At 36.0% G+C, this 258184-nt stretch overlaps 5 protein-coding genes across 8 annotated transcripts; 3 read left to right on the plus strand and 2 right to left on the minus strand.

Annotated features, from left to right (window-relative positions):
• Positions 1 to 33998: 33998 nt before the first annotated feature.
• LOC123566570 (regulator of G-protein signaling 9-binding protein B-like) lies at positions 33999 to 114185 on the plus strand. Of its 2 annotated transcripts, XM_045360799.2 has the most exons (9): positions 33999 to 34524; positions 85022 to 85404; positions 94627 to 94793; positions 97682 to 97812; positions 101520 to 101688; positions 102757 to 102866; positions 103249 to 103301; positions 104188 to 104217; positions 108177 to 114185. In XM_045360799.2, the coding sequence occupies exons 2-9, from the start codon at positions 85273 to 85275 to the stop codon at positions 108279 to 108281; spliced, it is 897 nt and encodes a 298-aa protein (XP_045216734.1). In that variant the 5' UTR covers positions 33999 to 34524; positions 85022 to 85272; the 3' UTR covers positions 108282 to 114185. The 2 variants fall into 2 exon arrangements, with proteins under 2 accessions (XP_045216734.1, XP_045216735.1); XM_045360800.2 differs by lacking the exon at positions 104188 to 104217 and having other exon boundaries at positions 34001 to 34524.
• LOC123565409 (uncharacterized) lies at positions 51392 to 52027 on the plus strand. The gene has a single exon (XM_045359277.2). It carries the CDS (start codon positions 51392 to 51394, stop codon positions 52025 to 52027), a length of 636 nt encoding a protein of 211 aa, XP_045215212.2.
• A 3495-nt stretch (positions 114186 to 117680) lies between the features above and the next one.
• On the minus strand, positions 117681 to 160669 carry LOC123566569 (beta-1,4-galactosyltransferase 2-like). Of its 2 annotated transcripts, none has more exons than XM_045360797.2 (9): positions 160418 to 160669; positions 156910 to 157691; positions 156020 to 156180; positions 155592 to 155663; positions 150485 to 150672; positions 147817 to 147939; positions 120506 to 120610; positions 118958 to 119100; positions 117681 to 118328 (listed from the first exon to the last, which is right to left on the minus strand). In XM_045360797.2, exons 2-9 carry the CDS (start codon positions 157637 to 157639, stop codon positions 118252 to 118254), a joined length of 1599 nt encoding a protein of 532 aa, XP_045216732.2. In that variant the 5' UTR covers positions 157640 to 157691; positions 160418 to 160669; the 3' UTR covers positions 117681 to 118251. The 2 variants fall into 2 exon arrangements, with proteins under 2 accessions (XP_045216732.2, XP_045216733.2); XM_045360798.2 differs by having other exon boundaries at positions 118962 to 119100; positions 160418 to 160666.
• A 6051-nt stretch (positions 160670 to 166720) lies between these two features.
• LOC123566567 (translocon-associated protein subunit beta-like) lies at positions 166721 to 226654 on the plus strand. Of its 2 annotated transcripts, none has more exons than XM_045360796.2 (6): positions 166721 to 166799; positions 192047 to 192216; positions 196862 to 196960; positions 202739 to 202850; positions 222632 to 222709; positions 223101 to 226654. In XM_045360796.2, the coding sequence occupies exons 2-6, from the start codon at positions 192047 to 192049 to the stop codon at positions 223209 to 223211; spliced, it is 570 nt and encodes a 189-aa protein (XP_045216731.2). In that variant the 5' UTR covers positions 166721 to 166799; the 3' UTR covers positions 223212 to 226654. The 2 variants fall into 2 exon arrangements, with proteins under 2 accessions (XP_045216731.2, XP_045216730.2); XM_045360795.2 differs by lacking the exon at positions 166721 to 166799 and adding an exon at positions 166951 to 166989.
• Positions 226655 to 228360: 1706 nt separating this feature from the next.
• LOC123566566 (uncharacterized) lies at positions 228361 to 244862 on the minus strand. The gene is made up of 7 exons (XM_045360794.2): positions 244557 to 244862; positions 240006 to 240307; positions 239682 to 239820; positions 234156 to 234222; positions 233768 to 233917; positions 232933 to 233090; positions 228361 to 228657 (listed from the first exon to the last, which is right to left on the minus strand). Exons 1-7 carry the CDS (start codon positions 244767 to 244769, stop codon positions 228574 to 228576), a joined length of 1113 nt encoding a protein of 370 aa, XP_045216729.2. The 5' UTR covers positions 244770 to 244862; the 3' UTR covers positions 228361 to 228573.
• Positions 244863 to 258184: the final 13322 nt, after the last annotated feature.

The raw sequence follows: 258184 nt of genomic DNA on the forward strand, positions 1-258184 counted from the left end.
TTTGATTAAAATCAATTGCAATAAGTGGTCTCTATCGTGTTCACAAGAAATTGTGAACGGACGGACGACGGACTACGGACGGACGACGGACGAAGGGCGATCATAAAAGCTCACCCTGTCACTACGTGACAGGTGAGCCAATGAAACTAGAATTGTGTCCACAGAACACACGGATGCCTCCACATACTGCGCAATTCCATATACTTCGAACACATTCCTTTAAAGATAGGCTTGTATTTTGTTCTTCTTTTGGCAGTTCAGTATAACTATTATTCACAAGTTATCATTATAATGAGATACAGCGCTTATAGTAATCGTCGAATTACTTACGAATCGTCGCAAGTTTCATTGTGTGTCCATGCTTTAACGTGACTGCACTCTAATTTACTATTCGATTTTGGGACTTAGCTCGTTTATATACAAGCTAAATAGGTCAATCCGAAAAAGTTGCAACTCCTGTGCGCGGGCCGGATAGAAATACCATTGCGATACCACACTATCCTATTTTGGGACTTATACTAGCTAAGCAGGTCAATCCGAAACAGTTCCAATTTCTGGGTGGAGCGGATGGAAATACCATTTTTGTATGCAGCCTTTTGGTAAAATTTAAAAGAAAGTTTAATATTTTCAAACGTTTTAAAATGTTGTAATTTTTTAAATATCAAGGATCTTTTCCCTATTTATTATCTGATTTCTTGGAAACTATATCTTTATTGTATTTTAGAAATTATGATACTATGATCCAGCCATGACAGTAAATTCGAATCAGCGATTCAAATATCATTACAGCAATGATAAGGGAGTCAATCACTACCTGTGCTTGTGTTACTATATAAATTATATTGCCTCTATTTATTGTTCATTAAACAAATTTTGTATTCCTCTTTAAAATATCACAATCTTAACGAGTCTTTGTACTTCGGCGGTCACGACTTTATTAGCCTATCAGATTAGCGCTATGAAAATGCTATTTCATTAAAATGTCGGTTGATTTGTTTGCCTGTTTCAATAACAAAATGACTTTCTATCAAATCAATGCAGTAAGTTTAATATCAATAAAGTGGAAGTTGATGTTTCATTATACCATCGTATCTCCATGAGAATAGAAATATATCTCAACTGCAGACGCTCAGGAAACATCAGGGAATTCATTTACTAGAATTTTATTACATGCTCTTGACTTAGATGAAATATCTGAAAACATAAGTGAAATAAATATCATATTTCACTGTCGGGCTATTTTTTTATTGGTGCAGCGGTCTGATCTGTTTTGTTAAAGTGTTTTTTGTATGATCTTAAATAATATAGATTTTGTTCTTAAATCTGTTGTACAAATCTGTTATTCAAAGGTCTCAAAATTATTGCCATGTTTAGTTAATAACAAAACTAACTTTCTGCAACACGTTTATTTATTTTCATATATATACATAGATCATACATATATACATCATAATCACTGAAAAGTGACAATAATAAGTAGATCTATATAAGGTGAAATGGTCATATTCAAAGGTTTTTGTTAAAGCAACGTCAGTGTCAAATCAATGGGGAAGTGTGTATTGAGCATATTTAATTGTTTGATTTATTTAAGAAATAATATATCCCAAACAGTGATTTGTCGTTGAATAAAAATCATTGTTTAGAGTTTAGATAGCCTACGAAGGAATTATATCACAAGGGCGTATCTAATAATACGGATCTAAACGACAAACAATGATTTTATTCAAGAGCAAAATCACTGTTTGAGATATATTATTTCGATTCTAACACGTTATCAAGAATTAGTTTGTACATTCTTGACGACATCCATCGAATACTTGCCTGTTTTCTGTAGGTTTCTTTTTCAGCGCACCGCTATGCCGTTTGACGCTATGACGTAATAAATGTGACGTCAGAAAAATGAATTGTTGTATATTCTAACACGATCCGATTGATCTTCCTATTAAACAAAGAAGGCAGAAAACAGTGAATTATTATACAACAAATCACTGTTCTGACGTCAAAATTATTACGTCATGGCGTCAAATGGCATAGCGGCGCGCTGGAAAAGAAACCGACTGAAAACGGGCAAATATTTAATGAATGTCGTCAAGGATGTACTTTAAAATCCTTGGTAACGTGTTAGAATCGAAATAATATATCTCATTTAATGATTTGCTCTTGAATAAATCATTGTTTGTCGTTCAGATGCGTATTATTATATCACTCGGGCTGCGCCCTAGTGATATAATTCCTTCGCATCTGAACTCCAAACAATGATTTATTCAACGACAAATCACTGGATGAGATATATTATTTCTTAAGTAATAGATCTACACAATTTTCAGCCTTCTTCGTTTAAGAAATAATATTTCTCAAACATGACTTGTCATTTGAATAAAATCATTTTTGAAGTTATAGCAGCCCGAGTGATATGTTACTACACATCTAAACGACAAACAATGGTTTTATTCAAGAACAAATCACTGTTTCAAATAGATATTGGTTTAAACATAATTATTTTAGTTCCCATTATGTACATTTCAAATGATTATTTACATACATAAATTCTGGATTGGACTGGAAGCCAATAGGCTTATTGAAGTCCTCTCCATATATATAATCAGTTTACACAGAATCCTGGCGTTATTGAGCTTATAAAAAGGAAATGCTCTCTTATATTGTATTTGAGTTGATCTAAGTTATTGGAAAAGAAACATATCAAACTAGCATAAATAAAACAAAAGTATATTAATCAAAATATAATGTAGATTCTAGATAAGTAAAAGGAAATCAGAGAGTAAATGGATATGAAGAAGAAGATGGGCGACAGGGCTGTTAGTTGTGTACAATGGTGAATTATCTAAGGAAGCGTTTCGATTTCTCTATATATCTGTGTACTGCAGAGAAGATAGATATTATATATATATTATCTATATTTTTCCGATTCTAACACGTTATCAAGGTTACCTTAATATTCTATGTGCGCATGCCCAACCGGAAGCTAATGTGACGATTTACGACGACGTTTACGACAAACTAAATGTGTTTGTGTATCCATTCTTCAGAAGAAAAAAAACATGAACCTGATGCCTAATGGTTTAATAATGCAGAAATAATGAATAAATTGTCGCAGAAACGCTTCAAAACATTGTTGCCTTAAAATTACGTAACTGACGTCTTGACGTTACGTGTCAGTTACGCGCAAAATTAATAGCTTTTATTTTGAAAGTACGTAATTCTGTGCATTTTCTTTATTTGAACTATTTTTAAACAGCCATTAATACGGCCATTTTCAAATAAAAATTGAGCAGTTTGATTTGTAATACCTATTTTTCAGTTTCCGTTGAAAATTTGTTACTTATATATTAAAACTAAGCTCTAAAATTGTTCAAATTTCAGTAGAAAATTGTGGTTTCTTGAATTAAATTGATGTTACCACTAAACGAAGCCCGTAACCTATATATCTAAATGTAAAATTCAAAAGCGTTGACACTGGTCTATTTAATACCTCAGTCACACATACGGCGCGGATAGCTACGTCCAGGCACGGATAGAAACGTAGTAATCCGTATCGATCCGTACCTGAGCCGTACCTCAAAGTAGTAATCCGTATCAATCCGTATTGACACTTGGTCAAAACGTATTCAAGACTTATCCCAAACTTGCAAGTTTCTCCAACTTCTGAACATGCACAAAAGCGATCGTAGCCATTTGAGCGTGACTTTAGTCCTACTTGGTTGAAATTTATTCATCCGTAGTTAAACGTATTAAACGTAGTTATCCGTACTGAAACGTACCTTGCCGTAGTTTGACACGATGGCAAAGATAATCGTAATGAAAACGCTGGCTATACGTGGCCTATTAAGCTACAGTCACACATACGGATATGTCCGTGCGTTGAGGTACGGTGCGGATGGGAATGATCTGTGGGGGATTGGACACGGATAAGTACGGAGCAGTAAGTTTTAGTACGGGAAAATTGGTGAGAAACGGGGAACAAAAAGATACAGGACGCGAATAAGTACGGAAAGGTACGGCGTACTACGTTGAACTACGTTTTACTGCGCCTGACAACTTGCCCAGCGCGTGGACGGATCTGCGGTGAACTACGTTGAACTACGCTTTAGTACGGACTGCCTCGGATAACAACGTTAAGCTACGGATCAATAAGCATTACTACGTTCGCATTAAGGTTTAGTAGCGGGTCGGTAAGTTTCATATAAATAGGGCCACATGTAGCCAGCGTTTTCATTACGATTATCTTTTACATCAAGTCAAACTACGGCAATGTACGTTTCAGTACGGATAACTACGTTTAGTACGTTTAACTACGGATGAATAAGTTTCGGCCAAGTTGGACTAAGTCACGCTCAAATGGCTACGGATCGCTCAAACTTCTGTGCATGTTCAAAAGTTGGAGAAACTTGCAAGTTGGGAGTACGTCTTGAATACGTTTTGACCAAGTGTCAATACGGATTGATACGGATTACTACTTTGAGGTACGCATAGGTACGGATCGATACGGATAACTACGCTTCTATCCGTGGCTAAACGTAGCTATCCGCGCCGTATGTGTGACTGGGGTATTATATGAAACTTACCGACCCGTTACTAAACCTTAATGCGAACGTAGTGATTCGTATTGATCCGTATCTAAACGTAGTTACCCGAGGCTGCCCGTACTTAGCGTAGTTCAACGTAGTTCACCGCAAACCCGTCCAGACGTTGGGCAAGTTGCCATGCGCAGTGAAACGTTGTTCAACGTAGTAAGCCGTACCTATCCGTAGTTATTCACGTCCTGTATCTTCTTGTTCCCCGTTTCTCACCATTTTTCCCGTACTAAGACATACTGCTCCATACTTATCCGTGTCCGCCCCACCACAGACCAATCCCATCCGCACCGTATTTCAACGCACGGACATATCCGTATGTGTGACTGTAGCTTAAGGAACACAGCTTCGGCTTTTTATTTGCATTTTAACAATATCCATAATCATAATAGCAGCATGCAGAACGATTTTTCCATAAAATGTCAGACGAAGGGTACTGCTGTAAGTATTTTAAGCTGTGAAATATGTTTAAATAAATGCAAATAACACGAAAAAATTACTTACGTTAGATATAAAATATTTTAAAGCTACATTAACAAGAAAGATAATCATATTAAATATTTTTATAAGAAATTACGATAAAGAGCAAGATATAAGCTATTTTAAACATCTTTGTTGCTATGGTTACTTTCAACTTTAAGAAAAATATGGTACCATGTAAAGCGCTTGGTATTTTGCTAAAAATATTACCGAAATACTCCATGTTAGTCATTAACAGAATGGCAATGAAGCCGTCGAAAAACCCGTTTTCATACATATTTGTTTAAAAATGAGAGCAAATGCGTTGCCATGGAAACACGAGCCCCGCGACATATATATTTTAAGCTTATATTAGAAAGCTAATGCGCATACTAGTAAAATTATTAATTATGCTGACTTCTACGGATAACAATAAAACCAAACTGCAAAACACACTGAAAATTGTTGAATATACGTAATTTCCTTCTTCTTTCTATATAAAATACCTTTGGAGGGTCATGTTCTTCAAACCTGTATAAAAATTGTACTTGAAGGGCCAGAGATAAAAGAAATTGAAATTGTAGCAGTTAATACATTGAATTACACGAAATAAAAAAAATTGCTGCGGTTCAACTAATTTAAATTTACCCTGGTAACAGGTAACCTACCTCCTTAAATAAAATAATTATACAGAACTGTTGCCACAACTAAAACTTCAAGGATGTCAGGATTGATGCATGTTGGGTATCATTTGGGTTGTGGCATGCTTATAAAAGAGCATGTTTTAGTAAATAATGTCGGAAATTTTAATACTTTTATTTTAACTCTGAAATGAAAAACTTAACGCCCTTTCAAACGGTTTTATTTTTATTTTCTCGTCTAGCAAAACTACATCAATGTTTTAACATACCATCATGAGTGGTATTTAATTCGCTCTGCTTTGAACTGTCACCAAACGGCCGCGCATGAGAATTAAGGAAGAGAGGATGGAATAATTTAAATAAAGGTTTTATGTTTTTATTGATGCCCCAGTCACGCAGTTGTGTTTTGTTTTGTTTTATTCATTTTTATTTGTTTACGCTGCGCTGCGTAGTTATGATAAGAGTAAATCATATAAAAAAGAAATAAATAAGAAGATGAATGAATTTCAAAGAATCATTGTTTTGAAACTAAAAAAGCTTAAGAGTAATGATCCAAAGTTCTATTGGAAGATGCTTAATAAATATACAGATGAGAAGAAGACTGTTGTTAACAATATTACTAGAGAAACCTTTTTGGAACACTTTAGTAAACTCAATGTAGTGTCTGATCAGGATGATGCACAATTTTTGCCTACGGTACTGCAAAATGTTAATGATGATAATCATATTATTAATGTTCCTGTTTCCGAGCCAGAGTTATGTAAAATTATTAAGTCATTGAAGAATAATAAATCCTCATCTCCTTTTGATAACATTTTGAATGAATATCTCAAGTTCATGCCTGATTGTATGTTACCTATTGTTTGTAAATTATTTAATATCATTCTTGACTCTGGTATTTTTCCAGAACAATGGAGCAAAGGTGTCATATTACCATTATATAAAAATAAGGGTGATGTAAACGATCCTGATAATTACAGAGGTATTACAATACTTAGTTGTTTTGGTAAATTGTTTACTGCCTTACTCAATGCTAGAATTAATACTTTCCTCGAATCTTCAAATATTTTATGCGAAGAACAAGCTGGATTTAGAAAAGGCTATAGTACAGTTGATCATATATTTTCTTTAAAATGTATAATAGATTTGTATTTGAGTAAAAACAAGAAACTATTCTGTGCTTTTGTGGACTATCGAAAAGCTTTCGACTCTGTAAATAGATTAGCCCTTTGGCAAAAACTTCTTAATTCAAATATTGATGGTAAATGTTTTAAAATAATACACAGTATGTATTCCAATATCAAGTCATGTGTAAGAGTGGATAATAATTTGTCAGACTTTTTTTCAAGCTCTACCGGAGTAAGACAAGGTGAAAACTTATCACCGATTCTTTTTTCTATGTTTTTAAATGACCTTAACAATTTCTTGTCACAAAAATTCAATGGTCTTCAATATTTATGTGATAATGTTAAAGAAATGTTAAGTGATGATGTTGTTGATGTGTATTTAAAATTGTTCATGCTCTTGTATGCTGATGACACAGTAATCTTGGCGGAAAGTACCTCTGATTTACAATTAGCTTTAGATGCGATGTCTCATTATTGTGAAACCTGGTGTTTAAAAGTTAATACGAACAAGACTAAAGTTGTTGTTTTTGCAAAATCCAAAAGAGGTTTCAATAATCTACCTTCTTTTGTTTTTAAAGGTAACGAACTTGAATTTGTAGATTATTTTTCCTATCTTGGTACTAAATTTTCTTATAATGGTAGGTTTGATGTTAATAAAAAAGATATTGTTGATCAAGCTCGTAAAGCAATGTTTGCTGTGATTTCAAAAAGTCGCAAGCTCAATTTACCAGTTGACATGCAGCTAAGTTTATTTGATACCATGGTTGCCCCTATTCTCATGTATGTGTCTGAAGTTTGGGGCTGTGAAAATATTGATATAATTGACCGTTTTCAATTAAAGTATATAAAATTAATCCTCAATCTTAAACAATCTACTCCTACTTTTATGATTTTTGGGGAGCTGGGTATTTTACCTATATCTCTACAAATAAAAAGTCGTGCATTAAATTTTTGGTGTAAACTGTTGCATTCTAAATCTGATAAAATTTGTCATGTATTTTATTCCACAACTAGAAAATTATATGATGTCCATAACTTGAAATTTCCATGGCTAAAATATATTCATACTACTTTAGATAGTTTGGGTCTTACAAACTTTTGGAATAATTTTCCATTAGATACTGTTTCTGTTAATCAGTTCAGAAATATATGTAAAACAAGAATTAAAGATCAGTTTATGCAAAACTGGAGCTCTTTTGTACATGAATCTAGTAAATGTTTAAATTAACGGCTGTATAAGAATCAGTTTGGATTTGAAAGTTATCTTAATATTTTGCCTCAGGATTTAGCTATTTCCTTTCTAAAATTTCGTTGTAACAATCATAAGATGCCTATTGAATCTGGTCGTTTTTATAACTTGCATCGGAATAATAGAATCTGTGAATTATGCGATCTTGAGCAATTAGGCGATGAGTATCATTATCTATTATGTTGTCCTTTTTTTAGTAATTTTAGAAATAAATATATTGATAGTGAATATTTTTCATATCCTAATACTTATAAGTTCAGTTAATGAACATAGATGATAAGGCAAAATTGTTAAATCTGTCAATATTTTGTAAGAAAATTATTTCTTTTTTTAACCAGTAATACAAACTCTCATTCTCCAATATTCATCATTTGTTTTACTGTCATCCATTCAACTTTGTGTATTTTGTCATGTTATATCATGCAAATAAATTGTTTCTTCTTTTTTTTATATTGATCATTTTTGTTTTGTTTTCTTGCCATTTGTATGTGCTATTCTGTTTGTTGTTTATTGTCATATCACATGCCCAGTTGGGCCTTGATTTATTCAATAAACTGATAAACTGATAAACTGACTGTTTCCAGTCTAACTAATCAATCGTAGGCCCAGCGATATTAGAATTTTGAGACCCGTTGCCAGATACAGGTCGGGGCCTGGATCGATTCCAAAGAATTAGATTCATATGATATAATTAAAAAGGGGCCTTAATTCAAGGCCCGGATGTTAGTTTTGGAACATGTCTGGGTCTTGGCTGGAGTATTTATTGTTGTTGTAATGTTTTTAAATGTTATACCCCCTTAAATTGTGTTTAAATTTCCAAAATAATAAATAGATTATGATATATATATTTAAATTTATTAAATTTTGTCATCCAGGGTAAGAGCCGCGATTACCTTACTTACACTCCTGAAACGCCTGAGAAAAACTGCCACTGACCATGGACTAAGTCTATGCGCTACTACTTTATCTATTAATTTTAAAAACCTTTAAAATATATTAAAACGTTAAAAACCCCTGTATAAAATCATTCTATTTACGTCCGATACACTGCCAAACACAGGTTTATTTTTAGATTACACGCCACACCTATGTGTCATATCAATAATTATGTTACTCCATGTACTTTACTGTTCGCATTAGGCCATACCAAATTGATTAATAGTTCTTCGGAAAATTTTCAAAAAAAATAGGAGCGGGCGAGCGAAATTTTTATTTTATTTTTTTTTCTCAATTTTGATTTTTTTAGAGGCGGGTAGATTTTACATGGAGCGAGCAGGCGTTTTTTATTTTTTTCCCCAGCTTGAACCCTTGAGGAGGCGGTTATGATTATATATAAAGTTAACATTTCTTTAGAAATAACACAGAAATCAAACATTTACAGTGTGGGTAACACAGTATATAGCTTTTCTATATGTTTTAAAGACTACATGAATGATTTTGCAAATAAATTCATGCCAAAACTCACTGAATCACTTTATTTTTTTTATTTTGTAATTTTAACTATTTTAATTACTAAGGAATGGGTGTCTTATTTTTAATTTTGATTTTTCTACATTAATCTGAAGACGTGCCTATTTAATGGCACAGGATGAGGAATATTTAAGACAAAACAGGCACATGATTGTGTGGAATAACATTTCTTCTGAAACACAGTTAGATGGCTTTGACACATGAACAAATTTGTGCCCCTCTACTGGACTTCCGGTGTAAACAAGATGGTTCAGAGTTTTCACCTGTGCTATAAAATGTAGTTATACAACAGTTTACAGCCAATTCCTGAGCGCGATACATTTTTACCCGACGAGAGGTAATAGAAACATATAATGTGATTTAGTGATATAGACTTTTATGACCTCTGAAACCTGCTGAGAACTTTTTTACCTGAACTTGATCATTGAGGTCGTTCCCGCCATGACAAATGGGCAAGCGAAACAATAGCCAGGCAAAACGAAAACGATATAAGTCTTCCCCGAGCCAGAGTCAGAAACCTCTCCTAAAGAGAAACAAGCCCGGATATACAAGTGATTTTGCTGGTAGTGAGGGCGAAGGGACTGATTACTTTGATGCTGTTGAGTCTGATTCGGACAAGAGTTTTGGACAAGTCCCCCCACCCACTATGCAGTTTAGTCAAGAAGACCTTGCCTTCCTTAGCTCTAAGTTAGCCCCTATACTGATAAAAGACCTTAAACAGGCCCTTAAAGAGGAATGCATATCAGAACTGCGCAGTGAAATACATGACATTGTGCGACAGGAAACTCAGCCTCTAAGGGATGAAATTGCTGTTTTGAATACAGAGGTGGCTAGGCTGAATGCTGAATTGGCACAAGCCAAGCTCGATCACGATGAGCTTGCGCAGTATGGAAGGAGGATGTGCCTAGATATATCAAACCTTCCTGGTGATACCAGTACATACGACGAGCCAATTGAAACCAAAATTTTAGAGTTTGCTAAAAAAGCCAAAATCAGCATTAAAAGTTCTGACATTGACAAATGTCATCGTAAAGGTAAACCCCAGATGAATGTAAATCGTAAAGTTATTATTAAATTCACGAATTCCAAGGCACGTGACAATGTATACAAGTCAAGGAAAAGTCTACCCGATGGCCTGTTTGTGCAAGAGAAACTTACACCTCATCGCGAATACCTGGGTTATGAAGCCCGGAAACTGAAACGCGACAAACTTATAGACAAAACTTGGATCGCGGGCTGCAGAGTTCATGTACAACTCAACGGTGAGACCACAGGACGTGTGATTAAATCTATTGACGCGATCAGTGCCATCAGGGAAGGCAGACCCTTCCCAACAAGTTAGACAGCTGTCAGTGTTATTGTTTACATTTAAATGTACTGGAATGTGACCCTGGATGTGAACACCTTTACAACAGATCAGTGATAGACTACTACGTTTATATAAGCTTTTGTATGTATGTCGCGCTACAGTCTAGTGAATTATCTTACCTGTGTATTAAGTCCATAGCCTACACAATTGTATTACAATGTAGCAGACGATGATTTTTTTTTCTTTCTTTCTTTCCTGTACTCTCTTTATTCCTTTTTCAAAATGTTCAGTCGATATTAAAACACGCTGGTAAGTCCAATGACGTAATATTTTATTTTTCTGAAAATCCAGTTAAAATGCACCCATAACAAAATTTTAGGTTATCCTATAAGGGAGACAATCAAAATCCCCTTGATCAAAATCCCCTCCACTGAAAAATGACAGGGTGTTACAAAATCCCCTTCACTCTTTTGAAGGGGGTATCATAATCCCCTCTGTGATTTTTACAGGGCTATCATAATCCCCTTCATAAAAATGTTAGGGCTATCATAATCCCCTACATGAAAATTACAGGGCTATCAAAATCCCCTCTTTCAAATTAAAATAGGGATAATGTCTCAGTTTCTAGACAGAGATAATTGAATTGGGCTATGATACTTCTGTTTGATGTTAACCAATTTTTGAGTAAAAGAACAGAGATTAATTGACTTTGATGTTGTACTAGGGTGTTAACTATTTATTGAAAAACTTCTGTTTGATGTTAACCAATATTTGTAACAGTTTGACATTTTTTCAGACACAATTATTTAACTACCCTTTTGTAAGAACAATGAGTAAAAGAACAGAGATTAATTGACTTTGATGTTGTACTAGGGTGTTAACTATTTATTGAAAGTGTTAATATTCTTTTTAATTTTTTGTGTGTTATCAAGTTATTTATAAGGCATGTTTCTTTATCATGTATAACAATTAACAATCTTTACTTTCACAGTTTGCCAGTTAATAACAGCGTTTAATTGGTATTTGTATTTCAATTAATGCTGTTCATTATTTAATTAGGAAAATTGCTTCAGATCTACTCTGATAATTACTGTAATAGAAAAATATATTCTTTGATTTGTTTGATCTTATTTGTTACTCCCACCATTCTATTTTAACAGTTTGTTTTTTTTACTCAAAAATCTAATTTGTATAATTTTGGGTATAAAATATAAGAGAATGCAAGAAGGACATCACATCATTGTATGTTCTTTCATAATGGAAGTCATTCAAAGTAATAAAGGTTCTCGTAAACTCCTTAATGCTGGCTTTGCATACACAAAGAAGAGTCAGTCAAAATCCACAATAAGATGGGAATGCTCTCAAAGAATAGCCAAGTCTTGCAAGGGTGCACTTGTCATTGATTTATTGGTGAGTGAATTTTGATGTTTATGTGTATGTATATTTTTAAAACTTCTCTTTATTATCACAAGTTGAAAACACATGTAACAGTCTGGTTTATATTTGACAATATTTTCACCGATACTCTAACTGGAAAGGAAATAATGTGCAGCTGGTAAATACACTACATAAATTTTAGTTTCTCTGACATATTTCACAAAACTGAAGACCTTTTTAAGACACACTGATATTATGCATTTGTAACTTATGTTACTTTGTTACATTTCTTGTCAGCTTACGGGACTATATTTTACCAAGAGGACAAACAGCATAAATGCATTGCTACTTTTCCTGTATCATGTTCAAATCAAAATTCTTCCACAATGTAAAATTTGATGTAGCACTGATCAGCAAAAAAGTCTGTTTTTGAAGTGCAATTTAAATGGTAAAAGTAACTATAGATATTCCATATATTTTAGGTTACAGACATCAAATCATCAGTGGGGCATAGTCATGAGCCAGATTTCTTTGCCAACCAGGCACTCAGAGTTAGAGCCGAAATCAAGTCCAGTGCAGAAGCTAATCGTGGTAACCCTGGTCAGATTGTTACAGACAAGCTCTCTTTACAGTCCAAAGAAGTGAGTATACTGTTATATAAATGTCAAGTCTGTACATTTTTTTTGTTCAAAAGCCTGCTAGTATTTTAGTTTGCATAATGCCTGTTGCACAAATGTTCGAATCAAAGTGAAAAATGAAGTTCAAGATTTTTATCTATTAGGGTGTGTTTTTTTTCCAACTTACTTTACGTTTAATTTAAGGTGCTCTGAAATATTATGAAATTTCTGAATTAATAGCAGTTTTAGGACAATGATTGTAATGATCGTTTTAAATTCATTTAAATAAAAATATTATCCAAAATCAACATGAATAATTAATGATATGTATTTAATCTATGCATTAATTATTACAAGTTTATTTCCTTTTTGATGGTCTTTGTTACCAATGCTTTTTTATTTGTTTATTTTAAGGTAATTGTAGCTGCTGGTTCGAAGAACGCTCTCAAGCAGACAGCACGACGCGCAAAAAAGGGAACATCACCAAAGGACCCATCCACAATAGCAGAAATCCCAGTCCCGTTTCCTGATGAATATGCTGGTAATGTCATCTATGATAATGAATCCCAACAACGTGTTATTCTCTTCGCAACAGACGATGGTTTGGGCTTACTCGAGAATGCAGACACCTGGTTTATGGACGGAACACACTCTACAGCGCCTACACAGTTCCAACAGCTGTTCGTGATCCGAGTTCCGCTTGCAGAGACCTGTGCCTCAGCTGTCTACGCACTTCTGCCGTCCAAACAACAAGTGGTGTATGAGGAGATGCTGACAGGTATTCTAGATGCCTGTCTTCAGCGAGACATCCGTCCAAACCCAGTGCGTATTGTCACAGATTATGAAGTGGCGATACACAACGCTGTCCGGGCAGTCCTTTCGCATGATGTCCATATACAGGTGTGTATAACAATTAAAGATGAAATATTTTATTAAAATATATAAGACACATGTAATGTTTTCGTTAAAGGCTAATAATGCCTTTGTTTAAAATGTGGCTGTCACATTTTCCATTATGAACATTAAATACAATAAATCCTTAATAAATCATATTTCTGATAATTATTTTCTTTAACATTTGTCAAGGTCTGAATATTGCTGAATATACAAGAATGTTTTATTGTATTTTATTACCTCATTCATGGCTCTTACTGGAACAGTTCATGTGCAATACAAAAGTAGTGCTTTTCTAGAATACCATTCATCAATTGAATAGATTATTTTTGCACTGGCCATCAGAATTGGTTACATCTAATAATTGACCTTATAGAAAACACTACATCATCTATCATAATGCACTGTGTAATTTTCTACTTTCAGGGATAGCTTTTATCACCTGAATCAGCTATGGCGGCGTGTCCAGGTAGAAGGTCTTCAGGCAGCCTGAAACTCTGATGAGGGAGTCCAAACATTCTGGGAAGTTGACATCTGGCGTTCTTACCGATGCTGACGTTGCAATGTATGGAAGTTCTACGGAGAACCACCTGAGAAACAGACCGTCTTGTCGATTACTTTGATGCTAATTATTTAATGGTAACTCAGATCTGTGTGGCACAAATGGAAACTTAAGACTACGCAATGAGTCTCCAAGATTCTGCCCAACAGTATGGACTGTACTGAAGCTACGCTTCAGGACAGAGACAGACAAACAAACATGCGGTCGTGGAACCATAGTTTCAAACATCTTGTAGGACATTCAAATCACACTCTGGAACAGTAGTAGCTGTTTTGAATAAGGATGGCAACAATGGTTGAAGCCAACATCATGAGGTGAGCGTGAGACCACCCAAGAAAGAGTGAAGAAATCAACAAAGCACACCAGCGAGACGAAAGACTCTATTGTCAACAGTATGTCCAATGGCCAAAAAGAAAATTCAGGATTTCTTAATGCATAAGGACAAATTTATTGAATTAAGTTATTACATAGCAGTAAGTAAAAGCAGACAAAGGAAATGTGCTTAGTTTCATAAGAACTCACTCTGCAATATGTTATAAATGCGAAATAATGACATGGAACATAACTGATATAAACTTGTTGTAATTTATGAACATTTAGTGAACTAACTGAAATGTGATTTAGTTTAGCTAAGAACTCTTGTGCTAATGTATAAAGGATAACAAGACTGAAAAACTGTTAACTTGTTGTTTTTATTTATTTTTAGTGAATTAAAATGAATAGAACTGATTGATTGTCACAGTTGTATTGTACTGCTTCTTTCATATATCTTATATATCATAATGCTGGTGATTATAACTATTTGAATTAGAAACACCAAGTCCCCAAAAGGATTTCAATCAGGGGATTTTGATTAGCCCTGTAATTTTCATGAAGGATTATGATACCCTAACATTTTTAGAAGGGATTATGATAGCCCTGTATAAAATCACAGAGGGATTATGATACCCCTTCAAAGTGTGAAGGGGATTTTGTAACACCCTGTCTTTTTCAGCAGAGGGGATTTTGATCAAGGGGATTTTGATATACACTCATCCTATAACACGGTATACACTATCACGACATGTAAAATTGCTAGCCGTCTTACCTCGTGCATTGTTTAGTAAGAAGTAAGAATCACTATTTCAATTTCATATTAAAAAATCAAAGAAAAGAAATAAAAAAAGGATAAAGAAATGAAGCATTGATTCATAAATACGTGCTCAAACAAATCTTTTTTTTTTTATTTTATTACTTTATTTTTCCCTTTTTTTTTCGTCTGCTATAATCATTTTGTATGATGCATGGATAGTTTGTATAGAAAGCTACTGTGTTTTGCGATATGCAAAATTTGAAGTTTTATCATAATCATGTAGATTGTTTGAAAAGAAAGCTATTGTACTGCTTAAATGTTTTACTTTAAACATAAATTTATTTCTGAAATGTTTTTTCGTCAGCTGTCATTACTTTGCATTATGCATCATTTGAAGTATATTTTGTAGATAGTTTGTAAAGAAAGCTACAGTGCTGCCTAAATGTTTTATTTCAAACATAAATCTATTTTTGAAAAGTATTTTTTTTTTTTTTTTCGTCTACCATAATTATTTTGCATTAGGCATCATTTGAAGTTTATCATAATCATGCAGATAGTTTGTAAAGAAAGTCTCTTTGTACAGCCGAAATGTTTTATTTCAAACCTAAAATTTATTTCTGAAAAGCTTTTCGGCTGCTATAATTATTTTGCATTATGCATCGTTTGAAGTTTATCATGCAGATAGTATGTATAGAAAGCCACTGTACTGCTTAAATGTATCATAGTAGTTTTGTCAAAAACGCTTCGGGAACATTTAATGTATTAAAGTATGGTGTAACTTGCATGCTATTGAATATTATTGTAATAACTTTGCATGCTATACAGACATTGTAAATGGTATTACTTCAAATGCGCTAATGTCTTTTACTTTAAATGCGTTCGTAATACTAGTCGTTGACAAGTTTCTTTTCTTTTCTCCATGATGTTACAACGAATAATAATAAAAAATAATAAAATGGATAAAGGAACTGTCAGACCAATTAACCAGTACACTATGCTCTTTTCAGCTGTTGTTGCTTTTTTTTCTTTTCTTTGTTGTAACATTTTTGTCTTTTTTTTTCTCTGTCTCCTTTTTTTCTCTTTATTTGTGCAAAGTTGTAATATAATGTTAAATACTCTGTCAGCAATCGAAACACAAATTTAAACTTGTTATTCTAAAAAGTACGCTTTCTGATAGTTCCAAAATGTTGTTTTAGTAAGTAAATTAAAACAAGCAAGTAGTAAATATGTTGGTATCTAAAGTATTATGGCTACCTGTTTCTTTTTGGCCATGAATTTTCAGCAAGTTAACACTTACTATAGTAATCCTATGTTTTTAAGAGCACTTCGCCTCTTCTCTTTTGTTTGTTTGTTTCGTTTTTTCACTTGCCCAGTTAAACACGCCTAGTAATTAAAGAGTCACCTAGGCCATTACAATCAAATGTATTCAGGAATTGGCGTTCTTCGGTAATATTTCTAATTGTTCTCATTTTGTTCTCATTTTTATTTTGTGGTTGTTTTTTTTTCTCTCTCTCTCCACACAATGTCAACGTTGTACATTTTATTTTTGTTTTCGTTAACGTTTTTTCAGGTCCTAAGCCTGTCAAGCCCCCTCTGTCTCGTATGTTGCCCGTTGTTAGTTTACTGTTACATGCATTGCCGTTTAGCCGTTCTCTGTTTTGTTATAAATATCTATCTATTACCTAACAGGTGATGACCTAGCTTCATACAGATCGGCTATAGGGCTATTTCATATGAGATTACAGCGGCTCTCAAAATCGTGTATCTTTATTATGCGTCCAATTCACTTTTTCATTTACACAATTTTAGGTTTCTTATTGCGTACACAATCGTACATAAAGAAAGTTGTACCAAGATCGAATACCTTTATATACAACTATTACTTTTCGTTTATAGTTGTACTACTTACCTTTCATAGTCACCATCTCTGCCTTTACCATTCACCAGCCTTTCCAGAAAATAAAATATACCATTCAAGCGACCCTCCTAGCGAAATTATATCGGCTTTTGCCTTTTACACGTTTATATTTCAGTTTTAGCTTGTAATTTCTGGAGACGTTGAGTTAAATCCGGGGCCAAATAACAATGAAGAAAATTCGACAATCTCTATTTTTCATCAGAATATTAGAAGCATACGAAATAAACTGGATTACATAAAAACACATTTTTCTGATTATGACATCTTATGTTTTACAGAAAGCAAACTATCAATCGATATACAAGATAATACAGTTATGCTTGATGGATTTGACAAATTGTACAGAAAAGACAATTCTGCTCATTCAGGTGGTCTACTTACATATGTCTCGCCGCATTTAATATCCAGACGTGTCCAAGAACTAGAATATTTACTTCCGGAGTCTTTGTGGGTTGAATTCAGAAATAAAAACGAAACATATCTATTATGTAATATTTATCGCCCACCTAATACCCCTGTAGAATTTTGGAATAGATTTAACATTTGCATTGAACAAGCGACAGAATTATGCCACAAAATAATAACAGTAGGTGACATTAATGAAGACCAGTTAAACATGAATAATAACAAATATAGAGACGTTTTTAACTTTAAATAATATGGAAAATATCATTACTGAGCCTACCAGAATTAGTACATACTGAAGAACGTTACTGGACCCCATTGGACTTACAAGAAACATATCGTATCTTCACTCCGGTACTTTCGAAACCGACAATCATATTAGTGATCATTATGGCACCTACGTATATCTTAAAGCGATTGGTGATACCAACACATCTTACAAAAGACGTGTCTGGAATTATAATAATGCTAATTACGAGTCGTTAAACGAATCCATACGTAACACTGACTGGTCTTTCCTATGCAGTGAAGATATAAATTCGGCTACTTTGAAATTTGCCCAAACGTTTCTAGACTTAGTTAAATCGAACGTCCCTTATAAATATGTAACCGTTCGCCCACGAGACCGACCCTGGTATAATTCTGAAATACGTAAAACATCTAGAAAACGTGACCGTTTAAAACGAATAGCGACAAACTCTGATAAATCATCCGATTTGACACGTTTCAAACAAATACGTAACAAACTTAACAATATGAAAAAACATGCAAAAGAAATGTTCTTTAATAACATTGAATTTACGCTAAATGATATTAATTCTAATGATCCTCGCCAATATTGGAAAGTCGTTTAAATGCTCGTCAAAGAAAATTCATCAAAATGTGATTTTATCCCTCCTTTATTAAATGAAAATGGCACGTATTCTTTTACAGATATTGAGAAAGCTAATACTTTAAACGATTATTTTTAGTCAGTTTCAAATGTTGACGACTCACAAGCAAGTTTACCAACTTTTTCTAGAAAAACTGACAAACAACTACAAAATATCACAATAACTGAACAAGATACTATTGACGTCCTGTCTAACCTTAACATAAATAAAGCAAACGGGCCGGATGAAATAAGTCATCGCATGTTAAAAGAAACACGTGAAACAGTTTGTGTACCATTAACTATTATTTTTAATAGGTCAATTCAAGAAAACATATATCCGAATTTGTGGAAAGGTGCACATGTAATGCCTCTTTTTAAAAAAGGTGATAAAAATATTGCCTCAAACTACCGTCCTATATCTCTTATAAGTTGCGTGGGTAAAGTCATAGAACGAGTAGTGTTCAAATACATATACAACTACTTACATGAAAATGATCTTATATATGAAAAACAGTCAGGTTTTCTTCCAGGCCTTTCGACGGTCTACCAGTTAATTGATATATATAATCAAATTTGTTCGGCTTTTGATGGACGAAAATCTACTTGTATTATATTCTGCGACATAAGTAAAGCTTTTGATAGGGTATGGCATTCAGGGCTCACTTTCAAACTCAGACAATGTGGTATAAATGGAAACATAATAAACTGGATCACTAGTTATCTTAACAATCGAACCCAAAAAGTCTTTATTGGATCTTCCTATTCTTGTGAAACACAAGTAAATGCAGGAGTGCCTCAAGGATCAGTCTTAGGGCCTTTGTTTTTTCTTATTTACGTAAACGACATTACCGAGTCTCTTTTAAGTATATATCGGCTGTATGCTGACGACAGTTCACTCGCCGTTAGTTCTGACAATGTTGAATATATAGAAACAATACTAAACCATGATTTACATATGATATCAAATTGGGCCCAAAAATGGCTAGTAAATTTTAATCCCTCTAAAACAGAAGTAATGTTTTTTACTCTGGCCAAAAACAATATTGCTAGACCCTCCTTACTTTTTGACAATGTTCAGCTCAGCTATGTTCAAACACACAAACATCTTGGAGTTACGTTTTGTGATGATGGCACTTGGCACACACATATTTCAAACATAGCTTCTTCAGCATCTAAAGTATTAGGGACAATGAAATTTTTAAAATTTAAACTCAAAAGAGCAACTCCCAATCAAATTTACATCTCCTACGTAAGGCCAATTTTAGAGTATGCTTCTATTATTTGGGATAATTGTACAGCATACGAAAAAGAATTGCTTGAGAAAATCCAATATGATGCTGCTAGAACAGTAACCGGTTTAACAAGATCTGTTTCCATAAATAACCTGATAAATGAAATTGGCTGGGTTTCTTTATCCGATAGACGTAAATTACAAAAATTAGTTCTTATTTTCAAATACAAAAATGGCGATTTACCGAGCTATTTAAATGAACTTTTACCTGATATGGTTAGTGACACGAATTCGTACAATTTGAGAAATCATCTCGATTACGCAACTGTTGCCCGTCGTCTTGAAATTTATTCCAGATCAGTACTACCATCATCTATTAAGCTTTGGAATGATTTAGATATAGAAACTCGAAATTCAGAAACTCTCGCCTCATTTAAAAGAAAGCTGTTAAAACTATTTAACCCACCCGTTGTCCCTACATATTTTCTTGTAGGTGACCGCTTCCTGCAAGTGCATCATGCCCGAATACGAAACAAATGCAGTAGCTTAAATAACGACTTATTCAACAATCATCTACGCCATAATCCACAATGTACGTGCGGCAGTTTGTGTGAAGATGCTGAACATTTCTTCTTTCGCTGTCCATTATACATAAACCAAAGACTCCAACTGTTTACCAGTACTAGACAATATCATCCTCTTAACAGTAAAAAATTGCTTTTTTGTATTGATTATTTAACCGATGAAGAAAATTCTACTCTTTTCAAAGAAGTCCAGCGATTTATTAAATTAACTAGACGCTTTGAAACGTTCAATAACTAAATTTTGTTCATGTACCTTATCATAATTGTAAGTACTTAGTCGCTGTTCTCAATCAAAACAGTAAATTCCGGGGGCACATGAGGCACGAGAATCGAGGTTGGTCAGGTTTCAAAATCTTCATTAGTTTTTTTTTTTTTCTTCTTCAGCTTTTTTGTTTTGTATTTTTTTTGTTGTATCATCATTCTCTGTATAACAATATATGTTTATACTAAATTCTAGATCAATCTGGTACCTTAATCTACTCTTGGGGAAGGGCCGTCGCTAATGTTGGAAAAACTTGTGGTCCAACCCTTTTGCTTCTGATTTCAATGTATACATTAACATGCTTTTCTAATTCTCATTAATCTTTGTTAAAATAACGCATGTGTTTATTTTTATTATAAACATGTATCGTTTGCAATAAAATATGTTTAAACTATTTGTGCCCCTAGTGGAACTCCAACCCATAGAGGTGAGGGGAAGTAATAAACCACTTGACCAGTGAGACCAAACGGAGTTGGGCATACAGATGCTTCGACATTGCTCGAATCCCTTTGGAATAATTTATTAACAGATCATGATCAGGCTAGCTTAAGCTTTTGTGGTAGAGATTCATTTCAGGCAAAAATAATAACAGACGGACAAAGAATGGTCCTAATATGGCCACCCTTAAAAGTGTTGTTTGTTGTGCTTTGACTGAACTAGAAATTTAGAGTTGGGGAAGTCTGTTTTTTTCAGTTTCTTTCGTTCAATCAATTTACAGCCAATTTTAAATATATCCTGGCCTCAAGTGTACAAACAGGCAAAACTGGGGTTACAAATTATTTTCATATCAACACTACTTATTTGAAAAGCTAAACAATTTTTAAATTGACTAAATGCGTTTTGATAGAATATCTGACTGCTGTACTAAAGAAGTTACGTTCAAAAAGATTTGGGCCGAGACAATGTGATAGGTCAGTCAGGATCTGTGAACAAATATTTTTTTTAAGATAGTAGTTGGCCTCAGCTTTGGGCTCTAGATCTAACATGCTGAATTAAACAACTGATAACAAATGATTTGAAAACTTTATATCTGAACAACATTTCCAAATATTTTTAGCTGCATCCCCGTGCACGTCTTACAAGTCGGGCTTCGTTCTTTTCACTGTATTGAACAAACGTAGAATGTGCCTATTTCATTACCTACCGGCACATCGAAGGCCATGTGTGGCACTAGCACAGACACTCCAGATTTAAAACAAAAGATGAACAACACCATAATTCCTGACTTTTGAGTTTGGATCATCAGCTACATGTATTACGGACGCATGAAATCCGATCAATATCACTTTGACGCATTAAAACAGCGAAAAAACCTGTTTTGCCGTTATTATTCCGGACCGCGTAATCGAAAAAAAAAATATTTTTTTCGGAGATTTTTATGTACGTGCGGGCGGGTAATCTTTTTTTTTTCTCGGGAATGAAATTATTGATGCGGTAGTTCCGACGAACGACATATCAATTTGACATGGCCTTATGGTTAACAATTTCTATTTACTGTATGTTTTTTAATTGATCGCATTTTTTTATTAATAAAGATTTTTCTATTCTGTTTTTTGCCTTTTCTAGCAGAAAGACCAAATTTATTGTTCGCATTGGTTTTAATTTCTTTACTTATAAGACATAATTATTATTTACGGTCGCGCTGTGTAAAATTTTACCGGTAATTTTATTGAAAATCGGCTGTTTTTATGTAATTTTCTTTTGTTTAATGTTATTATCTTGATGGAAATGCCATGATATTCTAGCTGCATCTATTTTTTATAAATGTTGAAAGTTTGAAGCAAATCTACTTGGTATTAGAAGCTCTACACGCGTTTCCTGTGTATGGGAAGACCTAACTTTCGCGGAATAATTCTTAAATAAAATTTACCTGTTTACCTGTTGCCTGTTTTCGGTTGCCTGTCGTCGTCTGCTTGTTTACTGTACGCCCTCACTACTGGATTTTCCTATGGTGGCTTCTTACTTATACCTATTACCCTGTTTTTTATGTTGTTTTGCCACCATAGGTCCCTAACATCTATTAAATTTTACAAGTGCTGGCCTAACTTTTCTTTTACATAATTTTATTGTCAGTGTTTATTATTTGATTAGGATTTTAACATGTTTATACACGTTTCCCCTGAGATTATATTATCTCTATTGACCGCACCAGTGCCGTTAAGCCTTACATGGTACCCCCAGACGGGGTGCATATAGAGATTCAAACCCCCTGGTACTTTGTGATATTAAATTAAGGCCAAAGTTATAAAATTCGTTGTCTGGTCGGTCCCCTCCTATGTAATGTTTATGTTTTGTTTATATTCTGTTCAAGTAACCTATTTTGGTGATGAAATGTATTAGGAGGCTGTAGACCTGCTGCTCGACTTCCTTTGGAGGGAAGAGGAGTGTGTTTCTGTCTATACAGACCAACCCGAGTTTCAGGAGTCCACATTCAAGTTCCAATCTGTGTTCTGCATTTCGTGTACACTCCTTGTGTATGTCAAAGAATACGTGGTTGAATGTTTCGTATTCTGGACAGTGTGGGCATAGATGTTTATCTGAGTAGTTCTCCCAGCCCAGACCGTTCCGCCCAGCCTTAATCTGGTAATGATCTTCTCATGGCCGGTGTTTGTGCTATAAGTTTGCATTTTACTGGGGATGTGTTCTGAGAGAGCGCAGCGCATTGTATCTTGTTGTAGCCATCACTGTCTAAAAAACTCCATCGATTTGGCCTTTATTATGCTATTAACCTCATATACTGCTAATTTAACCTCTTTTGGGGTTCCATTTTCGGACCCTTGCTTTGCTAATTGATCGACCCTTTCGTTTCCCATAATGCCTACATGACTCGGGACCCATATTAGGGAAACATGTATACCTATTTTATTGAGATGGCTGATTTTATGAATAATGTCAACTATTATATCAGATCTTGATTGTGACCTTCCTGTACTTATTGATTGTAGCCCAGATAAACTATCTGTAAATATAGCTATGGTACTGGGCAAGTTTTCGGGTATCCATTTCAGTGCATTTTGGATGGCTATTGCCTCACACGTGAATATGGAGACCCTAGGGTCTAGTTTAAGGGCCGACGAGCAAATTTCTTTGCCATAAGGGTCAAAGACAACAAAGGCCGCGCCCGCTTTATTTTCGCTGGGATTTTTGCTTCCGTCTGTATAAATATAGTGATGTGACCTATAATGCTTCATTATATGCATTTCTGTGTGTGGTATCTTCTGTTTTATTAATGAAGCATTTAATGCTTAAGTCGGGGATTGTGACCTTGATCCCAGCATTATATGAAAATACCGGCTCTTGTACATTTATTTCATCTAATTGATATTTATCTAGTAACCTATTAACCTCTCGAGTGTACGGTTGTGTTCTAAGCTCTTTCCTACCAGTGTGACCGTTTCTAACCCTTTCGATGGTACTGGGGCAGTCTTTCAGTGCTTTGATTGTATTATTTATGGGCAGATTTTCAGCTAGGCGGCTTGATCTGGCCCAATATTTGAGCATATTGACCTCTCTTGTTAGATTTAATGGTAGCTGGGCCGTTTCTACTAGTACTGTCATTTTATTAGTTGTTTTATATGCTCCAATGACTACTTTGTATTACATCTAGCCTTTTTAATTGTGATTTGCAGGCTGACACATATGCTGTGCTACCATAATTAATTTTGCTCATAATTAAGGAGTTATATAACAGGAGTTTATTTTTCTTATTAGCTCCCCATGTTTGTTCCTGATATTAGTCTCAAGAGGCTAATATCTTTTTCACACCTATTAACTAGATTATTTATATGATGGTGCCACGTTAAATATTGATCAAAATACATTCCTAAGAAGTTGGCGGTCGGTGCTATTTCAAAGGTTTTACCACATAATTTAAGTTCCGGCGTTACTTTATACGATTTTGCTAGGACTTTAAGATATGGTTGCCGGCACACCATTAGCACTTGCGTTTTATTAGGGTTGATGGTGAATCCCCATTCATTACTCCATTTTTCTATTACCTGAAGGACCTTTTGACATTTTAGTAATGTACTATGAGGGTTTGGTGATGTTACCCATGTGGCTCCATCATCTACAAATTGGGCAAGTTCGGTCCGGTCAGTGGGAGGGGACTGCTTGTTGTGTGCATCTATAGCCGTGTTTAAAGTGTTCATGGTGAGATTAAAGATCAGTGGACTAATCACACTTCCCTTGGGTGTGCCATTGTCAGGTTCTACTGTATCTGACAATTGGCCATTGACCTTTACCTTAATTGTTCTGCCTTCCAGGAAATTAGCGATCCATGTAAGCATTCTCCCCTTAAATGCAAGATCACAGCACTGAATCCAAACCTTCCGTTAAATACACGGGTAACGGGCAATCCAATTTTCGCTGGAAATACGCTTAAAATGGAATGCGCGAATTCCGTTACTGGTGTTGCGCATCAATATATACACTATCGAGGTAGGTGGATTTTTATGTTAATATTTTTTTAATTTTTATATTTTTCTAGATATTATGACATTATGACATTTTTCTAAATAATGACACATTTACGAGTGTTTTCAAAACATGTAAAATGCTATTCGAGACAGAAATAAATAAAGATCATATGTGTGAAATACCAGCTTATTAATTTAAGAATTAGCCCTGCTATCACAAAAGCACTGCTGGCTCGAACTGTCAAAAAAGTATAGAATCACGAAAACTGCATTTTTTAAACTTTTGTGCCTTCTTTCTGTTAATGTGACGCTTCTAATGAACAAAACGTGTAAAACAATCATGAATATTACATATTCTTGAATAAAATGCTTCTTTTTGGTGAAAAGAATGGCAAAAAATAATCGGGAATGGGGTTGCGCCACGGGAATGGAGTTGCTCGTATACGTTATGTAATCAAATTGTCCTTTTTACATCTTAACAATGTCCTTGTTTTCTTCTTATGTTATTTTTATCTATTTAGGCTTTGGCAAGAAAACCCAGCTTTGTAGCCAGTGGGCCAGTGCCCTTAGCACTTTACGTCCAACGCTAGGCTAAAGTATACATAAAGATAACCCATTGGAATGTTTGCAAAAGGATACAATCAGCACAGACACTTAGTATTTGCTATTCATATTGAGGTTAGTTAAAACACATGTAACATTTGCCTCAAGGAAGGTCTTAATCGACATAAGAGCAGGAAACATGATGCTGATATTTTGGGTTTAGCGCCGTTTTAGTCAGAGAATCGGTACCCGTAGTAACCTGTTTTCCGTATGTGCCAACTTTACCACATGAATCAGAGTTGGAGGACAAATGATTTTAGACTCAATGTCTTTTTTCATAGCGGAGACCATGCGCGTCACCCGAGGATCGAACTCATAACGCTGCGATACGTAGATCTGCTCTCTCCCTGATTATTGCTGTTTTGTATGCGTGTGACCTGTGTAGTAACATTTCATCAGGAAGACATCTTAATTCTTGCAACAACAATACTCCGACAGAAGAGTATCCAGACATGCAGAGAAATTTCACTTGCAGCACCCCATAACCATGGAATATTAGAATCCAAATCATGGTCTCATTCTTCTTCAAATAATTCAGGCAATATTTTCCATTGAAACGATACAGTTATAAGTAAATATGTAGGCGCAAACTTAATGTGCAGTCAAAAACGTGACAGAAAGGTTTGACATTATGATGTATACGAGCAACTCCATTCCCGTGGCGAAACCCCATTTCCGATAATTTTATGTCAATTATGTCCCCGTAAGCAGAGAGTCAAGAGGGATCCTGTGAGGCAAAATTGAGCCGACTGAGAGGGATCCCGTGCATTAACGAAATCGAAAGTAGAGCGTTTTTAAGGAACTATGATGAAAATAACCACATATTGTGTATTTACAAATACGATGGCATCAACGGCTTCACATCTAAGGTATTAGATACTTGTTATATTCAAGGAAAGCCGTATTTAAGTTTCATAAACATCGCACGATATTCATCCAAGCCAGTACCTCCGGCTACATTCCATTTTCGTTTGGACTTGTGTCAACTGATAAAAACAAATGTAACGATAAAAAAGCAATGGTATATAGCTACGTCATTCCGTGGTTCATATGTTTTTTATGCATAAAAATGTGTTTAGGACGAAAATTTCAATTTCCAGAGCTCACTGACGCTGGAGTTCATTGTTTACCACGAAGAGTGACCTGTGCGCGAACAGAGAGGGATCCGTTTTCTCATTTTCCACAGAGAGGGATCCGATATGCATATACACTGTGAATACTTGTGCGTAGCATATCCACCAAAATCGACGGTTACATTAACATTTTCAGATACGGTATTTTCAGACAACAATATTTCAGCATCATGGTCAGACCCTATGTTTTGGTTACAGGATATAACTCCTGAGGCTATTTAAAGGTAGATAATCAGAGCCAAAAAAAAAATGGTCAGAATACATAGGAGAAATGATTTTTTAAGAAAAAAATAAGAAAAATATTACTCATTCGGTAGCCAGACTACATCATGGTGTAAAAATATTTTCGAAAACAAGTTTAATATTATTACAGATAAGGTATTTTAGTCAATTCATTCTGTTTCACGTCACGTAAGTTTCAGAGGTCATGACTTTTCAAATTTAAGACCGATAACGTAACAGGGGCGCCACAATAAAATTTGTATTTTACATTTTCATTTAGTTACCACACAGACATATCCTCTTAAGTATCACTATCTGTAACACGCCTCGAGCATTCCAACTTATATAGTAGAGATGCTACTACACACTTGGTCAGTTCAACTACACACTTGGTCAGTGCTACTACACACTTGGTCAGTTCAACTACACACTTGGTCAGTGCTACTACACACTTGGTCAGTTCAACTACACACTTGGTCAGTGCTACTACACACATGGTCAGTTCAACTACACACTTGGTCAGTGCTACTACATACATGGTCAGTTCAACTACACACTTAGTCAGTACTACTACACACATGGTCAGTTCTTCCGTATCTGCGATCAGTACTGCCACGCCCATGGTCAGTGTTACCACACACATAGTCAGTGCTACCACACCAATGCACAGTGCTACCACACACATAGTCAGTGCTACCACACCAATGCACATTGCTACCACACACATGTCAGTGTTACTATACACTTGACCAGTTCTACAACATCCGTGATCTGTTCATTTAAATCGCACTACATGCTATTACGTGCATGGTCAGTACTTCAGCTACCACACATCGGATCCGTATTATATGTAACGCATCCTTTGTCAGTGCTATCAATGCTGCCACATCCAGGGTCAATACTACCACACTCTTGATCAGTTCTATCATACCTATGATCTGACGTCGTGTACCACACTCTTGATCAGTTCTATCATACCTATGACCTGACGTCGTGTACCACACTCTTGATCAGTTCTATCATACCTATGATCTGACGTCGTGTACCACACTCTTGATCAGTTCTATCATACCTATGACCTGACGTCGTGTACCACACTCTTGATCAGTTCTATCATACCTATGATCTGACGTCGTGTACCACACTCTTGATCGGTTCTATCATACCTATGACCTGACGTCGTGTACCACACTCTTGATCAGTTCTATCATACCTATGACCTGACGTCGTGTACCACACTCTTGATCAGTTCTATCATACCTATGATCTGACGTCGTGTAACACACTCTTGATCGGTTCTATCATACCTATGACCTGACGTCGTGTACCACACTCTTGATCGGTTCTATCATACCTATGACCTGACGTCGTGTACCACACTCTTGATCGGTTCTATCATGCCTATGATCTGACGTCGTGTACCACACTCTAACGTCGTGTACCACATTCTTGATCAGTTCTATCATACCTATGACCTGACGTCGTGTACCACATTCTTGATCAGTTCTATCATGCCTATGATCTGACGTCGTGTACCACACTCTTGATCGGTTCTATCATACCTATGACCTGACGTCGTGTACCACACTCTTGATCAGTTCTATCATACCTATGATCTGACGTCGTGTACCACACTCTTGATCAGTTCTATCATACCTATGATCTGACGTCGTGTACCACACTCTTGATCAGTTCTATCATACCTATGATCTGACGTCGTGTACCACACTCTTGATCGGTTCTATCATGCCTATGATCTGACGTCGTGTACCACACTCTTGATCGGTTCTATCATACCTATGACCTGACGTCGTGTACCACATTCTTGATCGGTTCTATCATACCTATGATCTGACGTCGTGTACCACACTCTTGATCAGTTCTATCATACCTATGACCTGACGTCGTGTACCACACTCTTGATCGGTTCTATCATACCTATGACCTGACGTCGTGTACCACACTCTTGATCGGTTCTATCATACCTATGACCTGACGTCGTGTACCACACTCTTGATCGGTTCTATCATACCTATGATCTGACGTCGTGTACCACACTCTTCATCGGTTCTATCATACCTATGACCTGACGTCGTGTACCACACTCTTGATCGGTTCTATCATACCTATGATCTGACGTCGTGTACCACACTCTTGATCGGTTCTATCATACCTATGACCTGACGTCGTGTACCACACTCTTGATCGGTTCTATCATACCTATGACCTGACGTCGTGTACCACACTCTTGATCGGTTCTATCATACCTATGACCTGACGTCGTGTACCACATTCTTGATCAGTTCTATCATACCTATGATCTGACGTCGTGTACCACACTCTTACGTCGTGTACCACACTCTTGATCAGTTCTATCATGCCTATGACCTGACGTCGTGTACCACATTCTTGATCAGTTCTATCATACCTATGATCTGACGTCGTGTACCACATTCTTGATCAGTTCTATCATACCTATGACCTGACGTCGTGTACCATACTCTTGATCGGTTCTATCATACCTATGATCTGACGTCGTGTACCACATTCTTGGTCGGTTCTATCATACCTAATGACCTGACGTCGTGTACCACAGTCTTGATCAGTTCTATCATACCTATGATCTGACGTCGTGTACCACATTCTTGATCGGTTCTATCATACCTATGACCTGACGTCGTGTACCACATTCTTGATCAGTTCTATCATGCCTATGATCTGACGTCGTGTACCACATTCTTGATCAGTTCTATCATGCCTATGACCTGACGTCGTGTACCACACTCTTGATCGGTTCTATCATACCTATGATCTGACGTCGTGTACCACATTCTTGATCGGTTCTATCATACCTATGACCTGACGTCGTGTACCACATTCTTGATCAGTTCTATCATACCTATGACCTGACGTCGTGTACCACATTCTTGATCAGTTCTATCATACCTATGACCTGACGTCGTGTACCACACTCTTGATCAGTTCTATCATACCTATGATCTGACGTCGTGTACCACACTCTTGATCAGTTCTATCATACCTAATGACCTGACGTCGTGTACCACACTCTTGATCAGTTCTATCATACCTATGATCTGACGTCGTGTACCACACTCTTGATCAGTTCTATCATACCTAATGACCTGACGTCGTGTACCACACTCTTGATCGGTTCTATCATACCTATGACCTGACGTCGTGTACCACACTCTTGATCAGTTCTATCATACCTAATGACCTGACGTCGTGTACCACACTCTTGATCAGTTCTATCATACCTATGACCTGACGTCGTGTACCACACTCTTGATCAGTTCTATCATACCTATGACCTGACGTCGTGTACCACACTCTTGATCAGTTCTATCATACCTATGACCTGACGTCGTGTACCACACTCTTGATCAGTTCTATCATACCTATGACCTGACGTCGTGTACCACACTCTTGATCAGTTCTATCATACCTAATGACCTGACGTCGTGTACCACACTCTTGATCAGTTCTATCATACCTATGATCTGACGTCGTGTACCACACTCTTGATCAGTTCTATCATACCTATGACCTGACGTCGTGTACCACACTCTTGATCAGCTCTATCATACCTATGACCTGACGTCGTGTACCACACTCTTGATCAGCTCTATCATACCTATGACCTGACGTCGTGTACCACACTCTTGATCGGCTCTATCATACCTATGACCTGACGTCGTGTACCACACTCTTGATCGGTTCTATCATGCCTATGATCTGACGTCGTGTACCACACTCTTGATCGGTTCTATCATGCCTATGATCTGACGTCGTGTACCACACTCTTGATCGGTTCTATCATACCTATGATCTGACGTCGTGTACCACACTCTTGATCAGTTCTATCATACCTATGACCTGACGTCGTGTACCACACTCTTGATCGGTTCTATCATACCTATGATCTGACGTCGTGTACCACACTCTTGATCAGTTCTATCATACCTATGATCTGACGTCGTGTACCACACTCTTGATCGGTTCTATCATGCCTATGATCTGACGTCGTGTACCACACTCTTGATCGGTTCTATCATGCCTATGATCTGACGTCGTGTACCACACTCTTGATCGGTTCTATCATGCCTATGATCTGACGTCGTGTACCACACTCTTGATCGGTTCTATCATACCTATGATCTGACGTCATGTAACACACTCTTGATCGGTTCTATCATACCTATGACCTGACGTCGTGTACCACACTCTTGATCAGTTCTATCATACCTATGATCTGACGTCGTGTACCACACTCTTGATCGGTTCTATCATGCCTATGATCTGACGTCGTGTACCACACTCTTGATCGGTTCTATCATTCCTATGATCTGACGTCATGTACCACATTCTTGATCAGTTCTATCATACCTATGATCTGACGTCGTGTACCACACTCTTGATCGGTTCTATCATTCCTATGATCTGACGTCGTGTACCACACTCTTGATCATTTCTATCATACCTATGATCTAACGTCATGTACCACACTCTTGATTGGTTCTATTATGCCTATGATCTGACGTCGTGTACCACACGTACTGTCAGATCCATAAACCTATTTGATCAATACCACCACCAGCTTGATCAGCACTACGGTAAGTCACTAGATCAATACCACCACCAGCTTGATCAGCACTACGGTCAGTCACTAGATCAATACCACCACCAGCTTGATCAGCACTTCGGTCAGTCACTAGATCAATACCACCACCAGCTTGATCAGCACTACGGTCAGTCACTAGATCAATACCACCACCAGCTTGATCAACACTACTGTCAGTCACTAGATCAATACCACCACCAGCTTGATCAGCACTACGGTAAGTCACTAGATCAATACCACCACCAGCCTGATCAGCACTACGGTAAGTCACTAGATCAATACCACCACCAGCCTGATCAGCACTACGGTCAGTCACTAGATCAATACCACCACCAGCTTGATCAGCACTACGGTAAGTCACTAGATCAATACCACCACCAGCTTGATCAGCACTACGGTAAGTCACTAGATCAATACCACCACCAGCTTGATCAGCACTACGGTCAGTCACTAGATGAATACCACCACCAGCTTGATCAGCACTACGGTCAGTCACTAGATCAATACCACCACCAGCTTGATCAGCACTACGGTCAGTCACTAGATCAATACCAACAACAGCCTGATCAGCACTACGGTAAGTCACTAGATCAATACCACCACCAGCCTCATCAGCACTACGGTAAGTCACTAGATCAATACCACCACCAGCCTGATCAGCACTACGGTAAGTCACTAGATCAATACCACCACCAGCCTGATCAGCACTACGGTAAGTCACTATTGCACCCAAAGTTAATACTACGACACTTATGACCAGTACCTCTACACCCATAATCAGTACTACGACATACCTTTAATAATGTGTATGGCCAACAACAGCCTAAAGCAAAGCAATGTTTGTCCATAACTGCGGAAAGATAATGTTAAAGGCTCATAATGCCTTTGTATAAAATGTGGCTGCAACAATTTCCGTTATGAATATAAAATACATTAATTTCTTGTTAAATCCTATTTCTGATAATTACTTTCTTCAACACTTGCAAAATGTTTGAATATTGTTGAATATACTAGACTGTTTTATTGAATCTATTGTTTTTATTACCTCCCTTTATGGCTCTGACTATCACAGTTCATGTGCAATATTAAAACTAGTGCTTTTCTACCCATGTAAGTACGCATAACTTCTATTTGGAAAGTTGTTTCTTCTGTTTTTAAGATAAAATGTTAAAGCATTATGGACCTTTAAGGAGAATTACGGATTATAGAAGCTATGTTATTTGATTGCAAAGTTTTAAAGTTTTGCACGCAGTGTACAGATGGGCACAATGGAAGCACTATTATTCCGATGCATCTCCATACGAAATTTCTACTTAATAAATAACACACGCCTCGCACTATAGCTGCCATCATTTCCTGTTAATGCTCGTATTGATTTTGCATAAAACTACATTAGTTGTCCATGGCATTTAAATAAAGAAACCAAGACCCAATAATTTACAATATTTCATATCATGTCACATCAGAAACCTAGTGCTACAAATATATTACTGATAAATATTATAAAATGTTTATTCAATCATAGCGATATGTATTTGTTTATGCTGATGATTAGAGTCTATTCAGTTAGTGACAAGTTATAGTCTTGGCATTATTGGATATAACGTATTATATCGATTGGTGTTCGGTAAGAAGAGGAGACATAGATATTATAGAGTATATGTTTCATAAAATAATGCAAAGAAAAAGCAATATCGGCATTGAATTCCAAAAATCCGAACCCATGGTAATGTATGTGGAAGTCGGATAGCTTACCAGTACGCCACCGTGCCATTGGTAAACTAAATAGGTTATTTTAAAGTAACGAAAACGCCCGAAAATATTGGCAAAGATTAATGAGCCACCAGGTTAATATCAGAATGATTTTCACGAAGTGAAAGACGCGCCGCAGAATACAGTATTTCCGTGATGGTAATTATACAGAAGTATCTAATTACAATCAACCAGTGACACATGTTAGGCCAAGACAATGTGTTTAATATTTAAACAATTTATCGAATGTTCAGTTTAAACCACATCTGAATATGTTTGCAGACACATTAATTCAGTGAGTGCCTAAATTTAACACAGGTCTGTTACCTTGAAGTGTAGCTGTATTGTACCTGTAATTATCAGAATGATTTTCACGAAATACATGTGGCAGGAAAAAGTGGGCCACTAGCTTTGGGTGGGTCTTTAAAAGAAAAATTTGGCTTGTCTATGTAAGAGTGTAGTTTTCATAATTAACAACTACAGAACAGATATTTATCATATGCTATAAAAATGAGAGAGCAATGAAACCTCTGGAATCGATAGTTTTCTCACGATGTTCTATAGCGTGTGAAATCACCTGAGTTCTGACTAACGCTTACCTTTAAAACTCACAACAGACACAATTCAGCACCATTACATTGTAATGTTTGCGGAACCGATTTTTCCTGATAAAACGCTTTTGTTATCGCAGTTAAATTGGAAAAATTAATACGCATAAAGTGGAAGTTTGTCTTTCATTATAAAAGGTATTCACTATCGTGAAGGAATATCTGAAGTGTATGTGTCCGTCAGGCATTATAGAATTAACCGTTTCCGGATTATAAAAAAGAACGAGCACTAGATAAATGCAGAACAATTAAAAGCGAAATCAAATATGGTTGAGCTATGTCCTAATTACAGGTAAAGACAGAAGTACATTCGTATTTTCTGGAGATTAAATTGACAGATTTTCAGCAGCAACCAGACAAAAGTTAATATCGTACATGTGGTGAACATAAATCAGGATAAATTTTTGAAAATGATGCTGATTAACTGAATATAACAAGCAGCGCACTGTGATTTTAAAACATGCTAAGCATTAATGGATCGGATATACCTACCGTATGAACAGGTAAGCACTTGAAAAATATAATGGCATATAAAGTATGGAATAACATTAGCCTTACTCATCAGGCTTATCGGGATGACTTATTTTATGATCTAATATTTTATAGTTGTCACGCTCTAAGCCTTACCCGTATCTGCAATCTATTGTTAGGAAAAAGAAGACATTAAAAAGTCCAAAAATATAATAAAATTCTGGTCAGACTTACTTGATCAAATAAATTAAACATTAATATTCATGTAGGAACTTCAAATGGGTTGAAGATATCGTATAATTTTAACTAAGACACTTAAATCTTCGGAAATATGACGTGAAAAGGTGGGAGGAGATATCTACCCTGACACCGGCTTCAATAACAAAAACACAAAATATACATTCAAAAAATGTCGGCGAACAAATTTTATGCTTTAAGGTAGCAGAGTACACTTAGATTCGAAAATTTTGGACACGGCCAGGCTTACATGTAGCGAGTCGCAATATTGCACTTCCTTAATGAGCAGAATCAGGGTGGCCATTTTATAAATTGCGTGCATGTTTTGTGCTTTTAAAAAATGCCAAGATCAGGACCCTCATACAAGAATACAGAAAGTTATCAAAACGAAAGTTTTACATATTCCAATAAAAATAGCATGCCAAACTCATCAATTTTGCACTTTTTTAACAGCCTGCAATGATCCCGCTGCAGGAACACTGTCCAATTTTATTGCATTTCTCAGTTTAATAGTCCCTACTGAACTACAGGATATAAACGGAATGGGGGCCCATCCAGCTCGTTTTTTTCACAAAATAGCGAAAAAGTTCTTGAGTATCAATCAACAAGCACGGAACCCTTCCGTGATTTGAATTTCCCGCGCCAAGGTGACTCACCGATTTGTCATAGGACCAGTAGGTCAAAGGTCAAGGTTGTTGAGGTCTGAAAATTGAAAATCATTTCCATACATGATGCAGTAACTTGAAAATCATTTGAAAAGGTCTACTGTAGAACATTCAAACTTAATAGATGCATCAGTCTCAGTCATCGTGAAACCTCCTAGGCCTCAGCTGGACATCCCGACCAACTTTCACCGGACCGGACACAGATATTATGAAATTTAAGAAAAAAGAAACATGTGCAACTTGTAACTGTATACATTATGGCCTGTGAGTAATGACTGTCACTAATTATCGTAAAAATACGGGAACCATCCGGTGGTCTGAACTTCCGTCTATAATTCAAGATTGTGAGCCATCTATATAAATTTCCAGAATGCGACCAAATATGACACACATTGCCTAATTAACCCTTAGCCTGCTGCAGGCGAATTTAACAGCCTTTGCAAACAGCTTGGAACCAGATCAGACACCGATTAAATCGGCGTCTGATCAGGTTCCAAGCTGTTTGCTACTCTGACAATATTTCTTCCAATTTTGAAGCAAATAGAATGAACTTTACAATTTTAGCAGACGACATTTGCAGCAGACGACAATTTACCTAGCATGCTAAAGGTTAAGTACTGTCACATCTAGGTTAGTAAAAATGATTAATTTAATCAGTGAAAGTACAGTATAACGGAACTAAAACACATGCAAGTTTGACAACTTTTTGAACCATTTTTCAAGGCATGTTCTCCAATATTTAGTCGGTCACTGTGGTCCGATGAAAAAGCATCCTCTGTCGGGCGCGTCCGTCGGTCAGGCCATCGGTCCGACGAGGTTTGGATTTGACTGAAGTCTTGGTCTGTAGATGATCCCTGTTCATATTAAAGTCAGTGCACCAATACTCATACAATATATACAGGTGGAGGTAGAGGTGTGACATACAATTTTGCTTCAAAAATCTTTTCAATTTCTATTACCTAAAGCATACATATATATTAATTAAAAAATAAATTACACTTTAATTTCAGCCATTGAAGCCACAAACCATGTCACAGTCTAAATAACTTATGTCGAAAAGATTACTTTATGTAGATATGTCGGATAAAATTTAGTGGTAAAGCTGTATTAATTATGTAGACAATACATCTTAATAAATCACGACATACCGTGTTATTTCACACTACGTCGACATAAATACTCCTACATAAACACATCATCCGGGTATACCATATACGTTTCCATACGTATGTCTTATTTCTGAAAAGAAATCTGTTGTTTGCTATCTTAAGTTTAAGTCACACCAACACAAATTTAGGTGACATGACGACCATATAGGTAGTTTTCACAAACACATCGGATTATCCATTATGATATTGAAAATATAATACAGACGGTACTGAGTCTGTTATTTTGTTGTTTGGTTGCGTTCTATGCTTCCAAAGGGTCTTCACGGATTTTATTAACTATCATAATTTATGTTATATTTTCTTGTCCTTTGGGATCATGGAGTACATGTACATTCATTTTTACAATACATGTACTTGAATTCCACTTAAGCCGGTGCTATGGGGCGTGAGGGGTGTTGCACTTTTCATTAACTAACATGAACAGTCTCACGTGTTATCTCTCGCACGTTTATGATACAGTTCCACATTGACTTTCGTCCTGTAAATGTTCATCAGATGATCGATCACATTTTCGCATAAAATAAAGCATTCTGGACAGTGTCGGTCACAGATACAGTGATATAACACAAGGGACGTTAATCTTGTGATGTTGAAGCTAATCTTGTGATGTTGAAGCAAGAAACCAAAGGTAAGAAGGGTTACTATGGAAACGTATATCGTACATCCTGGTGGGATGTTTATATGGTTTAGGCGAGATTCTGTAGGATGACATGACGTATGGAAACGTATTATGGTACACCCGGATGATGTGTTTACGTAGGAGTATTTATGTCGACGTACTGTGAAATAATACGGTATGTCGTGATTTATTAAGATGTATTGTTTACATAATTAATACAGCTTTACCACTAAATTTTATCCGACATGTCTACATAAAGTAATCTTTTCGACATAAGTTATTTAGACTGTGCCATGGTTTGTGGCTTCAATTACTGAACTTATTAAAGTGTAATTTATCTTTTAATTAATATAAATGTATGCTTTAGGTAATAGAAATTGAAAAGATTTTTTAGGCAAAATTGTATGTCACCCCACTACCTCTCCCTGTATATATTGGATGAGTATTGGTGCACTGACTTTAATATAAACAGGGATCATCTACAGATCAAGACTTCAGTCAAATCCAAACCTCGTCGGACCGACGGCCTGACCGACGGGCGCGCCCAACGGAGGTTGCTTTTTCGTCGGATCGCAGTGACCGACTAAAATTTGGAGAACATGCCTAGAAAATTGTTCAAAAAGTTGTCAAATTTCATAGTGGCGCAGAACCCCCATTTCCTATTCATCAATTGTCTAGGATGCGTTGATCTACCCTCCATTGTTCTCATTGTTCAGGGTGCACAGACCTTAATTGACCTACCCTCTATTGTTCTCATTGAAATTTAATCTTCATGTCGTCTGCTCAGATTCCAGATCGATATCAGGGAGATGTTTTACTACTAGATTTCATGTTAAACCTAGCTCTTTGTATAGAAAAAGATCTGAAGAGATGCACATGACTACTTATGGAGTTGACGATAATGCAGTGAAACCATGGTTATGTGACTGATACACGTGATGAAAACGCTAATATTGCGTAGGTAGACATCAGGAAATACCTACTTTCACTTTAATTTTACCAAACAGTTTTGATTCACTTTTTGAAGCATATAACGTAGCTTAAAATCATCAGCAGACAATCCTCTTTACAATCACGCATCAATATAGCTTATATTTGGCATAAAAATGGCCTTTACTAGGCAGGAAAATTGCGCTATATATTGATATGGACTACATTCGAGTTGACCACGGAGGCATATCCGGCGAATATTTACCTTCATGCCTTTAATACCAACTCCTGTGACATTGAAGGCTACATACACACTTCTTACCAGAACAACACGTATTTCTTCAGATTATGATTTGTTAACAGCATATTGAAAGGTTTCAACCTTTCTGTGCTTTCGGCGCTTTGATTCCTTCGTGTATCTATGCGCTTTTTGAAGATCTCTGTTCCAGTACGGCTTAAGGTACTGTTTGTACTAAAATATCGGAAGACCTGCTGGCGCGTTTGTTATAGCTTTGATTAAATTGACAAATCTAGTCTAAAACACTGAATTCTAGCAGTAGTAACTGTTCGTTATCGTTCAAACTAGAGTTATACTGAGAAATATCAACATGTGTAACCTTTTCCCAATTCAATTTTGGCTCACTTTCTATATCCTCAAGTTGCGTGGCATTGTTAATATTATGTAGGTAATTGTCATCAAAGATTTCACAATATTTTAAACAACTGGTATACAAATATGTTCGATCAGAGTAGCCTGACAATCATTGTATGATACAAATGATTACTTCACCCCGCTACAGGACTAATTTGTTTACAGGAACACAGTTTGTATCACAAAGAAATTAAAAAAACAGTTGGTGCTGTTTGACAATACACTTGTATTAAAGTCACCTGTGTTATACAGTTTGTCTATATAATCTTGAAACAAGGTAAGTATACCTGATCGTCGTTCACTGGTAATGGCGTTACTCAATTATCTAGTCTAAATTGTGCCACAAAATAGCAACATCGCCTTTACCTATTTTACGATTACTGGGTAATTCCAATCTATAGTCTGAGACGGCATCACATTTGTATTTTGCGCAGAAAATATAAAATGTGTTCATAAAGCCAGTGTTCTGACAGCCCGCATATTGTACTTTAAGATAAGATGGGGATTACATTACACCAGTGACATTCAATGTCAAATACTAGCATACATTGCAATCAATAGCAGGTGTTAGCCCGCGATACCTGTCATCGAAGGTAGACCACTCCACTGGTGACGACCTGTTCTCAGACCTATAGGAGCTGTGTGCTTCGCGCTTTTGATTTCCGTAGTTGAATTTGCGATTCATTTCCATGTTGAGCTCGTTCCAGAAGTTCTGCACGTGACACCCATGGTAAGCACGTAATGCCAAGCGGTCAGAAGCCTTATCAAGCACCGGGTCTTGGTTCTCAAAACTAGTCAATGTTTTCATAGACACTGATCAGCTATATCGTGATAAGAATAAGAACTATTATTGTCATTAAAAGCGGTTCCATACGAGCGTTACTTAATATAAATAAATGTTTACACGCGACAATTAAAACTGGTGCGCATGTGTTTCTTTCGTTCGTGTGTGATAAATTATTCTACATTTTTATTTGTCAGGAAGTAAATGTAACATATGGAAAAGGCTACACATGGTGTTATAATTTAGGATGATATAGTCACAATACGGCCGACAATATTACTTTACATTTGTCAATTGGTGAAACAGATTGTATGTATTTTACCAATACGTGTAGTTCATTTTAGATGGCAAATACTTCCTATTTTCTGTTTGTTTTAGACACAGGGTGTATGCAAATCAAGGCCTGCATGCATTTGTCATTTGTTATGTAATATTATAAAGTATACATTTTTCAGACTGGAAATACTGTCGGGGCTTATCTTATAATTATGTTTAAACACATATACAAAAAAATGTACTCTAAATGGCTCTCATCGGTAATTTATAATTAAAACAATCATAAAAATGTAAAATCAAAACAGTGCAGTTTGTTGTAAGGATCAATAATTCAAAAGATTATTGCTCGGGGAGAAAGTAATCATTCCATCAGAAAGCTTATTTCTTACAAGTCAACTAATGAGAACATGTAAGTCTATGTACTTGATGTACCTGATGACTGCGTATCACCTGGAATAGCTAAAACAGCTGCTGTAGGTAGTGTTCATAGTTCCTGATTATCAGTTTAAATCAAAGTACATTTTCAATGCCAAGAACTAGCATTATCTATTTAACAGCTTTCACTACAATTATAGGTGCTATCTGTTTAACGCCGTTAGGAAGAAATCACTTCACAAGTGATATCTCATTCGGTTTGTAACAGAGTTTAGCTGAAAAGATATTTTATGTTGAGAGCCAGCACGTTCACGTAACACGATATCTCTATACATTGTCATCAAAGTAAAGCAGTCCTAGGAGTACATTTAAAAGTATATAATGAGATAAGAATAATTAAGTAAATAAATATAAAACTGAATGCAGTCTTCTCTTCGGAATGCCAAAGTGATAACAGACAGGGTATTAATTAGTACTTGTGAAAATCATGCAAGACAAAATGTACCCAGAGATGGTATTATCCGTTCTGAAAGCCAAAACGAACCAATTTACGTTTTTTAATTGAAAGAACATAATTTCATTTTGTGTGGCATGTTAATATTGTTGTTTCCATCTAATGAAGTCATTGTACCTAAATGAATTTGATAAACTCTGAAAAGTGGTTGTATTTGTCAAAAAGGGAGCATTTTTGCATGACCAGTGGAATTAAGTCTGACAGTAATGTACCAAGCTGCCTGTAACAAAACTTGTAAAACTAGATACATTGTATTTGTCAATACGTTATAGAGAGAACACCGTACTTAAGGTATTAGATTATAAGATTCTTTCACTGGTTGTAGGTGCAGATGGGAATTTCCGGCCTCGAGGGTAACTGTTTAGGCGGTAACGAGGTTCCTACCGAGTTACCGCCTAAACAGTTACCCGAGAGCCGGATATTCCCATCTGCACCTATAACCAGTGACAGAATCTTTTTCTTGCATACCGATATAAAGATATAATAATAAAAATAAAATCAGCTGAACGGCTTTCTTTTTAGAACTATTTCAAAGCGCGGGAAATCAACGTCCGTAAACAGGAAAGACGTCATGACGTTTCAAAGACAAATAACAATGTTTAGTTCCGGTTTTGTTTTATCAGTTCCGGCGTAACGTTATGAATTTTTGACAAAATAACGTGTTTTGAATCGAGAAATATACTATCAGGAACAAAGAGGAACTGTCAAGGTATTGGATTTTTATTCCGTTTTTCAAAATGAAATATAAATAACTACATAAATCTTCTACATATATGTAGTTCGTAATACGTCATTTAAAGCACGAGAGTCATCTTACACCCCGGGGTGTAAGATGGATTTTTCCAGCATCGGTAAAAATACCGGAAATCCCAGTCTGGTATGCAAGAAACCTAATAGAATGTTTAAAAAATGACATTCGCTTGGTATATTCTTAAAGTTGACCTTGTTTTGCACTGTGTTGCAATTTTTAAACAACTTTTACAGTGCCGGTTTTTTTTTATAAATTTTGTAAAATTTATCGTATTTCCTCAAGCTCTAGTAAAGACAAATTTCAGAGTGATGGTCCAAAATGTTTGCAGATAATTCATTATTCCATTAATTCCATTGAAAGAAACGTCAAACTATTGGTAAACAATTGCAAAACACAAAATAAAACTGTCAGTTAATTTTTTTCTAGGGTGCCTCAAGTAAAAAGATTTAATGAGACAGAATTCTAACTCCAACATTGAAAAATTAGGGTCGAGGCCTGTGGGACTGTTTTAAATTTTGTCGCTTTATTCAAAAATAGGCTTGGGACAGAAGGAAAACCTACCTAAATTTCTTCCACAATATATAATCTAAAGAGTAAGGCAAACATAAAACTTTTACGCATGTAACTCAGTAATTTTCAAAGATTCATAACTCTGCCTGTAAATTAACGTTTGAACTCAAGAAATGCTTTCAAATCATCAATTTTCATTTTTACAATAAATCAATAATAATTTGAAAAAAAGTAAAAGATTACTAAAAAAGGAATTATAGAATAAAAATTGTCCAATGGCTTGACTATGCCCCTTTGAAATTAAAGCTAGATTCCACTATATAAGTGTACCCCCCCCAACCCCCCAAACAAATGCAACCCATTTATCTGCGCTATCACGATTATGTAAGAACTGATTAGGTGCAATTACCACAGCAGGACCAACTAACCATGATGTGCGCCATGGATAAAGAATTAATTTCCTTCTGAAAATGTGTCAAAAGTAGGTTCATCGTAGGAATTGAATACTCTTCAAAAGGAGTTACACTATTAGGTATCTAATACCTTAATTTAAGGTACATGTATGTCTGCACGTTAGATAAAATATCTGAAATGTAGAATGTGATTAAACCCTGATTTTTTTAAAGCTTGCAAATATTCTTAGAACATTATGCAAAGAAAAAGGAAAGAGCCCTATGCTTGATTATTTGGTAAACTGATTGAAAATTATGGACCTCGTGCAAGTTTTCATAATAGGAGTCTATAGAACATCACTGTTTCGATGAGATTTTCACGTACAATATAGATTTTAATGAAACATCTAACAATTCGGATTTTATGGAAGATCTTTATTGCCCATCGTGAACGAGATCCGCACATTTCAAGCTGATTTTCGACGTTATTTGTAATTATTCCATTATAAAAAACGACAAAGTACGTGATATTAGTTTTAAATGATTTATTTGTTGAGGTTTGGCGATATTTTGTCAATGGCTAGTGAAAAGTTATATAAATTAGAAATAGCGGTACGAAATTAGGTATAAGTTACATGTATGTCCCGTCATCGGTCACATACCATTATGATAGAATACGCCAAAAAGGTTCAGGAACGGAGCAGAGCTGAGAGAATAGACCTTCCGCCAAAATAGCGGATTATCATAATGCTGCACAAATATCGCCAGAGTAAATAATCACTTTTTTCTAACAAAAATGCGACTAATGTTAGTATGGCAACACTAACCAATAATTAAAATTATTTCGGAAAAATAACATCTGGACTGTTTAAGAAAGTATAAATTGTCCCGGACAGGGTGTTTAACGTTAAATCACACGCAAGAACGGACAAATGAAACCGTCCGCCTGGAAGAATCGGAAGTCGACATTTATATCGGGATATTTTATCGCACGGCCCCCATGCTTGATGAAAAATGTACTAAGACAGATATATATTTATTCTTTTCCTTGTCCTTTCAGCAACAAATTCAAATGGAAATATAACGCCGTGATTGCCTAGGTAAAACCTGAGACCATGCGAGTGTGGTATATGGAAGCATATACTGTAACTCCAAAACAATATCCTTTGCCTCCCAGGTTACCTCTACCGTAGGTTTGAAACCGATATCGTTTCCACCACAATGGATAATGAGAATGTCTGGTACTGGATAAAAATTTATCATATATTTGACCATGTCTAAAATGTGATAAAGACGCATACCGCTTTGGTATTCCCAGTAAATATTTGTTCCCAGCTGTGACAGACCAAGGTCAGGACCGCCTGTGCGCTGTAATGACCGGTAGAAAGCGTCTCTCACTATGGATGAACCAATAATCCAGACACTCGATCCTGAAACTTTTAAACTTCCGTTAGTAACCGTTATGTGATGAACCTTCTATAACAAAACAAATTATAAACTTCAAAGTAATAAACGACATAAACTTGGAACTGAAACTACTCTTCCGTTAATTACCGGTTTGTAATGAACTTTCGATAACAAAGCAATACAAATGTATATAAATCTACATTACTAAAATAAAACGATGTGAACTTCAAATATAACAAAATACACGATGATTATTTACAAGAATACTGGTGAGACAGCCCTGTTAGCAAAACGTTTCACTTATTGTATCAACGGCTTTCCACTTAAACAAATTGTATAAAGGTGTGTGACTAATATGCAAATTAAAACTATGTATGCTACCGAAAACCTACACCACGGCTAAACATTATGATATAATGATGCAAGAGTAACGGCCCTTTACTCGTGCACTGCCACCTAACATCACACGGAATCGACGACGGACACCATGCGAACGTTAATGAAATTAATTAAAGCCAAAAGCGGATCGCCGGGCCTATCATTGGCAATGGGAATCCTATACCATTTTTGAAAATCATTTAAATAAATGTAACATAATCAATTTTTTATAGCATCTGCAATTGTACATTACGATGCAAGCACATCAACGGGATATTTGTGAAGTGAAAGATATCTGTTTTCCTTTTCAAATAAAGACTACATAACTTTCAAATTTTGTGCAAAGCCGTACGCTCATTCAAAACATGTACGTTGCATATAGTGGACGCAACTTGACCCCGATGGTTGAACTTTGCATTATAATACATAATGAGGCACAACCTATTATTGAAAAGGAGTGTACGTAAAACACGAGCTGCACGAGAAAAAGGAAATATAAATTTGTGTAAATATAAATTAGAGTACTGGAAAGTTTTAACTGATGAAATGTAAGTATATATACTTTGATACTGCACTGTATACAAACTAATTCCATATAAATATACACGGCCACCCTAATCACCCTTGATTTCTATAATGAAATAACCAATATGAATAATCAGCCTAATGTCAACCATCGCGGTCAAGTTGCGACTACTATATGATAAAACGATATGATTATGTTACTTGTATCAATCACCATTATTAGCACAATACCATATGCTTAGGTTACTTGTAACGATCACCATTATTAGCATAACAACATATACTCGGGTTACTTGCACCGATTACCATTATTTAGCATAACCATATGCCTCTTTCCTATTCACAAGCATCATAAATTCGCTTTAGATACAGCAAAAATAAACTTATTCTTGAATGACGCATGGTACCACATGCTTTATCAAACATGTACAAAATAATATTTACTTTTATGGATACTTGTAATTTTAACAGAGTGATCGCAAATGCAGCTATCTGGCTGAGTTGCATACGGTGTTTGCCTGTGTAGGCCTGGGACCTTATATATGACTTGTAAGCATTAGACCGCCAACGGCCCCTGTATCTAATATCTTCAACCGGACAACCATGTTTATACATGCAGGTGACACCCCCAATTCTAAACTGCCATCTATATGACAGAAAAGCGGACCAATCAATGTTGGCCTATAAATAAGGTACCATTGCAAAGTTAATCACCGTGTTATCGACTGTCCGCGTAGCTCAGTCGGGAAGACCTCAGTCGGGATGACGTTAGATTGTAAAGCCAGAGGTCTGGGGTTCGAATCTCAGAAATTGCCAATTTTTTTATCAGAAAAAAATAAATCAAATTAAATTGGTATATATAAATTATAAATTTCTATAAAGAAAGAAAAGATAAATAATAGATATCAGTACAAGTTACGGTAATATATATAAAAAGGAAAATAAGAGAGGTTCGAATAAATTAATTAAAAAAATGAAAGAGTAGAAAGCAAAGTGAATACAGAAGCAATCTAAAACTAAAAAAAAAAAAAATATAGAATTGTGAAAGTAGAAATAAGTGAAAACTGAAAGAGTGAATAGTATTGTTAAAGGAGAAGTGCAGCGAACTGAATAGTATTGTTAAAGAAGAAGTGCAGCGAACGGAATAGTATTGTTAAAGTGCAGCGAAAGGAATAGTATTGTTAATGGAGAAGTGCAGCAAAAGGAATAGTATTGTTAAAGTGCAGCGAAAGGAATAGTATTGTTAATGGAGAAGTGCAGCGAACGGAATAGTATTGTTAATGGAGAAGTGCAGCTAACGGAATAGTATTGTTAAAGGAGAAGTGCAGCGAACTGAATAGTATTGTTAATGGAGAAGTGCAGCGAACGGAATAGTATTGTTAATGGAGAAGTGCAGCGAACTGAATAGTATTGTTAAAGGAGAAGTGCAGCGAACTGAATAGTATTGTTAATGGAGAAGTGCAGCGAAAGGAATAGTATTGTTAATGGAGAAGTGCAGCGAAAGGAATAGTATTGTTAATGGAGAAGTGCAGCTAACGGAATAGTATTGTTAAAGGAGAAGTGCAGCGAACTGAATAGTATTGTTAATGGAGAAGTGCAGCGAAAGGAATAGTATTGTTAATGGAGAAGTGCAGCGAAAGGAATAGTATTGTTAATGGAGAAGTGCAGCGAAAGGAAATGTATTGTTAATGGAGAAGTGCACGAACTGAATTAGTATTGTTAAAGGAGAAGTGCAGCGAACTGAATAGTATTGTTAATGAGAAGTGCAGCGAAAGGAATAGTATTGTTAAAGGAGAAGTGCAGCTACGGAATAGTAATTTAATGGAGAAGTGCAGCGAAATGAATAGTATTGTTAAAGTAGAAGTGCAAGCGAACTGAATAGTATTGTTAAAGGAGAAGTGCAGCGAAAGGAATAGTATTGTTAAAGGAGAAGTGCAGCGAAAGGAATAGTATTGTTAATGGAGAAGTGCAGCGAACGGAATAGTATTGTTAATGGAGAAGTGCAGCGAACTGAATAGTATTGTTAATGGAGAAGTGCAGCGAACTGAATAGTATTGTTAATGGAGAAGTGCAGCGAACTGAATAGTATTGTTAATGGAGAAGTGCAGCGAACTGAATAGTATTGTTAAAGGAGAAGTGCAGCGAAAGGAATAGTATTGTTAAAGGAGAAGTGCAGCGAAAGGAATAGTATTGTTAATGGAGAAGTGCAGCGAACGGAATAGTATTGTTAATGGAGAAGTGCAGCTAACGGAATAGTATTGTTAATGGAGAAGTGCAGCGAACTGAATAGTATTGTTAAAGGAGAAGTGCAGCATTGTTAAAGGAGAAGTGCAGCGAAAGGAATAGTATTGTTAATGGAGAAGTGCAGCGAAAGGAATAGTATTGTTAATGGAGAAGTGCAGCGAACAGAATAGTATTGTTAATGGAGAAGTGCAGCGAAAGGAATAGTATTGTTAATGGAGAAGTGCAGCGAAAGGAATAGTATTGTTAATGGAGAAGTGCAGCGAACAGAATAGTATTGTTAATGGAGAAGTGCAGCGAACAGAATAGTATTGTTAATGGAGAAGTGCAGCGAACGGAATAGTATTGTTAATGGAGAAGTGCAGCGAAAGGAATAGTATTGTTAATGGAGAAGTGCAGCGAACGGAATAGTATTGTTAAAGTGCAGCGAAAGGAATAGTATTGTTAATGGAGAAGTGCAGCGAAAGGAATAGTATTGTTAAAGTGCAGCGAAAGGAATAGTATTGTTAATGGAGAAGTGCAGCGAATGGAATAGTATTGTTAAAGTGCAGCGAAAGGAATAGTATTGTTAAAGTGCAGCGAAAGGAATAGTATTGTTAATGGAGAAGTGCAGCTAACGGAATAGTATTGTTAAAGTGCAGCGAAAGGAATAGTATTGTTAAAGGAGAAGTGCAGCGAAAGGAATAGTATTGTTAAAGTGCAACGAAAGGAATAGTATTGTTAAAGGAGAAGTGCAGCGAATGGAATAGTATTGTTAATGGAGAAGTGCAGCGAAAGAAATAGTATTGTTAATGGAGAAGTGCAGCGAAAGGAATAGTATTGTTAATGGAGAAGTGCAGCGAAAGGAATAGTATTGTTAAAGGAGAAGTGCAGCGAACGGAATAGTATTGTTAAAGGAGAAGTGCAGCGAACGGAATAGTATTGTTAAAGGAGAAGTGCAGCGAAAGGAATAGTATTGTTAATGGAGAAGTGCAGCGAAAGGAATAGTATTGTTAATGGAGAAGTGCAGCAAAAGGAATAGTATTGTTAATGGAGAAGTGCAGCATATGGAATAGTATTGTTAAAGTGCAGCGAAAGGAATAGTATTGTTAATGGAGAAGTGCAGCGAAAGGAATAGTATTGTTAATGGAGAAGTGCAGCCAAAGGAATAGTATTGTTAAAGGAGAAGTACAGCGAAAGAGATATAAGAGTTAAAGGAGAAGTAAAGTGTAAGTTGAAGTATAGTAAAAGGAAAAGTAAAGTAAAGGAAAAGTACAGTGAAAGGAGAAGTTTAGTTAAAGGAGAAGCACATTGAAAGAAGAAGTATTTTGAAAGAAGTATTGTAAAAGGAGAAGCACATTGAAAATTAAAGTACTGTTAAAAGGAAAGGTACTGTGAAAGAAGTATAGTTAAAGGAGAAGTATTGTGAAAGAAGAATTGTTAAAGGAGAAGCACATTGAATGTTGAAGTATTGTTAAAGGAGAAGTATAGTTAAAGAAGAAGTACAATAAAAGTTGAAGTATAGTTAAAGGAGAAGTACAGTGAAAGAAGTATAGCTAAAGAAGAAGTATAGTGAAAGAAGCATAGTTAAAGGAGAGGTACTGTGAAAGAAGCATAGTTAAAAGAGAAGTACAGTGAAAGAAGTATAGTTAAAGGAGAGGTACTGTGAAAGAAGTATAGTTAAAGGAGAGGTACTGTGAAAGAAGCATAGTTAAAGGAGAAGTACAGTGAAAGAAACATAGTTAAAGGAGAAGTACAGTGAAAAAAATATAGTTAAAGGAGAGGTACTGTGAAAGAAGTATAGTTAAAGGAGAAGTACAGTGAAAGAAGTATAGTTAAAGGAGAAGTACAGTGAAAGAAGTATAGTTAAAGGAGAAGTACAGTGAAAGAGGTATAGTTAAAGGAGAAGTACTGTGAAAGAAGTACAGTTAAAGGAGAGGTACTGTGAAAGAAGTACAGTTAAAGGAAAGGTACTGTGGAAGAAGTATAGTTAAAGGAGAAGTACAGTGGAAGCAGTATAGTTAAAGGAGAAGTACAGTGAAAGAAGAAGTATATTGAAATATAGTGAAAGAAAAGTGAAAGGTACAATAAAATACAAGAGTAGAAGATAAAAATTAGAATATTGTGGATTGAAATAGAAGAAGTTAATTTGAAGTTGAGCAATTTTATGGTGGAAGGAAAGCTTCTGTAAAACATGGCTGAAGGTATCTCACCGAGAAGACTAAGAAAAACCACACACGACGTACGGCAACAAAGTGAAAGTATGGAAAGACAGAGACAAACAGAGAGAGAAATTAGAGCATTAGAAAAACAGATAAAAGAACAGCAACTAAAGAGTTTACAGCATCAACAAGAAATGATGCGATCTGGAAGAATGAGAACCTCAGCATCTGAACAAACGGATAGAAATGTTACCAATATTGAGAAGTTACAACAAGAAGCCAGGCAAAAATTTAGAAACTTCGATCAACAAAATGTTACTCAAAGAGGAGAAAATCAAGATGATGTACCATCTTCACAAGGCCAAATACAGGAGGAAAGATATATGTTCAAGGAGCCAGTAATAGATGTTTCAGAAATAGCATTCTCACCACAAGTGGAAGAATTAGATAAGAGAATTTCCTCATATAATCAGGCAATGTATTCCACTCCTGACAGAAGGGTTCCAAATTCGGAACATAATCTGAAAATACAAACAGATATAGCTAGATTAAAGCTAAATGATAAACGTGCCAGAGAAAAATGGCAGTCAATGAGTTTCGACACAGGGTTTTCGAAACACAGACCTAACCATCCATTGAAAGAACAACCATTATATAAAGAAAGTGAGCTGGAGGGAAACATGAGAGAAAAATGGTTTATCAAAGAAGATAGTACTCTTGACACTGCGGATAAACAAGATGCTTGGACAAAGTGGAAACACAATCAATTAGAGATAGATAGCCAGACATATGCTAAAAAGCAAGGTTATAGTGATGATTGGGGTGGAAAACAGGAGGACAAAAGTGAAACGACTGAGTTGATAGAGCAAGAAGAAAGAAAATTATTCGTGATAAGGCAAAGAAGAAAGGAATTGCAAGGATACTTAGAATTGGAACGAGGACAACAGCTGAAGATTGAACAAGAGAAACTGAGACGAGTTCAAGAAATAGAAAGACAGAAGCAGTTACTAGAACAGTATGAAATTCGTGAAAGGGAATTAGCATTAAGAGAACAAAACTTGGATAAATACGAACAAGAGCTAGAGACAAAGCTAAAAGAGTTACAACAAGTAACAGGTATAAGAGAGACAGAGAACAGAGATATGAATGAAAGCAACAGTATTGCTTTGCTATTGAAAAGGAAAGAAGATGAAATGCGAAAACGGGAAGAAGCACTGAATAATAGACAGTAAGAATTAGAAGATAGAGAAACTATGTTTAAAACAAGATACACTCTGTTGAAGGAACTTCAGTATATTCCAATAGAAAAAGATACGAGTAAACATAAAGATACAACACAAAATACAGAAGTAAAGAAGAAGATAACAAAACATGAAAAAGAACCAGAAAGGAATGAAGTTGAGGACGTAAATCCCAAAAATAACAAAGAAGAGGACATACATACATTTGGTCCTAAACTTAACATCAGGCAGTTTTCCGGAGCAGATCCGAAACCAAAATCTGAGTCTTCTTTCGAAGAATGGAAGCGAGAAATAGAAAGTGTTATTGCTACAAGATTATACAAAGAACATGTAATAGCACAAGCCATTAGACACTCCTTGAAGGGACAAGCAAAGAAAGCACTTATAAATCTACATCCTACTGCTTCACCAATAGAAATTGTTGCTCGTGTAGAAGACATTTTTGGTGATTTATCCAGTCAGCAATTCATATATACTGAGTTCTACACAGCAGAACAGAAACCTGACGAATCCATCGCTGAATGGGGTCTTCGCCTAGAAGAAATCCTTCTTCTTGCTTTCAACAAACGTCAAATACCTGAAAAAGAAAGAAATGCCATGTTAAAAGATAAATTTTGGAGGTCGTTATATAATCAAGAAATTAAAAATGCAACGAGAAATAGCTTTGAAAGCAGTGACAGTTTTGAAGTCTTGAGACGGAAGGCAAGAGCTGAAGAAAATGAAATGAAGCTAACAAAACAACGGAAACAACATACTGAAACCAAACTTGCTACGTCCAGTGAAACGGAAAAGAGTGAAGATATGTTGGCTAAGCTGATGAAAAAGATGGAAGACTTTGAAAAGAAATTGCAGGAAATTAAAGAAGACAAACAAAAAGAAGATACTTCGGGTAACAAATATAACAGATACGGAGGCTCATCTAGTTTCAGCAGAGGCAGAGGACATTATTACGGTGGCTATAGGGGAGGTTATAGATATGATAACAACACACCCCAAAACCAAGGCAACAAGAAAGAAGGGGAATCCTCAAAGGAAAACAGAAAAAAATGAAAAGAAGAATTTAAACGACTAGGTGTCTCCATTGAAGGGCAAATGGCAGACAAAACAAACGAAAGCCCTAATGAAACAATCAACATATTTGAAAGACTGATTGGTCATGCCAATGAAACATCAGCGGTCATTAATAATGTCGAAACAACATGCATTTGTGATACAGGATCAATGATAACCACCATTTGTGAAGATTTCTATGAAAATCTAGAACCAGAGTTACATTTCCTTAAAGATTTTGTAATTAACTTACCTGATGGAAATAGTCTGCCGTATTCTGGTTACATAGAAGCAACAGTTAAAGTTCCTGGATTATCGGACATTGACTTACCTGTACCGATTTTAATTGTTCCCAATACAGAATACAACTTAACAGTACCAGTAATAGTAGGCACCAATGTTTTACGGTATCTTCGAGAGACACCAAGAGATTCCCTACCAGAACAGTGGAAGTCAGCAGTAGAAAATCTTGTTGAAACACCTGTAATTGGAAAAGTTAAATCTGCAAGTAAGAAAGATGTAGTTTTAAAGCCAAACGAAACAAAAGTTATCACGGGTTTTATTCGGAAGAACTTCGATGTGGAATCAGCCGTTACAGAATCTTCTGATGAGGCGTCTTCAAGAATAGGCATATGTCCTAGGGTCGTACAGCTAAACAGACCGGGAAATACCTGTTAAATTATTTAACATGTCAGCAAAGGCAGTTAGTATATCACCTAAATCTGTTCTGTGTAATCTGGAACAAGTGAAACTTCTGCGGAGCTGGAATCCATCTGAAAATAGAAAAACAGAACAATTAGAGAGCAATAAAGAAAAGATATCAGAAGAGGAAAAGGTAGAGACTTTTGTACAAGATATTAAAGTGGACTTAGACAACGTTCCTAAAGATCATCTTCCACAAGTCAAAAAGTTGTTTTACAAATGGAAAGATTTTTTTTCTTCGGGACCTTTGGACATAGGAAGAACAAATTGCGTTGAGCATGAAATACATTTAGAAGATGAGAGACCTTTAAAGAACCGTATCGACCAATACCACCTGGTCTTATAGAAGAAGTTCGAGAACAAATTCAAGAGATGTTAGCACTTGGAGCTATTAGACCATCCCAGAGTCCATACTCATCCAATGTAGTTTTTGTAAGAAAAAAAGACGGCACTATTAGATTCTGTATTGATTACAGAAAATTGAATATTCAAACCGGAAAAGATGCATACGCCATCCCGCGCATTGAAGATACCCTCCACTTATTATCCGGTTCACAATACTTTTCAAAGTTAGATCTCAAGAGCGGATATTGGCAGGTTGAAATTAAGGAGGAAGATAAGTGTAAAACGGCCTTTCAAGCTGGAAATCTGGGTTTCTTCGAGGCAAACAGGATGCCTTTTGGACTTACGAACGCGCCAGCTACGTTTCAAAGACTGATGGAACGCTGCATGGGAGACCTGAACCTACGTCAATGCCTCATTTATTTGGATGATATAATTATCTTCAGTTCCACATTTGAAGAACACCTAAATCGATTAGAAGCAGTTTTTTAACGCTTACGAGAAAACAATCTTAAACTCAAACCAAGCAGATGTGAATTCTTTAAAAATGAGGTTATCTATTTGGGACATCTGATATCTGACAAAGGCATTGGCACCATCCTGATAAAGTGAGTGCAGTAAAGAACTGGCCTATTCCAAAATCAATTAAGGATGTCCGAAGTTCCCTTGGCTTCGCTGGTTACTACCGGAGGTTCCTTCAAGGCTTCTCCAAACATGCCAGACCTTTGAATGACTTACTTCTAGGCGACAGTCCAAAGAAAACCAAAACAATGAAAAAGAACAAGATCAAGAGAAAGTTTGAATGGGGACAGAAACAACAGCTAGCCTTCGAAACAATAAAAGAGAAGGTGTGTACAGCTCCAGTGTTAGCATACGCCGATTACGAAAAACCTTTTAAGTTGCACACAGATGCTTCAGGACTTGGGCTTGGAGCTGTCCTCTACCAGGAATGGGACGGAAAAGAACGTGTGGTGCCTTTCGCAAGTAGTAGTCTTCGACCGGCTGAGAAGAATTACTCCGCACACAAGCTTGAATTTCTTGCCTTAAAATGGGCAGTGACGGAGAAATTCCATAATTATCTCTATGGGTCGGAATGCTTCGTTTATACAGATAATAATGCCCTCACGTATTCCAAGACATCCGCGAAACTTGATGCCGCTGGCCAACGTTGGATAGCAAGTCTTGCCAACTACAATCTTAAAATAGAATACAGAAGTGGCAAGAAAAACATCGACGCGGATGCTCTTTCAAGAAAGTTCTACACTGAAGAACCAGGCATAAATACAGAAGTTGTGAAGGCTCTTGCGATGGCTGCACAAGTCAACATCCCTATGGTGAAACCATGTGTAATCCAGAGTCGATTCAAGAAAACCCGGATGATGTACCAGAAGTACCTGATGATATGATCATTGCATCAAGTCTGTCACAAAAAGACTGGTTTAAAGCACAACGAGACGACCATATTATCGCAGAAGTAATTAAGCACTTAAAGAATGGCACCAAACCGGCTTCTTCGACCTTTGGTACCGATGCGTCAGTCGTGTCCTGTTATCTGCATGAATGGTCGAAACTAGTCTTACAACAAGGTGTTCTTTATAGAAGAACAACTATTTCCGGACATGAGCGCCTTCAGCTGGTCCTTCCACCAAAATTAAGGTCCGAGGTTTTTCAGGCTTTACACACAGACTTGGGTCACCAAGGACGTGACAGAACTTTGTCTCTTTTCCGTGAACGTTTCTTTTGGCCGGGGATGGAATCGTTTGTTGCAGCAAATGTCAGATCCTGTGACCGTTGCATAAGGAGAAAAGCCAGAAATGCTAAAGCACAGCTTGTACCAATACAGTCCACTTTCCCTATGGAAATCCTGTGCATTGATTGTCTTTCCCTTGAACGTTCAAAGGGCGGCTACGAGAATATCCTCGTAATGACAGACCATTTTAGCCGCTACGCACAGGCTTATCCAACACGAAACCAAACTGCAAAGACGACAGCTAAAATAATTTTTGACCAATTCATAGTCCATTACGGATTTCCAGCTCGTATCCATAGTGATCAAGGCCAATCATTTGAGGCTAACATAATAAAGGAACTTTGAAGCATAGCTGGGATCGGCAAATCAAGAACAACACCATATCATCCTCAAGGAAATCCAGTAGAAAGATTCAATTCAACTCTTTAGCAAATGTTAGGGACTTTAACGGACAACAAGAAAGCTGACTGGAAGTCACATATTCCTACGCTGGTGCATGCTTACAATGCAACCAAACATGACAGTACTGGCTACTCATTCTATTTCTTAATGTTCGATCGCCACCCAAGACTAGCAATAGATGCCTTCTTAGCACTCCTGACAAACAGTAATGAGTCAACATCACACTCGGAATATATAAAGAAACTTAAAGAACGCCTTTCAATAGCTTACGATACAGCTCGAAAAAGTTCCGAACATGCAGGGAAGGTCAACAAACAGCGGTATGACCTGAAAGCCAGAAACCTAGTTTTAGTTCCAGGAGATAGAGTTCTGGTCAGAAATGTGTCAATCCGAGGCAAAAACAAGTTGGCTGATAAATGGAAATCAAATCCATACATTGTGATCAGTCAACCGAATCAAGATATACCAGTGTTTGAGGTAAAGAGAGAAGGAAGTCGGTATAAAAAGATACGAACCCTTCACAGGAACCTTCTCCTTCCTTTTATGAGTATTGATTCAAACATCCACGAAACAGCAGAAGAATCTGAAACTATGGATATCAACGAGGAAGCTGATAAAGAAAAACATGAAAAACAAGTAAAAGACAAAGGTACTTACCAAAACTCCTCAGCATCTCCAAACGATACTTACCAAGATTCCCCTGTACCTGATGCTGAGATTCCGAGGTACATAATTCCTGCACGGAGACATAGGCAAAATATTCCAGATGAGGCGTCAGCGCTAGATAGCCAAATAGACGAATCTGACAGTGAGGGTACACCACATATAAAAAGACCTCAACGACAAAGAAGGAAACCAAGTTGGATGAGAAACGGTGAATGGAGTCTATGATCATTTAGTGACTATAACAAGACTATAAAAATATATGTGTATGTGAGCTAGTTATATGAATTGAAAAAGACAGTCCAGAAGTGTACTGCAAATTATAGTAAACAGTTTTGTATATTTGAAATTTGAGGTACATAATGCATTCTTCGTAACAGACGCAAAGGATGCCTTATAATCGTCTTTTACTTGTTTCTCAAGTGGAGAAGTTATGAATAATTAAACATGTTGAAAAACAATGACAGCAACTGTTTTAGTGTTGGATTCATATTTTGAATTAAATGTAATTGGTGCACTTTAAATTTCTAAAGATTCTGTGGAAAGGTGAGATAGAACGACAGATAACACAGTAAATGTTGGGGACAACATTTATTCGAGAAGGGGGAAATATGTCGCAGGTGTGATAGAACCCTAAACGAATGTAAATTATGTATACACTTACCGACATATATGATTGTCGCGACGTAGGCCGTATACTTACGACGTAGGCCGTATACTTACGTATTTTTTATGTATACTTACCTAGCCCATTCTTACACGTGTCTAACTTACCTGTGTCTGTATTTACCTATGTCTATACTTACCTTTATTCATTGAGAGTCACCAAGATACATAGAATCCTATAATTATTTCCTGTATTTACCTATCAGTAGTAAGCCGTAACATATACAATAGATGACTAACGTGACTAACAAATTACCTGTCCTTTTACCTGTATCTTATTATCCCTTTGTTATGGTAATTATTTATTATTATTCCTATACTTTTCAGCCAATCGTATCAACGTATTAGTTTACGATGATATTTTGAAAATGTATAGTTAATTGGTTTTCATAACCTAAATAAATTATATTCCATATGATATAATATATTAATAAAGGGATTATATATTGTTATAGTTACAGTCACTGAACATCCCCAGTCCCCAGATAGTAAATCACTCTACCGCTGAGACGAATCAGCATCCCGACTCAAACAAATAAGAGGGACGCAAAGCGCCTCGGCGACAGTAACAGAACCTGTTTTGGTTGTTAATATTTATGTCTACATGCGCACGTCGTGTTCTACGCAGATCGAAAAAGCTAAACTTATATAAAATATATATCCGTGAAAACAGTATTGTCCGAATACTAGTAATCCGGCCAAGCGAAAACTGACCAGCGACCTTGAAAATAACAGCCACAGCCCAAGTTCCTTTTCCCAGATGCATCAGTGTAAAGCTTTAACGAAGAGTCCTCTGACCAGTTTAAATCATTAAAGTTACACGAACCATTGAACTGCTAGAGAAACAGTAACCAGACCCTGGCATCATCTATTAGACCAGAATTTACTCTGATGTAATGATGTGGTTTCGATGCTTTTGATATGGCGTCATAGAATCTGCGGTTAAAGGCGCGACCGGCTGGAACAGCTTTACAGATAAAATTAAGTAAACCCACTAATGACTGTAACTGCTTTAACCTCAATTTCTTGCTACCGCTTAACGAGAGTAGTGCCTCACGGGCCTTTTCGACCTTGTCGCACGGAATTATAATTGTTTGACTAACCGAGTCAAGTTCGAGACCGAAAAAAGTTAACTTAGTGACCGTCCCATCTTTTTTTCCTCACTCAGGGGAATTCCTAATTCAGAACAAACCGATTCAAATGTGTCAAGAAGTTGCAAACACTCGGCATAGGAACCACCAGCCATAAAAACGTCATTTAACAAATGATCAATGTGTTATATGTGATATTCACATCTATATTTTTTACCTGTACATTTTGTATATTTTCTAGAATTTTGGGTGGTCTCAAACTTCAAAGAGTTAAGGAAGGCCAAAGTGATTGACATTTGTCATTAGAACCTTGTTACAAAATCTCTCCATTCAGTTTATAATTAGTTCTTCAAAGTCTCTTATTTTCCATGTTGTTTGACATGTATCATTAACACCTTACTGTAACATCTTTTGATTCAATATGTTTGTTTCTTTGACATGTCATTGAATGCTACCTTTGTAATTGCTTAAACAATTATATTTCTGTACCTCTGTATTTCTGTATCAGTTTGCTAGAATCTTTAGACCTGACAACATCTTTAATTTTATTCTGGATATATTATTTTAATAAACATCAAAAACCATAAACTGACTTTTTGCTATTCCCCAACAACAAAACAACGTATCTATTACATGATGGAGAATCTAAAATTTGGACTTATATTCTCAAATTTGGATGATTTAGAATCTTTGCTTTTGGATCTAAGAGGTAGACTTAAAACTTTTAAAAAAATGGACTTACGAGGGAGCTTCATTTAATAAGTTCCAATCGTGTACAACCATGGACTATCAGAAGATATCAGTGCCAAAATTTTCTGGACTTTCCCATGAAAATGGACAACGATTTCTGTCGGATTCTAATGCATACACGACGCTTATGAAAATTGGCAGGAACGACAGAATGCAACTCGCTGCGTTTCAATTACACCTGCACGGTCCAGCAAAAATTTGGTTGGCCAACCTCGAAACCGATGACTGGGACGATATTCAAGAACAATTTAAAACCAAATACTGTGATGTCAATGCCAGTGCACTTATCTTTGAAACTGAAAGATTTCAGTCATTGCAGTTACAAGCCAATCAGTCACTTGAATAATATTTCGGACTTATTCGCGAATGTGGTAAAAAAAACTGTCTAAAAGCGATACAGAAATGGTGTTGGTCTTTATAAACGGATTACCAGAGAAGTTTGCATTTTTCACTCGTGCAGGATCACCTCGAAATCTCGACTCCGCTTTGGAAGCAGCCAAAATGGGAGAAGCCTATAGGTACAGACAATCATTATTATCTACACAACCAACAGTAGCAGCAGCTAATTTTTCAAGTATTGAAAGCAAAATTGAAGAGCTAACGAGAAGATTAGACTCTCTTACGAATATCAACACAAACAATCTAAGAAATAATTCCAAATTATGCAACACATATGGTGGTGCAGGACACATTGCGAAATATTGCAACTGTGCTCGGGGTACATCAGATCCAGATTCGCGATGTCAGTTATGTAGCCAGTTTGGCCATGAGGCCCGTCAGTGCGCAACCAGATATCCATATGACGGATCCAGCAGAAACCAGGAACAGGGAAACTTCATACGCCTGAGGGAAGGAGACCGCGATCGCTCAGGAGGTCATTTGGTAAAACGCGGCAACGCAGTAAGTCACCAATGAAACGATACAGACATTCGCGAGATTTGAAACATGAACATGGTGAAATGTGCGATTCTTGTGATTTGGATTACTTGACTAATTCTAATCCACATAATGATAATAACTTCCTTCATTTACAAGTTCAGTTTCATCACAGGGAAATATCAGCATTATTGGATACTGAAGGTTCCATAAACTTGATGTCACGGAAATTGTTTGAATCCTTACCAGTGCACAATAAAAGCAGTTTGACAGGGGTGGATAGTAGTAACATTGTGCTAGCAAACAACCAGTCAGTTAATATTGATGGAATATCTTCCATATCATGTTTCGTTCAAGGACACCGAAAGGAATTTAATGTTTATGTGCTCAAAGACACTTCTCACCCATTGATTCTAGGGACACATTTTATAAAATCAAACAAATTGATTTTAGATTTTAGTGATGATTATCATTTTTCTGATTCAAAAATTTATGCTTAGAAACGTATTTATTTACCTCCAAATTCAGAATCTATTAATTATGGTAAATTACCAAAACGCTTTACTGAGGGTGTAAATGGTCTTTGTTCTAATGTTAAATATGTAAATAGGAAGAAATTATTAGTTGCCCGCTCAGTGGTTACTATACCACAGAGTCGTATGGTACCTGTGAAAATTCTTAACCCCACTGATAAAACTGTTGTTATTCACAGAAATAAGCCATTAGGGTATTTTCAGGTCATTGATGATAAGACAAGTATACAGGGCTGTCCGACAGACAATTCATTTGTTACACCTCATTATTGTAACCATGTTCAGGCGAATTCTGGTCAGGGTATGGATCAGAACATGGGTGATAGTTGTAAGTTGGAAACAGAAAAGAAAGCCAGATTTATGACTTATTTTCAATTTGACAAAGGTTCTCTCTCTGACGATGAAAAGTTTAAACTTGAAAACTGTTTGTTTGAAAAAAAAAGATGTATTTGTTACTGACGAAAATCCATCGTTAGGACTGACCAATCTTGTTGAACATCACATTCATTTAAGGCCTGATGCAAAGTCTAAACATCAGAGACCATATAAGTTAACACCAGAAAAACGGGAAGTTTTGCGTCATCAACTTGACGAATTATTGAAACAAGGAGTTATTACCCCAGTGTCTGAGAAAGAGGATATACCCATAACAAGCCCAGCTGTGTTAGTGGCTAAACGTAATAAGCCCAGTTCAAGTACAAAACACGGAACAAAGCAAGACTGTTTGTCAATGTACCGCTTTTGTATTGACTTCAGATATTTGAGTACGCAGTCGCAGGACTTTCGATATGCCATTCCAGATGGCAGGAGTTAACGGAATCATTCGCAAATATGTCCGCAAATTACATATCTTCAATTGACCTAAGCTCGGGATTCTTTCAAATGAAATTTGCACCAGAATCAGCCAAGTATACAGCGTTTAACATTAATAGTGTTTTAAATTCAAAGTGAAAACTGCAGTTACTGGTAGTTTTGTGAGTATAGCTTGTTAGAAACCTGAATGGCTAAAATGTTTGTGATGTAGAACATTGATAAATTTCAGAGGACCCCACAAGGTATGAAAACAAGTCCCCATAGTTTTCAGTTGTTAATGGACAAGGTGCTTAAAGACACTGATTCTGGTATGCCTGGTATGTGGCCTATGGAGATCATAAGGTCTGCTTATTGGCGATAAGGGCCAATACACAAGTCAGGACCATTGGTAGCCTTGCTTCTGTTTATCATAATAAGCTACTGTATAGCTACTGTGCAGTAAATAAATTGCAGGTGATATTTCTCACCTTTATAGCAAATCAGTTCTCACCTTTATAACGAGTTTAGAAAGCTTGATTGAATTAGGGCTAAATAGACAAAGTAATAAGATACAACAGTGTTTTATCATATTTTTAATAAAGTAAGTTTTTTAACAATTACATCTCATTATTGCTGTTTTTTATTATCAAAAATATAAAAAATGCATTCAGGCACATAGCTTTTAGAAGTAATAAATTATTGTGTATTTTGAACAATGATATATCTTTATTGCTGGATTTTATTATACATAAAAGAAAGTTAACATTATTTAGACAACACAAGAGGAATTAAGCATTTTTAATATATAACATCCTTCTGTCTATATACCTTCTTTATCTATTAAAAATGCAACTGAACGCTTCTTTAATTTGTAATAAAATCCAGCAATTATCTTTTTTTTTCGTTTTTATTTTGTTACTTTTGTTAAAAAGATCATAATCATTGAATAAACAAACTTGTAATTTCTCTTATTAAGTTTTGAATAATTATTTTATAGTGAGAAATGCTTTGCTATAAGAGTTATAATTTAATTGGCCAGGACATTACTCAACATGACTGAGCAATCAAAATTAGTATCTTATCAATTAAAATAATTTTGTGTACATGCTGAAAAAAGACTAAAAAAACAACAGCATTTCAATTAATAAAATGCAAAACACAGGAAATAACCAATTTACCTGTAGGCAATAAAATGTATGATTCTCTGACAATAATTAGGCTACATGTCAAGTCTACAGGGGTTTTATGGACCCTTATCAGACTGGACCAGACAGGATCTTGTATATTGGGGATTAAAAAGTCTGGTATTTGGGGGGGGGGGGGTCACTTATATAGGAGATTTTCTTTGCCTTTAAAGGCTTTTCATTTAAGACTACACTTTGTTACATGGACGACGTCGTCATAGTATCTCCAACATTCTTGCGTCATATAGATGATCTTAATGATGTATTTTCAAGGCTACGAGCTGCAGGGTTGAAGTTATCACCTAACAAATGTAAATTTGCACAGAATAAATGTATATTTCTGGGTCATGAAATTTCACGGGAAGGAATTCGGCCACCGCCTGAACGGCTGAAAGCTATTAGAAATTATCCTACACCAAAAAGTGCGAAAGAGTTACATCGGTTTCTCGGACTAATGAACTGGTTTAGAAAATTCATTCCTGATTTTAGTGCGAAATCGGCGTGTCTATGCACATTACTAAAAAAAATGTAAAATTTAAATGGTTACAGGAACACAAAGTGCGTTTGAAGAGTTGAAAAATTCACTGCTAAATTCTGAAGCATTAGCTTTCCCAAGATTCGATTTACCATTTTATTTATCAGTTGACACTTCCAGTAAGGTATTTGATACATGCTGTATCAAAAACATCAAACAAATGACAACACAGGTGAAACTATACGTGTCGTCAGATTTGGATCCAAGTCATTGAACAGTTATCAGCAATCATATGGACCTAACAAACTCGAACTTTTAGGAATGGTGACAAGTGTTTTAGATTGTGCATCTTACGTACGGGGTAAATATTTCTGTGTTGAATGTGACCATCAAAGCTTAAAACCACTTTTTCAAAAACAAATGAAAGGTGCAATATATGAAAGATGGCTTGCAATTTTACAAGAATTTGACTGTGAAATAAAATACAAACAAGCAAGTGAAATGACAGTGCCAGATGCTTTATCCAGGTGCTTCCCAAACAAACATTCTGAACAACTGGAATTGAATTTAGTCCTGATGAAAATGACCCCTGTTTCCCTTACATACCAGAAAAACAAACATGCATTAGGTTGCCAGATGGGAAAACATTGACTGCCTTGTTATGCAATTCTAAACAGGACATTAACTCTCTGATTGTTAATCATGCCAAGGTTAAAAACTCATTAGAGACAATACGAAAAGAAGATGGCAATTACGATGCGGATAGTGAGGGTTATGCCACAGATCATTTTAAAAAATGACAGGAGAAACTTTGTAACACTGACAGTTTAACTGTCCATACTGATTCATCGTCAACAGTCACTGAGATTACAAGTGAATATGAAACTAGTGAATCACCTTCTTCTTCTGAACAGAATAACACGGATATTAGCTTTGAACTATTTCAAAAGTTTGACTTTAGTGTTGAGAAAGTGAAGGAATTACAGAAATGTGACCCTGAACTACCCTCCCTCATTAAATACTTAGGTATCAATGAATTACCGAAAGGACAGAAAAAAGCCCGTAGAATTCTTCTTGAGTCAACGGATTATTTGCTTATTGATGGATTATTAATGCATTCACGTCAGTCAAAATCAAACCGAGCAAAATTACTCGACAGTTATCAGTTAGTTGCTCCTGCTGTTATGATCAAAGAAGTTGTACAATTATACCATGACTCGCCAATGAGTGGACATTCGGGAACACATGACACTTTAGCTAGATTGCGTGAAAAGTATTTTTCAAACGTATGGGACCTATAGTTACGGATTATGTACGATCGTGTGATTACTGTCAAAAGCGCAAAGTTACCAAACAACCAACAAAGGCACGGGTTACAGCCTACCCCACACCAACTGAGCCGTTTCAAGTTTGGCAAGTAGATCTATATGGGCCTTTACCAGTAACACGCCAAGGATATTCATATGTTTTGACAGCTGTAGACATGTTTAGTAAATACTTAGTGACCATCCCTATTGCAAATAAAGATACACTTTCCGTTTCCGGTGGACGGATAGCTCAGTGGTTTGCACACTGGCCTTCCAATCCTGAGGCCGGGGTTCGATCCCCGGCAGCTACTCGGGAATTTTCAGAAACGCTTTTCAGTGTTTCCCACCCAACTAGAGGTGTACTGGTCAGGCAATCTGACTAAAGTACTTGAACTTCTAAACGAAGATCTGAGAACGACCCATTCATATACGTCTTCTGTATATTTTGGATTTCCAGTATTGCTATTTTTATTTTAACCAATCAGACGACTTGTTGGAATGTCGAAGAGTAAGAAAAATGTGCAGTCATTCCAGGGTTCGAACCCGTGACCCCTCGCTTACAATGCAAGTGGCCTACCGATTGAGCTAACCGGCTATCTAACACATTACGACATAAGAATTGTAAATATCAAAAGAACGAGGCTATGAATAGGTCGTTGTCAGATCCTATGCGTAGCGTAATAGGATATGTACTTTAGTCAGATTGACTGGTCAGGAACCCAGGCAATCCTTGCGTGTATCAGTGCTATACACTGGGCACGTTAAAGAACCAGGCTGTCTATTCGAAAGGAGCTAGGCTAAGTTAGCCGGATAAGCCTGTATCTGATTTCTGATCTCTCTGTCGTGGGGGCTTTGTCTCAATCTGTCCCTCTGGTCAGATCGCTCTGTGTCTGTACCAGTAGAGGATGAATTATGCGCCCTGTGTGGCTGCATTTGAACTATGTAAAGCGCCTTTGGCGCTATATAAATCTGGTATAATTCAATGTACAACGCCGTGAATATACTATGTGTAAAATTAGGCGTTTAATCAAATAAAGCAGTTTCAGTTTTCAGTTTTTTCTTCTGCTCTTGTGCAAATATTCACCAAATATGGAGTATGTGATACATTAATTTGTGATTTAGGAACAGAGTTCACTTGTAAATGTCTGCAGGAAATTTGCAAACATTTGCATATTGCACAGGAATTCACACCAAGTTTTAGTCACCATTGTCTTGGAGCATGTGAACGCACACACAGAACAATCGCAGAACGTCTCACACCATACCTACAACACAAGGGAAATACTTGGAATGAAGTGCTCAGTTCGGTTACATTTTCCATTAACCAGTCAGTTCATTCAGGTATGGGATATTCACCGCATGAAATAGTATTCGGACACAGACCAAAATTCCCTCTCAGTGCACCAATACCATCGGATTTTAATACGGTACCATCTGATATGCAGGCATACGTTCGTAAACAAATTGACAAACTGAAAATAAATCGGACTGAAGTGGAACACAATATTACATCATATCAACAGAAAATGACAGAAAGAGAAAATCTAACAGAAAATGTCCTTCACCTTTCACCAGGAGATTATGTTTATCTTTTAACTGAAACAAAAGGAACAGGACAAAAGCTTCAGAACAGATATTCAGGACCTTTTGTTGTTGTTATTCTTCCCAGTTCACACCTTGTCAATCTGAAAAATCTTGAAAATGGTCAGTTATTAAAAAATGCTGTTCACATTAATAGACTGAAAATGACCTATGTCAGAAAGCCAAACCCATCGTCATATTTCATGCCTAGTGTTGAATGCTGTGAGGCCAGTAAACAGAATGAACAAATAATCGAACAAAATAAACAACTAACAGACCATAAAGAGGAAGAAATCACGCCCCCTATCCGAAAATCATCCCGTCAGAGGAAAGAGACAGATAGGCTGGGATTTACTGTGAATGTGAGTGATGTGATGAGTAGTGATTATGTAATGGATAATGGATATCACAAAATCAAAAAAGTTCTGGGACAGAAGTATGTAAATATTGAAAGACAGTATCTTGTTCAGTTTAGAGGGGAACCAACTGAAAATGCTGTTTGGGTTCCTTTGACAGCTATGAGCAAATTAGCATTAAAACAGGTCAGAGAGAAACCGCCCCCGTCATTGTTGACATTGAATAAGTAATGTACATAGGTTTGTGATGGCATTTTGTATAGTTGCGAAGGCTTCTCAGTTCAAAAGGGTATTTTATTGGAAAATGTCTGTTTACAAATGGGTTAACAGACTCCTTCTAATCATGTTCCTTTCAATGGGCATTGAATAATTACATTTTGATACCAAGTCGGGGTATTCTAAGACTTGTAATGTTCAGTTACACTAGGATCCTGATAGATTTTTCATTTAGTGTGATTATTACAAGAATTTATGGCAGGCTCTGCATAGAATTTTCATTTAGTGTGATAATTTTAAGCATTTATGGCAGGCTCTGCTTATATTGTGATGTATTATAACCCGGAAATCTAGTTTGTACGTCAAATGTACATTGATCATGTAATAAGCATTAATTTTGCACTATGGTATTATAGAGCACCTCAGGTTTCTGTAAATTGTTTGTGTAGTTTCGGCTACATATTAAATTTACATCATATTCAAGTTGATTTGGTGAGATTTTTTGTATGTTCATTGCTTGTACATTTATTTTTCCATTATTTTGCATATATAAATAAGCTAAAAAATAATAATAATAAAAATGTAATGTTGATTTGTTAATAATTAATTGTTTTCTTTTCGAGGGCGGATGTTATATATGTGATATTCACATCTATATTTTTTACCTGTACATTTTGTATATTTTCTGGAATTTTGGGTGGTCTCAAACTTCAAAGAGTTAAGGAAGGCCAAAGTGATTGACATTTGTCATTAGAACCTTGTTACCAAATCTCTCCATTCAGTTTATGATTAGTTCTTCAAAGTCTCTTATTTTCCATGTTGATTGACATGTATCATTGACACCGTACTGTAACATCTTTTGATTCAATATGTTTGTTTCTTTGATATGTCATTGAATGCTGCCTTTGTAATTGCTTAAACAATTATATTTCTGTACCTCTGTATTTCTGTATCAGTTTGCTAGAATCTTTAGACCTGATAACATCTTAAATTCTATTCTGGATATATTATCTTAATAAACATCAAAAACCATAAACTGACTTTTTGCTATTCCCCAACAACAAAACAACGTATCTATTACAAATGTTTGTCCACTTGGACTTTTCAGTCACTAACCACTGAATAAAAGTGGCAAACTTCTCAAAAATAAAGAACGAGCACGAGGCACCCATCGGAAGCATTTTCTGGATCCAGTAACCAGCATCCGTATTAATGCCTTACAGATCAAAATCACCAGGCCAAATAGGGCAACGATTAAATGCTGATTTTATGTCGGCTTTTGTCATATATGCCGATCTCCCTATTTGCTGAACAATGTTAACCGCATTGTCAAACTTAGAATGTTGGACGTGACAAAAAGCTGGCTCAATTAAATCATTCACACTAAGACCGCTCGGAAAGGACAAATTAGTAATTAAACGCCAACCGCCCGTGTTTTCCAGTACCAACACAATTGGATTTACCCGCAAGTTGGATATTGGGGGAAATGGAAATGGTCCAGTAATTCTACCTAACAATCGATCTTCGTGCATTTGAGTCTAGAATAGTGCTTTCCTGTCTAGCCGATATTAAATTGTTTGACTGTACTGGCAATCTAGGACCATTATGATTAGTTTGAAACCCGCCGTAATACCTGATAATAAAAAGTTTGCATCAACGCTGTTAGGATACCTCGCCAAGTGCACCCCCAGTGTATAAATATTAATTGGTGTTTTTCCAAGGGCCCATAAATCTGCTATGTGGTAACTGCCCTCCAGAAGATTTTTGGTACGCCGAGTTGTGACCTGAAACGTATACCAGGATAACGTGGTCTTATGTGCTGCTGATAGTAACTTCTTTGAGCAAAAGGGAGCTGAAAACGAGGACCAGTCTCACCAATAGTATTGTTACAAATTACGGCAGCGTGATGACCTTGACATTTAGGGCAAGCATGTGTGTATTTGCAAGTTTTATCCACACAGTAGCCTCTCTGATTGAATGCAAAGCATGGTTTGCTAGTACATGAAAATGAGTTATCAAAATGATGTAAAGGCTGCATTGATAACATTCACATTTCTGGATCAACGGTTTGCCAAGACATGCTAGCAAACATAACGGAATTGCCTATCGTAATTCGTCCAACCTGAAAACTTTGCAGCCGCTAATCTAATATTATGAAAATACTGCAAGAGGTTTTGTGCCTTCTCCGGGCGTTTTATAATATATACCGACATGTATATAACGAAAGCGTCGGACCAAGGTTCAATCCTCTCTGATAACTTAGGCATGTCATCTTTTGACGACACAACCAGTTCCCCTTTTACGAACTGAATTTTTTGTTTTTGAACTTCTCAGGGGCATTTTTTCAGTAACGAATGAAACTCTACAAATTCGTTTGCCCAATTTTTTCTTTGAGTGTGCAGTTAACATTACACCAGTACAGGTATTTTCCATCCCGTTATCGACTAAATTGATAAAAGAATTGTCACCTGACTGTTGCTGTATGCCCGATGGAAGCGGGTCGCCTGACTGTTGCTGTATGCTCGGTAGAGCCCGTTCCTCTGTAGGTCTATCTTGCACCGTTTTATCCTTGGCCCGCTTGGCTTCAACTGATTCACCCTTGTTATCCGGATAATACGAAATGATGTGATAATTCCAAAATGCTACAAACCTGAGGAAATGTCAAACTTGGTATGGACATTGTTTTTGTCAATATTTTCTTATTACTCATTTTGATTGTTTAAAGTATTATAACTGATTCAACATGGTTTAGAAGCTGTACCATTTGCTCAAACAATTTGAATATCGGACATATTATTCAGTATGAAGAGTCCCAAACAATGTGTACATTTTGCTTTTGAGAATGAGTTTGGCGATTCAAAGCGTTGTCATTTAATGGACTTTCGGTAATGAATATTATTTTTTCTTGCATACCAGACGGGGATTTCCGTTATTTTTACCGTTGCTGGAAAAATCCATCTTACACCCCGGGGTGTAAGATAACTCTCGTGCTTTAAATGACGTATTACGAACTACATATATGTAGAAGAATTATTAAGTTATTTATATTTTATTTCGAAAAACGGAATAAAAATCCAGTACCTTGACAGTTCCTCTTTGTTCCTGATAGTATATTTCTCGATTCAAAACACGTTATTTTATCAAAAATTTATAACGTTACGCTGCAACTGATAAAACAAAACCGGAACTAAACATTGTTATTTGTCTTTGAAACGTCATGACGTCTTTCCTGTTTACGGACGTTGGTTTCCCGCGCTTTGTTTAAATACGCTGCTGTAAGAAATAGTTCTAAAAAGAAAGCCGTACGACTGATTTTATTTTTATTATTATATCTTGATATCGGTATGCAAGAAAAAGATTCTGTCACTGGTTATAGGTGCAGATGGGAATATCCGGCTCTCGGGTAACTGTTTAGGCGGTAACTCGGTAGGAACCTCGTTACCGCCTAAACAGTTACCCTCGAGGCCGGAAATTCCCATCTGCACCTATAACCAGTGAAAGAATCTTAAAGTATTATTCAGTTATTATATAAACAGTGATATGAACATGTTTAAAAGTTTTTATTTAAGATCAAATAACCCACATTGACAAATATATAAGCATATGTAGTAGTCGATGGATACTGACCCAAGTGTTCATAGAAATTTCGAAGATAAAGCCCGAAGTGCTATGAGGATAATAGCCTATATTGTAGTTTGAAACTTCGCATATGCTTTTCTAAAGGTACCGATTGTTGTATATTAAAGATGTATACTCATAAAATGTGGTAACAAATGGCTGTAGCATGCCCAAGGTAATGTTTTATACACATGGTCAGTACCAGATGTTCCTGAAACATTTTATCAAAAGGGAAAATGTCTATATCTTTGTAAAATTCTGTTTCAAAACTCAAGTCCGCTGTCAGAAGGTTCTAAAGCTTACACGTCTGTATGTTTTTTGCTAGATTTTAGTAAAAAATTGAACAAGCCAGAACAGGTAAATTTAACACCTGAATCTAAATGTGCTGAGATTCCACGGGGGGGGGGGGGGGGGGGGGGTTACACCCATATTTAGAAATTAAGTATGCTAGGGGTCTGTTAGCATTTTAAGAGTGTGAAAATAATGGCACTTTAGCAGGTCTGTTTTGCTGGAATATGTTGAATACTGCTGTGAATTCATAGAAGTACATTCCCTTAATCCCTTAACTGATATTAGTTTGATATTGTACCTAATAATTTAGTACACTTGTTAACTTTTCCATAAAAAGTTGTCCCCTACCAAAATTTCATCTGCAATACAAGACTCCCATGCATTTCTATACTGAAATTTAAAAAGTTGGTCCCAGTGTATAGAATAAGATATACGTTCATTAACTTAATATTTGTTCAATATCCCCTTCCCTCTTCTTCTGTAAGTTTAATACATTAAGTTGGTGTTATGAATTGTAATTGAGATCAATTTTTTTGCTTTGTTCCTTGGGCTATAATAACCATGGTATTTTGACTGCTGTTCAAAATCTGTGGTATGTTTTTTGGTGTTGAAAATCCTGGGCATTTTTGAAAACAGTATTATACATCTCGTAGATCTTGGCAGGTTGAAGATAGCCTCCAGCCAAACTCCAAAAGTCATTTATAAAGGAGCCAAAGATCTGTATAGGTTGACTGCCGGGTACCCCCCACCAGCACTGAAACAAGCGCCAATAAATGGCCATATCTTTTCGGCATTCTTTATCGGGTCTTTATCCAAAGCCATCATTCGGACTATCTCTGTAATTGTAAGAATTACATTCATGGAAAGAGAGTGTTAAAATTTCTTTCCGATAACATATGAGGCAAAAACTCTTAATCTGCGATGGGTTTCATATGCTTTACTTATTAGGTTGCTGTGCCTGTTACCAGTATAACAAGAGCTGTCGGAGGACAGCAACGCTCGACTATTCAACAGCCTTGTCAACTGAATGAATACAAAAGTCGAAAAAGGGACATAATTTTGTTAAAATGGGAAAAAGGGTTATGGAACCTTCACAGTGCTTATCAGCTCATGACTGATACTCATGACTGAGTGTGTGAAGTTTCAATCCTTTCCCATTAGTGGATACTGAAATACCAGCTTACATACAAAAACTTAAAACCCAAAACTGCTAAGTTGAAAAAGGGGCATAATTTTGAAAAACTGCAAAATAGAGTTATAGAACCTGCGAAGTGCATGTCAAATCATGACAGTGAGCAAGTGTGTGAAGTTTCAATCCATTCCCATTAGTGAGAACTGAGATACCAGCTTACATACAAAACCGTAACCAAGAATTTCTAAAACGAAAAAGAGACATGATTTTGTAACAAAGCAAAACAGAGTTATGGAACCTGTGCAACGTAGATCAGTTTATCACAGTGAATAAGTGTGTGAAGTTTCAATCCATTCCCACAAGAGGTTACTGAGATACCAGCTTACATACAAAACCTTAACCAAATCGGGACGCCGACGCCGACGCATGGGTGAGTCCAATAGCTCTACTATTCTTTGAATAGACTATAACGACCGACGTCCTCTTTTCGGCATGTTGCTCCTAGTGGTGATGTGTTAGATGTAACAAATAAAACTTACAATTATTTATAAACTATGCCACTGAGTTAAAACAATGTAACAACGTGCTACCTTCCAGGCTGATGTTCGAAATAGGCCGATTCAACGTTATGCAGCTTCTTATATATTAAGCTAAATTTAGCTCGCTGGTTATAGCCAATCGTTGCGCATTATAATTATATGATTTTTGAATGGAATAAATAGTTTAATCTTAAGCGATCAAACTGTGTATTATCTAATTTGTCATGCTTTTAAATAACCTGTTTTATCTTTAGAAATATTGTGACATTGTCTGTTTACTATGTATTCCGACGGTGTACCATATTGAATGATGTTCATGTACGTATCCAGACTTTATACGATATGCTTCCAGATTTTAAATGCATCGTATTCTGCTTCTCTGTTATATAAAAAAAGATATCTCTTTGAAAATGAGACACAGAGCAGAGATATAGCTACCTTTTACTGCAATCATTGAATAAATAGTGAAAAGGCTTTCCATACTGCCCATAGCGTATTAAATATTTTGTCAAAGTTGTTTCCTTCAGGTATTTACTAGTACCCCGTTACTTTATGAAACAGACTAAACTCAGGTCTGCTCTTTTCACATAAAGTGATTTTTACACATTATAATACGTTCTTAAATGATTGTTTTAATTGGCTCGTAATTAACCGATTTGTTTAAGTGGAACGGTATAAGTGACTTCAGAAGTAGACTGAACATGAATAAAACTTATCGCTATTTATCCACTATTATTGCCAAACAGCTTACTATCTTAACATAATTTGGTTGAGCCAGTAAAATGTGTTACTCTTTACTGTAATCTAATATCAACAAAATAAACTAGTGTGCAGCTAAGGAAGCAAATTAAAGAGTCTTATCGTCGTTTTGAGTGTTAAATAGGCACACGTACTGTTTATACACGTTTTAATATATATGCGCGTTCTATGGCAAAATGTAAATGAAACACGGTGCTAAAACGTACAATTAAAACATTTTCGAGAAAAAAAAACTTAACGCTTATCGACATAATGTTTATCTTTTATGTATGTTTGTGTAGAGGGAGGGGCACTACAGGAATCACTTTGTCCAGTCCGTTCCAGTTCCAACCAATCCCGCCTGTCCAGTCCGTTCCTATTCCAACCAATCCCGTCTGTCCTGTCCGTTCCTGTTCAAACCAATCCCGTCTGTCCAGTCCGTTCCTGTTCCAACCAATCCTGCCTGTCCTGTCCGTTCCTGTTCAAACCAATCCCGCCTGTCCTGTCAGTTCCTGTTCAAACCAATCCCGCCTGTTCAGTCCGTTCCTGTTCAAACCAATCCCGCCTGTCCAGTCCGTTCCTGTTCAAACCAATCCCGTCTGTCCTGTCCGTTCCTGTTCCAACCAATCCCGCCTGTCCAGTCCGTTCCTGTTCCAACCAATCCCGCCTGTCTTGTCCGTTCCTGTTCCAATCAATCCCGCCTGTCCTGTCTGTTCCTGTTCAAACCAATCCTGCCTGTCCTGTCCGTTCCTGTTCAAACCAATCCTGCCTGTTCAGTCCGTTCCTGTTCAAACCAATCCCGCCTTTCCTGTCCGTTCCTGTTCAAACCAATCCCGTCTGTCCAGTCCGTTCCTGTTCCAACCAATCCTGCCTGTTCAGTCCGTTCCTATTCAAACCAATCCCACCTGTCCAGTCCGTTCCAGTTCCAACCAATCCCACCTGTCCTGTCCGTTCCTGTTCAAACCAATCCCGCCTGTCCTGTCCGTTCCTATTCCAACCAATCCCACCTGTCCAGTCCGTTCCTGTTCCAACCAATCCCACCTGTCCAGTCCATTCCTGTTCCAACCAATCCTGCCTGTCCTGTCCGTTTCTATTCAAACCAATCCCGTCAGTCCTGTCCGTTTCCAACCAATCCTGCCTGTCCTGTCCGTTCCTGTTCAAACCAATCCCGTCTGTCCTGTCCGTTCCTGTTCAAACCAATCCCGCCTGTCCTGTCCGTTCCAGTTCAAACCAGTCCCGTCTGTCCTGTCCGTTCCTGTTCCAACCAATCCTGCCTGTCCAGTCCGTTCCTGTTCAAACCAATCCCGTCTGTCCTGTCCGTTCCTGTTCAAAACCAATCCCGTCTGTCCAGTCCGTTCCTGTTCAAACCAATCCCGTCTTTCCAGTCCGTTCCTGTTCAAACCAATCCCGTCTGTCCTGTCCGTTCCTGTTCAAACCAATCCCGTCTGTCCAGTCCGTTCCTGTTCAAACTAATCCCGTCTGTCCAGTCCGTTCCTGTTCAAACCAATCCCGTCTGTCCTGTCCGTTCCTGTTCCAACCAGTCCCACCTGTCCAGTCCGTTCCTGTTCCAACCAATCCTGCCTGTCCAGTCCGTTCCTGTTCAAACCAATCCCGCCTGTTCAGTCCGTTCCTGTTCAAACCAATCCCGCCTGTCCAGTCCGTTCCTGTTCAAACCAATCCCGTCTGTCCTGTCCGTTCCTGTTCCAACCAATCCTGCCTGTCCAGTCCGTTCCTGTTCCAACCAATCCCGCCTGTCTTGTCCGTTCCTGTTCCAATCAATCCCGCCTGTCCTGTCTGTTCCTGTTCAAACCAATCCTGCCTGTCCTGTCCGTTCCTGTTCAAACCAATCCTGCCTGTTCAGTCCGTTCCTGTTCAAACCAATCCCGCCTGTCCTGTCCGTTCCTGTTCAAACCAATCCCGTCTGTCCAGTCCGTTCCTGTTCCAACCAATCCTGCCTGTTCAGTCCGTTCCTATTCAAACCAATCCCACCTGTCCAGTCCGTTCCAGTTCCAACCAATCCCACCTGTCCTGTCCGTTCCTGTTCAAACCAATCCCGCCTGTCCTGTCCGTTCCTATTCCAACCAATCCCACCTGTCCAGTCCGTTCCTGTTCCAACCAATCCCACCTGTCGAGTCCATTCCTGTTCCAACCAATCCTGCCTGTCCTGTCCGTTTCTATTCAAACCAATCCCGTCAGTCCTGTCCGTTTCCAACCAATCCTGCCTGTCCTGTCCGTTCCTGTTCAAACCAATCCCGTCTGTCCTGTCCGTTCCTGTTCAAACCAATCCCGCCTGTCCTGTCCGTTCCAGTTCAAACCAGTCCCGTCTGTCCTGTCCGTTCCTGTTCCAACCAATCCTGCCTGTCCAGTCCGTTCCTGTTCAAACCAATCCCGTCTGTCCTGTCCGTTCCTGTTCAAAACCAATCCCGTCTGTCCAGTCCGTTCCTGTTCAAACCAATCCCGTCTTTCCAGTCCGTTCCTGTTCAAACCAATCCCGTCTGTCCTGTCCGTTCCTGTTCAAACCAATCCCGTCTGTCCAGTCCGTTCCTGTTCAAACTAATCCCGTCTGTCCAGTCCGTTCCTGTTCAAACCAATCCCGTCTGTCCTGTCCGTTCCTGTTCCAACCAATCCTGCCTGTCCAGTCCGTTCCAGTTCCAACCAGTTTCGCCTGTCCTGTCCGTTCCTGTTCAAACCAGTCCCGCCTGTCCTGTCCGTTCCTGTTCCAACCAATTCCGCCTGTCCTGTCCGTTCCAGTTCCAACCAATCCCGCCTGTCCTGTCCGTTCCTGTTCAAACCAATCCCGCCTGTCCTGTCTGTTCCTATTCCAACCATTCCCACCTGTCCAGTCCGTTCCTGTTCCAACCAATCCTGCCTGTCCAGTCCGTTCCTGTTCCAACCAATTTCGCCTGTCCTGTCCGTTTTCATTCCATATACCGAAACTTAGAAGTCAATTTCGCATATGGGTCATGATCAGTCAATAATTAGGTCACTAAATACAACAATAACTATCGTGCTCACACTACAAAGGCAATGTTTTTTCTCCAACATTCATGAAACCCCATCAGACTGTCTGTTTGCCTAGAGTCTACAACAAAGACGTTATATCATCTTCTGTTCTGTCAGTACTACGTGTACACTGCTTTGTTTGGCGCGGAGTTTCCTTTTGCTGTATCTTGCAGCAACTTTTGTACTTGTATAATTATATTGTAATGACATTTTTTTCTGTAGAAAACAGGGCGCTCTTGATAAGTATTTATTTACTTTAACATCTATATGTCACATGTTTATCTTTTTCTTTTTTTATATAAAATAACTGTCGAAATGAAGACAAATTTGTTTACGTATATAAAAAGAAATAAACGGGGTTACCCGTAAGGGGTCTCAAAAACAAAAGCTAAAAAGAAAGATATCAATTTGAAACTTACATCATACTTGTAGGACCAGAGGACATAACCATATACAAGGTCCCATAACCCTGACTTCTGTTTTTTACAAAATTGCCTGTACTCTTTAACTTGGAGAATATCCCATGGCCAAATTTTGCATTTCTTTCAATATTTCTGAATCTATTCATGCATGTTTTTATTGTAATTTCACACAAACATTTGAATTACACACTAAGTTTTATAACTCTTCCTGTAATTTTGTCAGACATACATGTATTCCCCTTAATTGAAAAAATCGATGTTTTCTTTGTACATCTCTAAAACAAATGGAAGTTCTGCATTGTAACTTGAGAACAAGTTGAAAGGTCCCATAACTCTTACTTTTATTTTGACGTAATTCTTTCCCTCTTTTACTTCGATAATTGCCAAAATTTACATTTAATATTTCTTCAACCTATCAATGTAGTGGATGGAAACTTCACACAAACCTTTAAGAATATATTTCTTGTTTAAATATCAGCTTGCATAACTCTGTCTTCTGTTCGACAAAACTATTTCCCGTCTTTACTTAAAAAATATAGCAACATTGTTGACTCTGAAACTTATGAAGGTATTACAATGAACTTCAAACAGATTGTGAGAATCATAAGGCAAGTTCATGTCCAAGTTCCCATCTCACAATTCTCACTTCAATTTTGACAAAATTACTTCCATATTTGTACTTTGAAAATGTTCTTAAAGTGTTATTTCATTTTATTAAACCCATAATTCATCTTTACACAATTTTGAATCACATTGCAATAATACACATTTCAACTCGGGTTCCATATGAACTTTGTCCTTTACTTTGACTTGACAAAATATTAGAACCAAACCTAATATTCTTTAATAGATATTTGAAATTACCGACCCCTACCCAATTGTACATCTTAATCAGTTTAGGCAAAATAAGAGTGAAAAAATCCGCAACAAGTAGAATCTGTTTGGTTAAATTGTACACTGTTAGCCATATTTCAATTATTTAGCATTAATTTTTGGCTTACATTTTGTTAGAAAGAAATATTTGAAGAAACATTTTTCAAAATGGCGGATATCCTGAAAAACAACAACACTCATACATCCTTAAATAGCTCTGAAACCAATGGAGGCGTTTCACTGGAATTTAACATACACCTTTTAACTCATGAGAAAGTTGAGATAACAAGTCCTATAACTCCGATGGTTTTTTAATACAAAATTGTCTCCAATTGTAGTTGTATTTGATATATTTGATAGAATGATATAAAATCTAGCCTACTAAAGGGAGGTTAATGTTACATTGTAGGCACAATAAGCATAATTCTGTCCTCTGTAATGATAAAGTCATCATCTTTTTGCACCTCTTTTTTAATCTAGTGAATAACTTTGAGTCTATTCCCAAAGGATCTTCTTATAATTTTATTTACTGATGGGAATTTAATTACCTGACATTAATTCCACTGAAGAGATTTTGAAGTAGTGATGCATGTCATTAAGTGGAAATTACAGACACATTTACCAAAAACCTGCCCAGGATGATGATAAAATCAGCTGTCATTCTGTACTTCTTTTCAATAATTTTAGACAATAAATTGAAAAGCAGAAGAACTGTAACTCTTTCTTGAATATAGGTAAAATTACCCCCAGTCTAAACGAGTAGTAGTGAGTGTTATTTACTACCAATATAACCTTTTCTAACAAGGCTTTTAGTGGGGATGAATCGCATTTAGTAAGAGCTCTAGTTTAATTTAGTTAATAACATGCGTAATTCCTACATAAAAATTTTACGACATACATTTTGATAAAGAAAGCCTTGCTGCACCATATTTTTTTACAAATCACATTCTCCCTGTGAAGAATTCGATCCTATTTTCACACATGTGAAGAACATGGTTTACTTTATTATATTCACATTTGTTTTTGTTATAACATTTTCTCATTTCAGTTTCACGAGTTATTCGCTTATTTCTTTTCTGTGAACCACACAGGAAGCCATAGTGTGCAGATATTTACACTGTATAAACCCCTTGACTGTACTCTGTTGGAACTGCACGCAACTTAGCCGAAAGTGGACAGTACCCATGTGTACACAAGCCAAGTTATAAATGATATGAATGCCAGTTACCAAACTAATTCGTCTCTGTTATTGAAAAGGTCGTTGTTTATTTGCGCCATTTTCATTCCTTTTAGCATGTTGTCAAAATATGATTCGATGTTTTATATTATTTTATTTACTAAAAATTTGATAGGTAATGTGCTGATAAAAGTGGGAGATAAATCATGCCTACAGTTGGTCATACTCATCTTTTTAACTGATACACAAAGAAACAAAACTTGCTACGAATGTTAATATGATGAATAGAGTAAAATAATGGAGTAAAGTATGTTCACATACGATTTCATATCAGAACATCCAAAATATACCAGAAGCACTTTCAAACGCATGCAAAATTCTTGTTTAATGCTTTCTGACAGGAAATAATAGGAGTTAGTACTCTGTTAAATTACGATCTTTATAAATTGCACAAAAATGATGAAGAAAAAATCATGTGGTGCAAACCCTCTATTTTGGCCTCACATTCCTCACATGTCCATATCTTGAAGAATATGGTCATATCGTTTTCTGTGGAAACTAGAGTCCAGCAATGACTGTCATTGCGGAGTTCTTAGATACTTCACAGCCTGTCAGGAGACTAAGATACTTCACAGCCTGCCAGGAGACTTAGATATTTCACAGCCTGTCAGGAGACTTTGATACTTCACAGCCTGTCAGGAGACTTAGATACTTCACAGCCTGTCAAGAGACTTTGATACTTCACAGCCTGTCAGGAGACTTCACAGCCTGTCAGGAGACTTAGATACTTCACAGCCTGTCAGGAGACTTCACAGCCTGTCAGAAGATTTAGATACTTCACAGCCTTTCAGGAGACTTAGATACTTCACAGCCTGTCAGGAGACTTCACAGCCTGTCAGAAGACTTAGATACTTCACAGCCTGTCAGGAGACTAAGATACTTCACAGCCTGCCAGGAGACTTAGATATTTCACAGCCTGTCAGGAGACTTTGATACTTCACAGCCTGTCAGGAGACTTAGATACTTCACAGCCTGTCAAGAGACTTTGATACTTCACAGCCTGTCAGGAGACTTCACAGCCTGTCAGGAGACTTAGATACTTCACAGCCTGTCAGGAGACTTCACAGCCTGTCAGAAGATTTAGATACTTCACAGCCTTTCAGGAGACTTAGATACTTCACAGCCTGTCAGGAGACTTCACAGCCTGTCAGAAGACCTAGATACTTCACAGCCTGTCAGGTGACTTCACAGCCTGTCAGGAAACTGAAAAGTATTTAAATTAATTCAATCAATAGTATTATCACGACTTTCTATGTATGGCAGAGTACCTGAATTCAGAAAAACGTTTACCTTTCAAGTAGCAACAGAAATTGTCTGCAGTACTAGTGTACTTAATTTAATGATTTGATTAAACCTTGTAACATTAAGAATCATTATGTAAAAGGAAGAGGTTCCTTTTGTATTATTTAAAGGTTTCCATGATGCTACAGGTATATTTTAGATAACTGTGGGCGTGGATGGAATTGATACGTTGGATAGCTAATAAAGTCGACTGAATTGACACATTAATAGCTGTAGGTGTGAAAGTCAATGAAATTGATACAATAGTAACTAGTTTAATCGTTAGAAATTAAACCCATTTATTTTCCACATAGTCAGCTACTAGCAGACATATTGTATAATACCGTATAATTCTAGTACCACTAGCAAGTCAGTTGTCTTTGAGTCTGCGAGCTATTTTTAGCGCACTATATAAGCAGGAACTTTTCCATTCTCGGGCCTTTTACGTTTGTGGAACTCAGAGAGAAGGTAGAGGACATATTACTTCACGATTATCCTTAAAAAATTAATTTCCCAACCCACCACTCCCTGTTGTCTGTCCGTTTGATTTAAAATTTCAGGAATCAAGATGACCCAAAGCTTCATCGTGGCTGGAATGAGATCCTTCTTGAACAAACGAGGAATTAATTTTACACTGTGACTGTTTTGCTAACGTTCGATCATCTAGTTCGAAGGATTCAGATAAAAACACACTTATGTAATTAATACGTAGCACAGGAAGTGCAGGTTGCAATAGCAAACTATACAGAATCAGGAGCTGAGCTCGTGTAACCGTTGTCGGTGCACGTGACATGGCTTAAACGAAAAGATAGACTGATTAATATTAAGTTTAATACATCAGTGTGTAGTTATACATATGTTACTATATATAGTAACAAAAATGAATGTGTGATCAGCAGGTTATTGCTTTCACGCACTGATTATCACTTATCGACCCGGGCCGAAAACTCATAATCATAATCCGCCCGGTGAACACGTGCGCGTGAAACCAATAGCTACATAAAACGTCATCATAGACGTCATAATGGTCTGTCACTGGTCTACACGTTAAGGCTGTGACTAAATACAGAATTGGTGCACCTGTGATATATTACAGACTCCGGTATATACCGGATTAACTAAATTTGAAAGAAAATATCTTAAAAGTATATATTTTGTAACCATGGTGATACTTACCCTAACCTCTAGTCAGTATATTATGCATTTGATACTCTTAATGCGTGCGGACATGCAAAAAAATGAGTAATTTTGCCGTGCGCTCCAATGGATAATAATTCCGCGCAGGCGCAGAACTGCTGCACCAACTCTGCAATGAGAAACATTCACACGTTAAACCGTTGTTTATCGCAGAATTACAATTCTTGGCTTAAAATTAGTAATAAAACATGACATGCACATATTTACTTTGGAGCCAGAGTTCCAAGTTTCAACAGTGTTCGAGTATGCGTTGAAAAATAGCATGATTCGCACCAATTTCGACGAAGGTGCGGGTTTTTTCTCAGTGAAAATGCATGACTGCTTTTCATAAACATAGATCGAGATATCTAGCTAATAGATTCTAATAAAATCGCAGTTTTCTTCCTTTTTTTTTTCATGAACTGGCTCAAAGTATATGTTCCACATTTTTAGAATGGCGATTTGATGAGTTTGATAGATACAATAGATCTACGAATTTACTTTTAGCTCCTGACCGACAAGATATTCTATAGATCTAATTTGTCTTAATGTGCAAGAATAAGTTTACTGCAGTACACACACTTATGACCCCAAATTGCTTCCGGCTACGCACAAACACAAATTTTGAGACAAGAGTACCCCAAACTATTTAGCCATAGAAATGTAGCGACAGGAGTAGTAACTTCTACCTTCCTTGAATAGTGCAACAAAACATATGTATTAAAGACATTAATACACGCAAGAGCCTGGCCGGGAGGTGATAATCGGCCCGAAATTCATAATGGCCCTCGGGCCATTATTCATTTTCTGGGCCGATTATCACCTCCCGGCCCGGCTCTGTCGTGTATTAACCTCTAATTAATATTGTATTTGACTGGCGAAAATTTAACATAACGTTGAACTTTTTGCGACCGACGTCGGAGCAAATCAAATTTAATATTTAACATTTTATCTTAATCAATTACCAGTCATGATGGAAATTTTCATGCCAAGCATTAAAATAAAATAATAACGAAAATTGTAGAGCTTTTTCTTACATATAGTTTAGTTATGCACCCACGTAATAAGACGTGTGTCAGTTGATTGACCTCGTTTTTAGCTAGTCATGTTTCAAGACTATCATATGTCCTTCATCCGGGCTCGAACCCTAAAACCGCTGACAATGTATCCACTTGCCTTTACCCCATTTAATCAAATGACTTGTTGGAAAATAAATAACTGGAAATGTCGACGGCAAGTTAATAATTGAAAACGATGAAATTGAAACATTAGACAGTTTGGAAAGTCGACAGAATAGAGGCATTAGACAGTTGGGAAACTCGGCGGAATTAAGGTATTAGACAGTTGGGAAAGTCGACGGTATTGAGGCATTAGACAGTTGCGGAAGTCAACGAAATTGGTTTAAATGATTACCTATTCCACTCATTATTACTCAAAAGTAAAATTTCTGTATCTGAAAGCTTACTTTAAGGAAGAATATGATTTATTCGCTTCGTGAACTGGGTGTACTTGATGCATTTGTAGATAACTGCACGCACAGCTACACCTATAGAATCGCTGAAGCAAATGTATGCAAATGTATGAATAGTTCACATGTAATTAGTTAAAATGATTTTCGAAGCGGGGGTGGTTGGCGGGGGGGGGGGGGGGTGAGCTAAATGTTACAACCAATATCGAGCATAAAAACGAGTTATGTTATGCTCACCAAGTTAATAATTGTTTAAACTTAACGTGATATGAAGATGTAACTACCTTTTTATCAATCTCCAGGACCATGCTTTGTAGAAAGTATGATTTCCGGGAATTGTAGCCTTACGCAGTTATTGTTTGGACAGGTGTTTGTTTACTGAAAATTTAATTTATTCAATGATGTGTTCATTGCACTCAGGATGATTAAATACGGCTCTATCGATTGGTATCTCAAGCAGGAGCAGAATGATAATTTGTAGGATTGCCAGGACTACGGGTACTTCTAATTTTCTGAATATTGAATAGTGCAGCCATTGAATCCCAGTGAGGATTTTTACTAATTGTAGTTAAAGTGGTCATTAGAGTAAATGTTCGCGGTCAGTCAAAGTTAAGAAAAAGTCAGCTGAGTGTTTAATTAAATTAAACGTACATATATTAAGTACGATATTGTTGTATATCAAATATCATATCAAACCAGGTTTCATGACCACATTTTCAGCCATCGCTGCATGTCTTACGGACTGAGGCTAGTCGTACGCTTTTATTATAGCATCTTTTGTTTATGGTTCGTGTAAAGTGTTTTCTCTCTACTTTAAATTTGGAAATTTATATCTCGTAGACCATTTGAACTTTGAACTATTCATAATACATGTTTATATACTGAATTGTTCAGAAGCAGAATATACTTTCTGCAAAGGTCACCTTGTTCGGAAATAACTACTTTTTACCCTTCATAATTTGTACTTCTTTTGTCTTATCTAATCTATTCACAGAGAATACCAAACTTATTTTTCCTAATCTATTATGTTTATGGTGTGTCTAAACGGTTTTTTTTCAGGTAGTCTGGGTGTTTAAAATATTACAGAACATGTACATTTGATAAATGGCATAACTTTTTTTATAGCTATATTTCAAAAAAAAGATAAACGTTGATATTTTTTCTTGCCTCGAAGTTGCTATGCACCTAAGATAAATATGTTTAGAAACACAGCTAAAACAAAGGGAAAAACACTTTTGAAAACGAAGTTTCTTTGGATATTTTCTACAAAAACGAGCGTGGGCAGTTGAAGTAAATGTGAGATAAAACTTTTTTTTTCCAAACAGAACAACATCTATTGAAAGCTTCTCTTTTCATAAAAAAACTGCTAAAAACTTAAAGTAAAAGTTCACTTGAAGAGCTACAACATACTGATTCTTTCTCTGTCCGTCATTTAATTCATCAGCAAGTTTTTTATTTGGAGATTCCTGTTCAAAAGTTATTAGTGATCATAAAATTCCCCCAGAAAAAAAGCAAAGAAGTATGTATATTTGATGTAAAATAATGACAGTGAATGAGAGCTATATGTTATGTGTGAAAATGGTAGCATCGCGTCAAATAGAAACGCAATACTGTAGCATACTACAAACTGCGCTGCGCAAAAGGTTAGTTTCTGAGATACCTGTATAATTGATAGATAGCCTAGTATACTTTAAAGGCTCATAATGCCTTTCTTTACGTGGCTGCCACATTCATTGAAACATTAATTTCTTTTTAAATCATATTTTCGACGATGGTTTCCTCATGTAACTTCCAAGGTTTGAATATGGGTTTACACAGTAAAAAGTTTTACTCAATCTGATGCTTTGTAGTTCTATACCGCACAGTTACATTATGGCGTTTCTATTTTTAGCATTATGTAAATAAACAGTATAGTATCTCGTTTAACTAAAAGATATGCGAAGTTAGATTGTGGGGATGTAAAGGCACACGACATTTTGTAGCGATACTTTCGAATGTTCGAATCTTCCATCCGTTCAAAAGTTTTGTTTTTTTAACTTGGCATAACATTCTTTGTGTAAAGTTATTTTTCTTCAATTTCAAGTTCATTTTTTGTTCTTATTTTGATTAAATTAATCAGAACTGAAGTTCTTTCAGGGCAATGCTATTTAAAGTGAAGTGTAAGATTTTCACAAAATTTGCTGGAGAGCTTCAACAGTTTAAAGCGGGCTGTATTTGAACATGACTGCATGTTAATAATGACATATATGTGCTAGTTAGTGAAGAAATTGGAACTTGATTAACTACCTTCAGTCGTCTTTGTTAAACCTAACTGAAAAGAAAGAAATTAAATATAGTTTTAAAAATAGAATTAAGAAAAAACATACGAGTTTGGGATTCGAACTCCCGACAAAAATGTACGAAACGGAGTGCGTAACCACTCGGTCGAGGAGGAATTAGTGTTTGCACCGGAAACGTTGTTAATGGACTTAATCTTATATATTCTGTTATTTGTTTATATCTCAAAACGCCATAATACTGTGCGATATCTTTAATAGTAACCCTTTATGTGCAATATCGAAATTAGTGCTTTTCTAGCCATCCATGATCAACAAAATTATCCCCCATTGAAAACGCCTGGCTGGGCGATATCGATTTTTTATCTGGTTGATATTTTCAAATAGAAACAAAGAAGGACATTTTTTTTTAACAAATATTGCTTTCATTAGTATGAACGCACAACATTTATTATCCTATAGAAGTGTTCCTCATTATTTTCTCTTTACAAAGATATAAAAATTGTTTATTTAAAATGAAGAATTAATGCTTCCATTGGCGATTGAAAAACACCACTATCAGTCTCCTTTTACGGCATACGGTTAATGAATAAAATGAGTAAAAACCTGTGATATATATCTTATTCTTTCGTCTGTAGTCACTTTATTCATCTTTTGGGAATACTTATTATCCTATTGAAGTATTCTACAGATGATAAATCTTTTATATATGTTTTTATTTTGAAAATATTTTATTGTCTTATTGCTTCCCTAGACGTTTAAAAGTTGATGATTTTTGTAAAAATTCTTCATCTGCTCATGTTCGTGATATTTCCTAACTCGTCCGAAGTTAAGCTATTGCTTGTGCCTTGTCAGACCTGTTTGTTACAACAGAATATATTCAATATAAAGAAAGAAAGAAGAAAGAAATAAAGCCATGACATTTTCATGAATTAAAAACTGTACTGTTTGTTATACACGTTAGAAAAACACCGAGCAAGCCATACGGCGACACAAAACATCTATTTGAGCACTTGCTTCATCTGTTTTTAACATAAATTTTTTAAAGCCTTATGGAACTTTAATGTAGATCACAAAAGAGGAACACCGGAAACCTTTACTGAGTAATTTGTGGAAAAAGAAGTCTCGCATTTTTTTGTTCTTGTTGGGTTTCAGTTAGTCACGCCGACGCATTTAATGTCATGGTGCCTTTTCAAGCATTTGATGATGGAGGAAGACCCTATATTCCCCCGGGCATTGTTTCAGACATGAGCGGGCAACTGATAGACCTTCGATAAACTAGCTAAATGACTGCTTCACATGAAGAACGAGGGTAAAGTAGTGCGTGCTTATATGTAATATGTAAACGTATGCATGTAATACATATTACGTATGCACGTGCGCACGTACTAACTAATTCTTGCGCATGTAAAAACTAAGTGACAGCTAATATGCGCCAACACATAAGCATAGAAACATCTATTTCACCTCTGTGCCACCGCAGATATTTAAAGAAGCAGTGTTTTAATGGAATTTAGTACTGGCGGAGTATTAACGAAGTGAATGCCACATACTAGTTCTATACTTGTGCATTTCTGTGATTGAATTAATGCTAAAATGTTCATCTTCGTTCAACAATTAAGCTGGAAAGTCACCATATAACAAACAACGTGTAGCTGTAATTTCCCAAAAACATTAAAACTAACGGTTATACCGATGAAAACGGTGGCGGATAGCGTTACCAACGCGAATACGTCTGACAACAAAATAAGAAAACTAATAGAAAACAGTAGGATAGACTTATAAAAACTAATCAGTCTTCTAATAAACTTGATTAATCTCTTCCCTGAAAGGAATTCTACACCATCATTATTTTGCGTGTCTGTTTTTCTATTCTTTTTCTCAAAATAAATTAGTTTTCCAGCTAATTTCTTGTTTTCATTATTACTTCAGATGGCGCGGCTCCAGATATGTACAGATTCATTACGATAAGAGAAAGCGATAAGAGAAAAGCTACATGGGTATAATTGGCTCTACCAGCTACCGTTGGAGACACGTGCCTTTTCCCGTAGTGCGCACCATGACACTCAAACAACAAATTTCACGAAAATGAGGGAGAACCGTTCACTTTTAGATATTCATTTACTAAGTGTTGCTAAACATGCCAATAACAAAGGATCTAGACATAAACTGAGTTTTATGCAATGTCGACAAAATTCGAAACCGGACAGAGAGTACCGGAGTCGAGCAACGAGCCCCAGCTAACAGCATTTACTGGGGTAGGGGATGTTGACAGGATAGAAATTTCTGGTGCTAGCCGTGATGAATGTGCAAAGGTAGGTTCAATAGTTGCTAAGGTTGAGTCTTCTTTAATTAGTCTTTATATAGTCTGTATTGTTTTATATGATCAAATGAGTATGGACAGTGGCTGTATACTGAAATAACTTTGTTCAGTCCGTCCTGAGAGAACGAGAGAATGTATTCAGCACAAGAACCATAGCGCTGTCTTGAATAATTTTAGAACTATCTCCCTTTTTGTATTTATTTTTTCACCTTTTGTACGTTTGGATAAAAACATGTTCTGCAGTGTAGATTTTCATAAAACCCTGCTCAGATACTACTAAGAAAATTCGACAAATAAAAAGACAGTATCATGTACTTGATTTTTGCGGGGAGGCTGATTAGAAAAGTTTTTACAGCACACAAGTTCTCTTAATAGGAGTCTATGGGAAAATAACAATGCTTTTGCGAATAATTGTTTTTTAATGTAGGTTTTAACAAAACGTCTCGCATTTGTAAATAAAACTTTCATCTACAGTATGGTGAAATAAAATATGTGCGTCCGTATGCTTGTTTTTAAGCCGATTTGAAGATATTATTTTGAATTATTTACCATGTCAAGAATTTTAATCTTTATAAAGTTTAAGTGAATTCATATTATTCTCGGGTTGCTATTTATTTAAAAAACGACTTTCGTTTCCCGTATACCGAGACATGACTTTATTTTACATTATCCGTATTAATGACGTTATGACATTACTTCCGATTTATCAAACTTTAACATCGTAACTTATAATTCAGTATGACCTGATACAATGAAAGATAATGATGTGAGGAACAATAACTTGCAAAAATTAGTATAAGAATGCAATGCCTTAAAATGATATTGACATACCCTTGTGTAAGTATGCCAATATCGCATACCCTTGGGTAAGTATGCCAGTATCGCCTTAAGGCAGTCTCTTTCGATAACATTTTCATTTCATATGTTGAACTATAGACTGATTTACTGAACAATATTAAAATATACTATTCAGCGTCATTGAATATAAGATACAGTTCCGTCTGAACGTTCGTCCGTATTCGTGTCAGCTCTATATCTTCTTTGCCGCAAGGAATATGTTCATAAAACTTGCATCAGTTATCTACACCCAGGTCACTAGGTTCAAGATCAAGGTCACGGTTAGGGGACAATGGTCAATTAGTTTAACCTTGTCTCCGCTCCATGTCGTCTATTGCTTGGAAGATTTTCATAAATCTAATATCAGTTGTTTATCTCATCAAGACGATGTGCAGAGTGCACAACCCAGGTCACTGGGTCCAAGGTCTACGTTACACTTTGGGTTTTAAGGTCAAATATCTTAACTTTGAGTCCGCTGTATATCTTCTTAACCGCTTGGAAGATTTTCATTAGGTAGCAACAAATATTTACGTCATCAAGATAATGTGCAGAGCGTAAACCCAGGTCGCTAGGTCGAGGGTTAAAGTCACTTTTAGAGTTAAATGGTGCAATGGCTTCTCTTTGTGTCCGTTCCATAATTTGGATCATATATTTACCTCATCAAGACAAGGTGCAGAGCGCACTCCCTTAAGTCACTTGGTCCAAGGTCAAGGTCACACTTTGTATCAAAGGTCAAAAAACCTACCTTCGTGTCCGCTCAATATCTTTTTAACCAGTGGAAGGATTTTCACAAAACTAGCATCAAGTTTTTACCTCAACATGACAACATGCAGAAAACACGACTCGTCCTACTAGAACCAAGGTTAAGGTTACACTCAGAGGTCAAAGATCAAATAGCTCAAAATTGTGTCAGCTCCGTTTCTGCTAAAGCGCTGAAATGAATTTCACAAATTTGCATCAACTAACTTCATTTAGATGACACACAGAGTACACAACCCAGGTCACTAGGTTCATAAACATAGACTCAGTTGTTAACCTCATCAAGAAGGCATGCAGACGGTACTCAATTCAGGACACTAGAGACAGGGTCAAGGTCACACTCTGAGGTCAAAGATCATATAGCTGAAACATGTGTCAGTTGCATATCTTCTGAACCGCTGAAATGAATTTCATAGAAATAGCATCAAGTAACTTCATCCAGACGACATGCAGAGTACACAAATTTTGTGCCTGCTCCAGATCTTCGATTTATATAAAACTAGACTCAATTGTAAGCCTCACCAAGACGACAGTGCACACCCAGATGGTTAGGTTCAATGTCAAGTCGCAGCTCGCTCCTGGTCATGCCTTTTACATTACTGGAGTATATGCCTCCGTAGTCTGATCTTCCTCACCACATGGACAGGTTGGTGATGGTACCAGTCTGTATTTCTTGTACATGTGAGCATTGAGCTTGTTGTGCCATGAGCGAAGCCTGACCACCATCACTTGTTCAGACCGATCAAGGAGATGAAAAGCATCTTCCTCTATCCTTGGTCTCGTTAGTGCCTTGATGATGGCGGCTTTCTCTTTGTAGCCCATCACGTTTTACTTTCCCTGTATCAACTCGGTGTCTAAGGTAAATAATTACCTTCAGTGATAGCTCTAGATTATGCAGTCTATGGCCGTAATTTAAGTTCTCTGTAGGCCTTATTTAATCCCGCATGTGAAATTATGTATTTAAGAAATCTTATTTTGTCAAATGTTCTTTTGTTTCTCAAAACTTGTCATGTACACGGACGCGTCATTGAAATATATGAAAACATTTTGATTTAGATCAGACTGCACAGCTGGTTGTCACACATAGGAGCTCATATCGACCTTTCATCGAAATGAGTATCGGTATCCGAAATTTTATTAAGCATAAATACTCAAATCGTAATAAATAAAACTTACCGATGTAGCAGCCTAGCAGCCTACATTGCACACGTTCTCTTGTCATTGACGCTTAAGGTATTGGACCACTAATAGTAATGTTTAAAAAATGGTATTTGCTAGGTATATTCTTAAAGTTGACTGTGTTTTGCATTGTGTTGCAAATTTTAAACAACTTTTACCGTGCCGTTTTTTTTATAAATTTTGTATAATTTATGGTATTTCCTCAAGCTAAAGTAGAGACAAATTGCAAAGTGATGGCCACTGTCCCAAACGTTTGCAGAGAATTCATTATACCATTGATTTTAATAAAAGAAACACCAAACTATTGGTAAACAATAATAAAATACAAAATAAAACTGTAAATATCATTGTTTCTAGTGTGCCTCAAGTAAACGGATTTAATGAGACAAAATTCTAACTCCAACATTGAAAAATGATGGTCGAATCCCGTGGGACTGTTTTAAATTTTGCTCAAATCATTCAAAAATATTCTTGCGACAGAAGTAAAACCTACCTACATTTCTTCCACAATATGTAATCTAAAGAGTAAAGGCAAAATAGAGAACTTTTACCGCATGTAACTCAGTATTTTTAAAGATGTCTAACTCTGCCCCCTTCTGTTTCAGAGGTAAATTCACTTTGAACAGCAAGAAATTGCTTATCAAATGAAAAATTTCCACTTTTGTACAATAAATCAATAATAAGTCTTGAAAAAAGTAAAAACTTACTTGGAAAAAAGGAAAATAAGGGAAAAAAATTTGGCCCCAGTGGGACTTTGTACGACCACATTCGTATCAGATCGCATATGTAACAGGTGTTACAAATGATATCGCATATGTAACAGAAATCAAGCACATATGTAACAATTTTTGAAACGAATGTGATCGATGCCGATTTTTGATTTCTGAAAATGAAAAAAAGAATCCTTTAAGGTCAGAAAATTTCTTAATAAAGATACTTAGACTACAAAATCCATTTTAATGGCGTAGCAAATTCGATTAAAATAAAACTGATTTGATTATCTATCCCTCCTTTCGTCAATCAGCATTACGGTAATCATTTAATATACCTTTGTTTTCTGTGTGACTGCGTTGGTTCAGGTTAATGTGTCGACACTCCGCAGTTCATTGAAATAATTCTGTCAAATGGTGTAGTCTACAGAATGCTGATTCTAATGCATAAACAGCTTTTGAAAACGGAATTATTTTATAATGAAAACTGACTTATTAAAAATAAATAAATGCAATGAATACATACTTCCCTCTAAAACTGAGTTTACTTTAGCAAGATTAAACTTACCAATACGTATTGGATTCCTAAATTTCGGAAACAATCACATTAAGCTCCTTTCATTGCTAATCCAAGCTGTTATACTACAAATAGAATATTAAATCTGTAGCAGTGTGTATATAATGTATATAATTAGTCAATGATATCGATTGTCCGATTAGCTCACTTGATAGAGCATCTGGCTTGCAAGCAGAAGGTCGCAGGTTCGAGTCCTGTATCGGGCTGCACATTTTTCCGCTCCTATTACAAATCGTATAATCATCATGTCTAAATACCGTTAAAACCCACGAGGAAAGATATTGCGAGCTAGTTTGCATTCGCATTTTCCGTTTCGAATTGTAACCTACAAACTGGTCTGCAGTTCGCAATTCGCATTTCACGATTTGAATTGCAAATTGCAAACTGGTCTGCAGTTCACAGTGCAAAATAAAAGTATACTGAAACGTTACTTTTATAATTCAGTACTTTATAAGTGGTTACTAAATAGAGGTTAAGAACATGCAGTTTCCCGTAAAGAAATACAAACTACAATATTAAAGATATTTCAAAATATTCCTTACCACACCGACTGGTGAATTAATTGAAGTAATCGAAAGAATTCTAAATGATTTTAATTAAGTTTTCTCTGAATTTTACCGTCTTACTCGTATGAGTACATTAACTACTCTGAGGGCAGAAGGAATTTGGCAGTAAAAAGTACTAAGAGATTAAAAAGAACACCAGTGTATTTCTTTCTCTCATTCTATCTCTCATTCATACCCATAAAACAAACCAAGAAGATTGGTCATACATGACAATAATTCACAAAGGATGAAGTGCCTCGGACATATCCGTTAATATTCGTGATATAACGTACATTGCCGAGGATATCCGATTCAATTAAACAGCAGACGATGGCCTAAGACCACAGTTATTTTTACTATATGTTCTATATAGGCACTGGACACTATAGCAATTTTGCATGCATTCCAACCCCCATAAAAATACCTGAACTCAACAGAACTATTCCAGAGAAAATATTCCAGCCACAGTAAACATTGGGTTGACCGGCTCTTTTTTCCACCATTTTGAACCAAATCACGTGCATATGAAGAATACTCTCTAGATGGCCGCATACAGGCAAAACAGGCCCTATCAAAAAGTCAGGTTATGCATATTCTGACATTCTCATTCTGTCAAATTGTACATGTACCTACTATTTCATATCTCCTCTATTAAATCATGCCATTTATTGCAGGTCTTTCACTCAAAAATTCACCAATATTCACCATCAAACATAGGAACTATTTTCCGCGTAACCGCTTAACCACTTCCGTATGGTCAACCAAGGGCAAATAACTGTGGTCTTGTGCCATACCGCGAGGGCTAAGTATCAGTTTCCCCGCTATGCGCGGCGCACGTCACTATTATGCAGTTCGCAATTTGAATCGTGAATTGCGAAGTGCTAACTGCAAACTGTTTTGTAGTTCGCAATTCGAACCCGAAACTAAGAGCCGCAGACTAGCCGGCACTTTGCAGTTCTAATGGAGGGGGAGAAAGTGCAGACCATTAACAGTGCTGACCTAAAACTTCTACTTAAAAACTATTTACTTAGTACTTAATTATAGTAATATTCCTTGTACTTTAATTTTGAATCATGAACTGCATACAAGCTTGCAGTTAACAGCTCGAATTGCATGTTAACTGCAAACCTGTCTGCAGTTGGCCATTCGATTCCAAAGCCACAACCATCGAATCGTAAAATGCATTCTATTTCAATCCGCAGGGCAGTGCTGATCAGACTGCAATTTGAAATTTGATTCGTTATCTGCAGACCAGTTTGTAGTTCGCAATTCAAATCGGAAAGTGAGAACTGCAGACCTGCCGGATCAGGAGGGAGTACAGACTAATAACATTTATTTAGCAACCACTAATTTTAGTACTTAAATTATAGGAGTAACGTTCCAAGATACTTTCATTTTAAATCGTGAAGTGCAGACCAGTTTGCAGTTTGCAATACGAATCATGAACTGCAAACTGTGAACTGCAGACCAGTTTGCAGTTCGCGATTCGAATCGGAAACTAAGATCTGCAGACTAGCTGGCAGTTTGCAATTCTAATTGAGGGAGAGTAAGTGCAGACACTTAACCTCTATTTAACAACAACTTACTATGTACTTAAATTATAATAGTAACATTCGTTGTACTTTCATTTTGAATCGTGAACTGCAGACCAGTTTGCAGTTGGCAGTTAGAATCGGAAACAGAACTGCATACTAGCCGGCAGTTTGCAACTCTGATGGATGACCAGGAAGTGCAGATACTTAACCTCTATCTAGCAACCACTTACTAGGTATTAAACAAGAGTTTCTCATTGTGGAGCAGTATAAGCCCGAAGGTATGAAATTTGACCCCTAAGTGTGACCTTGACCTTGCACTTGCCATCCAGAACATGCACTCTGCGCATCGTCTTGATGTGGTGAACATTTGTGTCAAGTTTCTTCGAATTCCTTCAAGGGGTCCAAGAGTTACAGAGCGATGATTTTTGACCCCTTTGAGTGACATTGACCTTGAAACGAGACATCCAGAACATGCACCTTGCATGTAGTCTTTTGATGTGGTGAACATTTGTGCCAAGTTTCTTTACAATCAATCAAGCACTTCAAGAGTTACAGAGAGGAAACGAAACACACTCATATGGCTATTGATCCCTAAGTTTGACCGTGACCTTGAAGCCAGCCATCCAGAACATGTTCTCTGCACGTTATCCTGATGAAGTTAACAATTGTGTCAAGCTTCTTTGAAATCCTTCAAGGGGTCCAAGATTTACAGAGCGGACACGAAATTGATAACGGACAGACGGACAGATGTTGTGTAACATAATACGTCCTTTCGGGCGCATAAAAATGTAAGAGTAACCTTCCAATATACTTTCATTCTCAATCGTGTCTACTGTCTAATAGAGGTGAACTCCAGACCAGTTTGCAGTTCGCAATTCGAATCGTGAACTGCGAACCACAGACTAGCCGGCAGTTTGCAATTCTAATGGAGAAGGAGGGAGTGCTGACCCATTAACTCTATTTAGCAACTACTTAGTACTAAAATTAAAAAAGTAACATTCCTTGTACTTTCATTTTGAATCATGAGCTGCAGACCAGCTTGCAGTTCGCTGTTCGAATCGTGAACTGCAAACCAGTCTGCAGTTTGTCATTCGATTCTAAGTCATGACCATCGAATTGTGAAATGCATTCTTGTCTGAAATTCGAAGCGCAGTGCTGATTATACTGCACTTTGAAATTTAAATCGTAAACTGCAGACCAGTTTACAGTTCGTAATTGGATTCGCGAAATGCAAACTGGTCTGCAGTTTGAAATTCGATTACAAAGCTATGGGCTTCGAATTTTAAAATGCATTCTTGTCCATAGTTCGCAGGGCAGTGTTGATCAGACTGCACTTTGAAGTTTGAATCATAAACTGCAGACCAGTTTGCAGTTCGCAGTTCGAATCGCGAACTGCAGACCAGTATGCAGTTTGCAATTCGAATTATGAACTACGAATTGCGAACTGCGAACTGCAGACCAGTTTGCAGTTCGCATTTGGAAACGTGAACTGAGAACTGCCAACTGCAGACCAACTGTGAAACGCATTCTTGTCTACAATTTGCAGGGCAGTGCTGATCAGACTGCACTTTGGAATTTTAATTGTAAACAGCAGACCAGTTTGCAGTTTGCAATTCCAATAGCGAACTGCAGACCAGTTTGCAGTTCGCAATTGGAAACGCGAACTGCGAACTGCAGACCAACTGTGAAATGCATTCTTGTCCGCAATGAGCAGGACAGTGCTGATCAGACTGCACTTTGAAATTTTAATTGTATCGCGAAATGCAGACCAGTTTGCAGTTCGCAATTGGAAACGCGAACTGCGAACTGCAGACCAACTGTGAAATGCATTCTTGTCCGCAATGCGCAGGACAGTAAATTGGCGGACAAAGTGTGTATTATAAAAAGGTAGACAGACTGCACTTTGAAATTTGAATCGTAAACTGCAGACCAGTATGCAGTTTGTAATTCGAATCGCGAAGTGCAGACCAGTTTGCAGTTCGCAATTGGAAACGCGAACTGCGAACTGCAGACCAACTGTGAAATGCATTCTTGTCCGCAATGCGCAAGACAGTGCTGATCAGACTGCACTTTGAAATTTGAATGGTAAACTGCAGACCAGTTTGCAATTCGCAGTTCGAATCGCGAACTGCAGACCAGTTTGCAGTTCGCAATTGGAAACGCGAACTGCGAACTGCGAACTGCAGACCAACTTAACTGAAATGCCGTATCCTCCTACTGAATGCAGCTTGAGCAAAGCTTCATTACTAGATATATTTTGCTTTATAGCCTTAGTAACTTTTTTTTTTATGTTTTCATTACTGTAGATGGTTAACCTATCCTTATAGTAACAAACCTTTTGTGGAAAATGAAGGCTTTGTAGTCACTAGAAAATTGGCGGACAAAGTGTGTATTATAAAAAGGTAGACTAAACAAGGAACCAACTTCCAAGAGCCCCTCCTGCTTTTTCTTGACTATTTGGTACATGAACCTTGAGCAGCTGTCCACGATATATAAAATTGAAGCAACTAGAACCTTAATCAATATACAGTTGTTGTTATAACAATCTATACATACATGTGATAATGTCTTTTCTGCTCCTATTTCCAATGCAACTTGAAGTTAATTAATTAGCATTCTCTTAGTCAGATTCTTCAAACTCTTCCCAGACTGATAACATTGATTTTGTAATTTATTTTTCATTTGTTCTTTTTTTTTTGTATAGTAAACAAACATATTCATCCGTATCAGAGTATTTCAATATCAAAAACACGAAAATAGATTCACATTGGACAAATAAATAAAAAAGTGAATGTTATGTGTTATTGAAGACAGATAAAAGAAAGTATTAGCAATATAGATTTATTGAACGTATCCAGAGTTCTAACTTGTGTTATGTTATAATTTGATGAAACATTCATGCTTCGAACAAATTCGTTATATGATTAAAATAGAGATTAAATGCCGTTTTATTTATCAGGTAGATCAATATTTACATATACATCAGAGAGTTGTTTCTTAAATCTAGTTGAACTGCGCAAGGGAAACTAGTTTCTAGATGAGAAATGTTTCAGCTTAACTTTCTGTTTTCAGATACTTACAGAATTAAACAATGAGGCTGCTAACTATTGTATCTTATCTTCTTCACTGGGAACAAAAACTGACGGCGATTTACTTCGCCGGAAACTACGTTTGTCTCGGATTCGAGCGTGGGACCATGCAAAACGTGCTCAAAATAAACTGATCCCAGTGCTCAGGAGGTAAATATTTAACAGGTAGATAAACTCATCCCAGTGTTCAGAAAATAAATATTTCACAGGTAGATAAACTCGTCCCAGTGTTCAGGAGGTAAATATTTCACGGTTAAAAACTCATCCCAGTAATTAAATATTTCACTATTAGATAAACTCATCCCAGTGCATAGAAGATAAATACTTCGCTGTAAAAACACTCATCCCAGTGCTCAGGAGGTAAATATTTCTCTGTTAAGTGAACTCATCCCAGTGTATAGAAGGTAAATATTTCACTGTTAAATAAACCCATCCAAGTAATAGAAGGTAAATATTTCGCTTGTAAAACACAGCCCAGTGCATAGAAGGTAAATATTTCTGTTAAATAAATTCATCAAAGTGTATAGCGGGTAAATACTCCACTGATAAAACTCATTACAGTGCTAAGGAGGTAATAAATCCTTTGGTAGACAAACTCATTCCAGTGCTCAGGAGATAATAAATTCATTGGTAGCCAAACTCTTTCTACTGCTTAGGAGATAGTAACTTCATTGGTAGACAAACCCATCCCAGTGCTCGGGAGGTAATAAATCCATTGATAGACAAACTCATCCCAGGGTACAGGGGATAATAAATCCATTGGTAGACAAACACATCCCGGTGATCAGGATATAGTTAATCCTTTGGTAGACAAACTTATTCCAGTACTCAGGAAGTAATAAATCTGTTGGTAGATAACTTCATCCCAGTGCTCGAGAGATAATAAATCCATTAGTAGACAAACTCATTCCAGTGCTTTCGAGGTAGTACATCCATTGGTAGACAAACTCATCCAAGTGCTCAGGAGGTAAAAAATCTATTGGTAGACAAACTCATCCCAGTGCATGGAATGTAGTATATCCATTGGTAGACAAACTCATCACAGTGCTCAGGATGTATTGAATCCATTGATAGATAAACTTATTCCAGTGCTCATGAGATGATGGATCCAATGGTAGACAAACTCATCCCAGTGCTCAGGAGGATATAAATCCATTGGTAGACAAACTCATTCCAGTGATCAGGAGGTAATAAATCAATTGGTAAACAAACTCATCCCAGTGCACAGGAGGTAATAAATACATTGGTAGACAAACATCCCAGTGCTCAGGAGGTAATAAACCCATTGGTAGACAAACTCATCCCAGTTCACATGAGGTAATAAATCCATTGGTAGACAAACTCATCCCAGTGCACAGGAGGTAATAAATCCATTGGTAGACACACTCATTCCAGTGCACAAGAGGTAATGAATCCATTGGTAGACAAACTCATTCCAGTGCTTAGGAGGTAGTAAATCCATTGGTAAACAAACTCATCCCAGTGCACAGGAGGTAGTAATTCCATTGGTAGATAAACTCATCCCAGTGCTCAGGAGGTGTTAAATTTATTGGTAGACAAACTCATCCCAGTGCTAAGGAGATAGTAAATCCACTGGTAGACAAACTCATTCCAGTGCTCAGGAGGTAATAAATCCATTAGTAGACAAACTCATCCCAGTGCTCAGGAGGTAATCAATCCACTGGTAGACAAACTCATCCCAGTGCTTAGGAGGTAGTGAATCCATTGGTAGACAAACTCATCTCAATGCACAGGAGGTAATAAATCCATTGGAAGACTAACCCATTCCAGTGCTCAGGAGGTAGTAAATCCATTGGTAGACAAACTCATTCCAGTGCACAGGAGGTAGTAAATCCATTGGTAGACAAACTCATCCCAGTGCACAGGAGGTAGTAAATCCATCGGTAGACAAACTCACCCCAGTGCTCAGGAGGTAATAAATCCATTGTTAGACAACTCATTCCAGTACACAGGGGGTATTTATTTCACTGGTAAAAAAAATCATCCCAATGCATAGAATGTTAATATTTCACTGTTAAATAAACGCATCCAAGTGTACAGAAGGCAAATAAATATCTCACTGTTAGAGTGCATATAAGGTGTATATTCCACTGTAAATAAACTCCCCCCCCCCCCCCCCCCCCCCCCTGCTCAGGAGGTAAATATTTTACTGGTCAGGTCATTTACCTGAGACTTTGGTCAAAGTATTTATGAATCATAAGTTGTTTTCGGTCATCACACTAAGAGCGCCTGAAAGATGGTGTTTTCTGTCGTAGAATCCGTCGTTTATCACAATGTTTCTACATTATGTTGCTGACCCAAATTCAAATGGAAGTTTTATTCGATATATAGTACAGGAAAGATCTTCCATTAGTACTATCAAACCAGATGCATGAAAAATGATAAGAAACCTGTTTTTCAGTACCCTTCCTTTATATCGATTTCGTTATTTATTAAAATCTACGTCAATTTACGTCTTTGGTTACGGATACTAGCTTAAAACGCCGCAGACATTGCTGCTAAAAACCAAAGTTCTGGTCTAATTTAAACATAAATGGAAATTTGTAAACTTGATTTGATAACATATCATTCAAGTATTCGCAATTGATCAATACCATTTTCTTTGATACATTATGATTAATGACAAACCATTACAGGTATTGCGTACTGATCTGCTGCAGTTAGTTATAGTCATGAATAACAGGGAATAACGATCCTTTTAAAAAACAATTTTACATTGCCTACACAAATGTATTCAGCGGAGTTTTGACTTTTGATGAAAATGTGAATTCATAATTATAACAAAGGTATGCGTTCTTTCCAGTTGATAGACGGTAGACTTTAGACCTGTTATATTTCACTCATGCCTTTCTGTAAATCGGAAATAATAGTTTCTGGGTATCTTCACTCCGAAATGGGAATATGTTGGTCAGAACCTCTAAAAGCTAGTGGCACAATGTCTGATGTTCTTCATACAATAATAAAGACATTTTTAATCCTAAACATTTAAGTATTGTATCTTAAATCTTAAATTTCAGAAATCTCATTCGTAGCGAGTGTACAGAGGAGCTAGAACGTATGTACCGAGCATTCTCCGCGTGCCTGGAGTTTCTTGAACAACAATATTTAATAACGTTATTACTACAGACGAATTTCAATTCGCTAAAAGGTATCACTTAAAATTCTTAAATGTATCAGTAGGTATCAGTTGAAATGCCGAAAGGTATTAGTTATAATATGCTAAAAGGTGTTAGATGAAATGCTGAAAGGTAACAGTTATAATATGCTAGAAGGTATTAGTTGAAATACTGAAAGGTATCAGTTGAAATGCTAAAAAAATGTTATTAGTTAAAATACTGAAAGGATTCAGGTGAAATGCTGAAAGATAACAGTTACAGTATGCTAAAAGGTATCGGTAAATTATAATGCTAAAAGGTATCAGTTGAAATGTTAAAATGTATCAGTTGAAATGCTCAAAGTTATCAGGGTTTTTTTGTTGGATTTAACGTCACACCGACACAATTATAGGTCATAATTATGGCAACTATCCAAGTCAGATGGTGGAGGAAGACCCCAGGGTCCCTCCGTGCATTATTTCATCACAGGTGGGCACCTGTGTAGAACCACCGACCTTCTGTAAGCCAGCTGGATGGCAAAATTTGAAATGTTTATAGGTATCAGCGAAAATGCTAAAAGGTATGAGTTAAAATTTTAAAGATATTAGTTGAAATGCTAAAGGTTAATAGTTGAAATGCTAAAAGTTATCAGTTGAAATGCTAAAAGGTATCAGTTAAAATGCTGAAAGGTATCAGTTGAAATGCAAAAGTTAACAGTTGAAATGCTAAATGGTATCAGCTGAAATGCTAAAAATTAAAAGTTGAAATGCTTAAAGGTATCTGTTGAAATGGTAAAAGTTATCAGTTGAAATGCTTAAAGGTATCAGCTAAAATGCTAAAACGTATGAACTAAAATGCTAAAATTTTCAGTTGGAATGCTAACATTTAACAGTTGAAGTGCTGACAGATATCTATTGAAATGCTAAAAGATATCAGTTGAAATGCTGAAAGGTATCAGTTGAAATGCTAAGAGTTATCAATTTAAATGCTGAAAGATATCAGTTGAAATGCTTAAAGATATCAGTTGAAATGCTGAAAGGTATCAGTTGAAAAGCTAAGAGTTATCAATTGAAATGCTGAAAGATATCAGTTGAAATGCTAAGAGTTATCAATTGAAATGCTGAAAGGTATCAGTTGAAATGCTACAAGGTATCGGTAATGCTAAAAGATATTAGTTGAAATGCTGAAAGATATCAGTTGAAATGCTAAGAGTTATCAATTGAAATGCTGAAAGGTATCAGTTGAAATGCTACAAGGTATCGGTAATGCTAAAAGATATTAGTTGAAATGCTGAAAGATATCGGTTGAAATGCTAAGAGTTATCAATTGAAATGCTGAAAGGTATCAGTTGAAATGCTACAAGGTATCGGTAATGCTAAAAGATAACAGTTGAAAGTTGAAAGGTATCAGTTGAAATGTTAAAATGTATCAGTTAGGCTAAAAGGTTCCAGTTGAAATGTTAAAAGACATCAGTTGAAATGTTGAAAGGTAAGAGTTGAAACGCTAAAAGGTATCAGCTTAAATTCTAAAAGTTATCAGTTGAAATGTTAAAAGGTATCGGTAATGCTAAAAGGTATCAATTGAAATGCTAAAAGGTATCAGTTGAAAAGCTAAAAGTTATCAGTTGAAATGCTAAAAGGTGTCAGTTTAAATGCTAAAAGGTATCAGTAATGCTAAATGATATCAGTTGAAAAGCTAAAATGTATCAATTGAAATGCAAAAAGGTATCAGTGATACTAAAAGGTATCAGTTGAAATTAAATGATAAAGGGTATCAGTTGAAAGATTTAGACGTATCGATTGAAGTGCTTAAAGATGTCACTAACGCTAAATGGTATCAGTTGAACTGCTTGTGGAGAGCCGAACGAAGTCTCTGTTTGCAGGTCGTTATTATTCGCTCGGCTAATGTTTAAATCGAAAGATGTGGACGTTAAAGCCGTGTGGTCACTGTTTGCACACTGTAACAGTTTCGAAAGTATCAATATTTTATTATATTGGCATTCCAAAAGGAAATTTGAAATATCAGTGAAAAGAATCAAAATAATGTTAGAGATTCACTGCTCTATTAAGTCGAAATGGGAATAGCAGTTGATAACAAAGAGACAATGAATGAATGATTAATTTAACATTATTTCTGTGAAATGAATAAAAAAGTTTTCATGTTCAAAATAGGCTTCGTGATAAACCGGGCTTTCATGTACAACTTAAACAGGGGCAAAATCTTGCCGATTCATAAAACATGTCAGTTTCTTTATCGAGTAAATTTAGCGACACTCATATTATTCCAGACCGACAATGTAAACAGAATGGAGACTGACTTTTTACATTAATAACCAGTTGATTTTCCTTTTGGTAGTGTTCGATCACAAGTGTCATTTCTTTTTCTTCTTCTTTTTTTTAAAAGATTTTAAACATGATACAGAATTTACAAAACAATGTGCAAATCGACAGGTTCCAGTTATCGACAAAATATTACATTTATCCTCCATTACGTTATATGTTTATAAACTAAAATAATTGCAATGTTAGCTTGACACCGATCTTTCGGTGTCAAAAACACTGACTCGTTTTCAGTGAAGCATTTGGCTTGGACTAGACTAGCCACTAGACTGATAATAAAAAATGTCACAAAATTTCATATTTTTGATTATTTCTTTTTTAATATAATAGTGACAAATGCCAGACTATTTTAGAGATTTTCTTAGAGAACTGATAATTGACGGAGGATATAGACTGGCTATGTTCACAAATAACAAAAAAAAAATGATATAGTCTAGGAGCAAGTCTAACTTTGGACATGCATCTTTAATTTAATTTTTGTTGGGTTTCACGTCATACTAACATGATTTAGGTCGTATGGCGACTTCCTAGCTTCTGACGGCGGAGGAGACCCAAGGTACCCCTCCTAGCCAGACGGTGGAGGAGACCCAAGGTGTCCCTCCTACTCTGACGGTGGAGGAGACCCAAGGTGTCCCTCCTACTCTGACGGTGGAGGAGACCCAAGGTGCCCCTCCTACTCTGACGGTGGAGGAGACCCAAGGTGCCCCTCCTACTCTGACGGTGGAGGAGACCCAAGGTGTCCCTCCTAGCCTGACGGTGGAGGAGACCCAAGATGCCCCTCCTAGTCTGACGGTGGAGGAGACCCAAGGTGTCCCTCCTATTCTGACGGTGGAGGAGACCCAATGTGTCCCTCCTAGCCTGACGGTGGAGGAGACCCAAGGTGCCCCTCCTAGCCCGACGGTGGAGTAGACCCAAGGTGCCCCTCCTAGCCCGACGGTGGAGTAGACCCAAGGTGCCCCTCCTAGCCTGGCGGTAAAACATAAATTTTTGTTCACTTAATCGATTTTAATATATGTTATAGTCATGTGCCCAAGATTGTTCGTGAATGAGTGCTTGAATGCAGAAAAGTGAGTTGCTATGTAATATTACAAAAGATGTATGGTGCTTTGTGAAATTATGTTGTGAAAACTGTCGATAATTGGTTCAGTGGGACTAAATATAAAACTTTAACAGAAATATACAAAAACATGTTACCTACCCAGTGTACAATTAGCAACTGAAAACAGTTTGATGACATTAGGAGATAGCATATTGAAAGTAGGAGATAGTATATTGAAAATAGAATGTATTTATGAAATTTAATAATAATACGTAATTGCAAATGGAATTAAAGGTGGTGTAAAACAGCGGTACAAAACAATGTAACTATTTAGTACTTATGCAAAGTTTTACATAAATAAATTTTGAAATATCTCTTTCAGATGACAAGATACTTATAAATTCAGGTCTTTCTGAAAACTCAAACAACAAGAAATGTCACGACAAACATTTTATAGATCACCTTGCAAGTTCAGATGCTCTGTCCGTAAAAAGTGTCGGGAGTAACGATCTACACCCTACAGATACTGACGACCTTCAAATTATACAAAAGTAATACATTCTACTCTACCGTCTGCTGTCCTAATACATTCTACTCTACCATCTGCTGTCCTAATACATTCTACTCTATCGTCTGCTGTCCTAATACATTCTACTCTACCGTCTGCTGTCCTTGAGGCTGATGGTGTAATGTTCAGTCTATCTAACTTAGATTACGGAACAAAAATACTTTTGTCGCATGTATTTGATATCAAATCATATCTAAGTCTGCACACAAACAATTTCAAGGAGATCGGATGTTAAACATTATTACATATATTATGTGTTTCGTTATTTCGTTATATGACTTTATATGCCGTGTGGCGGCTGTAAAATGTCTCCCCGTACTTAGAATCCATGCTGTTATATTTTCTTGTCCTTTGGAATCGTGGAGTACATTCAATTTTATTGTCATATACTTCCTTTCAAACCGGTGCTAGGGGGCGTAAGTGGTGTTGCACATATCATTAACTCCCATGAACTGACTGAGACAAACCGGGTCTACTGTTAATTTAGTTGGTTGCGTTTTATGCCATATACATTTTATTAACTATTCACAGCAGTCTTTAAAAGCCATGTGGTGACTGTAAAATCGGGCTCTGTGTTGTGATATTTGTTGAGTCTTTGGGTTCATTAAGTACAATAAATTTTATTATTACGATTTTTATAGAATCCCGGTGAGAGGGAGTAATGCAGCAACAGATTCTATCAAATCGAGTCTAGAAGGATCTGACTATAGAGCTTACTACACAGAATCTTGGAGAGGTTCAATTAAGAAAGAACTATTAGTCGAATAGTAAAATACAAATATATAGTTATACCTTTGTAGGAAAGAAACACCTAAGAGTTGTTTTTGACGGAAGATTCATAATCCATTGATGTGACCGCGCCCTTTAGTAGCCCATTAATGTCATTGCCAAATGACTGCTGTTCCACATATTTTGCTGATATAGATTTGACTTAAATTTGCCTCAGAGGTAGATTACCAAATGTAACATTACACACGAATGTAACGAATTTACGAGATGAACTTTCAGATGACATGAAATATCCTGCATCTAGTGTTATTTCTATTTGCAGGGAAATGGACGACTTACACGAGTTGATTTACTCCATGAACCAAAGTATTGCGATACAAGCCTGGGAGATAGACCCAGACATGGAAACCGAAAAGTTTACAATTGCAATAGGTTTGTGATAAGCCACCAGAAGGCATAGCGTTATATTCAATAAGATAATCGAAAATATCTTCTTTGTTTTTTCACATCCCAATTTTAGTTATACATTTTTTTTTAAATTTTATTTTATGACCGAAACTATTTTATGATATTTGAAAACACCTATCTAAAAATTTGACGATGAAAATTTTGATTACTTTTAATACAGAACTTAGTACTTTGCGCAGTAATAATTAACATGACGGTATATTTCGATGGTACTTCACGCAACAGTTATCAACATGGTACTTTGCGCAACGACTATTTACACGCTTTTTACACAAGATATTTGCAAATGCTTGGTAAACTTCATTTTGACGAAAGATCTGTTTCATTTCCTTTCATTTTGTTTCAGAAAACGAGGTATCTGTAGCAGAGTCTTTGGCTAATACTGAAAATTTTACAGAGGTAAGTAAACGTAAATCAATGAGCGTGACAAAATGATCAGATCTGGTTATTTTCATATTCATTGACAAGGTCGTAATTTTGTAAAGCCCGTTAAGTTACTATTCAGCACAACCGAGAATGAAAGATATATCAGTATGTGCGTTCACTCCAAAGGAAACGTCACATTTTGGCAGTCATAAATGTAAATAAAATCTTATACCCATTTGTGACAGGAATCTTGGTTTAATTTAGATAATTCTCATAAGCCTAACCTGATTGAGGTTAGCAATGATTTATCAATAGCACAAAGTGCAATACTTATACCGTGGTATATCATAGACAGCAAACAACTTTCATGTAGGAACTCTCTAAATGGGCTAATTGCGGTATAGCTTTCAAATTGCTTATTGCAGAATGCAAAATTCTACTTACAAAAATCTTATCGTAATAACGATCCGACAATGGCCGGAATAAGATCAACATTTGCCATTTTCGCAATGACTAAAGGTAGGTTGTATGAACAGTGTCGTTTTCGCTGTAACTAGTTGGTCAATAGAGCACTTTGCTATAGTCTATTCTGGGAGTTTTATTACAAAGCATGCATTGTCACTATGAACGACTTTGCAACTCTTTTTTTCCCTTTTTATTATATAACAAATACAATATAACGGAATATTAATAAGGTATACTCCGTATAATATCTGCATATTATTGGTATGACCCATGCAATACATTTCTAGGCGTACTTTATCTTTGAGCAGCATATTTTAATCATTTCCATCTACAAATACCGGTAGAAATAGGTAATGCGATTGTGATTCCGTTATTCTCACAATTTTGTTCAATATTCAGTAGATGTTCAATATTGCTTACCCATGTGATAATATTTCTTGTTTCATTTCTGCAGAATTCTACATTTAACATACGTTACTGGCTAGTGAGTACAGTATTGTTTTAAGCTACTTTATTTATACCACTTATAAAGAAAATATGACGTTTATATGAAGCATGTGGTTTGTTACTTTAGTATCCTTATACACTAACACTACTAATCAACCCACAGCTATATAATACTAGTATATATCACGAATAATAATCTTACTATGCTTTCTATTTTGGTCTTTACAACATGACATACATGAAAAATATTATCAGTTATACAATATCTCGTGTATAATCAGCACACATTGCATAACCTCAAAACTAGTTAAAATCTAGTAAAGTTTGATGATTCTACACGAACACGGTATAAGCAGCTAATATTGATACTTAGTAAAAGACAAAAGCACGGTTTTACTGGATGAAAACATGACTTCATGTGCAAAATTTCACATGACGTTATTGCGTCCATTTGTAAGCCGGCTTTTGGTTTTCCTATAAACTATCTACAGGCAATCTTTCCAATACAACAACCCAAAAGTAGACCATTGACATTATTCTCAGATTGTAGTACTGAGGTAACTGGCCCTGTTACTTGTTCATAAATACAAAACAATATCCAATCGGAAATTGAACTGCTAACTTTCAAAAAAAGGTACCACAGATCAGAACGAACACTGACACTACTTGGCCCCAGTGGAATTGTTAAGCAGAAAAAAATGGGGAAATATAAAGAGGGGAAATATGCTGTACAGTTTAGTAATGGTCACTTCTCATTGATTATTTGTGTCTAGACGGCTCCTTTTCTATCACAAAAAATGCCCTTCATCGGGAATTAAGTCATCGAGTGGCCACTGTTACTTATTTTTTTTTGCATAGGTGACCTTCATGATGAACACTCCTGTATAGTTTTAGAGCAGCGTGCGGCATAAAAGTTGGCGTACGACGAATAGACAGACTGACGAACAAAGACAAATCTATATACCCCGACCTCTCCCAAGGGGACTTAACAAACTCAAGGAAGTTGTCTAAAAAGGGACTTACGTTACCATCAATATTTTGCATATCATTGCGTTGTAATTACGTTTTATTCTGCAGTATTTTCATCATAAGTTTGAAGGAATATTGTAACATCTTTTACGTTTCCTTAGAGATAGTTAATAGCAATTATTTATGAAAAATGATTTAAAATTAATGAATAATTAAATGTCTTATATGAAGCATTTGAATTGCAAGATATGAATTCCGATAAGCGACATTTTTTTACTTTCTACCGACTTTGATAATGCTATCACTCTCAACATCTTAAGAATCAGGATCCTCGTGGGAAATAAACATACGAAATATAAGAGATTAACCATTCAGTTTCATTATTTTGTTTAATAAGTTTCTGGGCAATGAAATATTTATAGAATTAGTAATTCATCTATGATAAAAGTAATATATATATAGATACGAGCAAGAACAAATCTCAAAAATAAAAGATATCAGATTGTTACAATGATGCATTACAGAGTTTACAATCATTTCTGCCATGTCAAACTGTCGAGGTGGCAGGGCGAAGTGTCGACAATTTGACAGCCTTTCAGCTCGACAAACACAGAAATAGTCGTCCTGTCGTGCTGTCAAGCTGACAGTGGCGAAGACAGAACAATAAGACAGCTTAAAGAAATAAATGTGTTCATGACGAATTTTTATATCCACAGACATGAAAACTTGACAAAAACATGTGTCGAGTTAGCGACCTTTATTTGTCGTTATTTCCTGTAAAATCTGCCAAGCTGTCGTATTGTTGTGACAGCACGACAGAGCGACATTCTCTCTCGGGTCTTCCTGTAAACATGCGCACAACAATGAACTTTTTTAATCAATGCGAAAATATTGTATCACTCAACGGGAGATATGAATAATAAAATCGCATGCGCAACTTAATAAAAAGACATCTAGCAGCCAGTATCATGAGCTTTAAGCTTTCCAAATTTTATAAATCTTGTACATAGTTAGAATATACGTATGTGTTATTGGTGTACGTTTGTCTTCCGAAAGACGTCAACAAGAAAACTCGCCAAATAAATCTGTCCAGATTTTTTGTTTGTTTTTTTTTCTCGTTTGAGGCCCCAATAGGTAACCCCTTTTATTCTCCCCGTCACATGGTTAGACGTGGGTCGGGGAACCATCCCATGCTAACCGTACAAATACACATATACAAATGAGTTAAATGTAAAATATAAAAACATAAGAAAACAGATTCTGCAATGTCAATGTTCAGGGAAGATAGTTATTTAATTATGTTTATGGTCTGAGACCTCAACACATAGTACAAAAAATAAACTACTAATATATAAAAAAAGACAAAACAGCCATATTCACGTACAGAAACGCAATTCATTATAATGGTATTTATATAATTATATTTATACACTGACAACTATTCACGAATTAGCTTTTGTATAAGTGACCAGTGAGCTTTATTTTTCTCAGCTATCTGTTTCACTATTAACTGAAGAGTCAAACTTAAGGCTGTTTCTTAACCCTTGCAGCGATGGAATTATTTCTTTTCTTTTACACAAAAATATGCATCTTTTTATTTCTAGACTCAAAAAGTTAAAAGTTTCTTGATGTTTTTTCGTATATCCTAAAATAAAAGATCTATTATCTACGTAAATTTTACATCAAAGCGTTTAATTATATTCGTTACATCTCCAAGTGAAGATTGTATAGGGGTACACTCCCAGAACAAAAGAAGCAAGGTTTCCACTACCGTCCATGAACATGCTCAATTAAACCGAGCCTGCAATATTTTCGTTTTTGTCGTGTTGAGCGACCTGTGAAGTTTCCACTTTTTCTATTCTAAAAGAACATAATTGTGTCGGAATATCTTCATTTTATACAACAGAACGTGTATTCCTAAAATTCTTGTTTGCAGCCATTGTAAGTAAGGATCATTACTAATTTCAAAAACCCAGCCATGAATTACTTTCCATTCTGAATTATGAATTTCAAAAATATTAATCCATTTATCATATGACAAGTAGGAATGTCTCTGTTTTTAACAAGAATATTATTATATGATTATTTCCTTTCTTAGAGTTTAAGATAGGTTTTAAATACAGCGGTATAATATGTTTTCATAAGTTTTTCATCCAAGGCAATGTTCACTGATTCTCTCCTTGCTGCGCCTCTTTGCGCCATCTTGATAATTTCAATTTATCTATGAGCTTTTATATTCAAAACAGTTAATTGATTATGCTTATTACCTGCTGCATTGGATATTGTACACGATAACAAACTAATAAAACTTTCTGAAATTGTCTGTACGTGCAAAAACGGGTGGGTGGGGTACTGTAACCGTATAACCTTGTAACGTTGTCTCTTAATTTCTCAATTCAGGCAACACATTTCACAAAAATTCCTGAAGAAACCATGTAAAGAACACTTTTCTTCACCTTCATTTGATAAACAATAGTCAAAACTTTTGAAAAGGCGGCACGAATACACGACAACACAACAGTCGACAAAATGAAGTGTGCCGGAACGATATTTTCTTACCCGACAATATGAAAAGTCGACAAACAAATCAATCTGTAGAGCTTGCGACCTTTGTTTATCGTAATTTCTCTTGTACATGTCGAGTCGTCGTATTGGCAGGGCGCCGATACGGCAGTACGCCAATACGACGACTTTACTTGTCACACTGCTAAACTTATGCCAATGTTTAGTACTTCGTATTTAACCTTTATGCATTCTGTATATGATTTGACTCTTAAAGAATTACGCATATAACTACATTTTCATTGTCTTGGCGGCGTAAAGCCCCAAAATGTGTGGTGTGTCGTAGTTTTAGCCCACCTGAGAGAGTCTGATGGGTGAAGCTTTTCCATAGTACTTGAGAAAGTATTGATCGCTGTCTTTTTAATGCATTTCTTCAGCTGAAATGGTATAATTATATAAATAAGGTGTATATTTGAGCGAAATTAGCGATTATATATGTTTAAAAAAACTATTCTTTTATTTCAGGACCCTGACAATCGTAAAATCCGATGCGTTTCTATAGTGATAGTAACAATTATGTTGATAATAGTTGGTGGCATCGTAGGGATACTCATGGGATTACTAGATTAACTTCTGTACTCAGGACAACAATTTATGTGTATGTGTGTAACTATGAACATGCTTGCGCTTTAGCGCACATGTATGTATAACTCGTGACAGACGTATTTCATTTGTGTTCTGTGTAAGTATAGTAAGCCATGATATGATGCAATTATTATGTCATCAGTTTAATTTTGTATTTTAAATGTAAGACCTAATTTTTGGAAAGAATATCAGCGTTAATTGGTGCATAGATGGATAACGGATAAAAATTATGTCGCGATTAGCACCGACATGGGCTCACACTGCAACTGGCAGCTGATTTTGTTTTATCTGATAACGATTCACGCCTTTTTACATCTCGAGCATTACCGAATAATGTTAACGGACATCTGACGAACGTCCGTCTCCGTCTGCTGTGTTTCTTGTCCGTTTCTCATTCGACGAACGCGCTCCTTCTTAAGTGAATATCCGTCAGTCCGGTGGAAAGTTTGAGCATGCACAAAACTTGGAATGGATTCCACCAGACAAAGGCACCCGCTGAATGTACGGTAGCTTTACGCTGGCATGCTTTTTGTTTGGAACTCGTACGTTCCTTGTCCTGTTCTTGTCCAGTTCGCGTCCGTTGATGTCCGGTGAACCTGAACGCATGTTCAGCCGACAATTACCGACAAGGAACAGATAACGGACGTTAAACGGCGGTCGACTTACCAAACTGAGGCCGCAGTTCTGGGGATTAATTGGAAGTGTTGAGACGTCCTATGACCTGACGTTTAGCCTACGTTTAGCTATCCGGTAACCGGACGTCTTGCCTGCGTTTTAGCCATCCGATAATCTGATGTCTAGCCTACGTTTTAGCCATCCGGTAACCAGACGCCTTGCCTGCGTTCTAGCCATCCGGTAACCGGACGCCGAGCCTACCATCTAGGGGTAATGTCTTGAAATCAATTTGTTTAAAAACATAAATGCTGTATCATACTTTAGATTAAATTTGTTTACCTAAATCTGATATAATGTTAAAATGGTGCTGGTCGTTGTTTAAACGCATTCAAGTGTTATAGTTGTACCGAGACAATTTTAACGAATAGATTTTTCAAAGGTAATGTAAAGATTTGATACAACTGTCAATATTTCCGATAATCGATATTATCGGGTTTTTGACACATTAAATAAAGAAGGACAAATTCAATTTATTTATTATATCTTTTAAACGGTTTAAGATATCGGTTTTGCTTCAGTGGCAAAAGGTGTTTAAATATTTCCTCTGAATGATGATGTAGATTTAGAATTTGTGAGTTTATGTTTTCACCTACCCTTTTAACTTTGAAAATTGCCATCCTTGTTTTCCATTGAAGTCGATAGTAAATGTTTATATTTAACTCTTAATATGTAAGCAAAGAATAATTTTCAGAATTTGTTATCTTAAATTTATCATCACGTCAAAATTGTTAATATCTAGATATGTTTGTATTTCAAACATGTATTATAAACCGAAGAAAGAAATGAGAAACTTCAGAAAATTTTCATAAAGCATGCTCATGAGATGCTTTAAACATTATCACAAAATAAGACCTTGTTTTTTTAATCAATGTGTCATTTAACATCTCCCGCAAAATATTACTGTTTCATAAAAGATCTGCATTGTTTATATTATTTAAAAAGCGCGAAGTCCGTCTACGAATATTCAATATGCTAGTTGCTTGTTTAAATGAAGAACCAATAAGCTAATAGCTTCACTTTACATAATGCGTTTACAGTATAATATTTTCGCCATTATTGAATTTGTCATGATTCCGTGATTGCCAATTCAGAAACGAATGATCGCGCTTTAGATTTAAATTTAGCCTATAATAGTTGTGTACATGTAAATATTGCTATGTAAAGCAAACAAAGCACGCACGCACGCACAACACACAACACACACACACACACACACACACACACACACACACACACACACACTTTCTCTAATGTATATATTCTGGCAGAGAACGTTTCATCAGTTTCTCATGCGTTGCACTTTGGTTAAACCCGCGGTACTGGTCCGTTACTCGTACGGTAATGTCCGTTAAAACACCGTTAATTGCCCTGTACGTGTCCGGTAATCGAGCGATATATATATGCGTTTTATATGCGCTCTATACATCGATCACGAGAGCCTTGAGCAGCAGCGAGGACGACTTTCGTCACCGGCTAACTTTCTGTCCATGCGATGTTCATTTACACTATCCAACAAGGTGGGACAGGCAGTCTAGTCTTTCATGATTCTTTAACGCAAGTTGTGAACTTGATGACCCGTAACAAACTAAACGATTTTTTTATGTGCGTGAAATTAGCCAGAGCAGCCAGAGTAGCCAGAGTTCAGCCAGAGTTTAGCCAGAGTAGCCAGAGTTCAGCCAGAGAAGTCATAACTCTGGTTACTTTGGCTGGCCAGAGTAGCCAGAGTTCAGCCAGAGAAATCATAACTCTGGTTACTCTGGCTGGCCAGAGTAGCCAGAGGTCAGCCAGAGTTCAGCCATAGAAGTCATAATTCTGGTTACTCTGGCTGGCCAGAGTAGCCAGAGTTCAGCCAGAGTAGCCAGAACTCTGTTCAGCAAGAAAAGCCAGAGTATCTAGGAAGTTAAAATGTTCTGGCTACTCTGGTCAGCCATAGTATCCAGAATAGCCCGAGTCGCCTGGATTTTATCTGCTTTGGTTAGTCTGGCTGGCCAGAGTAGCCAGAGTTTCTAGGATTTTAAGAGCAGCCAGAGTAACCTAGTTCACAAAACATTTTCCGTCTAAGCTGAATTTGATTATGAAATTTAATATGTTATTTCTATCTAAATAGCATGCTTAAACTGAATTTCAAGTTAATTAATATTTTCAAGTGGCTATTTAGAATAGCCAGAGTACCATGAACTCTTGTTACTCTGGCTGGCTGGCCAGAGTAGCCACAGTTAAAACCAGAGTAGCCAGAGTTCAGCCAAAGTTCAGCCATAGTAGCAAGAGTTTCTAGGATTTTAATATGTTCTGACTACTCTGGTCAGCCAGAGTATCCGGAGTAGCTCGAGTCACCAGGATTTCATTTGCTCTGGTTACTTTGGCTGGCCAGAGTAGCCAGAGTTTGTAGGATTTTAACATGTTTTTGCAACTCTGGTCAGCCAGAGTAGCTAGAGTAACCAGGTCCCATGTTCATTTAATAATTGAGCCGTGCCATGAGAAAACAAACATAGTGGCTTTGCGACCAGCATGGATCCAGAACAGGCTGCGCATCCGCGCAATCTGGTCAGGATCCATGTTGTTCGCTTTTAAAGCGTATTGGATTTGGAGAATCTGTTAGCGAACAGCATGGATTCTGACGCGCAGGCTGGTCTGGATCCATTCTGGTCTCAAATCCACTATGTTGGTTTTCTCATGGCGCGACTCATATGTCATTTCTATCTAAATAGCATGTTTAAAACTGAATTTCAAGTTAATAACTATTTTCAAGTGGCTATTTAGAGTAGCCAGAGTAGCCAGAACTGTGGTCACTATGGCTGGCCAGAGTTCAGCCAGAGTTTAGCCAGAGTAGCCAGAGTTCAGCCAGAGTAGCCAGAAACCTGGTTACTCTAGCCGGCCAGAGTAGCCGAGTAACCAGGATGCCAGTTGCTCTGGTTACTTTGGCTATTCAGAACAGCCAGAATTTCCGAGATGTCCATTGGTTCTAGCTACCCAGGCTAGTCCGAATAGCCAGAGAAAATACTGTAATACCTATTGCGAAATGACCCTTTTGGTTCTCTCAGGTTTGATTTTTTAGTGTTTTATATGTATCAAATGATTCATAAAACGGACTTCAAAAATTGTCTTATTTTTCAGACAGCAGCCAGAGTAGTCAGACGTTCTAGGATTTTAATATGTTCTAGCTACTCTGGTCAGCCAGAGTAGTCAGAGTGACCATGATTTCATTTGCTCAGCCAGAATTTCCGAGATGGCCATTGGTACTAGCTACCCTGCTAATCAGAAATAGCCAAAGAAAATACAGTAAAACCTGTTGCCAGAGTAGCCAGAGTAATCAGAACTCTGGTTACTGTGGCTGACCAGGACAGCCTGTTTCATAATTTTTACATAGTCTGGCTACTCTGGCTGGCCAGAGTAACCAGGAATAACTGAAATGCGCACGGGTTCTGGTTACTCTGGCTGGCCAGAACAGCCAGAGAAAATACAGACAAACATGTAAACTAGAGCCATTTTTAAAATGTATGACCCTTTTTCATAAAAATCATATTATACATGATTAGGTTGCACTAATCGTTGTATATAATTATAATGTAAATAAAAAGTTAGACCTGTTGTGTGTTGTGTGTGTGGTATATGAAGGCGCTGAAATTCACAAAGATTAAAGCGAACAGGTCTTTTTATTTCTGGTAGATTGAAAATCTTTAAAACAAGCCTAAAATATCAAATAAAATAACAACAACAACAACAACAACAAAGAAACTGTAAGACGGCCTGATTTTCGAACAAAGTTAAGAGTAAAACGAATCAGAAAATGACACTTTCAAAAAAAAAATGAAATAAAAATAAAAGAGTATATGCAAAGGCTGTTTGTTTATATACATTGTAAATACTAGTAAAGCTTAGGTATGTTTTCTTTTTATATAAGTTGTAATTTTACAAAGTAGTCTGCCTCCCACGAAGGGTAGATACGACTAACAAATGATATCCTGGTGAATCGGGCTACTGTGGCTACTTTGGCTGACCAGAGTAGCCAGAACATGTTAAAAATCTAGAAACTCTGCCTACCCTGGTTAAATTCTGGATACTGGATGAACTTTGGCTACTCTTACTAAACTCTGACTGCTCTGGCCAGCCAGAGTAACTAACCAGAGTTCTGACTACTCTTGCTGAACTCTTGCTACTCTGGCCAGCCAGAGTAACCACAATTCTGGCTGTTCTGGCTGAACTCTGACTACTCTGGCCAGCCAGAGTAACCATTTATGTCTTCTCTGGCTGAACTCTGGCTGCTTTGGCCAGCCAGAGTAACCAGAGTTATGACTTCTTTGGCTGAACTCTGGCTACTCTGGCTGAACTCTGGCTACTCTGGCTAAACTCTGGCTGAACTCTAGCTACTCTGGCTAAACTCTGGCTGAACTCTGGCTACTCTGGCTGCTCTGGCTAATTTCACGCACATGATATTTCTTACATACTTCGCCCTATGAAAGTGTCTTATAGCATACATTTTATTTTATGTCATAATGATATACATGTACATGTAATATAAAATTTCATTATTTTCTAACACTGAAGTCGGTTTAACATTATTTGATGCCACTTACTGATGTAAGCTCGCATTTAATAGACATAGATATGTATATTTAAAAAATATATAAAATTTAATCCGGTGTCGTTGTATTGATATCAATGTTGGCACAATCAGTGCAATTTTGTGAAGGTCAAATTTTTAATTTTTCATCATCTTATCAACGCCATAGGATGTATGTTGCATATCTTACAACTAGCGCTCCTTCAAGGATCACACTCGCTACTCTCTAGGATATATAAATATGTTGTATTCATTACTCACTATTCCACATTGTTTTACAAATTTGATGCTCCTGTGAAGGTAAGCATAGATTATCAGTTGAGCATCTAGATTTAGACGGTTTTATCCTTACTGTATCGTTTGAATCGACACTAGTATAAAATGTCTATTTCTAAGTACATTTGAATCTGATTAAGTTTTGTATTAGCGATTTTACATAATAGTACATAAATTAGTAAATAATCACTATCTGATAGTCACCTAGAGATGTTCTGTTATATTTTCTTCATATTTTGATCTTTACTAGCTATTTAACATGTTGCGAATTCTCTTCAGTCAGAGGATTTAGACGTGTTTTATCCTAACTCTCAGTTTGTATAAGACTATTTGTCTCGTAGAATTATAACTGTAATCTCAATTCTTACAGATAACAAGAGCTGTCTCCATAGGATGACACATGCCCCCGATGGCACTTTGAATGAATAGTTATGGCCGATGTTAGAGTTTAGGACCTTTGACCTACGGAGCTGGGTCTTGCGCGCGACACGTCGTCTTACTGTGGTACACATTCATGCCAAGTTATTTGAAAATCCATCCATGGATGACAAAGATATGGACCGGACACGCCCATCAATGCACTATCCTTTAACGTCTAAGTGTGACCTTGACCTTTGAGCTACGGCCCTGGGTCTTGCGCGCGACACGTCGTCTTACTGTGGTACACATTCATGCCAAGTTATTTGAAAATCCATCCATGGATGACAAAGATATGGACCGGACACGCCCATCAATGCACTATCCTTTAACGTCTAAGTGTGACCTTGACCTTTGAGCTACGGACCTGGGTCTTGCGCGCGACACGTCGTCTTACTGTGGTACACATTCATGCCAAGTTATTTGAAAATCCATCCATCGATGACAAAGATATGGACTGGACACGAAAATTGCGGACAGACCGACAGACTGACAGACTGACAGACGGTTCAAAAACTATATGCCTCCCTTCGGGGGCATAAAAATGCTAGCATTCACAAGTCCCATACAGTTGTTGTTGATGTTTTGTACTGATTCTAAATTTGAATATATACTTTTTTTCACATAAAAGCATACAAATATTAGCGGCAATTAATGTACAAATACCGCAGGCTAAGAAGGCAAAGTCAGGGGTTATTAGTCCCCTACTGGTTGAAAATCAGTTTCGGGGACTATAGGAATGCGCTTTTCCGTCCGTCCGTCATCCCGTCATTCCGGCCGTAATTTCGTGTCCGGTCCATAACTCTGTCATTCATAAGGGATTTTAATATTCTTGGCACAAATGTTCCCCATGAGGAGACGACATGTCATGCGCAAAACCCGGACCCCTGGCTCAAAGGTCAATGTCACAATTGGAGATCAAAGGTCAACAGTGCTTTTTTTCTGTCCGGTCCATAACTCTGCCGTCCATGAAGGGATTTTAATATTACTTGGCATAAATGTTCCCCATGATGAGACGACGTGTCATGTGCAACACCCAGAACCCTAGCTTAAAGTTCAAAGACACACTTGGAGATCAAATGTCAATAGGATTTTTTCCTGTCCGGTCTATAACTTTGTCATGCAAAACAGGATTTAAATATCAGTTGGCACAAATATTCCCCTGGATGGGACAACTTGTTATGCGCAAAACCTGGACCCTTAGCTGAAAGGTCAAGGTCACACTTGGAAGACAAAAGCCAAAAGGGTATTTTTCCTGTCCAAAACATCCATCCATATTCTTTGAAAATTCCAGGTTAAACAGGCAAAGGAGAGAAAAACGCAGTGTCAGGTTATATAAAAGTTCGAAAACGCAGTGTCAGGTTATATAAGAATTCGAAGCATAAATGTGTAGCCGATGCAAACAAATATTTATTTCAAAACTCAAACTCTAACTTGCCGAGTCTAAACTAAGCAACGGGGGCTAAGTTATCCGAATAAACAAGGTTTTAAATACAGATGCGGACACTTGGTATGGGCATTTAGAGCAGTTTAATATTCTTCGCATGTGTCTTACTTCAATGCTTTATTTTTCCGTACAATGCTTCAAAGAGCGTTTTAAAACTTGTCTTAAAACCGAAACTTTTACTATATGTATTGCACGCATACTATCTGGAATATAGATGTTTGTCTTTGTGCCTTAAATAACAAAGCTTTTCATAAAACTGTTGTTCACATATTTCACATTTATAGTTAAAACATATTTCGCAGGTTAATTCTGTTGTTGAAGTGTTTGCTACAAAATTCACATAACATTTTCAAACCCTCATGAATTGAACATGTGTAATGTCTAAGGTCATACACATCTGAAAATGCCTTGCATTTGCAACATTTGACAACTATTTTATTAGAACGCGTTTATGTCTATATGAATATTCCCTATTTACTGTTAGATATATGCGCTTTATACAACGCAATTCCTTTTAGTAAATGACTGAAAATTGCTAGTCTCTACACATAACTTGCATTCAATGCATACACATTCTTAATCTCCGTCGTTGATACTTAGTAACACAGTAAGTGAGAAACAGTAACACTGTTTTAGTTTTCGATGAGACAATCGTGTAGAGTTTGCATCAATATGAAATATGTACATGTATATGCTAAACGAGTGAATATGACAAGATTTTAAGTGGCAAACATTTAACTGACTCTGCATGTATGCAATTGATCATCAATGTGAAATCAATATATCTGGCTAAATTTTACTTTCCTTTCCAGTTTTAACAGGTAATAAAAGGTAGTGTTTACGCTATGTAGTCTTAACAATTCAAATCACGTTATAAAATATGTCTCTCCCGTAAAACATACTTATCTTTCACAAAACACGTAGTTCGTGGAAAGAGGTCACGTGATAGAAGTATCGGTGATTGTTTGCAACACATGACTTACGTTGGAACGTGCCTCTCCTGTTCATTATGTTATACTGCAGTAGAGACAATTAGGTGCCTTTCAATTGGGCACTTTGTATTGCATGGCAATACTTCATTCACTTGTTTGATTTGTTGTCGTTTTATAATCGTTATAAATTTTATCGTAGATTTTTTTGTGAACTTGAGTAAACTTATACTGTTATATCTCGGCAATAATATCAATATTATAATCTAAATATACGCAATGACTGAAGTTTTGCACGGTTTGCAAAAGAATGGGAAGGACGAGAGGGGAGTATGAATATTACCTAATTTGAATTGTATACACATACTTCCAAAATTTTAATGAATTTTATTCACCACCCGTATCAAAATCCGCAACATATGTTTATATATGCGTTTCAGTGTGGACATAAAGGTATGCGAAAGATTATGAGATATATCTTGTATGTTTCCGCGGGGCTGTCTGAGCAATGTTACGGAATTGATGAATTTTATCAGTGTGTAAAATGAGATGCTTTGTCAAAACCTAGTGCCGTTCATTTGATGATGATGTGTAACTCTTAATTTTGACAATAAAATCTGCAACTGCCGATAAATGTGTTAAACGGTGCTACACAGATTCGTACAAAATCCATTATTACTTACATGTTTGTATATGAAATTCAGTAAAAAATTGGCAAATAGTTGTGTGTTAATGAATTGATTTGCCTGTTACATGACAATACAGTCAGTATGCACTCGTTTTAAAAACAATAAACACACTAATTGGTCATAGCGTAAACTTTTGCAAGTCCATCGTTTAATATCATTACTTGACGATGAGAGACTTCTAAAATGGGATCAGACTGTTTACCAGTTATGTTTTTATTCTGTATGATTTAGATATCTATGTTCCGTTGAAGTTGAACTGTAATATGTTATCAAGCCGGTGTAATATGTATTAAAGTAGGCATATACAATTAAAAATGACCATACCTGGACAAACTACTAAAATATATTAAGTCTTATTTAGAGGATGGTAAGCATAACTAAATGTATTAGTATGCTTTCGTACTTTTATATGCTTCACATGAATGTCATTTGTTATTTTTTAATGATGAAAAATAAAGCAAAATACCGTAGCGCTATTTCTTGTTCAAAAAGTTCATAAATTGAACTACACACTACTCATTAAGAAAATGGTAACACAAGCGACAAACACAAGACTCTCTTCAAGTGAAAACGTACCAAGGACATTATACTAAATATATTTTGCGGCGTGAGGTAAGGTAAAAGTCAAACATTTTCATTATCACAGTAGCTGAAAGGTCGTGTTGCGATTCGGGGTTTGGAACTTGGTTCATCAGTCGGTCCTTCAATCCCAAGATATGCAAAAGGTTGCCTTTAACATGGAATTATGCATTCGGCGAACAAATGCCTTCTCTGTTTTGTTAACACATTATCTTAAGATGTAAACTTAAATGATGTTCTCCAATGAATGAATAAAATCTCTTTGCAAAGTCGAAAACAACACGGACGCTTGACTGTTCTTTCCAACAATTACTTCTGAATAAGGTTGCAAAGGTTTCGGGGATTTCGATGTTTATAAAACTGCAATAAGGTTTAGACAGTTTTAGACAGAAAAACTAATATGCCACGGTATCTGCAAGTTGCATCCAGCAGTCATCCATCCAAGTAGTCTTGGTATTTCTGAAATAAAGTTTTATATGTCGTTTAATAACTGTTATTGTTTCATCAACTGAATATTCATAAAACGTTGGTAAACGTATTTACACAGATAAATATGACAAAGTGCATAGTCCCCTATCTATGCACTGGAAAGTATGAAAGATGCCAGTAATGCCCGTATCTACTATTTCGAGCTTTTGGTAAATGCTATGCATTATTCTATGATTTTCTTTCATTCCATAAATGATATATGCTTGGTGCCATTTATTAGATACCTATCCAGGAAGAGTAGTAAACTGTACATTGACATCGACATCAAATCCTTTCGCAGTAAACTGTTCATTGTTTGATCAGTAAGATGCAGTTGGTGGCATTCTTCTGTCAACCCAGTTCTGATCAACTTGAAACATGTCTGTGATCAGACCAGTCTCTCCCTGGTATCAGACAGCATATGACCTGCATTAGCACTGACAGTTTCAGTGAATAATACCGGTTCAGTTTGTATATGTAGACAACGTAAAATCCATCATAAGCATAGAAACAAATTGCAAAAATCAAAGCCAGAATATGGTCCTATCTTTGAGATTGGCCAAAAATGGAGAAAGTAAACATCATATGCAAATGTAATATATGAGGACAGAAACGCTAACTAACTTCCATTATTTTTGCTTCCTTCGCTGCCACATATACCCATGTGAAGAGCGGTTTGAATTCCAGAGCTAGGCGGTTATACATTACTGACTTCACTCCATCACTTCTCATTCTTTTCCCTGCAGATTTCACCAGAGACGCTCTTTAAAAGATACAAATCAGCAATGCATAAATAATCTTCATCTTGTACAATCGCAGATAATATCGTCTTAAATCCACATTACGCTTTTTTTAATTACTCAGTTGCATTTACATTAAGCTGGTGACCTAAATCATAAATATACACAATAATATTGCGAATAGAACTTTACCAATTCTTACTGGCTGAACGCTGGCACTATGTTACTAAATGTAACATAAAAATAAGTATTCAACCCATGCTTGTTTTAGTCAACAAATCTAGTTTTAACCCCTGACCCACTCGATTAAAACAAAAATGGTAGTTCATGTTTCTAGAGGAGACACGATACAAATGACTGGATGACTATTTCCTGACTATTCACCACTTGCAAATTTGCGCCCCTCCCCCAACCCAAACAAAAAAAGAAAGAAAGAAAACACTTAAGGCTAAAATCAGGTACTTAGTAAATATCTGTATAAGCTTGAGTAAACGAGCCAAGGTCACCGGAAATTACAGGGAAGTTGTAGAGGCACAGAACAGTATGCATGGCTGGTCAGTTTTTAAATATTTATGATAGGCGTTTTAAACCAGCATAGAACTGCTCGTGATTCAATTGCAAATTTGTATTGAATGTTGGATTTAAAAAGAGGAAAACATATTTGAGTCGGAATGGCTGACTGCTGACATAAACACGACGTTTGAATGACAATTTCGGTTTCAGGACAAGTAGTTGGAAGAGTAATATTTTCTGCATGTGCTTCAGACATTAAATGTTCACCAGAACAGCATGGCATACATTAATTTTCTGCAAGGTTTCGGGAAAACCACGCATAATAGCAAATTCTGTCCTTTTACCCGTTTGAAAGGAGGAAACGGGCTAAGTGACCGCTGTCTCACACCCATTGCCTTCCCTGTGCGCTCTAAACAGTTCAGTATCTGAGATCTAATTGTAATAACTGCAAAAGATCAGAAGCTGTTTTATCTTTTACTAGAAAAAAATACAGAGTTTTGTATAGCACAGATTCAGATATGAGCTGAGAATATTTTGTTTAATTTTCAAAATGGACTCTAAAAGAAAATTAAAGAGACGCAAGGGTTCCATAGAAGGAGATTTCAACGTTTTTCAAAACGTCGAATCAGAGAGGTATGTTTTATGCCAATCTGGTATTTCATATCATTTAATGTCTGATATTATATCGCTAATTAATAGATATTCAGAACAGTGTGTGTCTTTAACACACTGCTAAATTTACGTCATTGGTCAGTGTATTTAATCAGCTGAAGTCCAAAAAAATTGATACCGAGACCTAACAAAAGAATCAAGTAACTATACTGAACCCAGACACGGTAAAATATAATACACCGTGCAGGCAAACATTGGCTGACGAACGTTCATGCGACTAAACTTTCCGTCGTCGTAAAATACCTGTTTGGATTTTGAGGGTTCGATGAGTCTTTTCCATGTTCTATTGCAACGTAACCACCAACTTGCTGACGTGGACGAGAGAAATGCTGCTCCGTGAAAAATATCCTGAAAATCAGAGGTTTGTAATTATTTCAGTCCACTAAGGCATGCGTTCGAACTACATGCACAATGTAGTAAAATATGTACTGACATCTACATTTTCAGCCATCGTGGACATAACACGCCTTCAAAAGTCTTCTTAAAAGGGAATATTCAACAATTGACAATGTATATGTTTAAAAAGAATTCAATGAACACTATAAACTGATGCAGAAAAAATATGAAAATCGAACTACAAACAAAAAAGATATGACAATTTAAATGGTATCAATAAATTAAACGGCAGCATTTTTGAGCTAAATGAAGTCATCGTCCCTTCCTTATATGGGCATTACCAAACATTGTATTTATGACAAAATTATGTTAAATACAAATAAACATGGAGTTTAAACTTAATGTATACACTTTTACACACATGCTAAGGCTCATATTATATAATGGCCCACAAAATAATGTTTCTCTTAGTTGTTATTTACTGATTTTCCATATATGGTAATGCCCATATAAGGAAATAATGGCGATGACACTGTGCCCAAAATGGCTGCCATATGAGTACATAGATGGTATTCAAATGATTATATCTTTTTGGTATGTAGTCCGATTTTGATACTGTTTTCGTTAGCGTTAAAGTTTCACCTAGTTCTATCTTATACGAAATGTTGTCAAATGTTGCATATTCCCCTTTAACCCTTACCCTGCTAAATTTCCATATTGAACTTGTCCAGCTTTCAGTTTTGACAGTACTATTAACTGTTAAAAGGGGTACTTACCAAAAAGATACTGACTGAATGGCAGATAGTGCAGATCATGATCAGACTGCATGGATGTGCAGGCTGATCATTATCTACACTGGTCGCAAAGGCAGAATCAATCGTGTCCAGCATGGTAAGCGTTAAGAACTGAACTAATAAAGGCCATATCTTATCATGCACCTGGGCATATCAGAATTACTTCAATAAAAACTTTTGGATATTTAAATGTTTGTACCTAATAGTTTAGGAATATAAAATGATAAACAAATGTGTTCATATAACTTAAATAAATGAAGATTACGCAAACTAAAGGTGATTCGTACCCTCTGTCGTTATAAATACTCTCACAAATGTGAAAAATACAAAAAAATTAAGTACATCTTTATACCAGGCAGACACTACATATACAAGGACTTTAAAAACGCTCATCCATATATGACAATTATTTCATTCTTGCAACATTTATTCAAGTATCTTTATCTTCCCTTATACATTATATCTCATCCGATACACAGACACTTGTGGGTCAGCACCCCTCCCCCATCCCAATTCGCCTCTGCCAACCTTCAGACAATATATTTTTCCTTTTAAAACAAACTGAGTACATGTCTCGATCATACAACAACTTCTGTTACAATTTCAACATGTTTAAAAAAAACACTCCCATTTACTATCAATACTCAAAACTTTTATTGCATTGATGGTAAATGGTAATCTTTAAAACATGCAGAATTTGAAACAAAACATATTCTTCAGTGTTTGAGATATGCGCTCAGTGTGTTTTAAAAGACTAGAAATATTGGCTGATATCTGGCAAGGGGGACTTTACCTCCAAGTGTCTGTGATCCGATAGGGTGTTTTTATGATACTTGAAGTGTGACCAACGTCGCATGTGCATGTATTTATGAAAAATAGGTTGTAGTCGAATACAAACTCGTGAACGACATTTTTAATCAAACTTTCCTGACTTAATTGAATAAAACATTTATTCTTTAAAATCAATATTGCAAAAGTAGACGTTTCTCAAAATCTTTGACTGAAACGCTATAAAGCGAAATTATCAAACACCAGCAGTTATATCGGTATGGGAGAGTCACCGAAATTACCACCACACAAACGATTTATATTACGTTAACGTCACTTACGTTGGCGTATTGCAAGGTAAAAATTAATCTATCCTTTCATCGTTTTACAGACTGGTCGATTTATTTTTATCCTGTCACTTGCAGTATTTCCGACCCGATATCAGGGTGCCGTATATCTTTTTTGATATACCGTCAGTTGATCATGTGACCAGTGATATACGGTCAGTTGATCATGTGACCTTATGATCGATATTGTTGTCATAAGAAATTTTGCAATGAAACCATCATCATTGTGTTTGAAATGTCCGAACTAAGAAAATGAGTGGTCAAATAATGAGTTTTTATTCAAAAACGAAGAAGTTATTGCGATTTTGCCGGTAATCACGTCATTATATAAGTGACGTCATTACGAATATGACGTCATTAAAGCGGTTGTCGCACACTTTTTTTTGTAAAATAAATTGCCAAATATCGGAAAATGAAGTAATGACAAGATAAATAGAATAATAGGTTAGTGCCTAAGATGGAGAAAGTTTATCTGGCTCGGCTCCGGACGTTATCAGGTTCGCCTTTGGCTCACCCGATAAGCTCCTCCACCTCGCCAGATAAACTTTCTCATCTACGGCACTAACCTATTATTCTCTATATCTTTTAGCGATGTAACGACATAAACGGATATTTATGGAAACGTATATGGTACACCCAGATGATATGTTTATGTAGGAGTATTTATGTCGACGTAGTGTGAAATAACACGGTATGTCGGGATTTATTAAGATGTATTGTCTACATAATTAATACAGCTTTACTACTAAATTTTATCCGACATATCTACATCAAGTAATCTTTTCGACATTAGTAAATTATACTGCGCCATGGTTTGTTGCCTCAATGACTATGGAAACGTATATGGTACATCCTGGTGAGATGTTTATATGGTTTAGTCGAGATTCTGTAGGACGACATGACGACATATAACTCAGCAACTCGTCAAAAAATAAGACTACAAGTTGTGAAAATCTGGTCATGACGTTAAAAAAGAACTCAACTTGTCGTCTAAAAATAAGACGAAAAGCAATAAAGAACTTGTCATGATGTTAAAAATTATGTCTACTTGTCGTATTAATTATTGAGTGGGCTTAGATTTATTAATAGAAATTCAGAATTTTACGAATATGTGTCATATCTTCAAAATATTCACTGAATTTCTTTAAAAGTCCTAAATTTCTTCAGCTGTTGTATGTGAGAAACACACTATTTATCAAAATACAAAAATTCACATTTTTGCTCAAGAGGCTTTGTTTCATTCACATGGTATATACAAATGAAGTGAAAGTGAAAATCCCAGAATTCTGGCGCAAAAATTGGCTCATCGCAGTTTGCTGTCAGCTTCTAACATAATGTAATGTTGCATATAATGTTTTCCAGGACTTAAGAAGTAAACAATAAAATTGTTTTCAAATTATTAACTAAAACAGTAATTTCTTATCATTAATTTAAGCCCGATCGGGCAATAAAACCTTGATTGGGCCTCTAAGCCAGATCGGACAATGTTATCAGGCTGTTTACTGTCTACAGCAGTGGGACAATTTTGCATGTCAGTCTAACAATTGTTGTTAATCAAATCGTACGGATCGCTGACTGGCGTAAATCTGTTGGGGACTATGTATTGCCATGCAGTATTCCAATAACTTGTTTTTAGTGTCAGTAGGTCAAAAGTCAAGGTCGTTGAGGTCTGAAAATTGAAAATCATTTCCATACATGATGCAGTAACTACTATAGAACATTCAAACTTAATAGATGCATCAGTCTCAGGCTTCAGCTGGACATCCCCACCAACTTCTACCGGACCGACACAGATGTTATGAAATTTCAGAAAAATGAAACATGGGCAACTTGTAACTGTATTTATTATGGCTTATGGGTAATGATTGTCACTAATTGTCATAAGAATACGAGAACCATCCGGTGGTCTGAACTTCCGTCTATAATTCCAGATTGTGAGCCATCTCGCGGCAAAAATGTACCACCATACGTAAGGGAATAGAATTCCAGAATGTGACCGAATATGACACGCATTGCCTAATTAAGTACTGTTACAACTAGATTAGTAAAAATGATTAAATTGATCAGTGAAAGTAAAGTATAACGGAACTCAAACACATGCAAATTTGACAACTTTTTGAACATTTTTTCAAGGCATGTTCTCCAATTTTTAGTCGGTCATTTCGGTCCGACGAAAAAGCAACCTCCGTCAGGTGCATCCGTCGGTCCGACGGTTCGGATTTGACTGAAGTCTTGGTCTGTAGATGATCCTTGTTCATATTAATGTCAGTGCACCAATACTCATACAATATATGCAGGGGAGGTAGAGGGGTGACATAAAATTTTGCCCCAAAAATCTTTTCAATTTCTATTGCCTAAAGCATACATATATATTAATTAAAAAATAAATTACACTTTAATAAGTTCAGTCATTGAAGCCACAAACCATGGCACAGTCTAAATAACTTATGTCGAAAAGATTACTTTATGTAGATATGTCGGATAAAATTTATTGGTAAAGCTGTATTAATTATGTAGACAATACATCTTAATAAATCCCGACATACCGCGTTATTTCACAATACGCCGACATAAATACTCCTACATAAACATATCATCCGGGTGTACCATATACTTTTTACATAAATGACTGAACTTATTAAAGTGTAATTTATTTTTTAATTAATATATATGTATGCTTTAGGTAATAGAAAGTGTAAAGATTTTTTGAGGCAAAATTATATGTCCCCCACCCCTCTATATATTGTATGAGTATTAGTGCACTGACTTTAATATGAACAGAGATCATATACAGACCAAGACTTCAGTCAAATCCAGACTTCGTCTGACCAACGGCCTGACCGACGGACGTCCCCGACGGAGGTTGCTTTTTCGTCGGACCGCAGAGACCGACTAAAAATTGGAGAACATGCCTTGAAAAAAATGTTTAAAAGTTGTTAAATTTGCATGACTTGTGTTTTAGTACCGTTATACCTTACTTTCACTGATCAATTTATTCATTTCCACTCATCTGGATGGAACAGTACTTAATTAGGCAATGCGTGTCATATTCGATCGGACTCTGGAATTTTATTCCCTTACGTATGGTGGTTTATTGCTGCCGCGAGATGGTTCACAATCTGGAATTATAGACTGAAGCTCAGACCACCGGATGGTTCCCGTATTTTTACGATAAATAGTGACAATCATTACCCATAGGCCATAATAAATACAGTTACAAGTTGCCCATATTTCTTTTTTTCTCAAATTTCATAATATATGTGTCCGGGGCGGTGGAAGTTGGTCGGGATGTCCAGCTGAGGCCTAGGAGGTTTCACGATGAATGAGACTGACGCATCTATTATGTTTAAATGTTCTACAGTAGACCTTTTCAGATGATTCTCAAGTTACTGCATCATGTATGGAAATGATTTTCAATTTTCATACCTCAACAACCTTGATCTTTGACCTACTGACACTAAAAACAAGTTACTGGAATACTGCATGGCAATACATAGCCCCCAACAGATTTACGCCAGTCAGTGATCCCTACAATTTGATCAACAACATTGTAAGACTGACTCACTGCACTGCTGTATACATTAAACAGCCTTGTAACATTGCCAGGTCGGGCTTAGAGGCCCATCAAGGTTTTATTGCCCGATCGGGCTTTAATTCACGAAAAGAAATTATTGTTTTAGTAAATAATTTGAAAATAATTTTATAATTTACATCTCATGTCCTTGAAAATGTTACATGCAACATTACATTATGTTAGAAGCTAACATCAGTAAACTGCAATGAGCCAAGTTTTGCGCCAGAATTCTGGGAGTTTTACTTTCACTTCACATGTAGATATCATGTGAATGAAACAAGGCCTCTTGAGCAAAAATGTGAATATTGTATTTTGACAAATAGTATGTGTTTCTAACATGCAAACAGCTGAAGAAATATAGGACTTTAGAGAAAGTGAATAGTTTTAAGATATGTGACACATATTCGTAAAATTCTTAATTTCTTTTAATAAATTTAAGCCCACTTAATGATTAATACGACAAGTAGACGTAATTTTTAACATCTTGGCAAGTTCTTTAATACATGTCGTCTTAGTTTTAGACGACAAATTGAGTTCTTTTGTCGTCATGTCGTCCTACAGAATCTTGACTAAACCACATAAACATCTAACCAGGATGTACGATATACGTTTCCATAGATATTTGATATTCGCGTCCGGCGACGACCCTCGAATCTCTATGTATCCGAATAAAACTTACCCAAATGTGAGCTTTATGAGCGGTAGTAAGGCTTCGTTCAGCACAGACAAATTACCACCAAAATAGTTTTATTCATTAACGCATATTTGATAAATACTAATATGTATTACGAAAATGTTCTTGGATCAGTTTTTCCAAATGCATAGATGGGGCGTTTTTAAAATCCTTGAGTGTATTTCCTTTTTTACTATAGATCATTGAAACAAGTTTCATTAAATTTCCTTCCGTATGATTGACAGAAATGGATATCATTTTGTAATCCACAGTATATGTGTCATTCACTTTCTCTTTGCAATCAACTTGTATCACAGTGGAGCCAAAGTGGGGAATACTTTTTAATCATTCAAGGAGTTATGGTTCTTTTATTCTTCATCACGTCTCTCTGTTATCTATATTAGTATCAATTTGAAGCAGGACTCAAACTTCTTGTCTTAATTAATAAAAAATTTGTGACACTTTATTAAAAAAAGACAGGAATCGTTAAAGACGGAGTCATTTCTGTGACATTATATGTTTGTATCAAGTTACATTCAATACCTTTCAGTAGACCTAAAATTACCTTTCAGTAGACCTAAAATATTGTCAAAATAATGTTGTTTTTTTTTTATGAACACGCGGTTTGGGTTATTTTTTTCACTTCATTTCCTTCCATTGTCATATATCTAGAACTGTACCAGTTCTCTTGCGTGAAATGATGGGATGGGACGGACAAACAGATTGATATGACAACGTGGTTCTACCAAAAAGATACACTCATTTGGTGTGGGTATAAATGTAAAGTGAAGGCTTGTGTGCTGTGCTTATTGTCAAATGTTAAATGCCAACTATTTTAAAACGAAATGCCATTTGTCAAATGCTTATTGTCAAATATTGGCTATTAAAAGATAATTGTCAAACTGTAAATGCTAACTGTTCACTTCAAAATGCAAAATAATAATTGCAAAATGCTCCCTGCTAAGTGCTTATTCAAATAGAACTGAATATATCAGTGGATAAATGCATCCTTTTAATAGTTATTTGCCTTCGTTACATCGCTTTGTCTCTGTAAATAATTGTATTATAAACATTTTAGAGCAAGCAGTTTCAGTCCCATGTTCCCACAAACATTACCGGAAGAACATATTACTGCTTCAGATCAGATTGGTTGTTCATTATATGTTTTCGAATGATTAAAATGTAAGAGACACGGACCATATATCTCGTTTATAGGTCAGAGACAACTTACTGGGAATGATGTAAGCGTATCCCTGGGGATAAGGTAGCGTCTGTGCGTTCTGACTGGTCAGTCATATAAACAAACCCAAGAAGTGATTTTTTTTTCAAAATTGAATATTTTTACTGCATTTACAGTATTTCATTATACATTTTGACAAAATTTGCTACATTTTATGTGTATTGAAAAAAGTTTCATCAAATGAATTTCTCCCGCCATGACAACGATGTAAACAGGGGGTCATCTCATTCTCACGAAAATTACTTAAATAAAGTATCGCTATTCATATATGTTTTGTCTGATATTTTGGTGGAACTAAGATAGTTTTTTTTTAGACGATAAGCATTTATCATTTGGCAATAAGCATCAGCTACTTGACATTTTGCATGTGGCATTTAACATGAAGTATTGGTATTTACCAATAGGTAATTACTATTTAGCATTAAATATTTGTCATTTAGCATTTGGCAGTAAGTATAGCGCCTCGGTCTTCCACATTACGCTTAATTTAAAATATTGACTTTCATTTGCATAGTGCATGGAACAGTTATAAAACCTATATTGGGTTGCTACGTGAGACCATCCGTTAAGTTACTGATTGAAAACTGCCGTAAATCGTGACTAAAATAGTACAAGGATAGTCGCATTAATATAGAGACACGCTATCTTAATGATTATGTTTGTCACCTGGCAACTGATTTATATTCATTTAATATTTTATATCAGGAACATAAACCACTTTGATATCTTTTAGAAATCGCGTCTCCATAATTATCATGATAATTATCGGTATGATTTTGTCCATAGTCTCATTTCTATATCCATATACACTAAAAGAATTAATTATAAGTGAGAGCAGTATAAAGGAAAGCAAAATATTTTATTATAATGAAATCTCTATAGTTCTCACTCAGTTTTATTAACGTTTCGGCCTTAAGGCCTTTATCAAATGACAAATTCCGAGAATTACTCTACATCATGGCGTCTCATAATATAACAACATTTGAAATACAAAACCGGAACTGACGTAACGTTATTTAACAAATAATCAAGGCCTTCGAGTGGTTTATCGTCTGATTTACCACGGTTCAGAGTTCAGATGCGTAGGAATTGAACCACGAGGGCGTTAGCCCGAGTGGTTAAATACTGAAGCATCTGAACGATGAACCGTGGTAAATTAGACGATAAATCACAAGAAGGCCTTGATTGTTTTCATTCTGACATGCTCATTAATATATTTTAATAAATATTATGCTGGGCTTCATTTACGCGAGGAGTAATGTATCGGACGTCATGCGGCAATTTGAAATTTATTCATTTCCACTCATCTGGATGGAGCAGTACTTAATTAGGCAATGCCTGTCATATTCGGTCGGACTCTGGAATTTTATTCCCTTACGTATGGTGGTTTATTGCTGCCGCGAGATGGTTCACAATCTGGAATTATAGACTGAAGCTCAGACCACCGGATGGTTCCCGTATTTTTACGATAAATAGTGACAATTATTACCCATAGGCCATAATAAATACAGTTACAAGTTGCCCATATTTCTTTTTTTCTCAAATTTCATAATATATGTGTCCGGGGCGGTGGAAGTTGGTCGGGATGTCCAGCTGAGGCCTAGGAGGTTTCACGATGAATGAGACTGACGCATCTATTATGTTTAAATGTTCTACAGTAGACCTTTTCAGATGATTCTCAAGTTACTGCATCATGTATGGAAATGATTTTCAATTTTCATACCTCAACAACCTTGATCTTTGACCTACTGACACTAAAAACAAGTTACTGGAATACTGCATGGCAATACATAGCCCCCAACAGATTTACGCCAGTCAGTGATCCCTACAATTTGATCAACAACATTGTAAGACTGACTCACTGCACTGCTGTATACATTAAACAGACTTGTAACACTGCCAGGTCGGGCTTAGAGGCCCATCAAGGTTTTATTGCCCGATCGGGCTTTAATTCACGAAAAGAAATTATTGTTTTAGTAAATAATTTGAAAATAATTTTATAATTTACATCTTATGTCCTTGAAAATGTTACATGCAACATTACATTATGTTAGAAGCTAACATCAGTAAACTGCAATGAGCCAAGTTTTGCGCCAGAATTCTGGGAGTTTTACTTTCACTTCTCATGTAGATATCATGTGAATGAAACAAGGCCTCTTGAGCAAAAATGTGAATATTGTATTTTGACAAATAGTATGTGTTTCTAACATGCAAACAGCTGAAGAAATATAGGACTTTAGAGAAAGTGAATAGTTTTAAGATATGTGACACATATTCGTAAAATTCTTAATTTCTTTTAATAAATTTAAGCCCACTTAATGATTAATACGACAAGTAGACGTAATTTTTAACATCTTGGCAAGTTCTTTAATACATGTCGTCTTAGTTTTAGACGACAAATTGAGTTCTTTTGTCGTCATGTCGTCCTACAGAATCTTGACTAAACCACATAAACATCTAACCAGGATGTACGATATACGTTTCCATAGATATTTGATATTCGCGTCCGGCGACGACCCTCGAATCTCTATGTATCCGAATAAAACTTACCCAAATGTGAGCTTTATGAGCGGTAGTAAGGCTTCGTTCAGCACAGACAAATTACCACCAAAATAGTTTTATTCATTAACGCATATTTGATAAATACTAATATGTATTACGAAAATGTTCTTGGATCAGTTTTTCCAAATGCATAGATGGGGCGTTTTCAAAATCCTTGAGTGTATTTCCTTTTTTACTATAGATCATTGAAACAAGTTTCATTAAATTTCCTTCCGTATGATTGACAGAAATGGATATCATTTTGTAATCCACAGTATATGTGTCATTCACTTTCTCTTTGCAATCAACTTGTATCACAGTGGAGCCAAAGTGGGGAATACTTTTTAATCATTCAAGGAGTTATGGTTCTTTTATTCTTCATCACGTCTCTCTGTTATCTATATTAGTATCAATTTGAAGCAGGACTCAAACTTCTTGTCTTAATTAATAAAAAATTTGTGACACTTTATTAAAAAAAGACAGGAATCGTTAAAGACGGAGTCATTTCTGTGACATTATATGTTTGTATCAAGTTACATTCAATACCTTTCAGTAGACCTAAAATTACCTTTCAGTAGACCTAAAATATTGTCAAAATAATGTTGTTGTTTTTTTTATGAACACGCGGTTTGGGTTATTTTTTTCACTTCATTTCCTTCCATTGTCATATATCTAGAACTGTACCAATTCTCTTGCGTGAAATGATGGGATGGGGCGGACAAACAGATTGATATGACAACGTGGTTTTACCAAAAAGATACACTCATTTGGTGTGGGTATAAATGTAAAGTGAAGGCTTGTGTGCTGTGCTTATTGTCAAATGTTAAATGCCAACTATTTTAAAACGAAATGCCATTTGTCAAATGCTTATTGTCAAATATTGACTATCAAAAGATAATTGTCAAACTGTAAATGCTAACTGTTCACTTCAAAATGCAAAATAATAATTGCAAAATGCTCCCTGCTAAGTGCTTATTCAAATAGAACTGAATATATCAGTGGATAAATGCATCCTTTTAATAGTTATTTGCCTTCGTTACATCGCTTTGTCTCTGTAAATAATTTTATTATAAACATTTTAGAGCAAGCAGTTTCAGTCCCATGTTCCCACAAACATTACCGGAAGAACATATTACTGCTTCAGATCAGATTGGTTGTTCATTATATGTTTTCGAATGATTAAAATGTAAGAGACACGGACCATATATCTCGTTTATAGGTCAGAGACAACTTACTGGGAATGATGTAAGCATATCCCTGGGGATAAGGTAGCGTCTGTGCGTTCTGACTGGTCAGTCATATAAACAAACCCAAGAAGTGATTTTTTTTTTAAAATTGAATATTTTTACTGCATTTACAGTATTTCATTATACATTTTGACAAAATTTGCTACATTTTATGTGTATTGAAAAAAAGTTTCATCAAATGAATTTCTCCCGCCATGACAACGATGTAAACAGGGGGTCATCTCATTCTCACGAAAATTACTTAAATAAAGTATCGCTATTCATATATGTTTTGTCTGATATTTTGGTGGAACTAAGATAGTTTTTTTTTTTAGACGATAAGCATTTATCATTTGGCAATAAGCATCAGCTACTTGACATTTTGCATGTGGCATTTAACATGAAGTATTGGTATTTATCAATAAGTAATTACTATTTAGCATTAAATATTTGTCATTTAGCATTTGGCAGTAAGTATAGCGCCTCGGTCTTCCACATTACGCTTAATTTAAAATATTGACTTTCATTTGCATAGTGCATGGAACAGTTATAAAACCTATATTGGGTTGCTACGTGAGACCATCCGTTAAGTTACTGATTGAAAACTGCCGTAAATCGTGACTAAAATAGTACAAAGATAGTCGCATTAATATAGAGACACGCTATCTTAATGATTATGTTTGTCACCTGGCAACTGATTTATATTCATTTAATATTTTATATCAGGAACATAAACCACTTTGATATCTTTTAGAAATCGCGTCTCCATAATTATCATGATAATTATCGGTATGATTTTGTCCATAGTCTCATTTCTATATCCTTATCGCATAGTGCGGCAATTTTCCTTTGATCTTTGCAGCATGTTATACATAGTAACACACATTATTACTACAAAACTGTGCTGATATCTTACAAAACTGTTGCGATATATATCAACACGGAAATCCCTATGGAGTTTCATAAGAAAAAAAGTGTTCCGATATATATCAGCACAGTAAAACTGTTCCGATATATATCGGAACACTTTTTCTCTATTGAGGCCCTATCAAGGGAGTATAATTTTTTCCTTTCAAAGAAAAGATGATTTTAGCTCCAATTTACAGTTCACAGAGAAAGAATTGTCACAAACACCTACATTTATAAAGTAAAAGAATAAATAAACTAGAATATCTCAAAAACTTGATAGTTATTGCCAAATTCAGAAATACATGAAATATATGAAATTCTGAGATTTCTCAAATGTTTCTTTTTCTTTGATTTTTTTACAAACAAAACAACAAGTTTTACAATATGTCTGGCCAATGAAATGCAAAGATTTAAAACCAATGCAGAAATTTGTTGGGTACTTTTATCTGGGGAACACATTTTCTAAAACAGAAGTTTTAGTGTTTCAGTCAGCGAGGCGCAGAAAGGGAATCAAAATAGTAAAAATAATAATAAACAAATTTAAATGAAAATGATATATAAATTTTAATGATAAACTATGCGATAAAACAGTTATAATATGTAGTGCTCGTGTGTTACCAGGATATATCAGAGCTAGGGGTACATCTCGTTATTTTTCTCTTCACATATCTGTCTCGGCCTACCGGCCTCGACGATATGTGCAGAGAAAAATACCCTCGATGTACCCCTAGCTCTGATATATCCTGGTAACACACTCTCACACATACTATAACTATTACATATACACTAAAAGAATTAATTATAAGTGAGAGCAGTATAAAGGAAAGCAAAATATTTTATTATAATGAAATCTCTATAGTTCTCACTCAGTTTTATTAACGTTTCGGCCTTAAGGCCTTTATCAAATGACAAATTCCGAGAATTACTCTACATCATGGCGTCTCATAATATAACAACATTTGAAATACAAAACCGGAACTGACGTAATGTTATTTAACAAATAATCAAGGCCTTCGAGTGGTTTATCGTCTGATTTACCACGGTTCAGAGTTCAGATGCGTAGGAATTGAACCCCGAGGGCGTTAGCCCGAGTGGTTAAATACTGAAGCATCTGAACGATGAACCGTGGTAAATTAGACGATAAATCACAAGAAGGCCTTGATTGTTTTCATTCTGACATGCTCATTAATATATTTTAATAAATATTATGCTGGGCTTCATTTACGCGAGGAGTAATGCATCGGACGTCATGCGGCAATTTGACGTCATAATTGACGTCATAATGCTCTCGCGCGTCAGCCGTTGTTTATCGCAGAATATACAGAGCTTGATTTTCTTCTTTGTTTAACTGGAAATCAGTTCGAGCCATGTTAGAATAAACATTATATATTATATATATTATAATTAAATCGACCACAGGATTTCCAACAAAGAGAGATTTATGTGATCAAAGTGCTATATAACATTAATAGTATTAAAAAGGCTAGCGAGCGTTGAATAAGGCTGAAGATGTAAATAACATGAGGGGGAGACAGGTTCGCAGTATTTGAAATCTAAAGAATTTTCTATGATATACAAACTGAAACAAACGTCAAGAGTATTGCCGAGTGGAATGAAGCTCACTTTTTTTCAGCAGTCTAATAACTGTAGATATGATTATAATAAATATGATAATGATATGATAAATTATATTATCTAGAGTTATTAAATATCTTTAAATTAACACAGTGAAAGTATTTTAACAAGAGTGAAGTCTGGGGAAAAGTGATATCTGAGGCCGTTGTCGTTTATGGTGACAGATAACCTAGTTATTTATTAAGCTGACTTTTATTGTTCTAACTTTAATTCCTTCCCATCTTTAAGTACACTTAACAAAACCTCTGATCGGCCAGTTTCAACTCGCAATTATCAATTCATATCAATAAGATATTAGAAAGAAATGGGATAGGTACGAAAATAACTGGGTGCGAATGCGAAACGCCACACCATATGTAAAGGTTTTTGGTGGCTGTTGCCACCAGTGTTAAAAAGAATACTCTGTTTGAGAAATCTTGTCAGTTCTTAAGACCATCATAACAACACAACCAAAAATAGTTCCAGGCTTTCCAGGGAAATAATTATCTACACAACGTGCAGAATAATGCAATGCTACAATATATGCCTTAATACCATTTTTAAATGTAAATTCGGCAACTAAAATCAATACAAACTGAAGTCAACGTTTTAATTAAAACAACCACGTGTATGAATACAAATATGCAATTTTATGATCACGTGAATAAACGTTGACCTCATGTCACCTGAACTGAGCGATGATATTGATTAGCTATTGCATAGTACTGCCCTAGAGGTCACGTAGCTTATAACGTAGAAAAGGTAGAAACCTAGCCGGGAATCCAGACTGACAATTCAAACATGCTTCCTAACCGCATTGTCACATGTATAACTCCCGAAATATAAGACTGTATTTGATAAAGAACGATGACTTCTGATAGCAATAATCTACAGATTATATAGGAGAGATCGTGTTTGTATACAAATCCGTTGTATATTCTATTTTTAGAACTGATAAGACAAAGACCGGGTGGGCTGTCGCCAAGCGTCCATGTTTTTTTGTAAACACTGATGTTTTTCTAACGGCTTAAACTTTCTTAAATCATAAATGATATCAATATTTTTTGATCAATGGAAAGGATATAAAACAAGCAATTTATTGATAACTTTTAATTTTTATTTCGAAATAAATTCGATTAATTATGAACGCTTAACTTACAGTGTTTTTTCTAAAAGTTTGGAGCATCGCTACGCCGCTATTAAAATCATATGTCATTTAAAACGGTTATTAATTTTCAAAAGTTATTTGAATATAAAAATATGAAAATCGTAAGCATTTCAAAACTTCTTGAATTTTTAAAATCCATAAATGAACGAAAAAGTTATTAGAAATTAAAAATTCCGATCCCATACACAAACGATGTAAAAATATTTGTTTTGCACATCTACAGATCGATAATCCACGGCTAAAAATAGAAACGGAATTTCAACGGAAAAGTTTCCGAACACTTCCGGTCCATAGACAATACCAGTTTGTACCTACCATAGCTTTTCCAGGAAGTTGTAACAATTTTCAAGTATGTCAGAATAAACTTAAATGTTCGTCAATCATAGCTATCAAATTATAAGATATTATATTAAAGCAACCCTAGTGATCTAAGAATGTTACCGAATTTTAGACAGTATTGTCTCGTTGTCGTTTCAAACACTCGAAAATATGACCACATGTTAATTAGGCTATTTACAGAAAATCAATAATCAGCAGTGATACAGATTTCCTCAGGCGTTGCTACTGCCAATTAACACTAATTAGCGCACTAATTTAGTAAGATGATCTATGAACAGAACAGGACAGTAATTTATTAATATAACTTGAACATGTACAGTTCATCGTTATATTAAGAACAAAATATAATTAAACATGCTTTGCAATACGAGAGTGAACAAAACAAAAGAATATTCAGTTTAAATTCATTCAATATTGTTTGCAAAGTGACCTGCCATGAGAATCAAAGACATGTATGTTTTCTAAATAATATTCCCTCACGGATAATCTTCCTATTAATGCATAGATACACATGTATTCGGTACAATTTCGTCTAACAAAACACGAATTATCAACGGGCGCAGCGATGATATTAATACTCGCCCTTTTGAAACGGCAATATATCAGACTGTAGCAAGCCATCAGATAACAGATTTGACCAACTAAAAAACTGAATTGTTTTAAGACAGATTCTGCTCACTTCAGCCGCACCAAGAGTAAACCAACATAGTGCATTTGTGACCAGCATGGACCTGCGGATCCGCACAGTCTGGTCAGGATCCATGCTGTTCGCTAACGGTTTCTCTAGTTGCAATACGCTTTGAAAGCGAACAGCATGGATCCTGACAAGACTGCACGGATGCACAGGCTGGTCTGGACCCATGCTGGTCGCAAACGCACTCTGTTGGATTTCTCATGGTGCGGCTCAAAATATCTGGATTGATACAAATATGTATAATAATTAAAACGGTTTCGTTTCGCCAGTAACATAATTTATTTTTCGATTTTTTTCTCGGTCTGACTAAAGTTGTAAGTTTGTCTGATTTAAATGTCCAACATTTTTGCGAAGCTTGCTGTTATGTCTAGCGGACTTTTGAGTACCGGTATAACAGATGGAGTGATAATTAATGCGCCTCTTAAATACGCTGGCTGCAGAACTGAAATTCTGAGGTGCATTTTTGGTGCATGTTTTATGCTGTTTTCTTCCACAAAAATCTCATGAAAACCAAAGTTATCCCATAAGGACTAAATCAGTGTGTTTATAATTAATGACAGGCACTGTCCAAAAGCTTTAGAAAGAAATCTTAAAAGCTGAATGGTTTGTAAAAAAAGCTTATATTATTTATTTACAGTAAAATAATTTAAGTTGTTGTTTTCGTCACAAATAATCAAAAGGAATCAAAAATATTCGTTAAAGACAGAATCAGTGTTTATGTAAACAATGACTGGCAATGAAAAAATGAATAATTTTGAAACCAAAGCTGAATATTTTGCACCCCCCCCCCCCCCCCCCCCCAAAAAAAAAACAAAACAAAAGTTCTTCTGGTTTATATCAAGAATTCCTCCAATGTCACTTTATTTGTAATTTTTTTTACACATTAATTAACAGCCACCATCAGCGCTTTAAGCGCTTTGATTTATATAAAACAGGAAGTGATTTCTCGGTGAAACATATGAAGTAGTCCAATATGTAGTTCCATGTTGTCGGCGAAATATTGTACAAGGCAATTCATTGATGCAAGCATCAAAGACGCCGCCAAGTGTTGTGTCTGAAGTAAATTTATTGCAATATGAGAAATCACCTAATCATTACTTTATTAGTCTGACTGGCTACAAGTTATCAACATTAGCACATAAAACAATATATATTATAAACTGTTTAAAACATGAAGAATAAACATGATAGAAAAGTTTTACCATGCAATACAAATCCTCTACCTGCAGTGACATTAACATTGCGAGTAGGTGGTCCCTTTACATACAAAATTAAAGTAATTATTTCACTAACTAAGGTCATCTCCTATGAAAAGTTCTTATATGCAGGAGCGTGTGTATGAAGTTTCACAGAAATGCAGTTTGTTGGGAAATGAGGAAATGTTGAAATTATTTCAAAGTTGTGGTTCACAGAAACCATTATTTTTATTATCATGTAATGTAATGAGTGTTTTCTATTTACTGATGAAGTTTTATGGACCTTAGTCACTTACATTATAGATTTCAGAATGCAGATTATACACAGCAATTTACTGTTTCACTTGACAAAAACAATCAAAAAAATTTTTCCAAGAAAAGAATGATATAACATAAATAATCTCTATATTGCCCCTATTCACAAAGCATGAATCTTTCTTATCTACTTTTGAATATCATAGAATTCATTTTTTTTTCGGACGAACGATAAACTTGAAGTCCTCGTTGAACTGTAAGGTTACTAGGAGTATGTCAGTGTCTAGTTCAAATCTAATATTACAAGAAATTTAAAAAGCATAATAACCCACTGCCAAAGTGTAGAAAATATTTCAATGAAAATGTTTTTTTGGTTTTTTTTTTATTTTACTTTTTTTCGTTAGGAATGGACAAATACAAAAACTATCTATATATATATATTAAATTAAAAACAAAAAAGAAAAAAAGAAGCATGTAACAAGATATAATAAAACCAGAGCAACTGACTAGTCATATAAGATCAATGAACATATAAATTCAACAAGGAATTCTATTTTAAAGTCACTGATGCTTTGATAAGTTATGGTCCCATGGCTTTTGATATTTCGATCTAACCACATTTAAAGAAGTATTAACTTGTCACTGACAAATTCAGCCAAGTGCTCTTTAGCCTATTGCACACCTTAGTTGACAGTGTATATCTGTAAACAATGAGTAGATCTATATGACACATAAGCAAAAAAAAAAAAAAAGAAAGAAAAAAAAACCAAAAAAAAAAACAAAAAAACAAATAGAAATAGGAATTTGCAAAAGTGTGCGCATTCTGAAATTACATCACTGTACCTATCAACAAAGAAAATAAGACAAAAGGGTTAAAAATAAGTTAACAGCGGCACTTCCTTCGTTCATTTCAACATATCTATGCTTATTGATTCCTTTATTTACTTTGTAAATACGTTTTTTTTTCAAGGAATTTTTATGCAGGCAATTGTAATTTTCCATAATTTTTGGTTGCGGGTTTATCCCGTAACCAAAGTTAAGTGTATTTCTGACAATCATGTAGCATCTTTATTTGATTCCAAATCACATCCAAAGAATATGTTCATGTGCTACACAAAGTAGTTCCATTCATGAACAATGCGGATGAATTATCAATGATCAAGTAGTTCTTATTCATCCTCTATATCCATTCACACTCAGGCCATTTAGATTATATAAGACCTGTCAATGATTAGGTATTCCAGCCCATGGTTACATCACTGACTTCCAGCTGTTCATGTAAGGTCAAGCAGAGTTTATCTTAGATATGAGGCACATTAGTATTTGTTTCTTATACATGTATATTTAAAGATTGGCATTTAAAATGAAAATAAATCTAGCAAAACCCGCAACCACCAGACTTCTCAAGGCTTTGATTTTTTTTAATATTCTCTTCGAAGTTGTAAAATACACGAACGCTCCCTTGTCCAGGCGATTCACGCTTTACAGTTTGGTGTATATCAGCGGTGTGTTCTATTTATAGAACATGAGATAGGTAAGTAAGTCATGCTAAGAATAGAAATAGAAAACTTGACTTACAGAGTAACCTCCCTTATCAATAAATCGGATCAACATTTTTGATGAAATTGTAAATAAAAAAATATGTTCTGCTCTACAAATAAGGAGAGGAAAGACAGATAGCATTGTTTTAAATCGTTTAATTTAATTTAATTTAAATTGTTTTAATAAGTTGCATTACATACATTTTTATGTTTTCTTTTTGCCATTTTTTGTTTATTCACTAAAATGTATTGTGCAATATCGTTGATCCTTTACAAACTATTCACTGTGTTCAGTTTATCAGACTATTCCATATACGTAAAGTCTAATTCAAATCCTTCTCTAACAGAATTAAGTCAGTAATTCAAAATCTTTTCCTATTTTCATAATCTATCACAAATAACGAAATGAAGCGGAGATTCCAGTAATCAGTCATTTGTCTCTTACCAAAAACCATATTTACTCTCTCCGCATAACACCTATCGTTGATTAAAACTGCCAGAGGTTATAACATAAATTAACGTAATATATGCAGAACTCTAGAAAATAGGGGATTAAGCTAGTTCTACCGATTGCCATTGAAAATGATCATTTATTATGGATTCTTCGACTAACATGGAAGCAATTATTCGACCCGCAATACACCTACTTCCGGTCATCGAAATTTTTTGTATAAATATCCATAATTTTCAATTCTTTTTCAAGAAAGATGAATACAAACATTTCACAGGTTTGTGAAATAATCGGAGATTTTAGAGACTATATAGACATTCTTAATAGAAGCCATCACCATACGCAATTTATGCTAAATTTTGCTTCAAATACCACTTTTATTTTATATTTCTAAGAAAGTATACCAACTTCGTTTCATTAATTTCGGATTCTGAAAATATAATTCATGTATGAATAAGAACCAGCCTACCAATTTACTGGGCTAAATTTTGGCCCTAGGCCCTTTTATTGTATATTTTGGTAAAATTTTCACTCGTTTGCATTATTTTTCACTTGGATTCTGAAATATCATTCATTCCGTCATGAATAAGACCCAAAAGGATGCATTTTGTGCATTTTTCTGACATTCTGGAGACAAAATAACTGGCTTTTTTCAAATCCCAGAAATCGCCTGCTGAATAGGTCGAACAATCTTCTCAAAATATGGTCAAAATTCAAAAATTGCAATTTCACTATATTTTGCAACCTTTTTATCAAAAAACCATCTGTGATTTGAAATTCATGGTAAAATTATTCCTGCTTATATTAAAGCCAGAATTAAACCATTGTTCTCAAAAATAGACAAATTCAAAATTGTTTATTACATCTTGAATATTGAAAACACCTTTTTTCATAAAGATCTATACTATAAATAATTGCGATGAGAATAGTTTATTTCAGTCAGTTGTCAAAAATCCTTCTTGTTCTATAAAAAACACACTATATGCTACTATTTAGAGTACACTTTTTCAAACTATTTCAGCTTCTTCATAGAAAGTATATCCAAAATGTTAAAAATATCGTGCATAAAATTCCGTTCGATGAACTGCATGTTGGTTGTAAACATAAAACGTCTTCATAGTTTCTAGTGAGAAACGGTGATTAAAGCACTCGTTCTAACACGGATTTGCGCAAAAAATGGGAAAATTAGGATCTATTTATTATGGACTTCTTTCGACTACACAACGGAAGCACATTTTCGACCGAATTACTGACCTTATTCCTGTGATACAGGGTCCGAAATAAAAGTGTATCCCATATCCTCGACACCGCCTTCAGGGCGGCGTCGAATAATGAGTCATATGAGGATGTGGCGGTTACTTTTTGGCTTAGTTTCATTGCCTTTTGTATTGAGAAAAGATCTAGATCACTTTCATTGTTTTAGTTTTATTCATTGAGAAATCTATATATACGTAATTGCTAAACAGCAATTTCATGGGAGCATTTTCAGAGGGTGTATTTTAAACAGATATTTTCTTATATGCAACATAACATCTCAATATTTTTTTTTTTTTGTTATTTTTGGTAAGATTATTTGACCTTCAGAAATAAAGTTATTTGATTGGCTTCTGAAATGCAAATGCATTCTTGAATATGTAAATTCCTTTTTTTTTCAAACGACATATTTTTCTACTTAAACGAAAAGTTTAAAGGTTAAGGTGGGATGAAATAGTTTCAAGAATAATAATACTGAAAGTTATATCATACACTTTCAATCGCCAAGCAAGAACGGGTCGTTTTCATTGCTCCGAATTTTAAGTCTCAGCGGCAGCGTCATATCAGAATGAACAATATAACATTTATTCTAATATGGCTGGAGTTGATAAACAAAGAAGAAGCTCAAGCTGTGTTCTGCAATTAGCAACGGTTGACACGCGGACCAGTAGGAGAGCATTATGACATCAATTATGACGTCAAATTGCCGCATGACGTCCGGTTCTTTACTACTCGGAAGGAATTTAGCTTGAGTCATAGTGGGCACATGGGCATCTATGGGCGGCGGTTACCGCCAAAATTAGTAAATATTCAATCCATTCATAAACAAGTAATTCAATGCAGTGCATTTCAATGCCGTCTAGTCTAAAACTCCATCCCGTCCAATATATTTACATTCAACGCATTGTATTGTGACACCATTTAATACAAAACTTCATTCCATCCATCTAAACGTGGAACGATGCATTGAAACACTTGTTGCATTGCATCGTAATATGAAATCATCCAACAAAACATGATACCATGCAGCTCAATGTGAAGCCGTTTGACACAACTTGAGTACATGTACGTGCAGTGTAAGATGAAATGATTTAATACAACTTGACGCTGTCTAATGTATATTGAAACCGCTCTTTGTAATCAACAGCGGTGTATAAAAACTTGATGCCATGCAGTCCAGTGTGAAGCGTTTAAGGTTTCGATGGAGGCCTTGAGAAACAAAAATCAAACAACACCAAATCATAGAAAGAAAGAGTTGTTTGACATGAAAATTGAACAGCATGTAAAACATGTATATTACTTTACGAAACAAGTGTCAGTATACTGATATAAACATTGAATTCCGGAAAAGGGCTGCCTAAAGGGGCTCCACTTCCGGACAGTTAAACGCCTTTAAAAACTCACCATTTTCAAAGAACTGTTACACATGTTCGTTTTGATGCATTTGCAATAGCGTGCGAGTGGTGAAATTTCGCATAACAAGGTGGAACACAGTTTTCAGCGATTGTTTATCTTTATTTCTTTACAAATGGCATTCATTTTCAAAGGGAGACAACTGTTCCCGATTATTTTAAGTACAAATTGCATTCATTTTCAAAGGGAAACAACTTTTTCCGATTATTTTAAGTAATCTTTGAGAAAAAGTTGTCTCCCTTTGAAAATGAATGCCATTTGTAAAGAAAAAAAGATAAACAATTGCTGAAAACTATGTTCCACCTTGTTACGTGAAATTTCACCACTCGCACGCTATTGCAAATGCATCAAAACAAACATGTGTAACAGTTCTTTGAAAATGGTGAGTTTTTAAAGGCGTTTAACTGTCCGGAAGTGTAGCCCCTTTAGGCAGCCCTTTTCCGGAATTCAATGTTTATATCAGTATGCTGACACTTGTTTCGTAAAGTAATATACATGTTTTACATGCTGTTCAATTTTCATGTCAAACAACTCTTTCTTTCTATGATTTGGTGTTGTTTGATTTTTGTTTCTCAAGGCCTCCATCGAAACCTTAACGCAACATGAGTTCGTGCAGTGTAAAGTGAAACGATTTATTAAAGTTTGGCGCCGTCTATAGTAGTCGCAACTTGACCGCGACGGTTGACCTTAGGCTGATTATTCATATCGGTTATTTCATTATAGAAATCAAGGGTGCTTAGGGTAACCGTGTATATTTATATGGAATTAGTTTGTATACAGTGCAGTATCAAAGTATAATACTTTCATTTGATCAGTTAAAACTTTCCAATACACTAATTTATATTTACACAAATTTATATTTCCTTTTTCTCGTGCAGCTCGTGTTTTACGTACACTCCTTTTCAATATAAGGTTGTGCCTCATTATGTATTATAATGCAAAGGTCAACCATCGGGGTCTAGTTGCGTCCACTATAATGCATACTGAAACCATGTTGTGTGATTTGGAGCAGCGTATCAAAAGGTGATGCCATGCAGCCGAACGTGAAGCCGTTTAACGAAACACGTGTTTGACTTGTTATCAATTCTGGATCAGTTTTACATAAAAAAATATCTTGAAATTTGTCCGAAAACCGACCTTGTGGTAAAAGTATTACATTTAATTTTAAACAGTTCCTACGATTTATCTAAACCTTACTTTCATGAAACATTTTCCTTCTTAGTTTAAGCTTTATCAGAAGTATGCATTGTCAAAATTGCATATATTCAATTGAACAACGTTTTTGTCAATTTTTTTTTTTATTTGTTTTGTTTTCATTCGACCTGTTAGGGGATTTATGACCCGAGCGAACGTAACAGATGCTTGTGGATATAAAGATAATATTAACTATTAGGAAATCAAGGAGACTGAGCGTAACGTAAATGAAGTACTGTTTAAAAACGGCGTAAGATATTCCGCCAACACTCACCTCCCTCCCCACTCCCTTCCCCACCCCCTTCCCGTTCAACCTGCCCGCTTAGCTTAATTAGGGAGGGCGCAGATCTACGCATCTTGGGATCGCGAGTCCGATGCACGGCGTATGTTCTCCGTGACGATTTGATAAAAGACATTGTGTCTGACATTATTCGTCCTCCATCTCAGATTCATGTAGGGAAGTTGGCAGTTACTTGTGGAGAACACCGGTTCGGTTAACTGCCCGCCGTTACATAACTGAAACACTGTTGAAAACGGCGTTAAACACAAATCAATCAAACACCCCCACCCCCACCACCCCGTAAAAAAAAATTGTGAAGTACACGTAAGTTTGAAATACTGTCTTTAAGTTAAAGAAAAAACATGTTAACATAGATTTTATAGGATTAATAAATATTAACTAGATTTTGTCATTATTATTTCTGTTACCGAGTCTGTTTCACGAAACATACTTCTGACAAAGCTTTAACTGAGAAGAAGGATGTTTCACGAAATAAAAAGGTCCCTTTAATATTCGGATAAATCGCAGGAACTGTTTAATTTAATATCAAATTTTTACCACAAGGTCGGTTGGTCGGTCCTTTAGGATAAATTTCAATATATTCCTATGTAAAGACAAGATAGAATATCCAACAGAGAAAGCTACGTTAAAAAACGCAGCCTCCCCAAACACACCCACGAACAACACACACGCACGCACACATACACAGCCACACAAACAAACAAAATAAACGCACAAGGACGAAACAAACAAATACAAGAAAACAATGGGGCACCGCCTTGGAACGGTCAGTGAAACCACCACTCGGGAATTTAAACCGGTTTATGGTGCACTATACCTCACTCTTACCCCCACTATGTTCCACAAGACAGTGTAAATAAAGGTTACCCCTGCCAGGTGAAACCCTTACATACGTAAAGGCAACAGAAGGCATGTAGTACAAAACTGATCCGGAATCTATATCTATAACAGGTCAAACTTATGAACTGAAAGTCTTATTAACCGTTTACAATCTACGTACTTGTTTTTCGTTAAATGGCTTCACATTTGGCTGCATAACATCCCATTTTGATACGCCGCTCCAAATCACACAACATGGTTTCAGTATGCAATAGACGGCGCCAAACTGGAAGTTGAAATCACGATGGCGAAAACTCGAAACTACGTTCATTAAATTTGAAATCACGAAGCCACGATGATGAAAACGCGTTATCAATTCGCATTTCCGCCATCGTCGATTCGTGTTTTCATCATCATGGTTTCGACTTTCACCATTGAACTTTCAGTTTTCGACTTCATCATCGTAGTTTCGACTTTCATCATTAAAATTCCCCATTTTTCGACTTTCGAAATATGGGGTTCAGATATAAAATTATCGATAATCCAAACGAAACATCGTAGTTTAAACACCAACCTCGTGATCATTTTCTAAAGTAGTGTGTGCGTTGTAGTCTCCAATGCCTTGTCCGGATCGCGCAATGCAGGAACTAACGGCGTTTGATGAATAGGTATTACCTGTATACCAAGTCTAGTCCCGGTTAGGGCTAGACCCAACGGCATCCGATGAATAGCTCTTACTTGTATACCAAGTCTAGTCACGGTTAGGGCTAGAACCAACAGCATTAGATGAATAGCTCTTACTTGTATATCAAGTGTAGTCACGGTAAGGGCTAGAACTAATGGCGTTTGATCAATAAACTATTACCTGTATACCAAGTCTAGTACTGGTAAGGGCTATAACCAACGGCGTTTGATGAATAGTTATTACTTGTTTACCAAGTCTAGTCCCGGTTAGGGCTAGAAACAACGGCGAGTGGTGAATATTTATTACTTCTATACCAAGTCTAGTCCCGGATAGGGCGTGAACCAAGCGCGTTTGATCAATAGTTATTATCTGTATACCAAATCCAGTACCGATTATGGCTAGAACAAACAGCGTTTGATGAATAGCTATTACCTGTATAACAAGTGTAGTTCCGGTAAGGACTATAACCAACGGCGTCTGTGGAAATGGTATTACCTGTATACCAAGTCTAGTCCTGGTTATTACCTGTATACCAAGTCTAATCCCAATTAGGACTAAAATAAGATAAGATAAGATTTACTTTGAGTCGGCAAGACATTTACAAATAACATAAGCTCTGAAGTTGGGACTGGAACCAACGGTGTCTGGTGAATAGTTATTACTTGTTTACCAAGTCTAGTCCCAGTTAGGGGTAGAACCTACGGTGTTTGATGAATAGTTATTACTTGAATATCAAACTCTAAACCTGGTTAGGGGTAGAACCAACGGCGTTTGAATATTAGCTATTACCTATACGATGTAGCTCATTGCAGAGTTTTAATTACCTATTTAACGCCGTTTTTTCAACAGTATTTCAGTCATGTAACGGCGGGCAGTTAACCTAACCAGTGTTCCTGGACTTTGTACCAGTACAAACCTGTTCTCCGCAAGTAACTGCCAACTTCCCCATATGAATCAGAGGTGGACCAACGCTCTTACCTACTGAGCTAAGCGGGCGGGCTAGAAGCAACGGCATTTGGTAAATAGATATTACATGTTTAACAAGTCTAGTTCCAGTTAGGGCTTGAACTAGCGGCGTCTGGGGAAAGGTTATTACCTGTATACCAAGTCTAGTCCCGGTTAGGACTAGAACCATCTGTGTTTGATGAATAGTTATTACTTGTATACCAAGTCTAGTTCCGGTTAGGGCTAGAACCAACGGTGTTTGATGAATAGCTACTAGCTGTATTTTTCAAGTCTAGTGTCGGTTAGGGCTAGAAGTAACGGTATTAGATGAATAGTTATTACTTGTATACCAAGTCTAGTTCCGGTTAGGGCTAGAACCAACGGTGTTTGATGAAAAGCTACTAGCTGTATTCCAAGTCTAGTGTCGGTTAGGACTAGATCCAACGGTGTTAGATGAATAGTTATTACTTGTATACCAAGTCTAGTTCCGGTTAGGGCTAGAACCAACGGTGTTTGATGAATAGCTGCTAGCTGTATTCCAAGTCTAGTGTCGGTTAGGACTAGAACCAACGGTGTTAGATGAATAGTTATTACTTGTATACCAAGTCTAGTTCCGGTTAGGGCTAGAACCAACGGTGCTTGATGAATAGATATTACCTGTATAACAAGTCTAGTCCCGGTTAGGGCTGGAACCAGCAGCGTCTGGGGAAATGTTATTACCTGTTTACTCAGTCTAGTCCCGGTTAGGACAGGAACCAGCAGCGTCTGGGGAAATGTTATTACCTGTATACTCAGTCTAGTCCCGGTTAGGGCTAGAAGCAACAGCGTTTGGTGAATAGATATTACCTGTATAACAAGTCTAATCCCGGTTAGGGCTGGAACCAGCGGCGTCTTGGGAAATTATTACCTATATACCAAGTCTTTTCCTGGTTAGGACTAGAACTAAGGGCGTTTGATGAATAATTATTATCTGTATACCAAATCTAGTACCGATTATGGCTAAAGCCAATTAACGGCGGTTGATGAATAGCTATTACCTGTGTACCAAGTCTAGTTCCAGTTAGGGTTAGAACCAACAGTGTTTGATGAATAGCTATTACTTGTATACCAAGTCTAGTCCCGGTTAGGGCTTGAACCAACGGCGTTTGATGGGTGGATATTATTTGTATACCAAGTCTAGTCCCGGTTAGGGCTAGAACCAACGGCGTATGATGAATGGTTAATAATATTACATGTTTACCAAGTCTAATCCCGGTTATGGTTAGAAATGTTATTACCTATATACCATGTCGTCATCTTCTCCACCCCAACCGAAGTACAAGTTAGAAAATCCATTAACTTTCCAGTACTGGTCAGGAGTAAAAGCTTCCACACCACCAAAATAAGCCAAATATGGTAATCTGAAAGGTAATATTCAAATATGATCTCAAGGTCAAGTTCGAATCTGAATCATGTTGGGTCAAAAACTAAGTCACCCGGTCAAATCAAAGGAAAAGCTTGCGAACACTCTAGAGGCCACAGTCACTGTGGGGAATCACATGATCAAAATAATCTGTAAACCAAAGTTGTATTTTAAAGAACATGAATAAATTCCCTATCATGATAACATATGAAATTTAAACATTTGAACATAGCCTAACATATGACTAATAAAAATTGTTAAATTATTATGTAGTTGACAATAATGATAGATATCCTGTAATTACAAACACTAAGGGAAATAAGAAGGCTCAGTTTCTTTGAGTGTTCAAGATAATCAGAAGGTATTTGTGATTGACATCTATGTAGTTGTAAGATACATCTATGTTGCCATATGATAGGCTATATTTTAGATTTACAGCAAAATTTGCTTCATTATTATCCCATTGTATTCATAAATTTATTATTTTGATCATGTGATTCCCCACAGTGACAGTTGTTTGTCTTGATGATCTCTGGGTCAAGTTTGAAACTGGGTTATGTAGAGTCAAAAACTATACAACTTGAGTGGGGTTCTAAAAAGAAACGTGTTTACTTCCGCATGATCTGCTATACAGGCATGAGAGAAAAAAAGGATGAAATAGCTATACAATAAGATGTTTCTCTTTAACCCCTTATCAGCCAGTCTCAAAGTTTACTCATATTTTAATAACACAAACATTCTGACCAGGTTTTACGGCGAGCAAGTAGAAATTGTATATTCTGACTAGGTTTTATGGTGATCAAGTAGAAAATGTAACCTTTATATTGTATAAAAATGTATTCTGTCCAGGTTAGTAGAAAATGTGTACTTTATATTGTAAACAAATGTATTCTGAATAGGTTTTATGGCGACCATATAGAAAATGTAAAATTTATATTGTATACAATTGTATTCTGACCAGGTTTTATGGCGATCAAGTAGAAAATGTGTCCTTTATATTGTATACAAATGTATTCAGACCAGGTTTTATGACGACCAAGTAGAGAAATTAATGTAACCTTTATATTGTATACTAATGTATTATGACCAAGTTTTACGGCGATCAAGTAGAAAATGTAATCTTTTCATTGTATACATGTACAAATGCATTTACATGTACAAATGTATTCTGACCAGGTTTTATGGCGATCAAGAAGAAAATGTGATTTCTCAGCGGGGAATGATTTTATTTACGTTGTGTTGTCTAACTTGTTGAAAATACGGTAAATGCGAGGCTAGCACGCCCTAAACGCGTTTAAATCCCCAGTTTCCTTTATATAGGTAACTGACCCTTCCAAGGCGGTGTCTCTATTTTCAGCATGTTTTCTGTCTGTCTCGTATTTTGTGATGCGTATGATGTCTTGTTTGTTGTAAGCGTTTCTTCACTCTTTCTCCTCACTCCCCCTATCGCCCCTTCCCATCCTTTCCCCTTGCATTTGCGCTCCCTTGCTCTGGCATCCCCTCTCCTTTTACTATAAATAGGTTATTGTGCCCACCTTAATTTTAGCTGCCGGAATCCTTAGGCGGTGCCCGATTGTTCTTTTTTCCTGCTTATGTTGTACGTGTGTGTGCTTGTGCGTCCGTGTGTTTTGGGTGGTGCCCTACAGTGTTGTTATTTCTTACTGGTCGGTTTGTTTATCTATTTGTGTGTTTTGTGTGTGTACGTGCGTGCGTGCGCGTGTGCATTTGTGTGTGCATGCGCAACTGTGATTAAGGAACGTAGCATTCCCTTATTCCACTTTCGCCTCCAACTCCCACCCCACCCCCCTTCTACACCCTACTCCTTCCTCTCCCATTTTTCTATATTTTGCATAAAATTATAAAGTATTTGTTGGATTTTTTAAGCAACCCGTCTATAACATTTTCCGTTACAGCTTCTTTTTGTTGTTGGCATACTTTGCAAATGCGTTGCTCTGATGCTGTCTTTGTGGTGCTCTATGTTTCCGAGAAATCTACCCTCATCTATTATCTTTTATATTGTTTATAATGGCTAGATTTTATATATACGGTCTAGCCTCTGACTAAAGATGGCTAAAGTGCATACTGATCAGGTTTTTTTTTATATTCTTATTTGACTCTAGTGACCTTGTTTAAGACCCTTTATGACCAGTAAGTCTTGTAAGAACAAACTTTCCAGATAAATTTTTATGTTGTTCTTTTTTAAGATTTTACCTGATTACCAAGTTTTAACCTCAGATTTTGAAGTTAAGAATTTGACCTGAAAAAATAATTCATTAAAACAAACATTCTAAGATCGAGTAGAAACCTACAGTGTTAACAACCCCAGATAACCCATTTATCAAACTTTTCCTAAACTTTATAGAAACAAATATCATAACCAAATTTCATTTTGAACGAACAACCTAGTTTAAACCTCAGACGACCTAGTTTCGAACATGACCAATACTTAATTAGGACATGTTTCAAATAGATATGGCATTTAGAATGTATTTTCACTGGGGAAAAAATCCAACCCACAATGTATTTTTTAAAGCAAGACTTACTTATTTTTGAACTTGGAATTAGATGCGGTAAGATGTCTTGGTACACGCCCACATCTGTACATGTTCCTGTCATCTTGCATGAGGAGATCCACATCGTGTATAATGTAACATGTGTAGGGTGCTATACTGGATGCTGTCAGATAGCCGACGTTTGCAAGCAGTCCACGATTGAACTGGGTCGGGTATGCCTGAAATACATAGTTTCTAAGTAAACCAAAATATACAATTTTTGTAATTTCTATGCTCACTGAAAGGAGAAGCATATGTGTCTCTCCGCTTCGTCGTCCGTCCTTCCGTCCGCCCGTCCTTCCATCTTTCCATTCGTCCCGCAATTCTTGTCCGGATTATTTCTAAGTAACCATTCGCTGGAATTAAGCGAAACATCATCCAAGTGGAGATGTGCATATTGTCACTCTCAAGAGGAAATGCGAATATTATTTCCATGTTCCGGTCCAATGATTTTTCATTGAGTTATTGCCCCTTGATTTTTCAACATTAGTATATTATGGCACCATTTCTTTTCCAGATTATTCTTCAGTACCTACTGGCAAGAATTCAGTGAAAATTCTTATGAAAATTCACTTTAACAGAAGATGCGCACATTGTCTTCCTGTTTCGGTCCGATGATTTTTTTGTTATTGAATTATTGTCCTTTGATTATTCAAGATTAGTTATTACTGCGCCATCAATTTATTCCTCAGCAACCCCTGGCTGATATTCACGCTACACTCCCAAGAGAAGATGCGCACAGATGTGCGTACGTTTTCTCAACAACTTCTTGTTGCAGTTCTAAGAAACTTCTTCGGAAGCTTCACTACTATTTTATCTTAATTGTCGTCATCACGTGCATTTTTACTATTTAGCACATGCATTCCATTGTTAACATAAAAGTGCACATTTATAAATCAGAAAATATTTTATTAGACTTACAGTTACAATTACTATTATTATTATTATTCAGAGACAGAATTAAAATATAGCTTCTCTGGTCCCAATCAGTTAAAAAGACTAAAATGTCACTACTATGGAAGCTCTGGAGGGACAATTGATTTCCGTACTTCCCACTTCTGACTTCTAACTTTTGCACTTCTCACTCCCAACTTCTTGACTTCCCACCTCCTACTTTTAACTTCCGCACTTCTGACTTCTAACTTCCACACTTCTGACTTCCAGCTTCCTGACTTTCTACTTCTGATTTCCAACTTCCACACTTCTTACTTCCGACTTCTTGACTTCTTACTTCCTTTTTCTAACTTCCGCACCTCTGACTTCTAACTTCCGCACTTCTGACTTCTAACTTCCGCACTTCTGAGTTCCAACTTCCTGACTTTTGACTTCCGATTTCCAGCTTCCACACTTCTTACTTCCCTCTTCTAACTTCCGCACTTTTGACTTCTAACTTCCTGACTTTCGACTTCTGATTTCCAACTTCCACACTTCTTACTTCCGACTTCTTGACTTCTTACTTCCCTCTTCTAACTTCCGCACTTCTGACTTCTAACTTCCACACTTCTCACTTCCAACTTCTTGACTTCCTACTTCCTACTTCTAACTTCCGCACTTCTGACTTCTAACTTCCACACTTCTGACTTCTAACTTCCTGACTTTCGACTTCTGATTTACAAATTCCACACTTCTTACTTCCGACTTCTTGACTTCTGACTTCTAACTTCTGCACTTCTGACTTCTAACTTCCTGACTTTCGACTTCTGATTTCCAACTTCCTGACTTTCGACTTCCGATTTCCAGCTTCCACACTTCTTACTTCCGACTTCTTACTTCCCTGTTCCAACTTCCGCACTTTTTACTTCTAACTTCCTGACTTTCGACTTCTGACTTCTAACTTCCGCACTTCTGACTTCTAACTTCCAACTTCCTGACTTTCGACTTCTGATTTTCAACTTCCTGACTTTCGACTTCCGATTTCCAGCTTCCACACTTCTTACTTCCGACTTCTTACTTCCCTATTCTAACTTCCGCACTTTTGACTTCGAACTTCCTGACTTTCGACTTCTGATTCCCAACTTCCACACTTCTTACTTCCCTCTTCTAACTTCTACACTTCTGACTTCTAACTTCCACACTTCTCACTTCCAACTTCTTGACTTCCTACTTTCTACTTCTAACTTCTGCACTTCTGACTTCTAACTTCCACACTTCTGACTTCTAACTTTCTGACTTTCGACTTCTGATTTCCAACTTCCACACTTCTTACTTCCGACTTTTTGACTTCTGACTTCTAACTTCCGCACTTCTGACTTCTAACTTCCAACTTCCTGACTTTCGACTACTGATTTCCAACTTCCATACTTCTTACTTCCGACTTTTTGACTTCTTACTTCCCTCTTCTAACTTCCGCACTTCTGAGTTCTAACTTCCTGACTTTCGACTTCTGATTTCCAACTTCCACACTTCTTACTTTCGACTTCTTGACTTCTTACTTCCCTTTGTGCAGAAGTTAGAAGTCAGAAGTGCAGAAGTAAGAAGAAGGAAGTAAGAAGTCAAGAAGTCGGAAGTAAGAAGTGTGGAAGTTGGAAATCAGAAGTCGAAAGTCAGGAAGTTTGAAGTCAGAAGGGCAGAAGTTAGAAGTAGGAAGTAGGAAGTCAAGAAGTTGGAAGTGAGAAGTGCAAAAGTTAGAAGTCAGAAGTGGGAAGTACGGAAATCAATTGTCCCTCCAGGGCTTCCACACACCACTGATTTGTGAGACATGAAAACAGAGATTTGAGTATATATATGCAAATGTTGACTAGTACGAATGTGTAGTACAATTTGGGCTCGTATATAAAGCAGCATCGAAACTAATCTATGAGTTAGCGGACTTGCTGTGGCATGTGCGTGTTCGTTTGTGCTGCTAGGCGCTTTGCCGTAACTGGTCTGGTATTTTGTGGTGGTGATTTAGTTCGTATAAATTCTCTCTACTATATATATATATATATATATATATATATATATTGTGTGTGACAAGCTTGGTGGAAATGAACATGTTGAAAAATTTTCACAAACTGTTGGCAAGTAGCTTTAAGAAGTTGGAAGTCGAAAGTAAGAAGTCAGGAAGTTGGAAGTCAGAAGTGCGGAAGTTAGAAGTCAGAAATGCGGAAGTTAGAAGAAGGAAGTAAGAAGTCGGAAGTAAGAAGTGTGGAAGTTGGAAATTAGAAGTCGAAAGTCAGGAAGTTGGAAGTCAGAAGTGTGGAAGTTAGAAGTCAGAAGTGCGGAAGTTAGAAATAGGATTAGGAAGTCAAGAAGTTGTATAAAAATTGTAAACAAATATGCTCCAATTCAAATAAAACGTGTATGGCGTACGTAACTGTACTGGTGTACTTCGGAAGTATCCCGAGCAATAAAATAACTTCTTTTTCGTAGTAAATCTTTTAAACTGAACAAAGATTAGACAACAAAGAAAACAGTTGTATATTAAAAAAGAATTAAATGATATTAAAACTTCCGGGAAAATGTTCAAGGAATTTGGCACAAATCAAAATCGAAAAGAGAGTGTAGCTATTACAATGTTAAATATAAGTCATGTAATTGTTACAAACGATGAAGAAAATGTAAATGCTTTCAATGATTCCTTTGCGACAATTGCAGAAAAAATAAAAGATCCAGTTCCTAAATTGTCTTTAAGTATACTACTGATTATGTAAATTCTAGTCCGGTGAATTATTCAATACCCCGTTGATATCTTCTGGAACTTGTAAAATCTGGATACATCAAAATCTACTTTTCTTGACCAAATTAGGCCACAATTATTGAAACTATCCGCTGAAAGTATTGCATGGGTTATAAATCACTATATTCTACAGGCCGATGTAAAAATGCAATGTTAAACCATTGTTTAAAAAGGGCGATATGACGATGTTAATAATTATAGACCGATATCAATTCTGCGAACATTGTCAAAACTTATCGAAGAACATGTACATGACAGTGTACGTTTCAAACTTTTACATGAAACTGAAACAGCACTTTCATGTATGATTGATAAATGGCTGAATGCAATAAATGAGGGATATCTTGCTGGAACGGTATTGATGAATTTTAGAAAAAGTAAGGATGTGCTACGGACAAACTGAAAGGTATGCAATTAAAAACAGATAAAACAAAGGTAATTTTAATTCAATGCCACTGCTCAAAGAAAACGTGCTTAAGCCGACTGCGAACTTAAGCTTATCTATAAAGATATTTAAGCGGAAAAAAAACTTCTTGGCATTTACTTTCATTAAGATAATCTTAAGTGGGATACTCATATTAAACATGTTTAAAAAAGTAGCATCATATATTTTGTTAGAGAATCAGAGATTTCTAACAGTATCATATTCAACCGCACCTGGATTATTGTGCAGTTATCTGGGGAAAATGTCTATAATCAACACAAACAAACTTGTAAGATTACAGAAATGAGCCTGTCGCACTATCTTATGTGACGATTTTCAACGTTTTGATCAAGCTTTAAAATTATTTTATATTCAAAGGGCGTCCTATTTTGCAGAAGGCATGTTTCATCTCTAAAGTGTCGATTTTAAATAAATGAAATGTTTCTACAAAAGTTACAAACACATAACACGTCCTTAACATTGCGCTCTAATACTTACACTAAATACACACTGTGAAATATTTAAAGGTAGTCTTTTATATTCAGGGCCAGTTGTCTGTCAATAGAAATCAATTCCTCGTTTTTAATCTAACTGTATATAATGGATTGATTAATGTATGAACATTAATGGTAACTACATTTTATATCTTGTATTTGTTACTATGATAATAATACTGTTCATTATAGTTTAGGACGGCCCCTAGGGAGATTAGCTTAGCTATATGGGTTACTCTATAAATAATTTACTTTTTTACTTACTTCCTACAGAATTCATATAAATATTGAAAGCAAGTCAATACTTTCGTACTCATCCGTACTCAAAGTAACTGTTCTTACTATAAGATAACTCAAATTTGAAATTATATGGCTTTTTACAGGAACAAGTGCACATCTTAATAATCAACCTTTGAATAATTTAATGTTGTGGCTAATAGTATATATATTGTATACTGCTTAAACATTAATCCTAGAATACTGACACCATCTTACTGAACAAAATGAAAAATGAACAATTACCATTTCTATGACAAAAATTCCATACTCGATCTTTTGCCTCTGTAATACTGTGTGTAGGTGCCGAAGTAACACCTGTAAAAAAATGAAAAATGTAAGAAACAGGAAAAGGGGTTCTCCTCTTACGGTCGCTAACTTCAAATCACATGTCCCTCATCTGTTTGGGTTCAGACAGGGGTCGTCATGTGAGAAAGGCACAAGAGCTTGCGGAATATTGATACAGTTCTACACAGGTCGCTTTAAATAATGCCCGGAAAGGCGCCTGAAGTCTTGGCTTGAAAGTTGCCGTTTGACTTGAAGTGTTGTTTTGGCGAAAAGACCCAACAATTAGATATACAAAACGATAAAGAAGAAGAAATGACACTTCGAAAAAAAATCTTATGACAACGCACATCATTTTCAACCAACAAACACAGCTAAATGGTACAAACCATTAGATTTTTCTCTCTGTCCCTATACGGGATGATGATTGCAGTTCTCTCCCTTGGATCACAGTCCTGCGGTTTATACTTGCCTCCTTCCTTTATCATTTTCAGGTTTTCCTTTGGTATCTCAGTGAGGTTCATAAGCTGGTCAACTGGCATCGGTCCAACTATACACCAAAGACATAAATGGAATAAGTATTTTGCCATATTTAGTTCAAAACATTTAACAGAAAACCTTGCTGAACAGTTACTGTTGATACTTTTAACAAATGTTGCAAATATTTTTAGGCAGGTATTTAAACCTGATGACGGAACCATTCTCTATTCCGATCAAAGGGTAAAACATTTGTATAGATACTACCTGTCGGAGTTACTTCCATGGTAAATGAAAAGAATATAACAAACAAAGACAGACGTAATTCTGGGTAATTGGTGGTATTGTTAATTACGCAAGTGGTAGTCAGTGTGGTATAGTATCCGTGACTCATTTCATAACGTCTAATTGTGCACGTGGACTGGAAAGCGACAAGCAGCAGAACAACATTTCAGTGTGTCTTGTAGCGCACGCGCCAATGTTAAGCAACGAAATTTGGTACCTATAAGCAGCGACTGCGCTAGTGTGACAGAGAGAAAATTTCCTTAATAAGCCACTATAATGTGATGTATTATGTGCATCATAAAAAAACATTCCTTAGTGAAATGTCTATATTCATTTTCCCAAACTGATGAAATAACGTACAACGGTCCTTAATTTATTGGAGTTACCTGGCCTTCAAGTTTGACGTGGTATATAGAAGAAACAAATATTCAATCAAACAGGCGAAGTGTACAGTTACTTGTAAATCCGCTATAAACTTAGATACTTCATCAGATTTAGACAAGTATGTGATACCTACCTAACTCATTCGGCCAGAGGGGACAATAGTTAGGTCGTCTTGAGTTCCTCGTTCGCAGATTGTGCTTTCGGCTCCTTGTGAGATTTCTATAGAATTGCTTTTCATTCAAAAAAATATCATTATGTCTGTCCAATGTTCTAGAAATATTGACTGGAAGGAAAGGAGCACCAACGTTAGCAACTTCGGGTATTTCATTTCCAGTCGTTATCCTTTTGCTTGAGTTCAACGAAATTTTCTCTGCAAAAGTTGCCGGTACATTTGCTACAGAATTGTTATCACTATCGTTAATACGAAGCAGAGATTTGATCAGAATTTCACTTTTATTATTCTTATTTGCGTCATTAAGTTGCAGGAAGTTCTTTGTCAGATTATGTGAAGTTCTGTTACTGCTTAATGCATAATAATACCTTAATACGTGTTGAATAACTTGACTAGACGAAATATTGAAAGACGAAATATTATGGTACTTTTCACTCTCAGCTTTGGATTCATTCTTAAAACTATTTTTGATAGACCCCCTTGTCGTGAAAAGCATCACTGGCTCTGTTTTGAGGTTAAGCAGGTCTTCCGTTTCGTGCACAGAGGTTTCCAGAGAAATGTTAAAATGTGACACAATTTGAATGTAGAATATAGTAGCAAATATTATTACAATTGTTAGGAACATGCTATAAAAACTTGCGACCCTAACGGGCCGAAATGCGTGTCTCAGTTGTAAAAACACTCGTGCCATCTGAACACATTCAAACTTCCAAAGACTCTTCTTCCATTTATGACATCCGGACCTGAAAGATTTTAGTAAGTGATATTTATACGTATAGTTATAGAAATGACTAAAAGAAAACGTTATCAAAAGGAGAGAAATTTTCTAACTAAACCAGAAAACATTCGGTAAGTAAGCTGGGTGCAATGTGATAATGCTCATTGTTATTTTTTTTTAAAATCCAAAGAAAAAAAATAGATAAATTGTATAAGGATGCCACCGTGAGAATATTTTGTTTAATATTTGGATTTTTAAGAAACAAAGGTTTTCATTTTCATATAGTATAAGATTAAACTTTAATAAATGTCAGACTTGTTTCTTAAGCGGGTACTAATTATTAAAAATGTCAGCAGAGGCAGTTATTGTGGAATATAAGCAATCAAAAATGAGAAATGAAACAAACGTTGCTATGTCGAGAGTTTGCGTGTTTGTGGGCCGATATAACGAGAACATGGCTGAACATAACAAATGTCACACAAAATAACAACAAATCAAAATTCTAAATTAAGTCGACGTGTTCTTTTTCTGCTCATTTTAGCGGGTACGAAAATGACGCTCTGTCACCTTTTAGGTGTCCTTATACCATGCTTTCGTGTTTCTCATCGCATGACACAACTACAGGCAGGACCTACTAATTAAACAAGTGCAGGAAAAAATGCGAATATGGTAATTATATACTTGGGAATAAGGTATGGTTCGGTTTCGAGGTCAGTGAGGTTTTTTGCAACGCTCTGTACGAGTTGGTACGATATACATGTATGTGGGATAATAATTAATATTAGTAACACAAAGTTGTAGTCCCTAATAAGTGATACATATTTAAGATATAACGCATATCAACAGACTGGACGCACTATGTTCACGTTCTGTTACGTTTTTGCTACGTTGTACTACGTTCTCGCCACGTTGTTGCCACGTTGTAGTACGTTGTTAGAAAACGGCAGCGAATTATGAACATGTCCAAAATTAAAACTTCCTGTTCATGGTTTGTCACGTTTTATCACGTTTCGGCCAAGTTGTTCTACGTTGACATTCGTTGTAGCCACGATTCCCAACGTAGCTATTCGTGGTGACTAAAACGTGACACTATGACCGGGGCATATACTATGTTGTATGTTATCCCTAAATGTGACGTATAGGCACAGCTAGTGAAAATTACAGCTGTTATGAATGGTATTGTGCCTTAAAATGAAATGTGTATGTTCATGGAAATAATAATGAAAAAAAAAATATTGCTATAAAATGACGGTGATGACACCTTGAGTCGTCAGAGTATTAAACTCCAGCCGCTTTTGTAAAACGTCGCCACGCAACACGCAATCACCAAGCCATTCTGAGTAGTTATAACAGATAGTAGTTCTAATGCAAATCATGCAGATTTACCTTACTGGCAGATGAGTCTATGAATTGAACTGTCAAACGTCAAAATTAAACTAAAAGACTTTTTACCGTAGGTAGTTATGTAAACAATTCCTGGCAAGTGTTTTTTTTTTTTTTTTTTTTTTTTTCAAAAAGTGTTTCTGCGTTTGTAGTATTGGAATATAAATTTTGGCGAAAATTACTACATTTGATGGGTTTTGAAAATTCAAGCGATAAAAATTCAAATAAAGTATCGCTATTCGTACGCTTTTGTCCGTTATTTCATAAACACTTGGAGGTCAATACCACCACCCCCCAACTCCCCTGTCCGCCCATGCCCAATGTCATCCAAAACGATTTACCTTTTAAAACAAACTGAGCCTAGGTTTCGATCATTAAATAGGTTTCGTTAAAAAATCAACATGTTTTTAGAATTCCATCTACTGTATAATAAATATACGTATTTTTGAAAAAAATTCTAAATAGGATAAGTTAAGTCGTTTTTTGTTTTTGTTTTTTTTTTTTCCAAATAAGTATATTTAATGCTAAAAATAAACATAACTGTTCGTAATTCGTTCAGTCAATCAACAACTTGTGATTAATAACCTTTAACACCTTTCGTTAGATATATAGATATAGGCTCATTCTACCTTTTCTTTTAGTTTTAGAAACCCCTGTCCCCCGACTTTTGAAGTTCTTTTTTAAATCTTAATGATAAAAACGAATATTAAGCATGTTGGTTACCTTTAGTAATACTGTCAGATATCAGTTGTTTATTTATTTTTATTATATTTCTAATTAAAACTTTATTATGATCAGGGAGAAGGATTATTGCTTTCTCTTTTCTTACTATGATTATTGTTATATCATATTTTTATTACTAAAGGCCTTGTATTTAATTTCTATTTTATTTCAGTAAAATGTCTTATATTTTCAGTATATTTCTTTTATTATTTTAACCAACCTAATTATTGAAGTTAACCATTTCCAATAAAACTCCGTCAAAACTCACGATTTTAAATATCAATTTTCAAAGTCAAAGATATCATTTAAAAAACGAAAAAAAATGCCACATATATTTAGGGGGACAAATTACCAAAAGGGGGACGAATTGACCAAAAGGTGGTGGGGTCGAGTTGACCAAATTTTATCATAAGGGGGACGAAATGACAAATTTTGGGGGACGAAATGACCAAATCGGGGACGAGTTGACTGGGGGACGAGTTGACTTGATACCGTGTGAAACGTGTCAATGTCAAGATGTCGGTACATCGCCCGGCATTACAAACCGACAACCAAAACCAGTCGTTCACGTTACAACAAATACACAAGAAAATAGTACTTTAAAGAGTATATCTAACTACTGAAATAAATATATATCCTAAATACCTTGGATTTCAATGTGCATACGCGGTCAATCCATTGTTAACTTGAACACCAGTACTTTGCGCTAATACTACAGTACCGCAATTTTGACACGTTTAATAACTTTTTTAACTAAAACCTGTGTACAGATCTTGCTGCGCGGTAAAAAAAAGATTTTATATTGTTGAATGGAAGAAAATATATAAATTCCTAAAATAACATGAGAAAAATGTATTGTGTATGTTCTTAAATCCTATATATAAATATACATTTCCGAAATTTGATACATTTTAGTCGACTTAAAGTACAATACAGATTGAATCGTAGTTGTTTAACTTTTAATCGGTATTCCTACAGATCGATAATTCATGTTTCAGTAAGATAGTAGAAATCGGACAATGGGATAGCAATCATGTTATAGTCACCGACAATGTCGGACGAACGCTTTGTGCTGTATCGTGCACAGATAGGCGCCAAGAAATGATGTCACGCTTATATAGTTTAATCATATATTACTTGTGCTCTTATCAATATATTTGTAACACAAGACACGTTCACATCATGAAGATAACCAGAGAAAAGGGTTGAACATAATGCGAGTTAATGTTTCAGGATTAATACATGCAATATCTTAGGGAAGAACACAAAAGTTAATTAGCTGACAAATAGCATAAAACATCAAACTGCAGTATAAGTTATGAATTGCTATAGGAAAGCAAGAGAACCAACATGGCCCTATTCCTTTGATCCATTCAAATTAAAATAAAGGGAGGTTATTTGTCAAAAATTCCTTCTGGAATTGGCTTCTCTGATTGTCTGAGTTCATTTGATCACATAAATGAAATTTGGAACCAATCATGCAAGTAGTTACCAAAATATGTTCATTTTAATTAAAGACAAAGGGTTTGAAATGAAATCAGTCCAGAGTTATCTACTCTGATAATCTGAGACCACCTCTGGTCCTACTTGTCTGATTTTGTTCACAATTGAACTCGTTCAAAATTTTATGGCAATACATGTAATATGTAAATATGTTTTGGATTGGTGAAGAAAAAACTCATCCAAGATCTTGAAGCCATACACATTCTATATACAAGGGCACATAACACTAAACAAACTGATCCGATCTAGCCCATAATCGAACTCATCCGAGGTCTTGTAACCAAAAACAGTGTGACCGAGTTTGATTAAGATTGTTTCAAAATTGTGGGTAGTAGAGTGTAAATAAACTAAATGTAAACGGATAGACAAACGAACGACGGACATTCATCGATCTTAATAGCTCATCATGAGCCTTCGGCTCAGGTGAGCTAAAAGAGCTTAAAGAGATTGAAGAGAGAATTATTTTTTCTTTTATTCCTCTTTCCAGAATTTGAAATAACAATTAATTACATAGGCATATCAACGGGAAATATCTTAAAAATTATGTGGGCACTTCCCATTAATTTACAATAATGTGGCTTTCATATAGATGTATACAAGATGTAAAACAACACTTTTAACTGTTTTTTCATGCCATTCTGATTTTGTTACTATGACTTGTTATTGTTATAATTGTTGTCAGATACCCTTATGGGCCTTGAATTGATTAATAAACTGTAAAACTGTAAACTGGGGTTACGCCATAACTAAGGTGACGCTGTTTTTATATTCTGATGGTCGCGTCCACTAAGTTATGGCGTAACCCCAGTTTACAGTTTTACAGTTTATTAATCAATTCAAGGCCCATAAGGGTATCTGACAACAATTATAACAATAACAAGTCATAGTAACAAAATCAGAATGGCATGAAAAAACATGACAAATAGTTGCTGAAGTAACTGATATTGTGGAGGATGAGAACTGGTATGAGCCGCACTCTGAGGATACCAACCCTCCACACCCACGATCAATACGAACCCAGACTAGCCAGCGCACCCCCACGATCCACCGAGCCACACCTCCCGTCGTAAGCGACTAGTATGGACCCCGACCAGACCATGCAGACCTGCACGCCAGCCCGGATCCACACCGACCGCAACCGCGGCACGCGCGACTCACACGATGCTAACCATTTATCTAAAACGAGACATAATTTCCTTCCAGAACACAGCCAATTTTAACAAAGTATTCTTATTGTCGCTGTTCATATGGTTCGAAAATTTGAGAGCATTTGGATATTTATAATAGTACTCATCTTTCTATCAATATTGAAGTATTTAGTGAAATTCATCTCCGAATAAGTTACTGTTACACAGATGACAAGTTCTTTGTCCTCTTGCAATGTTTTCAAATCTACCTATTTCTACTGGCAACAGCTGATTCATGCATCTGAATTTACAAAGTGAAATGCTAAGGATAAAAGGTAAAAGGTTGAAATATTTTTCAGATATCAATTCGTGTTTATACATTCTATAATTTAAACATTTGCTTAAGTTATTAGCAGAAAAGTTCCAGTTTTGTATAAACTGATCTTTAAGTCTGGTGTTAACAACATTTTTGAAGGAGTTAAGACAATGGATTTTCTGATCTAACCAATAATTAGAGATACCAAGAGAATCCAAACTGTCTCTTACATAACATAACCAGTTAAATTTCTTGTTTTGTCTCTGAGACAGTGAGAGGCAAGTTCTGTGTACAAAATATAACAAAATTTATCTTCCTTGGAGTTTATCATCTTGCTCCATAAAGTTAACACTCTACCTTTAATACGACTTGAAAGTTGTAAAATACCAAGATCACCATACAGCATATTATTAGGAGTACTCTGCTTCAAATCTAAAATAAGTTTCAAATATTTCAACAGAAATTTATCAACAATATCCCCCCCCACTCCCTCCATACCTCGGAACCGTACAAGATGATAGGAGTAGCCATGGTATCGAAAAGATCCAACTACAGATCAATAGGTAAAAACAACTTCCTGACTTTACTAAAACCAGCGGACATAGCTTTACGTGCTTGATCAACTAAATGAGCTTTAGTTCTACCAAACATGCCATTGGATGAAAATTGAATACCCAGGTATGAAAAGTGGTCAACAATTTCTAAAATATTACTCTCAAATTGAAACACTGGAGCATTACGTATACCTCTCTTATTTCTCCAAAGTGTAACAACTTAGGTCTTTGCGGTGTTAACCAAAAGGGGGCCGAATTGACCAAAAGCGGTGTTAACCTTTAGCCCCTGTAAGGTACAGTGCTCTGACATAGCATTAAGAGCTGACTGGAGGTCATTTGCATTCTCAGCTAAGATGACTGTGTCATCAGCATATAATAACAAATATAATTTAAAGAAAACCTCAACATCATTATCACTTAACATCTGACTAACATTATCAGATAATAGCTGAAGACCATCAAATTTACTAGACATAAAACTATTCAAATCATTCGACAATAAAGAAAAAAGAACAGGAGAGAGATTTTCACCCTGTCTAACACCAGTATGACTCACAAAAAATCGGACATTGTATTGTTTGATTCATACATGTTGAGAATAATTTTAAAACATTTACCATTAATATTGTAACCTAAAGAGTTGCGCCATAAAGAAATACGATTGACTAAGTCAAAGGCTTTGCGATAATCCACAAATGTACAGTACAGTTTCTTACTATTGACAAAACATATTATGTGAAGAACAGGCTGGATATATATATATATATATTATATATGATCAACAGTGCTGTAATGCTTTCTAAATCCAGCCTGTTCTTCACATAATATATTGTTGATATATAAAAATTATTTAACCTTAGGTTACAGGCTAGTATTTAATAGAGATGTGAACAACTTTCCATAAACAGCTTAATATAGTTATGCCCCTGTAATTGTCAGGGTTGTTAATGCTACCCTTATTCTTCTTTGTACGGTACAAAGGTAGAATAATACCTTTACTCCAAATATCGGGAAAGATACCCGAGTCTAAAATAATATTGAACAGATTACAAAATACTGATAACAGAACAACAGAACAACAGAACAGAACAAATCTTTTATTTTTTAGACTTGAGCTTACGCTCCTCATCCTTAAACAAAATATATATATATCAAGGTCACACATATACATATACATATATATAAACATCAAACATCCATATAATGCAGACAATTGATTAAACGAGAGTGACATTATGATAATTAAAGACTATATCAGCTGTGCGTATATCAAAGTACACCAACAATTATGAAAGCTAAAACTATATATATCATAAGATAGACTCGCGATTGTGATTCATGCACACAGGAGTCTTAATATATTTTTTAACCGTAATCGTTGTAATTTAAAGAAGACTTCACATTATGTTACTTCTTATTTTCTAAGGCACAGTTTATAAAACAAGCTAATTTTTTCAATGTTTGCACATTCTTTGATGTAACATTCAATAACATACTAGTATGAACATTTTAGGTACTCGTTCAAATTATTGTCAAACATCAAAGACATGTTATTACTCAACGGCTTGATTGTCTTTTCAATTTCAAGTACAGTACTGAGAAAGGTGTGTTAAGCATATCATCATAATAAAATCAATATTTTCAGGAATATCATCTGGCTTTTCAAAATCTGTATTTAAATTGCTAAAATGTTCATGAAACATTTCACTAGAGATTTTTTGAATTGTAGATTTTTTTCACCAGAACATTTGTTTAAAAGATTCCAATAGGACTTAGGATCAGTATTCCTAAGGCATCTAATTTTCTGTGAAACCCGATCATTAAAATCTCTAATTTTTTTTTACTATTTTTTTTTGTATTTTTTTACTATTTATGACCATAGATTCTCTATTAATAGCAGTCTTATTGCACCGATAAGTATTTCTACTTTTATAATAATCCTGCCTATGATTTTTACAATTATTATCAAACCATGACTTATGTGGTTTAAAGGAAATAGTGTTCAGAAATACAATGTACCTTTTTTTCTGAATGAAATTACATTTCCTAGCAGCATTAGAGCCACTTTAATAATGATGTTTGTAACGTCTTTGGTTATACTGTTAATGGCATCATTACTATAAACCTTACTATCACTAAGATAAATTTCTTCATCACAGACAATACATCATTGATATCTTCTTGGTCAAAATTACCAACAAAATCATTTTTCATACTCCTATCCCAAGTAGGTTCGGTAAACTCTAAATTATCACCATTGATCTCTAGGTTTTCATCAACCTTGCTGATAGCAAAATGCTAAACATTAATGCATAGTTCTAAAGTACAGTGTACATCAGGTAATAAAGGGACAAAGTTTGACAAACATGTGTTATATGTTGTCAATAAGACAAAGAGACTTACAGAATTAATTAAACGAACTTTTGCTTGTATGACCTTTTTTGTATGACCACACAGTTGTTTCTTACTATTTACAAAAGTTTGATTCGTTCCATTGTCGATTATGGAGTAACTGTTTATAATCCTTGTACTAAAAAGAACTCGCAGCCTTTTGAAAACATTCAGCGACGAGCAACACGAAAATCATTCAAATGTATCCCAGTTGAGAGGATAATCCTATACTGAAAGGCTGATCCATCGACACTTCTGTACTGAAGAGAACGTTTCGATATGATCCAAATCTTCAAAATTGTCCACGAATTTGAAAACATTAATTCCGAAATGTAAATATTTTTTACTTTCAATGATAACCCAACGCGCGGGCACTTGTTCCAAATTTATAAACCTTCTGTTGACAAGACTCTGAGGAAAAACACCTTTCCCATCAGATGTATTGATAATTGGAACAAACTAGATGAAAACATTGTTTTGAGTGATAGTGTTCAATCTTTCAAGACTAAATTGAATAGAAAAGGGAGAGATAAGAGATTTGACACAAATAAGATCTATGAACAGTGTATGCAAGCAATGGTTTTTAAGATTTTCAATATTGTAACAGTATCTGCCAACAGTGCTTTACTTATGACTGTAATTTTAAAATTTTTATTCGGACCCCCACAGAGATTTTCATTCAGACCCCAACAGAGACTTTCATCCGGATCCCCACAGAGAACAAGATCGGAGGAGCTTAAGGGTCATATCTGGCCCAGGCGCTCCGTAACAGATGAAGGTAACAAGGTAACAACTTTAAAGTGACTAACTTTTGAAAAAGTGACATCAGATAACAAAACATAACATAGAGCCAGGAATTCTTTATACGTGTTTTCACTATAAAACTTTTATATTATACCCCAAAAAAATAAGGTAACGGGTTTAAACAACATTTTTTTTACTCCGAAACACTACTATTTTTTAACTTTAAAAGTCACACAATTAATTAGCAATTGAAACGTTAAAAATTAAGATAACAGTAGTCAATTAGTGGTATAAGCCCACAATCACCGCTTGTAAAAATTATTATTGCTGATTTGCACGTATCCGTGTTGAAGGGACAGAACTCTTACTAAAGCGGACGAAATACCGGCAAAGTAAGTCGTGGCATTTGATCCTAGAAATATCTAATATTATAGATAAAGATTAAACTTCAAACATAGTAAAATAAAGTAAATGTTGTGTTAGAATTTATTTAGTTATAACTATTTTTTTTAAGTTTTATAAAGTAACTAAAATTTTCATTTATCAAGTTGAAGTTCCATGTTTGACGTGGCAGTGGGTGGGGTAAGACTTAAATAATTTAAAGATCGCCGATCGGAGACTCCCCTTGGATTGAGAGACATTCTCTCTATGTTAACACTGCCTCTCATTCAAAAGACAAACTGCTTTTCGACGAAGGACTTATTAGGTAAAAAATCATTGTATTAAATAACAAATGGTATCAAGTAATCCTAAATGTATGTATCTTGTTTTCTCATATTCTCGGGGGCATAAGGGGTTGTTTTATTTTTTATTCCCAGTAACAAATTAACCATTTCATAAACAGCATTTGGGTGTTATTTTGTAGAAAAGTCACTTGTCTTCCAGATAGAGTCATGAAATGTTACTGATGTTATCCTAGTTCTATAAATAAACGTCGGACTTCAATATTTTAAGATTTTGACATTTCATATAGTCCGACGTTTTATCGAAAGTATGAATTTCCCGGTAGAGCTTTCCGTAAAAGTTCTTGCGGAAGGTTTTACAAGTTCACGGTAGAAGTGACTTGAAAGCCATAGCTAAATACCAACAACGGACAAAGAAACCTAATTTACACATCCATTGAACATACTGTCTTACTGAAGTTATTGAAGATCAGTCCGCACTTTGAAAATGAAATTTACATCCATTCACTTTCACAACACAACACGAACTGTCAAATCTTCTTTATTATAAAGATTAATTTTAGACGAAAAAGTATTCTCACGGTCGGATATGAAAAAAAATGCGACCCGTTACTAACGTATTGTCTATGTAGTATGTATATGTTTATAGTCGATGGGTGTAATCAGCATTTATTGGTTGTAATTTTATCAAAAGTTACTTAAATTAGTTGTAAAGTCCTATCAAAGCAGTTTAAAAGGCTAGTCCACATGCGTTCGGCGGTACCCATGCGTTAAATAATGGCCGCAGACTTTTACAAGTGTCGTAGGCTAAGGCATAAAAAAAAATATGTTTGTTTCCTGTAACATGCTGAAAAATATGGGGGTCGGTAGGTAGGGAATTTTTTTTTTTTTTTAATTTTTTTTAGTAGGTGTCAGAACATTTCAGTGTTTAGTAACCTTATTATCGCCAATTAACTGCCTAATCAGGCCTCAACCTTAACTTTCTTCAGCAGTTGCCAGCAGGTTCACCAACTGCTAAAATCTAGTAGACCTGCTCAGACTTTAGTGGACCTCCAATTCTATCTCATAAATTGCTGTAGACATCATAACTTCATATGACTCAAAGAAACAGGACTTATTTCTAAATAATTAAAAATGGAAGACTGTAGCAATCTGTTATCCCGAAAAATAATTATTTTGAAAAGTGTCCCAAAATATGGACACAATCAGCACCAGTGTTGAAAGTGAAAAAAAAAACATCAACAATTATCGGTAATCATTCTGATGATAAACTAAGTAATTGGCCTCGTTTTCATCATCAATTAACACCCCCTCAAAGAGCTAAAAGAAGTGTGTCGGTTATTGTGGCATCTGCATTGGAGATCAAAGCGGTACAGTTTCCACGAGATTGTCATTGCATTACGTCATGTTTTCGCGCCATGTGACACATCACTGTCTGATCGTACTTTCTCGATTCCTTTAATTGTTGAGAAGAAATCAGTAAAAAAGTTTTTTCTTTAATTTTTTAAAAAGCGAATGTGCAATATCCCGAATAAACTGACATGTAAATGTGTCAGATCGTGAACGATACTGACCTATTTGCCCTCAAGAAATTTACATTATTGTTTGAGAAGAATATCTAACAAAGTGTTGTGTCAAAAAATATATGTACGAAGACTCATTTAAAACTTATTAAAAATCGCAACGACATCATACTGCCACATTTTAAAACCACATTTCTATTTACGTTCATGAGGTCACGTAACCTATTCTGCCGTGCTAACAGAAATCTGTTTGCCAAAAAATCGTTTTACTCCATGTATTTAAATTGCTGCCGCTTTTTCATTATTTAAGATTTTTTAATTGTGTTTTTTGTACTTTCTGGTCAAAAGTCTGAATTTTATTACCATAGTATGTACCGTTTATTTACTTTAAAAAGGAAATAAATAATCAAGATCGCGCTGTTTGAAATTTTACAAAACATTATATGAAAATTTGATCGTTTTAAAAGAGTTTTGCCTACATTCCTGTCGATGTCTTATTAAAATTGTTATAGAATTCAAACTGTATTAGTTCTCAAGCGGTGTTGAATATCTGAAGCGAATATATTAAAAGATGAATTCACTACGCGCGTTTTTTGTGTCAAAAGTAACTGCGATGTAAATTAAGTATTACGATAGGGCGCACGTGCTTGTGGAATGGAAAATTACCAGCATGACGTTTTGATATTTTTACGATTCGCGGGTAAATTCCAGTCAATCCAGGTAATTTTGCCTGATGTAATTACTCAATTTGGTAAAGTTACCACGCAAAAACCACTCACCCGATCGGTGGAGTAGTCCATTTGTGCTATCCTGACTTTAACTCGCCAATGCTTATAACTGTAGAATGCCGTACTAAGGCAAAATCAACTTTGGTTTTGTGAATTCGCCGATATGGGTACGATCCCCCACCCCCCATCACCCCGTGACTGAAAATTGGTTGACCGTCGGTCTACCCAACTTTTGATAGTGGACCTGCCGATTTTGGGTGCGTCGGTCCAACGGTCCACCGGTAAGGTCGAGGCCTGTATAAATTAAATTACTAATCAAATAAAATTGTTGAAAATTTGCTCCCGCCTTTCAATAACAGATGTTGTTCATACAAGTTTTTTTTCTACACTGATTCCTTTCGTTCAGTAAACATTGTGTAACAGGCAAAGTTCATCGTTTTGCAGACAGACATAGCTTCGGGCCGTTTTTGCCAATTAGAGATTTTCGGGGCCACAATTAATCTTTTGTCGCAAATGGCTCAAGTGCAACCGACAGCGTGACCCCTGAACAAGTGGTACAAACGTGATAATAGACTGCTCTTCTATGAATTGTTTATCAATTAACGTTTACACCTTGATCAATAAACATCTTTCATAATGAAGTACTAAATACAAACCGCGAGATAACCACGTGTCAGTCGGCGCGTGGCGTGATTGACATCTGTCAGTAGCTAATTAGTATATGACGCTCCGCCTACTGCCATACTTCCGCTTGTGGCGGCGAACAGTATTGAAATTCACCGAGATTTTGATTGACTAGGGGCAGAACTTTTGAACTCGATATGCATCAAAGAAAACTTCACGATTTTCGCGGGTGAAAACCCGGAACCTCGAGTCTACCGACAAACAGGCTTTTCGCCATGTTGTTTCATGTCGACAGAACCAGGAACGTTCGTGACTATGCGCGACGAGGTCGGGTGCAACTAAATTATCCCTATAATCAATAAAGATATGATCAGAATCTCGAATTTTAGCCCATAAAAAAATTGCGGTCGGCGGTAAAAACTTACGGTCGGTCGGGTTACAGGAAACAAACATATTTTTTTTTTAGGCCTAAACGTATTTGTTTTCGTCTAAGCATGTATAATTGATTCTATATATTTATTCGGTGTTTTATTGTTCGTGATATTTCAATAAATTACGCTAGAAGTTTCTGTGAAATGCGCCGGGGAAGTGATTGGTGGTGCAGTTTTAGTTACGGTAAACCAATGTTTCACGTGTTTGAGAGTTTTCCTACATTACACTTCAATAAAATAAAGTCGTAATCTGTGCTATGCAGATGGCTGACATTCCATTAAACTTGACACAGGGACATGTTGAACGTCCAAATATTAAAAGGCGCCCTGTGCAAGTTTAATGTTATTGAACTAATGTTATCCCATTTATATATAATCATTTTGTTGGAACATGGAGGTAATATAGATGGAGTGCGGACGAGATAATTGGTGATAAGTATTTATTATACCACATGTTGTTCCTTGCTGAGCTTCTTTCAGAATCCTACGAGAGATATCACCACAGTCACTTAATTATCACCGTTTCACATGTAATTAACATAATCCTTTGAACACACTGTGGGGCACCGCGGTAGTGATGGGACATCGGTTGGAAAACTCCAACCGATTATCGGTTGGAATCGTTTAGCAAACCGATGCGATGTATCGGAAAAATAATCGGTTGAATGTAATTTATTTTCATACTTGTTTATTCAGATAGTCATGTCTTTAAAGTGACTGTTTTTGATAAAATTCATATGCTCTTTTGAAAAATAAAGAACTACCATTAATCAGATGTTTTAAAGCTGGTTCATGGTAAACAGAAACTTGTTTAGTAATGCCTAATTAGTTGCAGACAGGGAAACAACAATAAATTGTAATCTGGTTTACATACATGTATCATAGACTCATAGCTGTCATTTGTGACAGTTGACTGGTATACCTGTACCTGTAAAATATCTAGCATACAGCAAGGAAGTACAGTCTTTCTCTGGCTGACAAAAATAGTGATTGTAGAAAATCATTAAATGAATTCAGTTATTTTTCGGTAATATTAATATTTTCATACAATGGTTACCATAGCCTGACACTACTGAGTAGCACCATCTTCCAACTACTTGTTGCTATGGCATATAACAATGTCATGAAGCTTGGTAAAAAATGATCAGATAAAAATCAGAGTTTAATCTGTTATATGTACACTGGTCAGCGATACTGGGTAAACGGAATTTTGGCAGAACAAAATCATGACAACTCGATGACAACTGCAACTGCATAAAAACACCAAAGTTCTTTCCATTGAAATTACGTCATGGACACGGAAATTTGACGGCATTAGTGTCCAGTTTCAACAGATAAATTCCCTCGGGCATACCGTTGTAAAATATGAAAATTTATCAAAGTTTCGCTATTTTTTTTGGCCCCACTTTTATTGACGCTATGGACGCTGCCATGTTAGCAGCTGATCCTAACTGTAAGATGTTAAATCCATTTTCATTGGATAACTGAAACGAAATACTAACGTTTGAGTGTCGGCATACTTCTGTTTTATCCGTTATGCATGCAGGTAGACCATATTTCGGATATTTCTAAGGTAAACATAAATTCTCACGCACCGTATTTCCCTTCGGAAACCTTCGTTCATACCCGTGTAGATTCGTACCCGCTATCGACTCTGAGAAAACATAATCGATTATCGGAATCGGTTGGACTTTTCTAGCCGTCAATCGATTATATCTGCTAATCGGCCCATCACTACACCGCGGTTTTATCGTAAATCAGCAGATGCATCAAAATTTCAACAAAACGTAAGTTGTGGGTGACATATGCGCACATGTCATATTTTGAAACTAATTAATACAAACAATGCACACTGCTGGGGATTCATCAGTAGGGTAAATGTACTACTTCTTAAAGCATTCGTTTCTGTGATATTGTAACTCTTGAGATAACAGTGACTCATTAAAGTAAGCATTTACAGTTTACTATGTAGTCATTTTAAACTAAATTCTTTTTGATTTCCTAAAATTTTCTAAAAAATGTTGACATGCTAAATTAAAGTTAAGGTATCAAATTTTCATTTACTGGGCATTAAAAACGTGAGCAGTTGCGAGCATTTTAGATAATCACCATGTTTTAGACTGCATATTTTATATAATTGGTCTTGATTACAAGTTTATGTAAGTCATTCATATAGCTTAAATTTTATTTATTTAAGTAGTTATTCAGTTATCAAACGCCTTCTTCGTGTATTTATCTATATATCTATTTATTTATTTGATTATTTATTTCGCAGATTTGAAGCTGGTGTAAAATCTCACAATTTTGTCGCACGATCTGGAGTTCAGTGCCTGTAAAGATGCACATGTTGATTTTTTTTTTTAATATTTGCCTTGCATTTCACTTATTCGCCTAGAATGTACCAGCATATTGACAAGACATGTTTTAATATCCATATACGCTCTGTACAGCTAAATTGGCTTTGTAGGTCAGTAATATTACGTTATAATCTCATTTATTATAAAGTGAAAGTTCGTATTCATAGCTTTCTTGTCTTTACATTCTGGACATATCCAGGGACCCTCCGGTAAAGTTTCAGCTTTCAGATTGGCAAACGAATATTGCCACCATTCAGATTCGCATTTTACATGTTCGCAATTAATCATTTCTCTGTCATTTGGGTGTTCACGTGGACAATATGGCCAGTCACTGTCAGAATCACTCCACAGCCTTGTTAGTTGAATTAATTCATTGGAAAAGAAAATCCCTTCAAAATCTTAGTTTTCGTAATCATTATTTGCCATAAGTAACACTTACAATAAAGTCTTTCCAAGAAGAACAAATTCGATGTAAATCAGTTATAACTGCATGACCGTGGATGACATGAAAATGCATGTATTTCCTCAACTTCAATTGCCAAGTTGTCAATAACGATGTCCGAATGTGTATTTGAAGTGTCAGGCAGTTACTAAACGGAAAATATCGGAACATCCCGATCCCATTATCGGACTATTCCGGCTGTTCATCGGGTCTCACTCGATTAACTCCGTAAGGAACAACACGATATCCGATTAACACCTAGTTGCTACTGATTGACAGGTACTTATCAGAGGATAACAAAGCCACGGTGCCGCACAGTGTACCTTTGAAGTGCCTTCGTCCGCACTCCATCTCTATATTACCTCCATAGTTGGAAGTGGCTATTCCTACGGTCCCTTAAGAATAGCCTCACAGGCTATTCCTACGGCTCTCCCGTAAGAAGAGTGAAATAGCCAGCAGGTGGCTATTCCTACGGCTCTAAAGATGTTTTGTATGTCCATCTTGAATTGCATCGTACTGAATTAATTTGTATATGTTTTATGTCTGTTTAAACAAAATATTTTACCAAATCCCTTTTTTTTTCACTTAAAAAATTTTTTATAATTTTGAACTCTTAGAAACTTAAAATTGCATTGTTATAATTGCTATTTTAGTTATTATTTGGTAACAAATTTGATAACGTAAAGCACATACCTATAAGTATCAGTATGAAAACAAACCCTTTGAAATAATCATGTTGAATAAAGAAAGCTATGCATGTTCATTAAGGAAATTATTAGAATATTTGAGATATGTCAAGGCTTTTTTTCACTGAGAGGGGAAGGGGCCCAGACCCTTGATTTTGGGGAAAATAGGCTACGTGTTTTGGTAAAAGGGGAATAAAAATCTTGAGGTAAAGACCAATTTAGGGGAAAACTTCACAATTCTAAAGAAATTTTCTGAGGGGAAGGCACCTGTAAAAGGCCCCTGCTATAGAAGAAAAAAAAGCGCTGTATGTAGTTATATATATCTGATACTCTATTGAAAGGAACATCTCCCTTTGTATAACCGTGTTAAATGTATAATATTTAGCCTCAATGATATTATATGTCAATATTGTATTTGCCTCATATTATCATGTGTATCATGAAACGAGAATCCTAAAACATAGAAATGCCAAAAAAAAAAAAACAAGCAACTAGTATAACTTTAAGATAAATTACATTGTTTCGCATTCTCACTAATTGATACACTTGTAAGGTAGACTGACTCTCCAATAAACATTGACCCTTGTTAATTGGAACCATACTGTGATGGTCATTAGCCCCCAACTGTGCTGGTGAAGACAGAAATCCCTTGACCCACTGCCAAAATCTAGCCCTTTATAGGTGGTCAGTCACATTAAATTTAGAGCAAGATTTTCTGACATTTTTCAGTTTTCATTTATTCTGTTAGAGATTTTTGTAAGATATTACATAGAGTAAGATCCCTAAAGATTCATTCAAGCAAATCCATTAGTTGACAAAAATCTGCTTAACTATCTAAGTCAACGAAATCACAATAGAATTCAATTATTTTGCAGGAGTCTCGCGTAAGAAATACAAGAAAGTTGTCGAGGAGGACAGAGAAGTTTTCCCCTAAATTGGTCTTGACCTTCTCTGCCAGAATTCATTCTTAAAACATTTACTCCACAATTGGGGGAAATAAAGATATCTATCTATCTATTGCGGAAATGTCAATGATTTAGTTAAATATTTTCAGTTGAGAGTCTACAAAAAATACACAGTTAACTTTTATTTCTTTAAAAATTTCAATGTATTTAATTTACCATCAACAGTGGATTAATATTGAAAGCCTAACTTTTAATTATCAATTACTCAGTATAAAAGTGACAAACACTTTCTATTTAATCAAATCAATTAAACTTGAATAATCAATAATTATCATTGCCTACACAATAGATATCTGTCATATATAAATAAGGGAGGTGTAAAGTCCTAGGGTGTAAAGACCTGGAGGAGTAAAGTCCAAGGGTGTATTGTCCAAGAGGTGTAATGTCTTGATACCCAACAAATCAATCAATTCAATGAATGTAATAATAATATTGTGAGTAATAAATATGTCATTATTCTAAGTTTATATCATGTTTTGAATATCGTGTTACAGGTTGTATGTTCCCTTCATGTCTCTGTGATAAGACATGTAAAAAATAGAGAAGAGAAATAAAGATTGACAAAAGTAAACAATTTGTTCGAAAATATACAAGTTGAATTAATTCAGTGCAGTGCAATACAAGATGGACATACAAAATGTCTTTAGAGCCATAGGAATAGCCACCTGCGGGCTATTTCACTATTCTTACGAGAGAGTCGTAGGAATAGCCTGTGAGGCTATTGTTACGGGACCATAGGAACAGCCACTTCCTATTTTGTTGTTGTATTTGATACCACCCTCACCCGCAGAAATGGACCAAGAGTTTGTCGTATTCCCGTGGGTCTAGATTTGACTTTTCATCACAAATAAGTTGTAGAATTTAAAACATTAAAATTACCATTGTGTTATAAAAAGATATATTCTGTAGTAAATACATCAAGAAATATTACAGTTAATTGCATAATCAATAATTTATGGCAAATTTGCTAACACCACCAGAAAAAAATAAGGATTTTTTTGAAAACTGAGTAAAATGCTGATAGCTTCGTCAATATGCATTCAAATCACTTGAAATTTTCAGTGTGTCAGTTTTGTACCATTCCTGTCTAGAAAATAATAAACATTAAATTATTTGACAACCTGAAGGCAACAAACGAGAATAAAAGAAACCCTGGGAGAAACAATACCAATTACCGTGAGTCTTATATTCAGTGGACTGTATTTATAACAAAATGATTTTATGAAAGGATAAATTTTATTCTGTTTAATTAATTTATATTTTAGCTTTAGCCATTCGGCAAAAAAATCATCAAAACACCAGGTAAAAGTTGCATTATTGTCATTCAAAGAACAGAGGTGGGGAATTTTAGCATTTTATGGCATATACCAAAGAAGTATAACAGGGCTTTCGGTAGGTTCTGAAACAAGAGTCATTGACTCTTCAGCCTAAATTTTCAAGGGTAAAAATCAAATTTTCAAGAGTCAAGATCAGCTTTTCAGGGGTCAAGCTACATGTATACTGTTATTAATGCAACTCCCACAGACTTTATCTAAAACAAGTACATTAGTCATAACCGATTTTCTTAAGGAATTCATATTTTAGTTGTCTTATTTTGCACATTGCCTAAAAGTGAGTGGGGTTTGGTGCTTTGCATGATTTTATTCTTGGCAAATTCTTCTAAATAAGAGCTGCTTTGGCAACAGTGATCATATTTTTAGCTCACCAAGCACAAAGTGCTCAGGGGAGCTATTGTGATCGCTCACCGTCCGGCGTCCGTCCGTCCGTCCACACTTTCCTTTAAACAACATCTCCTCCTAAACCAACAACCAATTTGATGAAACTTCACAGGGATGTTCCTTGGATGGTCTTCTCTAAAAATTTGTTCAAAGAATTGGATTCCATGCAGAACCCCTGGTTGCCATGGCAACGAAAGGAAAAAAACTTTAAAAATCTTCTTCTCAAAAACCAGAAGCCCTAGAGCTTAGATTTTTGGGTGTGAAGCATGCCTAGTGGGACCTTACCAATTTGTTCAAATCATGACCCCGGGTCAAAATTGACCCCGCCCCGGGGTCACTTGATTTTACATAGAAAAATCTAAAAAATCTTCTTCTCGAAAACCAAAAGCCCTAGACCTTAGATATTTGACATGTAGCTTTGGGCCTAATGGACCTCTACTAAAGTTGTTCAAACATGACCCCGGGTCAAAATTGATCCCGCCCCAGGGTCACTTGATTTTACATAGGAAAATCTTCAAAAATTTTCTAAAAATAAAGCAGAAGGCCTAGGTCTTAGGTATTTCACGTGTAGCTTTGGCCTAGTGACCTCTACAAAATTTTGTTCAAATCAACCCCCGGGGTCAAAATTGACCCCGCCCCAGGGGTCACTTGATTTTACATAGGAAAACCTTAAAAAATCTTCTTCTCAAAAGCAGAAGCCCTAGAGCTTAGATATTTGACATGTAGCATTGCCTAGTGGACCTCTACTAAAGTTGTTCAAATCATGACCCCCGGGTCAAAATTGACCGGCCCTGGGGGTTTCGCTTGATTTTACATATGAAAATCTTCAAAAATTTTTCTTAAAAAAAACCAGAAGGCCTAGACTTAGATATTTCACATGTAGCATTGCCTAGTGGATCTCTACAACATTTATTCAAATCATGACCCCAGGGTCAAAATTGACCCAGCCCCAGGGGTCACTTGATTTTAATAGGAAAATCTTCAAAAATTTCTAAAAATAAACCAGAAGCCTAGTCTAGATTTTTGACATGTAGCATTGCCTAGTAACCTCTACAAAATTTCTTCAAATCATGACCCGGGTTTCAAATTGGCTCCCCCCCATGGGGTTACTTGATTGTACATAAAAAAAATCTTCAATATTTTCAAAAAATAAACCAGAAGGCCCTTGAGCTTAGATATTCCGACATGTAGCATTGCCTAGTGGACCTCTACAAAATTTGTTCAAATCTTGACCCCCCAGGGTCAAATTGACCCAGCCCCGGGGTTTACTTTATTGACATTGGGAAATCTTCATAAATTTGCTTAAAATAAACCAGAAGGCCTAGATCTTAGATATTCTTTATGTAATATTGCCCTAGTCGACTTCTACAAACTTTATTCAAATCATAAACCCCCGGGGTAAAATTGGCCCCGCCCCAGGGTTACTTGATTGTACATTGGAAAATTTTCCAAAAAATTTCAAAAATCATCAGTTTGACATTTGAAACATATTACTCTGGTGAGCGATCCAGGGTCATCATGACCCTCTTGTTTAGCCCACCATCATCAGATGGTGGGCTATTCAAATCACTCTGCGTTCGTGGTCCGTCGTCTGTCAGTCCGTCCGTCATTCCGTCCGCCCTTCCGTTAACAATTTCTCGTTATCGCATCTCCTCAGAAACTACCAGGGGGATTTTGACCAAACTTTGTCAGAATGATGTATTGGTACCCTAGTTGTGTCCCCCTGAAAATCAGACTGGTTCAACAAATTTTTAGTAAGTTATGGCCCTTTGTTTATTTCTGTAATTTACATAGATTTATATAGGGAAAATCTGTGAAAATCTTCTTGCCCCAAACCACAGAGCCTAGGGCTTTGATATTTGGTAAGAAGCATCATCTAGTGGTCTTCTACCAATATGATTCAAATTATTTCCCTGGGGTGTAATATGGCCCCGCCCTGGGGGTCACATGTTTTATATAGACTTATATAGGGAAAAACTTTGAAAATCCTCTTGTCCAAAACCACAGGGCCTAGGGCTTTGATATTTTATATGTGACATCATCTAGTGGTCTTCAACTAAGATTGTTCAAATTATCCCCCTAGGGTCAAATATGGCCCCGCCCCGGGGGTCACATGGTTTACATAGACTTATATAGGGAAAAACTTTGAAAATCTTCTTGTCCAAACCACAAAGCCTAGGGCTTTGATATTTGTAATGTAGCATCGTCTAGTGGTTCTCTACCAAGTTTGTTAAAATTATCCCCCTAGGGTCAAATATGGCCCCGCCCTGGGGGTCACATGGTTCATATAGACTTATATAGGGAAAAAGCTTATAAAAACTTCTTGTCAATAACCTACAACATTCAGATTTGGACCACATGTATGGTTTTGAGTGGCAAGATGAATCTTGACATGAGTTGACCTTGATTTTGACCTAGTGACCTACTTTCACATTTCTGTAGCTACAACCTTCAAATTTGGACCACATGCATAGTTTTGTGCACTGAAATAAACTTTGACCTTGACATTGACCTAGTGACCTACTTTCACATTTTTGAAGGTACATGCTTCAAATTTTGGACCACATGCATAATGTCGTGTTCCGAAATGAAATTTGACCTTGATTTTGACCCAGTGACCTACTTTCACATTTCTCAAGCTACAGCCTTCAGATTTGGACCACCTGCATGGTAATTGTACCAAAACAAACTTTGACCTTTACATCGACCTAGTGACCTACTTTCACATTTTTGAAGGTACAGGCTTCAAATTTGGACCACATGCATAGTTCTGTATTCCGAAATAAAATTTGACCTTGATTTTGACCCAGTGACCTACTTTCACATTTCTCAAGCCACAGCCTTCAAATTTGGACCACATGCATGGTTTTGTGTACCGAAACAAACTTTGACCTTTACATTGACCTAGTGACCTACTTTCACATTTTTGAAGGTACAGGCTTCAAATTGGACCACATGCATAGTTTTTGTATTCCGAAATAAAATTTGACCTTGATTTTGACCTAGTGACCTACTTTCACATTTCTCAAGCTACAGCCTTCAAATTTGGACCACTTGCATAGTTTTGTGTACCGAAATGAACTCTGACCTTAAGATTGATCTAGTGACCTACTTTCAGATTTCTGTAGCTATAGGCTTCAAATTTAGACCACATGAATAGGATTGTGTACCGAAACAAACTTTGACCTTGATATTGACCTAGTGACCTACGTTCACTTTTTTGAAGGAACAGGCTTCAAATTTGGACCACATGCATAGATTTGTATTGTGAAGTGAAATTTGACCTTGATTTTGACCTAGTGACCTACTTTCTCATTTCTCAAGCTACAGCCTTCAAATTTGGACCACTTGCATAGTTTTGTGTACCGAAATAAACTTTAACCTTAAGATTGACCTAGTGACCTACTTTCAAATTTCTCAAACTACAGTCTTCAAAATTGATGCACATGCATAGTTTTGTGTACAAAGAACTTTGTCCTTGAAATTGATCTAGTGACCTACTTTCACATTTCTCAAGTTACAGCTTTCGAATTTAGACCACATGCACAGTGTTGTGTACGGAAATGAAATTTTACCTTGAGCTAGTCAGTAAGTCTTGAAATTTGGAACACACAAAAATGACACATTGGTGGGCGCCAAGATCACTCTGGGATCTCTCGTCTTAAATGCAGACGTTTTACAGTGTAACTTCGAAAATCGAACGACCTCCGGACCAGCCTAAAAGTTCGATTTTTGGAAGATTCCGATATGCAGAAGTTTGAAAGTTTGTAGGCAAAGTGGACGTGGTGCACAAGAATTATTTTTTCTTTCACATAGGATGAAGAAGATTATTATCCTTTTTAATTTTACAATTACATATAAAGAAATTAATAAATAAATAAATAAATTAATTGATTACAAACATTAAGGATAATAAATACATAAATAACAAATATAAAAATAAACAACATAACTTTAATAACAGCATTAACGCAAACATTTTCCACTTACATTATACTCTCTTTGGAGTCCCGAGTTCGTCAACCTTAAATTTTAATTTATGTTGATAATGCATAGTCAATGTAACTTTATCGTTTAAAACATCTATCTTTCTTCGTTCAAGCATTAAGAAAGCTTTTAACACGTAAGATATTTAATTCATTACGTTTTGATAAATTGAATAAAAATGAAAATAGTCGCTAATTACTTTCTTACTTTTGCATCAAATGATCATTGTGATTATACAGCGTGTCAAAATAAACGCGCGCCGCTAACAGTAAACAAAGAACATGTTGACAGCGTTTTCGGATTATCAGGTGACACTTTTATTCCAACAAATATTTTGCTGTTCAGTTTTCGGAAGTTAATTTTAGTGTTAAAATATAAACGGTGCTTCAAAAATCGTCCGGTTTTCAGAATTCGGAAGTTCCGGTTTTCAGAAGTTAAAAGTATATAGAAATAAGAACAGAAAAAACAGGACCTTGAGTTTCGTGCGATTTTCAAAGGTTTCCGGTTTTCAAAAGGTCCGGTTTTCGGAAGTTACACTGTATTGGCTTTTTATTCAGGTTGTACTAGAAAAAATGTACTAGAAAAATCTTGTAAGAATTGATAAAAATGTCCGAAAATGGCGGTCGCGAAAACGAGTGACAAATACGGAAAAAGAAAGTAAACATTTTGAAATTCTCGAAAAAATAACTGTTTTAAATTTCATTTTTTTCATCATACCACGTGTAATTTCTGCTTATTTAAAGCATTTAATTTGTTTTGGCCCAAACAAAGCCTCGGCAATGATAATAAATTTGCTATAGACCGTGACGGTCGACAGGCTCATGTAAATTATCGTATCAAGCACACAAAATAGTTAACAAGTGGCACAGACATGATAATCTCAGGCTGCATTGTTTATCAGTTAACTTTTACACATTGATCAATAAACACCTTTGATAATTACAAGGCATATTGTACTAAATACAAACCGTGAGATGATCACGTGTCATTTGGCGCGTGACGTGACTGACATCTGTCAGTAGCTAATTAACATACGACCCTCCGCCTACTGCCATATTTCCTCTTGTGCCTGCAAACAGTATTGAAATTCACTGGGATTTTGATTGACAAGAGGCAGAACTTTCGAACTTGAGATGCATCAAAGTAAATTTCCGCGAGTCAAGTCGACGCACGTGGCATATTTTATGCGGGTCAAATATGAGTTTTTCTCGATTTTCGCAGGTCAAAACCCGGGACCTCGGGTCAACCGAACGCCCTGTATAAAATACACAGAATGGCAGCTTGCTGTAATCTCGCGTGATCACGTGTCAGAGCATGAATCTGCGTTATCTTAGTAAAAACAAACATTGGCGAGCATAGAGTTACAATTTGTACCTTTAAAACTACATTTAAAATACATGTTAACTTCTAAAACAACATTAGTTTAATGTGAAATAGTCGTTAAAACACAAAGTACACGTTTCTTACCATCAAAAGAAGCGTGGTTATACGGTGATAATTAATTTACAGTGAATAATTGCTTTCGCATACAAAATGGCGCGCGGAGAACACATCACTTCCGGATAATGAGATCTCATTCAGTTGTCACATCTTTTGGCGAGATTTGCTCTATATGCCTTTCAAGTTGCCGATCTATTTATTTTTAGCTCACCTGTCACAAAATGACAAGTCGAGCTTTTGTGATCGTGCAGTGTCTGTCGTCCGTCCGTCCGTGCGTCAGTCCGTAAACTTTTGCTTGTGACCACTCTAGAGGTCACATTTTTCATGGGATCTTTATGAAAGTTGGTCAGAATGTTCATCTTGATGATATCTAGGTCAAGTTCGAAACTGGGTCACGTGTCTTCAAAAACTAGGTAAGTAGGTCAAATAATAGAAAAACCTTGTGACCTCTCTAAAGGCCATATTTTTCATGGGATCTGTATGAAAGTTGGTCTGAATGTTCATCTTGATGATATCTAGGTCAAGTTCAAAACTGGGTCACGTGCGTTCAAAACTAGGTCAGTAGGTTTAAAAATAGAAAAACCTTGTGACCTCTTTAGAGGCCATATATTTCATGAGATCTTCATGAAAATTGGGCAGAATGTTCACCTTGATGATATCTAGGTCAGGTTTGAAAGTGGGTCACGTGCCTTCAAAAACTAGGTCAGTAGGTCAAATAGTAGAAAAACCTTGTGACCTCTCTAGAGGCCATATTTTTCATGGGATCTGTATGAAAGTTGTTCTGAATGTTCATCTTGATAATATCTAGGTCAAGTTCGAAAGTGGGTCACGTGCCATCAAAAAGTAGGTCAAATAATGAAAATAAGTTGTGACTTCCCTTGAGGCCATATTTTTCATGGGATCTGTATGAAAGTTGGTCTGAATGTTTATCTTGATGATATATAGGTCAAGTTTGAAACTGGATCAATTGGATCAAAAACTAGGTCAGTAGGTCTTGAAATAGAAAAACCTTGTGGCCTCTCTAGAGGCCATACCCTTAAATGGATCTTCATGAAAATTGGTCAGAATGTTCAACTTGATGATATCTAGGTCAAGTTCGAAACTGGGTCACATGCCTTAAAAAACTAGGTCAGTAGGTCAAATAATAAAAAAGACCTTGTGACCTCTCTAGAGGCCATACTTTTCATGGGATCTGTATGAAAGTTGGTCTGAATGTTCATCTTGATGATATCTAGGTCAATTTTTAAACTGGGTCAACTGTGGTCAAAAACTAGGTCAGTAGGTCTAAAATTAGAAAAATCTTTTGACCTCTGTAGAGGCCATATTTTTCAATGGATCTTCATGAAAATTGATCTGAATGTTCACCTTGATGATATCTAGGTCAGTTTCGAAACTGGGTCATGTGCAGTCAAAAACTAGGCCAGTAGGTATAAAAGTATATTTTTCATAAGATCTTCATGAAAATTAGTGAGAATGTTCACCTTATTGAAATCTAGGTAAAATTCAAAACAGGGTCACGTACCTTCGAAAACTAGGTCAGTAGGTCAAATAATAGAAAAACCTTGTGACCTCTCTAGCAGTGTACGAAATTCAGATTTGAATCCAATAGCCCGTTCGGGCTACCAGATTAAAAATTTTCCAAGCCCGACACCAGTTTCACTAGCCCGAACTTTTAACACCTTAAAATACATAATTTTTGCACCACATAACATCTTGTTTTACAAACATCTCTATGCATGTTTGAAGTAATAAAAAAGACATACAGTATATGTTTGCCATGTTTTTGAAAAATTTTAACTCGAAATACTCCAGTCCAGATCAGCATCGTCAGAGTCCAAAAGCATCGGACATGACACTCCTTGCCAAAACGAAATCTAAACTGTTATGCCCGATTTTTTAGGATCCGCACTCACCAATTACTGCAACTCGGACTGTTGACAATTTGTAAGATGTAATACCGAGCGCTGAATACACATTTACACACACGCTGATAGCATAATTTAAGCTCCGCCTACTGCAGGTACTTGTGAGATTGTGGCGAGAAGTGTGAAAGCTAATCAAATTATCCGTTACGCTAGAGGTGATTGTATTCAGCCAATTAGCGCTGCGGTTACGTCTTTGACACTGTGTTTGATTGTCAACACGTTAGAGTGCAAAAACCAATAATTCCATAAGCGTTTCTCAGTCTGGAAAATCACGATGCAGTTCTCGTTTAATTAGCATGTTTTTTTAGCTCACCTGTCACAAAGTGACAAGATGAGCTTTTGTGATCGCGCGGTGTCCGTCGTCCGTCCGTCCGTGCGTGCATGCGTCAGTAAACTTTTGCTTGTGACCACTCTAGAGGTCACATTTTTCATGGGATCTTTATGAAAGTTGGTCAGAATGTTCACCTTGATGATATCTAGGTCAAGTTCGAAACTGGGTCACACGCCATCAAAAACTAGGTCAGTAGGTCTAAAAATAGAAAAACCTTGTGACCTCTCTAGAGGCCATATATTTCACAAGATCTTCATGAAAATTGCTCAGAATATTCACCTTGATGATATCTAGGTCAAGTTCGAAACTGGGTCACGTGCCTTCAAAAACTAGGTCAGTAGGTCTAAAAATAGAAAAACCTTGTGACCTCTCTAGAAGCCATATATTTCACAAGATCTTCATGAAAATTTGTCAGAACGTTCACCTTGATGATATCTAGGTCAAGTTCGAAAGTGGGTCACGTGCCTTCAAAAACTAGGTCAGTAGGTCAAATAATAGAAAAAACCTTGTGACCTCTCTAAAGGCCATATTTTCATGGAAACTGTATGAAGTTGGTCTGATCTTCATCTTGATGATATCTAGGTCAAGTTCGAAACTGGGTCAAGTGCGGTCAAAAACTAGGTCAGTAGGTCTAAAAATAGAAAAACCTTTGACCTCTTAGAGGCCATATATTTCATGAGATCTTCATGAAAATTGTCAGAATGTTCACCTTGATGATATCTAGGTCAAGTTCGAAACTGGGTCATGTGCCATCAAAAACTAGGCAGTAGGTCAATCATAGAAAACCATGTGACTCTCAAGGCCATATTTTTCATGATCTGTATGAAATTGGTCGAATGTTCATCTTGATGATATCTAGGTCAAGTTCTAAAATGGATCACGTGCCTCAAAAACTAGGTCAGTAGGTCAAATAATAGAAAAACCTTGTGACCTCTCTAAAGCCATTTTTCATGATCTGTATGAAAATTAGGTCGATTCATCTTGATGAATTAGTCCATGTTTGAAACAGGTCATGTGTGGTCAAACTAGTCGAGTCTAAAAAATAGAAAACCTTGTACCTCTCTAGAGGCCATACTTGAAGATCTCCATAAAAGTGGTCGGAATTTCACCTGATATATCCAGGTCAAGTTAGAAACGGTCACGTCCTTAAAACACTGGTCATGAGTCAATCATAAAAAAACTGTGACCTTCTAGAGGCCATACTTTTCATGGATCCTGTATGAAAGTTGGTCTGAATGTTCATCTTGATGATATCTAGGTCAAGTTTGAAACTGGGTCACTGTGTCAAAACTAGGTCATAGTCTAAATATTAAAATCTTCGACTCTCTAGAGGCCTTAGATTTTCAATGGACTTCTATGAAAATTGATCTGATGTCACCTTGATGATATCTAGGTCGTTTTGAAACTGGGTCACATGCGTCAAAAACCAGGCCATAGGTATAAATAGAAAAACCTTGTGACTCCTTTAGAGGCCATATTTTTCATGAATCTTCAGAAAATTAGTGAGAATGTTCACCTTGATGATATCTAGGTAAAGTTCAAAACAGGGTCACGTACCTTCGAAAACTAGGTCAATGGTCAAATAATAGAAAAACCTTGTGACCTCTCTAGAGACCATATTTTTCAATGGATCTTCATGAAAATTGGTCAGAATTTTTATCTTGAAAATATCTAGGTTAAGTTGAAAACTGGGTCACATGAGCTCAAAAACTAGGTCACTATGTCAAATAATAGAAAAAACGACGTCATACTCAAAACTGTGTCATGTGGGAAGAGGTGAGCGATTCAGGACCATCATGGTCCTCTTGTTTTAAACAAATGAGGAAAATTCGGTAGCCCAGTCGGGCTTGTACCTGTGGAAAATCGGTAGCCCGAGCTGAAATTTGGTAGCCAAGGGCTGTCGGACTACCGTGAATTTCGAACACTGCTCTAGAGACCATATTTTTCAATGGATCTTCATGAAAATTGGTCAGAATTTTTATCTTGATAATATCTAGGTCAAGTTCAAAACTGGGTCACATGAGCTCAAAAACTGGATCACTATGTCAAATAATAGAAAAAACGATGTCATACTCAAAACTGGGTCATGTGGGAAGAGGTGAGCAATTCAGGACCATCATGATCCTCTTGTTATAGCTTTTTGCAATGCAAAATTTGCATATACCTATTACCGTGAATTTCAACTTCCAGTCTAAAGAAGTTGATAAATTGATCTAAGACAAAGAAAGCATTTCTATTTTACAATGGGCCAAACTAAATATGAAACAGATATGGCAGAAATAAGCAACTTCATTGAAATTTGCGGAGAAAAATAGCAAAGATTAACCATAACCACCAGTCACTTAGCTAAATTCCTTAATCATGTTAAGTGTCAAAACAGGACATTCACAGTAGACCTGACATAATTCATACCACTTTATAAGTTCAATTTAATTGATATTTTACATTTTTAGCTTGACTATACGAAGAATGGAGAGCTGTCCTACTCGACCTGGCGTCGGCATCCTTCTGCGTCCACACTTCGGTTAATATTTTGATGCACTTTCTCTTTATCTCTGTAATTACTTGATGGATTAGTTTCAAACTTAATAGTTATTCCTCATCATCACCCACATCGAATGGCACAAGGGCCATCACTCTTACACCAATATTTCATGAATTATCCCCCCTTTTGACTTAGAATTTCAATTTAAAGTTTTGATGCACTTTCACTCTATCTCAGTTATTACTAAATGGATTTGATTCAAATTTAAAATAGTTGTTTTACATCATCACCCACATCATATGACACAAGGTCCATAACTCTGGAACCAATTTTCCATGAATAATGCCCCCTATTTACATAGAATTTTAGGTTAAAATTTTGGCAATTTCACTCTAACTCTGTTATTACTAAATGGATTTTGTTCAAACTTAAAATAGTTGTTCCACATCATCACTTACAGCATATGACACAAGGGTCATAACTCTTGCGCCAATATTTGATAAATTATCCCCCTTTTACTTAGAATTTCACGTTAAAGTTTTGGTGCAGTATCACTCTATCTCAGATTTTACTGAATGATTTGATTCAAAGTTAAAATAGTTGTTCCACCTTATCACCCACATCATACTTATTTTTTGGTTTACGCACCGCCAGGAAATAAAAAAAATTACGTTTTTCCAATTTTATTTTTTCCTGAAAACTCTTTTTGAGCGCCGGTTCCATAAACTGAAAAATCAAAAATAAAAAGCCTAAATGGGTTTGATTCAATTTAAGTCAAAGTCATCACCCACATGATACAAGGTGTATCACTCTTGCACCAGTATTTCATGAATTATGCCCCCTTTTTGCATATAAATAGAGGATATTTCAAAAAAAAAAATTATTTGTTTGTTTCAGTGAAATATCAATTTTATTTCACAAGTGAGCATCAAAAACTGATATTTTCAGGAGTGGTGCTCACGAGTGAAATAAAATTGATATTTCACTGACACAAACAAATTTTCTTTTTATTTCATGTGTAAAACTCTACTTTTGTAGCGTAATTTATAAATGTCGAAAATCGCGGGAAAGATCAACAGAAAGCATAACACAAATGACGTCATTTTAACAACGTCATCGTCATTATGGTTCCCGGTATTCATAACGCTCGGTATACAATTTTACTTCAGTTGCGACGGAGGACCGGAACTAGTTCGGCAAAAACAGTGAAATCTATAAATGATTATCTACTGTTTCAAAACTGTGGATTATCACTTTTATTTCACTGAGAAAATTCTATAATTCACTGGAAAACATAAAATAAATATATAATACTTATTTAATGTTTTGATAACTTTATCTTTATTTCTGTTACTACTTGATTCCTTTTTGACACAAACATAAGCTATTGTTCAATACCTTCATCCAAATTGGAGTCATTAAACACTCCAGTGACTGCCTCAGCTTCCTCAGATGTGCCAATTTTCACTATCCAGCATAGAAATAGTCGGGCGCGCTGTCTCCTGTGACAGCTCTTGTTTTTTAGCTCACCTGTCACAAAGTGACAAGGTGAGCTTTTGTGATCGCGCAGCGTCCGTCATCCGTCTGTGCGTAAACTTTCGCTTGTGACCACTCTAGAGGTCACATTTTTCATGGGATCTTTACGAAAATCGGCCAGAAATGTTCACCTTGATGATATCTAGGTCAAGTTCGAAACTGGGTCATGTGCAGTCAAAAACTAGGTCAGTAGGTCTAAAAATAGAAAAACCTTGTGACCTCTCTAGAGGCCATATATTTCACAAGATCTTCATGAAAATTAATCAGAATGTTCATCTTGATGATACCGAGGTCAAGTTCGAAACTGGGTCACGTGCCTTCAAAAACTAGGTCAGTAGGTCAAATAATAGAAAAACCTTGTGACCTCTCTAAAGGCCATATTTTTCATGGGATTTGTATGAAAGTTGGTCTGAATGTTCATCTTGATGATATCTAGGTCAAGTTCAAAACTGGGTCAGGTGCGGTCAAAAACTAGGTCAGTAGGTCTAAAAATAGAAAAACCTTGTGACCTCTCTAGAGGCCATATATTTCATGAGATCTTTATGAAAATTGGTTGGAATGTTCACCTTGATGATATCTAGGTCAAGTTCGAAACTGGGTCAAGTGCGGTCAAAAACTAGGTCAATAGGTCTAAAAATAAAAAAACCTTGTGACCTCCCCAGGGGCCATATTTTTCAATGGATCTTCATGAAAATTGGTCAGAATGTTCATCTTGATAATATCTAGGTCAGGTTTGAAACTTGGTTAAGTGTGGTCCAAAACTAGTTCAGTAGGTCTAAAAATAGAAAATCTTCGTGACCTCCCTAGAGGCCATATTTTTCAATGAATCTTCATGAAAATTGGTCAGAATGTTCACCTAGATGATATCTAGGTCAGCTTCGAAACTGGGTCACATGGGTTCAAAAACTAGGTCATTAGGTCTAAAAATAGAAAAACCTTGTGACCTCTCTAGAGACCATATTTTTCAATGGATCTTCATGAAAGTTGGTCAGAATGTTCACCTCGATGATATCTAGGTCAAGTTTGAAAGTGGGTCACATGCGGTCAAAAACTAGGTCATGAGGTCTAAAAATAGAAAAACCTTGTGACCTCCCTAGAGGCCATATTTTTCTATGAAACTTCATGAAAATTGGTCAGAATGTTCATCGTGATGATATCTAGGTCAAGCTCCAAACTGGGTCACGTGACTTCCAAAACTTGGTCAGTAGGTCTAAAAATAGAAAATCCTTGTGACCTCCATAGAGGTCATATTTTTCAATGGATCTTCATGAAAATTGGTCAGAATGTTCACCTTGATGATATCTAGATCGGATTCGAAAGTGGGTCACATGCAGTCAAAAACTAGGGCAATAGGTCAAATAATAGAAAGACCTTGTGACCTCTCTAGAGGCCATTCTTTTCATTAGATCTTCATGAAAATTGGTGAAAATGTTCACCTTGATGATATCTAGGTCAAGTTTGAAACTGGATCACGTGCCTTCAAAAACTAGGTCATTAGTCAAGAATAGAAAAACCTTGTGTCCTCTCTAGAGGCCATATTTTTCAAATGATCTTCATGAAAATTGGTCAGAATTTTTATCTCGATGATGTCTAGGTCAAGTTCAGAACTGGATCACATGAGCTCTAAAACTAGGTCACTATGTCAAATAATAGAAAAAACGACGTCATGCTCAGTTCAAAACTGGGTCATGTGGGGACAGGTGAGCGATTCAGGACCATCATGGTCCTCTTGTTTCATAGAGGGATTTTGATATAACTTTGCACAAATGTTTACCACCACGAGACGAAGTGTCATGCGCAGGAACCAGGTCCCTAGGTCTAAGGTCAAGGTCACACTTAGAGGCCAAAGGTCAGATACAAGAATGACTTTGTCCGGAGCATTTCTTCTTCATGCATCGAGGGATTTTGATGTAACATGGCACAATTGTACACCATCATGAGACGAAGTGTCATGCACTGGTCCCTTCTTTTGAAATCTTCCCTTTGCTGTTACTATAACTTATATTGTAACTTTTTCATTACAAGTCGTAGGGAAAAATCGAGACCACTTTTCTGTAGTACACCATGCATGTTACACCCAATTCTGAGGTGTATTTTGAGCTATCTCTACCTGGTAAGGATTTTTGTATGGACTTGTAATTTTTTTTTTCTTGATTTTTTTTTTCTCTTTAAAGATTAACTTCCCTTAGTTGTTACTATAAATAACTTACATTGTAACTTTTTTATAATTGACCGTAGGGAAAAACCAAGACCACTTTTCTGTGGTACAACATTGATGTTACTTTCAAATTTTGGGTGTATTTTAAGGTATCTCTACCTGGTAAGAATTTTTTTTTATGGACTTAAAAAAATAAAAGAATTACAATAATTTCTAAAAAAAAACAAACATTGTAAACAACTAGAAAATTAAAATTCCATATGCAAATACAGGTGCTAGTGTAAAGAAATTTGCTGTGACGGGCATATATTGTGACAACCTGGTATCTTGTATCAACTCAGCAATATTTTCACTAGAGAGTTTACTTAACTGTGATTAGTTCTGTCCATGAAAAACTTGCACGCCTTTACGTTGTCAGAATGCGGTAAATTGGTATTATAGTGAATTCACATCAAGAGTAACTAAATACGACTTATTACTTTTGAACTTCACAGACTTAATTTATTGAATAAAGCCAATTTGCTGGCATATTGATTGAAAGTTGGTGGTTCTACCTAGGAACTGGCCTTTGCCAGAAATAATGTCCTGAGGGGCACCTGGGGTCATCTTTGTACCCCCCGACAACAAAGTTGTAAGGGGGGTTATAATACTGGTTTCAGGTTGTCCTGTCTGTCTGTCCGTCTGTCCGTAGACGCAATCTTGTGCGCACCATCTCTCCTTATCCCCTTGACAGAATTTAATGAAACTTCACACAAGTGATCAGTACCAACAGTAGTTGTGCATGGGGCATGTTAGGTTCTTTTAGAAAAAAATTTTGCAGAGTTATGGGACTTTGTTTTTTTGTTACTATACTATATACATAGACACAATCTTGTGCGCACCATCTCTCCTCATCCCCTTGACACAATTTAATGAAACTTCACACAAGTGATCAGTACCAACAGTAGTTGTGCATGGGGCATGTTAGGTTCTTTCAGCGACAAAAATTGCAGAGTTATGGGACTTTGTTTCTTGTTAACATTCTATGTACATACAGTCTGCATATGCAATCTTGTGTGTGCCTAATCTACCAACCCTAGCACACAATTTAATGAAACTTCACACAAGTGATCAGTACCAACCCTAGTTGTGCATGGTGCATGTTGCATTCTTTTAGATAAATATTCTGCATAGTTATGGGACTAACTTTGTTTTTTGTTACTATACTGTATACATACAGTCTATATACATACAGTCCACATAATTATAATTATGCAATCTTGTGTGCGTCAAATTGCAGTGTACTGTGTCAGTGCATGCGGGGGGTACATTCATCACCTTTAGTGATAGCTCTAGTTTAAGTCTATCATTGAATGGAGAGTGGCCATATGACCTGAACTGTGTTGGTAATTGACTTAAAACCCACTAAGCTGTCCAGAGTAAGTTTTAAATTTCCAACTTGCAATAAGGAATGGCCTCCCCTACATGGTACTGTATTGCCCAGCGTCAGTTGATTACTGTATTCTTTTGGGCAAGCCACCATTTCCTTTGCCCCAAAGTGCAGCATATATAACCGTTATGTCATTTAACTGTTTGACAAGTACTTTATAATTTTACAACATTTAATGCCTAATTTTTCAGATGAAGATTCTTACCACAATTGTAGTTTTGCTGCTTGCAAATTTCCAAGGCTATCAGGCTGATGATGATGGTGAGGCAAGACTTCTAGCATCCAAGAACATCCTTAACCAGTATCTTGTAGAAGAAAAAGACCTTACAGTTGAATATAGAATATACAATGTTGGAGGCAGGTAGGTGTGGGAAACTAAAACTTTATTCATTTTCATTTCAGTTTTAACACTCCAAAATGGGGGCACTTGGCCCCTTTAAGGGGCTGTTAGGGCTAAAAATAGAAATACCAATACGACTTCGTCTCATGAATCGCTTGATGGATCTTCATCAAACTTGGTCTGAAGCATCATTATATGGTCCTCCAGCATGCCCATTCACGCACTGCAGTACGTGAATCACGTACAAAATATCAAATGCACGCATAAAAATCACTTGTTGGGGGTACATGCACGCAGAGATTCGGAACTCTAGTTCAGCTGCAATATCGCTGTTTATTTCATCGCGCACTTGCCAATTGTTTGGTATGGTCTAAAACGCAGATCCGGTCCAAGAACGTTATAATTTCGTTTCCATCACCGAATTCTCGGCGTAATTGTCAGCTGTATAGAGGGGTTTGGTAAATGTTTTAGTCGGACGTCATACGGGTCGTGTGCAAAAAAAGAATGGATACGAAACGCAAAAAGGCATTTTAGCTTTAATAAACTCAGCAAAAGGTTAACAGTATTTTATTTTTCGATATTTAACTGCAATTTTGATACACATTGCATATCTGTAATAGTTTGGCCATTTATTATTGATGGACGAATTTTACCAGTCTTCAGTTGACTGTATGTTATTTCGGACGAATCGTGTTCCGTTCACGAAATTGGGAATACATGAACCGTGCTGAAAAATTATTTATATTTAGTATAATATAGGGAGGGGTGTTTTGATTCAGAATTTCCTATCTTAACTTTGGAAAAACATTTTACTTTTTCTAAAATTATCTCATCTGTTATACCCCACCCACGAGAGTTCTGTATGAAGAAAACAACAACAAAAAACAAACACAAAAAACATGTAATATACAAATTTCAGTAGTTAAATAGAAAATTTTCAGATCTGCCATGTAGTGTACCCCCAAATTTTGAAGTGTACCCCTATTTTGCAAAAGCAGGGGGTACATGTACCCTCAACTTTAAAAATGAGTGGGCATGCTGGTCCTCTCCCAAATTTGTTCAAAAGGGGCACCTCACCAGGCCCCTTTTAAGGTGATGCTAGAGCTAAAAATAGAAATACCTTTAAACAAATTCTTACCATGCACCGCTTGATGGATCTTCATTAAACTGGTCTTTGGCATCATTATATGGTCCTCTCCCAGATTTGTTCAAATGGGAGCATTTGGGCCAGAGCTCAAAATAGAAAAACCTTTAAACAACATCTTCTCATGAATCACTTGATGGATCTTCATCAGACTTGGTCTGTAGCATCATTATGAGGTCCTCTTTCAAATTTATTCAAATGAGGGCACTTGACCCCTTTTAGGGGCCGCTAGAGCTAGAAATAGAAAAACTTTTAAACAACTTCTTCTCCTTAACAGCTTGATAGATCTTCATCAACCTTGGTCTGTAGCATCATTATAAGGTCCTCTCCCAAATTTGTTCAAATGGGGGCACTTGGCCCCTTTTAGATGCCGCTAGAGCTTAAAGTAGAGAAACCTTGAAATGTCTTCTTCTCAGGAACAGCTTGATGGATCTTCATCAAACTTGGTCTGTAGCATTATTATAAAGTCCTCTCCCAATTTTGTTCAGATGGGGACACTTGGACCTTTTAAGGGGCCACAAGAACTTAAAATAGAAATACATTTAAACAACTTCTTAAAAACATGAACTGCTGGATTGATCTTCATCAAACTTAGTCTTTAGCATCATTATATGGTCCTCTATCAAGTTTGTTCAAATGGGGGCATCTGGCCCCTTTTAGGGGCCGCTAGAGCTAAAAATTTAAATACCTTTAAACGACTTCTTCTCATGAACCACTTGATGGAGCTTCATCAAACTTGGTCTGTAGCATTGTTATTTGGTCCTCTCCCAAGTTTTTTTAAATAGGGGCCGCTAGATGGATCTTCATCAAACTTGGTCTGTAGCATCATTATAAGGTCCTCTCAAAAATTTGTTCAAATGGGGGCACTCGGCCCCTAGGGGCTACTAGAGCTAAAAATAGAATGACCTTTAAACGACTTCTTTTTACGAACCATTTGATGGATCTTCGTCAAACTTGGTCTGTAGCATCAATATAAGGTCCTTTCTCAAATTTGTCCAAATGGGGGCACTGTTAGAGCTATAAATAGAAATACATTTAAACAACTTCTAAAAAACATGAACTGCTGGATTGAACTTAGTCTTTAGCATCATTATATGGTCCTCTTATCAAGTTTGTTCAGATGGGGGCACCTGGCCCCTTTTAGGGGCCGCTAGAGCTAAAACTAGAAATACCTTCAAACGACTTCTTCTCATGAACCGCTTGATAGAGCTTCATCAAACTTGGTCTGTAGCATTGTTATATGGTCCTCTCCCAGGTTTGTTTAAATGGGGGCACTTATCCCCTTTTAGGGGCTGCTAGATGGATCTTCATCAAACTTGGTCTGTAGCATCATTAAAGGTCCTCTCAAAAATTTGTTCAAATGGGGGCACTAGGCCCCTTTTAGGGGCTGCTAGAGCTAAAATATAGAATGACCTTTAAACGACTTCTTCTCATGAACCACTTGATGGATCTTCGCCAAACTTGGTCTGTAGCATCAGTATAAGGTCCTTTCTCAAATTTGTCCAAATGGGGGCACTTGGTCCCTTTCAGGGGCTGTTAGAGCTAAAAATAGAAATACCTTGAAACGACTTCTCTTGAACCGCTTGATGTATCTTCATTAAACTTGGTCTGTGGCATCATTATATGGTCCTCTCCCAAGTTTGTTCAAATGGGGGAACTTGGTCCCTTTTAGGGGCTGCTAGAGCTAAAAATAGAAATACCTTTTAAACAGCTTCATCAAACTTGGTATGTAGCATACTTTTGTCCAAGTTAGCTAGAGCTGAAAATAGAAATGCTTTTAAAAGTCTCTTTTAATTTAAAATAAAAAAAACATTAATTTTTTTTTAAAGTTAATGCTTTATCACAAGCAAGATCTGATTAGGTCAAAGTCGGCCTCAGGTGAGTGACTTAGGCCTACTTGGGCCTCTTGTTTATTTTTCAAACTGTCCATTGATATTTGTTCATTAACTTTTTACGGCACCAGGTACAGACTTGGGGTAATTGTTGGGAGGAGATAAATAGCCAGGTCACAGAATGCACGCATGCAATGTTTCCAAAGTAAAAGAAAAAATCACATACTTGGCAAAATATCTGCCCTAGGGTGATGATTTGTCAACAAAATCCATCATATTAACCTGATAGACACAATTTTCTCACTTAAACCACAGAAAGACATCATTTACATCCTACCCCCTGTTTAAGAATAAACTATTTTGCATCCACACACACACACACATGCACAGAGTCATTTTTTTATTAGCTCACCTGAGCACAAAGTGCTCAAGGTGAGCTTCTGTGATTGCCCTGTGTCCGTCGTCCATCCGTCTGTCCGTCGTCAACAATTTGACTGTTAACACTCTAGAGGTCACAGTTTTAGCCCAATCTTAATGAAACTTGGTCAGAATGTTACCGTCAATAAAGTCTTGGATGAGTTCGATATTGGGTCATCTGGGGTCAAAAACTAGGTCACCCGGTCAGATCAAAGGAAAAGCTTGTTAACACTCTAGAGGTCACAATTTTGGCCCAATCTTAATGAAACTTGGTCAGAATGTTACCCTCGATAAAATCTTGGACGAGTTTGATATTGGGTCATGTGGGGTCAAAAACTAGGTCACCAGGTCAAATCAGAGGAAAAGCTTGTTAACACTCTAGAGGTCACAATTTTGACCCAATCTTAATGAAACTTGGTCAGAATGTTACCCTCAATAAAATCTTGGACGATTTTGATATTGGGTCACTTGGGATCAAAAACTAGGTCACCAGATCAGATCAAAGGAAAAGCTTGTTAACACTCTAGAGGTCACAATTTTGGCCTAACCTTAATGAAACTTGGTCAGAATGTTACGCTCAATAAAATCTTGGACAAGTTTGATATTGGGTCATCTGGGGTCAAAAACTAGGTCACCAGGTCAAATCAAAGGAAAAGCTTGTTAACACTCTAGAGGTCACAATTTTGGCACAATCTTAATGAAACTTAGTCAGAATGTTACCCGTAATAAAATCTTAGACAAGTTAGATATTGGGTCATCTGGGATCAAAAACTAGGTCACCAGGTCAATCAAAGGAATAGCTTGTTGACACTCTAGAGGTCACACTTTAGGCCCAATCTTAATGAAACTTGGATCTTGATGATCTTTAGGTCAAGATCAAGTCTGGGTCAGGTGGGGTTGGGTCACGTGGGGTCAAAAACCAGGTCAAATCAAAGGAAAAGCTTGTGAACACTCTAGAGGCCACATTTATGACTGCATCTTTATGAAACTTAGTCAGAATGTTAATCTTGATGATCTTTAGGTCAGGTTTGAATCTGTGTCATGTGGGGTCAAAAACTAGGTCACCGGGTCAAATCCAAGGAATAGCTAGTTAACACTTTAGAGGCCACATTTATGACCATATCTTAATGAAGCTTGGTCAGAAGGTTAATCTTGATGATCTTTAGGTCAGTAGGTCAGGTGAGCGATACAGGACCTTCATGGCCCTGTTGTTGTAAAAGTGTTTTAAAAATTGCAATGAGCTTATATATAATTCAAGAGTTTTGTATTGCAGTGCTGCCCAGCGGGTTCGACTCCGGGACGACAGTTTTCCAGAAGCAGATTTTGCAGTTGTTGCTGGCAATCTAGAAGCTTATTGGGAAAGAATTGCTCCGTATCCTTTCATTTTGTTAGAGATAAAAGAGTGAATAATATGAATTTGTATTGGGAGAATAGGTTGAACCATATTAAGTAAGTCCAGTGTTCCTATAGAGCAATAGAGCATGAAAAGTCCTTGAATTTAATGCAAGGCAACCAAAAGGAAAATCTTTAAAAATCTCAGAAACTGTCAGCTGGATTTCAAATGGTTTTTATAGAAATGATGTCTAGGTGACCATCCACCAAAATTGCTCAAGCTGTTGTATTTCGGTAAAAACATGGGTAAGGGGGCCCTATATGGCTATATTGTAAATTTTCAAAAAATCTTCAAAACTACTGGGCAGATTTACTCCAAATTCACATGAATAATCCTTTGGTGGTTCGCTTTCAAAGTTGCTCAAAGAATTAAAATCAATGCAGAGCTGTAGTTGCCAAAGCAACAGAAAGGAAAATCTTTAAAATATACTCTCAGAAACTGTCTGCCAGATTTCAAATAAAGAAATGATTTCTAGGTTACCCTCAACCAAAATTGCTTTTAAAAAGCAGTTCTATTTCGGCAAAAAAAAGATATGGCCGCCAGGGGTGGGGCTTATTTTCCCTATATGGATATATTGTTAATTTCAAAAATCTTCTCTGAAACTTGAAGGCCTAGCGCTTTGGGTGGACGGATAGCTCAGTGGTTTGCACACTGGCCTTCCAATCCTGAGGTCGGGGTTCGATCCCCGGCAGCTACTCGGGAATTTTCAGAAACGCTTTTCAGTGTTTCCCACCCAGCTAGAGGTGTACTGGTCAGGAACCCAGGCAATCCTTGCGTGTATCAGTGCTATACACTGGGCACGTTAAAGAACCAGGCTGTCTATTCGAAACGAGCTAGGCTAAGTTAGCCGGACAAGCCTGTATCTGATTTCTGATCTCTCTGTGGGGGCTTTGTGTTTACTCTGTCCCTCTGGTCAGATCACTCTGTGTCTGTACTAGTAGAGGATGATTTTGCGCCCTGTGTGGCTGCAGTTGCTGTAAAGCGCCTTTGAACGTGTTTATCATGAAAAGGGCGCTATATAAGTCTGGTATAATAATAATAATAATTTGGTATGTTTTGCATTGTCTAATGGACTTCATCCAAGATTATTCAAATTATGATCCCAGGATCAATATTGATCTGCCCCGTGGTCCCTTGATTTTACATAGATCTCTATAGGAAAAACATGGCCTCATTTATGACAAATGTACCAGTGGGGGGCACACCCTGTGTCCTACAGACACCTTCTAGTTTGTTATTATAAATAGCCTATTTTGAAACTTTTTTATTATTGCCATAGGGAAAAACCGAGACCACTTTTCTGTGGTACAACATTGGTGGTACATCCAAATTTTAGATGTATTTTGACATAACTTTACCTGGTAAGAATTGTTTTGTGGACTTAGAATTTTTTTTGGAATTTCTTCTTTTTGTTGTTCCTGTCCTTTGGGCTTCAACAGTCAAGTTCTTTAAATTTTGCTTCCATCCTCTGATGTAACTCTTGGGGCGTATATTGCTCCGCTTGGCGGCGCTCTTGTTACAAGTTGACATCATTACCCCACCTACTTTTTTTCAATGGAAACAATGTATCTAAATCTGCATAAAATATTCTTTTGTTAAGAACTGTTTTAATGACACCCAAGATTGCTTCAAAATGGAAAGAAAAAAATTGTGGTCACTTAAAATGCATCTAACTTCATCTGCTTAAATAGTATTTGAAATTACTGACCCCTACCCCATTTTGCATATTACATCAGATTTAGACAATTAAATGCTGGCAAAAAATAAGGGTGAAGTTTTTTTTGCAATAAGTAGAATCAGATTGGTTAAATGGTATATTTTTAGCCATATTTTGATTATTTAGCATTTATTTTAAGCATAGAAAGAAATATTCAGAGAAACATTTTTCAAAATGATGGATATCCTGAAAAAAAAAAGCTTGTATACTTGTCTGAATTTGAACCCTGTCATTAATGAAATGTATGCAAAACATTATTGTATAAATTCGGTGCTAATTCAGTAATCTGAAAGTGAGATTGGTGTTAGGTAGATAGAGAACACAACCATCAGTCGCAAGTCGCGTCAGTCACAATCAAATGCATTTTTTTGTTTCACTTGGGGTCAAAAATAAACGTTTGTAAAACTCTTTTATTTTGAAATGTTAATTTACCATATACCTTGGTTCTACAAAAACAATGGTAGTTATCGCTGTCCTATAGTTCGACAATATTTTTTTTTCGATATAAAGATGAATCTTCAGGGAAAAAATAAAACAGACATGACCATTTTTAAAGGACTGTTTTATTCAAATAACTCTTTGAGACCCAACAAAATTGTTACCACATGATAAGGTACATAAAAGTAATGTAGAAAACCCAAAAAAACTAATAAATTACACAAAGATTTGTAGTTATTCTCTTCTTTTGAAGTTCAAAATTCTAGAAATTTTTGTTTTCTACTTGCTTTCAGTTTTTGCGTACCTTTTGAAATGCATTTATTCAACTCAAATATGTTATTTTCTAAAAATTCAGTCATTTCTCTTTAAATAATGGTCTCATTTTTGTGATTACGACTATGTTTGGCAGAGATATCGCAATTTTAAAATGAAAGCCGAAATTTACCCAAAAAGTCTACGGACAAGACATCATCGCCAAGTGCTTTCTACATAGGTTTTAGAAGACAGTCTTTTAGTTCCGTTGAACTTTTTATGTTTAAAATGATCAAGAACAAGTAAATAACAAACAAATTTAAGAAAAGAAGTATAATTGACGGTCTTCGTAATGTGTCTTCGAATAATTGAAGGATTTGAACAACTGTGACTAAATCAAAATGTCATTATGTGACAAGTTCTTACATAAATTAGAACTAATTGTTTTCATATTTCGCTTTATACTAAAAATAATGATACTTGGAAGGATCCTCACTGAAATAGGCTGTTAAAAATCTTCTTCAGCTTGGTGTCTACGGACAAGACATTTGACCATAATTTCTGTCTAAAAGACAGGTAGAGTAATAATGTTTCTGATCAATGCTCATGCATTTAAGAACTGACCTTGCAGCCTGTTATGTACACCATTTAGACTATGTTTATTTATCTGTAATAACTTTTAACCTCAACTAAACAAAATAAACCACAATCTTCCTGAAATTGGATGGTGGAAGAAACCACCTGACTAGACTTTGTTGAGGCAAATTATTTACATGTTGTTATCAACCGTATTAATCAAGAAATGGTAAAAAGTATAAACACAAAGTTTAACATGAAGAACTCTATGAGTTCATCTAAACATGTTCATTAAAGTAGAAACATTAAAAAAGTAGGAAGAACTTGTTAAACTTATGAGCTGAGAACAACATCTTATAATAAAAAGATTACAACTGTGTCTTAAATGGAAAACTAATGAAACAAACTCCCTTGCAGACTGCTTAAATAGCTGTATGTTGTAAAATACTCATATGACATTTATTCTGTAAGATCCATAACTCATACTAATATTTTAAGTAGTCCTGCAAAATAAAACTCCTGTGAATTTTAACCTGTTTACAGAATAATTAAATGTTCACTGTGATAAGTTTTTATCACTTAGTTTTGAGTCAGCTAATGACTTACATATTATGCTTTTTTCTTAAAATTCCCAAGATACTTCTCTTTTTCTAGCCAGTAATATTTTTGATTAATATTGACCTTTTTCCATTATATAAGATAGTATGACCGGAGACAAAGTTTTTTAATTATCTTTTTTCACATTTACTTCTTTTTTTCATGTTATCACCTTATTAATATTATTTTCTTGGAAAAATACTGGAACAAATCTAAGTAACTCCAATCGTAAATCAAACTATGATTTCAAAATTCTAGACCTCTGCCTCTGATGCATGTGGGGAAGTTGGCAGTTACTTGCAGAGAACATGTTTGTACAGTACAGAATCAATAAAAAAAATTGTTAAGTTACATAACTGAATTTCTGTTGAAAAAGTGCATTAAACCCCCCAAAAACAAACAAATCTAAATAGCTCTCATTTTTGAAAGGGAGAAAGCTGCAAGGAGACTATGGTAATCACGTAGTAAATTGCTTGTAATTTCTTTTTTAAGATGATTTGAACTGCTTCAATTTTATGTGATTTTAGTCAGTTACAGAATAAAGTTGATAGGCAAATGAATAGAATGAAATCTTGAAAACCAATCACCATTATATCTTGGTCCTGAAGAGCACAGAAATATGCCATCTTGAGTGGATTATAACAAAATGTTTAAGTTGAAAGTGGACAGCCCACACCATGTCTAACAATAGATCCATACTCCACTAGAATATGACCAAATGTCTTTGATTTTGCTTCTGTCTTCTCATTCTTTCTGTTTTACTACTAACTTGTAAAAGATTGGGGTTTTTGCATTTCAGAGTCTCTTGATTTATTTCAAAGAACTCTTGATATATTTCTAAGGTCCAGTGCTGGTTTTTATTGAAAACAGAAAATATATTGGATAGTATTTGCATAATGTCTTGTCCGTAGACTCCCTCACTGCATGCCTTGTTTTAGCCATAACAAAGGGAGGGTTAGAGAGAAATGTATTTTCCTTTTTTGATACCCTTTAACATTATATAAGTCATGTATAAGATTAAAAACATATTCTATATCCATTGTACTTCTCAGATTCAGATTGTACACACAAGAATAAATGGGTAACATTTGCATTTGGAAGAAGTAGTTTCATTAGAAATATATTTATTCTATATTTTGTATAAAAATTAAGTTGTGGTGTATCATTGAAACTTTATAAATAGCTCCAGTATGATTTTATAAATGATATTGTCAAAAAACCCTTCGTTTCTTTAGTGTCTACGGACAAGACATGTGTCTACGGACAAGACATTTTGAATTCAACAACTATTTATATCTATATAACCCAGTTTAATTCCGTCTAATGTTTATCAACTTAGACACTATCTTAGCAGCTTTCATACCAACAGTGATTAAACTCTAATATTGTATCCTTCACAAAGAAAATAGGTGTCTACGGACAGGACAAAAAAATTGGCGCATTTATCATTGTCTGTTCAGAGTCAAATTTGAGGAGATAAGAAACTTCCACCTGAAAGAATGCTATTATTTTCAGAAGAAGGTAGACTGAAGTTCACACAGAGACAAATAAGACAGTAAAAAAAGAATTATTTCATAATGAAATCACATATCTAATATGAGGAAGAGCAAAAAGGCAAAATATATAACAAAACGGTCATGTCAGTCTTCAGTACATATCTTCTGTTGTGGGTGACATAGACAGTTGAAATAACTTGCAGCTAAAAGAAGACGAGTTTTCCTGTAAACCAAACAGCACAAAAAGGTCTTGCTGGTTCAGGTTTTAATTAAAATGAAAAGACAAAAAGCACATTTTTTAAGGTGAAACAATATAATGCTGAATTTTGGCCTTTTTCTGTTATTGGACAGCATGGCGTTCGTTTTATATGTACATCAGCTACCTGATAGTAGTTTTACCTGCAACTGGGTAGTGATATGTAACTCCTGAAGTGCTGAAGACAGAATATATAAACATGCACTTTTAAATTTGGGTGTATAACATGGAGCACCTAAAAAGTATGCATTTGATTGTGACTGAGGCGAAGTGGGTGAAGAGAGTATCCATGAAGTTGATGTGAGGAAGGTAGCGAATAACTGGCCAAAAACAAAATACATGTATGAACTCGTGAACACTTACTTTCATACATATACTTTCTTGCAAGTCACAAAATATGATTGCAATCCTTAACAGTCAAATAGAAACACGAATGTTACCCATTCGGTTATCTTGAAACCATTGAACTTTGGATATTTCAACTTCACTGCAGCAGAAGTCAGCTATTCTACTAAAGATAATTTTGAAACACGACAGGTAATACACATCATGTAAACTAAGGCACAAGGTGGTATATATTTATCAGGATACCAGTTCTTGACATTCATGATTATGTACAGATAATTTACTGCGAAATCATTAATTGTAGGGTGCTTGTTTTCATGGTTTCAATTTGAAATTTAATCTGAACAAACAAATCAAATTCCTATTTATTTTATCTTGAACATTTAAAATCCACAAATTCATGTCCTGACAAAATGGCCACTTGTGCCACAAATCACAAAATTTTATGCTCATGAAATTGAATTATTAGCTTGACTATTCGAAGAATAAACTAGCTGTTCTACTCACCCTGGCGTCGCCGTCTGCGTCACACCTTGGTTAAGTTTTTGCATGCAAGTACATACAGCTATCATTTAAAGGCATATTATACCTTATAACTTATTTTTATGCCCCCAACTGTCCGTCCATTCATTAGTTCATTCGTCACGTTAACTTTTTGCATGAAGGCACTTTACTCGCGAACCACTGCACCCAGGACCTTCAAACCTCACATGCTAATAGTACTTATTGAGTACACGACCCTTATTGACTTTGGGGTCACCAGGTCGAAGGTCAAGGTCACCAGGTCAAAGGTCAAGTTTCAGTCAGATTGCCCAAGTAACACCAGAGTTATGGCCCTTAGAAGTTTCTAGTGTTAACTATATAGGGTTCTCTAAATATGGCAATTTCTGCATCCTAACTTTTGATATACTTGACCTTGAACTATGAAACTTATGTAGAATTTAGAGCACCATAATGTGATTGTGCACATACAACTTCGTTTGGATTTCTTTTGTAACTTTAGAGTTATTGCCCTTTAATTGTTTAAAATTCCACATATTTGTACATAACAAACTTACCATTTGGTAGAATTTCATTAATTTTCTTTCATTCTTTTCCATGAACATTTATTATAAACATGTGAAGTTGTGGATCCACACCTGGTCACCCACTTGCCTTGGTCCACCCCCCCCCCCCCCCCCCCCCCCCCCCAATTTTTTTTTTTTCATTCCTTATTAGCTCATCTGATTTTTTGAAAAAAAATGATGAGTTATTGTCATCACTTGAGCGGTTGTCGGCGTCGGCGTTGCCTGGTTAAGTTTTATGTTTAGGTCAGCTTTTCTCCTAAACTATCAAAGCTATTGCTTTGAAAATTGGAATACTTGTTCACCATCATAAGCTGACCCTGTATAGCAAGAAACATAACTCCATCTTGCTTTTTGCAAGATTTATGGCCCCTTTTGTACTTAGAAAATATCAGATTTCTTGGTTAAGTTTTATGTTTAGGTCAACTTTTCTCCTAAACTATCAAAGCTATTGCTTTGAAACTTGGAATACTTGTTCACCATCATAAGCAGACCCTGTACGTCAAGAAACATAACTCCATCTTGCTTTTTGCAAGATTTATTGCCCCTTTTGGACTTAGAAAATCAGTTTTCTTGGTTAAGTTTTATGTTTAGGTCAGCTTTTATCCTAAACTATCAAAGCTATTGCTTTAAAACTTGCAACACTTGTTCACCATCATAAGTTGACCTGTACAGCAAGAAACATAACTCCGTCCTGCTTTTTGCAAGATTTATGGCCCCTTTTGGACTTAGAAAATATCAGATTTCTTGGTTAAGTTTTATGTTTAGGTCAACTTTTTCTCTTGAACTATCAAAGCTATTGCTTTGAAACTTGCAACACTTGTTCACCATCATAAGCTGACCCTGTACAGCAAGCAACATAACTCCATCCTGCTTTTTGCAATAATTATTGCCCCTTTTGGACTTAGAAAATCATTTTCTTGGTTGAGTATTATGTTTAAGTCAACTTTTCTCATAAACTATCAAAGCTATTGCTTTAAAACTTGCAACAGTTTTTCACCATCATAAGTGGACACTGTACATCAAGAAACATAACTCTATCCTGCTTTTTGCAAGAATGATGGCCCTTTTTAGACTTAGAAAATCATGGGTAGGACAATATTTCTATTACACAAAAAAAATCAGATGAGCATCAGCACCCGCAAGGCGGTGCTCTTGTTTTAGATTTTTTTCAAACCTTCCATGAATATTTATCAACATGCAAGTTGTACCATTCTCCCACCTCGCTCCTCCACCCAGTCATGCCCACTACTGATCATGCATCCTCTGCCCCCCCCGCTCCCTTCACCAATTTTTTTTATGCCCCCGAAGGGAAGCATATAGTTTTTGAACCATCTGTCGGTCTGTCTGTCAGTCTGTCCGCAATTTTCGTGTCCGGTCCAAATCTTTGTCATCGATGGATGGATTTTCAAATAACTTGGCATGAATGTGTACCACAGTAAGACGATGTGTCGCGTGCAAGACCCAGGTCCGTAGCTCAAAGGTCAAGGTCACACTTAGACATTAAAGGATAGTGCATTGATGGGCGTGTCCGGTCCATATCTTTGTCATCGATGGATGGATTTTCAAATAACTTGGCATGAATGTGTACCACAGTAAGACGACGTGTCGCGTGTAAGACCCAGGTCAGTAGCTCAAAGGTCAAGGTCACACTTAGACGTTAAAGGAAAGTGCATTGATGGGCGTGTCCGGTCCATATCTTTGTCATCCATGGATGGATTTTCAAATAACTTGGCATGAATGTGTACCACAGTAAGACGACATGTCACGCGCAAGACCCAGGTCCGTAGCTCAAAGGTCAAGGTCACACTTAGACGTTAAAGGATAGTGCATTGATGGGCGTGTCCGGTCCATATCTTTGTCATCCATAGATGGATTTTCAAATAACTTGGCATGAATGTGTACCACAGTAAGACGACGTGTCGCATGCAAGACCCAGGTCCGTAGCTCAAAGGTCAAGGTCAAAGACGTTAAAGGTCATTTTTCATGATAGTGCATTGATGGGCGTGTCCGGTCCATATCTTTGTCATTCATGCATGGATTTTAAAATAACTACGCATGAATGTGTGACACAGTAAGACGACGTGTCGTGTGCAAGACCCAGCTCCGTAGGTCAAAGGTCCTAAACTCTAACATCGGCAATAACTATTCATTCAAAGTGCCATCGGGGGCATGTGTCATCCTAGGGAGACAGCTCTTGTTTTTTGTTTTTTAGCTCACCTGAGCAATGCTCAGGTGAGTTTTTCTGATCGCTCAATGTCCGGCGTCCGTCGTCCGTCGTCTGTCGTCTGTCGTCTGTCGTCTGTCGTCTGTCAACATTTAGCTTGTGTATGCGATAGAGGCTGTATTTTTCAATTAATCTTCATGAATATTGGTCAGAATGATAACCTTGATGAAATCTAGGCCGAGTTCGAAAATGGGTCATCTCGGGTCAAAAACTAGGTCACTAGGTCAAATCAAAGAAAAACCTTGTGTATGCGATAGAGGCTGTATTTTTCATTTAATCTTCATGAATATTGGTCAGAATGATAACCTTGATGAAATCTAAGCTGAGTTCGAAAATGGGTCATCTCGGGTCAAAAACTAGGTCACTAGGTCAAATCAAAGAAAAACCTTGTGTATGCGATAGAGGTGGTATTTTTCAATTAATCTTCATGAATATTGGTCAGAATGATAACCTTGATGAAATCTAGGCCGGTTCGAAAATGGGTCATCTCGGGTCAAAAACTAGGTCACTAGGTCAAATCAAAGAAAAACCTTGTGTATGCGATAGAGGCTGTATTTTTCAATTTTTCTTCATGAATATTGGTCAGAATGATAACCTTGATGAAATCTAGGCCGAGTTCGAAAATGGGTCATCTCGGGTCAAAAACTAGGTCACTAGGTCAAATCAAAGAAAAACCTTGTGTATGCGATAGAGGCTGTATTTTTCATTTAATCTTCATGAATATTGGTCAGAATGATAACCTTGATGAAATCTAAGCTGAGTTCGAAAATGGGTCATCTCGGGTCAAAAACTAGGTCACTAGGTCAAATCAAAGAAAAAACCTTGTGTATGTGATAGAGGTGGTATTTTTCAATTAATCTTCATGATATTGGTCAGAATGATAACCTTGATGAAACCTAGGCCGAGTTCGAAAATGGGTCATCTCGGGTCAAAAACTAGGTCACTAGGTCAAATGAAAGAAAAACCTTGTGTATGCGATAGAGGCTGTATTTTTCAATTTTTCTTCATGAATATTGGTCAGAATGATAACCTTGATGAAATCTAGGCCGAGTTTGAAAATGGGTCATCTCGGATCAAAAACTAGGTCACTAGGTCAAATCAAAGAAAAACCTTGCGTATGTTATAGACGCTGTATTTTTCAATTGATCTTCATGTAATTTTGGTCAGAATGATTTTCTTGATGAAATCTAGACCAAGTTCGAAAATGGGTCATCTCGGGTGAAAAACTAGGTCACTAGGTCAAATCAAAGAAAAACCTTGTGTATGCGATAGAGGTGGTATTTTTCTAATTGATCTTCATGAATTTTGGTCAGAATGATTATTTTGATAAAATCTAGGCGAGTTCGAAAATGGGTCATCTGGGTTCAAAAAACTAGGTCACTAGGTCATATCACGTAAAAACCTTGTGTATGCGATAGAGGCTGTATTTTTCAATTGATCTTCATGAATTTTGGTCAGAATGATTGCCTTGATGAAATTTAGACCAAGTTCGAAATGGGTCATCTCGGGTCAAAAAACTAGGTCACTAGGTCAAATCAAAGAAAAACCTTGTGTATGCAATAGAGGCTGTATTTTTCAACTGATCTTCATGAAATTTAGCCAGAATGATTACCTTGATAAAATCTAGGCTGATTTCGAAAATGGGTCATCTGGGATCAAAAACTAGGTCACTAGGTCAAATCGAAGAAAAACATTGTGTATGCAATAGAGGATGTATTTTTCAATTGATCTTCATGAAATTTGGTCAGATGTGATTGCCTGTTGAAAACTAGGTCGGTTTGAATATGGGTTATCTGAGGTCAAAACTAGGTCACTAGGTCAAATTAAAGAAAAATCTTGTGTATGAGATAGAGACTGTTTTTTTCAGTTGATATTTATGATAAATTTTGGTCAGGTTGATTGCCTAAATGAATCTAGGTCGAATTTGAATATGGGTCATCTGAGGTCAAAAACTAGGTCACTTGGTCAAATCAAAGAAAAAACTTCTGTATGTGATAGAGGCTGTATTTTTCAGTTGATCTTCATGAATTTTGGTCAGAATGATTGCCTTGATAAAATCTAGGTCGAGTTTGAACATGGGTCATCTAGGGTCAAAAACTAGGTCATATATAAGAAAATGCTTGTTTTATCGCAAGAGACCAATTTTTTGGTCCAATCTTAATGAAAATTGGTCAGAATATTTGTTTCCATGAAATCACTAGGTCAAACATGTTTTACACTGTTATGGAGTGTTTCTTAGGTGAGCGACCTAGGGCCATCTTGGCCCTCTTGTTTTAGCTTTTGTGATTGCGCGGCGTCAGTCATCCCTGCGTGCGTCCGTAAACTTTTGCTTGTGACCACTCTAGAGGTCACATTTTTCATGTGATCTTTATGAAAGTTGGTCAGAATGTTCACCTTGATGAATTCTAGGTCAAGTTCGAAACTGGGTTACGTGCCTTCAAAAACTAGGTCAGTAGGTCCAAAAGTAGAAAAACCTTGTGACCTCTCTAGAGGCCATATATGTCACAAGATCTTCATGAAAATTGGTCAGAATGTTCACCTTGTTGATATCTAGGTCAGGTTCGAAACTGGGTCATGTGCCTTCAAAAACTAGGTCAGTAGGTCTAAAAATAGAAAAACCTTGTGACCTCTCTAGAGGCCATATATTTCACAAGATCTTCATGAAAATTGGTCAGAACGTTCACCTTGATGATATCTAGGTCAAGTTCAAAGTGGGTCACGTGCCATCAAAAACTAGGTCAGTAGGTCTAAAATTAGAAAAACATTGTGACCTCTCTAGACCCGTACTTTTCAATGAATCTTCATGAAAATTGGTCAGAATGTGCATCTTGATGATATCTAGGTCATTTTTGAAACTGGGTCACGTGCCATCAAAAACTAGGTCAGTAGGTCAAACAATAGAAAAACCTTGTGACCTCTTTAGAGGCCATATTTTTCATGGGATCTGTATGAAAGTTGGTCTGAATGTTCATCTTGATGATATCTTGGTCAAGTTCGAAACTGGGTCAACTGCGTTCAAAAACTAGGTCAGTAGGTTTAAGAATAGAAAAACCTTGTGACCTCTCTAGAGGCCATATTATTCAATGGATCTTCATGAAAATTAATCAGAATGTTCACCTTGATGATATCTACGTCAGGGTTGAAACTGGGTCACATGCCGTCAAAAAGTAGGTCATTAGGTCAAATAATAGAAAAGCCTTGTGACCTCTCTACAGGCCATATTTTTCATGGGATCTGTATGAAAGTTGGTCTGAATATTCATCTTGATGATATCTAGGTCAGGTTTGAAACTGGGTCAACTGCGGTCAAAAACTAGATCAGTAGGTCTAAAAATAGAAAAACCTTTTGACCACTTTAGAGGCCATATTTTTCAATGGATCTTCATGAAAATTTGTCTGAATGTTCACCTTGATTATATCTAGATAAAATTTGAAACTGTGTCATGTGTGGTCAAAACTAGGTCAGTAGGTATAAAAATAGAAAAACCTTGTGACCTCTCTAGAGGCCATACTCTTCATGAGATCTTCATGAAAATTGATGAGAATGTTTACCTTGATAATATCTAGATCAAGTTCAAAACTGGGTCATATGCCTTCAAAAACTAGGTCATTAGGTCAAATAATAGAAAAACCTTGTGACCTCTCTAGAACCCATATTTTTCAATGGATCTTCATGAAAATTGGGCCGTGTGGAGAAGGTGAGCGATTCAGGACCATCATGGTCCTCTTGTTTTTAGCTCACCTGTCACATAGTGACAAGGTGAGCTTTTGTGATCACGCAGCGTCCGTCCTCCGTCTGTCCATAAACTTTTGCTTGTGACCACCCTACAGGTCACATTTTTTGTGGGATCTTTATGGAATTTGGTCAGAATGTTCATCTTGATGATATCTAGGTCAAGTTCGAAACTGGGTCACGTGCCTTCAAAAACTAGGTCAGTAGGTCTAAAAATAGAAAAACCTTTTGACCTCTCTAGAGGCCATATATTTCACAAGATCTTCATGAAAATTGGTCAGAATGTTCATCTTGATGATATCTAGGTCAGGTTCAGAACTGGGTCACGTGCCTTCAAAAACTAGGTCAGTAGGTCAAATAATAGAAAAACCTTGTGACCTCCCTAAAGGCCATAATTTTCATGGGATCTGTATGAAAGTTGGTTTGAATGTTCATCTTGATGATATCTAGGTCAAGTTCGAAACTGGATCACGTGCAGTCAAAAACTAGGTCAGTAGGTCTAAAAATAGAAAAACCTTGTGACCTCTCTAGAGGCCATATATTTCATGAGGTCTTCATGAAAATTAGTCAGAATGTTCACCTTGATGATATCTAGGTCAAGTTCGAAAGTGGGTCACGTGTCATCAAAAATTAGGTCAGTAGGTCAAATAATAGAAAAACCTTGTGACCTCTCTAGAGGCCATATATTTCACAAGATCGTCATGAAAATTGGTCAGAATGTTCACCTTGATGATATCTAGGTCAAGTTCGAATCTGGGTCACGTGCCTTCAAAAACTAGGTCAGTAGGTCAAATAATAGAAAAACCTTGTGACCTCTCTAAAGGTCATATTTTTCATGGGATCTGTATGAAAGTTGGTCTGAATGTTCATCTTGATGATATCTAGGTCAAGTTCGAAACAGGGTCATGTGCGGTCAAAAACTAGGTCAGTAGGTCTAAAAATAGAAAAATCTTGTGACCTCTCTAGAGGCCATACTTTTGAATGGATCTCCATAAAAATTGGTCAGAATGTTCATCTTGATAATATTTAGGTCAAGTTCAATAGTGGGTCACGTGCCGTCAAAAGGTAGGTCAGTAGGTCAAATAATGAAGAAAACGTTGTGACCTCTCTAGAGGCCATATTTTTCATTGGATCTGTATGAAAGTTGGTCTGAATGTTTATCTTGATGATATATAGGTCAAGTTTGAAACTGGATCAACTGCGATCAAAAACTAGGTCAGTAGGTCTTGAAATAGAAAAACCTTGTGACCTCTCTAGAGGCCATACCCTTGAATGGATCTTCATGAAAATTGGTCAGAATGTTCATTTTGATGATATCTAGATCAGATTTGAAACTGGGTCACATGCTATCAAAAACTAGGTCAGTAGGTCAAATAATGATAAAACCTTGTGACCTCTCTAGAGGCCATAGTTTTTATGGGATCTGTATGAAAGTTGGTCTGAATGTTCATCTTGATGATATCTAGGTCAAGTTTGAAACTGGGTCAACTGCCTTCAAAAACTAGGTCAGTAGGTCTAAAATTATTAAAATCTTTTGACCTCTCTAGAGGCCATATTTTTCAATGAATCTTCATTAAAATTGATCTGAATGTTCACCTTGAAGATATCTAGGTCAGTTTCGAAACTGGGTCACCTGCGGTCAAAAACTAGGCCAGTAGGTATAAAAATAGAAAAACCTTGTGACCTCTCTAGAGGCCATATTTTTCATGAGATCTTCATGAAAATTAGTGAGAGTGTTCACCTTGATGATATCTACATAAGTTCAAAACAGGGTCATGTACCTTCGAAAACTAGGTCAATAGAATGTTCATCTTGATGATATCTAGGTCAAGTTCGAAACTGGGTCACGTGCAGTCAAAAACTAGGTCAGTAGGTCTAAAAATAGAAAAACCTTGTGACCTCTCTAGAGGCCATATATTTTATGAGATCTTCATCAAAATTGGTCAGAATGTTCACCTTGATAATATCTAGGTCAAGTTCGAAAGTGGGTCACATGCCGTCAAAAACTAGGTCAGTAGGTCGAATAATAGAAAAACCTTGTGACCTCTCTACAGGCCATATTTTTCATGGGATCTGTATGAAAGTTGGTCTGAATGTTCATCTTGATGATATCTAGGTCAAGTTCGAAAGTGGGTCACGTGCTATCAAAAACTAGGTCAGTAGGTCAAATAATAGAAAAACCTTGTGACCTCTCTAAAGGCCATAATTTTCATGGGATCTGTATGAAAGTTGTTCTGAATGTTCATCTTGATGATATCTAGGTCAAGTTCGAAACTGGGTCATGTGCGGTCAAAAACTAGGTCAGTAGGTCTAAAAATAGAAAAACCTTGTGACCTCTCTAGAGGCCATACTTATGAATGGATCTCCATAAAAATTGGTCGGAATGTTCACCTTGATGATATCTAGGTCAAGTTTGAAACTGGGTCACGTGCCTTAAAAAACAGGGTGGCCACCGACTCTGGAAAACAGGGAAAAAGGCTAAAAAAAAATTCCCTGCATGGAAAATTCAGGGAATTTGAAAATTTTGAAAAAATCTGGGAATTATCAGGGAATTTTTCAAAAATTGAAAGAAAAATTTTAAAAGACTATATAATTATGTCTTGGCTACTGGTGGTTTCTTTTCTTCATAATAGTTACATTTATTTTATATAATACAGAATACTATACTTAGCAAATGCACTCACTGATGATTCTAAAACTGTTATTCATCAACTATAAGAGATATGTTTTTGTTTCGAAAATGGAGTTTTAGAATGTTAACATTGGTATTGGTGTAAGACTGGCAATTAACACAGGATAATTTAGTGACCTTCAGAAACTGGAGTTCAGAAGCAGCTGCCGGTAGGCACTTTGTGCTGTTGTATCTAAGATACAGGAAAGATGCCCTTTAAAGTATGCATTTTTGAGGGCCTTCAAGTGTCTGGATCTTGTCTACACTGCAAGTACCTCTTCAACATCTGTCGCAACAACATTTAAGACCATCACTACCAAATTAGTGGATTCCAAGTGCTGCTCTGTAGTGGTATGTGATGCATCTGAAGAGCAGTACAGAAAATTTGCTAGAGATGAAAAAGTCCCATTTTGACCCTAAGACTCAAAGATTAGATGAATTCTACTATGAACTGTTAAATGATAGACCTGAGTTTACAGAGCTTTGGACAGTGGTACAGTTGATTTTACTTCTTTCACATGGTCAAGTCCCTGTAGAATGTAGCTTCTCAGTGAATGATGATACACTAACAACCAATATAAAGAAAGGAAACTTTGTGTGCTCTTAAAACAGTTCATGACGTTTTAAAATCTCAGGATGTGAAGATTCATGAATTTGAAGTCCCTGATCAGATGCTGCAGTACTGCAGTCAGACTAAAGCCACATACAACCAACACTTGATAGACGTACAGTCGGAGAAACAGAACGAGGCAGAACAGAGAAAATCATCTGAAAATGCAGATTGATATGTTGAAGCTAAAAAGAAGCTTAAGTTGTTGGAAGATGAGGCGAACAGTTGCCTAAGAGAGGCTGATAAAAAAGTCAAAGACCCTTTGAAGAAGCATGATTTTAGTCTGCTAGCTCAATCAGTGGCATTATGTGATAAGGGACAAGAGATGCTAAAGAAAGAGGTTGCAAAGCAAGCAGAAGTTGTTACACAACTAAAATCTAAAATGAATTTAGTGTCAGTACATTACTGACATTACCAAAATGTATACCAACATTTGAATCATGCATTAGAAGTACCTGTGTATTGGTAGTAGTGGCTTGTTAGACTTTTGCTAGTTATTAACAAACATTAACATTAGTCTTGAATAGCATAATTATGAAATGTATTTGTAAAACCATAAAATTAGCAACTTCATGATAAAACTCTTTGGCTTTGAAACCAGTAACGGAATCAAGACTAGCCTGTACATTCTGTGTAATCTGATCAGGGTCCATGTTGTTTGTTTGTGCACATTAACTGTAACAGCCATAGGTCATAGGTCTATAAAGTTAAAATGAACAGGATTGCTCCTGACCAGAGTATGGGCTTTTTTAATCCATACTGGCCACAAAGTCATTATGCTGGTGTCCCATGTCATGACTTTAGTTTTAAACTGTTTACCAGAAAGATGAAATTGTTGTTATGAATGCAAGGAGGTGTTGACAGTTGTATGCTAATTTAATGGACTAATTCATTTTCGAAGAAACTTTTATGTCAAATCTTGAAGACCATTTGTCCAGATTTAATCTTTTTAAATTAAAAGTTAAAACTGTAGGAAAAGTTATTTCCCATTGCCTCATATTAGAAACTGAAGTGCTGGATTGTTTATGTGTAGCATCCTGTTTTGATTTACATAATTTGACTTACATTAATAGTGTTTTAAATTCAAAGTGAAAACTGCAGTTACTGGTAGTTTTGTGAGTATAGCTTGTTAGAAACCTGAATGGCTAGAATGTTTGTATGTAGAACATTGATAATGTTTAGAAAGTTATATATTTGTAATGCTTAAAGGCATATTTGTAACCTTCTGCTTTAATATACAGTATGATTATAAAGATTGTAGTGTCTTTGTGGCATTGTAAAGGAGAATGTTAAAAATCAGGTTCAGTTCATTTACATTAAAACATGATAACTGATTAAAGCTGTAATCACATTGTTAATTTGAATAATCTATGTTATAGGCAATAAAAGACATTGGAATTAGTATATTTTCAAACTATAATAAATAAATATAATTTCATAATTATGTATATAGAATAGATGTAAAATAAACAAGTTTATTGGTGGAGAAGGTATGGCTAGAAGGGGAGGATGGAGGCCATAATATTACTACATTTATATTCATAATTGTTGCTATGCCGAACAAAGTATCAGGGAAACTGACTATCCTGTCAGGGAAAATTCAGGGAATTGTCAGGGAAATTTACTTCAGATTTTTGGTGACCACCCTGAAAAACTAGGTCAGTAGGGCAAATAATAAAAAAACCTTGTGACCTCTAGAGGCCATACTTTTCATGGGATCTGTATGAAAGTGGGTTGAATGTTCATCTTGATGATATCTAGGTCAAGTTTGAAACTGGGTCAACTGCAGTCAAAAAACTAGGTCAGTAGGTCTAAAATTATTAAAATCTTTTGACCTCTCTAGAGGCCATATTTTTCGATGGATCTTCATGAAAATTGATCTGAATGTTCACCTTGATGATATCTAGGTCAGTTTCGAAACTGGGTCACCTGCCGTCAAAAACTAGGCCAGTAGGTATAAAAATAGAAAAACCTTGTGACCTCTCTAGAAATTAGTGATAATGTTCACCTTGATGATATCTAGATAAAGTTCAAAACAGGGTCATGTACCTTCAAAAACTAGGTCAATAGGTCAAATAATAGAAAAACCTTGTGACCTCTCTAGAGACCATATTTTTCAATGGATTTTCATGAAAATTGGTCAGAATTTTTATCTTGATAATATCTAGGTCAAGTTCAAAACTGGGTCACATGAGCTCAAAAACTAGGTCACTATGTCAAATAATAGAAAAAAGGACGTCATACTCAAAACTGGGTCTTGTAGGAAGAGGTGAGCGATTCAGGACCATCATGGTCCTCTTGTTTTTTACACTTTCTTTTTTTATGCCCCCCTTCAAAGAAGGAGAGGTATATTGTTCTGCAGATGTCGGTCTGTCAGTATGTAGACCAATCCATTTCTGGATGATAACTCAAGAACGCTTGAGCTTAGGATCATATAAGTTGATAGGATGGTTGATCATAACCAGCAGATGACCCCTATTGATTTTGAGATCAGTAAGTCAAAGGTCAAGGTCACATTGACCCAGAACAGTTAAACAGTTTCCGGATGATAACTCAAGAACACTTGGGTCTAGGATCATGAAAGTTGATAGGGTGGTTGGTCATGACCTGCAGACAACCCCTATTGATTTTGAGGTCAGTAGGTCAAACGTCAAGGTCACAGTGACCCAGAACAGTTTCCAGAATGTGTCCGGATGATAACTTGAGAATGCTTAGGCTAAGGATCACGAAACTTAATAGGGAGGTTTATTACAAACAGCAGATGACCCCTATTGATTTTTAGGTCAGAGGTCAAGGTCATTTTAACCAAGAACAGTAGAACTTTTATGCACAGTAACCAAATAATTTCTGTTCCTTGTGCAATTACTGAATGCATCAAGGGGAGCATTTCATGTTCTACGAGCTCTTGTTTGTTCATATCTCTGTAATTACTTGATGGATTTGCTTTAAACTTAAAATAGTTATTCCTCATCATCACCCACATCATCTGGCACAAAAGCCATAACTCTCACACCAATATTTCTTGAATTATCCCCCATTTTAGCTCACCTGTCACATAGTGGCAAGGTGAGCTTTTGTGATCACCCGTCGTCTGTCCGTGCGTGCGTCAACAATTTCTTGTCTGCCCAATAGAGGTTTCTTTTATGATTTTATTTTAACCAAACTTGCACACAACTTGTATCACCATAAGATCTCGGTTCCTTTCTTGAACTGGCCAGATCCCGTTATGGGTTCCAGAGTTATGGCCCCTAAAAGGGCCAAAATTAGCTATTTTGACCTTGTCTGCACAATAGCAGCTTTATTTGTTATTTGATTTTTACCAAACTTGCACACTTGTATCACCATAAGATCTTGGTTCCTTTTTTGAACTGGCCAGATTCCTTTATGGGTTCCAGAGTTATGGCCCCGGAAAGGGCCAGAATTAGTTATTTTGACCTTGCATGCACAATAGCAGCTTCATTTATGATTTTATTGTAACCAAACTTGCACAAAACTTGTATCACCATAAGATCTTGGTTCCTTTCTTGAACTGGCCAGACTCCGTTTTATGGGTTCCAGAGTGATGGCCCCTGAAAGGGCCAGAATTAGCTATTTTGACCTTGTCTGCACAATGGCAGTTTCATTTATGTTTGAATTTAATCAAACTTGCACAAAACTTGTGTCACCATAAGATCTCGGTTCCTTTCTTGAACTGGCCAGATCCCATTATGATGGCCAGAGTTATGGCCCCTGAAAGGGTCAGAATTAGCTATTTTGACCGTGTCTGCACAATAGCAGCTTCATTTATGATTTGAATTTAACCAAACTTGCACACAACTTGTATCACCACTAGATCTTGATTCCTTTCTTGAACTGACCAGATTCCATCATGTGTTCCAGAGTTATGACCCCTTAAAGGTCCAAAATTTGCTGTTTTGGCTTTTGCAGCCATATAGAGACTTCATGTATGGTTTGATTTGATACAAACTTGCAAAATATCTTCAACTACAATAAATCTTGGATTCCATGACGAATCTGTCAGATCCAATTGTAGGTTCCAGAGTTATTTTATATCTGATTACCTCCCCTGATTGTAATCAAAATGGATTTATACCAGTAAGTACATATAGGACTTATTTGAAATTTCATTATTGTCATTAGTTGGACTGAGACAATCAGGGTAGATAACTATGGACTGATTTATGTCAAATTACCTCCCTTTATTATGCCCCCTTTCGGAGAAGGAGGTGTATATTGTTTTGCAGATGTCGGTCGGTCGGAATGTAGACCAATCCGTTTCCAGATGATAACTCAAGAACGCTTGGGCCTAGGATCATGAAAGTTGATAGGGAGGTTGGTCATCACCAGCAGATGACCCCTATTGATTTTGAGGTCTGTATGTCAAAGGTCAAGGTCACAGTGACCCTGAATAGTAAAACGATTTCCGGATGATAACTCAAGAACACTCTGGCCTAGGATCATGAAAGTTGATAGGGAGGTTGGCAATGACCAGCAGATGACCCCTATTGATTTTGAGGTCAGTATGTTAAAGGTCAAGGTCACAGTGACCCTGAACAGTAAAATGGGTTCCCGATGATAACTCAAGAACGCTTAGGCCTAGGGTCATGAAAGTTGATAGGGAAGTTGTTCATGACCAGCAGATGACCCCTATTGATTTTGAGGTCAGTATGTCAAAGGTCAAGGTCACAATGACCAGGAACAGTAAAATGGTTTCCAGGCAATAACTCCAGAACGCTTGGGTCTAGTGTCAAGAAAATTGATAGTTAGGTTGGCCATGACCAGCAGATGACCCCTATTGATTTTGAGGTCATTAGGTCAAAGGTCAAGGTCACATTGGCTAGGAAAAGTTAAACGGTTTCTGATCTTCTTGTCCAAAACCATAGGACCTTGGGCTTTGATATTTGGTATGTAGCAAAATCTAGTGGTCCTCTACTAAGATTGTTCAGATTATTTCCCTGGGATCAAATATGGCCCCACCCCGGGGGTCACATGGTTTATATAGACTTATATAGGAAAAAACTTGGAAAAACCTCTTGTCCAAAACCACAGGGGCTAGGGCTTTGATATTTTGTATATGACATCCTTGTGGTCCTCTACTAAGATTATTCAAATTATTCCCCAAGGGTCAAATATGGCTCCGCCCTGGGGGTCACATGGTTTACATAGACTTATATAGGGAAAAACTTTGAAAATCTTCTTGTCCAAACCACAAAGACTATGGCTTTGATATTTTGTAATGTAGCATTATTTAGCGGTTCTCTACCAAGTTTGTTCAAATTATCCCTCTAGGGTCAAATATGGCCCCGCCCCAGGGGTCATATGGTTCATACAGACTTATATAGGGAAAAACTTAGAATCTTCATGTCCATAACTTACTTACATCATTCAGATTTGGACCACATGTATAGTTTTGAATGGCAAGATGAACCTTGACATGAGTTGACCTTGATCTTGACCTAGTGACCTACTTTCACATTTCTTAAGCTACAGCCTTCAGATTTGGACCACATGCATAGGTTTGTGTACCGAAAAAGACTTTGACCTTGTTATTGACCTAGTGACCTCCTTTCACATTTCGGAAAGTACAGGCTTCAAATTTGGACCACTTGCACAGTTCTGTGTTCCGAAATAAAATTTGACCTCGATTTTGACCTAGTGACCTACTTCCACTTTTCTCAAGCTACAGCCTTCAAATTTGACCTAGTGACCTTCTTTCTCATTTCTCAAGCCACACTTTTCAAATTTGGACCACATACACATTGTTTTGTACCAAAATGAAATTTGACCTTGATTTTGACCTTGAGCTAGTCTTGAAATTTGGAACATTCAAAAATGGCCCGGTGGATGGTGCCAAGATCACTCTGTAATCTCTTGTTTGGTTAATAGGTTAAAGGTCAAGGTCAGATTAAACCAGAATGATAGAACTTTTGTTTACAGTGAGCATATAATTTCTGTTCCTTGTGCAATTACTGAATGCATCAAGGGGGGCATTTCGTGTTCGACGAGCTCTTGTTTTAATTAAAATGGGTATATCTCCATAACTAATGAAGATACTGATCTGAAATTTCATGTTTGTCAACAGATGGACTTGGACAATTAGTGAAGATACATATTAACTGAATTAATGACAAACTACCTCCCTTTATTTTTTATTTTAATGAATGCACCTTAGCAGCTTCTAATGAGATTGGTTTGAAACGTTATTTGTCTTCCATGGTAAGAAATAGTCATATTAGATAACTCTTGATTGAACATTTATCGATATGAATACTTTACTAATATATTGTTGTATAGGCTTGTACTTTGTATCTTCTACATGGATATACCAATGCATGATTACCTCCCCTGATTTTAATAAAAATGGGTTTATCCTGGTAAATATTTATAGAACTTATTTGAAATTTCATTATTGTCTTTAGTTGGACTGAGGCATTCAGGGTAGATAGCTATGGACTGATTTTATGTCAAATTACCTCCATTTGTTTCAAATTAAAATGGGTGTATCTCAGTAACCAATGAAGATACTGATTTGAAATGTCATTTGTGCCATCAGATGCACTCGGACAATCAGGGTAGATAACTTTTGACTGAATTTTATGACAAATAACCTCCCTTTATTTTATGTAAACGAATATATACCAGCAGCATCTAATGAGATTGGTTTTAAATGTTATTTAAGTCTTCCAGGGTAAGGAATAGTCGTGTTAGTACAAAAATGGAGTATTTGAGCCTAGGACCCTCAAACTTGGTATGGAAATGGGCCCTGACTAGGTCAGAAGAGACTGTTGCAAGAAAGCGTTTATCCTGATAATATTTATTGTGTATGCCCATGTTCTCTATGTCAAAACTTAATCATATCATTTTGAGCAATGGTACTCAGGTTAGCGATACAGGGCCATCATGGCCCTCTTGTTACTTAGAATTTCAGGTAAAAGTTTTGATGCACTTTCACTCTGTCTCAGTTATTACTAAATGGATTTGATTCAAGCTGAAAGTAGTTGTTCCACATCATCTCCTACATCATATGACACAAGGTCCATAACTATGGTACCAATATTTAATGAATTATCCCCCACTTTTACTTAAAAATTCAGGTTAAAGTTTTGATGCACTTTTACACTATCTCAGTTATTACTCAATGCGTTTGATTCAAACTTAAAATAGTTATTCAACATCATCACTCACATCATATGATACAAGAGCCATAACTCTTGCACCAATATTTCATGAATTATCTCCCCTTTTCATTTAGAATTTCAGGATAAAGTTTTGATGCACTTGCACTCTATCTCAGTTATTACTAAATGGATTTGATTCAAACTTAAATAGCTGTTCCACCTTATCACCCACATCATATGACACAAGGTGCATAACTCTGGTGCCAATTTTTCATGAATTATTCCCTCTTTTACTTAGAACTTGAGGTTAATTTTGATGCATTTTCACTATATCTTAGATATTACTAAATGGATTTGATTCAGACTTGAAGTAGTTGTTTCACATCATCTCCCACATCATATGACACAAGGTGCATAACTCTTGCACAATTTTTTTTATGAATTATGCCTCCTTTTTGCTTAGAATTATACTTACTTAGTGTTTTGATACACTTTATCTTTGTCTCTTATTACTTAATATTTTTGACATGTACTCGAGCTATTTTGCAATATCTTCATCCACCATTGGAGTCATTAAACACTCCAGTGACAGCTCCAGCTTCCTCAGATGTGCCCAGTTTCACTATCCAGCAGCGAAATAGTCGAGCGCGCTGTCTCCTGTGACAGCTCTTGTTCTGATTCTGTTGATGTGTGATCGAATAATAAGCTTAAGAATCTCTGATACTTTTAAAACGTTCATGTTTGAGTCATCAATAAGTAACTGTTATTTTCACTTCACTGAATATTATATACTGGCCGAGTCTCTTGTGGTTCAGGTATCATTAATGATTTGATCCAGTTAATTAATGATAATTTTAATTGTATTATCTGAATAATAATGTCTACAATGATTTACATTGAACGACTGTGTAATAATGTATCATATTTGTACATACAAATAGGTATTATTTCATGATAAACATTTGTCAGCCATTTGCAGCGTCGAAAAGTCAGCGATCATTTGGCACGCTGACATCATTTCTGTATTTCATATACATGTATTGTCAACTGAAGAAGCTTATTAAAGCAAAACATGTTTTGACAAGACTGTGTTGGTTTGTGAATTTACATTATCGTTATTGTGTTTTGAAATTAACAAATAATTGCTCTTTTAATGAAAGGTTAATTGGAAGGGATGTAGAAATGGTATCCATCTGTAACTTTGTCCAGCAAAAGCACAGCTCCGAAACTGATAAAGGGGTTTTGTTTTAAAACTTCACACAATGACAGAAGACATTGAGAGGAAATGCAATAAACAAAAATATTAACTGCTTTCTTTTTGTATGCCCATTTGGAAAAACAGACTTTGTCACATCCTGTCTGCCCATCTGTCCCGATCATAACTTTATAACCATTCAAGTTCCTGAATTTAAACTTTGCATAAAGGTAAATGGTAATGTGACAGTGTGCTGAGCATATGAACCCATTCAGGTGAGTCAAAGGTCAAGGCCACAAATGGAGCTCAAAGGTCAGATTTGTCCCTCATCTTGTGTGTCTGGAGCTTAAGTTAAACCATTCCATGTATTCATTCTATTATCAAGGTCACAGATTGAGCTCGTATATCAAATCTGTCCTTCATCTTTTATGTCCAGAGCACATCTTAGAAAACTTATCAAGGTATTGACTTGAAACTTGAAATACAGTTTGGTGATAAGACAGTGTGTACAATGCCGCAGTCAAAATTACTAAAACTTCAGGTGTATTTTGCATTGTCTTGCAGAGCTTTTTCTAATTATCTTCCTTAAATTGGAGGCATGGTAATGTCTGTCCATTTAACTATCCTACTCGCCCCTGCGTGAGCGTTAGCATTAGCGTGAGCGTCAAACAAATGTTAAAGTTTGCATATCACCCCAATTATTTTCAAAGTCCATTGATATATTGCTTTGATATTTTGCATACTTTTTTACCATCATGACCCCAGTCTGTAAAAAGGAGGAGGCAACTCTATCAAGCATTTTGACTGAATTATGGCCCCTTGTCGACTTAGAATATGCTTATTGTAATGTTAAAGTTTTACTCATAGCTTATATTATACTATCAAACACTGAGAATAGTCGAGTGCACTGTCAACTGACAGCTCTTGTTGTCAGTAGCATAACTGTTAGAAGAATAAAAACTTCAGCACTGAGAAGAAATGCAGTGTCAAAGACCTAGGAGGCATCTAATGTTTGAACTGTCAGTCACACTTTCTTGTTTACTCAACTACAGTTTTTGTCCTGTTCAAATGAAACTTGGTTTAAATCATCAAAATGATGTTGGCATGCTTATTTTTCTGCACTTTTATGCCCAATCATTATTTAGTTATGCTCCGGTTTTAGACTTAACAATATTACAGTTACATGTGAACCTAGTATGCGCTACACAGCTAAAGTGAATATTTACATGAGATATTTGCCTCAGCATGGAGATGATTATGTCAGACATGTCTCTTGTTCATATACCTATTCATATCCTACCATAATTCTAATAAAAATAATTAGCATCTTTTTGAATGACAGAACATCTTTTCTAGGTTGGTTATACAAGTGCCCCAGGAGAAGGTGGTATTGTCAGCTTCAAAGACTTCAACAGAAGATTTTCCCCACATGTTGTATGTACCACTTAATTTAGTGTCCAAGTCTTTTCTCCTTGATATTTTGTGACAGTTTAATTTTTAACAGTAACTCACTTTAACTGTTTGAATAACTTTTAAAAGGGTAGACAATTTACAAAACTCATTATGAAAAAGTAGGAAATACATATATAAAGAACAACACATGAAACTATACTTTGAAGGCTGATATTACTTAAATCTTGAGTAACTGAGAGCAAATACTTGGAGGATGAATTTGAAAGTATTTAACTTTTCCTGACAAATACTCCTCATATATTTCTATTTTCTGACAAATACTCCTCATATATTTCTATTTTCTGACAAATACTCCTCATATATTTCATATATTTCTATTTTCTGACAAATACTCGTATATTTCTATTTTCAGCTTGACTGGATGGTGTTTGCTGTGATGACATTGCCTTCACTTGGTATTCCATTCCTCCTGTGGTTCTCCAGCAAATCAAAGTACGATTCTTCAAAACCCAAGAAGAGTTAACATACCAGACTTTTAGTCCTTTTATCTAAAATTTCCATGCTTTAATTCTGTACACATTTTTACATCTTTTCATTATGCGTCAAAATATTTTGTTTAAGTGAATAAAAAGAGTGGTGAATTCTTTCATATTGCATAGTTGAGTGTTCTGCTTTCCAAAGAGAACATGAGAAAGATTTTAAATACCAGCTTACATTTTTATTTTAAATCATGAGACTTTAAACATTTTTTTTGTGTACTGTAAATGTATATTTATGTCTCCACTGGGGGAGACATATTGTTTTTGCCCTGTCCGTCACACTTTATTTCTGATCAATAACTGGAGAACCATTTGACCTAGAACCTTCAAACTTCATAGGGTGGCAGGGCTTATGGATTAGGCAGCCCCCATTGTTTTTGGGGTCACTCCATAATAGGTCAAGGTCACAGGGGCCTGAACATGGAAAACCATTTCTGATCAATAACTTGAGAACCACTTGACCCAGAATGTTGAAACTTCATAGGATGATTGGTCATGCAGAGTAGATGACCCATATTGAATTTGGGGTCACTCTATTAAAGGTCCAGGTCACAGCGGACAGAACATGGAAATCCATTTCCGGTCAATAACTTGAAAACTAATAGACCTAGAACGTTCAAACTTCATAGGATGGTAGGACTTACAGAGTAGATGACCCCTATTGTTTTTTGGGTCACTCCACCAAAGGTCAAGGTCACAGGGAGCTGAACTTAGAAAACTTTCCAATCAATAACTGGAGAACCACTTGACCCAGAATGTTGAAACTTATTAGGATGATTGGACATGCAGAGTAGATGACCACTATTGATTTTGGGGTCATTCTATCAAAGGTCAAGGTCACAGGGACCTGAACATGGAAAACCGTTTCCAATTCATTACTAAGCTCAAAATGTTGAAACTTAGTGGGATGATTGGACATGCCAAGTAAATGGTCCATATTGCATCCAACCATCAGTGTCTCTTTAACTTTGGCTTCTGTCCCCTATTGACTTCTTGCCTTTACAACTATGCACTGGGGGAGACTTGCACTTCTCTACAAAAGCATCTTCTAGTTTGAAATAAGATTAAACCAAACACAGAATTTGAATACAATTAGGGAGTTATAATACTAAACTTCATCCAAAGGAGTTATTCTGACTCGGACTGTATTTATTCAGTTTTGTGTAGAGGGAATTTCAGTGAAGCGGTAAAAAAAAATCATTTTTAGGTGATTTATGGTACAAGGGAAACAACTCAAACTGTTTAGTTCCGGTTTTCTGTAATACTGTTTTCTCTATAAATATTACACCATGTTATTGACATGACACTTATACAGAACTCCTAATTGTAATGATAGGATTTTTAAAATTTGAAGATATTTGATTTCAATTGATTTGATTTTTTGTAAAGGACAACTTTGTTTCGATATTTTTCCATTGTAAATTTCAGTTATTCTGAGTGAAATATCTAAAAGTTGCAATTTTAAGTTCATTTAGCAATGTCCCATATGAGACTTTTAAAAGATTTTAGCAAACTGCAAAAATAATTATGTTCCGTTTTTTCTATTGGTTTTTACCTCACCTGAGCACAAAGAGTTGGAGGTGAGCTGTGATCACCCTGTGTCTGGTGCCAGTCATGGACAGTCACGGTTGTCTGTCATCAACATCTTGGTGGATAATATGTTAGAGGTCACAATGCCAAACATTAAAGAAACTTGATCAGAATGTTACCCTTAGTAAAACCTAGGAGGAGTTTGTTACTTGGATGTCTGGGGTAAAAAACTAGGTCGCTGTGTCAGTTAACAGGAAAACGCTGTTAACACTCCAGAGGCCATATTATCTACCTCATCTTCACAAAACATTGGTCAAATGTTTGTCTCTATGAAATCTAGATTAAGAGGTCAAGAACTAGGTCAAAAGGTCAAAACATAGATAAGCTTCCTTAACACTTTAGAGACCACATTTTCAAATTGATCTTCATAAAAAAATTGTCAAAATGTTTGTCTCTATGATATATAGGTCAGTTAAAACTAGGTTACCTGAGATCTTAAACAAGGTGACTGGGTCAAATTATAGATAACTTTGGCCATATTTTAAACTTTATTTATTGAAATCTGTGTCAAGTTAAAATCTGGATCATAGAAAGACATTGTTAACACCCAAAAGGTCTTATTTTCTACCTGATCTTAATTAAACTTGATTGAATGTTTGTTTAAAATCTAGGATAGATTTGTAACTGGGTCACTTTGGAAAAACTCATAGAGAAACATTGTTAACACTTCAGAAGCCACTTTTTCAACTTTATGACAGAATGTTTGTTTGTATGAAATCTAGTTTAAGGACAAAATTGTCACTAGGTTAAATCATTGAAAAACTTGGATAATGATCTATCTGATTTACGTTGGTCAAAATGTTTTTGTCAGTGTGAAATGCAAGCCAAATTGAATACTAGATTATCTTGGGTAAGAACTAGGTCAGATGAGGAATACAGGGTCTTCAGGGCCCTCTTGTGTTTTTTTTAAATCATTGTTGGGGATTATTCTATGAATGGTAAAAAATAAAATTTTTAAAATTTAGAATATTCTAACTTCCACCTGTTTAGACTTAGAGAATGATGTGTAACTTAATATCTGGACCATGCAAAATAAAAACAGAAATTCACAAAGAAACTTGGGACAGATTTGGTGGGCTTATTATTATTATCTGCAGTCTTGATTTTTTGTATTTCATCATTTCTGTAGTTTGATATTTGTTAAATTTGTTTTAGAAACAGCTTCCTTTCTTATATCATAGACTGTCAGAACATTATTGGTCTGTTATGAAAAGCCTGGGAAAACAGCTATGCTCTTTCACATTGTGTAGTTTACATTCATATCAGTTTGTTTAACATTTACTAAACATTTGCTTTGTCATTCTGTCATAATACAATTAAAAGGTAAATGTCAGAATGTTATTGTTTAAGTTGGAGCTACTGTTTTGTGAGAAATATTTCTACAATTACTTGAAAGCTGATATGAAAAGGGAAATAGTACATAAATTTAATTAATTGAATGATGCTAGTTTATACATTTAGGCTGTGGCATTTGAAAACCAAGCAATTTTTTTGTCAGATTTTAAGGGTTGGCTGTTAAGCATGTGGCTATTTTTTCAGATTTCCTAATACATACATAAGCTAGTTTTAACATGAGGTGTTTTCTTGTACACATTTTCATCATATGTAATAAGGGTTACAAAGGTTTACCATGCGGGGGCATGCTGTTTAAATGTTGTAAACTTTCCTCATACTGTATGAATGGATATATCAAAGAGTTTTATATGTCATTATGCAACTGCTGTTATACAATAGTTGTTTTTGTACTTTGTAAAATGTAAAATAAATATTGAATGTTTTTGTGGTAATAGATGTAAATCAATGGAGAAACTGACATATTAAAAACATAAAGACTGAAGCATTTGTTTAATTTTAAGCTCAACAGAACGTTTCAGAGTTAGCTATCAGTATAGGCAGATGACCCTTTGTTTATAATTTCTACTCTGAAACAACTGGTCAGATATAAGCCAGACTTGGACTGTGGTATTCTGGCGTTTGTTCAAACGAAGGTACTTTTCAGCATCTTAAAGGGGCTGCCAGAGCTAAAAATAGAAAAGCCTTTGCAAACCTTTTTCTAAAAATTGAAAATCTTTAAACAACTTCTCATAAGGGTTTGATGGATATTAATCAAACTTGATCTGTAGCATCATTATGAGGTCCTCTCCCGAGTTTTTTTTCATATGGGGACACTGCAACATTTAGGTGCTTCTAGAGTTAACAAGAGGGCCATAATGGCCCTATATCGCTCACCTGTTATCATTGCACTTAAGGACAAGGTAAAAAAAATCGTAATCCAGATCAATCAAAAGAATTATGAGAAAATATAGTTGAAATTTTCTTGCGCAAATGCAGAGCAATATACACACAAAACAGTCATATGACTTTTGACCCCTAAGTGTGACCTTGACCTTGAAGTGAGCCATCTGAAACATGCGCTTTGCATGTCGTTTCGATGAGGTGAACATTTGTGTCGAGTTTCTTTGAAATCCTTCAAGGGGTTCAAGAGTTGCAGAGCAGAAGGGAAATTGCTAACCAACAGACAGACAGACGGACACCGAGGCGATAACATAATAATCCCTTCGGGCGTATAAAAAGGAATCGAGATCTTATGGTGATACAAGTTGTGTGCAAGTTTGGTTAAAATAAAATCATAAATGAAGCTGCTATTGTGCAGACAATGTCAAAATAGCTAATTTAGTCCGTTCAGGGGCCATAACTCTGGAGCCCATTATGGGATCTGTCCGGTTCAAGTAAGGAACCAAGATCTTATGGTGACACAAGTTTTGTGCAAGTTTGATTAAATTCAAATAAATGAAGCTGCTATTGTGCAGACAAGGTCAAAATAGCTAATTCTAGCCTTATCAGGGGCCATAACTCAGGAACCTAATGGAATCTGGCCAGTTCAAGAAAGGAATCAAGACCTTGTGGTGATACAAGTTGTGTGCAAGTTTGGTTAAAATCAAATCATAAATGAAGCTGCTATTTTGCAGACAAGGTCAAAACAGCTAATTTTGGCCCTTTCAGGGGCCATAACTGGAGCCCATTATGGAATCTGGCCGGTTCAAGAAAAGAACCGAGATCTTATGGTTACTCAAGTTTTGTGCAAGTTTGATTAACTTCAAATCATAAATGAAGCTGCTATTGTGCAGACAAGATCAAAATAGCTAATTCCGGCCCTTTCAGGGGCCATAACTCTGGAACCCATAATGGAATCTGGCCAGTTCAAGAAAGGAACCGAGATCTTATGTTGATACTAGTTGTGTGCAAGTTTGGTTAAAATAAAGTCATAAATGAAACCACTATTATGCAGACAAGAAATTGTTGACGGACGGACGAAGGATGATCACAAAAGCTCACCTTGTCACTATATGACAGGTGAGCTAAAATAGAAGAAAACACTTTTCATGAACTGCTTGATGGTTCTTCATCACTCTTGGTGTATAGCATCATTATAAGTTATCTCCAGTTTGGTCATATGGTGGCACTGTTAACCACATGTCTTTATTTCAGACTATAGTAACTTAGATTAACAAGACCAACATGACACATTAAAAGATAAACTAATATGAAGAGGATAAATGAATTGACCCAACATTGTAATGTTGCATTCTTTACAGTTTATTTACTCGCTTTTGTTTCTTTATAAACTGTCTTGAAAAACATTTAAAAGTAGTGTGATCTTAATTTAGCCCTATCATAAGTTCTGCCAACAGAAATTTCTGTTTTTGAAATCCATTTTGAAAATTCTCTACCACTGTGGAAATGTTACGAGTTAATCTATGTTGTTTGAAGTACTAACTCTATCCCAAAATGGTCCGATAGTGGAAAGTCCTTTTCTTCATGAAAATCGTCGAGCACTCTCTGAAATGAACTCGGATATTAAAAATCTGATGCGTACGTACGGTTGCACTGTAATCTAACCTTAAAACAAAGAGCTGAGTATGTATTACGGATTATGTAGCTGATTAAAGCAGTTCACTCTCGCCTATATGATGGAAGTCTGTGAATCAGTTTGGTTTACTCAACATCACTATATACATTTGTAAATTGTTATTGGTAACTGTTCTGAAATACTGTTTACAAAACCTAAAAAGAAATGTTCTACCTGGGTTGATAAAACCACAGTTGAATTAAAGGGTAAATATCGTTTTTGAAGTTGCTAAGTGATATGTTAGCGGGGAGCGGTGGTCTAGTGGATAAGTGTCAGCCGCTCAATCCAGGGGTCGTGGGTTCGAGCCCCACTAGGGTCACGACCATGACCTCATGACACCAGTACAGGTACTGGTTTTTCCAGGAAGCGGACTCGAGAGTGGTTCCATCACAATCAGCTAAAACAACTTGGTATAAACTAAGTGACATGTTGTACGAGTGCAAAACGTAGCACATGATTTAAAACTGAACAAAGAAAACTGAAAAGTTAGTGATTTATCACGGTTACGTGTAAGTTGCAAATACGAGTGACTAATAAGTTAGGGTCTGTCCATATTTAAACGTACTTTCCAAATACCTATACATCTGAAGTGGTCCGAGAGCTCACGGACTCTTATTGCAGTAATTGAGGCCAAAAAAAGTTTATACATTTTTGGAAACAATATTTCATATCCTCCATGAAAACCCATTTCTTAAGTGTCAAAGCCGTGCCTATCTATATTTTGTTCACTTATGTTTGTGATATGGGAGGTTAAACTCACTTGTAAAAATTTAGGGGGTTGGGTAAAGTTTACGTCTACCAGTTTTTTCACTGTTTAATTACAGTAGCTATTTGATTGTCAGTAAATGTATATATGTCAACCAATGTCAGCAAAAAGAAATTCATCAAAAAGGAATGAAGGGCAAACTTGATATTTAAGGTCAAAGGTCAAATTTATGTACAAATCACAAAAATTGGCATATTTGAAATTTATTTTTATTCTTAAGGTATAGATCCATGTTTCGAAGAAAAAAGTTCGAACGTCATCAAATCATAGAAAGAAAGCATTGTTTTACATGAAAATTTAACAGTGTATAAAACATTTATATTATTCTACAAAACCATTGTCAATTTACTGATATATGTATTGAATTCCAGAAAGGGACTGCATGAAGGGGCCACACTTCTGGACAGTTCAGCGGCTTTAAAAACTCACCATTTTTTAAAAGATGTTACATGTCTTCGTTTTGATGCATTTGCAACATCGTGCGAGTGTTTAACTTTTACATAACTAGGTAAAACGTCGTTTTTGACAATTGTTTACATTTATTTCCTTACAAATGGCATTCTTATTTAAAGGGGACAATCATAAGAATATATTTAAGTATCCAACTCTTTGGACAGACATAAAACATGTATTGGACAGATAAGTTGTTTGTCAAGATGCTGTCAGTTACTAAAAAAATCTGTTGTTTTGTGAATACTGCTAACCCTTAAGCTTATGCATTTTGACAATGCAAATTCCTATGTAAAACAGAATTGTCGTAACAACGCGAGAAGCACGGATCAAAAGAATTATAATAATAAAAAAATGTATCCCGAATAAATTATAAAGTATCATGACACTCAAACATGTCCCAACAGGCATTAGAAAAATGCATAGAAATTTTCGGGGTAAGTATTTGGTACAGTAAGTCTCTCATATATATACAATATATATATATTCTTCAATCAAGGATATGTCAGTGTAAATGAGCTGAGCGTTAGTTTTCTAAGAAAACGTGGTTAAACTGTGTTACACACACGTGCACCGCTCTTTTACAAAAATATGTCCGCCATGTTTTCTTCAGTGAACGAAATAAAAGGAGTATTTTACCTTAGATTTCCTTATTGTAGAGTACGATTGGCTTTCTAATCTAAATAAAGCATCACGTTTTTATAACATCCCACTGTCCGATCTTTCTGATCACTAAACGATCACTCACAATTACAAAATAAAACCAACGTGTCATCAAAATTATCACTTTACACGGCTTCATGGACATCACGGCCTACTAACATTAAATTTGTAATCATGCGCCAACCAAACAAATGATGAAAGATCGGGACTTTTTCAAAGATATGTTTTATTTCCAGTAGTTTTCTGATATTCTAACATTTAAACAACCAAATTGTCTGCACAGAAATAACGAAAAATTTATGCAACATAGCTTTTAGTTTAAATTTTGGGCCTATCTTTTCTAGCCAAACAACAGACATCTATATGTCACACACCCGGCCTGTCCTCGAAATCAGTGTCAAAGGTTACTGGAACATAAATACAATAAATAAACAACCGCTTACTATGTTCTTGTAAGTCCTGTAGGAGGAAACGGCTCTTGTTTATACATTCATATATATTCCGTATCGGGAACATTGACAGTCACAAGTCGATCCTTACCAAGAACATGAATACAGTTACTTTTATGCGTTTGTTTACATTTCAAACATGACGATTCACATATACGTTCAAGAACGTAAATTTCGTGCTTTCCGACCCACATGGTGTGTAAACTTTTGTAATTAAAAGTATGGTGTATTCGGCAAACCATTTGTAATTTCCGACGTGGTAATCAGTTATGTTCACGAAATTTAATTGAATATTTATGTTTTATACTTGCAAAAGAAAAACTTGGTGGTCATGGTCGCTGGCTTCGAATTCCTCGCCCATCACCGACATGGGATCAAAAAATCACTTGAGGTGTAAAACTTTTAACGTAAGGAAGCCATCCAACTGAGGTTAGTGTCTCGATATAGGTACTAGTCTGAGCCCCCAAAAAATGTCTGGAGGAGCACCTGGAGCCTTTCCCCACCAACAAAACCTGGGAAAAGTTCATTGTGTCGTTTCAGTGTTACACTCAAACAAAATAAACATTGTTCCCGTTTTTGTTTGTTTGTTTGTTTATATTTTTATATAAATGAATATGCAAAAAGGGTTTGTTTGTTCCAGTGTAACGTCAAAATATAATACCGTTTAATGTGAGATAGCATTTATATTTCAAACAGAAAGCTATTCATGCATTTTTTCACAAAAAATTGACCTTTGACCTTTGATATAAGCTTTACCCTTGGCAGTTTTGTGGTTTCCTTTGTACTGCTGACTTTGCCTGACATACAGACATTAAAACAAATTAACTTCAGTGACTAACAATGTGAATACATATAAAAAATGTAAGAAAAGGTAAATGTAACATTTTCCATATTTTTGTATGAAAATGAACTTTGACCTTCAATTATCAGGGTTGACCTTGACGTTTTGCAATAAGATTTGCATTTCTGACTTTGACTGATATATGCACATTACATATATAAAGCTGAGTGACTTATGATAACAAACTAATTTTTAAGAATAAAAATAAATTTCAAATATGCCAATTTTTGTGATTTGTACATAAATTTGACCTTAAATATCAAGTTTGCCCTTCATTCCTTTTTGATGAATTTCTTTTTGCTGACATTGGTTGACATATATACATTTACTGACAATCAAATAGCTACTGTAATTAAACAGTGAAAAAACTGGTAGACGTAAACTTTACCCAACCCCCTAAATTTTTACAAGTGAGTTTAACCTCCCATATCACAAACATAAGTGAACAAAATATAGATAGGCACGGCTTTGACACTTAAGAAATGGGTTTTCATGGAGGATATGAAATATTGTTTCCAAAAATGTATAAACTTCTTTTGGCCTCAATTGTTGCAATAAAAGTCCGTGAGCTCTCGGGCCAAAGCCTTGACATAACTGCAGCAAAGTTTGAGATGGCGCTACTACTGTTACAGTAACAGAGGCAAACACTGATACTGTTAAAGCAGCGTTACAGTACTATGTAGTTATGTAGTTTATATTAATTTACTTTAGATCAACCGAAGGAAGGTTACAGCTTACATAAATCACTCTCGGTACCTTATTCCGACGGAATCCATCGCTAAATAGGGTATAGAGAAATGAAGCCAGTTGCAATTTAATGCTGAGCGCCGAGTAAGAGAGCTACTGGTACCATTTTTCAGGTCTGGTTTGACGCGGCTTGGGATCGAACTCACAACCTCCAGCACCGGATGCGCGCGCTATACCACTAGCCTATAGAGGCATGCACATGGCACAGCTCATTATCATGAACTTGTAAAAAAATTTATATTTGTAGTAACTACTAAAAAACGAAGTCGAAAACGAAAAGAATACGTACCCTTGTCCCAATCACGTTCAAATTCTTGGTGAGAATGTGATCCAGTACGATATTTTTGGAGGCTTTGGATAGAGGGTTGTATCTGCACCATGTACATACACCCGGGAGGACCACATAAGATGACATGTAGCCTCGAGATGTGATATAGTTATATGCCGCTGAAAAAGGAAACAATTTTTACAAGTTCAAGAAAAAAATACAAGACTAAAATGCCTGTCATTTAATTTTAACAGTTGCCGTGATCGGAGCAGTTTGAACAAAGGTTATGCGTGTTACTGTGATTTATTAGTCACTGTGGAACTTTCATGTTTAAGGATATGAAATGTCCGCCCGCTTAGCTCAAAAGGGAGAGCGCGGATCTCGGGTTCGTGAGTTCGAGCCCTGGGCGAGGCGTATGTTATCCGTGACGATTTGATGAAAGCAATTTTCTCTAAAATCATTCGTCTTCCACCTTTGATTCATGTGGGGCAGTTGGCAATCACTTGCGGAGAACAGGTTTGTACTGGTACAGAATCCAGGAACACTAGTTAGGTTAATTGCCCGCCGTTACATCACTGAAATACTGTTGAAAAACGGCGTTAAACCCAAAACAAACAAAACAAAATAAAGATATGAACCGACCTCAAATACAACTCTTAAATGTTTAACATACAGGTGTAACATTAAGTTTTGTAAACTTCCTTTAAGGAGTTGAAAAGATATACTAGTTGACTGGGCACCCAAAGGAACCCACTTACAGACTGACTGGCCTATGAGATAAACTAGATTATAGGAGACATACTTCTGACCTTGAATTTATAAAGGTTAGCAAACACACAAAAAGTTGACGTAATACCATCAAAATCAGAAGAAACCCTGAATTCCGGCACGGTTGGACCACCGTTGAGGTCACCCATTATCACAGCGCGGTGCACATGCTTCTGTGACTGCAAGAGAACTCGTGCTTCATCTAGATTCTGCTCTTCCCAGCTGGCATACTTCAGATCTGAAAGAATTATGATTGAAAATCTTGAAATTTAAAGTAATAATAATAAATGTGATGCAATTTATGACTAAACTACAAGCAAATATGTTGAAATATATTTTCTTATATTAAGCGATAGAGCATGTAAGTACCATGCATTTTATAAATTAAAAGACAGAAACAAGTAGCTGCTTACTACAGTCGTGATAGGATATATTTATTTTCACTGTATAAATAAATTTGATAATGTATAACTTACCTTCAAAATAAGAATAACTGAGGTCAGCGCTGGTGTGTGTGCAGGCTACTGTACCGACTCCTTCAACCTGAAGTCAAACTAAGTTAAAAAGGTGTATGTACAAAGTTTAGTCAGGACATTTTGCCAAAAAATTTAAATCATGATGTTTCCTCCCATTAGCTAATACTAACTCTCAGACATGAACTTCAAGCGCATGTGGTAGACTCTGCGCATGTGTTAGGAATACATTTATCGTTACGCATGCGGTAGGAAGCATTACTGCTGCCATATGATAGGATAGTTTTAACTGCTGCTATGTGGTAAGAAAACTTTATCGCTGCGCAGTTGGTAGGACAGTTTGTACCGCTGCACATGTTTCAGAGATGTGTCTATTATTGCGCATATGCTAGGGATGTTTTTATTACTGCGCATGTAGTTAGGAAGTATTTAGCGCTGTACATGTGGTAGGAAAGCGCATGTGCTAGGGATGTTTTTATTACTGCGCATGTGGTAGGAAAGCATGTGCTAGGGAGTGTAAGTGGTAGGAAAGTATGTAGAGCTGCACATGTGCTAGGAAAGTATTAGCACTGCACATGTGCTAGCGAGCGTATATGTGGTTGGAAAGTATGTAGCGTTGTACATGTGGTTGGAAAGTATGTAGCGCTGTACATCTGGTAGGAAAGGATTTAGTTCTGCGCATGAAGTAGGAAAGTATTTAGCGCTGTACATATGGTAGGAAAGTATTTAGCGCTGTACATATGGTAGGAAAGTATTTAGCGCTGTACATATGGTAGGAAAGTATTTAGCGCTGTACATGTGGTAGGAAAGGATTTAGTTCTGCGCATGAAGTAGAAAAGTATTTAGCGCTGTACATATGGTAGGAAAGTATTTAGCGCTGTACAAATGGTAGGAACGTATTTAGTGCTGTACATGTGGTAGGAAAGTATTTAGCGCTGTACATATGGTAGGAAAGTATTTAGCGCTGTACATGTGGTAGGAAAGGATTTAGTTCTGCGCATGAAGTAGAAAAGTATTTAGCGCTGTACATATGGTAGGAAAGTATTTAGCGCTGTACATGTGGTAGGAAAGGATTTAGTTCTGCTCATGGAGTAGGAAAGTATGTAGCGCTGTACATATGTTAGGAAAGTATTTAGCGCTGTACAAATGGTAGGAACGTATTTAGCGCTGTACATGTGGTAGGAAAATATTTAGTTCTGCGCATGAAGTAGAAAGGTATTTAGCGCTGTACATATGGTAGGAAAGTATTTAGTGCTGTACATGTGGTAGGAAAGGATTTAGTTCTGCGCATGAAGTAAGAAAGTATGTAGCGCTGTTCATGTGGTAGGAAAGTATTTAGCGCTGTACATGTGATAGGAAAGTATGTAGCGCTGTACATGTGGTAGAAAAGTATTTAGCGCTGTACATGTGACAGGAACGTAATTAGCGTTGTACATGTGGTAGGATCGTATTTGGCGCTGTACATGTGGTAGAAAAGTATTTAGCGCTTTACATGTGGTAGGAACGTTTTTAGCGCTGTACATGGGGTAGAAAAGTATTTAGCGCTGTACATGTGGTAGGAACCTATAATTAGCGCTGTACATGTGGTAGGAACGTCGTATTTACCGATGCGCATGTGGTAGGAATGATTTTAGTTCAGCACATGTTGTAGGAAAAGTTTACCTGTGCGCATATGGTATGAAATTTTCTACCGCGGCGCATATGCCAGGAAAATGTTACCAGTATGGTTCGAACTCGCGACCCATCTACCGAATCCATCATTATGGAGGAAGCTGTGACAACTTTTGTGATCCAGAGTATATAGCAAACGAAAATCTACAACATTAGATCTAGTATATCAATAGTCACAAATAAATACGAGGGCTGTTAAAAAAATAACGCTGACTTTTGCTGCCAAAATTATGTAAAGAGCAAAGTGAAATATATCATTGTAATTCGCAATCTTTCTGTTATTTGGTCATATATTTTTGTAACATTTTTGCTGATAAGCGAAGCGCGTAGAACGTTTTAATTACCATAGCTACGCATAACCGGTGCAGTCGCTTTTTTATCCGTTATGATTTGATCTCGATCGTTTGCCCGAAAATATATCAAAGAGAACGACATGCACCGAGAGTATGTCATTATTCGGACTGTAAACAACGTTTAAAATAAGTGAAGATTAATGTTTATAATGGATGTAATGGCGCCATCGACTCGCATAAATAATCAGGAAATTGTTTAGTTATCTAGAAATTTTGGCGAACAGCAACTGATATTTATAACATAATGAAACAACTAATTAATAGTATATACAGCGGTACTTTTCCTGAGAAATTAAAAAAAGCAAGGGCTGTTCCTAAATTTAACCCAGGAAACTATATACCTATTTCCATACTTAATACAATATCTAAACTATTTGAACGTCACATTGCTACACAGTTACAGGACTTTTATAAACGAACAGATATAATACACAGAAATCAATCTCGGGTTTCAGGCCCAACCACTCCTGTCAGACTGCTTTGACATACCTAATAGAAACCTGGCTAAAAACATTGACAACGGGGAGTATGTAGGGGCTATCTTTCTTGACTTAAGACTGAAAGCTTTTGATATAGTGGATCATGAAATACTGCTTTACAAACTGAAACTTCATCATTTTACAGACAGAACATTGGATATATTTAAATCTTATTTAGCAAATCGAACGCAGATTTTAAAAGTAAAGAAGCTGCATTCCAAAAGGATGACAGTACAATCCATGTCCCACAAGGACCCCACCTTACATGAATCCGCCCAAAATATTACAAAAATTCAGTCTGAACTTCAGTATAGCCTCAGTAGTGTCCATAATTGGTGTAAAATAAATAACATGTCACTTCATCCTTCAAAAACAAAATGTATGGTATTAAGCACTTGAGTCAAAATAAAACATACCAAAAACCTCGAGTTAATTTTAGATGGTTCGGTCATAAAAAACGTTAAGTGGTGTATACGTCGATGAAACCCTGTCTTGGCAATTCCATGTTAGTACCGTGGCCAATAAACTAAACTAAAAAATTGCTCTGCTTAGAAGGAATTGCATTTTTCTTAACAGACGAGATGAAACTATTGTATTACAATGCATAAATTATGTCAACCGTGGAATATTGTTGCAATGTCTGGGGACTTTGTCATAAATCGGGACACTGACAAAATTACATCTTTGCAAAGACGCGCTATAAAAATAATTACAAAATCAAAGTCTATCGACTATGATGATGTATTTTCTATCTTTTGAAAACAGGTGCAAATATCATATTTCATTATTAGTGTACAAATGTAAAAAAGGAGATTGTCCTATATATATTTCAGATTTACTACATTTTGCTCATAATAATCATTACAGTCTGCCTTCATCCGATACTAGTGTACAAATGTAAAAAAAGGAGATTGTCCTATATATATTTCAGATTTACTACATTTTGCTCATAATAATCATTACAGTCTGCCTTCATCCGAACACAATGATCTTTCTATTGTTCTCTTGCTGCAGTAGTTTTTAGCGATTTATTACTTGTAATAACAAGAATTTTGTTGAATTAATGTTATTTGTTTCCAAATGAGCGTGAATGTTGAATAATTCGGTTAACAGTAATAACAATAATAATTGTATTGTCTTATAATTCGAATCTGGAACATGTATATTATTTCATGGGACAGACTTCCCTTTTTTGCACGTCTTAATTGTTGTGAATTTATTTTTGTGACGCGTGGTAAAGTTTTTGCGCCAGGTTTGCAATGGGTAGATTTTCATGAAATATGTCGCAAAGGTTTGAATCATTAAAGCCCGAATGTTTGTTATCGTTTGGATAACTTTATCCAACTTATGCGGTTACAAATTATGACAACTTTTCTGTTATATACATGCAGGTATTGTTACATAAAACGGGGATTGTGACAATCAAATTCTAGACTTCTTTTAAAACATGGTTATTGTTATACTTATAATTTGTGTATATTGTGTTATTTAAGACTTCTATAATTTGAGACGTGTTTTGTAATTCTAATATGTGTATTTTTGTATAAATGTTTGATTATAAATTGACTGTATGATTGTGTAGATGTATGAATGTATATGAAATTTAATTGAAGGCCATACTGGAAATAAGTTGTATAATATTTTTATTTGTACACTTAGTATGTAACCTTCAGAAAATAAAGTTATTATTATTATTATTATTATTATTATTAAATAAACGCCACATCTTAAAATGGTACAAACGACTTGCAAATGACACAGAATTGCTTCAAGACAGCGAAGGTGGAGTGAGAAAACAATCCGTGACTCGATGTTAACGTCAATCGATGACACCTTAAGGTATTAGGTCACTAATAGTAATGTTTACAAAATGGCATTTGCTTGTTATATTCTGAAAGGTAACCGTTTTTTGCACTATTTTGCAAATTTTAAACAACTTTTACCGTGCCGTTTTTAAAAAAAAAATGAATAACTTATGGTATCTCCTCAAGCTCAAGTAGAGACAAATTTCAAAGTGATAGGCACTATCCAAAACATTTGCAGAGAACTCATTTTACCATTAATTTCAATAGAAGAAACATCAAACTATTGGTAAACAATTATAAAACACAATACAAAAATGTCAATATCATTTTTTCTATGGTGCCTCAAGTAAATGGATTTAATGAGACAGAATTCATACTTCAACATTGAAAAAATAAGGTCGAATGATGTGTTTCTGTTTTGAATTTTGCTTACTCCATTTAAAAATAACCTTAGGGAAGACGTAAAACCTACCTAAATTTCTTCAACAATGTATAATCTAAGAGTGAAAGCAAAACAGAGAACTTTCACCGTGCGTAACTCAATATTTTTAAAGATTTGTAACTCTACCCCTTCTGTTTAAGCAGTAAATTCTCTTTGAACACCAAGAAATTGCTTATAAGATTCATCTTTTTCCATTTTTGTACAAAAAATCAATGATAAGTCTTGAAAGAAGTAAAAAAAAAACTTACTAGTAAAAAAGGAAAATAACGAAAAAAAAATTTGGTTCCAGTAGGGCTTGAACCTACGCATCCCTAAGAATTGCAGTAAAAGTAGGTTTATGGTAGGAATTGAATACTCTTCAAAAAGGGAGGTTCTCTATTAGTGATGTAATACCTTAAAAACCAAGTACTCACGATGCAGTAACCTGTCTGAGATGCTTGGCCTAAGTGCTCATGCTTTTTCAGTATTCTAACCAAACAACTTACTATGACTTAAGTATTATTTATGAAAATTAATAAAAGACATTTACAAAATAAAATAATGCAAACTTAATGAAAGCATCTCGAAGATGACACGACGTGCGCCGGGCTCGTATAAGTGACTTTTTTTGGAGGAGGCACACTCCTGACCACGTCAAATTTGCAAAGCCGTTAATAGAAAGATTGTGAATTATGATGGCATATTTCTTGTTTTGCTTCATCAAAGTATATAAAAGCTAGTCTGCGTTATTTTTAACAGCCCTCGTACTTGTATGTAGAAAATATACTGAAATGCATTACCTCTGCGCTTATGTATGCGCGCGGAATGAATAACTTCTTATTTTGCACAAATCTTGTAATGCGCACATGCTTTAAAGGCCGAGAGCTCAACAGTAGAACACCAGGTATGTTGAAGCGATTTCTAATATTGTCCACACAGCTGAAAAAGATAATGTCGCATATATGGACATAAGTACAAGTATTGCAGACGAGGTTACTTTTTCATTTGATCGGAAATGCAATATCAATTATATCACCCGATAATCAGAAAACACTATGGTTCATTTATGGTAAAAAAAAAATCACCAAAGCAATAAAGAGTATGATTTCATTGAAAATATTTACCTGTGAGCTACTTCGGTGACACCGGATAAAATTAAGCACGTGATACATTCTTGTTCCAGTTTTTGAAGCATTTCGCACTTCTCCCTTGCGCATGTCAAATAATCAACTGATCCTTTAGTATGTCTGCACTTTGTTTCAATACAAGGTAGAAATGACGTCAGGAATTCCGTTGACATGCATGGGGCGGAGGTCCATGGCACAGGTTCCAGCTGGCTTACCTTACGGTGCAGTTCGCTGTACGAAAACTGGTACGCTGTTCCGACAGTTTTCAAAATGCGCTCTATGTCCTTTGAAAACCATACCTGAATAATGTAAATGGTTTAGTTTAAACTACAAGACGATTTGGTTTTCAGCTCTGTTTTAGGGTGACCAGCCTTTGCCAGTTGTCCATAAACAGTTGTACTGTTGAATACGTTGCGGGCCTGTCAGAATGTATTTGGCAACAATATCTTGATCAATAACTGACCTGACGACTTTAGTGTTACAAGAAACATGACACTTGAATTAGTCAAAAATGTCATACACACAAGAAGCTACGTATTTTGAGCTATCTTCATGGGTACATCTCGGAAAAAAACTTAGACAAAATGTATCATAATTTATCTCTGAAAAGCTTTGATAGTGGTCAAGATTTTTCAAATAAGACATTGTTTTCAATTACGTATTGTTTTGATTTAATTGGAGATAAAAGGTAGTAATAGTTATGAATAGTTTTTGATATATTTGTCAGTCTCAACCAAATGTTAATAGACGAAATTGCTCACTCTTACCCGCTCCTCACCCAGCCTGACCCCCACCTACCCCCAAATCCATCATTGAGTCCATCAGCTCGCTCCCCACCCAACCTGACACCCACCTACCCCCAAATCCATCATTGAGTCCATCAGCTCGCTCCCCACCCAACCTGACACCCAACTACCCCCAAATCCATCATTGAGTCCATCGGCTCGCTCCCCACCCAACCTGACACCCAACTACCCCCAAATCCATCATTGAGTCCATCGGCTCGCTCCCCACCCAACCTTATCCCCACCTACCCCCAAATCCATCATTGAGTCCATCAGCTCGCTCCCCACCCAACCTGACCCCCACCTACCCCCAAATCCATCATTGAGTCCATCAGTGACATTATGTGTAACGATGTGTAACGTTTAAATAACAAGCTTTTTAATATGATATATGGATACAAGGCAATATGCGTGCGTCCGTGCGTCCGTCCGGACGTCCGTCAGATTATAACTTTTCCGTACATTTGGAAAATACTTTATGCTTGCTTCAGTATAATTGATTATTATATGTCGCGAGCAAGCATAATATCTCTATCTGAAAGGTCAATGTCATACTGGGCTGAGAGGATGGGCAAGGATCATGCTCCAAGAATCCATCTCACTTACATAAGCACACGCATATTGCCCTCTGTCTTTCTATATGTAATAAAAAAAAACCTGTAATTTAAAAGTATCAATGATAGACTCACTGATGGATTTAAGGTTAGGACAGGGGCTTAAGGGTTTGAAGGTAAGAGTGCGCAATTGCTTCTGGTAACATTTTATGAGGGACTAACAAATATAACTATTAATTCTTACTAATTTTTATCTCCAAATTAATACATACTATAATGTTATTCCGGAAGGCGAAATGATGACGTTCGGCGGAGCGACATTCGGCTTGGCGACGATCGGCGGGGTAAAGTTTGCCGGGGCGACATTCGGCGGGGCGACGTTCGGCGGGTGGGGGGAGGGGGGGGGGGGGGGGGTGGCGTTCAGCGGGGCGACATTCGGCGGGGGCGTCATAACGACGTTTGTCGTTCTGTCGCTGCGACATGGCATAAATCTGCCACAATATATTTGGGAGACATTTTGACCCATTTGTTTATCCCTACACTTATGGAGCTGCGTCATATTCTCCAAGTATCATTAAGTTATTTCTACATAATCTAAGGGAACTATCAGAACTAAGATCCTTAAAAGATGAGTTCTAAATTTCCTTACGATGCATTTCTTTTAGAAAAAAAAATGTAACGGTATTCTGACAGTCCCTACCATTGCCATGAGAATCTCTGCCCTTGCTAACTATGACAGGACATGGCAATCTCAATCCTAGCTAATTATAAGAACATTGTAACGTAATAGTTACAATCTCTACCCTTGCTAACTAGGTCAGAACATTGCAATCTCAATCCTAGTTAATTATAAGAACATTGTAACGTAATCATTACAATCTCTACCGTTGCTAACTAGGTCAGGACATGGCAATATCAATCCTAGCTAATTATAAGAACATTGTAACGTAATCATTTCAATCTCTACCCTTGCTAACTATTACAGGACATGGCAATCTCAATTTTCGCTAAGTATAAGAACATTGTAACGTAATCATTTCAATCTCTACCCTTGCTAACTAGGTCAGGACATGGCGATCTCAATTTTCGCTAAGTATAAGAACATTGTAACGTAATCATTACAATCTCTACCCTTGCTAACTATGACAAAACATGACGATCTCAATCCTCGCTAAATATAAGAACATTGTAACGTAAAAGTTACAATCTCTACTCTTGCTAACTACGTCAGAACATGCCAATCTTAATCCTAGCTAATTATATGAACATTGTAACGTAATAGTTACAATCTCTACCCTTGCTAACTAGGTCAGAACATGACAATCTCAATCCTAGCTAATTATAAGAACATTGTAACGTAATCATTATAATCTCTACCCTTGCTAACTATGACAGAACATAACAATCTCAATCCTAGCTAATTATAAGAACATTGTAACGTAATAGTTACAATCTCTACCCTTGCAAACTATGACAGAACATGGCAATCTCAATCCTAGCTAATTATAAGAACATTGTAACGTAATCATTACAATCTCTACCCTTGCTAACTAGGTCAGAACATGCCAATCTTAATCCTAGCTAATTATAAGAACATTGTAACGCAATAGTTATAATCTCTACTCTTGCTAATTACGTCAGAACATGGCAATCTCAATCCTAGCTAATTATAAGAACATTGTAACGTAATCATTATAATCTCTACCCTTGCAAACTATGACAGAACATAACAATCTCAATCCTAGCTAATTATAAGAACATTGTAACGTAATCATTACAATCTCTACCCTTGCAAAGTATGACAGAACATGGCAATCTCAATCCTAGCTAATTATAAGAACATTGTAACGTAATAGTTACAATCTCCGGCCTTGCAAAGTATGACAAAACATGACAATCTCAATCCTAGCTAATTATAAGAACATTGTAACGTAATAATTACAATCTCTACCCTAGCTAACTATGACAGAACATGGCAATCTCGATCCTCGCTAAATCTAAGAACATTGTAACGTAATAGTTACAATCTCTACTCTTGCTAACTACGTCAGAACATGCCAATCTTAATCCTAGCTAATTATATGAACATTGTAACGTAATAGTTACAATCTCTACCCTTGCTAACTAGGTCAGAACATGACAATCTCAATCCTAGCTAATTATAAGAACATTGTAAGGTAATCATTATAATCTCTACCCTTGCTAACTATGACAGAACATAACAATCTCAATCCTAGCTAATTATAAGAACATTGTAACGTAATCATTATAATCTCTACCCTTGCTAACTATGACAGAACATAACAATCTCAATCCTAGCTAATTATAAGAACATTGTAACGTAATCATTACAATCTCTACCCTTGCAAACTATGACAGAACATGGCAATCTCAATCCTAGCTAATTATAAGAACATTGTAACGTAATCATTACAATCTCTACCTTTGCTAACTAGGTCAGAACATGCCAATCTTAATCCTAGCTAATTATAAGAACATTGTAACGCAATAGTTATAATCTCTACTCTTGCTAACTACGACAGAACATGGCAATCTCAATCCTAGCTAATTATAAGAACATTGTAACGTATTCATTATAATCTCTACCCTTGCAAAGTATGACAGAACATGGCAATCTCAATCCTAGCTAATTATAAGAACATTGTAACGTAATAGTTACAATCTCTACCCTTGCAAACTATGTCAGAACATGACAATCTCAATCCTAGCTAATTATAAGAACATTGTAACGTAATAGTTACAATCTCTACCCTTGCTAACTAGGTTAGAACATGGCAATCTCAATCCTAGCTAATTGTAAGAACACTTTAACGTCAAAGTTATACTCTCAACCCTTGCTAACTATTACAGGACATGACATTCTCAATCCTAGCTAATTATGACAAGAACATTGTAATGTCATAATTGACAATCACAACCCATGCTAACTATGGGCAGCGCCGACAGTCATCAGAATATATAATTAAATATAAAACTATTTCTGGAGATACCGATAATTGAATGCAGCGTACCCGTAATGACACTCGGAAATGTTCGTGTGTGTACGTATTCTCGTTCTTTTGACGTAAATATAGCACAGCACGCGCATGGCAGTCCGTAAGAACTGGAGAATGCCGAAATACTGAATTTGGCGATTGTCATTACGGGTCGACACAGCCTTTCTTTAAAGTTAGAAAGAGTTTACATACCTCTTGTAGACAAACTACATCGGCCTTTAGATTCTTTATAGCAGTCCCTACTGTGTCCCTCCTAACATTATACTGCCCGACCCTCGGGGTGAGACCTGTGTTATAGGTAACTAGCCGCACAGTAGAATTTATGCTTTGTTCGTTCGAACGTTTCAAAAATACACATGTAAGAACAAAAACTATAATTTCTCCACAAATATATTTGAACTTCATTTTAATGGTGGATGTGCACACATTAAAATATTTTGAAATGCTCGTGTTGGAAAGTAGACAAAAGAATGTATTTTAACGTAAACATGATATTTTGCATCTGCAAAGCAAAAACGAACAAACATTTGTTTTCATTATTTATAAATTCGAATGTTGTGGTATGTTGTGGTATATTAATTGGTGATATTTTTCCTTATACCGGTATCTGTTAAACTTGTGATGTATGATATTTCACATTCACTGGTACTGTCTGTGCTGTATAACTAGTAGGTAAAATATACTTTACCGAATACTCACCGTGAAATTTGTGTTTCTAGTCACTAACAGAAAAAGCGTAGAAAATATTTCTGTGACCCTTTACCAAATTGTTCAAGCCATGTTGATTTGGTAAGACATATGACCACCAGCGTTGGGGGCGGATGGAGGGATATGGGGTGGGGGGCACTGAGCTAGTTTTATCTAAAAATCAGAAACAGCTGGCCTGATTTCATAATAATTTTACAGCACTGTTCCTACCAATTTCTTTCAAATTATAAAGACGGCCACCTTAGTGCGGGATATTTTCTGCATATGGCTATATAAAACAAAAATGAAAATATTCTGCTCTGAAATCGTTGATGTTCCTTAGGTGAGCCTGTACCAAATTTCCTTAAACCATGTAGATTTGTTAAAGATAAACATGGCCACCTGAGGGCGGGGATAGTCTTTTTCTGTATAACTTCCTGGAAAACTTGAAAAAAAAACAACTTCTTCTCCAAAACCACTTGCACGATTTTAAAATAATTTCACACTGTGACAAAACTTCTTTAGTTGACCCTCTACTAAAATTATTAAAGCCAGCTGCGAAACCTAGGTTAGCGATCTAGGGCCATCGTGGCTCTCTTGTTCTATTTGTCATAGAAAAAAAATGTTATGTAGACAGATTAATCATGCAGACGTGTTTATAACAGCCAAGTTATTAAAGGGACTAACCCACACATTTTAGGCAAAAATAATTTCTCTCAAAATCAATAAAAAGTGAGTACTCTGATAGAGTGACTAGTGGTACAAACTTACGTGACATAAGATTTTTGCAAGATATTCTCATAAATAACCAAATATATTGCGCAGAAGGTAGTAAACCATTGCAACGTTTTTGAAATAATGCAGAAAATTGACATTCTTCTTGCATTTTTCCGATACGTAGTTTTATTTTCACCCACTTTATCACTTTTCAGTGTCATATATGATTCTATGCCAACCTTTGCGGAAATGAACATTTTGAAAGATTTCGCACAAACTGAGGGCGAGAAGCTCTAAGTTACGTTAGAAGTTTTTATTTTAAAGCGTAAAGTAATGCGAAAGAGTCCATACCTAACATGAATGGAGCGATCTTTTTTATTTTTAAACCATATTTTTGCTCAGTTTTTTAAAGTTATTTTCTGTTATGTATTTTATTTGTTCTGTCACCTTCTCTACAGATTCCATGTGTGTGCTTCAAACAATGCACAGATCCGACCTGTCAATCAAACCAAAGTAATATTGGCCAATGAGATAATGCATAAGTCGTCGATCCATTATCATTGTTGCTAAGGCGCCATTGTGTCTTGTGTTACCGTAACTATGTACCTGCAGGTTGTAAAGTTCTAAACAAGAGGGTCATGATGAATCTAGATCGCTCACCTGAGTAATATGAGCTACATGTTTCCATGTCCAGAAATGAGACCGTGTTTTGAAGAGTCTTGTCCCTTGATTATTAAAGGCCTAGATTTTGGCAGTGGGCCAAGGGATTTCTGTCTTCACCAGCACAGTTGGGGGATAATCACCATCACAGTATGGTTCCAATTAACAAGGGTCAATGTTTATTGGAGAGTCAGTCTACCTTACAAGTGTATCAATTAGTGAGAAGGGGAAACAAAATAATTTTTCTTAAACTGATATATAATTGATAACTTTTAAAGTTATACTAGTTTTTTTTGCATTTCTGTGTAAAGAAAAATATTTGTTGATCAAACACAATAATCAGATAATCAGAAACTTATTTTCACAATAATAAAATAATGATAAACTTACTTAAAGAAATATGCAAGTTTTTGTTTTTTTCAAAGTCTGTCTGGAGAATTGTGATATTTCAGAAAAATGTGACTTTCACTCATCTAAAGCTTGCAGAATACAGTAAATAACATTTGTCTAAAAATTGAAAACAGTATGTGCATTTCAAAGTTACAAAGCAAAGCGTGAAAATGTCACTTTTGACAACATACTGAAAATGAAAATTCAGTATAGATGGAACACAATAATTTTAAGTTCAAATAATGTTGATTACATGAATACAAGAAAACCCAGTTTCCAATTAGAAAAAAATTGTTTGTCAGCACAAAAAACTCGTGAACTTTTCACTTGTGTTTTATTATCATTATTATTTTAAATATTATTACCTATCTTTAATCATCCTTTTTTATGTAATATAATAATAATAATAATTATTATTATTATTACTATTATTGTTATCATTATTATAACATTAAAGTAATACTTATTATCATCTATATAATATTAATTATTATCATTTCACATTCACTGAAGAAAAATTGATTTCTTACTCCACTGCACACATCTTCATGGTCTACTTGGGGTCCCTGCTGTGCTAATTGCCCTCTAATCAGTTACTGTTACATAATCGCTGATAAGCAGCAGATAAAATGGGAGTTGTATATTGGATTTGTGGGGGGGGGGACACTTATATAGTAGTGAATCTAGGCCTTTAAGCAAAATTGTTTAAATTTGATGGCTTCCCTTTATACCATTTTAACTATATATCTTGATAATCTTGACACAGTACACTGGTCGTGTTAATTAGGGGTATTGCATCGACACGGAATGAAACTTTTTACACAAGCGGAGTTTATACCTGCCCGAAGCTATTTGCAGAATACATAACATTGTAATTTCTTCAAATTGGTGATTTTGAACGATAATCGGGTTTTTGTTTCAAAATTGAGAGTCGGAAATGTTATTCTCATTACTCAGCGTAACTTTTTGATACGTATTTAATCTTTTGATTATATCTTTTAAGATCAAAAATATACGTGAATCATTAATTTAAAGTTAATGAGTTAATAATAAAAATATATATATTTTTTAAAATTCACGGATTTTTATTCAAACATGTAATTTAATTTTTTTTAATTTAATTTTACAAACACGGAATTAGATCGACGCACATGTATATATCTGATATGCATAATATTTGCAATGTCTTTAAAATGGTGATTTTGAGTGATAATGTGGTATTTGTTTCAAACCAAAAAGTATAAAATAAAATTTTTAGCTCTTTGTTTCAAAATTGTCGGGAAGCATGTTATTCCCAGTACTCAGCGTATTTTCTATATATGTTTTTTTCATATAGGGCAAAATATATGTGTATTTCGGGTCTTCTTGAAAAAAAGTGTCTTTTCAATTTAAAAAGATCTTTTTTTATATTATGGATCCGTGGCCTATAAATGCATTTTACTTTACAATGATGTAAATTTCGATTTTGAACGGTAATATGAATTATAAAATTTATAACTTCATATCAATAATTTAGATTTTAAGTTAAAGGTGTTTAGACAAGAGCCGTAATAATTGTCCCTAGCCGCGGGGCATGTCAGACAATCAGACACTAATCCAATTAATTACCATAATATACCGAAATACGAGATGTCAGCATTTTATATGACAATGCGAAAGTGATACTTGACTGGATTTTATCATGTACATATATGCAATAATTACAATAACTGCAGCCGAATAATATGTTTTCATATTTTCCCAAGTAAACTGCAAATGTATGTTTTAAACTAAATATTACTTTCAATGTCCATGTGTTCCTTTTACACGTACAATATTCAAATTTAACTGTGAACATGTAGTTCTATATGCTAATCAACTTCATCGTTTTAATGCAATGAATAATTCTCGTAGAGTTGGAGAAAATTAGTATTAAATTGATTAAAAATAAAATATTTTATATTTAAACATTTAATTCAAAATAAGTTTTTTTTTTTATTTAATCTCACAAAGTAATGACATTAAAAACGGAATTAGATATCTAATTCAGAGACTTGTACCTGTTTATCCGGTGTCATCAGTACACGTGTACTAAGACGGGCAAAATTTTCCAAATTAGTAAAATCAGTGACATTCAAACGTTTAGGGAAGCAAGAAGACATAAAAATAACTTAAAGATAAACTCATTGAAAGAAAAATTAACTTTTCTAGTTTACTTCAATAACTTTATAAATGTTGTGAGATGAGTATATATATGACAATATATCATTTAAAAACAACATGGAAAGCTTAAAATCTGTCATTTCCTACAGAACTTGGGATCAAAAATAGTTACTTATTTCAAACGCTTAGGGATGCAAGAAGATCATATCTTATTTTATTAAAAATTATATTGAAAGAAAGTGCAATTAAATATTGCAGATTACTTCAATAACTTAATAAATATTGTCAGAATATGCTTTTGATATTATTTGATGTGTTAAAGTTTTTTCCCTTCTATATTTTTATAGGCGTAAATTGACCGATACTGGCTAATCGATACACTCGATAAGCTGTTTTCAAGGGAGACAATTTCGCCAATAAGCCAGCAAATTGACTTAGATTTCTGGGTATGCAAATCTCAAACAGACGCTAATATATTAGGAAAGTAGGTCAATAGGTCACATTCTGAAAGTCAGTGTAAAGATCGGTGTACAAAAATTAAACTGTATATGTCATCTAAATTTCAAGGAAATGAAAGTAGGTCAAGGTCACAGTCAAGTGATCCCTAATTACTTGTGGTCATCAGGTAATTATAAACAGTCTAGGAAATATTGATAGAAAATTTTTGGAGTATTTTTTCTAAACTCATATAAAAGTGACTCCCGAGGCAGAGCCTCTTTTCACCCCAGGGGCATACTTTGAAAAATCTTGTGAGAGAACCACCAGGCAATGCTACATACTAAATATCAAAGGCCTAGGCCTTGAACTTTCAGACAAGAAGATTTTACAGTTTTTTCCTATATAAGTCTATGTAAAACTTGGGACCCCCTGGGTGGGGCCTCTTTTCACCTCAGGGACATAATTTGAATACTCTTGGTATAGGATCACTAGGCAATGTAACATACCAAATATCAAAAGCGTATGCCTTGCAGTTTCAGACAAGAAGATTTTTAATATTTTCCCTATATAAGTCTATGTAAAACTCGGGACCCCCTAGGGGGACTGCTTTTTACCTGAGGGACATAATTTGAATACTCTTGGTACAGAATCGCTAGGTAATTTAACATACCAAATATCAAAAGCTAGGCCTTGCAGTTTCAGACAAGAAGAGTTTTAAAGGTTTTAGCTCAACTATTCGGCGAATAGGGGTACTATTCTACTCGCCCTGGTGTCGGCGTGAGCTTTCTTGGTTAAAGTTTTTCCGCAACCTTTGTTTTTCTTTGTTACTATTGCTTATATCTTACTGTAACTTCACACAAACATTGTTCAGCATGCAAACAAAGTATGTGCAGGGGCTGGGCCCATTATACCCATGGTCAAGGTCACCAAGGTGTTATACTTAGAATTATTTTCATGTTAATTTTTTTCGAAAGCTTCCTTTTATATAGCGCAAAGAAGGAGTTCTTTACTTTACATAAATTTATGGAAAAAGTATTATAGATATTTTAGATTTTGCAAACGATGTGATAATATTCAATATATTGTCTTTCTGGTGAATGTTTTATTTTAAAATGAATTTAAAAGAAAATGGTCTTTTTTGCGTTTACTTTATGTGTGTCTATCAACTACTTCTGTTTGACAAAGAATAAATAGTTTTTGATTTGCCCTTTAAGACCATTGCAAACGGCTTAGTAATCTTTATTCATTTAGCTATTGTTTCATAATATGAAATAAGGCACTGTCTCAATCGGGAATCGATCCGACTTCCACTCATCCCATAACTTTTTAAAAGAACTGTCTAATGACAGCACGGAAGGGCACATTTTTTTTAAATTCGATATTAATATCTCATTCGGTAGATCGCATGTTACTACGGTGGTACAGAGGTGACATCCGCAACACTTTATTCATATTGTGGCCACAACTTAGTAAATTGTGCACCTTAGAAAATTATGGCAATAATTATGTAATTATATTGTTACCACAACTTAGTAATTTGTGGCCACAACTTTGTAAATTGTGGCCAAGAGTTTTTATATTGTGGCCACAACTTAGTATATTGTGACCACAAGTTAGTAATTATTGTGGCCACGGCGGGGCCGTGGGGCGAAAACGTGAAATGGCAGAAATCAGCCACCATACGAAATGGACGCGCACAAAAGTGTCTACGTCCCTGCAAACGGTTAGACTAGATAGATAGATAGATGGATAGGATAGGATAGGATAGGATAGGATAGGATAGGATAGGATAGGATAAGATAAGATAAGATAAGATAAGATAAGATAAGATAGGCAGACAGGTAGGTAAGTAGATAAAGATAGATAGATAGATAGACAGACATGTAGGTAAGTAGATAAAGATAGATAGATAGATAGACAGACAGACAGACAGATAGATAAAACGGTCGTTTTGATTGGTAATCTAAGTCGTGGCCAGTTGTAGTTATTATATTGTGGCCACAACTTAATAAATTGTGGCCACAATTTACTATGCAGTGGCAACAATATAATAATATAATAACTCGTGGCCACAATTTACTAACTTGTGGCCACAAGATACTAAGTTGTGACCACAATGTAATAACTCGTGACCACAATTCACTAAGTTGTGGCTACAACTTAGTAAATTGTGGCCACAATTTTCTAAGTTGTGGTCACAAGTTACTAAGCTGTGGCCACAATTAACAAAGTTGTGGCCACAAAATAATTATACTATACAGTGTTTGCCGTTCGTAGTGGTAGATATCCACCATTAAGTGATGCACACCTGTATTGTTTGCGCCGGTAGGGCACTCGGAGAGGTATCGATCCGAGTTTTTACGTCGAACTATCGCGCGTTAGGATCTATAAATCATCTAATCTCTAATTTAGAACGTGTAGATTCAATTTGAGATATGATTAATAAACGAAAATAAACTATGACTCATTATTGTTAGTGGTCAATAGTAAAGGTTTTACACTCTAATTATAAAATGGTCGCTACGAATATCCTTTCTCATGTAGCAATTAGGCAGCGTCTATAAAGTCAAAATGTGCATTTTTGAAATGGGGTGTGGGGGGGGGGGGGGGGGGGGGGGGGGGGGGGGGGGGGGGGCGGAGCCAGATGGAAAAATAGGAGGTGCGTCAGTTCATATAACGATAAAGACTTATGCAAATTTTCATCAATTTATATCAAATGAAGGGATAACGCATGTTTTTTCGTGTTATAACGTCTGCAGAATCCCGAGAGATTCTGAAGATGTTATAACACGAAATGAACATGCGCTAACTCTATGCTAACATAAAGCGCGAAAAACAAAATGAATACATTCTCCCTCAACGTCATTAAATGAAATGCGCAGGAATATCTGAGTTGCTTTTTCACGTTGACGTCATTTTCCATTTGAATTATCCGTTTTGGGGCCGTAATACGTTTACGCTTTGCCACGGAACGCGCATATATAAAAGTCGTTACAACAGCACGTGAGCGCGAGAATCTCTCTGTTAAAACACGTTTTCTTCCTTGTTAAAACGCCCCCGGAAAGTGACAAGAACAGCAGTTTTATGCTAGAATAAGTTTTGAGCTAGGCGCGTTACACACCGTTATTCGGACGCACGCACGCACGGACATGACCAAATCTATATACCCCCATCACTCATAGTGGGGATAACACATATACCAACTCTTCAAAGTATTTCCCCTTAACAGAAAAGCGAGACGCGATATCCATTATGTCTAAAAGCGTCAGAGTAGTCTGCCATTGGTATCTGTTTCAAGCACTATTGAGCTTCCAAGGGCACTTTTACTGTCATATCGTTGCCCTGAAGCGAGGAAATATGAGAAAAGTCGCATCGCCTTCAGTCTGAAGACTATGGTGGGTGTTAAAATTTGATGAAGAATCTACTTTTATGGGCTGGAGCATTGTCATGATAGAGGAAACTGCCTTTGTAACCAGTACTCTTCATGTAGTGGATAAAACGTTTCAAAACAGATCAAAACTTTTTTGGCGCTTTTCTGACGCTTTGCTATTACTGGGCGTTTTTCATTTTTTCTCCTCCATTGTTTTGTTGTCAGATCATCTACTTATTTATGCATCAGTGTTTGTGTTACACATATGTATAACTGGTTCCCCTGGTCTGCGTTGTCGATACCTGTGCATGTCAGCCGGGCGCCACGGACAAATACGGAAAGTTGATGTGGCCAGCGCAAAATGACTGGCACGAGATGAAAATAATGAAGAAATTTGCTAGTATTAGGCCATGACAGGTAATGATATATATATGGATGGAAAGATTTTTAAGAGCTGAATCAAAAGACACCAAAAGCATGTGTGTTTGTGTCGGACATAGTTAAATAAAATTGTCCGGAACAAGGTCACTGTATGTAAACAATTAGGAGAAATTTGGAATCTTGAGTACATTTAGGCCTGATAGTATACTAGAGTATTTTCAAAATGCCACCAGATGCTTAGGAAATTTGTTCATGTTCGTCAGATATGTCTGTGTGGTAGTATTATTCAGAAGCTGACCAATACTAAGATAAGCTTGTCAAAGCCCGAAGTGTCTGTGTATATCCCTATTATCATTATTATCAAACAGATTCTTCAGGGATCAAAATTCAAGCCTGGTTGGTTGGTTCATCTCTGATTAATGGTGCCGTTATGCCATAGACGTGGTGGAATAAATATTGGGCTGGATTCCATTGGCGGATCTCTCACTTGGGAATTTCTTGGCGGCATGCGCATACATGACATTGTACCGCCCATTAAGTATCTTTTAACTTTTCACCAACCGACCAAATATTGATTCGTACACTGTGGCGGCAATGATATTGGTATTATGATTATCATCGCTGAAATTAAGGTTTCGATGGAGGCCTTGAGAAACAAAAATCAAACAACACCAAATCATACAAAGAAAGAGTTGTTTGACATGAAAATTGAACAGCATGTAAAACATGTATATTACTTTACGAAACAAGTGTCGGTATACTGATATAAATATTGAATTCCGGAAAAGGGCTGCCTAAAGGGGCTCCACTTCCGGACAGTTAAACGCCTTTAAAAACTCACCATTTTCAAAGAACTGTTACACATGTTCGTTTTGATGCATTTGCAATAGCGTGCGAGTGGTGAAATTTCGCATAACAAGGTGGAACACAGTTTTCAGCAATTGTTTATCATTATTTCTTTACATATGGCATTCATTTTCAAAGGGAGACAACTGTTCCCGATTATTTTAAGTACAAATGGCATTCATTTTCAAAGGGAAACAACTTTTTCCGATTATTTTAAGTAATCTTTCAGAAAAAGTTGTCTCCCTTTGAAAATGAATGCCATTTGTAAAGAAAAAAGGATAAACAATTGAAAATAGTATTAGTGCAGAGCTATGAAGTCGAATGTGGAAAATTTTAGTAACGGAACTTGACCTTCGTTTCAGTTGATAGAGAGGGTAAGCAGTCATGCTGCAAAATATGAGTGATACATGTATTATTAAGATAAACGATGTGCATCTAGAAAATTCATGTAGGGCACAGGAAGAATTCTTTTGAAATGAAGGTATGAGGAAAAATTAATCGATGGAAAATTAGAAGACTTTCTTTTAGGAAGCAGTATGCAAATAGAGACATTGTATAACGAAGTCTAAACTGCACAGGAATGAAGAAAATCTTAAGGATGAAATTAAGTAACAGAAAAACATTCACAACAAATGTCAGTACTTCAAGATACAGATACAAGATACAAGAAACTTTATTTAACGTCGGATATGAAATTAACAATTAACATTAGCTCAAAGCTATTTCCCGACAAACGTATGATATAGTAATAACAAATTAAAATGAAAAAATAAAACAGCTGTAAAGAGAAAGCACAGTCATAAAAGAGCAAGGGAAATAACTCTGTAACAGTACATAAACATTACTGACTTTGTTACTCCCCTTCAAAGCAAAATTCAGTTTAAAACATAAAACATACATGCTGAAAAGATAAGCTAAACAAATTTTAGTTAATTACAAATACAAATACAAATAAGTAGATGACATATGGGTATTGTGGCGAGTGTAAAACGAAAACCCTATCTAAGTAAGTGTCCCAAAAAACTACCGAAAGAAAGGTGTAGATTTGGGAAAAGGGCCTGGAGAGGTCATTCACTCCACCACACCAATATCTGTCATCTACCCTAGGAGAAAAGAAGCACACAAGTTAAAACATAAAAAACAAAACAAAACAAACAACTTACAGTACATATTTACATAAAATTAACTAAACTAAGACGAACTAAGAGAGGAGCACATAATTAATAATAGGCTTTTAAAAGTGACGAAACTCACAAATCGACATCAATTCTGGAAAACCCAACATCTTTTTATTAATAATGCAAACTCTGGGGTAAATAGAGCATACCTAATTATCGGTGACTTAAACTCTAGCAGACTACATATCAGAGAAAGCAATATATAAAACAAATCAGTACCAGGTCTGTCCTTTGAAACAGTTGATAAATTCGGTAATTCTTCCAATAGGAAGCATGATGGATGGAATAATGATTCAACTAGGAACACATGATGTATCTTAATGTGACAACAATACTGTGGTTCAAAAGGCTAAACGTACCCTTCAAAAGGTAGCGAAAAATGGCCAAAGTGTCCGGTCGCATTCACGAGCGTCATGCCGAGAGTGTGGAATAGCGCGCCAGTCAAGCGTATCAATTCAGATGCATGTTCACTTGATCACTGCAAAACCACTGATGGTCTGCACTATTTAGATAATGATAGATTATTTCTTAAAGGCAAAGAAAATCTCCTATATAAGTGACCCCCCACCCCCCCAATACCAGACTTTTTAATCCCCAATATACAAGATCCTGTCTGGTCCAGTCTGATGAGGGTCCATAAAACCCCTGTAGACTTGACATGTAGCCTAATCATTGTCAGAGAATCATAAATTTTATTGCCTATATATAAATTGGTTATTTCCTGTGTTTTGTATTTTATTGATTGAAATGCTGTTTTTGTTTTTTTAGAATGTACACAAAACTATTTTAATTGATGTTGAGTAATGTCCCGGCCAATTAAATAATAACTCTTATAGCAAAGCAATTCTCACTCCTTAACCATTAAATAATTACTTAAAACTTAATAAAAGAAATTAAAAGTTAAATTATCTTTTTATCAAAAGTAACAAAATAAAACCTGAAAAAAGGATAATTGCTAGATTTTATTAGAAATAAAGAAGCATTCAGTTGCATTTTTAATAGATAAAATGGAATATGGACAGAAGGATTTTATATATCAAAAATGCATAATTTCCCTTGTGTTGTCTAAATAACGATTCTTTTATGTATAATAAAATCCAGCAATAAAGATGTATCATTGTTCAAAATACACATTATTTATTATTTCTAAAAGCCATGTGCATGGATGCATTTTTTATATTTTTGATTAAAAACAAAACAAACAAAAAACAAAAAAAAAAAAAAAAAAAAAAAAAAAAAAAAAAACAGCAATGATGAAATGCAGGCTAATTGTTAAAAAACTTGATTATTAAAAATATGAAAATAAACACTGTTGTATCTTATCACTTTGTTTATTTAGCCCTAATTCAATCAAGCTTTCTAAACTCGTTATAAAGGTGAGAACTGATTTGCTATGAAGGTGAGAAATATCACCTGTAATTTATGTACTGCACTTTAGCTATACAGTAGCTTATTATGATAAACAGAAGCAAGTCTATCAATGGTCCAGTCTTGTGTATTGGCCATTACCACCAATACGCAGACCTTATCATTCCCATAGGCCACATACCTGGCATACCAGAATCAGTGTCTTTAAATGAAAAATATCCAATCTCTCTGTATGACGCTCTGGATCCGACGGTTATCTGTGTTTCAGATGAGGGTGCAGAGAAGTTATATATGAACATGGCAGCGTTTCTCATCGACGGTATGTCCGATGAAGAAGCGATGATATAAATAGAATAAATGTTTCTTGCATACCAGACGAGGATTTCTGGTAATTTCACCGGTGTTGGAAAACTACATCTTACACCCGATGGTGTAAGATGACTCTCATGCTGTAAATGACGTATAACGAACTACATATGTACAGAAGATGTGCGTAGTAATAATAATGTTTTTCGTAAAACGGGATAAAATTAAATGCCTTGAAATTTCCCATTTTGTTCTTTATAAATTTTTCTCGATTCAAAAAAGTTATTTTAAGAAAAAACATAACCTTTTTTTCCCCCTTTTTGGGAGGAAAAACCCCGGCTTTATTTTTTTTTTTTTTTTTTTTTTTTTTTTTACGCAATAAAAAAAATTGCTAAAAGAAAATCATTTGTTTGAATTTATTTTTTATTTTCTTTGTTGAATATGGTATGCAAGAAAAGATTCATCAGGGCTGTAGGGAGAGGGGAAATACCCGGCTTTGAGTAACTGTTTACGCGGTCACTGGGCTGGACCTCGAAAACCGCCAAAATTCCCCCTCGAGCCCGGGAAAAATTCCCCATCGCACCTAAAACAAGTGAAAGAATCTTTAACGGAAAATAAAAGGGAAAACCTAAATTCCATTCTGTTTTGATAATTTTCTGAAACAAAAAGTTTAAAAGCTTTTATTATCTGTCATACCAACTGACTAATGTTTTTGCCCCAAACTTGGGCAATGTTCAAGCAATATTTTTAAATCATTGAAAATCAGCAAAAACCCGTTCGAACCCGCATAATGTGGCGAATTAAACCCCAAATTAACCGCGAAAAAATTTTGCTTGAAGAGACTGAAATACGTCAAAAAAATGGCTTTAAAAACCAAAAAACAAAAAAAAATTTGGGCGACGCAATTTGAAAAAATAGTTTACTTTTATGCGTGCCGATGCTTAATCGCGTATAGATTATTTTTTTACCTCAAAAACTATTAATAACGAAATAACAGAAACAAAAACAAAGATAAGAATTTTATTTTTTCTGAAAAAAGATCTAATTTATTTAAAGCTAAAAAATGAAACTCCAAAGAGGCCCGGGGTCTAAAAAATCAACGCTACCTTTTACAAAAACAAAACAGAGTACACAATTTAGTTAATTTTTTGGAGATACGGAAAAACAATGGGAAAAAATTAAATCTTTGAAGAAGGTGGGATATGGCAAAGGGTAAAAATCAAAATTTTGTAAATAGAATATTCAAATAACAAAGCTAAACCGCACCTAAAAATATATCAGCTAGAAAATACACTTCAAAAGTTTACAAGAGTGCCAGACTGTCACAAAATACGCCC

The sequence above is a fragment of the Mercenaria mercenaria genome, chromosome 8, assembly GCF_021730395.1.
Source record: "Mercenaria mercenaria strain notata chromosome 8, MADL_Memer_1, whole genome shotgun sequence".
Taxonomy (NCBI): domain Eukaryota; kingdom Metazoa; phylum Mollusca; class Bivalvia; order Venerida; family Veneridae; genus Mercenaria; species Mercenaria mercenaria.

Excerpts from the sequence above, each read along its gene's own strand:
- LOC123565409 (XM_045359277.2), top strand. The coding sequence starts at position 51,392 with ATGGCAGACAAAACAAACGAAAGCCCTAATGAAACAATCAACATATTT.
- LOC123566570 (XM_045360799.2), top strand. The coding sequence starts at position 85,273 with ATGTCGACAAAATTCGAAACCGGACAGAGAGTACCGGAGTCGAGCAAC. Across the intron at positions 85,405-94,626 it reads GCCGTGATGAATGTGCAAAG|ATACTTACAGAATTAAACAA; the intron begins GTAGGTTCAATA and ends TTCTGTTTTCAG. Across the intron at positions 97,813-101,519 it reads GAATTTCAATTCGCTAAAAG|ATGACAAGATACTTATAAAT; the intron begins GTATCACTTAAA and ends TATCTCTTTCAG.
- LOC123566569 (XM_045360797.2), bottom strand. The coding sequence starts at position 157,639 with ATGGCACGAGTGTTTTTACAACTGAGACACGCATTTCGGCCCGTTAGG. Across the intron at positions 156,181-156,909 it reads CCTCTGGCCGAATGAGTTAG|TTGGACCGATGCCAGTTGAC; the intron begins GTAGGTATCACA and ends TTTGGTGTATAG. Across the intron at positions 120,611-147,816 it reads GATGACGACATGGTATATAG|GATATTTTTCACGGAGCAGC; the intron begins GTAATAACATTT and ends TCTGATTTTCAG.
- LOC123566567 (XM_045360795.2), top strand. The coding sequence starts at position 166,966 with ATGTTTGACGTGGCAGTGGGTGGG. Across the intron at positions 166,990-192,046 it reads TTGACGTGGCAGTGGGTGGG|ATGAAGATTCTTACCACAAT; the intron begins GTAAGACTTAAA and ends CTAATTTTTCAG. Across the intron at positions 222,710-223,100 it reads GAAGATTTTCCCCACATGTT|CTTGACTGGATGGTGTTTGC; the intron begins GTATGTACCACT and ends TTCTATTTTCAG.
- LOC123566566 (XM_045360794.2), bottom strand. The coding sequence starts at position 244,769 with ATGAAGTTCAAATATATTTGTGGAGAAATTATAGTTTTTGTTCTTACA. Across the intron at positions 240,308-244,556 it reads ATGTAGTTTGTCTACAAGAG|GTATGGTTTTCAAAGGACAT; the intron begins GTATGTAAACTC and ends TACATTATTCAG. Across the intron at positions 228,658-232,932 it reads TGAACGTGATTGGGACAAGG|AGAGTGCTCGACGATTTTCA; the intron begins GTACGTATTCTT and ends AGTTCATTTCAG.